This window comes from Streptopelia decaocto (assembly GCF_964273445.1).
Source record: "Streptopelia decaocto genome assembly, chromosome: 7".
Taxonomy (NCBI): Eukaryota; Metazoa; Chordata; class Aves; order Columbiformes; family Columbidae; genus Streptopelia; species Streptopelia decaocto.
Window position 1 is genome coordinate 13,638,744 of NC_138661.1, and position 267,942 is coordinate 13,906,685.

Sequence of the window (267,942 nt, forward strand, 5' to 3'; positions counted from 1 at the left end):
CATCTAATTGCAAAACCCTTCTGTTCTTCATTTGTCTTCTAAGTGTTTTATTTTCCTTACTGGTGAAGATACTGAGGACTGATTATGATTACGAGAACAAATAAAGAAGATGTATGTGTGCCTGTACATAGCAAATACACACAAACCCACGGGGGTGCACAAGGTGACGGCTGCCTTTCAGCAAAGAGAATCCATGCTGGGCAGTGGGAAAGTGATCCACTGGCATGGAGACCGCTCATTCACACATGGATTCTACATGAACAATAGAAAACAATATATTAAGCCTTTGGCAAGGTGCATGCAGTATAGTTTTACAACAAAGAAAAAAACAAATGGGCATCTTCTCCTGGAAGGTGATTGGAAGGAACACAAGTATGTGCTGAGCAGTAGCTGCAGTCATGCTGGCTGCAATAGACCTGCCAACATGTTTTGATACTAAGGAAGCATTTAATGCAAGAAATCCCAAGGATCCAGCCCTCTGCAGGTGATACCATGTGCTGTATTGGGAATACTGTCAGAGGATTCGATAAGTAGAAATCCTGCTGCCTCTAGACATGCTGGGATGACTCAGATGTGGAATGAAATGTAGCGCTGCAGCTCTGAAGCCCTAATTTCTCCTGGTAATGGAACCACATGAGTTCATAATATCCTTTAATCCTGTTGTGACGAAGCACCTCCTCTGGCTTCAGCAATACCCTCTGGTACACATTCCTGGGCTCTGTGTCATATGTCACAGAAAACATTTGGACAAAACACTAGGGCAGCCCCGCAGACAGTGTAAATCAGCAGAGCTCAACTGTATCCTTGCATATGATATCCAGGATTTCCATACAGGCAGCATGCTGCTAAATGTTTTTCCTGTCCTTATTATGCTCATTTTATACATAGGCAGGATGTAGGTGTCACAGTGTTACAGCAGTCATATAACTCCCTCACTTCTTTTGCTTCACATCTCGCTACCGTAGAAATTCTATTGCAAGGGCCCTAAAGAAACCAGATGGGCAGTAAACATTCCTTATGTGTTGCACATACAGAAAAAACATCTTTTCTCATCAGCTCACACAACAGCAGATCATGCAGAAATGAATTTTTTTAAATTACTACTATTTTCCCTGCAGTAACACAACAAAAAGTAACAACCCTCAAATGGTTTCTGTCTATTTTACAACACAAAGATCTTTTCCCCTTCTTGGTCACATGAAAAATAATAAAGGCATTGAAATGTATGTTTCTTTCAAGAAAGTGTTGTATTGATTTCAGGTAACATTTGAATGCTTTGTGTTGTAGATTACATATAACCATATAATTTGTGTGTAACAAGAAATAGACCAAAATACTTGCTCAGTGAATTGTACAAATGAGCTTTTCCTCATCAGTGGTCCAAGGCATAATAAGATACCCTGCTTTTTCAGTTCCCTCTGCGACGTGAAAAAGCTCACTTACAGAAGTGAGTATATTACACTGAAAGAAAAGGTGATTAATCATAGTTTCAGCCCATACTGAGAAGGAAAAATCCAGTTTGAATCCATGCCTTTGTCCCAGGATCATTCAGTTCCATCTCTAGTTTGGCAGAAAATAAGGGGGTTTTTGATTAACAACCACAAAAATGTTACTTTTATGGAACAAGGCTAGCAGCAGCCAATGCTGCCATTACTCTACCCCTATTGAAGAACAAGTTGCTGATAAACAGGCTGTTCGGATATTTTCTAATAGCTGAAAATACAAGTCATAGCAAATAAAATGAAGCTGTAACTGGACAAATTCTTCCCCAAAGTAATCAGGTCTTACAGCAAAAGATTATAGACGCTGGTCTAGAAGCAGAGAAATTGCAAATTTAGTATTTCTGAAAACTTTCTAACTGAGCAACAAGGTGTATAACATTGGCAGCTCTACCAAGCCCACAGACATGTTTCATAAAAGACATATCTGGGGACCAAACAATATTTCAGGAAGGATAGAAGACGAAGGGAAAAAGAAGTTACACAAGTCCATGTGGACAACCTAGCGGGCTCTCTTCTGGATGGACAGGGGCCATGGAAGTGCAGATTATGCATAGTGTAGGACCCCTGGAGAATCCTGACCCAAATGGCAGCTCTTGGATAGTTATGTCCCTTGCATAACTGCCCCAGTACTAGCAGGCAGCAGGCAGTACCACACAACCACTGGTTTCCAATCACATCCAGTGTCTTCATGAAATATGCAAGGAATGACATTTTCTGCTAGGTGAATAAGCAAATTTTCAGTTTATTTAGAGAAGTGTGGCATTTAAAGAAGGCCAAGGAGATCATGCTCATCCATCCCGATTTGTTTTGTTTTCTTTCACATTCTCTGGGCAAAGTTGAGAAGAGACATGTGTGATCATTTGCCTCCCCAAAGCTGTGGAGGGCTTTGATCCCAGAACTGCTATCTGCCCACTGTACAGTATCATCAAGCATCTCTCGCAGCAACAGCTACTGCCACAGTGGTCTGGGGACATTGCAGAACTGGACTGATGGGCTACAGACGGGCTCATAGCCTCACACAAAACCTGCTCTCATTGCAATAAATGGGAACTTGAGGGAAGTTCTGAAGAGGTTCACATTGCTTCCCTTTCTGTCAGCTGTTCTGCCCCGCAGAAAAGTCTGTAATGGAGCAATAGTACTGTGAACTGATAAATTCTCTCACAATCTAACTCTGGTGGAAGTTCATGATGAAAAGCCTTTTACGAAGAGTCTCAGGTGGGTTACATGCCTGCCTTCTGTTGGTGCCCGCGCAGGTTCAGTGTCCGACCTGCTTCAGCATCTTTGGCATTCCTACTGTCCATAGATGCCTGCAGACCTTTGCAAATCCAGGTCTAAACTCTTATTGACTTAAAGAATAGGATTAAACTCTAAGTTTTAAAAAAATTACACTTTCAGACATTTGCAGCGATTTTGCCAACATAAAAAAGTTTCATATTCCGTGTATCAGTTATGATTTATGAGTCAGCCTGACATAGCTCGAAGTGCTAGAGCAGATGTGGCACCTACCTACAAAGCAATGCAGCAATGTAGCAGCGACAGCCAAAAAGGCGCAACTGCATCAACAGTCCAAGTCTTGGGTACAAACTCTAGGTGTAGTACAGAATTTTTATGTTTGTAGAGTTTTCTAAGATCTCTTGGAAATAGCTATAAAATTAAGAACCATATTTTTTGGTGTTTAATTCATGAGCAATAGTATCTATTGCTGTAGGAGTACATGCATTTAAAGTAGTTTCTACCCTTGGCTCCTCCCTGGTCTCCCTTTGACTGCAGCATTTTCAGGGAGGGCCTGGGGGTGTCAGGAGTCGGCAGCTTTGGTTCTCACAGGCAGGAAGGAGCAAAGCTCAGGAGCAAAGCGGTTGTCCCTGACAGTGACCTGCAACAGGCCCTGAGCAGGTGGTATCTGGGAAGCAATGGTCTGATCTCCTCCCACAGCCCCAGCAACTAAGCTGTCACAGCAAGGGGGAGGTGAGGTAAGGAGGTCTTGAACTAATTACAGCTAATATATGTCAAAATTAACAGCCTGAATTACATTCAGAGATAACCGGGAGGTCACTGGAGATCACACAGCATAGCTATTTCTGGATGCCCTTGGGGCGTGCTGCAGTAACCCAAGCTAGACTGAGCAGAGCCTCGTTCACTGTACCAACATCTGGGTCAGGAGCAGAAGGAAATCCCCTCTAAGCAAGCAGCAGCAGTGAAAAAAGCATCGCTGCTCCTGGTGCTTTGGTTGCTCATTCGTTGCTGAGGATCCTGTGCTATTTCTAAACTTGAACCCTGTTTTATGGAACCCAGGCAATGGTCCATGAAATAGGCACCATTTATCCCTTGACTGGGAATAGCTTCTCAGGGGTCCTCGGTTATTTATTACTTCCAAACTGAAGTACTAAAGGCCTGAACAGTAGGCCTTGAACTAAAGTTGACCTCTATATGAATCTCACAACCCCGAAATGTATCTAGTATACATAATATCAATTGCACATGCACTGAATTGTTGATCTACTCTAGTATGAATATATGTATATTTTGATGACCATCTATAAAACTTTGTTGTAACACTTATTGTGTAACGATAATCAGCAGATGGATCTTCCTCTATTTAAAGGCATGTGGTAAGGTGTGACACTGGATGTCTGGCCTTGTTGAGAAATCTTTCTTTGTTTAGAGGTATTCTGTAAGGCCATGAAGCTAGATGCCTAGCCTTGTTGAGAAATACGTGGTTAAAGCCAAAATAGATAGAAAAGCTCCCTTGAAGTTCCTCCTAGAGCCCTGGCCAGACTTTGAGTGGAAGCCAACAGAGAAGATGACACCAGACGTTTCCGCACTTAACATTTTGAAACATATTTATTTAACTGTATAAAAGCTGGACCCTCTTGCAGTGACTTTGGAGACCTCACCTACGAGTGGATGTACTGTGTAGGACCTCCCAATTTATGGGACAGGGTCTCTGAATCCTCACTACAACTAGGGCTCCCCAGCAACTGTGGATCTGGATGATGGTAAAGTATTAGGGGAACTGGTGATGTATCTTTCTTAATCACTATAGCTAACCTTATGTAGTAATGATTAGGTACATTACTTGCTTATTGTCTTTGCTGCTCCAAACTAGAGCATAATAAGCTTATTGTTTTAACTAAATGTAGCATCTTTTTCTTGTAATACCTTGAAATAGACAGTAAAATAAGTGTAATCTTGTTGGTGTCTGTGTCCTTCCTGTTGACTCTGTCAACTGGCAAAACACAAATGCTCTTGTGTGGGGGGCAGAGAAGGTGGCTTTGCAGAGTCACTGCAAGCCTGAGGCATGACTTGAGGTGCTCCAGGATGGGTTGTCTCTACACTGCACTGGAGGAGATGGTTGGCCTATTGGGATAACACAGATGTTGTAGCCACACTGAGCTCTCATGTGTGAAGCTCCACCAGGGTACAGCCACTTCTGTCAGCAGTTTCATCCAGGTTGTGGAGATGCCCAAAAATGCATAGCCTACTACTTTATGGGTATTTTCTGTATCTGATAGGGATGCATCTGGGTCTAGTATTAGTGGTTTGTTTTGTTTTCTTTTTTCCCTGTTCTTTATGCAACATACGAACAGTATTTTGGTCACTGGTGGATATAAATTCAGTTTTCACCTCAGAATCTTTTCCTCACATCCAGTTCAGTAACACCTAAGAGTCATTACCATACAAATAGCTGCCATGTGAGCTATATCCAATGATGTTTCTATTAGCCTTGATTTCTAGCTTGCTGCGGATGGCAAACTGCCTTGTCCACAGGACCATCCTCACAAGAGAGCACTCACGGTCAGCCTTCCTTCTTCCATGTCTCTTCATCCAAGCATACAGCATTGCCAGCCTTCTTCTCTGGAAGCTCTGAGAAAAGATTTCCTGAATATCTCAGATAAAGGTCCTGTCTATGAAGCAAACTGTTGTCTGCATCTACACTTCATGTTGCATGACTCCATCTCCTGGCAACCAGGGGTAAATAAAGCCGGCTGCTATTTGGGAATCTTAGGAGCACTCTTGAGCTTTTCCTGTTACATGAGCACGTGTGTGCCCTGGCTGTGTTGGTGACATCCTGGGGACATAAACTGGAGCTCACCACAGGGCTTGGATGCCTCCAGCGTGAAACTTTCCCATGGTCAGGCCAACCTGACGTGGCCAATTCTCTCTCTGTTACGACTGTTGTACATGAATTAGGGGTATTTACCCATACGTGCATGGATCTCACCTTTGATGCTTTAAGGAAAGTTGAGTCCACGCAGTGGTGAAGGAGTAGCCTGGACATTAAAGATTTGGATTCAACTCCCTGGTAACATTAAAGGTGCTTGTGATGTGCCAGGTGAGAGCTTGGAGTACAGAGTCTAATTTCAGCATTTAGTCTCTATTTGCCCCTGTTCCCACCAGTAAAATGGGGAGATATTTCTTCCGTACTTCACAGCACTCTAATATTGTACAAGTGCAAGCCATAAAAACAGCCAGAAGTTCTTTTTTCATCTTCTCAAATAAAGATTTTATTCATTTTTTTGGACAAGAACATCTTGTAAGACTTTAAAATAGAAGTAATAGAAACAAATATTGATAATAATGAAAACAGAAGATCTGTGGAGAAGTGGCAACTTATGCAGAAATTCACTACAGCGACGTGAAAGCTCCTAGAAATGGAAAAATTCCTTCTTCTCTGTGATGACTCTTGCCCTTTAAAAACAGCCAGATGAGACTCTTTCTGCCCACAGGGCTCTCCTGCAGTGACAGCTACATTAACCTTTGCTGACAAGCACTTCTCTTTGCTTGTAAAATCAGCTTAGTGAGTGCAGAATTCTTCCAGACTTTAAAATGGTTACTATCAAATGGAGATACGCTCCATGCAAAACAAAACAACCTTGTGCCTTACAATTACTTGTGTGTTGTTAGCGCTTGCTCTGAGATCACAGAATGGGCTGATACAGAATGATGTCTGAGCATCTGTCTGCTTTGACTAATACTGCAGAATAAATGTGAATGTAGGAAAGGACACAGTTTTTTGCTGCATTGCTCTCCCTGGGCATTTTTCCGCGCTTATCACCACATTGTCTGTGCAACGAGCAATACAGCAGAGAAGCAGTAATATATGCTTGGATTATTTGTCTGTTGCTGTTAGAACAAGGTTCCAAAATTGCGGATAAAGCCAGCGTGCTCCTTCCTGCACGCAGACACACATGCACATGAATGCACGCTCCCTTCCCCTCATCTTATTTCTCCTATCAATTTCACATCCTTCTTGCTTACGAGTCTGAGCTGTCCTTTATGTGCGAGCAGCTCCCCCCGTGCAATGGGAATTCTTCTGGGCTTGGGCGAAAGGAGGCTCTGCCGATCTCCTCCGCGCTGTCACCACACCAAGTCTTTGAAACTGGGTCACACAAGCTTTGCCACATTGGCAGAGTCAAGATTTACATCACCCAGGGCCATTTCAAAGACTTTGTAGCCCCACGGATTGAATTTCAACCATGTGGTAGATACAGTTTTGATGCAGTCAGTAATTCCATAATATTTCTATGACATTTATAATTGCTGCCCAGAAATCTCCAGGACTAGGGACCTTGGCATGAAATGCAAGTCAAGCTCCCAATCTGTTTCACCCCGTCAAAAATCCATTATGTCCAGGAGACTAGATCTCAACAAGCTACAGGAATCCAGCACATTACTGAAAAGATAAAAAATGCTTAGAATGGGATAGGATAGAAAAAAATGAAAAATGCATTAAAAATGCTTGAAATTACTTTTTTGACTTATCAGCTAATTTTGCAGTTTAAATACAATAAATTATTATACTGTCTTTCTTTAAGGTGCTGCTGTTAATCCATTATATTTATTGCAAAACTCCCACTGAGCTCAAAGACGTAAGCCTGGCTTTCAAATGTGCCTTTTTACCGTATTTGGTGGGACTAGAATCACCCAAGCCAAATAAATGACTGTTAAAACGTTAAAGTAAAATATTAAATTGAGTGTGAGAAAGGAGCAATCGTCTGCTGTGAAAGCAACGGGAAGTGACTTAGCTGCAAGCACAGATGCAAATCAACTGATTTTACTTTTATAATAGCTTCCAAATTAAATTGTTCTTATTATTTGCGTTATTCTAGGATGTTGGACTCATAGTTGTCTTTGTAGAGATGCAAAATTACCTGGTAAATCAGGCAAAGAAAGCGGAATTTCTAAGAAGCTCTTTTTGTGTGCTTAATATTATCAGGTGAAACTTTGGAACTGACCTGGTCTTCTACGTGATAAAATTTAATTGTATAGTCCAGTTCATTGGAGAAGAGGTCTATGAACTCTTGCTGAAAGTAAACCAAATGCCTTGTGAAATATATCTATGAAAATTTCTTTCATGGCACTTGAGTGAAAATGATTTTCTGTCTCCTGTATACCCACATGAAGTACTGCCAACATCTTGTTAGTATAATTCCAGGTATAATTCCATTATTTTGACACCAAACAAGAAAAGAAATCCAAAATAAATACAGCTGTGAGAATTCAGACATGATGACCATGCAGGCACAATCTTCACCTATGTAAGTCAGTGGCAGAACAGCCCCCAAATTCCTTAGGGCCAGAATTTCAGCCAGGATATTTTGTCCTCTGAGCCTGCAAGGGAGAGAGTTTAAAATAACCCAGCAAGAAAGGAAAAGACTATGGATAGTGCAGCCAGGGTGCATCACTCAGATGGAGCTTATAGCTGTACGCTGCAGACAACTCATGAGACAAAGCTCCTATCTCCAAAACACAGCAATTGGACAGTGAGCTCCTTGCAGCTGAAAGCAATTTATTGGGTGCTCATTCAGCACCCAGCACATCTGGCCCCAGTTCCCAGGGATGGATCCCGGGTGCTAGTGCAAGGCCTCCAAATATTAAACCTAACTGTTATGTATGGGAAGGAGGTTATGAAAGAGAATATTAAAGTAAGTATAAACTAGGGTTAAGGAGGAATTTTTACAGTATATGTGCAGTGATGAGCAGCATTTAAATGCAGTGAGTGATGGGCTGATGTATCCCTAGCAAGCATTGCAGGAACACCAGCCATTCACACAGGTCGGGGGCCTGTGGGCTCAGGAGAAAATGTAATAGATGCTGCAGGCTGGTGGTGAAAGAAAGCCCAGAGCTGCCTCCCTGGCCTGACTGGCAGCTCTGCTGATGAAGCTATTGGAGATGGGATTCAGAAGTAATCTAGCCTATCCCTGCATCAGCAAACACTGGGAAAACTGGAATAAACCCTTTCCAGAGTGTTCAAGGCAGAGGGAGCACTGAGGAAGATAATGGCTTTTTAAAAACAACTAACAGGAACAAAGGAAAAAGCATTAATTCAACAAACAGGGTCAAGATTGCAGGTCCTGCTTGACTTCATGGCACATCACTCCTCAGCTGCCACCATGAGCAGCTTCTCTGGCTGGCACCATCCCAGGGGTGATGGAAGGGGCAGAGCCTGCAGCCCCAGGCTCCTCCAGGCTCTGGTTCTACCCGCTGGGATGCAGCTGGCTCCTTGCACTTTGCTGGGACTGTGGTACTGTAGATTTGGGGTGTCTTAGCACAAGCCAGCTCAGCTCTGGCTACATTAGCCAGCTCCAGCTTGCCATTAGTCATGCCAGAGCCAGGCGTGCTGCTGGGATCTCTGCTCTTCTCAGTAGCACTGCGTTATCCGTCTTTTTTGCTTTTCTGTGGTATTCCAGCCCAACACGAGCCCAAATGCTGCAGAGGACATGGAGCAAAGCACTGATGTGCTGCTGGTGCCAGAGTCAACAGAGAGCCCAACCTCTCCTCTGAGATTCTGCAGGCCAAAGAAGCTGGGAGCAAGGGAAATGTCACTGCAAAGATTGCAGACCTCCAGTTTGGGACACTCAAATGTTTCTTTCCTTAACAGACTACTTATGGATGGAAATCCAATGATTCCAGTTAATGGATCTAATGAGACCTTAATTTTGTGCAAATCTTGTTTTTTGTTTGTTTGTTGTTTTTTGTTTGTTTGTTTTGTTTTTTGGGGCAGGGGTGTGTTTGTTTGTTTATGTTTATGTTTGTTGTTTGTTTGTTTTGTTTTGTTTGTTTGTTTGTTTTTCCCCAGTATTCCTGCCCATTTGGCAATCTAGTGTTAACAGATAGCAGTGATCAGCTACAGGCTTTGAGACTTCTTCCTAAAGAGTACATCCCTTTGACTAATCAGGACTAGGAGATAATTTAGAAAGAAGATAGCACTCATGTTCCTGCTGGTTAGCTGTCTGCTCCCCCCAACCTTAAGAAAAATATCAGCTGTTCAGCTGCCAGAGGTTCCCAAGCCTCTTGGCCCCTCTGTGCCCACCTGGCCCAGACCCAAACACCTTCTGGCTGAAGCCTGGTTTTATTTTATACCTTGTCAAATGTTGAGCTGGGTTTGTTTCTTTGTTTGTTTGGTATTGTTCAGCACTGACAAATAAATCTGATAATTAACTCAGACAGCAATTATTTTGAGGATGGGTTTTATATGATTTTTGGTTGGTTTGCACCTGAATTGCTATGAATAAAAAACACCATTTCGATTTCTCAGCTTTAACAGATGCATCCGCTGCTGCATTTACTTCACAGTTTCAGCTACAAATAAGACTAATCAAAGCATGTAAGGAAATAATGGTGTCAGAACAGTTCAGAAAAGGGTCACTAATAATCTAAAACTGTGGTCATATTGTTTGGGTTTTAAAGTCTGAAAGAGAAATGCTAGGGGGATGCTATTTTTTACTACACCACAACACTTAAACTCACATGTAGAAATGTTCCTAGTTTAATTTCTGCAACTGTTATGTTTTTGACTATTTACAGTTTCTGGAAACAAACTAACAAAGCCTGAGATGGGTATTTGGGAAGCAGGGTGATTATTATTCCAATCTGGTCTAAGATCTAAAAGAATTTCTAATTTATCATATCAAGGTTTTCTGATGACTAGTCAGGAGGGAGATTTCAAAGGTCAGGAGAAATGAAATGCAGATTTAAATTCAAATTAATCAGAGGAAGGCTCTAGACTGACTTACACTTACATTGGTAAACATTCACCGTGGGCTATACATCACTCCAAAGCATGGAAACATAACCTAGAACTGAATTACACAGAAGTTAACAACATGTAAACCATTGATAAAAAAAGCTGTGATTGAATTTGAAAGCCATACAGCAGCTACTGGGGAGCAATGGGGCAGGAAAAACAGATGGATGCGAACCCTGGGTATGCCCGGCCAATCCATATCACACACTGGGGCAATCTGAGAGCTGCACTAATTGATGCCATCATTAGCCTCAAGACAGTTTTCCACAGTCTGGCCCCTGACTTGCTCTTTTTCTGGGATTTGCCCCTCTCACAGGGTGGGGAGGGAACCCTGAGGACCTGTTGTCACAGTGTTAGGGCTGGCATGGAGAACACAGTGCTGCCCAGGTCTGAGGCTTAAGCATTTTATATGTGAGCTGCAGAAAGTTTGGAAAGTTTTTATAAGTTTGTCCAATATATATAAGCTGTGGTAGATGTGTTTGCTTTATTTAATCCATATGTTTGCCCATTAAATAATTCAGAAGATGTTATATTAAACAGACTTCAGAGAAAACTGATGGGAGTGCATTTGCTGAAGCAAGAGCTTGTATAATGAGACATTCCATAAAAGAAGCTGGACTTTTAAAGTCAGAAAGGATTAAGGGCATGAATTCATGTGTCCCATGAGAACTTATTACTTATAAACTGGAAGGACATACAGAGACCTTCAGAAAGAAACAGCTTTCACGCTTGAGTTTAATTTTAATATCATTGTGGTTGTAAATAAATTGTTTTCATAGTTGTCCCTATGTAACGGAGTAAGAATTTTATCTGATCACCCAATTAGCAATATGCGATTTTTGTAAAGAATGGGGAGTTTATGAGGGATTGTATTATGCACTGCTGAAGACAAAAAAAAAAAAGTGTAGCTATAAAAATCATGACTTTGTTTTAAGACTACAAAAAAAGAGAATTTAAATTATACTAAATAAATCACTTTGAAAAAAAAGCCACATCTATTTTTCCCTGTCTGCGCTGTTATAACATAATCAGCTTGGACACTGATAACAACCTCATCAGGTTCATGGCTGATTTCATGTTCTTATACAGTAATAATCGTATTATGATCACTCTAACTACAGTGTTGCCAAGGCTGCAGGAAAATGATAATTTGCCTTAAAGTAATACCTTCAGTAGTGTGTAAAAGAAAGAAACCCAGACTGGAACCTTTCCCATGAGTCCCCAGTTGCAGGCGAAGGTTTTGCTGCCCAGAGCTGGCTGTGGGTGCAGCTGGGGTGGTGAGGATGGGGGTGAGGGGGTGGTGGCGCAGAGGCCACAAACTGCCAGCATCACATCCTGGGCTGTCCTTCAGGGTTGTTGTTTATTTTTCAGAGCAAATTTTGCAGATTAAGCTTCAGTGTGCCTCTTCTCCTGGTGCCTTGGGTGACAAAGAGCCTCTCATAGAGTAGTGGCATCATTTAGGTTGGAACAGACCTTCAAGACCATCGAGTCCAGCTGTAAAGATCAAGTCCATCCTGCTCTGTTTTCCTTTTCCCCTCATTTTCACAGAGAATTCAGCTTTCCTCTGGCTATGCTGGTTATGGGGAAGTCACCCCTCCTTAGTGGTGATTAAGCATAGTCAGTAACTTAAAATCAAGAGTCCTGCTCTTAGCTCCCACTAACTGGACAAAAACCCAGCAGTATAACTTATGTATAAATGGGCACCCTTTATCTTTCTGTAGCAGAAATAACATCTCCCCTTGTTTTATGGAAAAAGCTTATTTAAAAAGTGCTTTTGAGCAGTTCAGCATGATTCCTGTGTTGGACATGAACCACTCCTGCTACTGGTGTATGTAAAATGGGATGGCTGTCCCTGTATGACGGGCTGCTTTTTTCTCAGCTCAAGGGCAACAGGCTTTTAAAAATCACCCATCAACCCTGCCTGCTGTGAGTGGAACACTTCCCTGCAGCTCTTCAGCAAGGTTTCACAACTCATATGTGGTGGGTGAAAGACAATGACTGATCTGAGGCCTGGATCTCATTTCTGAGTTCTGCTAATGAAGTAACATGTGGGCAGGCAAGAACAACTTTCATTAGTTGTCCAGTTTTCTTTGTTGTCCATTTTTTTTTCCTGCAGTAAGTGCTGTATTTTAGGTTCAGAGCCAATGTTATACAAGACTGTAAGACAGGGTCTGGGAAGGGAAAATATTAAGCTACATTAGGCATCAGGTTGCCCTCCAATTGTAATTTTAGTATTAAATAATTATATAATCAGTTAAAAGAGTGCTTTTTATTACCAAAAATAGTATCTCTTTTATCAATTGCAAACTCATTTCACCTTTTCCCAGACATGTATTTAAGATTTATTTAAGACTGATCATGCAGCATGAAAACAAATCCTATCCTTACTTAGCCAAAGGAATATTTGCAGTGTTCTTCAGCCTAAGTTGCATTTCTTGCTATATCAAGCCTTTTGTGTTTCAGTTGCCAAATGCAAAGATATAAAAGTTGCAGTTCTGAGATTTTAAACATCTGTGTGTTTTTGTTTGGTTGGTTTTATTTTGTTTTGTTTTGTTTTAACTAAAGCTATTAGCCCAATATTTAAAGCACTTTAATGATGTGATTAAAAAAAAAAAAAAAAAAAAAAAAGTCTTAGTTACTCTTTCTCTTACTGGTATAGATCCAGATCTGTTATCTCTTGCCTTATACAGAAAAGTCTTGGTGGGCAGGGATAATTTCCCTAAGATTAAGCAGTAGACTAAGAGTCTTTTAACACTATCACTGTAAAGAGCAGGAGCAATAACAAGTGTGTGAAGTTGTTGAAAAGTGTAAGCTTGGTACCTCCAAAGATTTAACCCTTCTGTTTATCCCAGGAGTAGAAAAGTGAAGGGGCAGTTTAGAATAAAACATTTTACCCTCATCAGTAACAACCCACTCCTGCCTTGGACAATAATTACAAGCCCATCTTGGTGACTAAGTAATTTATCTCTCCCATGTCTGCTAAATCACTGTCAGAAATGAGGCTGGTAATTGGGTTCTCTTTGTGGTATTGAGATGTGGACACCTGTTAATGAGAGAGTTGGCCAAGGACACCGACCCAATTGACACCAGCTATTTAGCAGCTGTCAGGCGATAATGACTCCTGGTCACTGCCTATCTGGCCTGGGTTTGAACCAGTAACCCAAAGACAAAGGGTTCCTATCTCGTTATCGCTGGTCCCTTGAGCCACCTTGTTCCCTCACAGCAGATGTCTCTTGCATCAGTGTCAAAAAGCGATAACCATGTGTCTAAAAACCTGCACTGGGAGAAGTTTGCAGAGGCACAACTGTCCAGCACCTAAAGGCAAAGTTCTGCACCCAAAAAATGCTGGGACAGGCTGCTGGGTGATGGGGCCACACTGCAGGCTGTATCCTCTCTGCTGGCTCCTGTGGTCCCGCATCCCATTGCATCCCAGTGCCTGCTCTACTTCCAAATGGGAAAGGGGGTTGTGGGTTTATTATAATACATTATTATTGAGACTACTATGTGTTGCCTTTTAAAATAGCTGGGGGACAGAGGTAGGGGCACCAAATTATAGACAGGTAAAAAATCCACTTAAGTTAGCTGAGCTGCTCCCACTTATCCCAAGAGAGGATTCAGCTCATCCAGTGAAACTCAAATAACTAGACTTACCTGTCTAACATATCTGATAAGTACAAGGACTGCAAAATAATCTGCTTCTAAGAAGATACATGAAAATACCAGCAGCCAAACGCACTTTGATTTTGGCTTTGATTTATCAGGAGTCTGATCCAGCAGCAAGTACTAGCCAGGCTGTATTCATAAGCCCTTAAACAGCCTGCTTCTGGAGTAGAAATGGCAATAAACCATTATTTGAAGAAACTACATGTAAAAATATCCCTTGCAGACTCCTCTCTCCCTCCCCTCATCTTTCAGCCTGTGATGCTGAGCTCTGCCTATAGAAATGAACGGCTCCTGCTCTGGCAGAGATTCTGCTTCCAGCCTGGCTGGTGCTCAGTGGTGGGCAGGGTCCCCTCCCAGGCCACAGCAGCTTTTCCAGTCTGTCAGGTCCGGTAAGTGAAGCAAAGAACAAAAGCACGACTGTGTGTGGGAAGGGGAAGGGGCGGCAGCAGTGACCCGTGGCTCCCACAGCCCACCTTGCCTTTGCCCTGGCCCCCAGCAGGGAAAGAGGGACCTTTGCTCAGGATTTAGCGGTAAGGAAATGCCTCTGATGTAGGTGATGAGGTGTGAGAAGTTGGCATGTGTCTGAAATCTTCTCCATTTGTTATTATTATTATTCTTAAAATGAAAATTAAAATTTCAATGGCAGTTGTTTCTGTGGTCCACAGTTGCTGACTCCAGCCCATGCAAAGTAACAGTGCTGGATGGAGACATGCTTCCTCTCCCGATCAGCAAAGTTCTCAAGGACAGCAGACTTGTGTCTAGGAACTATTTGCTCTTGATTATCTGTGCAAGAGCAGCAACAGCAATCCTTCTGCACAGTAAACTGTGCAAGATGTTGATGTCCTCAGCGATCGAGGGGGTAGGAAAGGGATTTGCAACTCTTGTGCCATCACAGATATCGCCCAGACGTGATTCTGAGAGCGCCCAGCAGCAGACAGGCTGGAAGGGATGAGGGAACACCAGGTGCTTGAAGGGGCTGTCCTGTGCACAGCAGGGTTAGGAAAGGCTCTGATCACTGCTCCCTGCTCCCCAGGCACCAGGCTGGCTCCGGGGGGATGTTTTCCTGACTCTCTGTGATGAAGTTAGACCTAATCTAGACCTGTGCCCTGAACTGCCTGCTGTGTGAACTTCCCCTGCTTTTTTTCTCCATCTCTCTCTCTCTCTTTTCATTACTTACAGAGGATTTGCAGGGAAATGTGTGTCCCAGTTCAGGTAGCATGAAGATTCCCTTCCCCACAGCCTCTCTCCTTCAGTGTCCTCTCCAGGTCCCTCATCTGCAAACAAAGCAGAAGTACCATGTACAGCAATAACTGTTTTTCTTGATACAGAGAAATACATTGCTTGGGACGGTTTCTGCAATCAAATATGCAAAGCCAGACTTGTTAAAATAAGAACCGTTAAGATAAAGCTTTGGAAGCTTTGTGGGCAGACTGGATCCAGTCTTTTGCTGGTGGCAATGTGTGCTGTTCCCTTGTAGGTACTACACCATTTGCAACCACCCTGTGGTATTTTCTGCTCTGGAGCCATGGGCTGAAGGCCAGCCCAGCAGTAGCTCAGTTAGAGCAGTCAGCAGAGAGCAGAAGCCCACAGGGCCCAGCTGGAAGCACCAGGAGGGTTGTTCAAGCCACTGTACATTTCAACAGGCAAGTGAATAGACCAGCGCAACATCACCCGTAGGGCTTGTCCTCACAGGCAATGCTGTTGGTGATCCCAGCAATGAGGCTGACCTAAAGGACATGGGGTTAAGCTGCAGGGAGCACACGGGCGTAATAAATTTGCTTTGATTCACTCTGTTCAGCTGGAACTTTGATTTCCGGAGTTGTCAATTCTGTAAACTTTCCTGAGCGTTAAATTCACTTCTAATAAAGGCAAAGCAGAGAGTATGGCAAATAAGCTCAAATGTGCAAGCAGGGCTGATCAATTAAGCCTGGTACATCCTGCATGCTATCAAAATCAATGTACATCATGGTTTAAAGTAGTATCTGCAGAGCAAAACTCGAGTTGTACCCAAAATGTGAATCCTGAAGTTTGTCTGCTCTGGAAAAGAAGGGAAGAGGCTAAAAATAAGATCATAAAGATGGGGATCTTTGCTGCTCCGGCTGCTCAGCGCTAGAACGTTTCCTGGGTGTGACACATTATCTCTGCACCGTTAAAAATGATCAGAGCCCTAAGGCAATTAATTCCTCACTTTCAGAGTTTTACTTGTGCGGCAATGAGGATTGCCATGGACAATAAAGTGGGTCAGCAAGAGGGGCAGGGTTCAAAGCAGTAAGCAAGCACCCGGCAGAGAATCAGCAGCAAATACAAAGGTACCGCAACCTGCTAGCTGGAGGGAAAAACCGCTGCTGCGACCCCCCCTGCGAGCTGGGGGGAAGGTGACCCCAAGCAGCATTGACGGGGGAACAGGAAATTTAGGGACAGGCAGTTTCATGTTGGGGAAGGTGCTGAGTCTTGCCAGGGCAATCCCAATACCCTGCTGTCACCTGGGCTTCCCCCCAGGCTCCAGTGAGAGAGCTGTCCTGCCTCTGCTTTGTATTCAGATGGTGTCCCCGCTGGTTATGGTGTCCCTGTCCGGCAGCGGCTGCGGACGTGGGCAGAATGCAGAGCGGCAGCGGAGTCACCTGCTGCCAGGACCTGCCGCGGCCACCCAGACCTGGGAGGGGATTTTGGCCAAATCAGTCGGTATTTTGACTGAGAGGGGTGTCAGTGAGGATGTCTAAAATGAGACCAGCTTCCTGCTCGGTTCAAGTTTGCAGCATAACACATAGTCCTAGCCCCAAGCCGTGGCAAGGTGTGGGTGTTTGCACAGCATCCCTTCCCCAGCACCTGGCCCAAAACGTCAGAGCCAGCAAGGGTCACAGGTCCAAACTAAGAGGAGGAAAGCATCAAGTAGAAAACCAATCTGCAAACTCCAGGGCATTTCTTATTTTCACATGCACAATAAGAGACGAGCTGGAAGTGCTACATTTTTATCTGAATTGCAAGTGTGATTTCCCAGAGGGCTTTCCCTCATTCAGTTTGGTATGACGATGAGGGCCCTTTGGAAAAACATGAATCTGGCTTTGATCCAAAACATCCTCAGAATTCAGGGATCTCTGATGCACCAGGACTATAAATGGTTTATCTCCAGCCTTTGCTTTGGACATTATTGTTTTGAAAGGTAGTCGTTATCAGGAACAGAAAGTGAGTCACACCCTGAAGACCTGTGACATCAATCCGGGGTCTTCTTTGTGTGTTAGAATGACTGCTGGAGAAGGACATATTGTCCCTTTTTCCAATCTGGGTCTGATTTAATTTCATTTCAAATACGACACAAGGCAAAGGTAAAGGGGCAAAGGGTCATATGCCCAATCACAAGGAAATCCCCATGTTTGGTGTATCACCCCACATCTCATAACGATGTTGTAGTTATTCCTTGGAAAGCCTACTGACATTTTTTGTGTAAGAAAGAAATTGGTGGAGTTTTTATTTTTGTATAGGATGTATGGAAACTGGATGTTGTCACTTATGCCACTGTTCCTTTAACTTGTGCTGCTTGACACTATGAATTATTCAGATATTTCTATGATATACAGAAGTGGTGTCAGCATTTTAGGGCATAACTCTCCTTTCTCATCTACTATAAAATCCCAGTGGCTTCAGTGAGCCATAGAAGGCAAAATAAAGTCCTCAGCAGCATTGTTGTCTTGCAAGAGGAAAATACACTTTAGCACAGAGTGAAGGGTATCAACATGCCTAGCCTATAGTATAACACTGGGTATTTGTATGTCCCTGGTCCATCAGTACAACTGAGAGGTCATTTATTCATTTGGATATGAAAAATAAAGAGTGTAAGAAAGATGGGGAATACCGTAACATCATCTATTTTGTCTGTTGTACAACCCCTCAGGTTTCATCAGCCTTATGCTGCTAACACCAATGGCCTCATCTGCTTGAATAGGGAGGTGTCTGTCTTTCTGCAGCCGCCAGTGTCAAGCCCAGCGTGTGGCCCCGGCAGGAGCTGTGCCAGGGAAAAGCAGGATGTACACAGAGCAGAGCGGCAGCAGGGGAGCCCCAAAGAGCCTGGGGGGCTGCTGCATCCCCCAGGCACGGGCTGTTTGGGGACAACGTGCCAAGCTCAGAAGCTGATTGAGCTGCAACCACTCGCCATGAAACATAATGGTCCCAAGGAACAACGCTGACATTTTTTCCATTCTTGTGTTATTTTTTCTCCTGTTTTTAAATCAGTGATGACAAAGATCTCTCAATTGAAGCTGGTCTGAATCTATTGCCATATACTCTGCCTCACCCAAAACATTTGCAAATGGTTGTTAGGGTTTGTAAAGAAAGTACAGAGGCAGTGAGAGAAAAATAATCATGTAATATGAATCTACTCAAAGCAAAGCCACTGTTCAAATCACCAATGGCTTAAATGATGCAGATGTAAATCCCAGGAGCATCCCCGGCCTTGTGCAGTGGGTGGATGCTGTTCTCACAGGGAAGGCCTAACTGAAACCTGGGAGTGGTGCTTTTGTCTTGCAAAATAACCTCCTGCCAGCACCTCCAGGCTATGAAGACCAAGTTGCTCCCCAGATAGAGAAACCCCCCTTCTGTGAGCTCTGCATGTACCTCCAGCCAGAATTTGGCCTCCAGGGTGTACCCTGATGTGACAGTGACTGAGGGGTGCAGCCTAGGGATGCTGAGACAGACATGAAACCTTACCTTCCATTTCTCCCACCTATTTGTTGCATCATCTGTGTTTATAAAGGAGTATTTACAAAAGGCAAAGATGTATCAAGCTATCTCTGGCCTTCTTCCCGTGTTAGATAGGATGGTAAATATTTTTGGAAGGGATGTAAACCGTAATACTTCTGGGAAGAAGCCAAGTGGTACCAGATGGCAGAGAGGAGGAAACTCACCCTATGGGCAGGTTTTTCACAGTGTTTTCATAAGCATCTGGTATTTGCCACTGGCAGAGACAATACAGAGGCCAGTGCTCTGATCCAGTCTGCCTGCCTCCTTATTTCTGCTACTGGATGATTTCTTACCTATTTAGGAGAAGTTTAATCAAATTTTTATTTCTTGGCACACAAATTTGATTCCAGGTCTCAGTGGCACTCCTCTTTGTGTAGATGATGGCAGAGGAGGTGACTCAGTTCACTAGCACATGCCCTCAGCTCACAGGCACATGGAGATCCTGGTGATTCAAATGTTGTAAGAGGAGTTTGGGGATTTTTCTCAACACTTGAAAAAAATTGCTCTGATATTGTATGCAGCCTTCTGACTGCACAGTGAAATTGGATCCCCACCACACACTTAATTAGCAGGGAAACTTTTGCTCTAGCTATTATGCATGAGTTTGGGAAGTGTCCATCACCTACAGCTCCCAGCTAGGAGCAGCATATGCCTGTTGCTTCTTAGGACTGAGATTCCAGTCCTTTACCAACATACAGGTTAGGGATGGTGGAAAAAAAAACTCCATTGCGTGCAAGAAATGGTTAGAAACTTCAATGAAAACAAAGTTTTGGTGAACACTGTGGGTAAGGGGATTTTTATGGACTTTTTCTTTTTGACTCAAACATACAATTTACGCCTGCTCTGTAGCTGCTACTAAGACAAAAGGTCTGACTTGGTATTGCTCTGAGAGGCCTGTTAGGGTGCCTCCATGGAGCAGCTCTGGAGCCAACATGTGAATGTGGACCTCTCAGGTGACTACCAGACACTTTGAAACAGGGCTGGCAAATAGCTATAGTTTAAGGCACACCTTGAGCACACACACCTGCCATGCCTTTGAGGACCAGCTCTCCATCTCCCCTGGTCTCCATTTTGGATGCTACTCTTCGTAACAGCATTTAGAGGATACTGCTTATGCCTTTTGGAGGACCTGTTTTTCTGGCATGGGAAAGAGTTTGCTGGTCACAACCAGAATTCTCTGAATATCCTGAAGGCTTTCAAACAAGTTGGTGCATTTTAGAATTTTACTAGCAGTTTCAGGGCACAAAATAAAAAGGCTTTATGGACACAAGATGAAACCTTCACTAATACCTACTATTTTCATAAGGAGAGTGAATGAACTGGATGGCCCAGTTATATTGCCAGAAGCCAGCATTAAGGAGTGCTGCATAATCTCCTAAGAGACTGTTTTTTACTCATAGCTCAGCCAGATGGGTAAATGGAGGGATGAAGGCTTTTCACAGGAAGGTTCAGCTGATCTGGGAAAAAAGTAAGAATGCTGCATGACAGTCTTCAGGTAGCTGTTACTTGGAAAAAAAATATTCTAGCTGAAACACTGCCTAATCAGGCTAGAAGTGAAGTAACTATCTTGATAGCAGAGGTTAGGAGTATAGCACATTTTTCGTTATCACACAGCTTTGTTACATGAAACAGAGCTCCCACTGTCGCAATCTGGATGGTGCATTTCAAAACATGAATCAAGGATTAGTCCTTGGCACTGATTTATGAGAAAATACCAATGCCACAGAAGATCTACAACTCATGTAAATGATTCATGGGTACATGTTTTACAGGATGGGTCCTCAGCACATGTACACTAGAGCACGGCCTTGACGCACACGCAGCAGTGTGCACTTCTAAGACAGACTTGGAAAAACAAGGTCCTGGGAGAGTCCCACGGGGATTCTTTCTGCCCCTCCACCCACTCCCACACCTGACGAGTGGGCTTTGGGAGACCCAGCCCTCCCGGGGGGCGAGGGAAGTGATGGCAAAGACCTGAGCTGTGATCGTGAGTTCTGTAATACTAATGTAGCCCTGCAGGGGGAATGCTTCGGTAAGACTTCAGTAAGGCCGTGTATCACTGTGTAATATCAGGGAACAAATTAATTCTTTGTGTCACCTTCTGAGTTCAGGAGTTAACATCTAGAGCAATTTTACCCAGTAGATATTTCTTTTTTTCTAAAATTCTTATCATGCTATAATTCACTTTAAAATTTCATCCCTGACTGAAGAGGGTGGAAGTGTCCATTTGATGCAGTGCAAGGGATAGGCTTTGATACTGTCTTACATGGGCATCAAAAGCTTAAGATGACATGCATATTAGAAGTACTTTTCAGTGGCAGCTTGCAGAAGGCCCCATAGCCAGATGTAACAAAAGGGAATCTGTAGTGTGTTGTTTACCAGTTTCTCTTATGCTTCATATTAAACTGGCACAGGGAAATCATAATGCCTTCTGAACTAAAAAGCACAAACCCATGAAAAATACTCTGACATTAGGTATTCTTTGTGTTGATTAAAAATGTGCTTGCAACAGTGGGTTTGCTATTGATCATAAAACTGTGCTCCAATGTGTCAAAGCACTTTAAAAACCTGCCTCATCCCAGCTCTCGGTTCCACTCTGTGCATAGATCATCTGGGCCACAGACACTTTCTGATACCTCCAGGGTTCGCCCCTCTGCTTTAGCACTGCTGCCTTGCCTATCCAAGCTATGGAGATTTTTTTCCTCTTCTGCAGTGCAATGTTTCCCTTGAAGGGAAGACAAGGGAGCAGAACAGGCGACGACGCATGGTGTCCACTTGATTCAGGTCTTGCTAAAAACTGTTAACCCCAGCCTACTCTCTCCATTGTTAATGGAGGAGTGTTTCACTGGGTGTTTGTCAGGACCAGAGACCATCAAGGCACCCAGCAGATCTTTAAATGCAGCTTCAATGCCACCTCCAGAGCATAGCGGCCTCTGGATGCCCAAGCACAGCAGGTCACCATGCTTCAATGGCCACCTGGGTGCCAAAATGACAGCAAAGCCCTTGTGGATGCTGGCAGAGTGGATCTGTGCCATTAACTTTTCTGAAAGCACAGCCATACCCACAGAGTACCGAAAGCAAGTCTTAATCATCGCGAGGACTTCCTCTGTGGATATTAGTAATCTTCTCGCTTCCTCTGAGGAACCCCCCTGTCTGCTGGGCTCGGTCTCTGCAGAAGCATCAATAAAGCTCAAACTTTGCAAGGTTTCACCTAGAAAAAAACAGCTTTTATTGGGAAAAAAAAATCAAGCAAATGTCAGGCAGGCCCAGCAACATACTGCCCAGGCCGAGTACCACCATGGCTTAGCTGCACCTGTGTGTGTGGTGCAGATACCAGAGGTTTCTCCTGCCCTTTTGACTTCATGCAGTGATGAACGATTGCTCTGCAGGGTCCCCCCGCTCTGGTCCTCCTTCCCACAGCCTTTGGCCAGGAATCTGCTAGCCAGATCACTGCTTGGGAGGGTCTGGGAGAAGCACTTTCCGCTTCCTGTGGGGAAGGACGTGATTAAAGCCTTGTAAATACAAGTCTTGGCTCAGAAAACGCTTGGGTGCCATCAAGACACGATGCAGCCATGAGCAGTAGCAGCGTGGCCCATTACAGAGCGTGCTGCCTTCTGGTGGCCCGGCTCAGGGTGGTGAGAAGCAGGAGATGAGGCACAGCATGATCACCCAGCATGCTTGCCACAGCCTGTCTGGGCCCTGTCAGAGCGGTCCCAGACCCCAGGAGCAATGACCTCTTGACACATACACCTGTGCTGGTTTCCAGTGTCCTAAGGGCTGACTCAGGAGGAGCTGACCAGCCATGGGCAGGACTATGGCTTCTGCAGAGCTGCCACCAAGGTGAGTATTCAAGTCATGGCACGGCTGGTCACAGGTGGCTCCTGCTCCACATGCCCAGGGTGATCCCCCCTGAAGGGGGCAAACTGGCCTTGCTGCTGCCTTGCACAGCGCAATTGCCTCCTCTCTAGTGACCCACCCTGGCGTGGGTACGTGCTACGGGAGAACTGTCCTCTTCACACCTTCACATCTGCTGGACTGTTACCAAGGATCCATCACCTGCTTATCCCCCATGAAGTGAACTACTGTCCATGCTCTGTCCCAAACTCCTCTTATCTTTTTAATAATAAGGAGATAAAAGGTACTTTGGGAGAAGAGAAGGGCTGGCAGCACCCGTGAAGGGGATGAACTCTCCCAGAAGCAGAAAAGTCCTGCTGTTCTGCTTCATCAGGGAACAGGCAGTTAACTCACTTTGCCAAGGGTATGTCTGGGCTCAGAAAACAAGAAGCACAGACTTGTGCAGAAAAGCATCCAAGAAACTGCTGCTCTGCTGACTGAGGCTTAGGAAAATAACTCCAAAAGGCAGAAGTTACAATCCTCCATCCCTTACTGTTCTGATTTTCCCTCCATGCACAGCCCATCTGCTCTGCATCCCACGCTCTGGCATCAAATTTGATGTCTCCTTAAAGCTAGAGGGTGTCTTGACCAGCTTGCCGGTGTGGTCAGAAATCTCAGGTTGCACTGAGTTAACCCTGGAGTCAAAATCACTTATCCAGGTTCCTCAGGAACACAAAGCTGGTGATTCCCTGGGGCTTCTTAAGGATACTCTTGTGGAAAATAGCTGGCAGCACTGCTCTGTCCTGGTGCATGTTTTATTTTTACAAAATCAGCGTACCGACAGACAGTATAGTGCAAGGAAACGTGCATTAGACTAAAAGTCAGGGGATACGATGCAAGGATATAGGAAATATGCCTACATGATGCCTAGGAAATCCACTTTATTAACTTTCTGTGCCCTTTGTTAGGTTCTGTCCAACATGCGCAGCAGTGATGCTGACAAGCCTGCTCCTGACAGTAGGACCACCAGGAGCTGCCCAGATTTTACCGAGGAATAAGCAGTATCTGCATCTTCAGGGCAGTTTCCTCCCACACCTTGGTGTGGGGCTGAGATCTGAAGGAATATGCCTGCCCCGGGAGCAGAGAGGCGATAGGGATGCTGGAGCCGGCTCCTTCAAACCTGCGAGCTCTGGCCGAGGCGGGTTGAAGGAGCTGGGGACAAAGGCGGCCGCCCCAGTGGGAGGGCGGACACCCGAACAGAACAGAGCGGGGCCGGGCCCCGGTGACAAAGCCCGTGGCCGGAGGGCGGCAGCAGCGGAGATACCCCGGGAAACCCCGCTCCGCTTCCAGCCCGAGCGGGCGGCCGGCGGCTCCGGCTCTCCATACGCGCCTGCCGAGAGCGGGGCCGGGGCCGCTCCGGCGCCGCTTCCCCGGCGGGCGCGTTTTCCTGCCTGTCCAACCCCACCCTTCTCCGGACTGGTGCTCCCTCCGGTAGTTTTTCTTTAAAAAAAAAAGGAAATAAAAAATAGCAAAGAGGGGGGTGAAAGACCCGTGAGGGGTGGGAGCGGTGAGCCAGCCCCGGCTGCGGCGAGCAGGGCAGGGCACGGCAGGGCGGGCGGAGGGAAGGAGGGAGCGGCCCCGTCCCTTTGTACCTGCTGTTTGAAGGCGCCAGGCGGCCCCGCATTGGCTGCGCCGGCCGCGGCTCCGGTAACACGAGCCGGCGGGGCGCGGCGCGGCGCACCGGGGCTCGGCCAGCGCCCAGCCCGGCAGCCAACGGGGCGGTGGGGAAGGCGGCGCTCGGCTCAGCTCGGCGCCCCCCAGCTCCGCCGCCAGCAGCCGGCTTTCCTCCGTCGCTCGGCCCGGCTGGGGCAGGGCCGCGCCTCCCTGCCCGGCAGGAGGTGGGACCAGCCCCGGCGCTGCCGCCCGCCTCCTCCCTCGCTCCCTCCCTCCCTCCCTCTCTCTCTCGCTCCCGAGGGCTGAGCCATTCCGGGAAAGCGCCGGCTCCCCCATCGCTCCTCGGCAGCGCTGCACCGGCATCGGCCGCCGTCGCGCCGGGCTCGGCCTCACGTCGCCGCGGGGCTGCGGACGAGCTGCGGCGGAGCGGAGCAGCGGCAGCGGCGGCGGGTGCGGGGTGCCCGGTCTCCCGCGGCGGGGAGCGGCTGGGAGCGGCGGGCGGCGGGGGGGCGGGAGGACAAGTGGACGGAGCGCCCGGTAACGGGGGGCCGGCCGCCGCGTAGTTGTTTTGCCCGCGGTAAGTTGACTGATCCTTTGGGGAGGCTTCGCTTGGAAGGGGTAGCGCTCGTCTCCCGGCTCCTTGCCGCCCCCAGCCCCCTTTGGGGGGGTGCCTTTTTTTTTTTTTTCATTCTTCCCCCCCCATCCTTTTATTTTTTATTTTTTATTTTTTTTATTATTATTATTATGGGGTCTGTGGGAGAGCAGATCTTCCAGTCAGGCGTTGCTCTTCTTTCTTGTCCAACGCTCAGCGGAGAACTATAATATTTTTTCCCTGAGATACTGCAGTGAATTTTAGTCCCAAGAAATCAGGCGAACAAAATAATCTGAATAACCCGAACCATTTGTTAACGTGTGAGAACAAACGCTGCCTAGGTACAGATGATGGCAAAGAATTCCTTGGAAGGGTCTAAAGAAGACCTGAGCAAAATTTCAGAAGAGGAGATGCTGAGGTGGAGCAAGGAAGAGCTGGTGAAAAGACTGAGAAAAGTGGAGAATGAAAAGATGAACTTAATGGTGGAACACGGCAACTTAATGAAGGATGTGAACCGGCGGCTGCAGCTCCACCTGCACGAGATCCGCGGGCTGAAGGAGGTGAACCAGAAGTTGCAAGACGACAACCAGGAGCTGAGGGAGCTCTGCTGCTTCTTGGATGATGACCGGCAGAAAGGCAAGAAGCTATCGAGGGAATGGCAGCGTTTCGGGAGGCACACGGCCAGCGTGATGTGGAAGGAGGTGGGCATGTACCAGCAGAAGCTGAAGGACTTGGAGGCGAGGCAGGAGACCCTCCTGAGGGAGAATGTGGAGCTGAAGGAAATGGTGCTCATGCTGGACGAGGAGCGGAGTGGGGCTGGCTCGCGGAGCTCCATCGACAGCCAGGCCAGCCTGACCAACCTCAACGGTGGCTCGGCCACCAGGGACGTGGGGGACGGGAGCAGCACCTCCAGCACGGGCAGCGCGGGCAGCCCCGACCACCACCACCACCACCTCCACCACCATAAGGCCGGCGACAGCAAGGCTGGGGCCATGCGGAGGTCTATGGATGACCTGTCTGCACCCCTTCACCACCGGAGCATCCCCAACGGCCTAAACGGTGAGCCTCTGCCCCCTTCCCAGCCCCCTGGCAGCAGGTGCCGCTGGCTTTGCCCTGCGCCACCTCCCCTTGGCAGGTCCGGTGCCCCTTGGCAATGGGGTGAGGGATGCCAGAGGAGCCGAGTCCGGGCCATCCCCACCCCTGCCCATGCTTGCTGACCTCTTTGGAAGAGCAGCCCCGGGGGCTGGGGAGGAGCACCCGTGTGAAGGGGGGGAGTGGTGCTTCTTGACTGTGTTGTTGATGTCTGGGACTGAGGGTTGGAGCCTTCTTTATCTGGAGGGCTGGTGTTTTGTTTTGTTTGTTTGTTTTGGGTGTTCTTGACAAAAAACAGCCCTGACTTTTCAGGGTTAAATAAACACTGTTTTTTCTATCTCTTCCTCCTCTCTCTCTCCCCCCTTTAAATACTTTGGTTTACATTTGTCTTGTTTGTTTGCTAGTTTGATAAGATTGATAAAGAGCCTGGAAGAGATTTTGGAAGCATCTGATGAAAGTGTGGGTCTACCCCACAGAGCATCACCTGTTAGCTCCATGGGCTCTCAGGGCAGGCTGGCTCTGGCATGCTCAGCTGTTTTGGAGAGGTGCAACTTTCCCCTTCTTGCTTCCCCGCTCAGCTTCAGAAACAGGAGGTTTGTTCATAGAGAAGCGATCACTCTCGAAGGGACGCTGTACTCACAATTTTGTTCAGCCTAGTCATTAAAGTTAGAAACAAGCTCCACTGTGAAATTGTGCCAAGCCTCCTTTGACAGTTTGTATTCAAGCAAAGTTTCTCCTGTTGTCTAATAGTGATCAAGCATTAAAATAATAACATTGGAGTGTCTTTAAAATTGAGATTTTTTTTCTCTTTTGAAACCAACAAGACCAAATACTTCTAGAAGGAGTAGATTGGCAAGAGAGTTCAATAGGAATCAAACCAGGCACCAGTCTAATTACTTGTTGTATATGAGGCTCTTTTTAATGTTCTTAATTCTCTTTTCTAACCAGAGAGGACTATTTTTTGGTTGGGGTACCCTCTCCCCTTTCCCCTTCTCCAAGCACAGAGGCTGGAGCCCCAGAGGTTGACTCTGAGTGGTGTCAGCAGTGGATGTATTTACCACATAGAGCTTTTGGTGGTCCTGGTGGGACTAAGGAGTGCTGGTTCTTTTTTTTTTTTTTTTCTATTTGTGATTTATATCAAGTCCTTATGCCCTAAGAGGTCTGAGGACACGCAGCACCGACTAACCCAGTTCTCAGATAGTTTGTTCATGAATTTGCCATGTGCGGTCCTGTTGTCGCAGCTGTGTGTCTCCACTTACAGCTGGAGATGTTCTGGCCACCTCACCCAGTAGACGGGGATTGCTGGTTTCAAGGGTGATCCAGCCACCAGCTGTCACAGGGTACAGCAAGCATGAAATGTTTGTTGTTTTTGTCTTGCTGTCTTGCTCTCTCCTAGTGTTGTGTAAATCAAAAGTATCTGGTTTGTAAATCTTCAGATAGCTTCTGCTCCTCATGTGACTAGACTTTATTTTCATAAAGCATTGATGGCCTCTCCAGAGGCCTGGAGAGCACTTGGCAAATATTGAATGTGCTGTTACTGTTTTGGGACAGAAGGGCTTTGCAGTTCTGGTTTGTGAACCTTAGAGAACATCCATTTTAGATATTGACAGCTGACTATGACAACGACAGATGAATCTATTCCTGTTAACCCAGGGCTCTTGTGCATATGGGACACCACCACAACCTCAGAGCCATCCTTTAAACCTGGTGTGAGGCACTGCAGGATTCCTCGCATGCGATTCAAGTCATCCCGATCTGCATAAAGAGGAAAGTCTCTGCTTGCAGAGCTCAGTCCTCATTGCCATCCTCAAACACTGTGTGCTGGACGGTGCCCAGAAGCATCATTCTGAGGGGACTGCGAGCTGTCTCATGTCCTACCCTATGTAGGGTAAGTGTAGGGTGGTAGAGCATCTGCACATGGATATGTTTACATGCGTACACCTGCGCCCTTTCTCCCGCTCTTGTATAGAAAGGAGGAGTATAGGCTCAAGCATTTCACATGTGACCTTAGGTTTTGGTGTCTTCTGGTTTGGGCATGCCTGTGGAAGATGGTCTCTGTGGGAAGCACTGAAGCTAGGTCTTTGCTGCCAACCTGCGAGGCTTCAGAACTGAGCGAGGCTTCAGAACTGAGCGTGGGACAGATTCTGCACTTTTAAAGCTAATAATCCTTGTAAAGATGCAAACAAGCCTGATCTCTCCACTTAGGTAGTGAAGCAGTAAAATGGCTTGAATAGTTGTCATTCTCAGATAGCATCGGTATTCAGCAAGGCCATTTCCCTGACTGTGCCTTTGGAAATGCCTCTCAATACATATGTAAATACAAAGCTTATCAGGCCCCTTTTTCTGACTGACAGCAAGAACTCTGGGAGGGGAACTTGCCTGGGACCAAGCAGCAGTTCTGTTAAGCCTGTGACAAGAGGAAGGAGCAGTGCAGGTGAATGTGTAAAACCACCCCAGTGAGTAAGGTGGGTGGTGGAGCTGTCAGGGAGCAGCCCCACAGCCAGCATCCTGCTGTGTCTCCTGCTGCTGTCTCTACCTTCTGTGCATGCAGCCTGGACCTCTGCCTTTTTATACTCTTTTTCCTGATGACTTTTTAATTTTTTTTTTTCCCAGGGATAAAACAGGAGGGAGTAAGAGGAGAAAGCGTGGCTTTTCATTTTGAGGTTGCATACTTCAGTGTGGTTTGCTACAGCACTGGGTAACTAACCAGTGGATAAAGCAGAGACTGCCCAGCCAGCCCAGCTCATACCACAATGGACAGCCCTCTTATAGTTTCTTAGGGAGGGCGTGGGTGGATCTGAAAGGGGTGCAGGGCAGAATTTAGCATCTGTAGTAAGGACCCAGCAGAAGTCTTTGACAACTGATGGGACCAAGGCATGGTGAGCTGCTTGCTAGAGCACTTTGCATATGGAAAAGATGAAGAGTCCTGAAATGTGCTGCCCCTGCTAACTGTATCTGTTGGGCTTCTTGTGGTGCTCTGCTTTTCTAGGTATTGAGCAGGACCGTTTCACCTGTTCAGTGCTTTTCTAAAGGAGTCAGGATTATGGTGACTGTTAAATGCTTCTAGGGATGTAGCTTTTTAATTAAATCTTAGTGAGCAAAGTTGGATTAAGTATTTCTCATATTCTCTTCAGCAATCCTTTGGAAGTGAGTTGGTAAACCAGGGCTTAATTTATTTTCCCCAGAGACCCACCCCAATGGGATGCAATGAAGTCTAAATTTGTCAGGTGAATTCAGTGTAAATGGTATAAGTTTAAAAACCAAAACCAAGCCAAACCATGATCCACCTTCTCTTCACTTCTCTGAAGTCTATTTACTTTCATGAACTGGCTTTTTGGAAGCTGATGTCCATCCTCTGTGTGTGAGTTTGGAGCTGGGCTGCAGGACAGGAGCATCTCCACGCTTTGTCCTGGGAACTGGCTGGTTGCATCTGTGTTGACTGATACGCCATGTTTCTCATAAATCTACCCACAGATCCAGGACAGAAATCAAGGCACAGTTGCTGTGTTGTACCTGTGAGTGCTTTGGCTTTCCTTTGTATGCATGGTGGGCATCTCTGTGCATATGTAGTTTTTCTGCCCATCCAGCTTCAGGCAGCCCTGTTGGAGTGATGGCCGTTGCTACTGCCTGGTTCCTGCCAGAATACAGTTTTGGAAAAAAAATGCATTCAGAAAAGAAAGACAGCCACATGAATTGATGTTAACATCACCTGGGGGAAGGAAAAACACTTCAGGTACCATAGGTTATGTCCCTGGACTGTGAGATTCATGGGAACACTGGGAGGAGTGGCTCGAATCTCCCTGAGGCCAGGGCAATGGCTTCTCTGGTTTTAGCCTTATCTGGATCTGACTGGGACAACTGTTTCTATCCATTGGCAAGCCTGGGGTCATACAGACTTGCTAGCTGGTGATGTTCCTGGGATAAAATCCTGTGCATGCAGGTTAAGCTTTCAGGTTTTAATTATTTTTTCCCCCATCAGCTGAATGTTATACTCACCTTCCACTGAAACTGTTTGCTCTGGGTTTCCAAAATGGACATTTGCCTTATTCCAGTTGTGTATTTCTTTAGTAACATAAACTTTTTTTTTTTTTTTTTAATTTAAATCGTTAAAAGCATCAACACTTAAAAAGTGGTCAGAGAGGCCCAGAAGAAAGCTGTGGGTATGGCAGACAGCCTGTAGTAGCAGAGATGTTAATCTATGGCCTCTTGCTGTTGTCTACTCCAGCGGAAGAAGAATAGTCTCTCTGGGTGAGGGGGTGGGAAGATCTTTGTTTCTATTGATTCCCACTTGTAAATGTCCACATATTTAGCTAGGGGGTACGATATATTACAGTTAAAATGGTGGCAAAGAGAAATGGCTGTTCCCTGTGGGTTGGTATTGATCGGACATACAGCTACCCTGCACTTATTTCTCCTCTTCTTCACAAACCCTTTAGGCCAAAGTCCTTTGTTTTTATTAGCATATTTATAATCATTGTACATATTATTTACTATGACATATTAATGAGGCCTTTGAGATGAGAATATGCAAGGGCAGAAGCAAAGGGTGAGGTTCATCCCATTTAATTTATTTCCAATATAGACTTCAACATCTGCATCCCCTTGGGCTTCCTTTATTGGCCATGTGGAGAAAGACACTTTGATGACACTTTGACTAGATTTTTATCAACTATGTCTGCTTTAGAGGGAGAAGAGTTGTACACTAACTACGCTCTTTGCTGGTGGAAAGGTAGCCTGGATATCTAGTTCACATGCAACCACCTAAAATCAGGTGAGATCAGACCTGTTTGAGGTGGTGTCATGACCACTGTCCACTCTCCCAGTGCAGCTTTGCTAGCCCTGGTGAAAGAGATGAAATCGCCTTTCTCTGTGCCACTCAGATGTCACCCCTTGCAGTGCCCAAACTGCCTGGGTACAGCAGTCTGACTCAGAGAAAGCCCTGTTCTCTGCGATGGAGACCTCTCAGAGCTCTGTGGCTCCTGCCATGCTTAAGCAGACGTTCATGCGACTTGACCAACTAATATATGTTCTTATATCAAGAGCACTTTTCATCCTCTGAACATTTTTTTGTCTTTTCTTGATACTGCCATATTCAACCTGTTGGTATTTTTGGTGCTGTAGGCTCACATACAGGTTCCTCGTAATTAAGCCAGGAAACCTGCCCTGGGCTGGTACACTAGATGTAAGACCTCTGTAGACCTGTTTGCATCTCTTCTGTTTAAGTTCAATGAGTTCTGCTAATAGGTTTATCAATACTGAGATCTCAGAGACTAAGGATACAGCTTGAGTTTCTTGTAGCCAGTAGTCTTGGGCCACTTATCCAAGGGGCTTCAGTGGAGCGATCTACTCCATTGCCCATTCCCGCCTTCTTGCTGGTGTGCTGCCTGTGTGCCAGCTCACTAGACTCACAAACTTCAAGGTAGCTGGTGTCCCTGAAAACAAGGCTTAAGGCACTTAAACTACGTAGTAGAATTGGGCCATATCTGGAAATATATTCTGCATAGTAGTGCAGTCAAATCTGTTTTCCTCTTTCAGTTTTCTATAGAGATATCTTGTTCTCAGATGTCCTGTTAAGGGAAAAAAAAACTTCTGTTGATTAAAAGACAATTTTCTATGGGCCTTTGATGGAATTATCCACTTATGCTTGTCAAAAGCAATCCAAATAAGAGGAGTAAACTATGTTGGTTACATGTAAATAATTTTGTCCTCTGGAGGCATTCCATCAAATAAAGCTGAGGATCAAATTAAATGGTGATCTAATTAAGTGGCAGGCATGGGAACCCAAAATGCAGCCTTGGCAGGTGTTACACTCGATATGTGTGTGGAGATGAGGGGCATGAACATTAATACTTAACAGAAATGTTGCGACTGAAAGCTTGAGGGTTAATGCTTTTGTGGGGACACAGCTGACCACATCAATGAAACCTGGGTCATACTGGAGGCCCACTCTGGGAGCCACTGGGCTTTTTATCTGCCCCAGCATGGTGGTGGCCTTCCTTGCATCTCACACAGACATGTGCATGGCAGGGTCTGCTGTTGTCCCCTCAGGCTGGCCCTGTGGTATCCTTCTGTATTGTGGCTGCCCTTTGGAGATGCTCAGGGAGCACAAGGATGGACAATGGCTGTTCTCACTGGTAGACGAGATGGAGGTGAGGTGCTTAAACTGGCAAAAAATGTTTGGTACACATCAGAAGATGTGGAGTGAGGCAGATGAAAAAAAAATATAAGCCTATTTAACATTCTCTTAAAATGCTTGGCTCCAGGAAGGCTGAAGTCCTTTCCACGCTCACAATTGGGCTTTAATGCATCCCGCTGCAAAACACACGACATTGCTCGCGTGGAAGAGGGAAGGTTTGGAGGCTGCACATCCATTTTTCCTGCGAATTAGTAGCGACTGGCTGGGTTTGCTTCTGCATTCTGTATTTTTAACCTGACTTTTTGTCTGCCAGCTAGAATTCATCCTGCCCTGTCGCCAAATGTCATCATCCCCTTGTGGTTAACTTGCTGCAATTCATGAAACACTTGGCTGCCATAAATAGTTATGTGCAGAGGTTCCTCCGCACGCGGAGCGGGGAGAAATTCGCAGGCAGCGCTGCAAGGCACTCGCACACTAACATGTCCACCAAGAGAAAGTTGACCCACTTCTGCAAATAGATAACTCCTGGCAGAAAAAGTAACACTGTCTCAGAGAATCCATCTTCCCCTTGCCTACTGAATTGTGAAGCAAAAAGCAAGCCAGCTCCATCTTCTGAATTAACCGCGATGTGAGCACAGTACTCCCCATTGAAACGAGACTGTGTGAATCAGCCCTTGATCTGAGGAGAGCTTAAAATGGCCACAATTAATTTGTGATTTTTTTTTTTTTTAATATAATGAACACTTTTGTTAGTGAATGAGGTGTGTGGAGTTCAGGACTCAGCTGCTCTTAGGCATTAGGAAACATTTATCACCATGGCAATTGAATACTGCTGTACAGGTTATTTTGAACATTTTTCTAGTGACTCATGTCTGAGCCAAGACCTTTTATGCCAGGTTACTGTGATCCTTTTGCATACAGGTATATAATCTTCCTTCCCTTAAATTGCTTCTTGCCTTACTCTTTGCCTCTCTGAGGAAGCTCTTTGCTTGTACTGATTTCTTGCATCTCTGAGCAATGGTGGTGCCAAGTGTTCACCCTGCTCAGAGACTCTCCTGTAAAGGGTCTTTGTGAAAGATAGTCCTTGTGAAGTAGATTACAGGCTATTGGTTGTATTTGAGACTTCAGGGATCCCGTGGTGAGATTGAAGCGATCCTAAATGTGATGTGAATTAGCTTATCGTTTGCATGGGCTTTTCCTACAGGCTTGTAGGACAGGATGTCTCCTGTTTGCCTGGGGTGGCTGTGGTGAGAGAGGCCTGAGCTGTCTGTAGCAGAGGGAGCCCCAGCAGTGGGTGCTGGGCTGATGGCATTGGGGCTTTGGCCAGTTCTAGAGTGCAGTCTCAGGGGTGACACGCTACCTGTCTTGTGCGGTTGTGTCAGCCCCAGCTTGCTGGCAGAATTAGTTCAATCAAAGCAGGAGTGCTCTGAAGAGCCCTTCAGTCTTTGCTCCATCCCCCAGTCTGTGCAGTGATACTCAGGACAGCATGCTGCTGCCTTGGCCCCCATTTGATCCCCAAACTCCTCTCCTGCTGGGATTTCATTCACATCAGCAGCATTTGAATGTTTTTGGGAGATGGAGTATGAAGCATGTGGAGCAAATGGATGGAGCGGGGCTCAGGCTGGGAAGCAAGAGCTGTGTCTGTGTCTGACCTGCCCCTGCCTTCCTGGGACAATGAAATGAGACCATGTGGTGCTGAGACCCCCGTGCTGGTGCGGTGGGGAGAGCTGCGCGGTGAGAGCTGCTCCATCCTCTCACTGCTGAAGACCCGTGGAGGGGAAAGGAGCAAGCAAAAGGACCACTCAAGGCAGAGCAGTAAAACCAGACCATTATTTCAGAAAAGAAGAAAAAGTAAGCATTACAGCATTTCCAGTCCCCAAAGCTTCATATTTCTATGGAAACCAATGCAGCAGGAGGCTTGTTGTCAGTTTCTGATCTAGTGGGGTTGACTAGATTTAAAAAGATGTTTGTCCTTCCCCACATCTTCCCTCCTGGATCATCTGAAGACAGGTTACTGCATGTCACAAATCCAAGGTTAAAACCTGCATTCCTGGTTTCTGGCTCTCCATTAAGTGCTAAGCAGTCTCTGGAGGGTTGGCATCCATCTTTCATCTGCAGTTTTTTACTTGCTATGGTACATTTCATTCACTCTGTGACACTTATTGATAATGCCTTGTCCCATAAATGCCACTCCTGTGACACTGTGCTCCTTGAAGGATGGCTGTGACGTTGTATCAGGCCATGGACCATTTATTGGTGTGGTACATCTCAGTGGCCAGCGGAGTTACTGCGCGGACATTGTTTGGCTTGAATGGTGTCTCTACACTTGCTTTAGTCTTTAATTGAAAGAAGATCCATAATGTCTTTAATCTCCAACAATGGACATAATCTGACCTTTTTAGGTAATAGTCTGCTTGATTTTTGTGTAGCCAGCGGACTGCCCCATGTTATATACATGTAGCTATTTACAGGTTGATGTTTTCACTGGCCTCCCCGCATTTTTTTGTTTTGGTAGGATCTGCTAGAAATGGCTCCAGGACAACCTACATAGAAGTCCACTGTTTTATGCTGGAGTAGCATCCTCAGGTGCTAGCAGAATATCAGTAATAGAGAACAATTCATTTTGGTTGATGCTGAATCTTTTTCAGCTCTTAACAAAGGTGTTAAGAAAATTGTATTTTTATGTACAATCTCAAAGCACTTTTGTGATGCACAGTATTCTGTTGTCTTCCTGGTTTCCTTTCTTATCTTCCTTACTGGGGATTGCAGTCTCATATTTATATATTTCCCAGCAGCTGAATACAACTTTGATCTATGATTTGGATCTGTGAAGCTTTTAATCCCTTTCCACTGAGTTAAAAGCTTGTTTGCTGTTGAATGTGATACGTAGTTATAGGTTATATGATCTTCACCAGTGGCTCATGCATTGCACAAAGATGGCATATTGTGAAAAACTCTGATAAAATGTCCCCTTGTTCACTTTCCTGATTGCAGCTCAAACCCAGCATGGGAGTGAGTCAATCAGTCGCTTCTGGTCAGACCGCTGATACACCTGCCCTTTGCTGTTACCTATGCCTATGCACTCGCTTTATTTCAATTATTAATTCATTTCTTTATGATGTTTGTTTTTGAGGCTACACACCAGTGTAGTGTAGTGTGAGTGTTTCAGCCAGCGCAGCGGGCTTTCTGTCTTCCAATTCTGATAACGTTTGCAGTGTTTCCCTTTTTCATTCTCTTAGCTGCTTGTTACACCTCTTAAAAGATAGGGATCAGTTTATAAAGCCTGTGCTTTTATTCCTCTTTGATGTCCTGAAACACAATAATGTATGTCTTCTTTGTGGAGATCTTCTCTTCTGGAGCAGCTACAGGTTCTACGTCAGAAAAAATAATGATTTCTGCAGCTCTCAGTCCTCTGGGCCGTGTCGGCGCAGCTGCATGTGTGTGACTGTATTCAACCATCTTCTGAAAGCTGTTCTTTTTGAGGTTTTGGTGTAGCTGTTTGCTTTCTGGATTCTGAGCAGTTTATTTGGAAGTCTCTCATGCTTTGCTCCTGGCCTCTTGTAACAAAAGGCAGTCTTTTTGTGAGGTCAGTTAAGACTCAATTGTTTTAGGTATAAGCTTTAAAATAACAAAAGGATGGATGTTTCTGCAACTTACAGCACTGAATTTGGACTCATATTTGGTGTGCATTCTCATGGCTTCCTGATGCAGTCTTAGGTAAATTATGTGATCTGTGATTCTCCTTTTATACAACCAGGGTAATATATTTCCTTTGTCTCCTCTGAGTTTTTGGTAATTCATTAGGTCTTTTATAACATGCTCATGCAGTGCTCAACAGAATTGGACCCTTACCTCAAAAGGGGCCTCTAACCATTGCTATGATACCAGTGATAAGAAACAACACAGGTTTTAAGTTAGAATGAGCTAGCAAGGAAGGAGCAGCCTTTATTATAAGTGAAACTCCAGACCTTTCTAGTTCACAGTTTTGGAGTTGCTTCAAATACTGTTTCAGCTTTACTGGGATAAAAGCACTTTACGTGTTGGGATGCTTCTTTGTGTATTGTATATAATTCTTGGGAATGCAGGATTATGAAGTATGGACAGTCTCCAGCCAACGGTCAAAAATAGAAACTTGTCAAATAAAATTCTCCTAAATGGGAAGATAAAGAGCAAAATAAGATAAAGAGCAGTGTTTGTCTCTTGACAGCCAGAGACAAGTGCAGAAAGGTGCTGCTGCTATCACAGAACAGATTACCTTGACATCTTTCAGAGTGTGGGGACAGCATTTGTTGTTATTTCAGCTCATCCTACCTGCGTTGCCCAGTTGAGTATCATATTATGTATGCCTATTTAAAACGCTGTTTATCTGGCAGCCCCGTGCAGTTTCAGCTGAGGTGGAGAACCACAACCCTGAAGCATAGGGGTCCTTGTTGTCACATTGCTACCCACGTTGTCACTGCAAGGCAGCGGTGTGTTTGCTGTAACTGCTGACGACACTTTTCCTCTTTCCAATTAAATTCTTACCTGTTCCCTTGAATGCTCTATTTCTGATGCTGATAATTTGGTAAATCCAAACAAGCCATGACTGAAAAGTCATAAAAGTCACTCTTGGGTGTGAACCCAGTGTTTCTTAACCACCTTGGGCTTTTATTCATAGTTGTGTAGTGGAATTTAGGGAGGATCTATTTGTCAGTGTATCACCCAATCATTAGGAGGGTGACAAGACCGCAGTAACTCTTCCTAGGCAATTATGTATGAAAGGTTGTCAGTATGAGTAGTATGGGAAGTTAAAAGCCTTAATTTTCATTTGGAATTGAAACCCTAATGACTTTCCACTCCCACAGCTCATAAAAACCTTGTTTCAGCTTCAAGTTGACCAAGAAAAAGGGGGGTGGGGGGGAGCTCTTTTATTGCAGACTTTTTGTGCAGTATTTTTATGAAAAAGCAGATTTATGAGTCACTGTTCTTTGTATAAAAGATAATTACTGGAGTATGAACCTCAGAAAAGTGACAATTTATGATTTTGCCGCTAGCCACACAGTGCGAGCTTTTGCTTTCTCTCTTTTCAATTAGTTAAACAACATCTTGGTTCGAAAGGACTAATTATATTCCTGTTTGTTGTTTGCCTTATGCACTAAATGTTTTCTATATGTAAGGCTAAGCAGCAGGGAGTGGGGAAGGATCACCTCAAATGAATGCTATTTAATTATTTAAAATGATGGGTGTAGATCCTGTGGGGTTAAGTGGGTTGCTGTATTCAGTCACATCCATCACTCACAGCGGAGTAAGGAAGAGAAACTGGATCACGCAAATCCTTTTGTTAACCCTAGGAGCATAATTAAGTTCCTCTGGAAATTTGTTCTTAAAAAACACATTCCTCTAAACAGCAATGTTGTTTAATCCGTGCTTAAATGTAAAGCTATGTGTTTATCCACTTCTGTGTGGGTTTTTGGTTGTTGTTGTTGTGCTTTTTGTTGTTTTTTTTTCCTTTAAGTAAAGGTAGCATTTTGTAACGCAATAGCATCTGCTGCCTCATGCAATGAGAGCTGAGGGAGGGTGTGTACGTGGAGGTGGCAGGTGCAGGTCACAGTCCTGCTTTGGCTCTGCCACATCATGTCAAGACTTTGCACAATGGCAAGTGATCCAGAGCATCTCTGTTTTTGGGGATCCACCTGGGGGACCTGAATGGCATCTCCTGTTCAAAGGACAGGTGCTCAGCATTTTCAGAGTATTAAGTATTCTGAACATGATTCAAACTTTGCTCTTGGAAGTATCTGAGGTGACTAGCTAATTTTCTTGGCCATAGGGCTGTACTTGAGAAAGGATTGCTGCAGAGCTGTAACTGCCTTCCATTCGTGACAGCATAGGTCCATCAAGCTTTCTGATTCCACGGCTCATGGAGGCTAGTCTGCTTGGAGTCCTGCAAGATGAGGAATGATTCACGTAAACAGCAGCTGATGCAGTTGTTGGAGAGGTCTCTGTTTTTCCTTTCAAGCTGTTAAAGCATCTTGGCCAGGTTGGACGTGGAAGGTTTCCGATGGAAAAATCTGCGATCCTGTCTTTTCGTTCTGCCTTATTTGGATAAAAATGAGAGGGCCGTCCTTTTAAATTTTTCTTTATTTGGCAGTTCAAAGTGAAGCAAATGCAATATTTTGGGGAAAGGCTTTGAACTGACCTGGTGAAAGGAATGTTACCTAAATGGTAAAACTCCCTGACTGCGTTATGCTTAAGGATGGCAATATTTGAACTTGACCTTTTATTTTTAAATGAGAGATTTCATATCTGGATTTAAACCAAAACCATATCAAACACAAAGGAACAGGGTTGTTCTATCAAAAACAACATCTGTAGAGCTGGAGGGAAAGGCTGGGCAGCGTGGAGTACATGGCCTGGGATGGGGAGCAGTGGAGGTGCCAACCTCCTGGACCTGCTGCAGGAGGGTAGAGAGCAAGGGGGCAGCTGTGGAGACAACTTCTGTCAAGCTCAGATGAAGCTCTCAAGCAGCCCTTGTGCTGTGCTGCGGGAGATGTCCTCACAGTGGTGAGGGGTGGGCAGCAAGAGTTGCCTGCCGAGCTCAGGATGGAGCTGGAGACCACTGCAAAGGGGAGCGGCAGCAGCCTGAAGGAGGAGACAGAGTAAATGAGTCCAAAGATGTGGTTTGGGAGCTAGCGGTTATTTTTAACAGCCGATTGCATTGAACTGGATTGAACTCCCTCCAGCACAGCATTGATGATGGTGCCTGGAGCTATAAAGATTGTATTTTGATCAGCAAGTCAAAAGCAAGTCTACCACTAGTTATGAATACATTTTCAGAATTGCAAGCAAAGGAGATCCCAGAATAATAATGGGCAGAAAAAGTTGCCTGAAGGAACCAGTTTACTCGATAAATGCTGGAGGACGTGTAGACCCGAACTTTGCACTCCTTTCCATTTCAGCTTTTAAAAAATGTGCAAACAGATCTAGTACCTGAGTTTTGAACCTGTTGAAATCCCAGGGAGACATAATGCAAGATGGCAGGAAAACCAATAATGAGGGAGTTTTGAAAATACAAATGGTTCAGTTGTAGATAAGTGGGATAAATGAGGAAAAAAGTGCATGTGCGTCCTGTGCTGTATACTGTTGACCCAGTTGGTTATTCAATGATGAAGTCTGATCTGTATGTTTCGAATGACAGATCTGGGTTCTGAAGTGCTTATGATTAGATTAAGACACTGTAGTAAACCTTAATGGTGCATGAAAAGCTACTGCTGGATTTGCAGTAATACGTACTTTTCTGCCTTAGAACAGCATGAATAATACTTTATGGTTGTATAACTCCTTCCAGACAAGGAGTCTAGGAGTGCTTTGTAAACGCTGATGAGTTTGGCCTCATAGCATATTTATAAGCTTGAGAAGTAGCATTATTTCCCTTTTTTATGGTTTGGAAGTTGACTAGCCTAAGTATGCAAAGAGCAGGCAATAGAGCTTTCATCTTCCAACTCTCAGTCCTGGGCCTTATCTGTAGGACTCGGTAGGCTTTCTAAGTGTGTCTGAGGCATGCTCAGAAATTTACTGCTGATTCAATCCAGCAAAAAGGTTGTTTTTTTGCAAACCTCTGGGTATCCTTTGTAAAGCAAAAAGCGTTGTAATTATTTACGATAATTTCTTGCTCGCCTTTTCATTCTACAGCAACAGAGACGGAAGCTAATCCTCCACTGGAATGAAATTAGTTTGGGAATTATGAATATCGTTTCCTTGCCCAGAACAAAGAGGCTAAGCTAATGTGAATGAAAACTCCTGTTATCTTTACATGGGAGTTGCAGGTGGGTAAGGAATGCGAGGTCAGCTGGGATTGAGAGCAGATAATTGCCTATGTCAAAGGGCAGTGAGGGTGATGCCTGTGAAAAATGCCTTGCAAAGTAGGTGGGATCAGGCACTGCGGTGTGCACACATAGATTTTTCTCTGGCAGCTTCTTCAGATGTTCATCCCAGAATGTCTTCATTATTTGTACAGATTTATGTAGTGGGATGTTCTGCAATGTGAGCGTTGTGTGGATTGTAGATAAATTTTATAAATATTTTGTGCATGAATCCAGTGTTTGGTGACAACTGCCAGAAAGACAATTGTAGAGGGAGAAGTCCTTCTTTAGCTGTGGGATAAGCATATGCACATTTCACATGCTGCTTTCACATTCCTAACCTGAAAAGCTGTTTCCAGATCTCAGTGCTTTTTCAGGGACTAAGGACCAGTGAAGATCCCAACAAAGTCTGTAAAGTTCTAGTTATGGAGGTGGTGATCTTCATGATGTGGCCATGCATCTGCTAGCAGAGTTAGTTTTTAGAATGAGTAGCATTTGTGGTCTCAGATCATAGAATAGTTGGGGTTGGAAGGGATCCTTAAAGTCTACCCCCCTGCAACGAGCAGGGACATCACCCAGATCAGGTTGCTCAGAGCCCCGTCCAGCCTGGCCTTGAATGTTGCCAGGGATGGGGCATCTACCACCTCTCTGGGCAATCTGTGCCAGTGTTTCACCACCCTCATTATAAAAAAATTCTTCCTTATAGCTACTCTAAATCTATTATCTTTTACTTTACCATTACTCCTTGTCCTGTTGTAACATGCCCTTCTAAAAAGTCTGTCTGCATCTTTCTTACAGGCTCCTTTAAAGTACTGAAAGGCTGCAATAACGTCTCCCAGAGCCTTCTCTTCTCCAGGCTGAACAACCCCAGCTCTCTCAGTCTGTCCTCATAGCAGAGGTGTTCCAGCCCTCTGATCATTTTTGTGGTCTCCTCTGGCCCCTCTCCAACAGGTTCCTGTCTTGCACTGGGGGCTCCAGAGCTGCAGCACTGCAGGTGGGGTCTCAACAGAGTGGAGTAGAGGGGCAGAGCCCCCTCCCTCGACCTGCTCATCACACTTCTTCTGATGCAGCCCTGGATATGGTTGGTTTCCTGGGCTGTGAGTGCACATTGCTGGCTCATGTCCAGCTTTTCTTACACAACTATTCCCTCTTGGCCCAAGGAGTTCAAGTCAGGAGACTAAGTGGCTCCTGAAGCTGTTTTTTGAGGTCCAAGTTGAGCAGGATGGTGACTGTAGTGGAAGTTCGGTGGTGAGGATTGAGAGAGAACATATCTGTATTTTCTACTGTAATTTTATTAGAAAAGACTCAGGGAGTTTCCTAGGAAGATTTACATGTGTTTGATTATTATTTTGTTGGCATAAAGAAAACTGTAATAATAAGCTAGTTGGCACTTGAAAAAAGGTACAGATTTTCTTTTTTGCAGAGGCAACTGCTTTGTTTACTCCCTGTCTTTCCACAAGTAGATCAGACTCGTCGCAGGTTTTCAGATGTTACCACACTGAAGAAAACAATTTTTTGAGGCTTTTTACATCCAGCTAGCTGAGTTATATGAAGGATGAATTTGGCTTGCAGTCTTCTGCTATGCAGGTTATGACCATGTATGTGAACATGAAGAGGGTTGTTTGATTTCTAGCAAATTGATGCTAAACATATGAATGGCAGCTGGGGTCATAAGTAGAAGGAAGGAAGGGTTTGAAGTGTGGAGTAATGTACATTACCCGAATGATTTCAGGAAGGCAATCTCTGGGACATCAGTATTCCCTCTACAATGACAACCACAGACCCAGAGGTATAAGAGCTGTACTACACCATGTGTTCTGGCACTGAAATTGTGTTAGTGTGCTGCTGCACTTCAGATGTGTGTCTCGCTGAATTAAATGGCATTAAGATAGTTGGCTGTGCCATATGACTGGCTTGTATTTTTAGTCTGATTCTGGTATATGAAATGCTATATTGGCATGTGACCTGTTTCCTTGTCTGGCTAGTTCTGGAATGCAACCTAGCCTTAGCTCTTCAGTACAGAACAAAAGCTTTTCTGAAACACTGTTTGCTCATGGCTACAAATAACAAACTTCAGGTGATTAGCAAGAGGTTTTGGCAAGTTGTGCAGATACACAGGGTATTTCAGTAGGTGACGTGGCATCCTTGCAGAGCCGGGAGCTGGAATATGCTATAGAGAGGCTCTTAGTTGACTGCAGTGCTTAATCTTTCTAATACAGCCCATAATGTGTAGTGAAAGATCTAGATAATGCAAGAAAACAGTTATTTATCTGGGATTAGCCTACATAAAACATTTACATTGAGTAGAAACTAGGCCAGAATACCATTCTTTTGTAAATGGTGATGATGAATTGCAACCTGATCCAAAGTCCTTTGAATTCAAAAGACCCTTTGTAGTTGCTTCAGTGAATGGACTTTGGACTCTGGACTTTGGCTTAGTGGACCCTTTGGACCCCTGGACTTTGACTTAGTACAACAGTTTATGTCTACCAGTGTCCTTGTTGCAAAGAGGAAAGATTTAGTTTAAAAAAGAAAAAAAGCATCAACTTCAGCTGCTCGAGCACCCAAGCAAGCATACCAAACAAGCAGAGTACAATTAATATCATATTTGTAACAAACTCTCAGGTTGGCTGGTTATCAGTGTCTCCTTATGAAGAATAACCTGCCTGCTTTTCGAAATCCCTGCTCTGCTAGCAGTGCACAAGGCATTTTCCTGATGATTTATTATGGTGGGAGCTACAGAGTAATCCTTGGTAAATAGATTTATACATGTGACACTCTACTGAATGGGAGATTTATACTTGGCTATTCCATTGCTGCTTATTACCATATGATGTTTTATTGAATGCAGTTATATGTCTGCCTCTACTCTTTAAAGGCTAGAACGGTTTCACAATATTACTGTCTTCTGCTAAGCAGAGCCTCACAAAGAGGCACTTTCCAATGCAATGGATGGGGCTTGTGGTTGGCTTTGTCCTGGGTAGGCCTGGTTGGGTGAAGGAAGCTGGGTTTTGGCTGTTAGCAAGACTCATAGTACTGTTATGCTGGAGGTGTTTTAGAAGTTGAGCTTAACATCACCAGCTGCCTGAGCTCTCACAGTTTGTCACTGCAGAACTGACCTGGCCATATAGGCTGTTAGTTGGGAAGATCCTCCTCCTACAGGTCTTACAGGGTGTATAGGTCTTTCTCTTGATGGATTTAATATAACATATTCATTACACCAGCTAAAGATTGGAATACTGTCTCTGACATTGAGAGAATGATTTAGATTTTTATTAGCTGGTATTTTCCACCTAGCTTATTTGGGACAGATTCTACTATTTACTGCCACTATCTGCTACATTTCAATCAGAAAACATTCTCATTAAACTAATTTCTTTCCTCCTTTGGAAATCAATATGATGCAAAATATTTTCAAAACAATGGGTTAAAGTGATGGGAGCTGATAGATATTTTACTTAGTATAGATATTTTGGAAGACACCCTGGCTGCACGGAGGTTTATAGCAAAACTTCCCTTGACTTTGGAAGGACTAGGATTTCACTTCTTATTTTCCATTTGCCCGTAACTTTTCATTCCTAGCTAGTGCATATTACATCTTTAATGATTTAATTTCAACGTGGCTTTTAGAAACCGTGACCCTTTTTGTCCACGGTCAAACCCTGTGTTGCTGTGCTCTTGTGCTCTGAGACCTCATTCATAAACATCGCTCCCAACACGGCGCTTTATCCCGTGTCCAGGGATGCGAGAGAATCCCAAACAATAGCCAGGCTGAGACAAAAGCCGCCATTGTGGAGGGGGCGCCGGGGCGGGAGCGTGGAGGGGCCCGGGAGCCTCGGCGGGCTGGGACCATTGTGCCAATAATTGGATTTCTGCTGGCGGTGGTGGGAGCGGGACCTGCCGCGGCAGGCATGGCCATCACAATAAACCTGGCAGGGATTGGAGGAGGCAAATGACCTTTAAAACCCGCGTTGTTGAGCGAGACCTAATACAGTACAAATGCACCAGGTTGCAACTTTATTAGTGATTAGACACAGAGATAAGCCTCAGCACATCGCCTAATCTGCAGAGCCTAATTCCAGGCATTGAAGCAGGGGGTGCTGATGCAGACCAAGAGCCCGTTCAGTCTGAGTGAGCCGGGGTGACCGCAGACAGTGTGATAGGGAGTTTCTGGATAACCTGGGTCTAGGGCAGATTCTGATCAGCCTCTGCTGTGGGGGTGCTGGGACAGGGAGGCAGGCACTGAAAGTATGGAATTGGGAAGAGAGTCATACAACTGTTATCTACAAACCCAGCTTAACTTCTGGGATGGCTGATCAGAAGATTATTCACAGTAAGCAAGGATTGGTGCTTCCTGACAAAATTAATGTGAATGCTACAGCTCGAAGCAACTTGTCAAGTGGAATATTCAAGGGGGAAACAAACTCTTATGTATTTCTGTTTTTCCATATGGGGCTGTTCTTGGGTGCTCTGGAGGTATTCTGAGTTCTTTTCATCTTGTTTTGGACAGGATTCCCTTTCCTGCAGCTTAGATAAAGGCTTAGATGGGTTTGGCTCATGGTGATTGATCCATGCTGGATGTTTTAGGCTGCGGCTGAATCCTACTAATGTGTCTGCGTGAATGGTGATGGCAAATGTTAGAGGTTGCAAGCAAAGATGAATCACCATAGGCCAAGGGTTAAGACAGCACAGCAAGTGTGATGCTGTGGTATGCTCTGTTATTGGATTTCCTCCAAGGATTGCGCTTTGAGGAGCTTTGTTGTCACGGCATGCTGCAGAGACCTGCTGCTTGGTGCCATCCTTTAAACATAATGTGGGAGCCTCTAGTTGTATCATATGCAGATCTTGGTCTGTGTTACAAATATATGCATTGAAATGTTTGGCAGATTCACTCTGCAAATTCAGACAAGCTCATACAACCCTAACTTTTAAATCCATGGCTTGGAAATCTGCCTCTGAGACCCACTGTGAAATTCCTTATCCTGGACTCTCTTGAGTGGCATCTGCCTCATCTTCAGACCCACCTAGACATCCACACAAATGTGGTCTAAGAAACCAGCTTGCTAATAGCCATACCTTCTTACTTTATTGATCAGATGAGCTCTTTTCAACCTGTAGTTGGACAAACTGGTATTAAACGGATACCACCCAATCTCTGTAGTGACAGAGTGACCATTCTTTTTTTTTCAACTTGTAAAATGGTGTTGTTAAAGTTACTGCATCTCACCACCTTTGCCCCTTGCCTCCAGGCAAAACCCATTTGGGATTCCTGCTTCTCTAGTTTTCTCTTAGCCTTTCGTAACTGTGTTGTGACTTGTATTTTGGAACACCTGGCTCTGTATTTGGGGAGTGAAAAGGGGTGAGAAGTATCATTTACTGTAAGAGAAGTATCATTGGGATAATGTTTACCCCCAAGAGGTGGCAGGCCACAGAAACTTCCTAGGAGAAACCAAAACCTTGTCTTTGTGATGTGAAATTCTCCAGTTTGTTAAGAGGTAATTTGGAGATGTTAAATTCTCTGATGGTCTGTTCAGAACTGGGGAGTGACCTGGCCAAGGCTGAGCTGTAGGTGAGACCAAAGTAGGTTCCAGGTCATGGCCCTTGTTCCTGGGAGAGCACCTTGTTGGGTTACAGTATCAACAACTTCCCTGCGGCTTTGCATTGTTTTCCCTTTTATCACCCAGCCAGGGCTTGTTGTCTGTCTTTTGCCTCCAGAGTTTTGGAGAGGAGCCACCGACTTCCCTTTCTGTTCAAGGAAGCTCTGCATTAACTAGTCCTCTCCTCTGGTTAAAAAGGTGTGAATCTGAGGAGGAAGATTGTATTGCTTTGAGCAAATCTGTGTCTGGGCCTGACTTGTTGAGAGCAAAATATGTGGACAGCAAACAATTAAACAAACTGCATGTCTGGTGCCAGGTGTCATGTCCAGGGCCAATTTGGCATCTTCCCTGCAGGTATGAATTGAATATTATTCCACCAACCTTGTGTTTCATGCATCACCTTCCTCACGGTAGGATTAAACTTGGTTCTAGGGGTGCTTGGAGGAGGTGAAGCAGGAGCTGAAATGCAGAGGTCACTCAGCCCACACTTCCATTGCTTGTCTACGGTGGGTGGTAAGTGTGAAGGTTTCCTGGACTGATGCAAATTTTGGCTTTGTACATCTTCTGGTTTTGTTTTCTGCTTTGCACCCAAGGCAGCCAGAGCACGCTTTGTTCCAGAGCAATGTTGCTGCTGAAGTAGATACCTCCTATGCCATACACTTCTGCTGGAGCTGGCTGGAGGAGGATTGGACCTGGAGTCTTAAGGGAAGCCTAAAGCCTTCTGCAGCAGCAGAGGGGAACTCCCTGTTTGCTCTGTTGTCTGGGAAGGTGGTGGTATGACTTCCTCCCACCCACTTTCTGGTGGTAAGGACGGCACAAGCAATAGCTACTGGAGATAACTTGTGTTCACCTTGTGAGAGAGTGTCCGTGTCCGGGGACGAGGCTTACCAAGCTGCTCCTCACTGCCTGCCAGCACCTCCACTCTCCACGCCGGCAGCGCTGCCGTCCTCTGCTGTGCCGCCCCTCACCCACCCGTGGCCATGGGACTCCTGGGACCCGCAGTGGGGCCGGGGAATACCTTGTTCACTAATCTCCAGACAGTGTGGCCTTCGTTAAATAAATCCATGCCCATAGGCAGCTTTCTGGGGCTTATTATAATACCAATTCAGTTGAATTCCTAATTAGAAGCCAGTGGTTTTGTGTGGGTATTGGAAGTTGATGTAACTTTCTTAGGATGGAATCATCTACTGACAACTGCTTTGGGGACAGAGAATGAAATGAGATCAGACTCTTAAAAACGATGCCTCTAAATAAAAGAAATATTTTAAATGTGCATATAAAATTGGGATATTACTTCAGACCAGCCAGGGCATGGAGTTATTTTTTTAGTTAACTTTTTGTGTAACATCAGCAAGCAAACTGTGTAGACACATCCATAGATGAAGAGATGTCTCTGCCTTGAAATACTAGGTGGGACAATTTTCAAGCCCAAGTCCAGTGTTATTTCTTCGGGTCAGATGAGAGGACTGCTTCAGATACTTTGAATTAAGATTAAATAAAGACAGCTTTCAGGAGAGAGAGAGAATCCAAAGCAAGCCCTGCCTGACCTCTTGATATCTGTGAAGAAATCCCTCTTTGACCCTTCAGGGTTAGATGTGTCCAAAACAAGCAGAACTATGATTGCAGACTGTGTATTTTAATTTTGTAAGCTGGCAGAAGTAATCTGTCCACACTCTGCACCATGTCCTGGCTTAGGCTGATGATCTATTTATATTGCCTCTTCCATTCAAAAGGGCTACGCTGCAAGGGTTTAGTTCAGGCAGTGTTTGTGCATGTGTTTTTCTGTCAGTGTTGCACTCTGTCATTGCTCTAATGGACCTCTGGAGGAATGTGATACAATAGTTAATGCCGGCTATGCTGTTAAATAATAGCTCTTTCAGGAAGGAAGTGAAGAATAATTTATGTGCAGGAAAACAGAGCAGGTATACAGAGAACAATAGAAATAGATAAGCTGTGATTTCATTAAAACAATTGGGCCAGTTCCTATACCAGAAAGTTTTTTGGGCTCTGTGATGCCTGCTGGTGCCCTCCTGCATGCCACCAGCAGTGACAGCTCCATCAGGATGGGCGGTTAGGGGCTGGGGCTTGGGGACTCAGGGGGACACGTGGGGAGCAGGTAAAAGCACGGGGGTTGTTCAGCCAGTGCTGAGCACCAGCAAATACGTGCAACCTGCAGCCCAAATGGGATGTCATTGCAGATGCACTGCAGAAATCCCGCACTCGTCAGGATTTCACAAGAGAGAGGGTGTTATCCTGTAAGTACAATTCTGGGGTGAGGGGCAATGCTGAAACTTGTTTACACGGGGAATGGACTATAAACCATGACCTGCCTTTTGATTCTACCGATATACTCGTTCTGTCTAAATAGATTTTTGTGTTAGCGTACTTAATTATCTGCTGGATACTCTCAACTTCTGTTTGGATAGCCTTCCTTTTGTATTTAAATGTAAATAAATACTGATCGAGTAGATCGGGCTCCTTCTGGGTTATGGGGCTGGACAGGAGGCTGTGCTGTGGCTGTGCTCCTGTGAGCTCCTCAAATAAAGAGAGATCTTCTCAAAGGCTACCAGGAGAACTCCCCCTCTGCTAATTTTAAAAGTAATCTATAAATCGAAGTGTACCTCTAACTTTTATCCCATTTGGCATTCCACTTTTGAGGGACGTTTACTTTTGCGGAGCACAGCTGAAATGTCAGCTTTCGGTTACTTACCTTTAGTCATAGAGATGTATTATTTAAGTGTAAATACATTCATATGACAAGTGGTATCCTGTGTCTAAGCTTTTAGGAAGCGATCACTGTTTATCCTGTCAAAGGAAATTTTTACCCCTTCTGTGGGCTTCACCTGAAACCCACCCCCCCCGAGACTCAGCCCCTCTCTCCCCATTTCAGGTGTGTGGTGGGGCAGCCCCAAAGTCTCAAGCAGGGAAGACTTGAAAGCGAAGAAATCCCAGCTTCATTCTTGTGAAGAAGCAGACCACCTATGCAATAGGGCACCTGGGCATGTAGGTCAGCAGTATATTTTGAGAACATGGGTTACCTGTGATGGGGCCGCAGTGGACATTCCCGCATGGTGGGGGACCAGGAAATGCTTTCTGGTACCTCTGGTTATGGCACCGCTATTGCTTTTCTACTGAAGTTCAGATGGTAATTTTAAACCATGGGAAAACATTTTTTCTCTTTGAAGAGCATTGTTAGTCACTTGAAGTCTCCTCCCTTGTTCCTTCGTTGAGTGCATCTGCCCTGGATCAGGTTGCAGGGAGCCTGCGATTCCCCAGGCACTGTGGGAAGGGGTCGCTCACCACGGGGATGGATGCGTGGGGCAGGGGGGGCTGGCATCGTTTTCTTGTGGGTATGCAGGTTTGGTATTTGTGGGGGCAGGAACGTGACAGGCACATTTGAATTAATCTTGGATCAATTAACCAACATTTTAGAAGAGGATTTTTGCAAATTCACAAATTACAGTTATGTCAAGAAAATACTAATTGCCTGCAATTTTGCCTCTACCCCTTCTCACCTCTCAGCATATCTGTGTTCCCTCACTGAATAATATTCCACTTCTCTGGAAATGTAGTCAAATGCCTGCATGTATTTCAATGGAAATGTCATTACAGTAAAATGACTTAGTTTCTTGTATACTGCCAGGTGTTATTGGCACAGGGGGGAAATCTGCAGTTTAGCAGAACCCTGGATTAATAAAAAAGTGAAAACGATGCCTGGTATCTTAGGGTTGGGGGGTTTTTTTAAACACTATCCCTGCTCTCCTAGGAACAATGTAAATTCACTCTGAAGTACTTGCATTTCAATAGCACTCTTCTTTTTTTTTTCCCAAATACTGGGATGAGAGAGATCTGATAATGCAGTCCAGGGTGGAAAACCTTGATAACTTGAGCTGTTAATATAAACCGAAGAACAACGCGTACTGTGTTGCGTTGAAAGATAAGGCTACAGAAGGTGTGGTGCTTTTTTTTGTGGGTTTTTCGTTCCTTGAGGCAGGAGCTGTGTTTGGCCAGGACAAAGTCAGGGTGGAGGGGAGCCCAAATTCATTGCTGATGGAACTGCACCTGTGATGAATGCATGCTCCCTGACCACAGATCCTTTTATACGTGTTATAAGGTCTCACCTAGAAGATGATTAGTGATGGTAGGAAGCAACTCTTGAGATAAATATAACACCTTTTTGAAGCTTTCTGCCTTTTTCTGAGCTGCTGGAAACTGTCTGTACACAACACCTCTCCAGTCTCAGGGAGGGTAAGGAAATCCCCGCCAGCAGCCTGGTGCGTGGCAGGCATGCTGCTTGCCCTGACGTTGCAAACAAACCCCAAAACCCCAACAAAACTAGAGCTTGTACCACTTCAAACAAAAGGCGGGGCTGCAGGGAAGGGTATGCTGAGAATCTGACCCCGGGAGCGCAAAGCCAAAAGGGCAGTGGCGGGAGCGGGGTTACGGCCATCCCGGCGCGGCAGCTTCCGAGCTGTTTATTCAGTTGCCATTTAATTAAAAGCTGGGGCAGTTGCAGGCACATCATTATTTATTTATTCCTGCCAGCAGAAGCTCTTTTCTTTAGGAAAGTTTATGCTTCTGAAAGGGATGTGGCTTGAGCGTTGGAGAAGCGTGGTTGCCTTCGTGAAAATAACTTGTGGCTTTGCTTTCTCTCCGAGAGCCTTGGTCACATCATCTTCGGTGGGCTCATTCTGGTAATAAATTCACAGCTACAAAACTGGAAGTGATGTTGCCAAACTAGGATTAATTATCATAGAATTGTAAAATCATTCAGGTTGGAAAAGACACTGAAGATTGAAGTCCAACCATTAACCTAATACTGCCAAATCCATCACTAAGCCATGTCCCCATGTGCCACATCTACATCTTCTAAACACCTCCAGGAGCGGTGACTCAACCACTTTCCTGGGCAGCCTGATCCAGTGTTTGACAGCCCTTTCAGTGAAGAATTTTTCCTAATATCCAATATAAACCTCCCCTGGCGCAACTTGAGGTTGTTTCCTCTCATTCTAATTATGAGCATCTCCTAATGGAAAATAGATACCAAAAAAATACTCTTGCCTGGTGAGGGAATATTGGTTCATTTAGTTTGCTTTCCCTGGTACAGATCCTAGGATGAAGCACACCCTCTGCCATTTGCGTCCCCACCTTATTAGCACAGTTTCTACTCCAGGAAGGTCAAAGGAACAATCCAGATATCTGAACATAAATGCACAGGCATCCCCGAAAATGTGATAAGCTGTTTTTTTTCAAAGGGTAGAGCGCTGTCAATCCATTGATACCAGAGGATTTGTAGATATATTTTGCTTCTCTGCATTGAGCCCCATGATCTTGATGACATCTAGGACTTGATATTTCCATGAGGTTTTAAGCAAGAATATTGAATTAAAATTCAATGGCATTCTGCTGTGTTTAATGATACCCAAGCGGAAAGTACAGGCAGGTAAGTACACATAATTTTCACATATTTTTTCAGAGACAGACAACAATCTTCATATATACACAGATGAACAGTGCAGAAAAATCTTGCATTGAGTGTGCCTTAATTAATATAAATGTTAATTATTCTTACAAATAAGCCACATTTAAATGTCAAGCACTTGTTATTCATTGCCTGTGAGTAATTTTTTGTGCTTGCATATGTGTGAATTAAGCGTATGTTTTGAAGTCGTGAAGTATCCAAGGTCATAACTAAAAATAGTGAATGTGCGTTGTTTGTTTGCCATCAAGAGATACAAGAAATTCTAGATTGCAGTTGTTTTCTTGTTACGTGGTGTTCAAAGGAGAGAGAAGTGTTCTGAAGTGTTCGCGTAGTGCTACAGGACTTCCCTGAGTGCCAGTATTTGTAGGTTAGGGCAGATTTTTAACTTTTCATTTGGGATTTCCGTGTTTGTACGGTCCGTGGCGAAACCCTTGCTGCACAGGTGTCCTTCCCATGTGAAGCTCTGTGAATCCAGATATGGCACTTCAAAAAGGGTGGGAGACAAAGTGGGCTCCTTGTGTTTGCTTTCCCTTTGTATTCGCCAGTGAATTTATCCTACTGCAGAAGGATCAGCAAATAAATGGTTACCAGCCTTTGTATTCAAATAGCCTTTATATGGAACTAAGTGGCGGCAGTTTGCACCCTGTGAGGGCTGTGTTGGTTTGTTTTAGGCACACCAGTCTGGAGGGGTTGCCAGATCTTGCAAAGGACAGAGCAGGCAGGGCAGGCTGCCTGGTGGCCCAGACTGCTCCAGCCCCTCACCACCACTGTGGATACTTGGAAAAGTCCTTGGTGGGGATTTTGGAAAAGCCTTTGTGTAGCCGCTCCTTGAAGCTGTTTATCTGGAATGGGTATTGTTTTTTTCTTAGTTCAGGGATACCTCAGTCACAGATTTTGCTATTCTAAGAGGGACAAAATGAGGTTTTTCTGTGGTGAAGGAGGTGGGAAGGAAGCCACAAGGCAAGGTCTAAGGTACTGCTTTCCAGTTGTGCTTTAAAGCTTCGTGCAGCTGCTGCCAGTGAGACAACTGGTTCATGGAATTGCTCCCGGAGCTATAATTCTCTCAGAGAAGCCATCGCATAAGCTTCCTCCTGGGACTGTGCAAGCACCTGAAGGAAAAGCAATCTCGCTCTGCTAGGGAGCCTGTCCCACAGAATGGTTGATTTGTAGAGCAAGCCAGGGAGTTGGATCTGCAGCACTGGACCTACAAAAACCCTGCATTGCTGCACGCTGAACTGAGTTGGCTCTTGTCTGAGCTGGGTTTCCATGTCCTCCATGGCCTGGCCATTGAAGCTGTGCTGGATGAGATGGAGGTGCAGGGACTGAGCAAGTGCTGTCAGAATTGGAAGCTGGGAATGGTGCTCTGCGTCCAAACATGCTACAAAGTATCCAAATTTTGGCATCTCCTTCATATCTATTTACACCTCTTCATTGTAGTGGAGACCTTTCCCATGGTATTCTCTTTGTAGAAGAGACCTGGACAGGGTGAGGGAGAGCAGACGAGGAATGGCAGCATGTAGAGGACTTTGCTTGCTTCTTAAAGTGTGCCCAACTCATACACCATTCAACAGACAAAGCCATGATCCTCTTTGTGGCATTGGAGGAAGGCTGCAGGGAACAAGTAGAACAGGGCCCTTGTTTTGGAGCAGAACTGCTCCCCAAAACAGCCTGGTTTGGGGGGAGACTGCTGCACAGATCTGGCTAGCCTCCTGCCCCCTGCCTGGCCCTCTGCCTCCTGTGATGCTCAGTGCTGGGACCTGGAAAGAGGCCTCTGATTATTTTATTGCTTGATTTAGGGCTGCTTCTGGAGCTGTCTTGAGCAATGTGGCTTTTGGGGAGAGTTAGCCTGTGCTTTGATTAGGCAATCTCTGCTTTGAGCTGTGAAGAGTCTTAATTCTGCTGGACTGGGGGTCTTGCCAGGCAGGCATCAGAGCTGGAAAAACAGATACATGAGTCAAAGGATCCATCCTGGGCTGCTCAGTTCCTTGGTACTAGGTAGGAAAGAAGATTTCAGCTGGTGTTTCTAATCCCTTCCCAGAGCATTGCCCTGCATGACAATGGATATAAAAATATTCAAGACTTTTCTCCCCTGTAGTGAAAGAAATGGTGACCCCCCAAACTGTCCGTAACCTCCAAGCTTGTCAGAGATGCTGTGGCAGATTCCCCTGCAAGGCTGGGTTCCTGCTTTGAAACACCTCTGACTTTTTATCTAATCTATGCTAAAGCATCCTGAATGATAAGGGATGTTTTTATTTTTGACATTCCTCCTCATGCTTTCCAGGAGGTCGTAAGTATTTAATAAAAGCAAAAAGCTATCATTTTAGGCAGCAGTACTCTTGTTAGCTACTTGAGTCAGGCGGTTTTGTCAGGACTGATCCCAGTGACAGCAATAAATAGCACTGGTTCCCTGCTGTGCAGATGGAGGCATTTAAATGGTCCTTGCGTGGAGGTAGCGAGTCAGCCCTGGGAGTCACCTGCAGGTGGGTTTCCCATGGCTGCATTGAAATCTTTAGCAACATAGTCCTGTTTGTATCATGCAGAGGTTGTTTTATCTTGGGATGGCCGTCAACTCTGAATTTCCATACCATTAGCTGGGATCGCAAGCTGATCACCTCGCAGAGCTGCCAAAATATGCCTTTGACCTACTCCAGGATGGACGGGTGGATGGTCTTTAGCTCTGAAGTTGGGCTTGCGAGGCCAAACTGGAGCTGCTCCCACTGCCTGAGCCTTCCCCCGGCGTCAAGCTGGAAAAACGGGTTGAAGCAGGCTGCTGCTGCTAATCTGCTTAATGTCTCGACACGTTCTAATAGCACATTATCTGCTGCTGCTGGTGGGAAACAGGGTTTCAAGTGCTGGTTCCAAGTGCCTGGTCCTGCTGCAGAAACAGATGCAATTTAAGTCACAGAGTTGACCCTGTTCATTAAAAAATTGCTGCGTTTATTTAGTTTTGGTGTTTTGTTTATTTAGTTAAAAATAAATCATTATTCACCCAAAAGGGCTGAACGGAAAAAGGCCCTCGATCCTCAGCCTTTAGCTGTGGCTCATTTGATGCCTTTGGGTTTCTTCTCGTGGTGTGTCCCTGCAGCTCTTTGCAATGGTTCTGCTCTGCAAGGAGAGCTGGGATAGGATGCAGGGCTGGGCAGGAGGAGGAGCGCTTGGTGCTGGACCTGCTCTGTTCTCACAGGCTTGCCAGGGTTGGGAGGTGGAGAAACGGGAGCCTCCCAAGGTGTGTCTGGGTGAGCTGCCGTGGCAGCACATACCCGGCTCTGTGGGTTGGTGCCTGCCTCTTGTGTTTGTTTGCCGTAACCCACGTAGTTACTCCTGGCTCAGGCATAGCTTTAGCTGCAGGAACATGCTATGCATCGCTGCCGCTTGTTCTCAGTGGGAAGAGAGCTGTGGTGGTGATGGACGCACGTGTACACCAGCGTGATGGCATCAGAGCAAAGAGGGAAAGGGCTGTTTATTCCTTGGCTGCAGCAGCATTGTTATTGTGACGGAACTTATGTGTTGCTTTGGGCAGAAAAGTGGCATTTTTTGGAGCTGGCTGGCCCAGTGGAAGAAGTTGCTGTTCTCAGCAGGATGGGAGCAGCCCTTGCTGATTAGTGGCTCCACTGATCTGCCAATGGAGAAGGTCCCTAATTAAGCAGAATCAGCCATGCTCACAGATTGCCTGGACAAACTCTTCGCCTAACTTGACTGGAGCCAACCAATCAAACTGCAGGAGCAAGTGAGGCTGTATTTTGGTGTAAAGGAAAGAATGGCTATATTGTGATTTTGCTTGTTTAAATATGTATGTTTGAAGTAAAAGTGAAGTATAAAACAGCAGCAAAAGAAGGCAGAGAAGCAGTGAGCAGTGAAGATGTGGAGGAGGAACAACGTCAGCAAACGAGTCTAGAAGATAAAGAAAATGTGCACAGGATCAAAGAAAATAAATGCAAGGCAAAGGCATGGTCCAGCTTCCCTGGAGCACACGCAGGGTGTGCGGACCCTCTCCCGCAGGTGGTTGCAGCAGCGCTGCCTGAGGATGCTCTGTGGGATCCCGCTGCCTGGGGGGGAGCAGGTGGGCTCCAGGGCCAGGGTCCGGCCCCCCAGCTCCCCTTGCATAGGCAGGGATTTTGTCTGAGAAAGGACCTCTTGCTGAGTTCTAAAAATGAGAACAACAATACAGCTGACATCTCTTCAGTGAAAGAGGAGAGCCTTCAGTGGATTTTTTTTTTTTTTCGGTCTGCATTTGAAAAAAATAGTGATGAGAAGCCTTTTCTGAAGCTTCTTCGTCTTTTCAAAGCCTACGGAAGATTTCTTATTGCATATTCCACCTATTTGAAAATATGTGGGAAGATAGGGAGTGATCTGCAGCACTCATCAATACGTACGTGAGCTCCTTATTCAATAGCTAATGCGATTGCTCTCAAAATGCAGTCAGTGATTTATATGAGGGTGGCTGCTAGCATCAGGCTTATGAATTGGTCTGGGATTTGAGTAAAGTTTATATTTTTTAGGAAATGTCTCTCCAAGCCTTAATAAACAGTATTTTATTGTCAGAAACGAAGAATGTCTGACTGCCTATTCCAAGGGCAGCATTTCAGCCTGTTGCATCCTTATTTTTCTGTGACATTCTGCTTTGATGCCGCTGTCCTGCCATGGGGTAAGAAGCTCCACTACAAAAGCCCTGGGACCTTGAAAAAGAACCTCGTGTAATAAAACTATATTGCTTTCGCGAAAATGTGGAACCCAAAGCAAACTTTTCCTTTTTAACAGCCATTTAGAACAAGGTTAAATTTGATCTGGGAATAACTTTTTTCTTTTTTCAATTTTCTTTTTTTTTTTAAATTTTTTTCTTACTTAAAAAAAATAGAAATTATTTCATTTTTCCTTCAGCAGAAGCCAACCTCTCTTCTTCAGCTGTGTGGGGTGAGTTGTTGGCTGCTGTGCTCAGGCTGAATTGAAGTTTTGGTGGAACCATCCGAGGCTTTGGAGACCACCATGGTTAATGTATGCAATCCCGCCTGTCTCTGGGTGGGACTGACCTTGGGCTCACTGGTTTTACAGTCCCTGGGGTAATGGGGCTGTAAACCCTTTAGGAGTCCTTAGATGCTTCCGCTGCAGAAATAACCATTAGATGCTATGCACAAATCGAGGAGAAAGTAGGCAGATCCCTGGTGTGTATGGTGGGGTGGTTAATCACAGCCTGAGATGGGGATGCTCTACCATGGTGGGTTACTAGGGCAGGATCACATGCACTCAGCACAATTAATCTCTGAGCAGAAACAGGGAGGCAGGCCTTGCAAGGCTCTGGCAGTTCCTGGCATGTCCCTGCTTTAGCTGTGATTTCTTCAGTCACTTGGGGATGAAAAACTTGTCGTTATTTTTGTGTCTGAACAGAGGCTCAGACAGGGCTTGTCTGTGACTAGGCTTATAATGCCAATAACATCTACATAATAATAATAATATTTAAGCAAAAGATGGGTAGCAGGATTAGAATTGCAACCTGTTGTTTTTTTTTTTTTTTAAGTGTTTCCTGGGGTTTTGTTGTTAAGTGAAAGCTCATCAGCTCTACCTGACTGCTTGTCATGAAGCATTTAAGGAGAGGAATTCTTGTGCATTAGTAACACCTTTTTATGAGATGAAACTGTGCAGTTATTTCTGTTCAGAAATGCTCTGTTCAGTACTTCTTTCTGAGTGTTGTGTTTCCCACCATTGCTCTGTCCCGGTAAGACTATAAGACTGACATTCAGTGTGATTTGGACCTTTAAAATAGGCCAAAAGCTGATCCTTGCTTATGACCATCCAAGTCATTTGCTATATTTTGGGGTGGAAAAGTGGGAGTTTGAACCTTTTAAATTCAACAGATGTGTTTGTTTATTTTTCTGAAGTCAGACTACCTGCCTATTTCCAGAACCAAGGTGCCAGATCTGGAACTCGATGTGGGCAGGGGGCTGGGAAGGAGCCTAAAGGCCAGGTGGGATTCCCAGCCCCTGGCTGTGTCCCCCAGCTGCAGGTGATGCATCCCTGCGGGACAAGGCTCTCTCTCTCATGCATTTCTTTTGCTGAAGAGAGTGGCCAAGGAGAGCTGGTTCTGATGATTTGGTCCAGGCCAGGCAGAGGTGAGCGTCTCACGCTCAGGGTGAGGAGTGAGGCGGCTGGTGGCTCGTGTTGATGCAGTTTTAGCCCTTTTGAGCAGGAGTGGGAAAACAGCAGATGCAGGACGCCAGTTGTGTCCCTGCTGTAGCCGCAGTGGCCCTTTGCCCTGCTGCTTCCTGATGCTTTCTTACCTCTTGTGCAAATGTGGGAATAACCCATTCTTGGGGGAGCAGATCTGTAGCCAATTCTCAGTGACATCTAAGTACATCATACTAATTGAAGGAAAATTGAGCTAGGTACCTAAATGGTTTTTGAGAAAGCAAGCCATTGCTTTGGTGTTTTGGTGAATTATTTGCTGTCCTATTTGCGTAATGTCCAGATTCTCAGACACAAAGCAGGGACTGATCCTTGTGGCAGCAAAGACATTGTGCCTGCTGCAGAGCATTTCTGTTTAGAGACTGGAGACAACAGGCATGTGCTGGGACACATCATCACTACATGTTGTATCGCCTGGCCCTTACCAGTGTTTCTGTAATACTGTTTTTGGGAGTGTAACCAGTAATTCTGCACTTGCGTTGGTTTTTTTTGCAATCAGGTTTTCCCTAGCAATTCTCTGAAGTAAGGGATGCAGGAAACTGCAGGTCTAGCAATCCCCTTCTTGGATCCTCTTGACCCTTTCAAAAATGGAACAAACATTGTCTGACGTTTTAAAACCTTCCCCCGCAGGGCACCGTGGATGGGAAGCTGAGCATGTTCTTGCCGAGCCGAGCTCTTAAATTGATAGTGCCTGTAGTTATATGTAGCTCTTGTGGAGGAAAATAAGAGAAACATCTTAAATCTTTAAAGCTCTCAAGGCCATCCTTTCCCTGCCATGCTGTGAAACTCTATAATATCAGAAGAAATCCTACATTAATGTGGCCATGCCAAGATGTGCTTGCAGATAGGAAGCCCTCTCTTACTGGGCATGAACCGGTTCCTGCCGTGGTAACTCATGGGGGTCTTTCAAGGCTACTGTGAGCTGTTGTTAATGTACCTGGCTTTTGAAAGCCGTGCATGTGTTTCAGAAAGCCACAGAGTGATGCTATAGTTGCTCTGTTCACACCACATAGGTCTTGAGGATTACTAGTTTCTGTGCTGAAATATTTTTTTCTAAAATAACAGTGGATGGCATGTATGTCAGACCAGATCTGCTTTGAGTTCTGGAATGAATGTGGGTTGTGCTTTCATTTTATTTACGTTTTGTTTAACTAATGAGAAGCACAAGTAAATGTTGTTTCTTGCCTAGAGGGAGATCTTGAATATGGATCATTAAGAAATGGGGTCAGATGAAGAAGAGAAAATATCGCTGTCCCCAAACTGGAACTTGCAAACCCATGCACTGTGCAACGCCCCACGGAGCTCTAAATCTTCTGTCAGCACTCATACGCCTGCCATGGTCTGCAGTGCTGATAGCAGTGCCTGGCTTCAGGGTCTGTGCTATCCCTGCATGTCACAACCACTGTGTTTCAGAAGGCTGGATTGCGTTTTCTCCCGGAGAGTTTGTCTGATGGCCCACAGCACATAACAATTGGAAAATGAGTTTGTTTTTAGTAATAAACCGTTATGGCTCTTGCAAAATGGGTCTCTCTAGACTGGTTGGGGCAGAGGAACAGCTCCAGCTGACCTCTGGTTTGAGAAGATTGCCAGTCTGCATGGAGGTAGGATGAAGTTGTCAGGAGAAAAGGGGAAATAGAAGGTTTTTCTCCCACTTATTCTGAAAACCCACAGCTTGGCGAAATATATGTTTTTCCAAAATTCTGAAAAAATATTGAATTAATGTAGCTGTAAGCTATGTGAAATGAAATCCAAAGGCATTAATTAGAATTCCAAACCATATGGTCACATGAATCCGGAGACCCACACAACTGCATTTTCATATCTGGTGTCGACACTTTAAAATTCATCAATTTACAGCCAGAGTTGTCTTAGTTAATTTAACTAATACCATAACATTCCTGAGATGCATCATTACACCTCGTCATGTAAATATAAACGAGGATGATTAGGGGAGAACCACTTGCTTCAAAGAAGTATTATAGCTGAAAAAATGATTACGATTTAGAAGAATTAAAATAAGATGCTAAATGTGTCTGCTTATGCCCCCTTGTTAAAGCCAGACCTTTATTAATTTACACAGTACCTAATTTCTGATATTGTATTTTAACCAATGTCTTGCTTTTAATTGGGATCTTTAAGGAGGAGGTTGTTCAACTTGGTGGGCTGAACTGGCACCTTAGCTCCAGAAATGTGTGTTCTCCACTATGAGCTGACCACTGCCATGCCTTGGGATGAAGAAGTGATGCCTTGAGGGAGAGGGAGCTGGAAGGCAAGCCAGTGTTTCAGCTGAAATGCTGAGCTGTGGCTTGCCTGCACTTTGGTGGGAAGCAAAGCCTGGCCCACCGGTGTTGTCTTTGACTGGGATCCTAGTTGGACCCTCCATGTTTGTGTCTGATCTTTGGCCTGGAGGGGTGGAAGAGCCTTGAGTCTCCTCTCGTGCATCAGTTTGACTGGAAACTGTCTGCTCTGAGGTGAATCTAAGGCAGATGCATGTCATGAGTGAGTTGGGTTTAAAAGGCTGATACATTCTCAATGTCTGCTTAGACACTTTTTTTTTCCCCCAATGGTTAATTTGTCATGTTTTGTGTCTTAGATACCTGTGCAGTGTATGTACGTACAAGGAGACAGAATACACCCCTTGTGATTACAGCAAACTTAGGTGGCTGGCAACAAAAATGTTCACAGAGATTTTCCCTGCATTTGTGTGTACAAAATTGGGGCTGCATTGGTGAGAAGCTGACCAAGGGACACCAGTTCAGCGTAGCAATGGCTGCTTTCCAGAGTTTCGTGCAATTCTCTGCCAGTTCTGCCATCATTTGGAAATCTGGTTCTTGTGAGCAAGACCAGCTGCTCTGGACCTCCTCCACTATGTGAAGGCCACCGTGTAAAGCAGATATGCTCTTGTGGTTACCTGTTTTGTTGGTAGGAATTTGGGACTTGCCTTCTACAGAGAAGTAGTCCTGCAAGTACTGGGCTTAGCATGAAATTGTGGACATCAAGAATGTGCCTCAAAGCAACCAATTGGTTTGAAAATTGTGATATTGTGTTGTGAACCACTGTTACTAATTGAGTAAGTGGCAATAGGGCATGAAATAGTGTAAATAAATGTTTCTATAGCTTGGTCTTGAAAACTTTCACAGATGGGAACTCCATAGCCTCATCAGGCAATGACTTCCAGTGTGGTACCGTCATTCCTAACTGGAAGGCTTTTCCTAACCTGTGACCTAAATCTTCATCATTGCCATTTAGGTCTGGTTTCACCTTCTCCGATCTGCCGTGGGAAAGGAGAACAGGTTATTCACTTCTTTCCAGATACTTGTCATGTATTTTAGAGATAGTTATCGTGTCTATCCTCGGTCTTTGCTAGACTAAACAACCTAGTTCCTTCAGTCATTCTTTGTAGGTCATGTTTTCTAGGTTGCAGAGAAGTCTTGTTCCCCAGTGGACTGTCAAATCAATCTGCTTCCTTTTTTTGAAGCGTTATGCCCCAAACCAGCTGGCTGTGCGAGGGTGATGCTAAGCAGAGAGGGAGGAGTTGGTACAGGCAGTCTGCTGGTCACCAGCAGATCAGTGTGTCAGTCTCTATGGGGAATAGCAAACTCCTTGAGCTTCATGACCGGTGCACGTGCTTGATGTCCTGGCCTCAGAGCGGGAGAAGCCTGCTCTGTGCAGGGGCCGCTGCCTCTGAGGTTCCCACGTGTCCGAGCAGGTTGTTGGAGCTCCAGTGGAGTTTTCAGCCTGGGCTGAGTTTTGTTGGCAAGGCTTCAGGGTCCCTGAAGTATCTATGAGCAGGTCCTTGCTTTTGTAGTCCCAACTTCCTTTTTTATTTTAAGTATATCTTCTGTCAAGCAGAAATACATGTAAAAGAGGAGATTGAGGGAAGGGAGTTGAGTACTTACTTTCTCCCCTTGACTCATGCATCAAGGTGCCTAAGTTTCCACAGAGCCTCTCAAGCTTTACCTCTAAAAACTAGGTGGGTTGCCATTGCTTTAGGAATTTTTTTTTTTTTCTTTACCTCCTAGTGTTTCAGCTGATTTTGTAAGAAACTCCGTTGGAGTGTGGTGTGTATGGGACCTTGTGCAAGGAAACCAAACCAACGGACAATGCTTATTGTCTCAGTGTGGCACAGACTGAAGAACCTTCTCTGCCTTGAGCTCACAATTTATGCTTGGGCTAAAAACAGACTTTGCAGAAAGCGATTGCATGGAAGGGACCAGCTACCCAGCATGTTTTCATCATCAGCAAAACTGGTTGCTCGCTGGCCTCTCCTTCCTCTCCACCAATCTGCCCTAAGTTACCTTGTCCTCCTCTGCAACGACCAGGAATTCCAGCACCAAAGTCAAGCCACCTCCTGTAGTCACACATATGGTAAAGGCACCTCAGCAAAGCAAGATCCCAAAACGTGGTCAACTGGTACCACGCAGCCAAGTTGCTTGCCCAAAGCTGGGTATCAAGCCCACATCCCAACTAGCATTACCTGTGGCAAAGGAATGACTAATGAAGCCCTACAGCCTTTTTCCCAGAGCTCAGGATCACACCCCTGTGCATTTTTCTCTCTGCTTGTTGATGGATAGTGCTTCTGTGCTTTCCCCTCCCGAACACGTGGGACATGTGCCAGCCCCAGGCATTGTGCAAACGCCTGGCCTTGCCAGGCTGCCAGGCGCGGGGGTGTTGCAAGAGGACGCAGGGCTGTTCTTGCAGCCTTTGGAGGCAATAACCGTAATTTCCCATTTCTTCAGTATTGGCAACAGTTTTAAAGGATGGAAGGTAATTACCCTGTGAAATAGGTTTTATTTCCTACCAGGTCTTTTGTCTCTGCCAGGTAGTCTCAAAACTTGAGTGTTTTGGGGGAGAATTTCATAACACATGACTGATCATTCAACAGTCCACGTGTGGATTTGACCTTGGAGTGTTTGTAGAGACTTGGTGGAGCTGTTGAATACAAATGTTTTTTTTTTTTACATCCTCGGTATTTGCTAAACATTTGGGTCTTGATCATCTGCTGACTTGCTGTTTCGAGCTGCACACACCAACAAGCAAACTCTGCCATTTGCATTGCTTTTTTCCCTGCCACACTGCGGGTTAAACAATAACTGAGTTGGGACATTCATTACTTGGGTGAAGCGTCTCTTGGAGCTTGAAACCAGGGCTTTGCTCCAATATACGGCAAGATTTATGGCCTGGTGGATAAATTTGATTTAACAGAGCTGAAACTGTAATAAAATGATTATATCAAATTGCAGCATATGGATGGGGGAATCAGGTGGGGCTCAGATACCTCCTGAAAATATTCGCTTTTCTTTTCCTTCCTCGTTCTGCTTTAAAACCTTGCTAAAGCAGTGAGGATAAACAAAGCAGATAGGTTTGGAAAGGATCATTTCTGACTGGCTGACTTCAGAAGGATGGGTAATTTTGAAACAACAGCATTATTTCTTTGAGGATGAACTGACTCAGAGAGCAATTCTTCTTTCCTTTCTCCTGCCCCAAGAGATAGATTTTATTTTGTTGCAAGTACAGGTCCAGCCAGAGGAAAAAAATTGTTTTTCCTTATTAAATATTTTTGAGGGAATCCTCATGGAGAATTCAGCCCATCTGTTAAAATCTTTGAGAAATCGACTGTACCTTAGTGCATGTTTCTTTCTCTGCTCCTTCACTGTCCTACCTTGAAACACCTGGTACCTAAACCAGGGATAAAACAATAAGAAAATGCTGTCATTAGAAGGAAAAGAGGATGAAAGATCAACATGATCTTCCTGCTTTATCCAACACCCCATTGGGATTAATCCTTTGGCCTATGATTGTTTGTTGGTTTTGGACAGAAGATGGGATGTTGTTGATGAAGTGCTGGATGGAGGCAGACCAAAGCTGTGGAGCAAGTCAGGCCAGCAGTGTAGGCACAACTGTTGATGCTTCTGGAAAGGACAGGCCTGTACCTGGCTTAAAAACTTGCATTCAGGTTATTTCTGCTCCTATCTGAGTAGGTCTGTCTCTGGCTGGGATGGCTTTCAATATGTATTTTGGGTTTAACCACCCATTATTAGTGTTCCCTCCCTGTCTGAGAAGGGTAGGCCAGCACCACATTCGTATGATGATGGGAAGCTGGTCCTGTTCATTCTTGGATCTCCTCAACACAGCTGTAGAAAGCTTCTTGGACGTGGTTGTATGCTCCAGAGCTCCCCGGGAGGGAATGAGAACCAGCCAGCCAGGCACTGTAACATCCTTGGGATTAAGTGATCTCTTCTTGGAAAAAAGGAAGGAGGGAGAGTAATCTATCAAGGCATCAGGGAGAGGAGAGGTGACTTTTCCCCTCAGGAGCAAAGCAACTGTCCTTCATTGTGCTTCAGAGCTCTGTGTTGCCTCCAGGAGCTTCCAGTGATACAGGCTAACATGAATTACATTAATATAGTCAATCCAAAGCTTAATTTTATGAAGGCTACAAAGCAAGCTGGACTGGGGAGATGGATCAACTTTTTCCCTACAACTAGTTTTCATTAAAATGATTTGGAGGGTGTGCCTGTACCTTGTCACGGAGCGCAACCCAGGGCCGGCCGGATGCCTGTGGGAACGAAGGCTGGAGCGGTGGATCCGGGCATAACGTAATCTCCTCCAGGGAAGGTTGTGCGTCAGGACTTGTTCGCTTGGCCGCAGCGCTATCCTGCTCTACTCGCTTGAGATCTGCTCAGCATTGCTCTTAGTTCTCCCTGCCACACCTTCTGCGGTGAGCAGATAAGCACTTTTTGGGGGGGATGATGTAAGTTTTTCCATGTTTGAATGCCACAACGCCGATTTAGGGCAACAAAGTGAAGTTACATCCTATCTCATAATGAAGAGTGCTGCTCAAATAGATTCGATCACTTAGTTCCAGATCCTGTGCAATCAGGAGAGGCGGTGTTCATGGAAAACAGGCGATCATGGTGCAACAGTAATACTGAGGGAGAGTGGTTGTCAGTTAGGGCGCACAGGAGATTTATTTACATTTTATATATATATTTACAGAGGTAATAGTACTAGCAAATCAAGTAATAGGAATAGTGGTTGCAGTCTGAGAGAAGTGGGTCTGGACGCAGACATTTTCTGGCATTTTTGACTACAGTCCGTAGAAACCCTGCTCATTCCATTTAAAAAAATGTTCACAAATGGTTGGTTCAAAATTCACCAGTACAGATCATTGCTTTCCAGAAGCAGTGCTTTATGCTTTTCATTGGCCATTGCTTACAGCATCAGTGGACAGTGCAAGGAGAAAATGTGCTCATTAGATATGAACTTAATTGAGAGTGACATGACTGGGTATTAATATTAGTCTTGCCGCAGGCTTTTCCTTTCCTTTTTTGTGTTTATAGTCATGCTAGGAGATACTGAGCATGTTATCCGTTTACTGAATTCCACAGCAGCGCTGTCAATAAAAGAGATAGATTTCCCAGTTTCTTTCTAAATGGAGATGCAACATCAGATGCCCATCTCCTCCAGATGCAGAGCAGGAGGGCAGGGCTCTGCCTGGCTTCGAGCACCAGCTCACCCTTGCTACAGATGTGACCTTTTTTTGATGGTATTTCTGTTTGCAGGAATCTGCAGTCATGGTGGTTACAGTGCCTTATGGAGTTTAACTTGGCATTTGCTTTTCTGGGGAATGGTCTGGTGACAAGAAGCTGACACAGATTTCTTTGGGTTCCTGCCTCTGGGCACTTGTACTTCTTTCACATCTCCCCAGAATGTGCTTGGGAGAAGAAATAAATTAACTAGATGGAATGGAGGGGTCTGTTTTCACTGGCAACAAGAGAAGCACGCTGGGAAACATGGGCAAGCGCACAGCTCTGATTGGCGCTGTGGGAGGCGGTGGTTTGTATAAAGAGCAGGATGCGCTCCTTTGTGCTTGAGAGGTTCCCCATGTAAGAAAGACCAAAGATGCCGGGTGTGTTGCTGTCGTGACTAATTCAACTCCTTTTGGTACATAAGCTTTTTTTTTTAGCACACGATTCCTTTTTTCCCAACCTTTCCTTGCCCCTGCACCTTCTGTTTGTGAAGCAGCAAGGCAGGGGAAGGTGCAGGTGCCCGTCACAGGGTGGTTTGTGGCTGCGTGGTCCCTGGCTCCACACGCTGTCCCGCTGCTCACGGCCAGGACGAACAATTACCAGAGCGGTTTGTCTCACAAGTCACTGCCATCTGTGCAGGGCGCCTTGTCTGCCGAACAAAAGGATTTGGAGGGTCTGAGGGGCTACAGCTTTAAAACCCCCAGCTGAATGGAAGAAAGGATGCTGTCAGCCGCTTCTGACTGCACGCGGGAGCTTTGTTCCCTCCTGAAACATTTAGCGCCACTTTTATTACTTGCAGCCGTGCCAGCGCTTGGCAGCGTGGCATTTATTTGGGGACAGGGTAATAGATTTAGTCATTCTGCCTGCTACTGATATGTTTTGCTTTGTTTATATATGTTTTACAGGGTCGGTCTGGCAGTTTTGTCTCCTGGGTAATTAAGCTGAATTATTGAAGGCTCTGAAATTAACACTGTTGTTTTTAATAATTAAAATAAAGTAAATCTCAGCCTGTTTCACAAGTTAGGTTATTTCCTCTTCCTGATTTTGAAGGTGTGTGTGAACTTGTTCGGAAGAATGTGGGCACTCAGGTAGCCTGGTTTTAAAATTTTGTTTAACAAAAACATGGGGGAAAACCCTAGGTCTCCTGTAAGGTCTCTCAAAACATCAAGCCTTAAAAGAGAGCAGTAGTTGGAGGAAGTCAGTGTGTGGTCATCACTGCTGGTAGGAGTCTTTCTTGCCCACTGCTCTAGACAAATCCAGAGAATTAGAGTGTGTTGGAGACTATCCTAGAGTGGGGAAGGAGCTTTACAGATAGATTACTTTTTTTCTTTAAGTTACGTTTAAAATTTTTACTGGCCCAATTATACAGATATTTTAAAACTTTTTCTTCAAACATTTGAATTTCATTTGTCAGTCAATATTGGGATTTCCTATTTGCTGTGGATTTGAGAATATTCCTCATTCGCTGTTTGGGAATTGTAGGATGGTGGATTTCCAGGAGCGTGGGTTGGTTAACTCCTGTGTTAGACTGAGGTTCTGGCCTTCATTCTGTAACTGGGCCAGTTGCACCCAGCTCCGTGTCTATGAATGACTAAGACTTACTTCTCTCGACAAGGGTTTGCAAAATCTGTCTCTTACCTTTCTATACCAGATTTTCTCATTTCTTGCAGAGCCAAGAGCTGTAAGTGTGGGTAGTGACATCCACATGTGTGTGGAGCTGCAGTGAGGGAGGGGGATGCTTCCCATGAGGGTGGTCAATAGGGACTGAGATGCTCAAGTCCCACTAGTGCTACTGCCATCTGGGGATGAGCATTTTGTGGCAGTGAAGGAACAACGAGAGTCAGACCAAAGGCCAGGAATGGTCAGAAGGTAATTCAGGCTGGAAGGGACCTTAGGAGATCTCTATTCCAACCTGCTGCTCAAAGCAGGGTTGACCATGAGATCAGAGGAGGTTCCTCAGGCCATTGTTTTGCTAGGTCTGGAAAACCTCGGAGGCTGGAGACCGTGCAGCCTCTCTGGGCAGCCTGTTGCAATGCTGGACTGAAGGAATGAGGAAGCTCCACAAGCCAAAAAGTCTTTTTGTGTCTCTGCTTGTGCATGTGGTAATGTCTAAAGCTGCAGAGGAGAAGGTCACAAGTGGGTTAGGAGAGCTGGAGAGCAAGAGGAGTGGTCCAGCCCCAGCAAATTCAACTGGTTTGTCTGTACACACCCCACACTTTATATTGATAAACGTATTGTTGTATTTCCTTGGCAACACAGTCTGCTATGGCAACAGCTGGCTCTGAGTTTGCAGCCTGTGGGTAAGGGAGAGGAAGTGATGGAGAGCTTGGTGCTGGCCAGCGCAAGGACCGGGGCTGAGCAGCTCTATTTTCTAGGGTGACAAATATGGGCCATGAGCTCCAGTCGCTGCATGACACCGCTGCTCCCAAAGTTGCTGGCTGCAGCGGGGCACTTGCCAAGGAAAGGCTTGAGGATGTGGCTTTGGCTTGCGGAACGTCACCACCTCTTAAGCTTCAAATTGGTCACCACATGAAAGAGAGGAGCCAGTGTGTGGTTAAGGCACTGGATTGGGCCTCGTGGGACTGGGGTTGGCTGCAGACTTCTTGTATGACCTTAGGCAAGTCACTTAGCTTCTCTGTATCTTGGTTCCCATCTGTGAAATGAGGATAGCAAGGCTTCTTCCATTCACTGTGTCCAACTGAATCATAAGCTCTTTGGGCAGTGGTGACTTTCTTGGCTATTGCAAGATGAAGCTTCAGGCTCTGCTGTGGGTTGTCTGGATACTGGTGTCATACCCAGCTCCTAGGCCAACATGCTCAGGTAGACCACTGCTTTAAAAATAAGGAAGATTGCCTCAGGAGCCAGGAGGACACATTTCCTAAATCTTGCCACCCACCGATGAATTTGAGTGGGCTGAGATATCGAGTGTCCAGTCCCTTAAACTCGGCATGGTATGGGGAATGTCTCTCCTTCGCTGGTTCTGTGGAAGGAGACCCTTCTCTCTTACCTCTCCACAGCTTTGCCGTTTGCGTTTTGGGTTTATGGAGCCTCTTTCCTCCCTGAAGAAGCAGAAAAAACCTGTGTTTTTAGGATCCTGCATGGTAATGGGAGGCTCAGACCTGCCAGGACGAGTTTCAGCATGTCTGTTGGGGAACCTCTTTGGGCTAAATTTGCTGAGCTCAGAGGGCAGGGGGGCTGGTAGGAGGCACTGGAGGTGGCTGCATTATGGTCCCCATCTCTCAGAGGTTTGCAAGCTTCTGTGTTCTTGCTCTGTCTTGCACATATTTATTGCTGCTGACCATTTGCAAGAAAAAAAGAGGCATTCTCAAATAATGCTGTTAATACACATATTTTAAAGATTTTTAACGTTGTCTACCCTCTGCCCCACATTCCTTCTCATTCGCTTGCAGAGGAATGGGTGAAGGGTGAGGGGATCACTTGAACCATTTGTGTTCCTGGGGAATATTCACTGGAGCATCTCCCAGATCACTTGCAAAGAAACATTTCAGCATTCAGATGCTGAGCTGGTACAAAGCTCCTTTAGATGAAATACTTGGCAAATACATTTTCACATCTCTGAAACTGTGGGAAGATTTTTTTAATTGGAAAATCTGGTTCAGTCCCTTCCTAATTTTCAGGAAAGACTGATGGAAGGATTATGACCAACCCTAATTTTGCAAATGAGGTAAGAAGGCAAAGCCAGTATAATAAAACCACAGGGTAATATGTCATCTTGTGCCCTTTCTTCACTCACTAGTTGCATACAATTTAGTTGTAATGATGTGTGAACTTTTTTCCAAGTAAATCTTCTTGAATATGTTTTGCCAAAGGAAAGAAATCTCAATAATACCAGATCTCATGATATCTCCCTGCTGTTTGGGGCATGCAAATTATGGGTGAGTTTCTAATGTGTTAAGTTCCCACAAGCCTAAACCAAATCCTTAAGGAGAAGCCAGTGGGAAAGTAATTTCCCCTAGCATTGCAAAGGTGATTTTTTTAAAAAATTATTATTTAATGAACGTCAATATTAGCTAAGATTTCTTTTCTTAGGAACAAAATTCATAAGCTTTCCCATTGCTGCATGGGCATCTTGCCTGAGCAGCAACTGATGGATTCATCCTGCTGGGGCTCAGTTCTCCCAGCATTTTCATATTGATGTATTTGAACTGACTTCTTGATGCCGAGCCGAAAGCCTGGGTGACCATGCAGGAGGGTGTGAGGAGCTGCCCCAGGGGCAGTGGAGGGCAGTGGGGCTCGGAGGTGCAGGTCATGGTGCTGATGTGCAGACGGCTGCTGCGAGAGCAGATTTGGCATCTCTTGGGGGCTGCAATGGCAGGGAAGCAACTTTGCTGTGCCATCACACCTACCAGCGCTGGAAAAGCCTGACTGGCTCGTCCTGCCTATCTTCCCAGTGCTCACGTTGAATTGGCCTTCTAATGTGCGTAGTCTTCCCAGGAGGCTGCTTTTCCAACCTGCTGATCCCTGGATCTGGCTGATACCTGCCACTGTTGTTGTTTTCTTGGTTTCCAAGTGCTGGATCCCTTTGCAGCCTAGAAGGTAGGCATGAAGTGTTTGCCCAGTGTCTTTTTTCCCAGGCAAACTTCGCTTTAGGTGCTGCAGCTGGATTATGCAATGCAGATAGGTGGGGATGGTCTTTTTTCTGCTGGTGGTAGAGAGGGAAAGTTGTTTTGCTAAGATAAAAGTGGGATTTTCTCAAATAGCTTGGTGCACAAAATAACATCCCTTTACCAACTGTGTTATCCTTGGCAGGTGGGGACGGCTGGAGCTCTGCTTTTGGGGGAAGAGGCAGTGGGTGAATCAAAGTTTTGGGAGTGCATAATTTTTGACGAGGGTTTTGAACAGTTCCCTGTTCTCCAGGGGAAATGGGGGGGAGGGGTGGGCTTTGTGTGCACCTGGGGTGGCCTGTGGAGATGACCTGGGTGCTGGCTGTGCCTTCCCCCAGAGCTGCGAGGCTGCCTGTGCCTCTGGGCCAGCACTGCTCTCCTTTGGCCACTGTTCTCTGTGTGCCCATCAGCTGAGATGCAGCTCCCGGCTGTGTCCTCATGCTGTTGCCCTCCGTGGATCTCACCAGGGGTTTGCTGTTGCTGTTGTTGGGGCTCTGCCACTGGCTGCTGGCTGCCTGCATCTGCACGGCAGACATCTTCCCCAGATGCCAGCAAGGCTGTTAGTGCTAAAATTAGAGTGGCAGGTTGTGGGTCCCCAAGCGCCAATGGCTCTGCTGCCTCGGCGGCAACCGGCATGCTGATGGTCTGAACGAAATAAAACAGTTTGTGCTCTTGTGCGACAGACAGACCAGGGTTTTGGGAGGCAAGAAGGAAGAGGACAGACAGTTATGTTTTCTGTTTTATATTTGTGCTTTCTTGCCCTTCGTGGGCAAAACCACAGACAAGTGTAATATGTCTGCATCGTTTTAATATCAGTAATTATAATTCACAAAAGATTTTAAAAAGTCAAGGATGACCCAGTAACTGCGGTAAACTCCCTATGACAAACTCTCCAAGGACATTGTATAATGAAGGCCCCATGGCTCTTCTGGAGATTACAGATCCATTAGGTAAGTGTACAGTACCTCAACAAGCTGCCAGTCGTTACATGGAAACATGAGAATATTTGTTAAATATTTTGTTATGGTGGTTTTTAAGTTATTGTCACTGAACCCATTGTTCTGGCATCTGAATATCTGAGATCCACTTAAAAAATGAAGGCAACACTAGTAAAAGCTAAAAAACCCAAAGTGTGAATCTTTACCATTTATCCACTGTCTAAATTAAAAGTAGTTACCAAGAGCAAAAGTATTTGCACTTCATTATATGAGCACTGACTGTTCCAACTGAGGAATCATGAGATTGCGAAGAAAATTCAGTTCAAGGATGAGCCCAACTTGGAATCTATTAAATAGCGTCTGTCATCCTCCCTTCTTCAGTCAAGCTGTATTAATCTGTCTAAGAGCTCACATTCCCAGGGGCCACCCAGTGATTGCTGTACTGTGGCAGTGACCTGAAGGAAAAGTGTGTTACTTGTGTTATTTTATACAAAAGCTGAAACTAAATTTTTTACCTAACCAAAACAATCAGTGAAACCAGCAGCTGAAGTGCTAGAGGATCCTAAGAGGCACTTTTATCCATTGCTTCCATCCTGGACATGCCCATCTCTGCATGTGATCGCCTTTATCCAAAAGACCCATTACCCATTCATAGGGGCACAGCTCATCTGGTAGTAATGAGACATGGGTATTCAAGTTGGTGAGATTCATCCCTGAGGTAATTTCAGTGACTTCAGTAGAATTTAACCAGGACTGAATTTGCTTCTAAATCTTTATCTTTGCAAATTGATTTTGGTGGAATCTACTTTTAATTATGCCTTACCTAATTATACCAGATTTACTATCACAAGGGAGGAATGCTGTAATATCCAAAATAAGCACAGTGAGTATGGCCAACCCCTTAGATGAATGTTGCCTTGATACTGTGTGTGACATGTGGTGATGGTGTGTATATATATATATATATGCAAAATAAACCAGTATTAAAGGATGCATGAGATCAGAAGGGACCCTTGGGATTGGTGAGTGGTCTTGTGCCATAGTGAGTGCTCTCACTTGATGCCTTCTAAAATTTTTGCTTCTACTGCTCGTATTGCAAGGCTGTTCCTGAATCTCATACCTCATTTTCCCAGTTTCTAGCCTAAACATCTTCAAATCTAGTCTATGTTCATATTTTCCTCCCTTTCAGCTGCTGAACATTTTGTTTTCCCTGCCATCTTGTTGCCCAAGGCAAATGCTGCTTGTGTCCTGAAGGAACACAAATCTGTTGGTGTGAATCCTGAGTTTTGGTATCATTATGTCCCTTTCCTCCTAATAACAGCATGTAACCTCATGATATATTCTAGGGATGTCATAGGCAGCCATGCAAAATGACTCTTAACCGTTCAGCTCCCACCTGGGAACCTGGCTAGCGCAGCATGCTGGAAGAAGACCTATAGGAGTACAGTCAAGGGCACCTTAAAATTCCTGGTTGGTTCTTACAATTACAGAGAAACATGTTTGAGGCAGTCTTGGCTCACAAAAAGAGCAATGTAACTCCTCTGGCATGCACTGTGCCTTGCAGCTCCCTGCTCAGCATTTTTACCTGGGGTGCCCTCCCTGGGCTGTTTTAGGTGAAGATGAACATGGGTGCTGAGGAGCACGTGGGTCTTGCTGGGGATGTGCAGCTCTGTGAGTTCTCCACCTTTCCTGTGCTGTGTCCGTGCCCCACTGGCTGTGCCAGGCATGTGGGGAGCAGTGGGGAGAAGACAACCTGCTGCCTGAACTGTGGGGCTTGGGGATGGGCAAGGAAGACCCTGCTCGTGGCTGTGCTGAAGGCTCGTGCCGCAGAGCTCTTATCCAGCAAAGCAGATGTATGTATGACTGACTCTAGGTGCTGGCTTTTTATCATTCCTCAGGTTACTGAGCTGTTCATCCAGGATGTAACGCTTCCTTACCTCTGTGAGAAGCTTCGCTTAGCTTTATTGATATGTAGTTTATGCACATTTTTTCTCTCAGTGGGAATGACCAGTGCAGAGCTCATAGAGGGGTGATATACGGCACCATTGGAGCCCAGCAGTGCCACTGTGGTATCCAGAACTTTATCAAGTTGTGTAGGAAAGGCTGTGAGTACTGTGTAGTGTGTTTTCAGTACCAGATTTGTTGGCAGTACCAGATTTGTTAATGCTGTGGAGACAACTGGTTTGCAACCCAGCGTGGCTGGGATTCTGCCTGGTCTGAACTACCACTTTTCATTCCGCTTAGCTGAATATCCTGAGCTACAGAGGGGAAAAAACAGAGGGGAGCTATTAGCTCTGGTTCAGAGATGAAGCACTAGGCATGTGGTTTTCAAGCGGCTTCGACTGACCTTGTTTTGGGCGGCTGCCAGGGGCCAGTGCAGCTCCCCATGCCCAGCTGCACGTCCCTCCTGCCTTGTACAAGCCCTGGCTGGAGATGCCATGCATCACCAGGTCATCGCGGGATGCTGTGGGGTAGCATTGCCCCTTTAGACAGCTGCCTGCAGTTGTATGGGCATGAAACCCTGGGTCTTACCCATCGTTTAATGGCAAGTTTTAAGTATAATATTGACTTTGCAGCTCTTAGGCTTTGGCTCGCTGCCTCTCCCATACTCCAGTCCTTGCCCTTCTGCCTTCCCTTTCACAGGATTTCACAGATCCAGGATCCTTAGCCAGCTCTGGTATCTTATGTGTCCGAAAACAGCATTTTTATGCATTGATGGTGTAAGTAGAAATGAGAAACCTTTCTGTTTTTGTGATACCCCTTTAATGCATTTTGCTTGAGGAAGCATTTGTTAAAAGGGTCGAATAGGGTTAGAGAAGATAAATTTGGACCTCTGGGCATGCTGTAGCTTGATGGGCATGAACCTCTTTCTGTCTCTGCCTCTGTCAGAGACTTACAGAGCCATCATATCAAAGGCTGGCACCAGCTACTGCAGCACCATCAGCACTTGCTTTTCTACTGCTTCTGGCAAGAAATTTGCTGGGAAACCATTTGTATTGTTTAACTAATGATGACTTAATAATTGAGAATGGATATCTGTGCAATGTAGGATTGTGCTTGTCTGAGATCTTGGCACTTACCCTCTGTTTTCTGTGCCCAAGAACACAGCCTTTCTTAAAAAGATACAAATGAAAAATATTTTGCAGGAATCCTTTTCATTCTGCCTTTTTGGGAGTGAACCATCCTGAAAATGAATTCTCTACAAGTGCCTATCTCAGCATTTGTTGAGGCAAAACTGGGTGATAGGTAGTTTTGGGGGAGAAGCAGAGAAGCTCTGGTAGTCCATGTCTCTTCTGGGATGTTCACTCTTGTGCACTTGTCAGGGGGTTCTGTCCCAGTGCTGTGTGACAGCCAGATCTACAGCATCTTCCTCTCCGCACCTTCCTCGTTCCCTCCCTTGCGTATGGAGGCAGGAGGGTTATACTCTATCCCCTCACATGGGGTCTGGAACAGGGACAAGGGACACATATTTCCATTATTTTGGGGCTGTCAGAGGCTTGGCTCCTGGCAGCAGTTGAGGGTGGCTGGAGGATCCCTGGCCTCTGATGGTGAAGGGCAGCTGGGCTTTTGCAACTGTAGTCCCGTGCAGTCCTGTCCTGGTTGCTGCAAGGGGAGCAGCAGCCCACAGCCCAGGCAACCTGTGCTGGCTATAGTCCAAAAAGCTATTTGGGGGCTCCTGGGCAGCTCTGTATGGCAGAGCAGCCTGGTGGAGCACCCCAAAATAGTATTATTCCACTCTGTGGCATGTGCAGCTTGTTGGGCAGAGCTCACCAGGAATCAAGCTTTTGCCTTGTGTGTACCATTTTTGAGCATCACATGATGGCTCGCATATTGCTCTCTTTGACCTGAGTGTCCTGCTGGGTACTCATGAAGCCTCCAAGGTCTGAAAGATCTCTGACTAATTCAATACTCTTTAAATATTTTTTTTTGTAAGCTGATTTTACTCAGTTGCAGTCTTACTCTCTTCTTCCCATTGCCTTTCAGGACAGCTCCTGCTTCCTTCCTAAAGAAGCCATTAGCTTGCATGCTCCAAACCAAAATGTTAGCTCAGCTGTAACAGATGGATGGATATGGGTATCATGTGGCAACTTAATGAATAATATCTATCACCTAATTTCCCGAAAGTTGGCATGTAATGAGGCTGGTGCCATGATTATTACCTGTGTAAATCATGACTTTAAGATGATGACAATCCCTCCTGCCTCAAGGATACAGGACAGCCAGACAATGATGTACATTTAATTGCTGTGTGAGTGAGGCAATGTGTTCGGGAGCATGCCATTGCCTCTAAATTATCTTCTGTAGAACAGACGCTAGAGGAGATTAGTGCAGATTGGAGGGGAGAGAGGCCCTTGCCATCCCACGAGGTACTGTGTATATATGTGTGTTTTTCACTTGAGCCAGCCAGTGGTGGTGTGAACTGGCTGGGGTGGGATGGAGGTGTGACTCCTAGGTTTGCCTTCTCCGTCTCTTCCCAGGAGTGAAGATGCAGGGGATAGAGAGGGTGTCGCTCACAGCTGCAGGAAAAGCTGCTTTTGTTTTTCTGGTGAGTGTTTGTGGTGAACACCTCTGTGGACAGAGGTATGTGACCTCCCAAACAGTGGTCTTGGCTTGGTGGGTGAAAGATGCCAAACCTCTGCCCAAACCTCCTCCCACTGCAGGAAATCTCTGTCTCTGTTTTCTTCCTGCCACAAACCATAAAGTGGAGCTGATGGCCACATTGTGGACTCTCAGCTTGGTCACGTGGCTGCTTCCTAATCAAGGGATACATCCCTGCTTGCAGGGCCTTCCCAGACCATGTCGTTCTTTATCAATTCATTGAATAACCACTCCTAGTAGAGTTATTACTGTGCTGGGCTTTTAAGACGTCTTTCACTAGGTGCTGTGCTATGGCAGTTGACGAGGATGTGGCTGGATTGTGGATGAATCAGATATTGCAGTTGACCCTTGGAAAGCACCTACTGCCAGCCTGCCTGCACTGCTGTTTTTTGCTGTGTTGCCCCCCTTGCTTGAGTACTTCTTTGTGTTTGTTTAATTTTTCTTTTCCTTTTCATTCTGCCTTTATCTCCCTGGTGTGCTGGTCAGTGTGGTTACAAGCTGGCTGGTTGTGGGGCAGAGCAATGCTCTGGTCCACTTCGGCACTTCTGAGCCATGTAGTGGCTGGTTTGGGTCAGACCTAAGATCCCCCTGGCCTGATGTCTTGTCTCCAGCAGTGGCCAAGGGAATTAAAACCAGGGTAGTGTGATGCTCACGTACCATGACGTGTTTCCCTACAATACTTGCCCTGCTATCAGCGATTTGCACCTCAAGGACTTCCCAAGCCAGAAGTGTTAGCCTCAGGTTTGGTGGCCCCTATGCAGCCACCATCAGCAGCATCACAATTGCTTCCAGTTCTTGCAGTGCAGCCCCCAAACCAGATGCTCAACTGGTTTGCACAGAGATGGCTGTAAAACCAGTAATACTCCAGCTGCCTGGAGAATGGGAGCAACAGGCCAAGTTGCAAAGCCACCCAGTCCTCTTATGTGTGGGATGGGACTGCTCAGCTGCATGTTGCAGGGGAGCCACCGAGATGCTGGAACAGGAGATGCACGATGCCAGTGGGACCCCCACGTGTGCAGGGGGACAGCGTGACTGAATTAACTTCTTGTCCCTCTCTCATGTTGGCTCCCACAGTGGTGACCAGTGTCACCCTCCCTGGCTCTGGCCTGCAGGGCTCCCAGCTGGAGACGCAGGCCGGTTCTGCAGAGGGAAGCTTAGGGTGCAAGCAGCTGCACGAGCACACAGCCAGAGCGGGCACCTGCGGGTACCTCAGTAAGATCCTTCCTCAGCTCTGCAAGCATCTGCCCTCAGAAACACCCTTGGGTTTGCTGTTCCCTGAGGGCATTTGTAGCTGAAAGGTTGCCTGGAGCATTTCTTTGTTTTCCTTCCCCCCAGGTAAGGAAACACCATCCTAGCAATGCTTTGCAATGCCAGAAGATGTTCCCATACCTGCTGGAAAGCTCCTATCTGCTAAAGCAGTGGTGGCACTGCCAATTGATTTCCCAAAGTAACCTGGGTTTCTTCTCTTTAATTCTCCATGGTGCATAGGCTGCTGTTGGACTGAGCCTGTGTTGAGCCGTTTTGTCACTAAAGACATTGTAGTGCTTATGGCATTAGCAGTTATACAAGCTGGCTGTCTCTGAGGGAGCTTTGCCCTGGTGTGATGCTCCTTTAGGGTTAGGTAAGAGCCAGCAGCAGAGCGGGAGGAGGTGAAAAAAAACTCCACGTCTGTAGTCGAGAGACTTATTTGAACTTAACACACCCGGCAGGAAAACCCAGATTTCGGAGTTTTCATGTGTTCTCTCTGGCTCCGCAGATTAGAGGGGGACCGTGGGAAAGCTGCCAGGGCTTGGAGATCAATCCAGCCTTTGTAAATCCTTTCATCTGACTGGCAGCTTCATACAATTGAGTATTACCCAGTTTATTATTGTTGGATGATTGAATTCCTGTTGGTCAACACAAATAGTGCTGCGCAGGCTGTGCGTTCATGGGATGGAAATTGGCATTGCAGAGCACTTCCTAGAGAAAGGCAGGGATGACCTGTCATTTAAAACCGCATTCAGGGGACATTTGGTGGCAGGGGGGGAAAGGACAAATCCCTCCATGCAAGTGACTTCCCAAGCATTTCTCACGTGCCTGAAGAGGCTGAGCCCGCAGCAAGCGAGTGTGGGGGTCGGGTCCCCGCTTTTCTGTCAGTGAAGGCAGGCGGCCTTGGTGGGGATGTGCTTACCAAGCCCCTGTGTCTGTAGGGCTAGGGAGATGTGGTGTGGGGTGGACCCAGCATGTAAAGCCAGGATTAAAGGGATGAAATTAGGCGAAGGAGAAAGTCCTCAGGAAATGTTTTCTGAAGGTGAGAGCTATTAGGCTGTGGCACATTTTCTTGAGGGAAGCGATGGGTACTTACTTACTCAGGTCGTGTTAAAAAAAAAGAACATGAGAAAAACCTGGCTTTTGGAGGGAGATGGGTGATATCAGCGGCTTTAGAGGTCTCTGGGGGCACATGACCCCCCTAGGAGCAGTGCATTTCTGGGAGGGATGGAGGGTGCTGCAAGTGGGACATGTGCCCCTCTGCAGGGCAGGGTCTTCAGCTGAGATTTGAACTCAGGGGAGCTGGGGTCTACTGCCTGCCAAAGCAAAACATCACTGGTGAGCCAGCAGCAGGGACTTGTCCTGGTGTGAGGCAGGGCTCTGGTAGGCCCTGGAAGAGCACATCCCAGATTTGTTGGTCTTTTGAAATACTCTTTCTAAATACTGCCTGGCTTGCAAGAAGAAGGACATAGGACATATCTCTCAAAAATGAGAGTAATTGGCAAACAAAATAGTTTGGGAACCTCTGTGTCTGAAACATGTTCATACTTTTATGAGTTGTGTTACCTTGAATGTCCATGTATTTTCCTTCCCCAACCTTGTGCCTGAACCAGAGAAAGCCCCTTTATCTTTGGGTGTAATGACTTGTTTCCCATCTCCATCCAACGTGCTCCCCTAGGAAATGAGCCCACCTGATCATTTGGGGAGGAGATGGGGGATATCAGCGGCTTATAGGGGTCCTGTGCTTAGTAGTCTTTTTTTTTTTTTTTTTTTTTAATGCATGTAACCAAGAATTATCCCGTGGAAATAAGGTCATCTTCTCTCCCTCTACTAGTTCACAGATAGTCCTGAGATGTAGGTGCAGAGGAGCCCCAGGTGACTCTCTGCAATGAGTAGACAGGAGATTCCTGGGGCAACATGTGGTCGGGAAGGAAGATGTTCATGTCAGGTCCCTTTCTGTATCCCTTCCCTGTTTCCCAGCCATGATATGTATAACCAGAACTGACTCATGGATGTGATGCCATGGAGCGAGCAGGGGTCCACGCTCGCAGCTCATTGCTGAGAGCCCACTTTCAGGCTGAAATGCAGAATATGCATTTGAAAGCCAACATGCAGAGGTGGGTCCTGCAGGTGCTCACCTGCTGCTGGAGCTGCGAGGCCAAGCCATGGAGGCAGGTTTGGAAACCCAGAGCAACACATGTTAACCGGCCCTGTGGGGAGTGGTCAACTGCCAGTCCAAAGGGCTTGAGTGAGAGGTAATAAACCTGTTAATAAATAACAAGCAAAGCTGGCTGTGTTGCATACTTTTAACTTCTGAATGTAACCTCAGGGAAACAAGGTTTGCACAGTCCTTTTGCAAAGCCATAGTGAGCACTCACTCAGCTTGTGGGATCAGAAGGTCTCCTCTGATTGCCTGGTCTCTGAATCCTTGTGGGACTGATTTTATTATCCCCAGGGGCCAAATGCCTGGGCTCTCCTTGGCTGCCCAGACAAGGCGATGGCACAGTTCTCTGTAGGAATGAGCTTTTCTCTGATCACCAGGGCGCTCATCCCCTGGGATGCTCTCAGCCACCTCCCCTCACAGCGGGCTCTGCTCAGCATCCCCTCGAAAGGGCTGGTGATGGCAAGGACCGGCTTTGTAGAGCGCTTCCTAAATCTCCTGTCTGAGGGTGGTAGCATGGATGAGAGGGAGTCACAGTTATCAGAGAGATTAATCTGAGGATTGACTTGATATTTCAAAATTATTTATTCTATCTTCATTGTACTATTAACTTATTTTAAAATAGGTTTTGTTTCCTATTGTCTCATTATTTCAACACAGCCCAGTGATACATTGTAATCTGCTCCTCTATCTTGTTTCTACTCCCTTTAGACATTGTGCTGTTAGGAAATGCTTAGGTGTAGTCTTGTCTTTCTTTCCAGGCATTAATTATACGTTTACTGTATTCAGATTCTTAAGCCATGCCTTTTGTCACTCGCTTAGGTATCTGGAGTCTCTGTTCTGCTTGGTTTTGGGATATAGCATATTTTTGGCTGGCCTACTGCTGTTACCAACTGGCCCTGACAAAGTGCGTGCCGGTTTGGCATAGCCAGCACATCACACTCAACAGCCCTTTTCCTGTTTAATTTCCTTTTGCCGAGTCCCACAGCAGGACAGTGGGTACAGGCAGCAGGTGAAGCATCACTGCTTTCCAAAACAAGGATTTCCCTCCACCCTTCTTGTGAGGACCTAGGTAATAGTCTCTGCTCCGTTTGTGTAATTTGATGGCAAGAAGGGGCTCCTCTGTGACCCAGTTTGTTTTTTTGTTGTTGTTGAATTTTATCTCAGGTGAAAGCTGTCAGGGATTGGATTCCTGCCACCTTCCAGCTTGGCACTGAAGTACAGTGAATTAACTGTACATACTTTATCATTTTTATGCGTGGCTGTTTTTCCTGTCTGTACTGAATCCTTAAAGGTGTTTGGGAAGAAATACACCTTCCTCCCACGGTCACACTGCCATTGGAATGTGTTTATCAAAAGTGAGTTAAATCACCAGGAAATTGCAGCACATAATGTTTAACTATGGTCTGCAGTAGGAGAGCTTGGGGCTGAGTGTTTTTCTGCTGCTGGGTGGAAAGGAAGAACTGGTCAAGGAAGAGAGAAAAACCACCTCAGAAAACAACCCAAAGCAGAGGGGACCAGGTGGAGAGGAATGGGGTCCCCTCGGTGCTCTGGACTGCAGCAGACCTTCGCTTCCCAAATCACGGGCTCTCTGGGGCAGACTAGCACATTAAACCAGCTAACTGCAAAACACACATAGATCCAAAACTGAGCTATGGGTAGGTGCTGGGACCCGTACTGGTTTCCATCCTACCTGGTAGGAGCCACTGGCTCTAGAACCGCAGTTATTTTTGGCAAATAGGACCAGGCACAGGGTTTCTGCCTGCAGTTTAGCAGAACTCCATATCTTTGGCCATAGAAATTTGTGTGTCTTTGACACAGAAGCAGACAATCCCCAACTCCAGAAGAGCTTAGTGTGCAGGGATTTAGACGTTCCCTGGCGATTGCCTTAAGCCATGGACTTGCGGCTATTTTAGGCTTTCTCCCTTTCTCTCTCCGAGTCTCTGACCAGAATTTTCATCCTGAGCTAGATATTGCATGAAATAGGATACCTGTGTTAAAAATGCTTTCTTGATAAATCAGCGTTTTCCTATGAAAAACTGCTTTACCTAAAAATTCCCAACCAGCCCTCATCCTAGGTAGTGTAGCAAGAGTGGCTAACACCATGAAATTGTGCATCTCGGGCAAGAACCCCCCCTGCCAGCCCCAGGTGTGGGAATGAGGTTTGTTACCATCCTGCCCAGTATGTAAACACCAGCCATAAGTGGATAAATGCTTTCTGCTGGAAAAAGACCAGTCATTTTTAAAAACTTTGCACTTTTTTATGCTCAGAGCAGGTAGGTGGGTCAGCCAGTATGGGGGCTAAGGATGGGGTGTAGAGCTGCCTGGATCGAGGCGGGGGGGGGATAATGAATTCCTGGGCACATGGAGACTGTTCAGCGAGTGTTGCGCTCTGACGGGCCCCTGGCTGGAAGGACTTTGATCTGACTCCAGCCTTTTCCCACCGAGGCATCGCTTTTGAATGTGTTCCTGCTCTCAGCCTTGCCCTGGGCAGCAGACAAAGGCGAGGGGAGTGGGGAAGAAGGAAGGGGGGGGCTGTTTACCCTCATTGGGAATGGTCGAGCGGCCTGAGTCAATAGAACCTATTTTTCATTAACCTAATCATTAGTTTTTTCTCTCTGCCAATTAAATTTTTCCTGTCAGTACTCAGAAGGACATCGTTTCCATTTTTCAGTTTAGTTTTGTTGTGTCTTTTTTTTTTTTTTTTTTAATAGTGGGCTCTCTGAATGTGGTTGGGGGTATCTGAGGAGTGGAAATTAAAGTTTCATTTCTCTCTGGATGGAAGAGGTCTTTGAGTTTTAATTATTACACAGCTTGGACTCCTGACGGTTGAGGACCGCATTGGAAAGGCTGATTTCCATTGTGTGGAGTGGATAATTATGCAGCCCTCTCCCGGGCTCACTGCGTTTATTGTCCAGAAGAATCTTCCCAAGCAAAAGGGGGGAGTAGATTTACAACCTGAAATGCATTTTCAGAGCCTGCAAAAGTTTCAACTTGATGTTTGCAAAGAAAGGCTTTTGCAAATGTTTGAGATCTTCACATTTACCCTTTTAACAAAAAAAGCCCCATCAGTTAATCTGGTAATCTGCCTTTCCACCCACAGGTTGCTTAGGAAATAGTTTTGTAAACTCAAGAGAAAACCCTTCTGCAGCTGGACTGCTTTGTGCTATCAGTTTCTAAGCAGGATTCCTTCAAAGACAGTGGGAATTTCTGCATAAAATCTACCAGCCCATTTGTATCTACAATGTTGAATATAAGATTTACAGCCATCTGCAGCTTGTCAGTGCTTCTTACCTAGGAGGTAATGTTAATCTGTCCAGGAGAAAAAGTTGGAACAAACCTAAAATTTGAAAGCAAAACTTATTCACAACTGTTGTGTTTCACAAGGCTTTGGGTTAACCTGCGGTCTTTCCCACAGGCTTTTGAACCATTGATGGTTAGAAGGTTGCCATAAAAATGGAGAAACTTCAGCAAAGGTCTTGTCAAATATGGTGAAACTTTTGCAACACAATAACCCTGCCAAATCTTTTGAGGGTGGGATTGAAGCTGTATGTGTTTGAGTGGGTTCTGATTTGAGGGCAAATGTCTTGCGCAGCTTTGGTCAGTGTGATGAGTTAATAGAGAAAAATACCAATTGTGGATGCTCGCTGTTTCTCCTTGCTGAGAGATGGAGCAGCAATAGTGCAAAATGGAAACCAGGGAGCAGATTCTGGGATACACTTGCACTCATTTCAGTGGATTTGCAAGAGTAACCAGCAGAACACTTGAGTGTGCAAATGTTTCAGATCAGCCTCTTTTTTAGAGCTTTCTGGCTGTGACAGAGTGACAAATGGCTCTGAACCCGACTTGACTTTAGTTTACAATTCTTTTTTGTTTCACTAGTTGAAACTCCAGAGTCTTTGGGCTTCTGATACTTACCTTCCTATCTTGAAAGACCATGTCGTTGTTTTGGGGAAGGCAGCAGCTTATTATGGAGGTTTCTGGAATATTAAAATAGCTTGGGACAACCTGGTATCCATTCCCCACATACTCATTTTTCAAATTAGCACCTTTTTGCTCTCTCCTGTGCTGCCTTAAGACTTGTAGACATGGCGATGGCTGTCTCTGTAGGCCTCTCCACCCCTTCCTCCGTCATGGCGCTTACGAGCCTTGACCGCAGTTGGGCTGTCAGTGCTGCTGAGGCTGCTTCCTCACCCACATGGTTTCTTGGCATTCTCCAGCTTGTCTACATTCACTGAGCTCCTCTTTTTTAAGCTCTTTTGGCTAGTAACCATATGTTGTTACTATACTCATACCGAGCCTCATGCATGTTGGCCTTCTGTGATTTAGGACTGTGAATTTCTGTGAAAAAGCTGGAAATGATAACTCTTAAAGATAAGAACTCTCTTTTTTTGTGAGGGCTACTAACTCTCGATATCCTTGGCTTTATTTTAAAACAGCCAACTGTTTCCAGTACAACCTTTTTATTGCAAACATCCCATTATTATTGGGGGGCCCTACACTGTCACTTGTTCTTCTCCATGTGCTCTCACCAGCTTTGCTTTCTTCTTTTGCCAGCCACCATGCAGTGAGGTGAGACTTTCTGCAGGTGATGGAAAACCAGAATGGTTACAGATTACTGAGTCTGACATATCTAGCAAAGGCTGTTTAGTGATTTCATTTTTGCCTTCAGTAATTGTGGTGCTTACTTTCTGGAATAGCCACAGGTTTTCTCATGCGTTTGTACAGGATAGGCATGGAAAACAGAACTGAAGGGCTCTTGGGGTCACCTAACCCATCCCTTTGCCCCAAGGCAGACTCAGCTCTACCTAAATTACTCCTGACAGATGTTTGTCTAACCTGCCCATGAAAGCTGTCATCAATGGCAATTACACCACATCCCAAGGCAATTTCTTCTAGCCCTTAGATATCCCTGTTATTAGGGAGCTTGCTCTTCCTAGGTGGACACTGAGAACAGTTTATTCTGTACATCTTTTTTTGACAATCATTTCCACATTTGAATCTGTTACTACATGTATGTTTGTTCTTTTCTTTGCCAGGCTAAACAATCTGGGTTCCTTCAAGCTCTCCTGCTAGATTATGCTTTCCACACTCTGATCCTCCTTATTTCTTTCCTGAATTCCTTCCAACTAGTCCGCATGAGTCTTGAAGCGTGATGCCTAAAGCTGGACACAGATCCCTATTCAAGATCTTTAGCAGTGCTGATGAAGGAGGATTATTTCCCCTGTTTACATACAGGGCTTTTGTTTCTGCATCGCGATACGATCCCACATGCTGCTTTTGCCCCAGCGTGACACTGATTTGTGCCCAGTTTATGAATTGCAATAGCCCCCAAAATCCTTTTTCAGAGAACTGATGGGTATGAGGAATCGAAGGATGCTGCCACAGAAGTTTAGGTTGGCCTTGGCAAAGGCTTTGAGTGTAGCACACTGGTGGTGGGATGGGCTTAGCTTTTGGTTGGTGTTGTAGAGACCGTGACAGCGGCTACCATAGTTGTAGCCAAAGTCAGATGGGAAGGGTTGGTTGGAGGTGGGAGGGAAGAATTAAGTAGTTGGATTGTTGATACAGGTGGAAACAAGCCTGTCACCTTGGCTTCAGGGATTTTCCCCTGGGACTGTGCCCTCTTGGCAGCTTGTAGAGGCTGAAGCATTTTTGAGGTGCCCCCAAAAGGAGGAGGCTACTCTTTCCAAAGCATCCACACCATCGCAAATGTTTTGAGTTTGTAGCTGGTGAAAAGCCACTAATCGGCTTCGGGGCTTTTTTTGACCAGGTCACGTGACCGTGCTACCAAGATTAAAGCAGCACGAGGAAGGAAAAGAGGCTTAAACAGCTGAGGGTGCCTGGCAGGTCATTTTAACCTTTTCATAATCATTAAAGCTGCAGAATCCCATTAGCGGTGAGTGACTTGCAGCTCCGCTCCCAAAACAGTGTGGGTGACACAACTTTCCGTTCACCTCTGTCTTCGCCCAAAGGAGAGTGGCACAACTGGATCGTATGGTCCAAACTTCAAGGGAAGAGTCCAGCCATTCCTTCCTGCACGTCAACAAGTCCATCACACCAACAACGAGCAATCCACAGGTCTATCAAAAGTGGAGGATTTATCTCTCTGTATCTAAAATTAGACTCTTATGGAAGGTCCTGCTTAGGCTATACTGTGGTAGATCAGCCCTTGTCCATCTGTGGCAAGAGCAGAGAGCTACAGAATAAGGAGGATTATGATGATCTCCTAATTCACTGCCTTGGCACTGGTCAACAGGCCATGGCTTTACTCTGCTGGGATTGGCAACAGTGGAAGATCCTGCAATGCTGCAGTACAGCTCTGACATGGGAAGCAAAGCTTTTTGGATGGAGCTACGTTAATGAAGGCATGAGGTGAAGAGCCTCTGTTTTGTTGGTGTTACTCATCTCTTCCTCTCTTGCAAGTTTTCATGACCGCAGCATCACATCCAGTAGTCAGTTTGATCTCCTCCTGTCCTTCCTCCAGCTTCTGCATCTTTTGTTGTCACCCATCATATCAACCAGTAAGCACTGACAGAGAAATGCTGGTACCACACTGTCTGGAAGGGATGATCACTCTGATCCACCTACAATTTGAACATTGTCGTGCTTTCTCTGGAGTTGTCCTTTTTGTGTTGAGGCAGTTCTTCACTGAGTATGTCTACGTGGTTGGACAGCAAATGGCTTCTTAAAGAGGCCAAGGAAAACCTGAAATCTGCTGGGTGCCACTGAGCTGTGATGGGTGTTGCAGGTACTGCAGCACCTCGAATTGATCCGAAGAGCACCTGCTCCCCCAGACAGTACAGGCTTTCCTGTGCATGGGGCAGGAGCGCTGCAATGCTGTAAATCAGCTTTCCTCTGTTACACGTACACCAGTCAAGACTAGCTGTGCGTGTCTTGAATATTAGTATTTCTATCACTGCGCTTACTTGTTGCATGTAGTTACAGTCTGTGCAGTCTTGATTGAAAGCTCAGTCTGAGATTGGACCTCAAGAAAACCTTCACACTGACTGTGCTCAGGACGGTGCCCACAGGCTGGCATTAAATCACAATTTGTAAAACAAACACAATATTTTCCTCAGTTTTTTACTTTCAAAATCTCTGGGAATAGAAAGAAAGATTTCCCAATAAGCCCTGACAAACAGTAGTGACAAGTAATGAGGGCTGAGCTGGTCTGCCATGCAGGCAGCACGTTGTGTTGGGAGCCCACCTGAGCAGCCTGGGGAAGGTGCCATCCTCTGCGGGCAGGTTACAGGGAGAGCTGTGGAGAGCCCTGGAGAGCTGTGGGAGCACTGTCTGTCCTTGCCCAGGCCCAGCCGCAGAGGAGCAGCCATGGGTTGTGCCCCTTGGGAAAGGGGAAGCTGGTGTCAGACTGCAGGACTGGGACGTGTTTTACCACCTTCCTGTTAGGAAGGTTTTATGGGTTGAGTGGGTTAGACGTCCTTGGATGCAAGTGGCATTAGGAAAAGGTTCTTCACCCAGAGGGTGGTGGAACACTGGAACAGGCTCCCCAGGGAGGTGTCACAGTCCCAAGCCTGACAGTGTTCAAGAAGAGACTGGACAACACCCTCAGACACATGGTGTGAACTGTGGGGCTGTCCTATGCAGGGACAGGAGTTGGACTTGATGATCCTTGTGGGTCCCTTCCAACTCAGGACATTCTATGATTCTGTGATCTCCAGTGGTTCCTCCTGTGCCATGCCATGATGGAAGGACAGCTCCTGTGAAGATTGTAACATAAAGGTCACCCAAGCAAGGAAGGAGAAACCAGTGGCATTTCCAATGGGATGAGGGAGCTCTCTCCCAGCTGCATTGCCGTACAAGGGCACACATGCACACGCTGCTCCTTCCCTATCAGCCGCTTCCTAATGAAATCCTAATAAGATATCAGGAGCTCTTGAGCTCCTGTTGACAGCTGTTGCAGGCAGATGTTTTGCTGTGCGCAGAGATGATGTCATGGCTGGAAGCTGCAGTAGTGAGCTGTAAAAACCAAAGCCAGGAGAGACCTTATCAGACTGTTACAGACCAACTTGAGGCCGCTAAGCTCCCTGACAGGCCTAATGAACTGGAACTGAGTTGGGAATGTGTGGTCTTGAAAAACTTCAGAGCTTGTAGTTACAGGCTTGCTATGAAACGTTAATTAAATAGCTGCCGTGGCATACATCCCATCCTGCCGGAGCAGCTCTTTGCAGCAGCACAGCTGTGTCACCAGTGTGTAACCACCAGCTTGCGAGAGTTTAAAACCCAAATGTATTAGTCTGAGACTGGATTTCCTTGTTATTTGTGATTGGGCTGACAGCACACTTCTCTGCTGTTTTGACTGGTGTTTAAATATCTATTCTATACCCGAGCTCAAGGTGATCCTGCACCTTGAAAATGAGGCGTGATTCTACCAGTCTTATTCAGACATGTTAACATGGGTGACTTTGGATGCTCCAGGTGGACCTTTTATTTACTTATTGTAGAATATTGTATATAGAATATATTTTAGAATATATTGTAGAAGCCAGAGAGTTGTGATCAATGGGACAGAGTCTAGTTGGCGACCTGTATCTAGTGGAGTGCCTCAAGGGTCAATACTGGGGCCAGTATTATTCAATATATTCATCAATGATTTGGATGACAGAATAGAGTGCACTATCAGCAAGTTTGCTGATGACACCAAGCTGGGAGGAGTGGCTGACACGCCAGAAGGCTGTGCTGCCATCCAGGGAGACCTGGACAGGCTGGAGAGTTGGGCAGGGAAAAATTTAATGGAATATAACAAGGACAAGTGTAGAGTCTGGCATCTGGGTCGGAACAAGCCCAGGTTCCAGTATAAATTGGGGAACGACCTGTTAGAGAGCAGCGTAGGGGAAAGGGACCTGGGGGTCCTGGTGGACAACAGGATGACCATGAGCCAGCACTGTGCCCTTGTGGCCAGGAAGGCCAATGGCATCCTGGGGTGTATTAGAAGGGGGGTGGTTAGTACGTCAAGAGAGGCTCTCCTTCCCCTCTACTCCGCCCTGGTGAGACCACATCTGGAATATTGTGTCCAGTTCTGGGCCCCTCAGTTCAAGAAGGACAGGGAACTGCTGGAGAGAGTCCAGCGCAGGGCAACGAAGATGATGAAGGGAGTGGAGCATCTCCCTTATGAGGAAAGGCTGAGGGAGCTGGGTCTCTTTAGCTTGGAGAAGAGGAGACTGAGGGGTGACCTTCTTAATGTTTACAAACATATAAAGGGTGAGTTTCAGGAGGATGGAGCCAGGCTCTTCTCGGTGACAACCAACGGTAGGACAAGGGGTAATGGGTTCAAACTGGAACACAGGAGTTTCCACTTAAATTTGAGAAGTAACTTCTTCTCAGTGAGGGGTTACCCTCACTGGAACAGGCTGCCCAGGGGGGTTGTGGAGTCTCCTGCTCTGGAGACATTCAAAACCCACCTGGACACCTTCCTGTGTAACCTCACCTAGGTGTTCCTGCTCTGGTGGGGGGATTGGACTAGATGATCTTTTGAGGTCCCTTCCAATCCCTAACATTCTGTGATTCTGTGATAGTCTAAGGCAGTGTCTATTCAGCAGCAGTGTGCTGCAGCACCTTGGCTATGGAAATCATCAATATTTGGTCTTAGTTCTGTTTCTGTAAGTGCCGTCGTGCCACCTCTTTAATGCTGCCTGGCAGAGTGGAGAGAAAAGTGCTCCCGACACAACCCACAGTTAATGAGGTGGTGGAACAAGAGGTGGAGCAGGTTGGTATGGTTTGCTTGCAGAATTTCTTGCAAAGCTGCAGAAGGCTGGGAGCCTCTGTCTGCCATAGACCTTGTTGCTGCATATTCTCTTACCACATCCCAAGGGAGAACTCAGCTTGTGTCCAAGTTCCTATTGGAGAGGCCTGGGGATTTGGGTTAGCAGAGTATGCTATTTTGGACCTCAGAGAAGAGAAGGAGGGTTTAGGTTGGTGAGCTTACTCACCTTACTGCTGGAATACTTCATTTGGCTTTTACCTGCTCTTTGTCTGCAGATCTGCCCTCCCAACCACTTGCACGCTTTCACAGCTGCATTTGGTGACATTTTCAGCAGGGACTCACTGGGTTGCAGCCTGAGTGCCAGGCTGGAGAGCTGCCTTTATTCAGTGGGGACAAGGGCTAATGTGGGGACAGGGGCCAAGTCCCTCAGACACCAGCAGCATCCTCCAGGTGCTGGAAGAATTGACTTCTCTCTAAGGCTGTGTGGCAGTAGCTGCAGAGCTAAGCCTCCGAAGGTGAACTGAGGAGTGTACCCTGAAAGCCCTGGTGCTGCCGGAGCAGAGGGCAGCAGTAACTCCATGGTGGCTTTGCGGTGTCCCTGCTCACATTTGAGCCATTCGCTGAGTTAAGCCAAAACAGGACATTGGGAATCGGGTTTGCTAGTAAGAATAGAAAGATGGGAGCTGCCTAGGAAAAAGCAAGGGTGGTGAGTTTGTGCACCTCCCTCAATAATTTCCTATAATGACAATTTATAAAGAGATGTGAGTTTCATCTGCTTCCCAGATGCTCCAAAAGAGCCCTGTTGCCTTAATAAATCAACTTCTTTACAAGATGTAACCGCTGGCCCATTTTTCAGCCTGCTTGTCTGTGTCAAGAAGCAAAACTAGCAGAGCAATACAAATCTGAAATATGGTGCTGAAGAGCAGAGGTGTGATAACAAAACTGCCGACAAACAGCGAAATGTTTTATTGAGCACAGGTGAAGGCTTTTTTATGTGATAATCTTTGATGGAAGAGGAGGACGTGAAAATGTCAGCATCCCATCACACGAAGGAGAATAAGGTAGCTGGCTGCAAGTTGCAAACCTCACCAGAGCATTTTTCCTTCGTGCATCTTTCCTACTTGAGTTTGAATTTGGGAGAATCCCTTTAGGGATGCTACTTTTTATGAAGAGAGGAAGAGCCTCGTTTGCAGGACATTGACAAAATATAGCTGTGCTTTACCGTCTTAAATCACGCTCAGTAAAAGTAGCTCCTGGGGAGAAAAATGTAGTGGGAGGCAGCGGCTGTCCAGTCTTGCTGCTGGGACACCTTTGTGGCGCACGTGGGGCACCACGGTCCTGACCTGCCAGCCAGCACCCCAACCAGACACCACATAAACCCCTCTTTGTAGCAGACATCGAAAGGACAACTCAAACCCCAGTGGGATGCCGTGGAAGATGACTAACTCACCTCTGTTGGCTCAAGTCTGCTTGTGCCAGGCTGTTTTGTGTCACCCAGGCTGGGTGTAGGGACCGTCCCGCTGCGACTGAGTCCCATCAGAGGGCTCTCAAAACCCTCCGCTCATGGACACCTACAGTAATCTTTTCTTGCATTTCTGCTGTGAACCACCCTAAGTAAAGGGATTGCATTTTTTCCTTATATTCATTTAAGCACTAAGGCCTCAGTATAAAAAGGTCTTAAATAAAAATGTCTTGATTCCGACCATGTAGTTACCACAGAACACTCTGTGCACTTGTGATTTGGAGAAATGACGTACAAGGAAATAAACATTTCCTTTGCTACTGTCAAAATAAATGTATGATTCACCTTTTTTACCTCTCTGACAGATTTCTCTGATATCTCAGATGAGAACCAGAAAGGCTCCAGTGTCTCCAAGTGTCTTAAAATTACACTGTTCTGTGCACTGCAGGCTGAAAGATTGTTTCGCTTGTTAAAACAGTTTCTAATTTATGTTTTAAAAGAGCTTCAGGAACCAGGCGGTTCCCTGCTCTCTCAGAGGCCATTGAGTTAAACAAGGTAGAGTGATTTGTCTTGCCTCAATTTAACTGTAATGAGTATTAAGTGGTTTATCTATGTGGGGAAAAGTTACTCAGCTAGATTACATCCAAGTTGAATTACACCGCATTCCAGATGAAGTATATTTTTTAAGACACTAAATCTTGAGGAGGGTGGATAATAACAGTAATGCTCCTTTCTGGGCTGGCAATGCAACTCTTCTACCTCTCGTTAGAGATAGTGTGAGGAGCTACATCCAGTTAGTTTTTAAAAGCTTTGTAAAGAAATGAGACTTCAGGTTTTATGACTCTCTGAACATTTTAGCTTGAAGTATTTACATTGTATAAGTGAGCATTGGCTGGTGGTGATTGTGGCTTTCATCTGGTTTGCTGTTGTGAGCAGCAGCCTGGCAGGGCATGACACTGGCTCTCTCCCCGACCACATCTTCTGCACCAAGTCTGATGGCTGCGACAGGGAGGGTGTTGGCTGGGAGGTGAGATGTTTTGATGGGAGATTCCTTCCCTTTGATGCCTTCTGGTCCACTAAGGTACCCATTGCTCAGGCAGCTGGTGCTTGTGGCCCTGAGGAGTAACTGGAGGAAGATGTTGGCCCCACTGTCATCCCAGGTGGCACTGAGTGCCAGAGCATCCTCCCAAAAAGCTTATCCTTGATCATGCGTCCTTGACCACCATCCTTGTCTGCTTCCCAGATACCGTACCTCTCCTTCACTGTGACGCACTTATGCAGAGACAACTGTTGTGGTTGTCTGGCCAGGGCAGGATGAGGTGTCAGGTCCCCAGCAAGGCACTAGCAGGCGTGGGTGGACTCGAAGTCAGTGCCACGAGGTGGTGGCCGGGCGGGTGTGCTGGGGGTGTACACCCCAGCACCCAAGTCTGGGAGCTACTTGTACCACCAAGAAGAGTGCCTTTGGGCTGGTGAAGATGGAATATTCCCCACAGCTGGCGGCAGGCTTTGACAAGGCAATGAGGACCATTCATTTAATTTCTAATGAAGGGAATAAGAGGGTCTGAGCCATCAGTGGTCCAGCTCTGCTGCCTCTCCTGGGTGGGTCAGTGGGGCTGTCCTTGCTCCATGGCTCTGGGGGAGGCAGGAAGGGAGGGAAATTCACTGATAAGAGGAAGGTCAGAGGCAGAAAAATGTTGGGAATGTGTTTTTTGATCTAATGTGGGAGAGACTGCTGGGGTTTCGCTGCTCAGCTCGGCAGTCTTACTGCCTGCAGTCATGAGAGTTATGGGATTTTTTAAACCTGAGATCAAGATGCAAATGACTCATCTGGCACCAACCCCAGCACAGGCAGAGTTAGAAGATGGAGGTGGTTCATCTCTGAGGGCACAGAGAGGATGGTGATGGCTCTGAGCACTGTTTCTCAGCCTTTGCCTGACACAGATCATCTTCTCCTGACAAAACAGCTCATTTGCTTTTTTTCTCTGTGTGTTGCTGTGGGTGTTTTTGGCTGAGGTCAGACATGGGACATGGTTTGAGGTTGAACATTGGTGTTTGATAAATTCCAGCAAATCTCAGAGTAGGCTTTCAAGACGGGGGCATAGCTGTGGTGTGCACTGGCTCCTGGGGATGCAGGGCTTGCCTTCCCAAGGAGTACCCTTTTTTTTGGCAAGAGAATTGAAATCAGACACAGGAAATCATTCCCTCTATTTCCTTTTATTTGGCAGCCATGCTCAGTTCTTTCTGTCACCCAACCAGTTGGTCCTTGTAACGTTCAGTGCCTGAACACAACAGCTCTGTGTCACCATTCATCTGCTTAACCTTAATTTCCTGTAGCTGTTAGCAGTGCTGGAACCCACAACCAGCACATGTTGAAGAGTTTGCTCATGAGATTCAGGGTGCCAGCCTCCACCACAGGTAACTTCCCACTGTGCTTGAACACAGAGCTGCTGGAGACAACCTCCTGCAGTTTCTCTGTCCTCACAGAACTGTGAGAAAGGGCTTTTTAGCATCAGAAATAGTTCCCATAAGCTTTTTTTTTGGTTGCTGTTCTTTGCACATGATGTAGTTTGGTGGTCCACAATACAAACAGTAGTGCTAAGAGTACAAAGGCGTGGGGGGTCACTGCATATGCCAGTCTCTCTGCGACTTGGGAAACAGACTTGGACTGCTAACAGGCACCGGGCTTGGTCAGTGCTGGGAGCCTTTATCTGTTACTGACATCACATCAAGATCTTTTTTAGCATTATCTAGCATTTTTACCCTTGTTTATGCAACTGTTACTATCTGTGCAATTTATGCATGCAGAGACTGCGCTTGGTCCAGAGGCATATCTCTGATACCTAGGCAGGTGTGGATTGAGCATCTCCTTTGACGTTGCTTGGAATCCTTCCTTGAAGCTGCTTTGAATGCACTGATACTTTGAGATAAAAATCAGGACCCGCTCTATCAGGATCACTGCATTCATGGTTTAGAGGTGCTCAGCTCTGCTGCTGCCCTGGCAGCATGCTGTACTGGTGAAGCTGGAGGGCAGGCGGGCGAGGGCACCTTATCTGACCAGATCTACTGATTGAGGCTGTTGTGTTCAGCACATGAGCGGTGTGGAGTCTCTGGTTGTCTTCAGACAGAGCTCGAGACTGTTCTGGGAACTGTTTAGCCAAATGGCTATTCCTGGACTGCATTTAGGGGTAAGTCAACTAAGTGTGGTGGCCTGGGGCACAGAGGAGGTCAGACCAAAGGGTCCATGGTTCTCCTGACTTTGAATGTAAGAATCTCAAACTCATCTCTCACCACACTGGAGGACAGGTTCATTACTAATTCAGCAAGTTGTTCAAGCTGATGCTGAAATCTTGTTGACTTATGCACTGATCTTCTACAGCATTATACTCACCACCATTTGATATGCATGACTGAATTCATGACACTGTTGGCACAAGGCCTTCATGGGTAAGGTGCTGTGGGTTGATCCTATAACCCACTTGGTTTGCCCTCTTCCCCTCTGACCTGGAGAGTCCTGCCACGTTGGGGTGGTTGTTGTGCAGAGGGAGTTTTTGGTCCCTGTAGCTGAAGGTGATGTTGCTGTGAACCTTACCACTATTTAAACTGCTCACTGAACTTACATAGCTTCCTACGGTGTCTTCTTAAACTTTTTCATGAGGGTTCATTTGGACAAGACACAGTCCAAACAAAAAAGTGAGCATGTTTCCTCTGAGAGTGTTTGTGCTTTAGATGGGCACTTGATTCTGATCTGTCCTGCTGTTCCTTTATGTGGGGTTTGGCACATGTCTATGGCAGCACTTTTTCAAGCATATTCCAGTTTTTCTCTTGAATGGTCAGAACACTCTCAGTGATTAGATGTAGCTTGAGTTTTGGCTCTTCTGCTAAATTGCCCCCAGAGCAGCCAAGAAATGGCATTCGGGCTTGTGCCAAGTGTGTTCAGCGGCTACTGGCAAAGGCAAAGATAAGCTGTTCAGTCCAGAGCCAGCCCAAACCTCACACGTGTCTGTGTGTGCAGCGGTGCAGGCAGCGGTGCAGGCAGCGGTGCAGGCAGCAATGCCTGCTGACCATGGCAGGGCTGATCCTGACAGGTGCTGGCAATCAGCAATGTGCACCGACCGGCATCAGTGCGGTTCCTCGCTGATTCACGCTCAGCAAGGAGTCCTGTGGCTGAGTAGTGGCTTTTGCAGTCATGCCCTAATAAATGAAATGAGGTAAAATATAATTCCATTTTGCAGAGCCCTTTTAGCAGTGGGGAAAATGTTTGGGTTTTTTCATATCCTTAAACTGCAAAACTTCCTCCTGCTGCAACAAGCCTCTGCTACCATAATGACAACTGGAGGAAGAATTTTGCAAACATCCAGGAGGACTGAAGGAACTATTGCAAACTGCTAAGCTAGAATTACAATGAAGAAAATGTTTTCCCAGGCCCTTTTATTCTCTTCGATGTGAAATTTGCAAATGTGTTGCTTCAAAGCATGTTTCAAAACAAAAAACAGATGTTTTGGAGAGTAGTAAGCCACCGACAGAGCTGCCCAGCAAGTTATGTTCTACGTTAGGTCACCCCATCTGGTGTTGCTGTCTTACTGCAATGGTAAACTGGCCATTAACACTTCTTCTGGTTGAATATTACCTTTTTATGTGAGGGTATTCTCTATTTTATTGTCCTGGTATTTTTCTGTTTAGTGTTACGTGCTTCCCTCAGAAAAAACAGATGCCCTGGTAGGCATTTGCTGTGTACGTCAGGCTGTCTGCACACCGCCACTCTGAGACTTTGCTGTATCCACTTCTTGCCCTTTTACAGCACTGGGAGCTGTGGCAGTGACCTCCCTGTAGACCTGTGCCAGCAGCTTATTTTTGTGAGCTTTTTCAGTTGTTTCTGAAAGAAAAAGGCACGTGTGTGGAGGGGTTGTTTATTCAAACCTAAAAGGAAACATCTTGTTCTGTTGTTGAGTTTTTGGGTGCATTTTAGATTAATGTAAATGGCTTTCAAAGCTAGGGAATTACTTCCGTAAAATTATGAAACACAATATTTCAACTTCACTTCTGTACTCCCCACCCCCAACCTGGTGGCACTGATACAGATTCACAGAAGATATTGCTGTTGCTGAATGTCAGCTTTTTAGTGAAAAAAGCTTTTGGCAGAATCCCCTTCTCACGCTATACACTTGGGGTTTCATTCATTAGGTCTTTCCCAAACTTGCCTTCCACAAAATGAGAAAACATATCACTGTCTGATGGTACTTGCCGGTAACATAAGAAGCTTAAACCTATTTTTTTCTCTTTTCCTAAAGATTCGTCTTCCAACTATATCAGGCAACTTGAAACAAAAGTGAAATTGCTGGAGGATGACAACAAGCTTCTTTCCCAGGTAGGTTTTTTATTGCCTAATATTAATGTGGCTCTCTTCTCCTGTTTCCATACAGTTCTGTCTGACTGCCCACTTGAATGCACAAGGGCTTTCAGTGGACAGCCTGCTAGGAGAAGAGCGTAATGGCCTTTTCATGTCAACCCCTCACTGATAGGATTTGGTCTCCTTTTTTTTTAAAAAAAAAGGAAAAGTAAATCTTCTGTTAGTGTCCGTGTGTGTTTTGGAGATGCATTAACGCCTCCCTGCAGAACGCCTTGTTCCACCGTAGCTCTCAGGGGTGCAGCAAGGGTCCAGCACTGCCTATGCCCTTGCTGTAGGATTTTGTCTTGCTTGCCCATTTACATAGACTTTTATCCTGTTGAAAGAGGAGGCAGTAGTCAAAGGACAGCCTTGGGAATAGTTTTGTGCAGTGCTGGGTCTCAGCTTTTATTTGAGATCACGCTTAAAAAAGAGCAGACCTCTCTAAACTGGCACTTTTTGCTTGCATCTGCCCTTCAAAGTCTACTCCACATGCCACCGGGCTTTTGATCACTCCTGGTGCTTACCTGTCTGTGTATTGCAATGTCAAGCAGCAGAAGAAAACATTCTGTCTGGTATGTCCCCTGGATCCCCTGTAAAACAGAGCACTTGGTATAAACAGAGGCAGCTTTGCTGAAATCAGTGAAACACTGTCTATTTCAGCTATTGGAAAGAGTTATCCTTTTTCTCTTGTTCTGTGCATTCTTTCACTGTTGGACTGTTCTACTTCCATGGCATATTAAAGGTTTTTTCTATACTTTGCTTCTTACTTAAAACACTGATTTTCACAGTCATTTTGTTCCAGATTCTTTCCATTTATAAAAACTGGAAGTGAAAAAACCCCTTGATTATTATTTTTTAATACCTTTTTTGCCAGTCTTTGTTGTGGTGTTCTTTGTATTTCACCAAGTCTGAAAATAGACTGTTCCAGGATCATGTTTCTAAAACATTCTTTAAAAAGAAAAAAAAAAGAGAAAAAGCTCTATGCTTACTGAAATTTCCAGAAAATAATTTTGGCAAACCTGATTTTTACTAAAATACACATTTTGACCTGACTGTGAGCTTTTTTAAAAAGATTACCCCAAATTTCCCGTGTACTCACTGGGATCGCTAGCCATGAAGCAAAACTCACAGGCTGCTGAAGGGTTAAAACCCCAAAAGACTGCTCAACTGCCACCGAGTGGCTTCATGTATTAATCAATTGCTAATTTGATTTTAACTCCCTCTGTCTTTCACCCTACTCGTGAGTAGAGCTGGTGTCGGTCGAAACCCCGAGACTATTTAATTGAAGCTATTGATAAGCAGACGGGCTGTGCGTGGGCAGTTGGGATGCTCATGGATTCAGGGGACAGGCTCAATGTGCCCTTCATCCTGCCACAGCCCAGCACATTACCCAGTCAGATCTGCCTTATGAGGTCAAAAAAAAGTGGCTGGTAATTAATGGGAGGTAAATTAATAGGGGCTGAATAGCTGCCTGGGCTTATTGCATCAGGAGGATGAAGCCCAATTAGTCTGGGGGTCTTTGAGCCTAAAGCAGCCCCACGCATCAGCCCTTCACCCTCCTGCTGTTCTCGGTGGGAAGGCTGTGCCTTTTCCTCCACAGGCACAACTGTCCTCAGGTGTCCTCCCATTCCAGGCTGTGTCACTGCAAACGTTTGAATCTGGGAGGGGGGAAATGGTCTTAAAATAGCTCTGCGCTCTGGAGAGGACCAGCTGCCTCCCTAGTAGCAGCAGCCACTGAGGCCAGCCTGGCTCCGATGTTCTGTGCAGCCCCTGTGCAATGTCTCAATGGCCCTCCAAAAGGACCAGGATCTGACCTATTTTAGATTGCATTCAGGAAATTCTTCTTTTTTATTGTAAGCATGGAGACAGCTCTCCTTAGTGCAACAGAAGTGTGGAAGCTGCCATGGTCTGGGTGAATACCCCAGGAATATTGAGCTATGGTCACCTCCAAAGCTTCATGCTACAAACCTATATTTAGATTTTTTCTCTTTGAATGAGGAAGATGAGAAAAACCTGTATAGGTCCATATGCATATGGACATGTTGCTCCCAGCACTTTCCTGGAAAAGTATAATCCACTTACTATATTATTTCTTCCTTCATCTGATTGGAAAATGTTTAGCTGTTACCATGCAGATCCTGGGATAAGACTCAACAAAAAAGGATCCTGGCAAACTTTCCTCCTGTTTTTAAAGTTTCCAGATGATCCTGGCAATTTAAACTCTGCAATACCAAACTGGCTTGTCAACACCAAAGTCACATTTTAACTTGGTTTGGCTTTCTCCCTGGGAGTATTGACTTTGCAATAATATTTGCAGTCTGGTGTCAAGAAGTTCTATCATGAGCGTGCTGAGGAGTGATGAAACCTGACGTCCTAAGTAACAAACAGTGCCTGTGCATTAAGGGATTAACAAATCAGTGGTGGTTATGGAAGTCTTCCTGGCTTCTCTCCAAGTGCTAAGCATAGAGCTGAAATAGTGCTTCATCCAGAGAAACCCAAGAAGGCCAGTGCTGCAAATGATCTTGCAAGCTTTATGGGAAGATTTCTATTACAGAAGCAAGTGACATAATGCCCCTTTGCTACCTGGTGCATCCTGAGCGAGATTCGTTGCTTTGTCTCTGTGGCGTCTGGGGTGTGAAGCTATGCTGACCCGTGGTGGTTTTGTACCACCTTCAGGCGCAGAATTAAGTCAGTGCAGGGGTCCCCAGCCTGAACTGTTTCTCCTGTCTCCCGACATCTCCTTTCTCCATAAGCACTTGGGAAGAAGAGCTGAGTGGGAGAGGTGAGAGCTCTGCAGCCGGTGCTGAGGCGGGCGCTCCGTGCTGTACGTGTTACCCACAGCGCAGGCATGCCGGGATTCACCCATGTCTTGCTCTGGTGACTCATTTGAACAAGTAATGCAGAGAGCTTTTCCTCCTCTTGGGAGATCAAGAAGTACCATCTCATGAGCCACACTTTGCAGTGGGAGGAAGGTAAATGGAGAAGTGGATGTTATTTATGACACCCATATATGGATTTGGTTTCAAGTTATTTTGCTTTCTAGGGAAGGAAATATGTATTTCCCACTGGGAAATGATCTTCTTCTGACTTTTCTAACCCATCAGGAATCATCGCTGTTCCCATTCTCCTTTCTCTGTGGAGAAGCGACTCCGGTTTTGTACCTTTCTCTGACTCAGGTTTACACTATAATGTTTGCTGGCACGGCAGTGTTAACTAGAAAGTCACACTTTTGGATTACATCACTGTGCTGGCAAAATCCCTGGCAGCAATTCTGACAACACACAGCTTTTGTTGCCCTGGTTTATATTGTTCGGGGATATGCTGAAGCAAATGCTGCTGCCAGAAATGGCCCCTCAATTCCTGCTTACTTGTGCTGGTGGTTGTCTGTGGTGTAACCACAGTGGCAAAGACCCCACAGAGCAGGTCAGGACCTCAGCGTCCTGGGTTGACAGTGTCAGCACTTCTCACAAGTGTAGCTGGTGTCTGAAAGCTTTACCCGAGGTGTAAAGATGAACATAAGTTCTGTGGAACATTGGGTGTTATCTTTGGAGAGCTTCAGAGACATCACTTTCATAGTCTCACATTCTCTGGGGAAGAAGTACCCTAAGTTCTACTGTGTGCATGCAGTTAATCTGTGCAACATCATGTGGGAGAATTCCTGTTTTTCCTCTGTGTCATTGTGGGCAGTGCCCAGGAGAGCTGGTCTTAACCTCTCTTTTGTGGCTGCTGGTTAACTAGGTGAGGGTACCTTCCATATTACTGAAATATAATCCCCGAACTGGGAGACCGTATTTGCTTTCTGTTCCTCTGAGCTGAAAGTGTCCAAGCAGAAGACAGACCGTTTAAGTCACCCGACACTGCTCCTTAAACTAAAAATGAATTTGTAATTACACTCTTTTGCCTGAAGATTAGAGAAACCTGTTTTTATGAGCATCAGGAGCTCCAAACGTCAATTCTGGTTAGTTTTATAACTAATGCATACATTTTAGAGATAATAACAGTGACAAACTTTTGGCCATCATTCACATTATTTTGGATTTTCAGGCCATTCTGTTCAATAGCAAGGATCAGGCACTTTTAACTAAAAGTGAAGTTTATAGGTTTTATGGACCCCGTTCTCTCATAACCAAGTCATGTGCACCATGGCTGGCTGTTGAGACTTCTTTTGGTGTATAGTCTCTGCTGAGCTGGGTCTGGCTTTTCCCTTCAGAACAGGAGTCCCAGAGGCAGTTTCCTACTCAGAGAAGCCGAGAGCGTGTTGCACACCTTTGTTTCAAAAAGCCCAGCTTTGAACAGAGCAGATATATTGGGCAGGTGGCACTCTGAGTAACTGGATGTTTGACAATGAGGTCCTGGTTCACCTTTCAAGGAAAATTTCAGGTCCCCTGGTACAGAGCAGAAACACAAAAAATTCTTCTCTATGGAGGGAATGACCCTTGGGATTTATGAGGAACATGAGAGTATTTAATTAAAATCACAAAATAGACTTCAGTATTACCAGCAGTTCACAGCATTTCAGTATCTGCCTTGCTAGCTGAATGGGTTTCAGAGTATCCCTGGAAGATCTTTAGAGCATCCCTAGAAAGTCTTGAAAACTGTGCTTAGTCTTATTTTTAAGAAACTGCACGCTTAGCCTGAGTTAAAATGAGGCTGCAGCTGTACCGATAGTAAAATAATAGTAAATAATACCTGTGAACACTGCTAGTAGAGCTGAGGTTTTTGAGCTTGGAGCTTCCATGGTAAGAGTATCTACAAAACTGCCTCAGTTCTTCTTAAGCAAATGTGAACCTGGCACAAACATGCAATCAGCAGCCAGTTTCTAGCATATTGTTCTGAAAATAAGAAAAAAAACAAACAAACTAAAAAATGGACCCTGGGATTTAAGAGACCCTGAGAATCATTAGTACTGCAAAGAACAAAGATGTAAATTCCATTCAGTGGAGATCTTGATCTCTTCCTGAAGAGCAGAGGATGGAGGAGAAAAAGAAATAGCCTACAACGTGCTGGCTGGAGTGCAATTTCCTCTGTTGTTTTATTATCGGTCGGTTTTGTGCCAAGTCTGCCATTAACAGTTCATGCCTATGGTGTTACCTCTTGGAGTTGCTATTCGGTCTTAACATTTGGGCTTCTCCTTGAACTGGAGTTTTGTTGTGAGGCCATGGCTTGTGCCAGGAGCCTCGCACGTGCTCACCACAAGCAGAACAAAATTACAAACCTGTCTTATTTCCCCAAAGTCTACCTACTGTTTGTATGTGAGGAGGATTACTATAATTGCTTTAATTTAAGGTCTCACAAGGGAAATTGGATTTTTTTGTAACAGAGAGCAACTCAGACATGAAAGCTTTTCGGTGCATTTGGTCTCTATTTAAATTCAGAATACTGATGGGAACGTGCCCTAGGTTACTATATTACTGCTTTTATGCACTCTTTAAATGTTTAGATGCATATTAATTTTAACTAATCAAAAAGGAGGTGCATATTTGAGGCCTCATCCAAATTTTCCTTTCAAGTCAATGATAATACTTTCTGTAGGATCCCATGCAGTACAGCTCACACAGAACTAGATTTTCATGAGACCTTCTCTCATGAGACCTTTCATAAGACCACTCTTCAAACCCTGATTTGGGCCTCTAATTGCATTGCGTTTCTTGCATGCTTAAATTAAAAAAAATGTTAGCAGGCTCCCCCAAGTGTAGCTTCCTTAGCTGTGGAGACAGAAGCTTCAAGAAAACATAGCATGCAAAACAAATCTATGTCCAACTGTGTTTCATTTCACCTCCTTCTTCTACATATTAAAATGACAAGACTGATCTGACCAATTTGCTGTTAAGTAAATTGACTTGAGATATAAGTAAACAAAATATATTTATTGAATAAAATGTCTTTCCCCCCCAAATAAGAGATGTACAGTTTTGTAAGAGCAGTTCAAAGATGTCTGAGACTGGCATCCAAAATACTTTCAAGCCCTTTAAGACAATGGAGTTCCTTTTGTTGACTTTGGACATCGGGATCTTGGACTGCCACCTACCAAAACAGATATTCTCTTGGTATTCACCTCCCATTCATGGGAAGGAGAACATTTAAAAAGCAGGATCAGTGACAGAAATGAGCTTTTGCAACTTGTCATGAAAGCTGGGTGGTGAACTGTGTGTTCTGGGGGTTGTCACCTGTGGAATCAAGGGATTTTTTAAAAATGTCACCTGGCACATATAAATAGAGTTCCCTAAAAACCTACAAAATATAATTCAAGAAGTTCTGAATCCAGAAGTCCAACAACAGATAGACAAAAACACACTGTGTTTATCGAATATTAGGAATTTGAGACAATCACATAATTTCTTGCAACTTAACTCAAAATTTTTGAAGGACTGGAGCTGAATATCTGTGCAGGAGCGCGAGTGTGAGAGCGACGCGCACACGCAGAGCTCTGCCGTGCCCCATTTGTTTCTGTTGTGGGTGAGCAAGAACATTGGGTTTAATGAGGCTCAGTTTAACCTCCAGCTGTGAAATGTGGGATTAGTTGTATCCTGTACTTAACCAGCTTTGTAATAATTTCACTAAATTCCACTTTTTTTCCGTATATAAGGACAGAGTCAGGAAAAAAGCTCTTCATTACAGTTAGATCAAACTATGAAGAAGCAGTATTTTGTGTCTTTGTAACATGTAGAGGAGTTCAAAGTACACAGACTCTCAGTGGCCAACCATCTGAGAAAGACTGGAAAATATTTTCAAGAGGAAACAAAGCAATAGCTACAGAGGCTTAACAGCAGACTTTTGCAATAGGTTAAATGCCAAATTCAAGACCAGCTCAAGAAAAATTCAGTGTCTGGTATCTGAAGACAACTTGGGGGATGTTAAATCTTTAATTGCTTCTGAAAAAAGAGGCTTTACCCCAAATTATAAATTTGTGACAAAATTTTCCGTCTGTTTGTTTGTTTGTTTTTCTTCATGAAGCCCAAAATGCAAATCTAAATTTTTGTAGCAGCCTTTTAAAGAATATCCACATTATCTCATTAAAAAGTGAATTTATTCATGTGCTTAATACTACACCCACATCTACATTTACTTACCTGGTGGAACTGGCCAGCGCCTCTTAGCTTCTCCTTTGACATCCCTAATGAAGAGACTGATTTTGGTGCTAATGAGCCACGGGTGGGCTTCCTTAGTCTGAGGCTCTTAAACTCATCGTGTACAAGCCACAGACCAGACTCAGACTACACTGAATGTCAGTGGTTATAGCTCCATTTGGCTTTTTAACTATTGAGCTTCATTTCTGTTTGGGTTGTGGGTTGTGATGCTTGAATCTCAGCTGTGCCAGCCCATATTCTCTCTTGAGCAAAGCCTGCCAGTTGTGTGATTATAATTATGTATTGCAATTTGGTTTGAACTGATTATCTGAGTCTCCCATGAGTTATGGGGTTGATCTTTCTCTGCTGATCTGAAAAAAAAAGGGGGGGGGAGAAATACAGATGCTTGAATATTAACAGTATAATATAGTTCCCTGCCTCAGTTGCCACAGAGAGTGTGGCGAGGTTTGAAACTTGCACTGCTTTTATTGCCTGTGCCCCACTGAGATACTAATAAAAATATTTTTGCAAGAGTGGTTTTACATGGTAAAATCTGCTAAGCCTCTTACTGACTGTCTCCTGCTATTTATTAAGCCTTTCCCAAAGTGTTAGCTCCCCTGACAATAGAGAATTCCAGTTGTCACCATTGCAACCAGACGAAATCTGCTGCTTTGCCCCACCAGCTCATTATATAAGGGGAAAGTTGGAGCATAGGTGGCAGTGGGGATGCTCTTTCCTGCGCTGTTTGCAAATGGCTGAGATCCAGCCACAGCAAAACATCCAAATGCATCCTCACAGCTCTCTGTGCTGTTGCTGTACAAGGGCTTTGCACCTCATTCTTGGGGTTGTACCATTTCCAATTCCATATGAATAACTGCAAATGGCTTTGCTGATGAAGCTGGCTGAGGTTGCCTTTGTGACCTACTGGCTGAATACTGGAGAGGGAATTGGGAGAGTAGGTGTCTTGGCAGATCGTCCCCTAAAGCCTTTGCCACCAGTCTAAGGACTGATCCCTGGATGCGCTGTGTGTACAACAGGAATATGAACCAGTGTAAAGGAATTTAATCTCTCCCATTCCAGAAAGCTCATATTATTACATGACATAGAAGATGTTAAATAGTTTTAATCTCATCCCTCAATTTTTTTCTTATTTGCGGAGTTATTTCAAAATCAAATACGTTGGTTTTTTTATTGCACTCTCATGTGTGTAATTCTGGCTTGCCTGATAAATGCTGTTGAAGCTAATGGGACTCTTCACATATACTTAAAGTCAGATACGTGCTTTGCTGAGCTTATTTTTGCTTGAATACGTCTTGTAGTGATAACTGCAATTACTGAACCTTAATTCAATTATTTGCTAGCTTCACACAGTGAAATTGCCCATCCCTCAGCTTCCCGGTGCATGAGACCCTACAACATGGATTAATGAGATAAGGAGGAAATCTTTGTTCAAGGTTGTGTGGTAGGGGATGTTTGCTGGGGCACAGGGTTGCCTAAAAGGGCCACTCACGTGTGGTGCTGAGGTGAGGAGAAGCCAGGGCCATTGCCCTGGTGCCTGTGTGAGAGCTGCGCAAGGCAGGCGCTTTGCAGCATCTCCTTCTCATTATTTGAGATGTGTTTCTGCTTTGCTTGACCTCTGCAAAATATCGCTGCTCTGCTGGACCTACTAAGGATACCCTGGGCCAGGTCATTCTAACAGAGTGGTGTATTCTGATAGTGCCATTGAGCTCTGTGGGTATGGTAAAATATCTGTAACTGTGAGTAAGAGTAAGGTGATGATGGGTCACCATGCTCTAAATTGGGATAGTAAGATGTTAATGTTTGTGCAGATAATAATGCGTTCTGCAAGACTTCATTCATTAATATGGGAAAAGAGGTTGAAGTTCAAATAATAATATTATCTTGTCAAGTGCTGCATGTAAGACCAGCTTATTTTGGTCATCTGTGATAGATTTTTTTTCCAAGACGATAAAATAACTTTTTTCTGTGAAGTTCCCAAACATATAATGTTCTTCTGTTCCCTTCTAGCTGGCTCACTGCAACAGCTTGCCACGAAATTTCAGTAAGGTAGAGAGAGCTAATGCATCCACAAACAGCTTCTTGGATCTGGGGGCTACCTTTTAATATTGCTGCTGGTTGTTTGGGGCTCTGATTATTTGTTCTTTCCCATGCTAATGTTGGTGATTTCCATTTTTTAATCATCTGAATGTATTAAATGTGCTCCTAGTTATTTTTATTTCCCTCCTGTACTTTTGCAAAAGACATTGGTTAGTAACATCTGAGTTTTGACCAAGTTCAAATCAAATCCATTTACCTACCTGAAGAGCAGTTAGTACTTTTAGCTAAATTGCAGCAGGAAATAACAGGAAAAGACTTTGAACTAAACCTTCAGTTTAATTACCCAGTTGCAAACAATGGGTTGTTGAGTGTCAAAATTGAAGCAGTTTCAATTACTGGAACAATTATGGTTTAGAAAATTCTTGCCGGTAGGTTTAAGAATTTATATTACAGTGACAGGCAAGTAATTCAAGTAATGGGCAATACAAATAGTCCATAGAGATGAAGGCAGCCTGACCCAGTGAACTGAAATAAAACCTTCCTCCTTTTTCTCTTCACAACTATGTATAATCAAAAGCCAAGGTCTCAGCAGAGACATCCAAGATTTATGAGTAAAACTAGAATATGAAGTAAGAATGAAATTTTTTTGTTACAGATTTATTTTTCCTTCACATAGAAATTACCCAAATCATAAGCCCAAATCCTTATGAGCTTACATGGTCAGGATGCGATGCCCTTGCCCATTTTCTAAGGACCAGGTTCACCCTGATATTTAAATGACAGCTGGAGGAAATTCTGTGCTTTGTAAGAGGATGGAGTAGCCACTAAAAAAATGGAAATTGCTTGTGTCTCTGAGGGCTGGGTGATGGTGTGGCATATTCATTTGTCCAAAGAAAATCTTCTGAATTGGTGTCAATAAGGGTATCTTCTATTACCAATATTGAATTTGTCACTGTATTCCTTTCCATCTAGTTACATTTCATGTTAAGATACATAATTTCTTCTAATGTTATGTTGAATAGCAGATATAATATTAATAAATTTAAATGGTGCGGTGTGTAATCTGCTGTCTCTTGAGCTTAGTGCCAGGGGGTCTGCATTGTAGGAAAATGAAGCTGATTATTATAAAGCCTCTGAAATGACAGTCCTCTGGGAAGTCTGCTGTTGCTGACTCACGTTTGCTTGATTCTCCTCTTCATTCTGGATATTACATTTTTCCATCCCATTATAAAGGGACACCCCAGAGGTAAACAGAAGGGGCTTTGTAGAACTCCTGGCCTTTGAATTGGTGCTTGTTGTTTTTGGTGCTTTTTTTTTTTTAAATTAAAATGGCATGTGGACCAGGAGAGGGGAAGCTTTCACAATGCAGGAGGTCACAACTGGATTATGAAGAAGTGGTAAGAGCAGCATCTCAGGTGCTTGGCCCTAATCCTCAGGTGCCACCAGGGCCATCCCTCCTGCCCTGCACCAGCAGGAGGTGGGGCTCTGCCAAACCTCCGCAGGTGCCTTGGATGTGCTCGGGCACAGGATGCCCACATGTAGACACCCGAATTGCTCCGAGGTGATGCCGCAGCCCATGGGGAGAAGGAAAGCTGTGACTCTTTATAAAGGCTTTTAATATTTCCACAGAGCACAGGGTCAAACAGATCATTTATGATTATCTTTTTTTTTTTTAACCTCTGTTCAGCCTTCAGCTGTTACAATTTGTGTGAAAGGAGAAAATAGTGTTTTCAATTAAAGGCTACTTATGTAACAACCCTGTTTTGAATGCTAATTCGTGAATTACTGGATGCTGACAGTGCTGCTTTTTAATTTTCCTCGGTCATTTCACTACATAATTCTAATTGAAATAGTTCTGGGTTTTTTTTGCTCATCTCTTTCATAAATGCTGAGAAGCCTGTAAAGCAAACTTCTGTCTTTCTGTATTTAATTTTGTTAAGAATGGTCCATTTTGTTACATCAAAGTGACTTTGAATTAAATCCTTGTCTTCTTTTTTCTCCCTTCCAGCAGAAGTAACGCTGAAGAGTAACAGAAACTGTAATTTGTCTAAATTGTCTATAAGTTTTCAACACTTTATCTTCACAGTTGGTTCAACATGGCCACTGTACTGATCTGACTTTACTGGACAGAAACAGAAAGGAAAATAAATGTTTCTTCTTAGTACTTTGACCTTAAAATACCACAAACACCATCCATCTTCCTGTGTTATTTGTGTTATTTTCAAATTGAATCACTCAGCATATCGGGTCAAAAAGTCAGAGGCCACCATTTCTTCTCCCTGCTAGTAGGATAGAAAGCTTTGATAGGAGCAAGTGTTTGTTGATTTTTTTCTTTTTTAATATGTAATTTTAGGCTTTGGTAAGCACCAAGGCTTTAATTTCTATCTAAAGTATTTAAAACAATGCATCATTTTTTTATGGAAAATACCATTTTCCACCTATGTTAATAATCAAATTCCTTTTGTTTTCCAGACAGCTAAAAGGTTGGATTTGCAGTCCATTTTTCCTAAAACCCTGACTTGTTGGTCCTATTTGTTTCTTGCTCATAAAAGTAGGCAAAGCTCCCTTCCCTGCCAGGAGGAACATGTCTTGGTCCATTTCTTTCATAATAGGGCTGACAAAGATCTCGGGCTTTAGTCCAAGAGCAGCATCTTCTGGGGTCGCTTCAAGTTCTGCCTAGTTGAAAAATTTAACAATAAATGTCATGTCATTGTTTCCAGATAATGAAGAATTATTGTGTCTGAGGGAGCACTGGCAGCACTGGCAGTGTGTACCGCAGGTTAGGCTGAAGGTGAAGGTTGTGGGTCTGCAGTCTTGTCCCTGTGCTCATTGTCTGGTAAAGGGAGGCAACACCATGTAGAGTGATGCTGAGTTAGACCTAGGGGAAGTCTTGCACTTTCATACTACTGTGAAAGTCAGGGGATCCTCTCCTTTTTCCTTTTTCCTTTTTCCTTTTTCCTTTTTCCTTTTTCCTTTTTCCTTTTTCCTTTTTCCTTTTTCCTTTTTCCTTTTTCCTTTTTCCTTTTTCCTTTTTCCTTTTTTTTCCTTTTCTTTTTATTTTTTTCCCCCTTTCCCTTTCCCCTTCCCCTTCCCCTTCCCCTTCCCCTTCCCCTTCCCCTTCCCTTTCCCTCCAATATTTGGATGAAACTAGTGTTTGAAAAAAATTCACAGTAGAAGATCACGAGCTACTCCAGAGTAGTTAATGGCCAGTTGTTGCCGTTTGCTGGGACAAAGTGTATATCCAGTTACGCAGGTTGTAAATTTGATGAGGTCGAGCAAAGGCTGACTATGAATAGTCTCCTCTGCTCTCTCTTGGTCTCCTTTTCTGTGTCCCTCCTTCTCTCTCTGCTCCTCAGTTTAGAAAACATTCCCAATGAAAGTTCAACCCGAAGAGCACTCACCCATGGAGTTTCAGTTCAGATGAAAATGATTTTGCTGATAAATTCCTTGAAACTCCAGAAATGTGAAGTGATTTTACCTGAAGGGTAATTTATTATAGACATGCTGCCCATTAATTGAGATAATCTCCAACAATGATGATGAACAGAGATGATCAGGGATTGTACTTTTAAAATGCCATCCTACTAGAAAAGCAATTTGGGATCCACTTACATCTCAGTAATGAAAATTGGGTAAGGTAATAAGAGATTTCATTTTGCGAGTGAATCGACAATGCAAATATCAGGATTTTTAATTTAGGTTTAAGTGGAGTAATGGCTACTCATTCTGATGCATCATTAGTCATATTGCTTTTTAATGAGGGATTCACTTTCTTTTCCTGGTTAGCTCTAATACTGATAGCAAAGCCCAATGAATGCCTAAATGTTTAGGGAGGTCTGATGAATACATGTCACTGCACCATTTTAATTTAAAAAAGGAAGAAAAAGCAGTTTTCCTTCTATGGTGAAGAAATACACATTTGCTTTTAGTGCAAGGAAAATAAATAGTGCAGAAATGTGACTGGTAGGCTGTTGTAAAAATAATTAGAGTAAGAACATTTTGAAACAAATTCTAGAAAATATAGAAGGAATATTTCATTGAGTGGAGTGCTCATGAAAGGGACTGGCTTTATGGCTGACAGCTGTAGGAAAAAGTGGTTCTTTGGCCATCTCCAGCATGGATGTGTTATAAATAAGGGCAGATGAAGATTCTTGTCTCAAACACCTCATTCCTCTTCTGGATAGGTCTCTGTTCAGCATTTTTATTTGTTAGATGTTTTGTCTTTTTTTTTCTTTTTCTTTTGCTTTTATTTATTTTTTTTCTTTTTCCTTTCTTTAATTAGGAGCTTGTTTTGATGTTCATTGAACTCAGTGGGAATCTTTCCATCAAATTGAATGCATTAGGTCAGATTCATAATCAGCAGTCATTGAAACAACCTAACAATAGTTTTGTCACACGCAAGTGCACTGTCTTAAATGGGATTTGCTTAAAAAAAACAATAGAACTAATCCATTATAAACACTTATTAGAGCAGAGTTTTGACTGTATCTGTATATTTACCAACACAATTTCAACCAATTTAAGCCAAATTGAAATTAATTCAGACTCTTGCTCCAGGCAGGAGCTTAGGGCAGTTAAATTAAATTAATTTAAACTAGTGTACTTTTAGGTACAGCAGGATGATGTTGTGTGTTGACTATACGTAGGTCTGGTTGCCTTCCTTCAGTGGGTGAGACATTTTGACTTTCTATGAGGACAAGCTGTAGAGTGGTGAAACACATGCTGTCTAATGTAGACCAACCCATTCAGATTTGGGGGCAGGAGAACAGGTTTCAGAGAGGCAAACAAATGTCCACAAAATGTCTCTCATGCCTGTTTTTACATTCCTGGTGCTCTGTAACCATGTGGCATCTTGTAAGTCACAGAAGTTTGCAAAATCTGAGCAATCAAGAGCCTCTAAGCAGTGGCAAGGCAGCGCGTGTCCTTCTGGAGCAGATCCTTTGAGGAGATCTGTCACCTCTGGTGTCTCCAGCACAAAGCTACAACCTCACATTTTCACTCTGCTGTTTCATTCTGCTTTTCCCTCACCTGCGCAAGTGCCCGTTCATCACAGATGTCAGAATCATAGAATCGTAGAATCATAGAATCATTTCAGTTGGAAGAGACCCTCAGGATCATCGAGTCCAACCATAACCTAACCTAACTTTAGCACTAAACCATGTCCCTAAGAATGTTGTCTAAACACCTTCTAAACACCTACAGGGATGGTGACTCCAGCACTTCCCTGGGCAGCCTGTTCCCATGCCTGACAACCCTTTCAGGGAAGGGTACATGAGCTCCTGAGCTGACAAACTGAAGGAGTGTTGGGGCCTCTCCAGGAGGTCGCTGTCTCCCCATGTACATACAATAGTGAAGAAGAGGTTGCACGCAGCAGGGCAGTGGACGTGTAACCAGACAGGGTCAAATAGTTTCAGGATAACCACCAAGAGACCTCTACATGTCACATGCCTGGGACAATGCCAATGAACTAAGATTCTTCTCATCACCATCCTTTGTGATCTGCTAACCTTCCTTTGAAAGTATATACCTCCCAGGCATGGTGGAGGAAATTCAGTTTTTCAGCAGTCACTCTTTGGCTTCAGAGGGAGTTATCTCCTTCAGATCTTTCTGTCTCTGACTCTCTGTTGTGAAATGTGAAAAAAATATAAGCCATGATCTTCTCTGTTGCCACCTTGTAAATTCAAGGGAATCTCAGGCATCCAAGATGCTGAAGTCATCCTGTATCACTTGACTCCACGTGAGGCACAGCAGGTCCCAGCAGATTGGGTGATACAGGACTATTATCCATTTCTTATGGTGGCTTTCTTGAAAACTGCCCTTCTCTTCACAGCTTGTAAAAGGAAAGGTGATAGGGTGAGTGTGCCAGAATGGTTGTGAAAGCACTGGGTCACATTAGATGTTTTAACCTAAGAAAACAACATTTTGGAATTAAACCAAAGCCGAATGTGTCCTAAAATAGGTCATGTAGCTACAAGAAAATGTTTCTGACACTGACAGAAAAGTATGTATCCACTCTGAATCCACCAATTCTTCTCTGCTAAATGGAAGCAAGCAATAGAAATCAACTTTCCATATTTCCAGAGATCTATGCACAGCCACAGTTCCCAAAGTCTCGGTCATGGTCAGGTCTTTGGGGTTGCTGAGGGGTTTTTATATACAGTTGAGCTGATTTATGAGTTTTCCTGTTAAATTTTATTGCACCAGTGGCTTTTCTTTGGTTCTTTTGAAGTAGAAAACGCCATTTCTGCAGCAAATGCAAGTCAAAAGTCTTAATGGAGCATAAAAATCTAAAAGGTCATGATTTTATAGCTTTAAAATAGAGGATAGCGCACTGCTTGCAACTCTTAAAAATATGAAAAGTTAATGAGGGTGTTTATCAGGAATAAAAAATATACTCTTCTCCCAGACCTTTGATTTTGGCTACTTGTGTATTGGCTTTTTATGGGTGCACTTTTATAAAGGAAAAACTCATTCTAGGACTGTCCCATTTCAGAATCACAGAGAGGGAGAGAGAACTAATAACATGAGGCAGAAACTTTGTCCCAGGGAGATTATTAAGTACTCTTGACAGGCAGTGCTGCTTCTCCCTTTGAGCATATACTATTGATTGCATTTGTCTGGTTTCTGGTGTCATATTGACTACTTTTATTCATTTGACTTTGTTTAAGACCTGTGGGTGCATGCAACTTTATAACTAAATAAGAAACTGTTCCTGTCACACACATTTTGCAAGATTAGGTGAATCGCAGTAGCACAGTTTACAAACTCTCATTGCTTTCCTCATGCAGGTGATTGGAATAGCCTGTGCTGTTTTTAAAAATAGTTTGGAAAATGCCTCCTGGTTGATTTATTTTGCTGATTTTGATTTAATCTGAAATCTTAAAAGTGTTTTTTCATCTGCATCTTAACAAATGTTTTTACTGAAGATGTAGGAAATCAGGTAAAGTAAAAATGCCTTCTTGCTCTATCACTTAATGGAGTAGACCTTGAATGGTTGACCTCCAACTTGAAAATGTTTTCTCCAGGTGTGAGCATGGAAAAAGTATTTTATTACAATGCTTACTGTCACTGTTGTTGCAGGGAGCAGTAATGGGAACAGGTCATGGGACAGAAACAGTCATGGGAAAAGCCAGCAGAGCAGGAGGGGCACAGCTTTGCTTCTTCTCATTAATATGGACTGTCCTGTTTTCTGTCATTGTCTTTGCAGCAGTCCAGCACAGGGGACCTGAGGACTCTGAGGAAAGGGTTGTCCCCGTACCACTCCGAGTCACAGCTCTCCTCGCTGCCACAGTATCAAGACACCCTACAAAACGTAAGAGACATTTCCTTACCTATATAGAGACAGAGCCACGGGTTTCCCCAAAAGTGGGCATGGCTGGAGGGGGGGCATGTGGAGATGATGGGGGAGCTCTCCCAGCTGAGAATTCACCCTGAACTGGTGGTGTAAATGTGCAGCTGGAGCCTGCAGCTGTTGGGAGGATGGGGAGCCTCTGGGAACATTGATCTTTACCTGAGTTTGGATCATCAGCTTCTTGGCATAGGTTTTTCAGTTAACTGACGGTCACTGTTGTGCACCTTTGAAAGCAAGGGTGAATCTTGCTATACCTGCAGCTCCTTCTTTGTAAATGAACTGTCTGGCTGCTGTCAAAAAGCTGGTCACGGATGAGGCAAAAAATGGTTTGCCAAGTGTCTGGCAGTGTGTGGTCAGGATTGCCTTAGCAATTAAGTTATTAGCACTTTCATTGCAGGATTTTCTGTATCCCAGATGAGGTTTATGTTTCATAAGATTTGCCTGCGTTCCTTCTTCTCAAACAACAGAAGAATCTTGATTAAAGCCTCTTGTGAAGATGGATATGGTGCTGCTCTGCCAGGGTTCCTCCAGCACTGGTGTGGCAGGCACTGCCGGGTGATTGTCTATCAGATGTTTGCCTGACTACCTGAGACTCTACGTTTGCTTGGTGACAGTGTTTTCCAGATTGCAGGAAAAGTGCAGATGTAGCCAGGGAGACCTGCTGTGAGTGGGGCGCAAGTGTTGTGAACATGAGCAAAGACCTTGCTGCCACCCCGCGTCTTCTGCTCTGTGTCCAGGGCACTGGTCAGCAGAGCTGCGGGTGCTGTAGGACCAGTTGTATGTTGCCTGCCTGCCTGGGTAAAGGTTATTCTGTAGGTTTACTGTGCTTCTTAGAGCTGTAGAAAAGGGAGTAATAGTAATTTAGGAAAGTTTGCTTAAATAAAACTCCAGTGTGAAAGCTCAGCCCCTTTCTATCCCTGCTGAACTGCAGGATGGATGGAGACCCTCCAGCAAAAAAAAAAAAGGGAACAAAACCATGCAAATGAAATTGAAGATGATGGCTGAATATCCACTTTGTGCCTCATATATAAAATGGCCCATATATAAAGTGCCCCATATATAAAGTCAGGAGAATTTATACAAAGGGGAGAGAGATATGGGCCTGGAGATGTTTAGCTGTGCCAATGCCGTATGGTTTTGGGGATTTTACTTTGCTTCCCTTGTGCTCAAGCTTGGGTCCACACAGGGGACACTCACTAAGCCTGTGCTGGTTGCCCTGAGGAGTGCTACTACACACAATTTTATGTTGATCTTGTGAGTCAGGCCGGCAGCTTTCTGCAGAGGAGCTGTGCCTGAGCATCAGTCCCGCAGCTCACCAGGGCTGTGTGAGGGCGGTGGCAGACGGTGTTGCCTGCTGGAGCCCTTCCTGGCTGCTTGTCCCTGCTTCCCCTCCTTCTGCAAGGGAGAGGTGGCATCTGGCGTTTATGGAGAGGCCCAGCTGCTGCATGACACTCACCTTCATCTGTCACGCTGGCCGTGTTCTGCCTTCTTTGCGCGAAGATGATAGAGAAAAACCAAAACCAGTTTTGGATCCAAATCCACATCATCTGGGATACTTATGTATTTACTTATTCCTACCGAAGTCCCCTTGGTTTGTGGCTTGACATGATATACTGTGTTGAGACAAAGGATAAAGATCACAAATTCATGCAGATGTCTTTGAATGTCTCAGGCACCTCCTAGAAAGTAGACAGTTAGACTTAACTGACTTTCTCTGCAGCTTTTTTTTTTGACAACAGGCATGAGTTTATGAGAAATAATTCCTCTTCATGCCTGCACAGGCTTCACATGGGTGAGTGATGGACAATTGGTGTCAGCTCTAAAGCTGTCACTCCTGTTCAGGGTTTCATCATCATCACTGCCGGTACAGCTCTTTGAGGAAGTTTCTTAGCATGTCCCTTGCTGTCACACAGTTTGCACGTAGGCATCACTCCAGCTCTCCATGGCCCTGATGTACCTCAGTTAATGAAACAGTTTGGTGTTTCTAATGGATCCTGGATCATGGACACCGGTGCACACTCAAGACACAGAACTGAAAGATGCTCATAACTGCAGTCTGTGCACTGCTTAGTCAGTGGTGCATCATGCAGATGGTGAATTGTGGATTTGCTCTGTGGTCTGCAGTGGTTATCAAATACCCAGGAAAAGCAGTCCCAGGGCATTAGTTCTGACCTACAAGCCCCTTGCCATTGCAAGGAAAGGTGTGACTTGTATGTTACCTTGAACTGATAGCAGGCTGGTCAAACTCCCCAGCCATGGGAACTACAAAGCAGAGTCATCTCATGATGTATCACAGGTTCCCTGTGTCCTTCGGGATTCTGAGTGAGGCATGAGAGGAGGTGGCAACAAGCAGCTCCCTGTGGGACCTGCCATTCCCCTGGGACGAGAGGGGCAGGCTCCAAGCTGTTTGGGCTGGCTTGGTCTTTCCCACTCCTGGCAGCCTCCAGACCTGCTCAGTGTTGGGTCAGAAGATGTCCCAGGCATGGGAGCTGACTTTGAGGTACCTGTAAGCAGTGCATGGCTGAAGACAAAGTGGCCAGGCTGCTGTCTGGGTGTCAGCAATGGAAATGATCTCAAAGTACCCTTGGACAGCATGCACTTGCATTTGCCAGACTGAGCTGTTCCTGTGTCTTCAGTACTTTGGTTCTCCGTGGTAGCTACGACAAATTTTTTCACCCATGTTGCATTCATGCACTGCACGTGTTCTCTTTATGGCTTCTCTGTGTGAATGCAGCAGCACTTGGGATAAGTTATTGCACTCAAATTAGCAACCTTCTGATTAAACACAGGGAGCTGTTGGAGGAGTCTCAGATGTTTGGCAGGAGTGCACAGAGAAGGTGATGCCCAGTCTGTCCTGGAAACTCTTCAAGCTCAGAGCTTTTCTGGAGTTTAACTATACTAGGTAGGAGTTACGGACTTTCAGTTTTATTTGTTGGCATTGTCCAAGGAGTCTGGATTGCCTGGTCGTATGGTCTCACCTCTGGTTAGTGAGGTGGAAATTGCATTTCAGTAACACTGAGAGTTCTGGGAGAATAACGTCTGTTTTGGGCAACTGGGATTGCAGGGGGAGGAGAAGCCTTGTCACTGCAGTGCTGTGAATCAGGACTGGGAGCCGTGCCTACCACCATAGAGAGACTCTTATCCCACAAACTATGTACCTTCTTTTCACCTTGCTGTGCCTCAGTAGTTCTTTTGCAGGAATTGGGTGGGCAATCACTCATTCCATGGCATGGTTTTCAGGCAGTTCTTTATCACTAAGTGCTCCAGGATCCTCTGGGGTGGACACTAAAGGTGGTGTTTAATTTTTGGAACAGTATAGTGTTGCTGGAGAGTTCATTTGTTTCTCTCCTGGGCTTTCTCCAGCATTAATGAAGTGAAGACTGGAAGGTGGAGTTGTCCACACTTGGTGTCAGCTCTCAGGTCTCTGGCTCTCTGTAAAGCCACTCTACACAGTGCTTAACCTTTGGTTACATCTAATGATTGCTGAGCTACATTTCTGACATGCGGAGAAAGTATGGTGGAAATTCCTCATCCACAGCAGTAATATTCTTATTTTGATACTAATAGTCGTGGTTCAGCAATTCATTTTCTAAGAGGTGGAACCTCAGCTGCTGACTTCTGGAGCAGTTGAGGCCCTGTAGCACAGCAGAGGATGAATGTGGTAGCTGAGGAATGGCCTAGAACTTGCATCTCTGATTTTTCTCTGCTCCCTTTGGCTTTCTTGAGTATTCTGGCTGCCCACATGGGCATGTGGTCCCTGTAGACCTTCATGTTTCTGTCCGCTGCCCTGTGGCTGTGCCTCAGGCACATTTCAGCACCCCGGCACAGGAAGGTGGCCTCAGGGCTGCTCATGTCCCTGTGGTTGGAGGTACCTTCACCTTGAGAAGCTCATAAGCCAGGTGCCTGGAGGAACCATTTATCCACATTGGTGTAAACACCATTAAATGTGATCCAGCCAGTTACTCACAGTTGGAGCTAGCCTGGCTGGCTTAGACTTAAAATTTACTATCAGCTTTCATGTGATTTGTAATAGGAATCCTGCCTTTGGTGGAAGTAATTGTAGAGGTTTGCAACGGAAATATTAAGGTTAAAGTGGATGGAGTGTGGAATGGAAAAGTGTGTGTGTAAACACCAGCAGGAATGCTGGAGCAAGGGATGTGTGGATGGCCTGTGCTGATGACCAAAGACACAACTGACAGCAAACAAATGGGTAAACACTGCAGGACGTGTGGTTTGTGTCAGGACTGGGAGGTCTGTGCTGTGATAAGGCCACAGCACAGATGGCTCATCACTAGAAGACCTGTTCCCTGATAATGGCAGCAAGGTCACACTGGGATGTGCCATTGGGCTTCCTGTGGTTCCAGGAGGAAGGCTTAGATAAGGTGTCCAAAATGAGGGAAAGGAGACACCAGGCAGCAGCTTTCCTAAGGTTTATGGGGGGTGAGTAAGCAGAATGCTGAGATAAAGATCAGCCTGTAATAACCATTGACTCCTAAAGCACATGAAAAATGTGTCCAAACCCCAGTTCTTTGCTGTCAATGAAGAGAGATGCCAGAGCAGTCATTAGGGCTTGCTAGTGGGTGCCCCTTGTCCTCTGTGTCACACACACAGTGACCCTGATGATGCCACATGGACATCTGCCTTTTGGTGATGTGTGAGTGTGAGTTTGTAGGTGTGCAGGTGTGACATGTTAGAGAAATCAGGCTTAGTTTAAAATAAATACCACCTTCCACTTCCTTAAGGTTTTTTGCTGAGTTTTTACTACAGCAGTTTTTGTGTGACCTCTTGCTGAGGTGTAGGAGCTCCCAATAGTGTCCTGGGAAGTGCAGGGGGCATGCCTGTGGATGCTGTAGGTGGTGGCTGGAAGAAGGGACCTGTGCTTGTCCCAGGTCAGGAGCTGGGAGTCCTGGGGAAAGTGCCTGCAGATAAATGCTGCAAGAGCTGAGCAAAGCTCCCTCTTTTGAGAAAACAGTGATGACAGTGCCACTGCCCTGCTTTGTTTAGGTCCCTAGGGACTACAATAAACATCTTCGGAATAAAAAAAAAGTGAGATTTCCATTAGAGCATTCAAAACTGCATCTCTCAGGAGTCTGGCTTAGACTACAGGCCAGGCTGGGAAGAGACAATTCCATTTTACTTCCTGAATCTACTCCTAAAACAGTGAGACCCAGAGTAAGACACAAAGAAGCAAAATAAGTGTGAATGTTTAGTGGAGAGCACTTGACTAAGAGGAGCGCTGAGTCCCTGGCACTCTCTCTCGTTGCATTTTTCTCCAGTGCCTTTTTCATGCAGGATGCAAAGCCTGGGAGATGGCTTTGACTGCTCAGCTGCAGCACCGGCTTCTTCAGCTCTTTCCCTTGATTCTAACTGTACTGTCACAACCAGCTGCATTTCATAGCTCTGCTTTGTAGAGATACTAGTGAGAAGCGTGTTTTGTTTTGCCAGATGGCACACACGTTATTATAAAAACAAACCCAAATGTTTGTGGTCTGTAGGTGTAAAGAGAAGCCGTTAGATGGGGTGGGAAGGGATGACAAGAGAGTCCTTGGCTGGCGCGCTGACTGTCTGCTGAGGCTGTGAGAGCATCAGCAAAGGGAGGTGATATGCGGGCAGGTAGTAGCCGGATCCCAGCTCCAGTGACAGTCCTGTCTCTTCTTTCTGGCTGGAAAGAACACAGTCTCCATCCTCTTCAATACAAGGGCAGAAGAAAAGAGAGAAGGTGACTCGATATCTCTCCCTCAGCTCCCAGCCTGTCATAGGCAGGGAGACATGGCTGTGGCCCAAGCCTGGTCTTGGGTCTCACTGGAGGACCTGGAGCAAGTCTCCGAGTCCCTTCCTCAGCCTGCATGGGAGTAAATCTGTTCTTCTCAGGAAGGAAAACTGAATCAGATTGCTAAAGCCAACCTGACTTTTAAGATCAAGCTTGAAATGACCAGAGACCACTGTTCCCATCGTGGTGCCCAGGAGACACACCCAGAAGAGCCAGGGGAGCTCTCTGGGCATTGATGCTGCTGCAGAGTCACCTGGAGGACTGGGGACCTTAGCATGGCCCCAAGGTGTCCTTGCACAGCACAATGACCCTGCCACTGCCCACACAGAGCCCCCATGCCCTCGCTGTGCTGCACGAAGCCCCTGGGTGCAGGGAACCCCGGGCTGCTCGGTGCCTCTGGCATCCCTGGGACTGCTCTATGCAGCTGCAGCATCATGTCACAGCCTCTTAAAAGGCCTTCAGCCCTTTCTGTTGTTCTACCAAGTCCATCCTGTGCAGTGCCCTCATGGTCCCTACCTTCTCGCATTCACGTGCCCCATCCCCATGGTTCTGGGATGAGCTGAGCACTGCCAGCGTGTGTTGGAAGACAACCTCAGGGCTGTTTCTCACCTTACCTCAGCAGCAGTAATGGCAATGGTTCCTTTTTAGGCAGGGGGAAACAATGATAAAGAAGGCAGCTCCTTCCTGCCGGCAGCACCAATACCACCAGGATGCTATCGAGCAAACAAAGAGAAAAGTTCAAGGCAGCCGAAAGCTGCAGAAAGAAAAGTAAAATGTAAGGTTTGTTGGGATATGTAGCCCAGGGAGCACTACTGTGAAGCTTCAGAGTGTATTAGCAGCAGCTGAGAACAAGCCAATCCATTTTTGAAGGCAGCTGCCCTTCATCAGCAGTGATTGTGGCAGCTCTGAGCCGTGGGTGCCTTTTTTTCCCCACGGCAGCCAACCGGCACAAAGTTTGGCAATGACAAAATTGGAGATTTGCTGAGCAAAAGAGGCACTGACAGTCTGTATCCATAATCTACCCTTACAGGTAACCGTAAGAAACAAGAAAAATCAATCTGCTTTGACCACTGCTGTAGTTTCTTATGCTCACTTGTTGTGTGCATTCATGTGGGGCTGGCGATTGGGTCAGGGGGAGAGATAGGGGCACAGCTGACCCGCTGCCCCAGGCCTGGGAGGAGACAGCTTTGCCAGTGATGGCCAGGGCAGCCAAGCTGAAATGGAGACTTGGATGGGCAATACAGATGTGTGTGGGTATTCTCCCACATCTGTATGCATTCTCCACCTACCCAGAAGCTTTCACCTGGGCCATCCCTGATTCAGAGTTGCTTCAAAATCAGGAAAGTCTTAAAAATACCCACTGTTTCCTTCTGAAACAGAATGTGCTTGACATTCCTTTATCAAAAGAACTAGCGCCTCTTGAAATACTTACGCTGAGAGTGCCCCTGTGAGTCAGTCGGAGTTAGTGCACTTTGTGGACACAGCATGGGTTTGCTCTGTCCGTAGCAGTCAGACTTATTGCTGTTTCTTGTATCAAATAGTTATGGGCTGAAACTGATCTGAATATGCCATGTTGGTAATAGTTTCACAGTCTGAGAGGACAGCTGAAGCTGTCGGTGAAGCATTTTAACAGCACGCACCAGTTGCAGCTCCACAGCACTGGTACCAACCGAGCAGCGACCGCTCTCCTCTCCCTGCCGCTGCCGGAGGAAGAAGCTGCATCACCAGCGCTGCACGCTCCAAGGAGTTTCCAGGGCTGGAGCTGTGATGTGCCACTACTATGTTGCTGAGAAAAGATACTCTTCCTGTTTGTAGATGTTTTGAGATATAGTTAAATTGAGATATAGTTAAATTGAGATATAGTTAAAAACAACGTCCTGACTTTGTTTATTCTGTCTGGGGCAATGCCTGAAATCCTCCCTTTCCTTTGGTGCCCTAGCACATCCCCTACAGCCAGCCTGTGTCATGAGGAGAACAGCTATTCTCTTGTTAGGTGTCCTTGATGTTTATGCTCAGAAAGGAATGAAACAGTTAAGTTGTTTATTTATTAATCAAAAGGGCTGCGTAAAGCACTTTTTGTTGCTTAAGTAGGTATCCGTGAATGCTGCGGAGGCTGTGAAGTTGCAGGATGTGGTGGCTGAGCTGTACAGACAGGCTTTGCCTGGCTCCTGTGTGGACCCAGCAGTTAATTCATGGATTTGAATGTTTACATGACCAGCTGCTCTCTATGATTAAAGGCAGCAAATTAAGTAATGCTAAAGGAGATTAGTATCTGCAATAAAGTCCCTTGATTTGATAGGGAAGATGCTAATACAGAGCACTGATGGCTCCCGTACTCACTCCTTCTGGTGGCCGTGACCGGTGTTGTGCTGGGGAGACAGTGTCTGTCTGCGAGATCCCCCATGTGTCCCTTCTCCCAGGCCTGGTGGCAGGGTGTCAAGTGCTTGCAGGTGTGAGGCAGCCCACTGTGACTTTGGGAACATAGGGCCATGCAGCCATTTAAGTGCCCAAGTGGGGAGTGGATGGTTTATTTTGAGCTGGATGCTGGCAGGCTTTCTGCACAGTAGGAATGGAATAACAATAACCAAGTGTCATCATCGCTTTGGTTCATCTGCCAGGCAGACTGGACACATAAGGGACCTGGGTGCTGCGTGGCTCTGGTGAGGGTGTCCCATGCTCAGGCATGAGAGATCTGGCATTGCCTGGGGCAGAGTGGCAAAAAGGCTGCACTTTGCACACTGTAGTTTGCAGAAGAGTGTCTGCTTCATGCCTTCAGGCAATCTCCTCCTTGCAGCCAGGGAGGAGCCCTGGGGCTGCTGCCAGGGTGCCTTCAGGTAGCCTTGTCCCTGCAGGGTGCGAGAGGAGCTGGACCTCTTCAGGAGCACCAGGCATGGTGGCAATGGCAGAGCTGCCACGGGCATGAGAAGATGCAGCAAGGAGGGAAGGGGCTTCAAAAGAAGGGAGGGTGAAATGTCAGCCCAGAGTCATGTCACGCTTCACTGCCGCGCAGCACCATCGCTTTGTTTCAGCCATTAACCCTCCTGCAGCTGCAAGGCAGCAAAAGATGGGAATGTGACCCAGGCTGCAGAATGATGAGGGGATCCGATCTGCCTTTGTGGGGCCCAGGGAATTTCTCAGGCTGGTGGTAACAGGAGATATTTTTTTGTGTGTGATCTCTTGGGGATGCCATTCATCTCTGTGTGAAGGGAGATTTCTCATTCTGAATGGACCAACTGTCTGCGTAAGCCCAGTATTTGTCCTCGGTGCTGCCCATGCTGCATTTCTGATGGGGACACCATGCTTCGGGGCTTTGGTGTGTCCCCTGTGAGGGTCTGGGGATCCTTCTCCCATGCCAGAGTGGCTCCATGCTCTCAGTCCTTGGTTTTGCTGCTGGTTTTCCCCACCTGCTCCTCAGCACTGTCTCAGGCTGGAGCTGCACTGGGCACTTTATGAACTTGGTAGCTACAAGCACATTCCACAAAACCAAAATATGCTGGGCCCCCCATTCTGCCAGCACACCAGGGCTGGGGTTTGCAGTCAGACATAGCACCTTTCCATGTTACTGCCACTCACTTTCCACATGGCTGTTGTCATGTTACTGCCTCCCTTAACAGTTCCTAATTTACAGGGCAGTGTCAGCACCTTTATTTATGTAAAACACCTGGATGGTGGTGGGTGCTAAGGAAGGGCCCAAGTATAATTCAAACCTGGGCAAGCAGGCTGCAAACAAAATCACTGTGAGATAAATAGACATGCCTGGGAATTTTATTATGAGTTGTCTGGCAGTGCCTGCCTATAATGTAATTTTCCTTGTTCTGTCTCGGCAATAAAAACTTCACAGTGTCTAATATGACTCCATTTAGCTTTAATGTTTTCTGAGGTATGCCATTAGAAAAGTGTGGTTTATTTAATCGTGTTTGAGGCCTAAACATCTACTTGTTCTTTTGAAATCACAGACAAAAATTAATAGAAGGCAAGGAGAAGATGTGAGGTTCAGAAGCATTGATGCTTGCACAATTCACATTGGTTTGAAGCATCCTCAGTGCTTGAGCTGTGACTGTTCAGTGAAGTAAAATCAGCATGACGTTTTCCTCTGGGTTTTGAAACTGAGTCTTTTGCAGTCTTTCTGCAGATCAGGAATAGCTCTCTCAAAGCTGAGGTAGGAGAGGATGTCATTAAAAGACAGAACATAATTGAGCAGAAAGAGATTGAAAACTGATGGCAGGACCAAGGTCTCATGTCTTTTTAGGTCCCTAGAGGAATCAAGGAGAAATTGTTTATTGAAATGGTTTTGTTCCTTTTTGAGATATCCAACCCAAAACCTCTAAAAGAGCAGACACCTGATATCCCCAGTTAGACTTTTTTTCTTCTTGGGTTCCAAAGCATTCCCACTGTTATTAAGAAATGTTCATATTTTAAGCCCTATTTTGCCTCTGTGGAGGTGTGTCATTATCAGGAGTTCCCAGCATGTACCGTTACAGAGAGTCCTATTAATTTTGTTCCTCTGTACATGTAGGAATGGAGTATCTATGGCAGTGCTTGTCAGCATCTGTGCTGGACCACATCCCATGCAACCAGATAGAGCCAGCAAGGGCTCATTAGGCAACTTGGTCCTAGATACTGGCAATGTCATTGTGGCTTGATATAGAGCAGCAGATGTTCTCCAGCAGCTGCAGGTTGAGGTCTCTGCTCTTCATTTTTTGGTTTTGAATTATAAGGGATCATTGGCAGTATTTGTGGTCTTTGGATTTTCTTTCTCATACCCCAAACCAGTGCTGTTGTCTTTGGGTTCTGGACAGGGGCAGTGAATGGAGATAGTTGGATTTGATTTGATTTGATTTCTGCCTTGGATTTGAGTTTGTCACCAAGTCAAGCATTATTCTTGGCAGATAGAGAGCTGTAGGATTTATCCCCTGTGCATATTCCTTCAAAGATGCTCTGGTATGAGAGACTGCAGAATTCCTCTCTCTTTTCTTAGTCTATACAGATGGACTGTGACTCTCCTTATAGACTTGGAGATTGAACAAGTCCTGCAGGCTCCAGTGAGAGGCTTCTGGTTGGATCTTGAACAGAATTGGGCTTCTTTGGTAGATTTGTGGCTTTGGCATGCATGATGTGGGGCTAATGGGATGGGGAGGGGGCTGATGCTGCGTGGGAACAGTGAGCTCTGAGAACTATGTTGGTCCCATCACAGACACCAGCAAATATCCAGCACTGATCTGCTTGAAATGGAGGAGCAGGTGAGGGCTGAAAGGGTTCAGCTTTGCTTCAGTACTGCAGCCTGCACAGAGGCGGCAGAAGAACAGCTCTTGTTGCGGTTTCCCCACTGGGAAGAGGGGCCGGGTATGTGGGTCCTTGGCACTTGCCTTCCATGAGGGATGCAAAGAGCCTCAGCAGGAGCCTCTCAGGATGCTGCAGTCCCAGAGCCATCCCGGCAGCAAAAGCACCAACTTACCTAGGAAGCATCAGATAGGTCACACGTGGCTCCACAGCCTTTGGTTCCTTGGGACTTCTGCTTCTTAAAGACATATCTTGGAGAACTATTGCTGGGTCTCAGAGGTGCACTGGTCAACAAACCCTGTGCATAGGGAAGATAAGGTACTTCCTCCAAGCACTTGGGAACTCCAGTGCATCAGATACGTAACTTAGAGCTCTCCACTCTTAATTAGGCTGATAATCTTACCACTGGGCAGCTCTTTCTCTTGGTGGTGTAACTGTGGCTGTGGTTGAAACAGAAAGTGGTGTGTGATGACTCCTTTCATTGTTGTGTAATGACTCCTTTCAGTGGTGCCCAAGAATATGATGAGGGACAATGGGCACAGACTGAAGCATAGAAGGTTCTTTACTTTGAGGGTGACAGAGCACTGGAACAGACTGCCCAGAGAGGTTGTGGAGTCTCCTTCCCTGGAGACATTCAGAATCCACCTGGACACATTCCTGTGCGATCTGCTTTAGGTGAACCTGATTTAGCAGGCCGGTTGGACTAGGTGATCTCCAGAGATCCCTTCCAACCCCAACTATTTTGTGATTCCCTGATTCTGTGTGATGTAATTCTACCCAGGTGACCATTTGACACCAAAACAAAGATGTACAGTTGGTTTTGAATTAGAAATTCCTTGCACAAATGATGAGTTAAACAAGCTAATTCCAAATTTTGTCTCTGCTGCTGTAAACCTGAAGCAACTCCAAAGCTAGTTGGGGCCAAAGAGAATAAGAAAATCTGCATTTTGAAATGACTCAGCTTCTCATTCTGCTGGGGTTCAGCCTCAGCAGAAGGAAACTACAAAAATTATCAAGATGGCATTTCTCAACAGCTTTATTATAAATATAATGGCATCCTTTTGGTGACTTCTGAGCTCTCCTTTAGCATCATTCATTTACATAATTATGTTACACCTCAGGCACATGACTGAGGATGAAGAGTGAACCACCTCTGAGCTACGAAATGCTATGAAAGCCTAGCACGTGGAAAAGCCACATGTCTAATACAGAGAATGCATGTTTGACAAAACCTGTCAGAGAGAGGAGATTGAGAGTGGTGCATTTCCCGAAACACACTGTATTGCTTTTTGCCTATATGGACAGTTTCTGCTTCTTAGGATGTAACCAGATTAACCTTGCTATTATTGCCCATCCGGATGCTGAGTCAGTTGTGTTCCCATGGCTGTAAAAGTGTCAGCTATAGGGAATGGGAAGGGCATGGGTTTCTGTGGTGATGGAGGTCCTCAGAGTAGCTGAATTAGAGTGCCAGGGTGCAGCTCTGGTAATTCTTACCCACACTTTCCAGATGCATCTATTTTAGGTATGAGGAATCTCCTCCATCTGTGTGATTTCAGCCACTACCTTAACACTGACTTCCTGAGATCTCCCCCTCCCTCCTGCCCTTCTTCCAATCTCCTGTCTCTGGTTCCCCCTCCTCTGCATTTCATCTCAACTGGTTTCCTGCTGGGTAAAATGCACATCCTCCTCTTTCTTCCCATTCCCTCCCTTCTCTCCCACTGTTGGCAATTTTCCAGTCCAGCAGCCTTGACCTTATCTCCAGTTCCTTCCATTTCTTCCCCTTCAGCTAACACTATTGGTGAACTCTGCCCATTTTCCCCTCCTCCATCCTCCAAAGGCTGGCCATGCATCCTGCTGGATGTGTTGTCATTTCTTGCCTGGCTGACGATAGTCCCCTCTTTTCTGGCCTCCTTTATGTGTGCCTCCGTGCAGGAAGCTGATAGGAGTTTGACTGAAGCTTTTTGTTTTTAGTGAACCCCACTGAAACCAGTGGGAATGAAGCACCTACCCCCGTCTATAAAATCTTGACTCTTTTTGTGTCTGGAAAGAGACTTTTCTAAGGGTGCAACTACACAAAAAGCACGAAGCGTAATGATAAACGTTAAGCCACCCTTAGCAGTGTGGGTAGTTTTACACATTGCATCCTACAGTTTAAAAGAGTGGGGGTGTTGGTGAGATCCTTGCTTGATCCTCACTTTCTTCACGTGTACGTTTAGCCTTTTGTAGTACCAGTCTCACATGGTGGGGAGGTCCCTGTGGCTTGGGGCATAGTGGGCCAATGGTGTTGATCATTTGGTGCATTTGCCATTGTTGACGATTGCACTCAGCAATTTGGACATCTGTTTAAGTTGGCTGGGGTTTGGCTTTTAAGCTAAGGGTCAAGGATCACGCCTGTTTTAGAAATGAAGTCATCTGTTACTGAGACTCCAATAGTGAGTTGTGGGTTTACCTTCTTTGCTGCATCCCTCATTCTTTAACTGGTTTCTCTTCTTCAGTCACTTCAGCTTTGCCTGTGCTCAGGTGGAGCTCAGGTGATTGCCCCTGCCCAATTTCAGTCATTTGTCTGAGAAGGAAGGTGACCCTTTGAATGTTTTTTGTGTTAAACAATACATCTAGTGCATCACTTGTGCTTACAGGATTACTTTTATCTTATCAGTATGGTGATTGGTTAAGTATGATCAAGCTCTTTAGAAAACATTTCTCTCTAATCATGCTGGTTTCATTTGTATTCTGTAATAATTTTGAGAGTGATTACGATCATGGAAATGTTTTGTAGCTCATTAGTGACTTCAGTTCTGTAAGGAGAAGCTGCTGCTGCCTGTCATACAGGAGACCTCATGATCTACTCTAGTTTCGTCAGAAAACTGTATTTAAAATGTCGGCAGCAGGATCCAGCAGAATTACTTTTGTTTTGTCAGATTACTCTAACTCAGAAGAAATACTGGATGTTAGACCTTTGCTTGGTATTTCCTGTATTACTTCCAAAGATGACCATAGGGAAATATCCATATCAAGTATGGTTCATGGCCGCAATATCCTGAATGTTCTGCTTTCAGTTGTCATGATCTTGGTCATTGATGGAAAGAAGGCAGCTTTCATGCCGAAGCCAGAGGAATTATGCATGTATTGGTGTCTTTGACCTGTGTGAGAGGCTGATCCTGGAAGGCCTCTGTTGCATTTACCAGCCCTGTGAGAAATTTGTAACCCATTTTTGCAGTCTTAAGTTGCAGCTGGAGCTGGGTGGTTCCAGTCCCTGGTGCTCCCTCCCCAGCCTCTGCCTTTTCTATGTGACATTATGGATAGGATGGCTGAGGACATGTCCCCAGCTGGCCACAGCTCCAGTAAGCTGTAGCCTTCTGCCAGCAGGTCCAGAACCATGCCCAGCCTGTGAGCATCTCTCTGCTTTGGCAGTCTGTTAATGTCCTTGGAGAATTATTGTTGAGTTATGAAGTCTAATTTTCCTTTTTCTGGGATACCTGCCTCTCAGAAAGTTCTAGTATCAACAGCAACTCAGTTCATGAAGATCACTATTATGAGTAAATGACAGTTGGTCATGACATGGGTTAAGCACAGATCAGTGGCCTGGGCATGAAAGGCTCCATGCATTTCATGCCATTTTTGTCTGTAGGCTAATGTATTGGCCCATCTTTTTCTTCAGTGTATGCACATGGACACTGTCATGAGTAAAAAGGCTCCCACAGGTTAAAACATTTGGAAGAACGAGAGGTGGCGAAGTGCCCCTCTGCTGGTCCTCCTTTATGACACAACCAGCTTGCTGGCCTTGGCTTAAAAGGCAAAGTGATCAGATGGAGCATAAAACATGCTGAGTTTTCAAACGTGGAAAAGATGAGAATGGAGTGCCTCGTGTGCTGTATGTGAAAACATTCCTGTGATGGTGCTACATGCCGCTCTGCCATCCTAATTTGCTTTCAGAGGCCTTCAGTATAATCATTCTTTGTGTTTCCTAAAGGATGTGAAGACTAAATACAAATTTGGTCAATGGTTTCATTGTTGATTTCTCCCACTGCTACAAAGCAATGCAAAAATATTAGGGACAGGCAGGGTGCATCTCGCTGAATAAAGATATTGTGTCTCTCATAATCCCAAGTCAGATGCCTTTAAAAAAGGAAAGCCCTGTGAAAAGTGCTTACAAGGCTGTTTGGACAGTAGAAATCTTTTGTAAAATGTAATTCGGCATCTTTCCCAATGGGATCCTACGTGCAGGAGGACTGGCCAGCATTTTGGAAACAAACCCAGCCAACATTAGGTTTGGACATCTGCTTGTTTCAAGGTTGCCTTCACAATTTTCTCTGTAGCTGAAGATTGGTACTTGATGTCAATGTGAAAATGTTGCCAGAAAAGCAATGAAGTTATGCCAACTGTTTCTTTCATGAATGCAACTTCTTAGAAATGACCGCTTTATGCTGGAAAATCATCTTGTTTGCATTGCTCCGTTGGCTAGAATGATGAGAACTGTTTGATCTTGTCCTTCTGCAAACTTACCCTAAGTGAGCAAAAAGTGTTCCTTGAATCAATTTAGCTTTAAACCAGGGTGATCCCCTGCCTGAGTACATCTAGACTGACTGGTGGTAGGTTTAAATGGCATTAGATCAAGTGACTTGTGAGGAAGGGGTAGTGGCATCCTTTGTCTTTGCAAGTGGCTGAAGGGGATTGAATTTGAGAGAAGCTCATGCTCAAATTTTCTGGATATTTTCTTCCTCCTTGCTGAAATCACCAAAAGGCAATTAAAGCATATTTTCTCTTATTTCAACAGGGACCAGGTCGCATGACATCTGATCTTGCGTCTTCCCCTGCAGCAGGATATGTCCCTGTTGGTCAGAAACCAGAGGCTGTCGTGCACGCTATGAAGGTAAGGATGCCGCGCAGCGCCATGTGGTGCAACAAACACCCACGTGGCAGAACTGGACATTTGCTCTTCTTGTGGAAACACAACAGCTAGAAATAGAAAGTTAGTATAGTACTTAGGCAGATTATCAGTAACCAGCACCCGTATCACAAGGAATAATGATTGCTTCAAATAGTGGCAGAGTTAAGCAAGGTCATGCATGACTACTTTTTTGGGTGGGAAGCCTCCAACAAAAGCTGCTGATGCTGAAGGTGCTGGTTACCCTTTCTGCTCATCAGTCCTGTGTAAACTAGGTCTCTGGGGTGAGAGCAGTGACAGAAATGCTGTTTTTAAAAGGGGCACAAAAACTGCAGTTCCTACGTATGTTTTGTTATTGAAAATCCTACAGCAGTCTTCAAAAGATAAAGACTTTGTTTTATGTAAATACACAGTAAACCATGGCATCATACCCATGTACATATGTGTGTCATCAGTAGGGATTAGAGTCACGACCACTGGCAATAAAAAACATGGGACACTACTGGCTGAGTTAAAGGAGAAAACTTGCACTGTGATTCACATCAATTCTCAAGTTCTAGTGACCACCCATTAACAGCAAAAATGTAATACCCTGGTGTTACATGTTTAACTAGTTAAGAAAGTTACTTCTGAGTATCTAAGGTACACAGGAGCACAAATCCTTTCCAAGGTGCCATAGGGATGTCTGGAAAGTCTCTAACTAAATTAGGCTCTGGCTGGAATATACTGATTTATAGATTTGGATTTGCTGAAGCTGAAAAATTTTGTACAGTGTTAAAAAGGTTTCATCAAATCAAATCAAAGGGGGATTCTTGGATGGCTACTCTGGAGCTCAGAGTCATAGCTGGAAAAAAGGTCCAGCAATGGCATCAGCGATAGCTTGGACTGTCCCAGACTTGGAGACTGGTGTTTACAAAGCTTTTTGCTTTGTACCTTTCCACATCTGACAGCTAAATGAATGGCATAGGTGCTGCTCATAGCTTTGATATACAAGTTTCCCACATTTCCTAGTGTTTAGTGTTTTCAGCTTACTTTTTTGTGCCCGTCCAGAGTCTCTTGGCTCTAGGACAGATGTGGCAGGTGGTTGTGTAAAACCAACAAGTGTCAGGAGAAGCAGGTGTGCAGCTGGCAAGGATGTTGGTTCTACTGGGCAGCTGTAAGAAACTGGGATGATATAGAGTGTCACTGTTTCTCAAGTAGTTAATCTTCTATGCATTTATAATGTGTGAGGAATTACATAAGGAAACACAAGTTTGGTTTGATTTGGATCAAATCTGAATTTAAATTATAAAAGATCCTTCAAGCTGAAAATCTTGATTTCTCAGCTTACTTGAGGCTTTTTACACCCAGGTTATATAACTCTCATTGGATCTTAGAGAAGGGTTTAGAGAACCCCCAGGGATTAAAAAATACCTTTGGTACAGTTTTTACTAGTTCCCAAAGGAGTCCTGACCACACAAGTGGCACTTCACTTGCCTGCGTATATTTTTCCTGTGTTTTCCAGAGAAGTTTCTTCTTTACTTGTTGTGAATGGTTCTGCACTATCAGAAAGTTCTGCTCCATCCTGTACTTGTACTGTGCTCATGGGTGACATTTCTTCTGTGTTTGTATGCATACGGATCTGCTAAACTGACGTCTTGCAGAATGTTGCAGACTCATGTGATACCTTTTGTTTTTCTGACACTTTGTACTAATCCAGTTTCACTTGCATGTAATCATCCAAGCCCTCATGTAGTCCCAGCTACTGCAGCTGGATTTTTCTTCCCAAACCTTGGAGTTCGTACCTTTCTGCTTCTGCTCTTCATTGCATTTTGTGAAGTGGTGATGATGGAAAATATTAAGCAGGAATAAAAATATTTTTTAGGTTACAAGATCAAATGGTTATAAATTGTTTATGAATACATTCTGGGGGGAAATTAGGTTCCTATTTGCTTTAGGGGTTATAGGACTGAGTTTCTTAGTAAGGGCAGGAACATAAATGGTTTTAAGATGTGGTCTGATAAGCTTATGGAAAGGATTGGAAAATTAATGAGGAAGATTCTTGGAATCTGGAAATTAAGTTTGAGAGGTCTGGCACAGTGATGCACATAAAGGAGTTGAAAGGAAGTTGGCTGACTGGTTGTTTGTGCATATTATTATTATTCCTCTACTTTAGCACTTTGTTGATCATTAGGAAGGGCTGGAAGAAGTTCTCTGCAGTTTCATGGTTTGGCCGGTGGAGTACGTGTTTCTGTCTTCAAAACCCTGGAAAGTACCACAGCTGGGGTCGGGAAGCAGGTGCCATAGCAGTCACATCTCACGGGGCATAAATGATCTCACATGATGTGTCCTGCTCACACACCTAGGATTAAAAATATTCTCACATTTGAAGCGAAGAGGAATTCTGTAGGTTAGTGTGGCAGGGAGGGATGAGAAGGTGTTTGTTTGTTTTTCCGACCTGTGGCTGGTGTCCAGAGACCAGCTGGAAACCGAGAAGACTGAGGAACCTGGTCATGGTCTCAGTCTCACCTTGTGGCTGTTGGTCTCCAGCCGCGGACCTTAAACTGGGTAGAAGATAACGTTTTTGGCCACAGCATGCTGTAGCATATGGAGTAGGTCTTATTTGCACCCTGCAGGACTGACTAGCTTTTCCAGTGCCAGCCCCTGCATGTGGGAAGCTGGATGCAGCAACCAGCTTAGACCTTCACCACCTGTGATACAGCTCATCACCTTTCCTTGAAGAGAAGGGAGTAGCCTGCAAACAAGACACATCAGATATTAGAAAAGGCCCTTCTTGGTTGTGTAAATGTCTTTATTGCTGTAGCAGGCTGTCTCCTTACCACAAGGAGAGGCGAGGCGAGGTGGAAGTTGGCTTCGCTTGTGCTGTGGGCTGCTTGCAGGCAAGTCTGTCTAGAAGTGGTGTGGCTATAGGGATGCAGCTCTGTGTCCAAGCAAAGGTCAGTGAGGGACTGTGTACTCTGCATGGATCTGCAGGGCTTCTGGATTGCCTCTGTCTGCACCCATCTGTGTAATGTCCCCTGGGCTTCTTCCTTGGCTTTTTCTGGCAGCTGATCTCTAGCTATGTGCCTGCCATTTAGTGTAAGTTCGTTCTTCCTTGAGTGTATTTAGGGATTTGCTTTATTTTTGCTTCTGAAATAGTTTTTGTTTATTTGTGCCAACTAAATAAGGAGCAAGATGACAGGTTGGCACTCCTAACAGCTGTTTTTGCTAACGAGAATAAAAGGTACATATGCTACAGCTCAGTATCTCACTGAACATCAAAGCACTTTTCTTAGGAATTGAGCAAACCTGCTAAAGATGTGAGGAGGTGAAGAGGAGACAAGTGCAAGAGAACAATGTTTAGCTTATAACCCAGCTGCCCCCACAGCATCAGTCTGGACCTCTCCCATGTGCACAGAGCCATCGAACATGTGATCAGTCTCTTCCACTGATCTTGGGTAAGGCAGGATTTGACCCTCCCAAAACTAGGCAAAAGTCCCAGCAGAGCATATAGACTGTTCCTTTGCTGAAGCAGGTTGCTGTGTTCCCCAGTGCTTTGTCCAGTTGACTTATAAATCAATAAAATCAGTGAGGCTTGTACCCTTTGGAAAGCATCTCTCAATCTTAAAGTGCTTCCTGATACAGAAACACCTCAACTTTCAAGTCCCCTTCCAAGGCTTTAATGCAGTCATCGGGACTCTTTGATTCTTTTTTGTTTGTTTGTTTGTTTTTAAATATGCATTGCATGGCTATACAGGACCAGTGCAGCAAGTCAGGAGGTGGATGTGATGGACCGGGTGACTTTGAGGTGACACTGCCTCGGTCACAGATCTCAGTGCAGTCACGAGGGAGAACTAAATATACCCGAGCTATCCCTCACAGTTGATGTACGGGTAGGGAGAAAGCCAGACAAGCCAGAGTGCTCATCGAGAGTGAGATGCAGGTTGTCTTCAGGGGGTGGCATCTTCAGGCAGATGAGCAGCATTACCTGGCCCAGCCCCATTCCCCTGCACGGGGCATTGCCCTGTGCCTGCACAGAGCTGGCTGCCCTCACTGACTGGTGTTTGACCCAGAGAGTTCACATAGCACTGGTGTGTCTGCAAAGGGCCAAGTGCTGTTGGTGCAGCTTGATGGAGAGGAAAAAAGAGGATGGTGTGAGCCGTTTCAAGCCTGGGGTACATTTGTATGTTTTCTGTAGGCTCCTGGGTCAGGGTATGTCAGAAAACACATGAGGATATACCCCAGTTTCTTAGATCCACACCAAATCCACAGTCCTTGAGCTTTAGCTGAGCCACAGACAATTCACGTGGGGGCACATCCGTAGTCCCCAGCAGTGCAATCGGAGGAACATTAACCTTTCCAAACAGCTGAGGAGGCGCCTGGCAGGATCTGAGAATGGCTGCAGCTGGGTCAGCACTAAGAGGCCTTCCTGTCTTTCTTCAGGAGAAGATTTCACTCTTCAGAGTGTATTTTTTTCCAGCATGGCTTTTTTTGCAGGGTAGGTTGTAGAGTTTTATCACCCCACATCGCTTTTTCCCATGCTCGAGATGCTAACCTATCTTTACAAAATGCCTACCCAGATGTGGGGTGGGCCTGGGGAGCAAGATGGTTTCCAGGGTAGACAAGTCCCAAGTCACTCAAAAATGAAATACAGCCATAACTTCCATCTGATCAGCTTTCAGCTCCAGCTCTGCCTCATGTACATTAAAAGACATTTCCACTGAAAAAAATAGGCTGTGCTGTCTTTCCACACCTCCTGGACTAGGGAATACAGTTTCAGTGCAAATCATAGAAAAACAGTTTATTTTTGTCTGCTGGGACTCTTGTACCTGAAAGATTGATGGCTGGTGGAAGCAGAAGCTGGAGCTGATGTGATCTTTAACTAATCTAAACCATGGTTGTCCTTGACACTTGTCCTGCGGACACCGCCGGTGCGGAGCTGCCAGCCCAGCAGCCTGGCGCTCTGCACGGGGATGTGATCCTGCTGGCTGCTGCCTTTGCAGCCCAGCGTCGGGGGCACGCTGACTCCAGATGAGCGAGTTCGATGTGTTAGTCCAGCTGGATCAATAATTAATTCCCTCCTCTTCAGCAAAAAATAGATGCACTCTTTGTCAGCATGTACATGCTTTTTGCATCTCTTTTGCCCTTCCTCTCGTCTTAGAAAGGATGTAGATAATTCTTATTTGTGCAAAGATTGGTCCCAGCTATGTTGGTTAAACTAGCTGGTGCATTTTAGAAGTAGGTTAAGGGCCCTAGGAGAATGACCTAATTTTGTTCATAACGCAGTTGGAGTACAGCAGGATTGCTGTGCTGAGACAGACCGAGGGATAATCTACTCTGGTATCCCGTTTCGTGGGGCAATCGGTGCTGCATACGTCAGCAAAGGGTGAAACTCATGCTTGCTCTGCATCTAGCTCTGTGCTTCCCAAGGAGGTGTATGAATATTTAACGCGCACAAATACACCTGCTGTACAGATTTATATGTGTGCGGATGTATCGTGGTGAATAAGACCCCGCGCTATTTGACAGCATTGGGTGGCTCCAGGAGCTGTGAGCCTGCACGCTGAGCTGACCACCTTGCTCATCAATGGCAGAGCCCTGGGCGAAGTATGTAGGTCAGCAGAGATGCAGCAGCAAAATCTCAAGGCAGTTCTGCGCTGTGATATGCCCGACTCGTGCAACACTGCATCCAGAGAGGCTATCTGCATGAACGCGGATGCGATGGAGGGAGGTCCTGTGCGTCCTTGTGTCTCCAGAGGGAAGCGAAGGCAGCCTGTAGCCCCAGGCAGCCTCACCTCTGTGGTCAGGTGCTCTGCAGGGGTGGCCAGGATGGTGTGTGCCCCAGGTGGGATGTGAGGAGCTCGGGATGGCTCCCAGGGGTGTGAGGTGTGGGCAGCATGTGGGGGGATGCAGCACCCACATAGGTGTGCTGTGGCTTACCAGTGACACATGGCCTGGGGATTGGTGCTTGGGGAATATGTCTCCAAGTGCCATTTCAAAGAAAGTGGTTCGAAATCGGACTTTTTCCCTTTTCAAACATTGTCAACCTGAAATCTAAGAAATTAAGTCACAGGCAGGATGTTTCCACCATTTTTTCTTAGTGTTCTGAGCTGTTTTCAAATGCATTTACTTGTCTTCCTATGGCAAATCCACAAATGTGGCCCAGCCACCAGTCTGGGTGTTGTTCAGGGGCCCACGAACACACGCACCGGACGTCTCAGGTCTGGGGTGTCAGCTGGAGCTGTAACCTCTCTGTCTCTGCAAGGAAACGTGGCTCTTCTCAGACCTGGGAGCACCTGCTCTGAGATGCCCTCCAAGCTGCAGAGCAGAGCCTCCTTGGAGAGTCTCACATCCTTCCTCCCCCTCTCCCTGGCCTTTTCAGGCTATTCCTATGCTTTTGCAGCCATGTCTCCATTTTTTGTAGTGCTTTCCTCCTGTTAATGTAATGGGAAAAGCCCTGTAGTCATGAGCGGGAGGGAAAGCAAAGGCGATGCCTCGCTCCTCCAGGCAGGCAGGCTCCCGCAGGCAGGGTGCTGCAGGCAGGTCCCTGGGCCCACTGCCTGTCGCCAGGCAGGAAAGATAGCAAAACGGAGGGGCTTGGGGAGGACCAGGCAGGCACCAGTTGTGTATATGACCTGTATTCATCAGTACTTGTACCAGCTGAACTCATGGAGCAGCCGGTAAACATCACCGTGTGGCCGTGGCTGCAGCCCTGGCCAAGGCTGTGTGTGCAGGGGATGTGTCCATGTGCCAGCCCTGGCCAAGGGCGCCTGCTCCCGTACCTTTATGGGGCATGTGCCGGGGGTGGTAATGGCTCAGACGGGGATTAAAGTGAAGCTCGGGAAGTCCAGGTGATTATCTCCATCTTCAGAAGGTGTCTGTGGCACAAGGAGAGGGTGACCCAGATTCATCACGGCACTCGGTGGGGATGTGCCTTCAGGGGGCCGCAGTCAGCATGCAGGGTCCTGGGAGGCAATACCGGTTTATTCCCTGCCCTGTTCCCATCCTCTTTGCAGCCTGACTGCATCCTGCTCGAAGAGGGAGTAGGTAAGAGCCAGAAATCAAATTGGGATCTCTAGTGCTAACAGCCCGTCTCTTGCTTACTGTCATTGTGGGCCTCTACAGAGTTCCTTTAGAAACTAAATGGGTTAAAACAATTTTCAGCCAAAAGGGGAGTGAAATGAGCCATGTCTGTTAAAGACCTGAAAGTTCATGGCTGACTGCAAGCCACACACTTAAGCTGCAGATTGGGTAATACTCTGCTTTTCAGTGGTACAGCCTCTGTTTGCCTCTTTCCCTGATGGCTAAAACCCTGTTAGACCTAAAAGTCATTGGCCTGGGCTGACCGCAGTTGCCCCATGACTCAGATAAGTAGAAGGGAGTGGAGGTACTCCTCTTGTGCAAAAGAGAGGAATGGAGGGAGCACAAATTGCTGGAGGATTGCCTTGGGGGGGCTGCCTGGAAGGTGAGACCACCAGCAGCCTTCCTGGCAGAAAAGTGTTTATGGGCACAGGCAATTCACTGCCAACTATTTCATGGTCCTCCAGAAGGGTGGTGGGGCAGAGGCATGCCATCACCAGGGAAGGGAGGGGATGGAGGTGCCCAACTTGGTGTCATGCTCACCTTTGCAGTGCTCTGACTCTTGAGGCTTTGTGAATCCTGCCAGTTTAAATGCTTGTTAAGGAGGTTGTTAGGTACACTTAATTCTTTGAGGAGCATAATGCTTTTATAATATTTTTTTTGTAGGTCCTTGAGGTGCATGAAAATTTGGACAGGCAGATGCAAGACAACTATGAAGAAGACCTGAGTGAAAAGGAGAAGGCGATTGTTCGTGAAATGTGCAATGTAATAACTCCTTTCAGCAACTCCAGGGGTTTATTTTGTGGCCTTTTGTTAGAAGTATGAAGGAGCAGGGGTCTGCTGCATACAAGCCCTGTTTGATGTGAGATCCGCAGGCACAAGGGAAAGGTGGAGGTTCTGCTGACCTCCAGTTTGGGTGTTAGTAACCCAAGTGCCTCATTTGCTGCATGGAGCAGCCTTTGCTCAGCAGATACTTCCAACTGTGCTGCCTTCAAGAGTGCAGAGTAGCTGGTCTGTCTGACCGAGAGCTGTGCCAAGGGCTCTCCTGTTAGCAGTTGACTCCGTGTCCTTAGGGACTTGGTTTGGGCTGAGCAGCAACTGGTTGCTATATTTAAAGCTGTACAGCTTGAATGGGTTTGAGCCTAAACCATAAAATGAAGTCAGAGGGAGAATATTGATGTCTGAAGCCGTTGAACAGCATCACCGTGTGCTTTTAGCACTGCCAGCATGTTGGGCAACCACATTGTTAACTGAGCTTGCCACATCCTGCACGGTGAGCGTTCATACCAAACCTCTGCTCTGTAGTGTCCGCTGCTGTGGCAGCCGCCTCCAGCCTCAAAGCACCTTGGCCACACTTTGGCTTTGAACAGAGTTTGGGATTTCTGCTAGAACGTGGCTTGAGCTGCATGTCGCCTGTGGCTGGGGATGTGCTGTTCAGCAGTACCAGCGGTGCCCACAACAGGGAGGAGGATGCTCATGGAACCTTCTCTTTTAGGAGTCCATGTTGGACCTCAGCCCAAAAGGCATCGTTTAGTGCCTCACAGCAGCAGAGAGGGGCCTAACCCTCTGTTTAAATTCTGAAAACCACCTCAACCCTAACAAGACGGTGTAAAGAAGTCAAGTATATCTTGCAGAGCTAAATCACTGCAAGGATCCTTGGCAAGGGCTGAGGCACTTGGCTTTGGTTCCTGGATCCCTATAAGCAAAGCCAAAGCCAGAGTAAATGAAGGCCTGCTTTTTAGGATATTTTATCTGCTTAATGCCATGTTCCCTTATAGCCATGCAGGGGGGAAGTTAAAATGCCATAACTTCATCCTCCCAAATGGACTCATTTGTGTTTGTGTATCATCAGTTGTTTTTTCTTTAAATTTTCATTTTAAATAGATTCAAAGAAGCTATGAAGTGCTTTGCAATTTCTTATTTTTTAAAAAGCAGCCTTGCTTACTCCAGTGGCCCTAGGGTGATAAAATGTATGTTTTTAGAAAGTTATATATAATTTTAATAATTATCTTTTTTCACTATCTTTTCTGTTCACAGTAATATTATTTCTGTAAGCATGGCAGAGCTGACCTACCATTGAACTTAACTTCTGAACCTAGAGTATTGGTTTTATGCTATTACCCCAGGCAAAAATGGTTCTAATTTCAAGAGAGACTAATTAGAAAAATGCATCAATTTTTTTCCCTCGGAAACTGGTGCACCGATGCCATCCAGTGGCTCTGCTGAGAATTGCAGCCCAGCTCTAGGAAACGGCTTCCTGTGCCTTTCAGACTGCAAATATGAAAATGCTACAATCCATCAGAGGCTTCTTATTTATTTATTTATTTATTTACTTATTTATTTATTTATTTATTTATTTATTTATTTATTTATTTATTTATTTATTTATTTATTTTAATGTCTTTTTCTCCCCTACCCCTTTATTTTTTCTTACAGGTTGTCTGGCGAAAGCTGGGTGATGCTGCGAGCTCCAAACCCTCCATCAGGCAACATCTTTCGGGAAACCAGTTCAAGGGTCCCTTGTAGGAACACTGTCCTGGAGGCTGGAAATGATGGAGTCTGTGAAGACTACAGAGGCAGAGCTCAGCGTTTCTGGCTGCCTGTTGTTTAGGAGTTGGGCTTGAGGTGTTTTCAGGGTTTCCTTTTTTCTTCTTTTTTTTTTTTTTTTTTTTTTTGGGCTTTTTTTGTAACAATAGTGTAAATACGGCAGCTAAAGGCCTGATTCCTAGGCTGTGGTGCTCTGGAACTACTGTTCAATGGGTAACCATCCAATAATGCCAGACTTGCATAATTTCTATTGTAGAAACCTGCTTTGTTGTAATGGTCTGTTTGTAGAATTAACTAACTTGAGAGAATTTTTAAGAGGAACAAGAAGAACCCTTAACCTGTGGAGGTCACAGTTTGTATCGCTCCTGTCCACCCAGTTGTCAATGATTCATAGCTGCATTGGCGGCTCCAGGCAGCACCAAGGAAAGAGCAATTTGAATTTGTTGGCTTACTGCCTGCCAGGCTCTGGAGTTGCTAACGCTTCTTTTGGAGGCCCTTATTCTGAAGAATCACATGGGACTGTTTCCACAAGGCGCTGTGTACGATATTGAGTGGCGAGCTAAAACCACAGGTACCACTCTGTACCTCACGTGGTGGCACTCATCATACAGGCGAACAGAAAGGCTTGAGACTCCGTATCAGCTGTTAATGAACTATTTTTAATGAACAAATGACACAAGATTTCTGCAGTCGTAATGTGAATGAACTGAAGTCACTTAGCCACACGCCAGTATTCCCTTTTCTTCTAAAGCTTTTACTACAAAGTTATTCAGCGGAAACTGCCATCATCACTGTGCTTATGGCTTTCACAGGATCTTCGAGAGCAGCTCATCTTTCACATAAGGAAGATTTGGGTATTTTTAATGTTCTTGCTGGATGCCTCACCTATACTGGTTCCTGTGTAAGGTAACCCAACAACAACCTTGCAGAGCTGAATAAAATCTCCACAAACAGGCTGTTGGGTGAGACTACTTCCTGCCATTCAAGCTTTATTTTTGTTAATGATCCAAAACAAATGGGTTTTTCCTTCTTCTGCTGGTTGTATATAAAACAACGGGACTCATATTTTGCTGTTGTGGAGCAGCTGCTTGTATAGTTGTAAGAACTTGACCCCTTCTTTTCCAAGTTGTCACAGCAGCTGTCCCTGTATTTTATTAGATGTTCTTTCCCAATAGTCCAAGGAAGTGGGGCTTGGTTATTAAAATAATTGGTGTAAAATAATTTTAGAGACAGGCATGTGAAAAGATCAAAGCCTCCTTTTCAAAAGTTGCATTGATTTTAGTGATTAGTTCAAAGATTTAATGACCTCAAACTCCATCACTCCCTTTATTCTCCACAAGAATCAGTCGCAGCTACAGACAGCTGAATTAGCTGGACAGGTTCTTCCTCTTAAATTAATTTGTTCTACCAGTCGAGTTCTTGACTTGTGATATTGTATTAATGGGGAGCGCTGATACAATACCAAGGAGCTCATGCTGCAAGTTATGAAAGGTAATTGGTCCCATGGTATATGATAACATAGCTGACTGGGTAAAGAATTTGGAGTGTCAGAGCTGAGATCTATAACCAGTAAAAAAACAGAGAAGGGATACAACCCAAATACATAGGAACTAGTAAGAGTAAGCACCACTTCATTATTCATTGCAGAAACAGAAAAATACCAGTCTAGATGATTAAGTTATTTTCACAAAAAAAACCACACAAACCACCCCAAAACACACACACATACACACTCACCAGTGGTTTATTTCTTACTACTGCTCAGTCAGCAAACGCTGAGCTAGCTCACTCTAATATTTATATGCAGTGTGTCTGGAAAGACCCCGTCTAGTGTCTGTCTCCATTAAAACACGGCATCTTTAGAAGATTCCAGATTTCCTCCTCTTAGCTTTTTGTTTTGACCTCGTGTTTCTAGGCACCCATTGGCTACTTGTCTTCCTGTACAATTTATATGTTGAGATTTTTCATACCAGAAAAGGTGATGTAAAGCAGAGGCATCATTCTTCCTTAACATCTGATGTCAAAAAGAGGGTTAAATCTATCTGCTTTGAAAGCCCGTTTTAATTTTGGTGGCATCTGATGACTGGATTAACCAGCGAATTTAAGCATGTTTGGAACAAAGTTAATTTACATTAGTGAATTTTAACTAAAGCAATGCAAATGTTGCCAGCACTTGTAGAGAGTTGTCTTGATGACGTGCTTGCTATTTTAGGAGTGTATTAGAGTAGCAGGTCCTCTCAACAAGAGCTATACTAATCAGATTACTAGTCTTACCAGCTATGTAATTCTTTTTCAGGTATTCCATGCTATCAAATCTCTCAAAATCTATCCAATGACTTCAGGCAAAGCTCATTTTTTTCCACCTACAAGGGCAACAGTGCTGCAACTGAGGCCCATCAGGGCTGCAAGTCCTAAAGAGCCAGTTTGCAGAGTAGCCGGTAGCTGAGCTGAAGAGTCTTGATACTTGTAGGGTCTATCCCATTTCTTTAAGATTCCAATTGGCAGCATAAATCTTCAATCTAAGATGTGCATCACTGATTTCACAGAACATGAGAGTGCTGTACATTGGGGTGCTCTTGTTTGGGGGTTTTTAGGCTTGCTACTCTTCATCCTTAGCTCCACTTGAGCTTTTAAGTGTCTTCCTGGGGTAAAATGACACTCAAAAGACTTTACGGGATGAACTGCGTGCTGAATTCTCAGTTGTCTAAAAAGATGTTTTATACACATATTTAAATTCACTTACCTACGCACTAAGTCTTCAGTGGAAACCACCCAAAGAGCTTTGTACGTTGATTTGGAAGGGAACATCCCCTGAAATAGCGGCCATTAAATGGATATATTTGGGGCAACAATCCAAGTAATTTCTTTAAGAGTGAAGCCCTGGCTTCTGCAATCCTCTGGCAAAAAAAGCATCCACTGTTTACAAATGGACTTTGCTTGCTTAAGGGAAGTAAAATCACATCCTTCACTTCTGTTGGAGCGACTGAAGTGGATGGCATTTCCATAATAGTTCCTGAAATGCTGGGGTGTAACCAGCTTCAGTTGGCTCTTTGCACCTTGATGAGACTGCTGAGCACAAACCTTGTTTGAGAATGGCACATTTTTATCCAAATATTAGATACTAAAAGAAATCAGTGTTAAAGTGACCTTTTATCTTTTTAGAAACTGGGGGGGAGGAGTACTACTGATCTTTTTCGAAGTGCATGACTGTAAAGTGATAAAATTGTATATTTTTCATAATGTGGGGAAAGTCTATTTGTGCTGCTTTAGAAATCAGTTTAAAGTTTGATTTCTGTTAAACCTGTGATCTTACAGCCCTGCTATATTTTCTGTATATGATTTACAAAGAACTGGAAAAGTTAGCATCTGCTGTTGTGTATATAGCAAAATTCTTTAGACCTTAGCACGCGTTTTTACCTATTATTGAACCACTCTGGCTTTTTTGGGGAGGGAAAGTAATAGTACAGATTTTTTTGATAATGTGTGTAAAACATTCATTTGAAATATTTTAGTAAAAATGAAGTAAGAGATTGTGATAGTGTATACTTCTAGTTGAATAAAATACATTCTTTTTAAATAAACTGATGAATAAGATTTGGGAGACCACTGCTGAAACCTCTTGCAGTAAGTACCATAGTTATGCATTCTGAACTAATATGAAAAACCTGGAAATCCACTAAATTCAGAAGCAATTTTATTTGGGTAGATGTGAACAAAGTAGTCTCATTTATAACCAGGATGTACATCACAGCAGGTTGTTACATTCAGACTTTCACACTTAGAAAATATATATATTATGTACAGGAATTTGCAAATAGGTGTAAACATACAATACTTTAAGATACCAGTACATTCCAAACCAAAAATATCAGCAAGGCAAACACCTCAAAATGATTCCAGTCAGCTAGCATCAGAATCTCTCTTAAATAAAGTAGCTTTTATGTTTAACATCCCATTGTTTTAATTATTACTAAAAACGAAGTTTCTTGCCATAGATGAAATTTCATGGTATCTGGCTATTTTGATACTCAAAAATAGGCACCGATTTCTAGAAGGAAATTTTCTTCTTACTGATATAATTGAGCCAATATGGCTGGTTTTGCCAGTACAAAGTAATCGAGTGCTGCAATAACTCAAGACGAATTAAACTTAAGTCAAATGTATAAAGTTAGAATAGATACTGCAAAGCTGATTAAAATCTAGAAGCCTATATAACTCACCATAAACAAAACTGCAAACAGATCAGCTATATTTTCATTTCACCGCCTCATTTCTTCATCTAAATTATACAAATTACCCTCCTCTTCATCTTTACAAAGTAGGTCTTGGCCAGCTACTCCTGCCTAGTCAACATAAAGGGATATTGTGCAAATTACCTCATGCTATCTCATCCACGTAGCACGTCCAAGTCCTGCTACAGGTGGCATACCAGGTGGTGGGATTGGAGGTGGCACAGGTGGTTGTCCACCTGGGGGAACAGCAGGTGGGGGGTAACTAGCTGGTGGCATTCCCAGCCCTGGAGGTGGATGAGGTGGCACTGCATGAGTTGGAGGCAGTCTTGGAGGTGGAAAATTAGGGTTGTATGTAGGTGGAGGAGGATATCCCGGAGTAGGAGGTGGAATATTGGGTGGGGGGAATGAAGTAGGGGGTGGAGGTGGAACTGGTGGTGGAGGGTTGGGAGGATAGACATGAGGATGATATGGTAGATGAGCTGGTGGTCCGTAGGCTGGTGGTAAAGCTCCATAAGTTTCTGTTTTCATCATTGACTGAAGACTTTGATAACCCTCCCCTGACATATAAGAATTTGTAGTAGACATCCCTGTAATATAACTGGTGGGGGGTGGGGGTGGGGGACGATGCGGCAGAGGTGGAGGTTGATGTACGGGGGCAGGATGAGCAGGGGGAGGAATCTGGACCTTTGGCATATCTACTGAGTCCACAGTAGTAGATTGCTCTGCCTCTCCCATGGAAACTGTAGTTGTCAAAGGAGGCTTGCGCTCTGGAAAACAAAATTTCATGTATTGTTTTAAAGAACAGTGGCAATAACAGCCTCTGAATACTTTATACTTTTCTTCCAGTTAGCATATCAAAGGAGGACTCAATTCCCTAGGTCTCCGAATGCCATATGGTATCTAGTCAGGTCTTATATCACTAGAATACAACTAAGCTGCATAACAAAGCTCCAAGTTCAACTTTTCCCATTCTAAAAGTTAAATACATCTTCCATTTTTGTTACTATTTTCTTATAATTTTAATATTGTTCTACAATCAGCAGAACTTAGCAGACTGAATGGACAGAATCACAACTTGCAGATTTAAAAATCATGGGACCCGAGATGCCAAAAAAATATTTTGATCAGTGCTTCAACCTTCTTTAGTCCAGGCGTCTCTGCTACCTCTTATACTCCAGATGGCCTGGGATTACCCTCTGCACTGCATTTGCCTTTCATGTTGGGAAATACTATTTGAGAGTACAGGCCAAAGTCTCAGGTCTTTAACACTCAGTTCTAAACCTGTTTACCAAATAAAAGAAAAAAGAAAACCGGAGGGTAAGTGCAATAGATTGCGTGGGTCATGAAATCTGATCAGCTTTGTTCCACTGATTAGTTTCAGGGAACTCAGTACCTGACAGTCTGGGGAAGCTCATAAAATGGTCAGAGTTATACAGAATTATACTTGGCCCATTTCTTTAAATAAGAATCTTAATTTTTTTTTTCAGACATTATAAAAGAATACCATAACAAGAAGACTGACCTAACGGCAACATCTCAGCAACAGTCAGTATTAAAATGCCCAACAATAAAGAGTTTAGGACATCTTGACATCCATCTTGCTTGTATATATAAAGGCATCTACAACATTGTTCAGTAAGAAAAGTTATTCAGAAGCAAATACAGAGCAGTCATATCCAATAAGTAAACTGCCAATGCTAAACAGAATTTGAAGTAAATCCACCTTCTAGTACTTCTGTTCACTTGGTCAATAAAAATTCTTAGTTTTCATTTGATTTTTCCTCAGAGCCCCAAAGGACAAGAGTTGGCCTCTAAAGATGGTTCTTAAAATGTTCCAGTGCTTATACAATGATTTGCTTGTGTAAGCAAATTCTAAGAGGAAAATTTTAGGTAATAAAGGAAACAAATTTGTTATCTGCCTAAATAGGATTTAACTTGTCTAAGCAGTCATAATATTAACAGCAAAATTGTCATCTACATAATTAGATCATGCAAGGTGGGTATGCTGGCTGCGGTACCTGTGATTTCAATGACTTCTAGTTCATGAATTATAGCAGACAGTAACTTCCCTATTTGCTCATTTTCAGAATCATTCTGGATGCAAGATGTGCATTCAAGATTTAACAACTGAAGGAATAATGAACATGATATTTAGAAGAACCCCTTCATTCTTAATTAGATTTTAACCAATGGGAAAAAACAGTTGCACTATATTTCAGAGCACTGTTTTTCTCTCTTGTAATTCCCTGTTACAAGCTGTCATCTTACAGTTACTTTATGGACCTTGCTCTATAAAATATTTATGTCAAATTTATGGGTCACTGGAAGGACAGCTAACGCATCAAGGCACTGGCAGCACATTTTTACAACAGTACAGTTTATTTTGCAAGCATAAGGCATGTGCACAGTGTTAAAGTTCTCTGGCAGATGAAAGTCCTCTTTTGGGACACAGCAAAGAAAGTATCCCCTTTCTTGTTCAGAAGTTACATACCTGCAGAATTTCTACATGGAAGACTTCCATAGGTCATTTGGAAGATACTCTAGTAATATAATATGGCACCTGCCATTCTTTTGAGAACATAAGTCCCTTTTTGCCTGCTAGTGACCATTAGATTTAGTCTTCAAGGCCTTTAACAGTCACAGCTTCATCTGGCCTTTGTCCAGCTAGCATACTGATGCTTCCATAATAAGTTTTTTTGCTTCAGTCTGGAAAAGCCTGTGCTACTAAGATGAAATTCCTCTTGCAGCTTATCTACCTAAAGCTTTTACTTGCCAAGCTGATTAATCATGGCAACAACCCCTCCCCCGATACTGCTACTACCCTCTAAATTAAAAGCAAGACAATAACTGCAGGACTAAATGTGGTTTAGAACATAAAAGCTTACCTGGAGGCGGATGTGCAGGAGGTATTGGTGGATGTGAAGTTTCAATTTTAGGAATTTTAGATGGTGGTGGTGGTTCTAAAAAACAGTTGGAAATGCCTAATTGGCTATTGCTCTGCAATATTTTCCAAAGTCTGTCACTAGTCTCACACTAATGATTATCATATCATATATTACACTCTGCAAAAGTACAGTGGAAATCCTATACACTGTGTATGTTTAATAATGAAAACTAAAATCAAGACCTTCCTATAAATAAAGTGGCTTCAAGTATAACTCACATCTTCCAAAAGAACACATGCCTACAAATTCAAGCTATGTATTTTGTAACTAGAGACAAATTGTTCCAATAACACTATGAATGTGCAGATGAGGACACATACATCTTCTAGCACAAAACTGTAACTTATAAATAGTTAAAACAAACCTCAAGAGAAGCTGAACTATGCTCTGAGAGGGGAACGTGTCTAGAAACCAAACAAAACTGCAGTTGCACAGGAGAGAGGAGGGAGAATAAACAGCTCTCTGGAATCTATCTGCAGAGCCAGAGAGGGAGAAGTGCCAAACTTACTTAGGAAAAGGTTACAGAATCACATCCCAGCTATCCTCAAATACATGGTTCCAAATTAGCAGAACGAAAAACAACACAAAACAAAAACCACAAAACCACAAAACACCAACAAACCAACAAAATAACTAGATGTGACCACTGCAGCAAAGTATTTCTTAAGCTAGACTATATATAGAGATACAAAATGCCTTTTACTGGCAGCCATGCCAACAACCAATTGCAAATCCCACTGATTACCAACAGACTTCTTATTAATTCAGCTATTTAAAGACATGGTACCTTCAGTCACTTCAAGGTCCCACAGCTTGCTGAAGAACTACTCCAAATGATGGAGTTTTTAAGTTGAGAGCTGAATAGTTTAGCTTCTACTTTAAGTTTGACTTCTACTGAATACACTGTATTAAGGGACTCTTGGTGCACCAGTTACACTCTGTTTTTTCAAGTTTTGCAGTTAGGAACATTTTAAAAATAGTTACAGTATATATTTAAATATGCACTATTAGGATCAGAATAGTTTAGAACTGCCAAGCCTGCAAGCAAACAAACTAAGGACACGGTAGCAAATGACTTATTCTGGTTAAAACAGTAAAATGAAAGCAATATGAATAGAGCATTAACATTCACCTGCTGGCTTTGTTTCTTCTTTTGGAGATACAGCCTGTTAAAAAAAAAAAAAAAAAAAAAGAAAAAGGATGGAAATTAGACCACTGCAAAACATAAAGCATTTTAAAATGGTAACAAGAGTGCAAAATAGGAAACAGAGCCTGCTGAAGAGCTTTTGTACAGATCTGACTAAACCAGGACCTGTTTCCAACTCAGAACCAGTTTCTTCCTCCCTCCCCTAAAAGGAGGCAGGACAAACCCTTTATTTGTTCCTATACTTTCATTAGGAGGCTAATAATATCCCATCTCTTTAGACAGATGCAAAACAAACACTGAACAATGTCAAATCACATTGGGAAAGCCCAACTTAACTTTCAGAATGAAAAGCCTTAAAAAATATAATAGTAGCTATTTTGGATACAGCATTTCCCACTGTTGTCACTGTTGAGTAGGACATCTTGTTTATTTACCATCCACTGCATATACATCATGGCCTGATAAACTGCTCACTAAGCTGAAAGCAAGAGACTTGGCCTCTGTTCCTGATTCTGCTTTGATCTGTCATTCAACTTTTGCCAAAATCACTTCAGGCCTTTAGGTTTTATTCACAGGGAAAAGACAGCAGTGGAAGTGTTGCTTGGTGTAAAACATTTCAGAAGCCTTCAGATGGCCTTCAGATGGAGAGCACTGTATAAAAGCCAAACTTACACCAGAAAATTCATGCATACTGAGCAAAACCCATAAAACCTCACATCATCCTTCCAATCACAAGTTTGTTGTTGTTGCTGCTTGTTTGTTTTGTTAAAGAATCACAGACAAGGGATTAAGAAAAATCTTTCCATTTTACTTAGTCTGAGATGGCTAGTTGATGGTCTTTGAGAAAAAAAGGAAACTTAACTGAAATTTTAAGTACAACAAGTTTAGTTACAAATGCATTTAGAATTAATAATAAAAGTCAGAGGGATCCGGTACATAGTTTCTCTGTCATTTCAATGAAAGGTGTTTTTTCAAAGGGACTATTTACCTCTAGCGGCTTTACCTTCATCAATTGTTGCTCAGTTCCCATTGCTTTACTTTCTGCAGCAAGAATGGACCTGCATTTCACTTCCATTTGAACAATGAATTTTTCTTAAATTTTGATGGATATTCTCAAGATTTCTGCTGTGTAGAAAAGTACTCATGGTCTGCTTGAGGCTATCTCATTCTTACGTTCCTTCAACAGACATTTCAATTCACCTTGAGCCACCTTCTAGCTGCTTCCCTACTTTTTACGGATAATCTTTATCTTCCCATTCCAAACATACATAATTTCCTTGGTGACTCTCTCGGATTCATCTGCTGCCTTTGTTTTGCTTGGGCAACCTTTTATTGATTTTCTAGCACTAAATTCCTTGTCTGTAAAACTGAATGCAAACATCCGATCTCCCTGCACTTTATAACAGAAGCACTACCTGCAACATCTCCAAAAAACTCTCATTCTATGAAGTCAGTTGATCACTTCAAGAGGCAATCAATTCGGTTACTGTACATTTGTTAACACAGAGTGATGTTCAGAAGATAACATCATTGAAGTATACTGTTAGGACAGAACAAGCAAATGGAGCCAAATAGCTCACGTGAAAGAAAAATAAACATTAGTTTAAACTGTATTTATGTCAAAAAAATATTACAATCAAGAAGCGACAGCAACAAAAAAAAAAAATCAAGAAGAAACAAAATCAAAGCTTGTAAGAATCTAAATAGCTTCTCTATTAATGGCAACTGATAAAATACAGATGAGCTTTTTTTTGGTCTTTCTACTGCCTTGTAGTTTGTATTACTCCAGTCATGACATTCCAGGGTCAACACTACCAATTTATTAGCATGCTGATCCCTATTTAATACTTTCATAATAAGGTCATACCACAATGGAACTGTTCTTTTAGTGCCGTTTCTATATGTATTAAAATCAATCCCACTCACAATTTTTAGTTTAATCAAACTAAATATACTATTTACATCTAATGATTCACCAGCATAGTTTTAGTGAAGTCAACTGAACTTTCAAGTGCTCTTCACCACCAGAGATGCAGAGGATATGCAGATGCTTTTGACATCTGGTACGGGTCTGCAAGTCATAGGCTGATGCCTCAGCTGCTTGAAAGTATCTTGGCTCAGCCCAAGGTAATGGAGTTGTAAGAGCTCATGTAAATGGAAAATCTGGCCTCCAGGAACAAAGTGTATTTATGTTCTGTACAAACCAAAGGAGGCATGATGCAAAACCCTATTTATAGAAGAAGGCAAACATTTTAAGTAAGGTTTATGGTACATCTGACTGAAGAATATTTCAGAAGCAATCTTTCAAACACCACACATCTTTTTCTCCTAGACTGCTTTCTGGAGAAAGAATTATTTCAGATATCACATTTGCTTTTCATGCTAGTCTACAAAACTCCTCCTGTGAGTCACCCTTCACGTTATATTTGTTCTGTATGCCTACAGTGTAACAGGACTTAGCTTTTTATCTGTACCATTTAGTTCCTTAATTATTAGGTGGTGGACCTCAAACTCTTAAGAAAATGCAGGCTGATCTGAGGGCTTGACCGGAGGCAATTCTTAAACAACGACAGATACTACCTATGCAAAAGGCATCACTTTTTTAACACGAGGTACTTCAATAACACATGGGATGGCGTGAAATCACTAGCACTGTAGAGGTAGAGCCTTCACATGAACAATTCATAAGAGCTTACAATCAGATTGATACACATAGAAAAATCAAAATTGTTATTTAGAGCTTCTGCTGTGCCAAAGTGTCCTACACAAGAAAAGAGTTCCCTGCACTAAAGATCTGACAACCCAAGCTGAGTGTGTGCTGATGGCAGAAAAATGATGAAAAGAAATGCATACTGCCTATAAAGAGATCTACCAATTTTCAAGCTACTTTTTTATCAGCTTTCTATCCTGAACAACTCTAAAGTTCAGTGCAAGAACTATCTATTTCAGCGTAGATTTTTCCCCTCTAGTAGTAAGCTGTATCTTGTAACCGAAAGACCAAGACTTTAGAGAGTCGCATTTTTCTCTCTTTTTTGGGAGGCTGCTATCATGAAGACGCTGCATACTTCCACTTCATTTCATCATGTGTTGCTTCTTCCGGTTTTCCTTTTTTTTTATTTTTTTTTTTTCTCCTTTCCCTTGATGTCTATTCTCTAGTTTGGGCATGCATTTTAATTACAAGTTAGAACAAAATCTATAAAAGCTATACAAACTTTACTTCCTAAATGGACCTGTTCCAAAGATTTTTCTTCTGAAAACACTCTTCTTACTAAGTACACACAAGCAGATTTGGGTTACACTTTAACACTTTCTTTCTTTCTCGATAAGTCAAAACAAAACAAAAAAAGCCACAAATACAGAAAGTGTAGATTAAGGTCTGAAAGCTTCATTTGTACTTGATGAGTGTGGAAAAGCACTCAAGAGTACTTGTGATATCCAGCTGCTCATGTACTTTCTCATTGTCAATTATGAGGTGATAAAACAGGCAAAGTGAGGCTTTAATGTATGATGAATTTATAGGCTTCTATTGTTATTAGATTATTTTGAAAGAAAACTTTTCTAAGAATTTTGACATAGTTTTTGGAAGCCACCATTCTCTTAAATTTGTAATCAAAGGCCAAAAAGTCAAACGATGTCTTCATCAGCATTGTGCACATCTCTACATTCAGGTATGGCACAAGAGATCTTCCCTAAATCAAGCCTGCTTGATAGCAAAACCAACAAGATTTCATAGCACAGAACCACAGAGAGTTATACTCACACTGACTTAAAAGTTTCTCCACAGGTTTTGCCTCGAGTGGAATGAGAATGTGCTGTGCCAAAAGGGTAAAACCTGCTCTACGCTAACACACTTGCCAAATAACCAACAGAAATTTACCATACAAAGTTAATCACCAACCTCTTTCTTAAAGCAAACAGAAGTCTGCTGCACACCGCAGCCTTTAAATCAAACAGATGTCAGATCAACCTGAGAGGAAAATGCAAGTTAACGTTCAAATTTCAACTTACTGCTGGTCTTTTAATCTGCCTAGGAGGACTTGACTGGGGAGAAGGCTTTTTAGATTGCTGCGCTTGTGTTTGCTGCTGTTGCTGCTGTTGCTGTGCTGACTGTTGCGACTCTTTTTGCTGCTGCGTCTGCGATTGCTCTGAGCCCTGTGATTGCTGCGATTGCTGTACCGTGGGGGCCTGGGGTGTAGATTGAAGAGATGGTGGCTGCTGCAGCTGGTGAGGAGTGTGATGAGGCATTTGCTGTTTTCCCTGTGAGTATAGATCCAGGATCTGGTGACAGATGTCTTAAAAAAAAAAAATAAATCCAAAAGATTATATACCCATAATGTACCAGTGTACCTTTAACACACAATAATCTTTTTACTGGACATCAACTTTGGAAAAACATATTGTAAACATCACTCATTGTTATTATGACCACAGATTTGATTTTTTTTAAAACCAGATATTTTCAATTTATACTGGCATTTCTGAGTTTCTTCTGCCTACGCTAAACAATACATAGATCTATAGTCACACCTTGCAGAAGAACAACAAAGTGTCTTGGTGTTAATATACCATATGTTATTACCGTGTGCTTGGAGAACCAGGTAACAGTGGAACAACAGGATAGTAATATAGTAAGAAAATGAGTAAAAGAAGATTATATATTAAAACATATACATCAAGTTAGGCCAGTCAAAAAAAGTTTCAGGAAACTAAGCAAAGGACTAGTACTACGTTCTTCTTCCAACATGTTAGGAGCTAAAAGTCTGTCAGAAAACATGTAGGACGACTTGATAATCAGGCTCAAGAGCAGCACTCGGGTAAAAGAAAACCTCCATAGAAAAGCTACGTGAGTTCTTTCAGTGAACATTCACTGACACAGCAGCAGAAACTGAAGAGACTCCCGTGCTATAACCCTCTTTGGCAGGGATTCAAAAGAGATCGATCTGAACCAACTCTGAAAAAAAGCCAGGATACAAACAGAGCAAGTAACCATTTCAGAAATCATCAGAACTGCTTGAACTTGGAGGTTCAAAGAGCAACAAAGGCTAAATCACCTGAACTGCAACACATACTGTTTTGTTTAAAACTTCCTGAGACCCAGGCTCCAGACTGTGACAAGCATCAATTTTTAAGGAAGGTTTCTAAAGCAATTTATGGAATTAGAAGTTTGCTTATCCTAACATCTGTACCAGGTAAGTTAGTAAAATCTTTTATTATAAAGACAAATTAGTGGCCACATAACCACAATTTACTTAACAAGGTTCAAGAGAGGCCCTGCTTTATTTTATGAACTTCCTGAGGTTCTCTCAAGAGGGCAAGCAGCAGCTCAATATAAACAATATACACACAAAAAGTGAATAGTGTTAAGATATCTCTATTGATGAAAAAGATCCATAATTCATCCCTCAGTTGTGATACACTACAAAATGTGACTGCTGCCCTAGTATAATTCGGTTAAAGAGGTCAACCATCAATGAGAAAACCACTGGAAACCAGGCTCCACTAGTTCCAGTGTTTGCGGAGCTGCTTATTTAAAACGGGGAGAAGGGAATCATTAAAAACAAATTTAAAAAGAGAAAACATACACCATGACAAGTTAGCAGTTAATTAGCTGTGTTATAAACTAAACAAGCAGTAAAGCAAATACTGACTAGAAGACTAATTATGATAACTAAAGATGCTGCCAGACTAAGCCAGTCTTGTAAGTTTAACTGAAAACCTGGTTAATGAATAACATGTATGTCCTGAGTTATATACACAGTTGTTTTGACTAAAACCCAGATAGAAAGCAATTTGCATTCACCAATGACCTAGATGACACAGTTAAAGGAAATACTCTTCTGTTTGTGGCAAATGTTTTTCATACCTTCCAGAACATCAACGGGAACATCTTGTACAAATTGCTCCCACCATCGCCTGTACATTGGTTTTGATGTCCATTCCTGTATTTCAAACTTACACAAACGGCCTGCTAAGTACATAACTGCAACAGCTATGATCTCAGGTTCCCACTGCAGTGACAGGGTAGTGCAGAGACTGGAGGGTAAAAAACAAAACAAAACATAACCCTGAAGATAATTCTGATTGTCAAAGTACAAAACTTTAATGTATGGCATCTATAACTAATGGTATAGAATCCCACCACACTTCAACATCTTAGACAACTTTAATTAAAAGCTTTGTTAAACAAAAGAGTTCACAAAACTAAACTGTTTCTGCACTAGTGCTATAATGAAACAAGGTCATTTTATACAGATAATACAGAGGGCCTATGCCTACAGAAGCAATACACCCCAGAGGCACATCAAGTTTGGAGTTTAAAAATAGAAAACCTAACACTATATGGGTGTGAAAGAGAAGGGAAAAGACAGCATTACATTCCAAGTATGGGCAGCTATATTCTACTCTAGTCTCACCTGTAGCATTAACTAAATACAGCATTCACGTTCATTGCTGCACCAGTGTGCTGTCACTGCACTGCACTGGTTAGGGAATAATGTCCACACTTAGATTTTGGAGTTTCCAAGTGTATTTCAATAAAATGTAAACAAGTACCAAAAAACCCACCAGAGAACAGCCAACATGAACTTGTAAAGCAACTTGTTATGAATGATGCAAGTTTTACATCAGGCTGTAAAAAGTTCTCTCTTAAACACCCTTTGTTAAAACTAATGTTAAAATATTATTAGTATTATTAATATTAACTAAGTTCCTGTCTAAATCAAAGTTATTGTTTCCTGATACTAATTTTAAATTACCTTTTTGCCCTTTTAATTTTTTTTTCTTTCATAGATTCTGTAACATAAGATCTGCTTCAAGAATTTTAGATCCAGCTAACCAGCTCAGTTTCTGCAAATTCACCAACAAATTCATTATTGTGTCCTTAAATGCATCAAAACAGTAGCTTAAACAGTGGTTTAAAATGGTTTTCTCTCCAGTGAGCTACACATAACTGAAAGCCAATGGGATACTTAAATAGGGTCAGAATCAGGTCAGCAGTAAACAGTAAAAATACACAAGAACTATCCCTTAGAACACTGATTTCTTATTATTACTTTCATGAAATTCACTTGGGGGTGTGTTGCAGCTGTATAAGAACAGAAGGCCCTACTCTAAAGGCCTGTAGTGCAAAGAACAGAATTATTTTACCAGGATCCCAGAAAATAAGTACACTTCTAATATGGCAGCTTCTCAAGAACAGAGATAAGTATTATTTGAAACAATCACTCCAACTTCATACTATTGTCTTCCTGAAGTACATTTTCTTTAATTATTACACTTCTTGAATTATTGAACACCATCTAATTCCAAGTACAGTAGTGTCCATAGTTTGACGGTTATATAACAAAAATTTTCCCTGACAAACTTAACAGTGATAGTCAAGCCTGTAAGATCACCACATGCAAGGCTGACAGCAGCTGAAGTAAACATCTCTTGACATTCAAATATGCTGAGTGACCTTTTGCTCAAATTAATTTGGAGAGTTTAGGTGATATCTACAGAATTTGGACCCACACTGGGCTACTTCACCCTAGGCATATGAATACAAGTGCAGCTCTTTTTTAATGGTGTTCTACTTCTATAGGTATGACTGAAAGTAATGTACTTTGCATTTCTAAATAGTCAGGCCACTTACAACATTTTCTTAAGGGTTTGCTATGGAAATGAAAAATTACATTTAATCGTCCTTGGCAAATTAGCTTCCCCATCTCTGCAGAATCCTCCTCAACAAGACTAAAGTGCATTGAGGCTTTTTTGTTTCTTTTCAATACCACACTACATATGAAAAGTGCTTCTACACACACTCCTGCTGATTGATGTGATCATTGTATTGCAAATCCATTATTTGAGAAATTGTAAATCTAGCATTAAAACTGTATTCCTCACTGAATGTAATGGCTAGTTTACAATTACCAGAGTATCACTTTAAAAACAAACTTGACCAACATAAAGGAACTGGGAAGTAATTTCTTTTCGCAGAATGTGCCGCATCTCAGACTGGGCAAGACGCCAGCTTCTGTCCTAGAGGTCTATAATTTGATTTGGCCTGCTCAAACAGTAACTTTTTTTTTTTTTTTACTGCAGCAATAAATCATTACCACAAAACTACAACGGTCTTAATGGTCTATTTCTACACTCATCCTAGATTCCCTGTTCAATGGAACTATCATGGGAATGATGGAAAGGAAAAGTGATGAACACGATCAAGTAAACATATAGCATACAGAAAACATAAAAAGCATTTGTCAAAGAAATATCTAATCCCAGAATAAAGCAACAGTAACTATTTCATTTTCAAAAGGTTTCCCAGAAGTATCTTACCTGTCATTGACAAATGTCCATGCCATTTGAACCAGTTTTTGAATTTTATTTTTGTCTCCTGAAAAACAACCAGAAAAGTTGTAAGGAATAAAGTTATTAGGAAGGACAAACAGTTTGGAATAGAATACTCTTGCACTGCTAGTGTAAACTAAGTTCTGAAAATTAATAACAGGCATTACTGCCTCACTCTGTAATATTTTACCTTTGAGTTGTTTGGCATACTTGAGAAGAAATTGGTACGGATGTTCCACTTGCAAATCAAACTTTATTGTTTGTAGTAAGATTCTTTCAAGGACCATCACTTCTTCCTGGAGAATGTAACAAGGCAATCACAATATTATTCCTTCTTTTACTCACAAATACTTTATGCTAGTATAGAGCATGACTACAGAGCATCTCCAGGCAAATGTGTTTGTCTACTTTTGCTTGACAAGGGTTTGTCTCCAAGGAGAACAGAAATTTCTACAGCTTCAAACATTATTTTAAACCCAGATACTTTTTGTTCACATTTATTTGGGGCAAGAGAGGAGATGAGGTGCTTAAAATTCCTTTTCCTCCATGGAGGAAAGAACTGAACCAGACAGAGCACAAAAGTGCCAAATACGCAAAATCACAACAAAAAGGTAAGCTCTCACCACATCATTTCTTTCCTGAGTTTCAGTTCTTTCGGCTATCTATAACAAGCAAATTTTGAGAAAAGCATAGTTTTGCAAAGCCAAATACTCTAAACAGGAAACTTCAACCCTTTTGAGATGTAGTTCTCTTTCTTTAGTTTTGCTTTTAATTGTTTCCTAAAATGACATCAAGACTGTCAAATACGATTTATGTCTTGATGACATTTCTAGCTGGAATCACTAAAATCTGGAATAACTTAAATTTACTTGAATTTGCAAAATGACATCAGAATTTACATGAAATCAAATGTAAACTTTTTATACAAAGAATTATCCAGTCAGGTCCCAAGGCTACTTGTACTAGTAGGAATTATTTTTGTAGTTACTGATCACATTAGCCAAAAAAGCATGCTCACCATATAATTTAATTTCGAACAACTGAAAATCAGCCAGTACTTTAATGAATGTATGTCACTTTGCTGGAGTACAATAGGATGAAATCAATGTCAACATGAGTATTTTTACCTTTGGGTCATCTCCAAACTGTCCAAACTGTACATCATTTAGCAAACTACGAGCTGTTTTAATTATATCTTTACATTTCTTAGGTGTTTCTTCAACTTTTCCTGCTAGGAAGAGACAACAGGCTCCTGTCACCTAAAAAAAAGAAAGTGCTTTCAAACAGTTGTCTGCATGTAGATATGCAATACAGCATCGTGTTGTAAAAGCGCTGTCACTTTCCATTAACAGTTCTGCAGAAGTTTCCCAGGAAAGACTTAATAAGCATATTAATTTCTAATTTTACTACAGTGTTAATTTAAACTTTGACTTTCTCAAAGGAAAAATAAAGAACCTGGAGGACAGTCTGTTTTATGCAACTTTATTTAAAGGTCAGAAACCCAAAGCTGAATTTGTCCTGGTTCAGCACTGTTTGTCAAACAGTTTTGAGATGGTATTACACTTTTTTTCTTTTAGCCAATTCAGGAGTGCCAGAACTACAGTTGTTAGTCTTCTAAAGAATAGTGTCAGCAAGACGTAACTACAACGTCAACATAAATATGTTTCTAAACATAAATAGAAATTCGTAAACAAGCAAGAACAGTGTATTTTAAGCTGCAATGATTAAAAGATAAAACGCTTATTTTTAATCAGAGTGGTGGCCAGCAGTAGGACCCAAGTAACATAATCATTTCAAATAGCCCACGGCTAGTACAATCACTCTATTAAATCATCAGTATTGGAAATACTTACATATCTTGGGAATTGTTTGAAGGAATGAAACATATAAAACCGATGGAAATAAATTATTCCAGTTGCTAGAGTATCATAATGTCTGCGGGGCAGATTAAGGACTTTCAAACAGAGAATAAAACAAATTTAAAGCCAAACACTCACAAAAGAAAAGAAACATTCCGCTATAACAAGTACCTCAAGTAATTGTCCGCTCATTCAGTTAGAAAACACTGCAAATACTACGATTCAGCCCAGATGCAGTTGATACCTAAAGCATTTATTGGAAATGTGCACAGTCCCGATCATGTTTACAGGAGGATTCACGCAAGGTCAACCTCATGTTAAACCAGACCTGCTTCAGAGAAAGTCAAAACCAGCAGCAGGTGCAGGAAGGAAGAGAACAATTATCACTTCACCTTAAAGTGGTGGTGCAGAGCAAACTCACTAACTATTCACAACTACAAATGCAAATAAAATCTGAACATGCTCTTTTCTCCTTAAGGATTAAGAAGAAGAGTAAACTTTCGTCTTCACCAGGTTTTAGTAAACAAAAAAACTGAGGAGCTTAAAAAAGCATACAAATACAGGAAGCAAAAAGTTTAAGTGGCAGTCTGTGAGAGAATTGGGCAGTGGGGACAACTTACTAGTTTATACAAAGTTGTAAATCCCAATCTAAACAAACAAAAAATACACCAAAAACAAGACTGGGGAGGTAGAGGTTAGAAGTATCAGAGGCAAAGCATGTAGAAAAATTAATGCAAAATTCACAATTTGAGAAGTTATGCAGATTCATGTAGTAAGAGACCAAGTTTCATAACTGCCAAAAGTTATTCTTAATTGGCACATTTGCATCCCCTGTTGCCAAAGCAGTTCAGTTGAAAATTTATTTATCCAATGAACAGATAAAAACAGCGTAGGAACGTGTTACAGCAAAAGGCAAGTGAATTTCAAAACATTTTTGATCAATTATTAAGAAACATTTGAACAGCTAAGCACATAACATTTCTTGTACATCCCCATTCATAAAGCCATTTCATATCAATATGGGTTGAAAGGATACAGCCCTAACCGTGTTCCCACATCGAATATGAATCTGGCCCCCTCCCTGCGGTATCGTGCCTCAGTAGCTGGATCCAGCCCTTCTAGCTGGGATGGTGTATGTGCCAAGTCTTTCTTATCCCAGTACCAACATGGCTTTGTATGGTCCAGGTTTGCCAAGTTTACAGAAGGGCTGGAATTTTCTTTATTCTCCTTCATTTATTAAAACAGAATTGTTCTTGCTTGTTAAGTTTTCAAAAAGGAAATCTTCAGATAGTTGCTTCAGAACCTTTAAGAAACGAAAAAGTGATTTATTTACAAACAGAGTGGACTTCCCCCCTCCCCCCTGTGCTCAAAGATGAGGAAAGAGGAATAGTATTTAACTTTTTCCATGCTCAAAAGCAAGCAATATTTCACCCTGCCCTTATCCTCCCCGTACAGTGCAAATTTAATTCAAAGAAACAGACATCGGTTATCTTTGCTATGAGCTGTTCAAAAAAGAAACTTCAAGGATGCATTATCAACAATATCTGCTGCTTCTTAGTAGAACAACTTTAACCTACTTCATCCACGAAATAAGTAAAAACAATGTGGTGATGGCGGCAGCAAGATTTGAAAAGTTGTGGAGAGGGGAGAAACCAAGTCACTATTCATAACTGGGAGCCATATTGGTCAGTTCAGTCGGAATGACAATTTAAATACCCAGCTGGTCTCCCAAATACCCCTGAGTGGTAAGACAGCAGCAACCACCTGGCAAAAGGCTTTGTCAAGTGGTCTGTATTACTATTACTTGAAGAAAAAAGGGTAACAGAAGTCGTGGTTCTTCCAAGTACAAAACTACTCTTACCGTAATTCAATAAACTACAGATACTATACAGAAATTACTACTGTCATCTGCAAAGGTTTGCATAACAAATTGTGATTAATCTATGATGCAATATATTTGTTCTAAGCAAAACAGTCAGAGGAAGACCCAAACATGAAACTCTTAAAATTAAGCTGTTAATTTTCCAGATGTTTCCCTTCTGAAAAAGGAAGAAAGATCACATGAAGTACCAAAAAAAAAGATGCCTGCAATCAGCATCACACTCAACTTCAAAAAGTTTCTCTTTTTCAGAATAAACGAAATGGTCTCTGTTTCACATCGGTTTTGGAAGAACCTTCATAACTAATGGTATCAGCGACGGACCAATCCAAACTGTGTCACAAATAAGTAAACGGCTACTTAAAAGAACTTCCAAAGTCAAACGATTAGCTCTGTCCCAAGAGCACACAATCCCACCGTGTTTACCAAGAAAGCGCAGGTTTTAGAGTTGTTCTTTTTCTTTAAAAGCGATTCCGCTTCCTAACGCTCTAAAAGAGTTTAAAAACCCCATCGCCCAAGCGATGAGTCCTGCTTATATAAGCAGAAAACACATTTCCAAATACCAAACCGAGAATAAAATCCATCAACCCGAAAAGCTCCGAAACAACCCCCTCAAGCATCTTGATCCAAAGAGTCACGAGCAAAAAGAATAATGAAAGTTTTCCTTCCGCCTTTCCACGCGCCCCATTAACACACAGAAGATTTCAGGAGCTCGGTCCCGGCTTTTTTACCCTCGAGCTTACACGGGCCGGCCGGCCGAGAGCCCAGCTCCGTCACCTCCAGCCCCCGAACCGGCGGGAGCTGCTCAGCTCCTTCCCGCCGCGGCCCGCCCGCCGCAGACGAAGCTGCCGGTGCCCGGGGAGGCGCTCGCTCCCCACCCCGGCCTCCCCGCTCCCTTCTCCTTTTCCCTGGGCCCTGGCGCTTACCAGCGGGAGGCCCAGGAAGGCGGGCGGCCCCAGCCCTAGGCGCCCCAAGACTCCGCGCGGCCCCGGCGCACTCACCGGCCGCGCAGGAGAGGAAACCCCACCGGAGCGCGAAGCCTCTACGGACAGCACAGCCTCCGCGCCCTGCGCGCCGCCATCTTGGGAACCAGGCCAGGCCGCTCGCTGCGTCATCACGTCGGCGTTACAAGGGACGGGGCTCCTGCTGCCCGACGGCCAATGAGAAGCGAGAACAGCCACGGCCAATCCCGTTTCCTTAAGCAGCTGCTAAACTCGAGCAGCAGGCGGGCGACGTGCTCCCGTAGCCTTGAAGCACGCCAATCAGAAAGACGGAGGGAGAAGATTGCAAGTTGTGCGAGCCAGTAGGAGGCTAAAGGCGTGGGTTAAACCTCAGCCAATGAGGGAGCGGCCCTGCCCCTTTTTTTTAAGACCGGTAGAGAAGACGAAGGGGTGGTCGCTGGGGATTGGCTGTTAGGGGTCCTGGAGGACGTAGAGTCTTCTGGCTGGACCATTGGCGACAGCGGGGTGAGGGAGGAGGCGGGGCCAGGCGGCGGGCGGGGCCGAGCCGGGAGTGCGGGGCTGGGGCGAGCTCGGCCGCCGCCTCCCCTCCCGCGGGCAGCGGTGTCCGGTGCGAGGGGCTCGGGCTCCGCGCCGCTCCCAGCAGGCGAGGCAGGAGCTGCCGCCGCGAGGGAGGTAAGGCCGGGCCGTGCCCGAGGTCCTTTTCCGGTCTGAGCCGGTTGCCCCTTGGCTGGGTTCCCCCCACCCCGGTGGGGCCCTGGCCCTTCTCCTCATCCCTTCCAGAGGCCTCGCCCCGCCGCGGCCGGCCCCGCCGCCTCCCTTCCCACGGGAGGCTCCACTCTTTCCGGCACCCCGTCCACCACCGCCCCGGGGCGCGCTCCGGGAGCCCAGGCCTCGCCGCCCCCTCTTCCCCCTCGAGGCGCCGGCCCTGGCCTCCTCCCCCGCCGGGGCGCCCACGCACCACGGCCCTTCCCCCGGGAGCCGTAGCCTCCGCCCCGCCGGTGGAGGCAGCGGGACCTGCGCCCACTCGCCGTGCCGTTTCTCCCTCCTACGGGCTGGCCGGAGGCGTTTGCCGTGCGGTCCCGGGCCCGCCGCCGGCTCACTGTGCTCCGCCGTGGGTGGGTCGGTGTAGTTTCAGCCCCGTCTGCGCGGGTTTGAAGTGAACGAGGCGGTGACATTCGCGTTTTCACGCCCGTTTCCCTTGTCCTATCCTCCCCTCACCCCGCTTTTCAAGAGGCTGATCAGAAACCAGAGTAAAACAAATGGCTTAAAACTGCTTTTCCCGTGATGTAATTCCCTTTTTAATGTGTGACACATTTTGAATACTCCCTACTCCCACTTGTTCAGCTTTCCAGAGCCTCCCGTACCTCCCGCTCTCGAGGTCTGGCTCAGGAGCGTTTCAGCTGGTGTGTGGCTCCTCAGAGCCCTCCTCTGGCAGGAAAAGTGTGCTCTGGTTTCTTTCCTTTTCTCACCCAGTCCTCAGCCTGCTTTAGTAAAGGGGTAAAACCTTTGGAGGAAGAAAGGTGAGGTTTTAAATTAGAGTAAATAATTTAAAATGTTTTTTTTGTAGGGGTGTTGCTCCTGAAACAGCCTAGATGTTTCAGCCTCCCCCTGTAACTACAGCAGCTGCTGAGACAGAACTTCTTGTGAATCCTTCCTCATATTTTTTCTTACCCAGCAGCCCTTGCTTAGAGTTGCTTAAGCTTAGGCCGTTCTTTGCATTTGTCTTTAGTTCCTAGCAACTTCCTAAATTTTGAATTTATGTGGCATTTGGGGTTTTTACCCAAAGACAATATTTAGCTGTCAGGACAAGCTCAGTTCTTCCTTTTGGAAATTGTCCCTCACAGCTCAGTTGAAGCTTGGTCTTCTCCCAAGCTTGATATCTGCTCTTTTGGATGGATTTGTCCTTGGAATCTAAGCTTGCTCATGAGATCAAGTTGAAGGCAAATTACCTTTTTCCCTTCTAAGAGCATGTAGCATAAGCACCTGCCTCTTCAGGTGACAGCTTTTTTTTTCTGTGAATATCGCTACTAATGTTAGCTTAATGTCTCATGAGTGTTTTCTTCTTTCAGTTGTTGTAAGCCTGTAACTATAAAGTGAAACATAGAATATTTTGTAGGTGAGTAAACAGCTGTAGCATTCTTCGTGTCTGGTGTCTGATTCCTGGTATAAAATAGTAAGGCAGTGTACAAGTTGTTGGAGCGCCTGGGCACAAAGGCGGGGGTATTTCCAGATATTTTTTGCTCAGTTAAGTAATTTAATATGGTAGAGCTTCAAGCATGCCAACTTATGCTTTAATAGAGCTTTCAGTTATGTTTAGCAAGCTGGATTGAAGTATATGTTGAAGTACAGTTGAAAATAATTCCATGGCATGTTCTGCCTAGAAATAGACTTAGGATGTCGGGGTAAGAAATGTCACAAACCCTGAAATAATTTGTAATCTCTGTGTTGCTGGTTCCATTTAGAGATGGCCTGATCTGTACACAGAAGTTAAATCTGAGTCTTTAAATAAATTATGTACAATATTGAAATTATAAGTTTAAAAATAAATCACATAATGTCTCTCTGCATAGGAAGGTGTACATCTTAGTGATACTTTCATTCTAAAAAATATAGTCAGGTATATCTAAAGTATTACATACTTTATCATAGTGATGCTGATTATACAGTTAAACTGATGTATTGGGTAGTTTTCAGCAAATGGCTGTTTAAGTGGTTGCTCTGTGTAAGAAAGTGGCAGTTCGACAGTGTTGGAGATCTCGGGGCATCCATATCTTTACTATGAAAATGTCATAGTGTTTTGTGCTTGCTAAAGGCCACATCATGATGCCATAGTTTAAGCATCAAGGGGTTTTGGAGGCCTGTGCTGTTGTGTCACCTCTGTGCTAATGACTGAAATAAATCCATGTGACTTGCTTCATTCTCAATTACAAGTTGCGTTTTACAAAGTGAGGTTAATATTTTTCTAAAGGAAGAACATGTTTAGAAAAAATGAAAATAGGGATTTTTTCATTCTCCTGGAAAGGAATTTGGAGAGAAAAAAAAAAGTCTGCAGGAGTCTTCAGGAGGAACGAGAAACTCAAGCAAAGAAATGAAATGACAAAAGTAGTTTGGCAAATTGGTAGAGTTTAGCAGTTCATTTAATGTTACTGTTCTGCAAGGAGTAATTTTTGTTTGTTTGTTTGTTTTTTCTAGCCAAATAGTTATCTGAGGAGCAGGTTCAAAAGAGAGGCAAGGAGGTTATTAATCATTAAGAAAGACTTGTTTTCTGTGAGGCAGCTAGTCTTCCCTAGATGATCAGTGAGATGTTTATAGTAAAAATCACTCCTTCGGACTAGGAAAGCTTTAATGGAAGGTGCGGGATGTAGGGACTATCCTATAGTTATTAATATAATAGTTCAGAATTAGCAAGCTGATAAAAGTGATAGTAATTATGAAATATACACTTTTCTTTGGGATGTTGTCTTGAATGTAGCCATTTTTCTTTGCCCTTTAGCATTTTGTGTTCCCTTCAAATTAATGATTTCTTACCAGAAGTTTATATTTAATTTATGAGACAGTCTTGTATTTAGTATCTAACAAGGTTCAATTGCAATGGCGGGCAGGAGGAGAATAAATGTCAAACTGACTATTTTTTTTTTTTTTTCCAGTAGATCTAGGAGTATCTTGACCATCTCAAGTCAGAATATTATCATGGCATGTTCTTTTTGATTCTGATTATAAAATTAAATGTCTTTGGAAGTTGCTTCTCCACAATTAGCTAAATTTGTTGGAGTTGGTGTTTTCTGTAAGTGCATCAAATAAACATTTAGCTGATTTTAGTAACTTCTTTTGATACTATTCTGCAGGGTGGCTTCTTCCCAGTATCACAGTATTATTTATGTACCATCAGTCTTTCCTTAAACTAAAACCAAAATGGGATTAATAAAGTTTCTTCTCCGCAGAGTAGATGCATGCAGCGTATACAGCACTGCTTCAGTCTTCCTTCTTTTCCAGATGCTTTAGACTTGTCCTAATGTTGATAAACCTATGACGGTGCAGTGTTTTTTAGCAAATGGGATTATTAATTTAATTCTGACGACCATTTGCCAGCTAACTTACTTCAGCTTCCTAGTCTGGTTTTAGATGTTTCGTATTGTTTTAACCAAGAATACTAAGTGTAAAATAAGGGAAAGAACCTCTCAAATCTCAATGAAGTACACTAGGAGTTTTTCATTGTACCACAAAAATGCCCCATTAGCGTTGTCTGGCTTTAGTCTTGTGTATTTGGAGCTCGACTTTGAAGAGGCTTCTGTTGGATTAATTAACAGGCAAATTCAGTGCCCGAGAGTGTTTTAACATTGCTCTGCATTCTTGCTCTTGTCCTTTCTCTGCTGTAACCTTCTCTGCTCCCTTTTTCTGTTTTTAGCTCCTCTGCCCTACATTGGCTCTTGCCTGCATCTCTTCCACCAAATGATTATTCCAATTGCTCCATCTATCCCTGCTTGTCCTTTACCACTTCCCATACTGTTCAGCAAGTCTGATAATGCTTTTTCTTTCTTTGAAGTAAGGAAGAATTAGCACCGAAGTCTTGTATTTCAGTTCTGGGATCTGCTACCAGGCTAGAGCAGCAGACCCGTCATCTGCAGGGAGGATTCCACCTGTTGTTCCAGCCTGGGCTGAAGCATGCTGAGGTGTGAATGACTGTGGTTGAGATCAGTTTTATCTGCAGTGAGTACATGCAAACAAGTCTTTACGTGCTCTGAAGCTGGTCACATGTAAGTAATACATAAGGCAGATATAAAGCAGAAGGTATGTTTCTGAGACTGTAGCTGCTAATATCCTATTAAGAATCAAAACTTCTAATTTGTGAGGTTCTTTTCAGAAGGATTTTTTTGAGCCCAAAGTTAAAGACTGTTAAATATTAGGGAATGACAGATAAGTATCTACTTCCAGTTTTATTTTATGATGGGTGTCTTCCCAGTATCCCTGAAGGAATTTGCTGACCTGTCCAGGAAGTGCCTGAATAGCAGTGCTTGAACCACCATGGTTTTCTGCCAGGGTGTTAATGTAGGCCAAAATTGTCTTTGTAGCTGAAGTTGGACTGTAAACTGTATCAGTTCTAATAAGTTTCAGTTGTTTCTGTTAAGAGAGTGACCAACCTGTACTGAAAGGAAGAGAGTCCCTCTCTGGGGCTCTTCTGTTAGCAGACTGATTCTAGCCTTTTGCGTGTGGACCAATTTTTGCTTTTTATATATATTTATATATATTTTAGGATAAGATGTACAATGATTGAATTATCCAACTCTCAATAAAACTAAGTCTTTTACATTGCAAATGCTGCCTGTATTTCTTACCAAGTAGTTAATAGAAATAGCAGAATTTTCCTTTGTCTTTAATGCTTTATAGTGCTGGCATCCAGAGTTTTCATATGGTATTGTTTTAGTCAGGTGGGAAGATGATGTAATGTATGGGTTTCCACTTCCATAGAACCTGCATTGGTGGCCCAGTACCTCCCATGTGCTAGGTCTTGCTTGGTGTGCCTATACTGATAATAATTTAAAGGAATATGAGTTGCTTTCTGGGGAGGGAATGGTGGCAACCAAGCATGAGGTGCAGGCTGTTTCCTGCCCCTGCCAGGTCTTCAGGGGTGTTGGATTAATTGTCTTTGTGGCCACTCTTGGAGCCATTTTATTATCTTAGCTTGCTGACAAAGTTTATGGATGTAGCTGCATAACTAACTTCCAGTACTAAGAGAAGGAACTTTTGGATTTAAGAACTTCTGAAATATTTCTGACGCAGACTTCTGAAAGATTTAGTTTTGCAGATTCCCTTCTAGGTAATTCAACTGAACAGTACCTTAATGTCTGTAATTATGTAATTTTGGAATCGGTGTGTTAGTCCCAATATTAATCCCTGCACTATACTGCTGTAACTGTCCTCCAGCAGAACTCCATGCTGTTCATCACAGCCTTTTGAACCCAGCACTGCAGCCAGTTTTCAGTCCACCTCACGGTCCACTTATTCAGTTGGTAATTTATCAGCTAGTTTATTAGCATGTGATGGTAGACAGTGTCAAAAGCCTTACTAAAGCAAAGATGAACAGCATCCACTGCTCTCCCCTTGAGGTTACAGGTTCTTCAGACATGACTTCCCCTTCATAAATCCATGCTGATTATTCCCAGTCACCTTGCTCTTCACATGTTTGGGAATGACTTCCAAGTTTACTTGCTTCAACAGCTTCCCTTCACAGCACTGGTAAGGCCACATCTGGAGTTCTGTGCCCAGTTCTGGGCTTCCTGGTACAAGAGGGAGATGGAGCTATGGGAGAGAGTCCAGTGGAGGGCCACTGAGATGATTAAGGGACTTTGCTTATACGAGAAGAGTCTGAGAGAGCTGTGACTGTTCAGCCTGGAGAAAAGAAGGCTCAGCAGGATCTCCTCAGTGTGTATAAATCACTGTGTTATCAACATTAGTCTCATTCAAAATCCAAAACACAGTACCATACTAGCTACTAGGAAGAAAGTTAACTCTATCACAGCTGAAACAAGGACAACAGGTTAATTTATTCAGTTTTGCCAATTGAACCTTTGATACAAAAGCATTTCTATAATGCATCTGCATAGGTTGTTTTTTGTTGAACATGTTGCTAGGAAATAGCTACTGGTGTGTATCTGAAACCCTGTGACCTACTTGTCCAGTTTTTAGGATTTTTTTTTTTTATGAAACTTTTCAAAATAGGCTCCAGCCTTCTAGGTTAATGCTCCATTGCCTTATACAGATTGTGGCATCTGACTGGTCTATGAACTTCCAGGTGGCACCACTAGAGCTGCTGGGATTCAGGAACTTGATGACACTGATACTTTTCAACAGTTTTCTACTAAAAAACCAACACTGACAGGGTTGGTTTGTTTTTGTTGTTGCTGTTTGGTTTTGTTCTTGTTTTTTTCCTAGTACTCCATTGCTAACTTCTGTAAGCCAGCAGCACTTTTATAACTACTACTGCTCAGTGTGGAAGGTAATAGTGCCTGGCTTTAGATATTCCTGGTATGTCTTAATATCTGGAGGCTGTCATATATGTATCTACGATCTCACAACTGGATAATCTCTTCTTTGGAAGCTGCCTTCTCCAAGTAAAAAAAAACAAGACAGCTGAGCTGTGTATGGATGAATTTCTTTCCTCGAGGAACTGGAATAGTATTTTCAGACTTGCAGAATGTAGTGAGGGTTGGCTGGTGAAGAAGGAAGAAAGGCTGTCTACTTTGGCTGACCAGCAGCAATGTTTAAATTTCCACTTTGCTAAGCAGAGTCGCATTGACAGCATATTAATATATTAACTCTGCTTAAAATAGAGAAGCATCCCTTCCCTCTGGAGTATGCTGCACCTGATTCTGTCAATCAGAAACAAGTAAAATTGTTGTTGTCAGACCAATTTGAGAGGCTTTGTGTGCTGATATGGTGAAGAAGCTGATATAACTGTAAAGCTTAGAGGTGCAGAAAATTACTGTTGGGTTTTCATGTGGTTGTGAGATTCAGACTAGTATTTGTTCTCTGCCCCTTTTTCTGAAAGTCGGAAGTCAAGCAGTTATTTCTCACTTTTTTCCCAGCTGCTGCTTGGGAATAATAGTGAGCTCTGTGAGGGTTCATGAAATTACAATTTTTGCATTTCTCAATGTTATATTAAAAAATAGAATTTCTGCTTTCAAGTCAATGACAGATAATGTTGTGATTTCCTTCTGTCACTGTAGGATGCCTGGCTTGTACAGCCTGTTTCTCTGGCTTATTAGTTCTTTGAATCAGTTCCTGAATACAAAAAAAACTCCTGTCCAGTTGCACTTCAAGTTTGGGCATTTAGAAAACTAACATGAAAATATATTCTAATGTGATAACGGTACGCTTTATTTTGTGGTGCCTTGTAGTTGGTCTCTGCAAGTGATTTGGAGGTTTAGTGCAGAATTTCATATAATGATATGAACAGCCAAAAACTTTGCAGACTTTAGTGAATGGAGGTCTTAATCACAGTATTTGCATACTTTGAAGGTGGAAAGTTAGTCTAGTGATGCAGCTTTGATTTGTCTTACTGAGGTTTTATTGTACTTGAAGACAGGAAAATTCTGTGCAACTGAGGAACATTTTACCTTCTATGAAGATACAACTTTATATTTTCTAGAAAACTCTCAGAAATGCCAGATCATTTTAATAACAAAAAACTGGTTGGAGAACATTTTTGCAGCCTTCTATGCTGACAGTGTGTGACATGTTGGCCTAAGGCATAGGACATGAGCAGTCTAGTTTTGGAAAGTACTGATGCTCCCCAAATGCATTTTTCTTTGGTGGAGAGGCATTTACCAATATCACCTGCAGCAAGATGTCAGGAGTGGTTTCTCTGTGATAATAGTCACAGTGTTCATATTCAGTTCTGTCCTTTCTGTTCTGTAAGGAAGAATTGGTCAGAGTGGAAGTCATCATCTCTCTCTCTCTACGTAGTTAGAAATAAGAACACTGAAATTTCAGTCTGGAGGTGCTCATGCCAAGAGAGACCTGCGGTTTGTAGGGCGACTATAGAAATGGTTGCAGCTCCTTATCTGAACGCTTTGGAGTATCACTTGTAGGGTCCGGTCAGCCCTCCTCTTGGTTTTGATGCATGGCCTGCCTCAGGGTTAGACAGATATGTCAATGACATGGCTAGTGGTTTGAATGGAAATAAGGCAGGGTAGAAGAAAAAAGATTTTCAGCAGACATGTTAACAGTGCATTAGACTACTTGAGGCAGTTCTCTTGTGAAAAGATGCTGTTCAATCGTTCTCCCTTAAAATGGAGAAGAGGGCTTTGTTCAGAAAGTGATGTGGTCATCCTGGTCATGTTCTGGGACTGGAAAGCACAATGCAGTGACTCTGTAATGGGTGTGCTAAAATAAATGTTCAAAATATTTCTGTTTTGGTCTCTTTTGTCACCTGCAAATGTACAAAATAAATGTGCTAACAAGCAGTTCTACCACAGTTATTCTGAATTGTGAGGATTAAAATTTCTGAGAAGCTGATGCCAGTTTATAGTGCCTTGTGGTCTGTATACATTTTGGTGGTTATTTTATCAAACATTTGAAAGCTCCTCAGGGATGAAGCCAAATTATACTTATTATTGCTGCATTTTTCTTGTACCTGACAGCCCAGTAAATGCCTGTGTGAAAAGCTTTCTTATTTCAAACCACTGTGGTGTCAGTAGTTTAAGTAAACATGGAGGAGACTCTAAGGGCTCAAGTTGCCAGCTGTGAATGCCAGAAACTAAAAAGGGGCTTGGAGAAACCTGCTCCTTCACTTTCAAGGTCTAGAATAAAAAAATCAGAAAACTGCCGGTGTTTTACCTGAAACTTCCAGTCACACTTTCAACATTAGCCACCATTTTAACCACTAGATGGGTTGCTTAAGGCAAGTGGATTTGGGACGCTTTCCAATTGCTATTAAGCCCTCAATTACATCACTTATTAGGCATTCATAGAAGAAGCTTCTAAGTTCTTTTTTTTTTTTTTTTTTTACAATACACATAACACTTAAATGTTAGTCAGTGGTTCCTTTCTGAACTGTCAAAATAGTATTATTTTGGGATTTAGAAATGCTAAATGCTTGGTCTGCTATAGGTGTTCTCAAGGATACTAAAATGGCAGTATCTTCAAGTGTAATCATAACCAGGCTTGAGGGCTATGATCTCTTCAGTGACAGTTCCCCAGCAAAAAAGCCCCTAATCTTTAGCACCTGCTATGGGACAGGTCTGTAGTAATTTTATTGGGAAAGATTTTTCTTTGAGCTGTTAAGGAAAACTCCGGAGGTGCTCTGTTCATGGCTTGCATTGCAGTAAATCTGTGTACTGCTACAACTTACATACTGGCAACCACTGCACTACCTTATTTTATAACAAAGAGCTCAGTTTTCATCAGACTTGTCATGGGTATGTATGAAATGAATGATAGTAATGCTGGTTCATTATTTACAAGAATGACCAGTGATACATTTTTATATATGGCTAGCTGTTTTCATTCCACAGCTGGAGCAGGAAAGCAGGCAGGTGTACTGTCGGGCTGTAAGAAAGCACAGTGTGCTCTCATGGAGCTGGAGTGCCATTCCAAACTTCTTTCTTCCTCCCTACTGCTATGAACTCAATCCTCTCTCAAAATGACCTGTCTGGTGTCTTTCAGAATTGTACAAGACTCACAATATCATTTAACAGCAAGCATATCACCTGACGTAGATATTTTCTTGTCCTGGAAATGTTAAGAAAAGGTATGCAAATACCCACTGCAATTCTCCACACTGTTATCTTTTCCTTATTCACACTAGTTCCTGGCCACAGCCTGGAAGACCTTGGCATTAATTATGCATTGAATAAACACTTCTGTACTGTGCAGGTGTGTTTTGTCCTTTGTTGTCTGATAGTGATTCCTAAGCACTGATGGTTGAGGTGAAGTGCCAGTAGCACCGTCTCGGAGCACACCTTTACAGAGTTCATCTGCTGTGGGCAGAAGCTTGATGGAACAGCTGTGCTTCACTCTTAGCTAGGGAAAAATACAGCAGTTATTTTTAAACTGCTTAGATTCTCTTCTGTAAGGACAGGGTATTCCAGGAAACAATGCAAAACTGTAGCTGAATTCAGATATTTATAACTTCAAGTACAATTTAATTGTGCACACTGGGTAGTGTCAATTCAGTGTCCAAATATAGGTCTTTATGCTTTTTTTTTTTTTTCGTTCCAGCAGTGGTATTGAAATGTTCAGCCAATTTAAGTGCTTACAAGACATGAATGTATAATGAAACTCATTTTGAGGGCAAGAATCACATATACTGCCACATAGCATAAAACAGGTCTCAAAGCTTGTAGAAACTTGTTTTCTGCTATGGATATCATCCTTCCTTCCTCCTTTTCATTCAAGAGATTTGCAAGATGTTTTTTGTCACTTCATATTAGTATTGCAAGGACGGTGAGAGTAGGAAGTCCTTTGAATGAAAGGGTTGTTTTGTATCTGATGTACAGTTACATCTGTATCACTGAGCTCTTGGAGGAGAAACTTCAACACGTGGATTAGTTACATGAGAAAGGCCCAGAAACAGTTCAGCTGCCTATGCTGTGATTGGAAATGTGGGTTGTCTGTGTAATGGCCCTACATAGTTATCTGATTGGAAAGGAGCAGCCTAGCAGGCAATAGGAAATCATATTGGAGTTGCAATATGTGTAGAAAGCAGAGGGTAGGCAAAGGTGCTATGACAAAAAATAAACAGAACTGATAGGAGAAATTTTCAGTGCATAGGAATAGTCATGGACCCAATTGCTACTAGGTTGCTTGAGGGCATTCCACTTAGGTGGAATTATTGTTGCAATTAAACAGTAGTCCTTGGCATTAAGAACCTTCAGCTTTAAATCTCTTCCTTGGAGACAGTCCAGTTAATTGGAATATATGTTATTGCCTGGTTTTGCATTATTTATGCCATTTACTATAACACAATTAAAAAAGGACTTAATGACAACAACAACAACAAAAAAATATATGCAGTGATACTCAAGAAATTCTTTTTGCCATTCAGCCAGGCTCAGTTTCTTCTGCTCTAGCTGTTATGTGAAGCAGGTGCAGTAATATATAGTGAAATATATCTAATATGCATCCAGTCTTTTCTGTGCATTCTAGAGAATTTACATAGAAAATATGTATCTGACATTGTGTACACACTTTTTTTTTTTTTCAGTAACACATGGAGAAAGGGGTTAACTTCTTGTTAGAAGTAGTTTTACCACCCCTTTAAAGAGGTGCTGCCTCATTTTTGATGGTTAAAATTATTATGATTCATAGTGACTACAAACCAATTGCAGTAAGGGCTGACCTGTGTATGTTTTGGGTTAAAAAAACAATTCCCATTGAAATTATGTGTGCTTAGATAGCATCATACTAAAGTTTTTAATTGCATCTGAGGCTCTGTCAAAATTTCCAAGCATGTCAGCTGTTTTGAATGTGGACTGAACTGCTGTTAGTTGGTCATAGAATCATAGAATGTCCTCAGTTGGAAGGGACCCACAAGGATCATTGAGTCCAACTTCTGTCCCTGCATATGACAACCCCACAGTTCACATCATGTGTCTGAGGGTGTTGTCCAGTCTCTTCTTGAACACTGTCAGGCTTGGGGCTGTGACAGCTCCCTGGGGAGCCTGTTCCAGTGCTCCTGCACCCTCTGAGTGAAGATCCTTTTCCTAATGTCCAACCTAAACCTCGCCTGACACATCTTCCTGCCATTCCCTGGGGTTCTGTCATTGGTCACCAGGGAGAGCAGTGTCTGCCTCCTGCCCTTGTGAGGAAGCTGTAGCTGCCATGAGGTCTCACCTCCGTCTCCTCTTCTCCGAGCTGAACAAACCAAGCGACTTTAGCCAGTCCTCATATGGCTTCCCTTCCAAATCCTTCACCAATCATAGCCCTCTTCTGGACACTCTCCAGTAGCTTTATATCCTGTTTATCCTGTGGTGCTCAGAACTGCACAGTGGTGAGGCTGCACCAGTGCAGGGCAGAGTGGGACAATCACCTCCCTGCCCAGCTGGTGATGCTGTGCTGGATGCACCCAGGACACAGGTGGCCCTTTTGGCTGCCAGGGACACTGTTGGCTCATGTCTTGCTGTAAACCAGAACCCCCAGATCCCTTTCCACAGAGCTGCTTTCTAGCATCTCGTCCCCCAGTCTGTATGTACAGCCAGGGTTGCCATGTCCCAGGTGCAAAATCTAGAACTTGCCCTTGTTAAACTTCATGTGGTCGGTCATTGCCCAGTTCTCCAATTTGTCCAGATCCAACTGCAGGGAGTCTCTGCCCTAGAGAGTGTCAACAGCTCATCCTGTGTCATCAGCAAACTTACTAAGCAGTCCCTCAAGTCCTCTGACCACCTAATTTATAAAGACATTGAAGAGCACTGGCCCTGACATGGAACCCTGTGGAACCCCACTAGTGACTGGTCACCAGCCCAACAACCCCATTTACTTGAACCCTTTGAGCCTGGCCCGTCAGCCAGTTGCTCACCCACAGCACTGTGTGTTTACCCAGCTGTATGCTGGACATTTTGTCCAGGAGAATACTGTGAGAGACAGTATCAAAGGCTTTACTGAAATCCAAAAAGATCACTTCAACAGGCTTCCCTTGGTCAACTAGGTCGGTAACCTTGTCGTAGAAGGACATTAAGTTGGTCGAGCAGGACTTTCCCCTCATGAGCCCGTGCTGGCTGGGACCAATGACTGCAGCTTCATGTAAACCTTAATATCAACAATGACTTACGTGGTGAAGAACGAGGACCTTTTATCACCATTTCCAGTATTTTTCTTACAGGTTAAATGATGACAGTAAGAAAAATCAGTCGTTGCTGATGACTATGAAAGCATGAGTAAGAGTTAAAATTCAGCACTAATATGTTAATGGAGGTGAAACAAAACAGTATAGCACTCATTACATTGCAGCTTGGACTACAAGAAGCTGGGTGAACATATTGGAGAAAAATCCCTTGGTCATGCCTTTCCTGTGCTTCTCCAAGTACCTGTTCTTGGTTGCTGTCACTGGTACTTTTCCTCTTGTAAAAGACAGGGTAGCAGAAGAAGAGAAATAAAGAAGGCCAAGATGAGCATGAAAACTGTAGGCTTGAAAAAGAAACAGAACAGAGCAACTTCTGTTGTCGCTGTCCCTCCAGGAGATGATGGATGGAGATGGGAGGATAGTAGGGGATGTGGTTTTGAATCAAGACAACTGAGGAAGAAGCCATGTGCCTTTATGGGGTCTTGAGTCTCGGGACCAAACACTGGAAAAGGAAGGAGGAATGGTAAGCAGAATCTCATCAGATGGACTTAGAAGAAGACTACAGTGTGTAACAATGTATGTGTGTGCCATGACCTCCCTCTTCTTGCAGAATAACGTGTATCTGGAGCTGTGGGCTGCTGCTGGAGGTGGCATTCGTCACTTGATTATCAGATGAAAAATTTAAGCATGGCTGTCCTTATTTTGTGTAGGACGGTTGACAGTTTCTTAACCAGCAGGAAGGAACTGCATTTGAGGGGTGCAAGTTGTTTTGGGAGAGAAGAAGCTTGGGCATTCTCTATTTGCTGGGCTGTCCATAGGGCTGTTTCCAAGTGCAGGATCTTGCCTCAAGGAGCAAGTGTATCAAAGCTTGCTCTTAAAGAAGGGAAATAGTGTGGATTATGGCTAAGGGAGTTCTTGGGAAACAAATTTACATTGTATTTGAAGTGGAATGCAATTTTAAGTGGAAACAGTACGGGCTTTTCCATCATTAATCTTATTAGCGTTTTCTGTAGGTTGTTTTTGTCAAAATTGTCATCACTGTTATGGCAATACTTCAGATCTTGTTTAAAAAAAAAGCTGCCTTGTTGTAAGAACTCTGTAATCATGGGAAGTCCCACTTCCAAAAGAGGTTACAACTTAAAAAGAAGAAAAGGAACATGATAGAGAGTGAAAGTACACAAACACAGTGAACTGCAATGACATTGCATTTAATAGACCTGTGGGGGCAACTTTACAGAGGAAATGAAGAAATGGAAGAAAAAGGAGAAGACAGTGATGGGAGAGGAGAATTAACAGCAAGAACAGAAGGGGTGGAGTACAGCAAAGGTGAGAGTTTGAGAGCTGGGGGGAAAGGGATTGAATAAGTAACCAATTAGTCATTTATTTAGTGGGAACGTCTAGATTAATGCCTTAGGAGTGATGAGAGTGTTAACGTGGTTTCCAAGTGACATGATGTAGGTGGTTTTCACAAGCAAACATAGTGTTCATTGTAAATGTATAAGCTGGATTTTTCTTAAAGATCACAGATCTCTTCCTCCACCCACACTGTTCTTACACTTCTTGATTTCATGTTTTCTATTTGCTATAAAATGTATTTATCTTTTTACCCACGGTCATAAGAATCAAGTTTAGGAGAAAAAAGAAACTTCCTCAGTGGAAGCAAAGGATCACATTCCCTGTAAACCTGGTCATATCAAGTGTAAAGTTGTGTTCTCCTACATACAGATTGGAGAACTCCTGTCAACTGCCTCTAAGCATTAAGCTTGTCCCTGAAGACCCTGGCTGCTCAGCATATGTTGATAGAAGGGATGATACACTTCCCTCTCTGAAGTAGAGGGGAAAATGACTTGGTCTAGGCAATCTAACTAGAAAAAAATTGCAAGCCTGGCTTGTGTACATCCTACTCATCTGTCCTCTCTCTTGATTCAGCCAAGGAACATATCCCACAGCCACCTACTATAGTCACCTCTCTGTGCTCCTTGCATGGCCTGAGAATTCCCTTGTCTTCTCCTTGTCTGCCCTTGTCATCCGGTATCTGTCCTCCTAATACTGATTCTAGATCTGTACCCCTCACCTTCTGTGCTAGTGTATGCCAAGAAGATGCGTGGGGTGGGAGCTATTATGTAATGAGAACAGAATGTGATTAGCATCTACAAGGATCTGAATTGAAGAAGATACAATGTTAAGATACTGCATTGGAATTGTACTGAGTCCTTGAAACAAAGTTGAACTTAAACAGGTGACTCTTGCTGTGGGAATTCCTAACTTGGTGGTTACTGTAAAAGCTCAGCAGATTTTTGTGTAGCTGGTTTACTACTCTGTAAAGTAAAAAGTTATAGCTGAAGCAAATAAGGCTTATGGAATCATGTCAGTTTTGTCTGCTGGTCTTTCTGCTTCATCCATCAACTTATTGGATGTTTTCAATCAAACTTGACAGAGTGGAAGAACTCAGATGTAACAGTTTCTCTGCTTGGCCTGTTTGTTAGGCAGTACGAGTGCTAATATTCTTGCCCAACGTGTGCAGATATATGGAAACTTGTAAAAGATGCTGCTATCTGGTTAGTAAGGTCGTGTGGGGAAGGAACTGAAAGCAGTGTGGAGTCCTGGAAGAGATGAGAGTAACCGAGAGCACTGCAGGGATTCTGGGAGCACTAGAAAAGGTGTGTGTAAGAAGGGGAGATGCACACCCAGAAGACATCAGACTTCATATATTCTGCATCATGTAGGATAAATTCTTTAAATCTAACACACTTAAGTATTTAAAAATGTATATGGTGTTTGCTTATCACAATGGTTATATTCATGGTGTTGTAACAAAGGTCGCAAGTTTATGTTTTTACCCAATGACTGAGAAGCGGGTATCTTTATAGTTCCTTATGATGGACTTTTTTTCTGTCAAACTTAACTGCAGCTCTATGTGGTGCTGCATTGGACTTCTTGGGGATCATGTGAATGTGAAAACTTGGGGGGGTTTATTAATTATTAAATGTTTGGGTTTTTTTCTGAGGTATCATTTGAGCTTGGCGTTGCTTCCATGTGGAAATGTGGTCCTGTGATGTGGTCAAGTTCTCCAGTACCATAAGTAATAGCTTTCTTAAATAAAACATTTAAGCAGTCATGTTTTCATTAAAAAAAAAAAAAAAAAAAAGAAGAAAAAAGGAAAACAAAACACAAAAACACTTGGTAGCAATTGTGTAGTACTTCTTTGGTGATTTTTGTACAGACTTCTTATGGTTACCTTCTAAAGCTATTAGGTGAACGAGCTCACTCCTTAAAGCTGTAAGTCAAAGGGAGCATATTTTACAGCTCGTTAAAATATTATTTGTGTGTGACGCGGAAACAAGTTCAAAGTCTGACACAACACAACTACTCTTTGATAGCAGTATTAGAGGCGGGGAGATGAATCGTTTGCACTCCTCCCTGCCAGTTTTGGCATGATTCTTTTTGCCAAGCTGATACACTATATTTGGAAATGTGGCTGTGTTGTGTGTTACCAAGTTTATTCATCATTGCTGTCAGCCTACTCTCTATTTGCAGAATGCTTTCAGGAATTTTCAACAACATTCATTTGAAAGGAAACATGACATAGTACTTAAAAAATATTCACCGGAAGACAACTGGAAAAGCAACCTTGTAAGGGGGAAAAAAAGCGTACTCCATTTTTCCACTGAAATGTATATTGCTGCTCCTTCAGATATTTATGAAGTCTGCAGTTCGTCACAGTCCTGAAGGATTTTTTGTTTTGTTTTTCTCCACATGTCATGCAGCTATATTTTATATTGCTTCTGTTGTCATGCATGTGCTGGCAAACAGCCTTCTTTCATTGCTGTGAGAAGCAGGCTCGTACATCATTTCTTTCTAAGCAATAGTTTTAGTAACTCACACACACACAAAAAAAGCTTAACATCTGAAATTTAATTTCAAATTTTAAAATACTGTTTTTTCTGAATTTACTTTTTTTTTAAATTTCAGGGATTTCTATAGAATTAAAATCTAACTCTAAAATCTGTTTCATGAACTGTAATTTTAGTAATGGAATTTTAATTACAAAATGTAGTTTCACAAAGGAGCCACACTTACTTTCTCCATATGGGGCCTCATGTTATCAGTATAACTCATCATTTATTGGTTAAATGTGGTGGAGAGCATTGCTCAACTAAACTGTTTCTTGCCAAGTGTGAAACTGGATTCTATGTTGTGTGTTAGTTTTCAGAAATTTTGAAAAAACTTTCATAATCTATTTTTATATTATATATTATATAAAATACATTATGTGCTTGTGGGTTGTTTGTTTGTTTGTTTGTTTTTTATAATAGTAGGCTACTCTACTAGATTAGTATTTGGAATATGTTTTCTGGACAACCATGTATAGCAGCAATTCCTTTCAAATTACATATTTTTCTAAACAATACATGTCAGATGCATTACATTTCAAATAGTTATATCTGTGTCGTGTAACTGAGCAGTAAATGGAGATAAGTAATGTAGAAAGTAGAGACCTATTTTTCTGATTGGGAATTAGATAAAAAGTACAGTTTTGATTCAGATAGATGATTCCTTAAAAGGAAATACTTTCATAACAAGATATCTCAAGATATCAGTCTGCTGGTTTTGCTTCTTTTGTGTGAGATAGACTTACTGATTTAATCATGCATGCAGAATGTTTTCTCTTTAGAAATTCTGATGACGAAGAAGCAATAGTTTAGACAAGACACATGCATCAAAGGAGAGGGCTAAGATACTTACAGAGTTTATTTCCTGTTCGTATACTTATAGCATCCTACTGAAAAAATGCATTTTAGATTATGGTGCCATCAGACTAATGAGTTGTGTTCACTGAACTTGTTTTTTCCTATGACATCTTTGCTGTGTGTTATCTGAGCAGTAGGAACTGAAACAGATCTGCTGTAAGTCTTGAATTCCTTACTTGCATAGAGTAGATTTCAGCTAGAGGTTATTTTTTCAAACAATATTTACCTACAATAGTAATGTGAATACTTAGCATTGTTCAAATTTTTCTTTTCGTCATGTTTGGGAAACTTAAATTCACATATTCTAAAATCATCTTTATCATTAGACATAACTCTTGGTGATGCTTTCACTGCAAAATAGATTCTCACTGCTAACACGTTTCATATGTGAAAAAAATCAAAATGTAGTGCAGACCCTGTACTTCATGTAACTTCATGGATTGGTGTATCATTGTTCTGATTGCATGGTGGCACTTTTCATGTCTCCATATGTGCATAGTTGTCTTTGGGTTTTTTCTTATAAAATCTACTAATGGATATTTATATTCCAAGCAGATCCTTCCTCTAAATACAACTTAAAAAAAAAAAAAAAAACACAAACCTGCAGTATTTTGGTAGTTGTGTATACAGAAGATTTACTTAAACTGCTTTTCATCAGATTATTGTTCAATAAACATACTTCGTTTTTAGAAATGAGAAGCCAAGGTCCTTCAAAATCATTTCAGTTGTTCAACTTATTTATCTTAATATTTATTAGCCTCTTGATTGATATAAACAATATGTCATCATAATTTATAACTTGTAACATGGAATGCACTGTGTGACTAATTTTCTGATGATTCTAAAGAAGCAGTGGACTGTGCTTAGAGGGAATGCAGGAAAACATTTGTATGAATCAGCACAGAACTCTATTGTTCTTGCCCTGAAGATTTTGGATTCTGTCCCCAAACCTGCTGTCAGATCCATTACAGACCCATCTGACTTGATTTCTCTTAAGAGCAGAAGCATCTAAAATGTAACAGGGTGGCATATGGGAAAGAAGAACACTCAAGTGAATAGATGGTGTGCAAATACAGTCTTTTTGAAGGTGGCCTCCTGTACCAAGAGCTCTGTTTATGTTTGTATAGATATGAGCACATTACTAGGAGAAAAAAGAAAGGGGGAGGGAAGGAAAAGGAATATAATGGGAAGACTGTGAAAATAAACTTTCATAAGTTTTTTTTTTGTCAATATTGTTTTTCTATTGCATTGTCTTACACTGTATTGTGGCAGATTGGCCACTTATATTTTTCCTGTTTCCCATTTGTACTGTTACAAATGCAACATGGATCTTATAATGAGCATTACTCCCTGCTTCCTATGAGCTGAAAAGCATTATTGAGTCTCATATCAAAAGTAATTGCTTGCGGTGGAGCAGTGTTTTTCAAGAGGATGTCCAGTGTTAGTTTACAAACTTCAAGGGCTGTAACCAGCCAGTGTGATGATGTGGAATCTGTGGGGTGTCTCCTTACCAGCCTGCACATGAGGACTTTCCCTGGTAGAAGCTGTATTGGGAAAGTAAAGTATGTAAATCAAAGGGGACTGATAAAATTAAGCAGATGGGTTGTATAAGTCTCTGATATCTTCTAGAGGGAGCTAAAATCAGAGCTGGGGGGATTATGCCCCAGGATTTCAGCCTCCGTGTAGTCAGGGATAGCCTTGTTCCTTGCACTGTGTTTAGTATCAAATGATGAAAGAATTGTGTTCTCTTGTCTTCCTTTTTGAAAACCCTTTATAGTTTTGCCTTAGATATTTTCCATTTTGTCATGAGCTGGTGTCTTTTCAGTCAGTTTTTAGCTTCTTTAATTTTGAGTTAATAAGTTAACACTGTTAACCTTAATTTGCTTCCTGATCATTCAAAGTTAGTATTTCAAACAAACCTTGGGCTTGGCAGTTTCCTGTTCAAGCTAATCTTAACGAAAAATGAAAGCAGCCAGATTATGTACCTTTCCCACTACAAGTTTTTTAACATACAAGATTTGTATTTAAAAGATCTGACCTATATATTTCACATATGGATTGCAATTGCTTCAGCCAACCAAGGTGTGGAGAAGCAGCTTTTCAGCTGCTGGTTGATACATTCCGGTATTAATACAGTTGCCAAAGAACAAAACTTTTTGATAGAGTATGGGAGGAAACATTTCATTTTGGGTAAGCTAGCTACACTGACCAAGGAAAAAAGGATCCCATTTATACATACAGAGAGAATTTTCTGTTGAATATTTCTAGTTTCTAAGTACCCTGAGGTAATTAATGTGCAACTACATGACATATTGCTTCAGATTGCACTGTATTGTTGTCTCACATTCAGACCATGCAAATAACACTTGTGCATATATATATATATATATATATATATATATGCATGGTAGAAAATTCCTCATCCTCTTTTTTTTTTTAAGTGACAAATAAGAGAAGATCTTGTCCATTCATCACTATTGTACTTTGTTTCCTAGTGACAGTTTGCTTCTTAATCTGTTTTAGCTGGAAGATGGGGAAGAAGAGCCGAGTGAAAACTCAGAAGTCAGGTACAGGAGCCACAGCAACAGTATCTCCAAAGGAAATGCTGAATCTGATTAGTGAGTTATTGCAAAGTAAGTTTTGGTTTTATGCCTCTCTGGGAAAAGGGATGGTGTGCAGACCACTCAAAAACTCTCTCTTATTGAAGCCAGTGAATTCTATTCATTTCCTGCAAGTGGCCAAGCTTGCTATTTCAGCCTGCTTAACAAAGTATAGTACAATAAGTATGTCAGAGTATCTGTCTCTGTTAGTATATACCATTATTGGCTTATTTATGTATGTATGTATTGGACATATCATATTCCTGGCAGCTTTTAACTTTACATCTCAACAAAAGTATAAATACTGAGGGAGGTTAGGTTAAAAAACCCCTGCTCTGGGTAACTTGACATTGCAGCTTTCTCAAAAATGGTTTTCTTGTAAACCTCAAGAATTGCACTGTTTCTGTTGCTCCTTTGAACAGTACTTTGAACTGATACCAGAATAGAGAAATTAACTGTGCAAAGCAGCAATACAGCTCAGTTCAACTGTGCTGATATTTTTGTTACTTACATAAAATTGTTGTTGTTTGGAAACTTTTTGTCATGCTTAGTTCTTGTGTTTAGACCAAATGTTTCACTTGTGGGGGAACTTGGAACTCATCCATTATTTCTAGTAAATTTGAAAAGCAGAGAATGATTTCAAATGATGATGCTCAAGTACTGTTCATTCTGCTGTGATTAGTAACTGTTCTGAGCTACACTTCTTGTTGAAACAAAAGTTCCAATTTTCATATCCTGCACACATCTGTTACCTTAGAAAAATCAGAGTTTTTCTTTAGCATTGTGCACAGAGAGGAGACAAGGGGTTGGCAGAGCAGTTTGATGCTTATGCTACAGCTGTCCTCTGCTTTCCTACCAAAAATAAAACTTAGATCTAATTTTCTAGGGAAAGGCAAGTATCAGCTGTTCTTTTTTGTCAAGCTTCCATATTTTATTCAATGCAAAGATTTTTCAAATCAGTTGAGCAAGGTTATCTTCAGCTGTCCACTTGGATTTATGCAGTTTAGATCAAGAAATCCACACACTGGCATTTAGAATATTGGCAGAGACACTGTGGATATAATCTAAACCTAAAGCTTGGGTAAGTGTTCCAGTGCTTGTCCTTCCAGTACACGTGTGTCTATGAAAACAGTATTGACTGGGCAGGTCAAATGTATGTACCAGCAAATTTCTCAATTACTTAAAGTAAGCTTTTTGCTATTATCATCTGCTTTCATTACAGCAAGAATGATGGCAAGCATGCTAATGTAAACAGCGTGTTTTGCTTGGATAATTGAAAACAGATAATTTGTTTGTTTGTCTTATCTGAGAGACTACCTACTTAATGATCTGGTTGTTTACCTTTTTTCTGTCTAGATTTTAAAAGATTTATTATTTCTTATATCTGAAAGACTATTAAAAAATAAAATAACTTGAGGTAAGCTATACTGTAAAAGTTCCAAAAGTCATGTCAAAGAATAGGATGTTTATAACAATGGAGATTATCGTGTTTACCATGTAAACATATTTGAAAGACAAGTAAGTACTAAGGTTCCGTTAAAATTGTTGTGAAACCATGACCTTTTCTCTGATGGTAAAATACATACATGCTTTATTAAAGAAAACATTTTCATGTAGTGTTTTTTATTTACAGAATGCAGCAGTCCTACTCCAGGTCCTGGTAAGGAATGGGAAGAATACGTACAGATTCGTTCGCTTGTTGAGAAAATTCGCAAAAAGCAAAAAGGTAAATGTGAAAGACCGTGAGATAAGGGTGGCTTAGAGTATTGATTTCCCTAAAGAATTGTCTGTTGACAGCTAAGAGGAATATTTTTTCATTATTATATATATATATTATGCAACCCTATTACTTTGTGAAAAAAGTCTTAATTCTCTGACATGCAGTTGCTTTTTTGCACTTACAGGTCTTTCTGAAATGTTCTTGTGGGCATGACCTCTAGCATTAACCACTTTAATACTTAGAATTCTGAGTGAATATGACAGATAGAAGATTCTGCGATAATTCTCTCTGATAAGTAGAAAAAGGAACTTCAGTGAAATGATAATCTGAAGGACTAGAAAAGTCCCTTGAGAGTAATAGGCCTTTTTGATTCCTGATTGTACAGTCCACCCCTCTGCCTCTATAAATCTGAACATTTTGAATTTAATTCTTTAGCTATTTTATTTTAACAAGAACACTTTACTGGACCTGGAAACAGTTTCAGCAATTCAACATTGTAACATTAAATTATAACAGAATAAAAATATGTAAATGCACAAAATAAATACCTCAGCTAATAAATCTATCTGCTATAAATCAAGTTCATAATTAAAATAAAGAAATGCTTATGGTACCACAGTTAATGCAAAGTTCTGTTGCCAATTTTTGTAAGTTTAAGGTATGTTTATTTTTCAAGCTAGAACAGTTTTCTTCCAGTGTATTATGCAACAACTCACTGTTGATGATGCTTTATTTTCATAGTAGTTTTATTTCAAGGTGTGCTCTAAGAAATGCTTTTCATGTAATTTTAGCAAAATTAACTTTATGACTGCGAAGTAACTTTTTAAATTTGGAATAAATACATTTGGGCTAGACATACTGAAAAAGTCCTGAAACAATTCTTTCTTCTCTGGTATTTATAAAGTGATGGCAAAACCAAAAAACAGACTGCATTTAAAATGGAGCTTGAGTGGTTCATGTAGTTGTTTGATAAAGTACTTAGAGGCTTGAAATGTCCTTTTCGCACCTGTTTTTAATATATCTTGACTAATGCATAAACATCTTACTTCATGAAAGGACTTTTAAACCTCTGAATATCAGTCGTTGACAGAGAGCATGTGGAAGAATAAATGATACTGTTTGAGTGACTGCCTCCCATAGCTGCACAGAGATGAACTTGATTCATTGTTTTGCTGTCCTGTGACTTCTGTAAATTTATGGTACATGTCCAGGTTTTTATGATGTAATACATGTGTTATGGTAAAGCGTAATTCAGAGTTAGCGTTGGGGTTGGCCTGTTCGCTGTATCTGTATTCTGCACCAGAAAGATCGAACCATCCATGAGCAGAATGGCTGCTGGCAGAGGTGGCAGAATTAGTATAAGAGTATTATGTTAGTAGAGCATATATTTTTCTTTGAAAGATGCAAAACCTACTAACCACAGCACTGTTGACATACAAATGTATTTTAATGTAACATTTTTACATGCATAGTGAGTGTCTTTCAAAACTATTTTTCAGTGGAACTTGGTAATTTATACTACCCAGTTCTCTACGTTAACAAAGGCTTTAAACAATTAGTAAATAAATTGCTGTTGGGAGCTCTGAGGTGTATTGCCTAATGTGTTATACATTGCACTTTTCTTGAATAGAACACTGGATTGCAGAACGTGAACTAAAGTGATCTGGATAACAGAGAACTCTTAATTTGAAAACTGAATATTTTTACTTTCTGAAATTTTTCCTTGTTTGACTCATTAGCAAAATTTTAAATAAAACTAATTTTTTTATGTAGATTTTCATCAGTATAACTATATTTTATTCAGTATAGAAATAAATTGTTCCCCAATAGTGCTTGTAATTTAAAGGAACTTGGAAAAATATGGGAACTATTGGACCACATCATATATGAGGAACAGAGGTAGAATTTTGGAGATGCTTACAGAATGGTTCCAAATCCAAGCTGGATGTTTAAAGCTTCCAGTAGCCTTATACAGTAGTCAGTGTTGGAAATCAAGAGCAAAGTCCTGGACAGTATAAACACCTATCAAGTTCTGTAGAAGCTGTGCAACTAGTAGATTTGTGAGGCTTTAGCTCTGAATATATTCCACAGAAAATAGCATGCTGAAGGGAGTATGAAATAAAGGAGAAAAACCAGCTTTTTATTTAAACCAAACAAAACAACAGAAACACTGTACCACATTCTCATTGCTTTCAGAAACATGCTTTATCAATATTGAGTTTTTCTACTGCATCATCCAAAGATATAGTTTTAGATTCTACTTGCACTTTTATGTTAACTGCGGATCAGATCGGTTCTGGGGCTTGGAATGTGTGATTTCGCGGAGGAGGAACATTTCAAATGCACTGATACTACTGTGTTAAATTGCTTTTAATCTAAAGATGTATTTATCACCTGTGCTTAACCAAAATATCTTTGGATGTAACCTTGCTGATGACGTTTTGTCAGTCATAAAATGGCCTGAGGATTTCAGGGGTGTTTGGACCCTTTTAATGTGATCTGACACTAAGGTTCATGTTGAAGAGGACACAGGCAAAGAGGTACGAAAGGAGCTGGCTGAGTGTAGCCAGAAACTATAATGTGTAGGTTCAAATCAGATGACAGTAAAGGCAAAGCTGAGGAAATGAATGAGGTTTGCAGTTTCACCAGTGGACCACATGCCTTTTGGAGACACAAAGTGTAGAAATTTGGACAAGCTCTGATATCAGGAGGATGATCAGTCCTTAGTTGTTTTATTCAGTAGGTCCATATGCTACAGGAAAAAGCTAACTGCCTTGTATGTAAGAGAAGGAGCTTGAGATCTGCTTATCATTTCCAATGCTGAATTAATGAAATTGCAGCTTGCCTTTCCAATTCCTCCTTGTGTCTATATTAACATGTTGTGGTGATTGCATTTATCATCAGTATTAAGCTGGGAAATATTTTTACTCAGCTTACTTAAAAGGGAAAGAGGAGGGGAAGCTTCATATTTGATTACAGTTCAGTTTAGGTGGTTGTGTTTTTAAGATGACTGGTAAGCCAATTTGGCAGAATATTTAAGCTGATGAAAATTGGGTATGACATTTGTATACTATTGAGTAACACTTAACAAAGACCAGTTTTGACTCAGCTACTTCAAAGTAGAACTGCTGTGGGATAGCAGATAGCTTTTTATATGTGCTTTTATATTGAACTTCTTTGTTCTAGATCCTCTTATTTCTGCATCTGTTTTTTTAATAAATTGTGTTTATAGGTTTGTCTGTTGTCTTTGATGGAAAAAGAGATGACTATTTCCCTGAACTGATAAAGTGGGCAACTGAAAATGGAGCATCCACAGAGGGTTTTGAAATAGCTAACTTTGAAGAGGAGGGGTTTGGTTTGAAAGCAACAAGAGAGATAAAGGTGAGCATGTGAACATTTGACTTAGATTAGACAGTCGTGTTTGGAATGTAGCTGTAAAGCTCTGAAACACTCACCACCTTGACTTTCTCTTTTGACTGTTTATTAAACTACTGTTTTGGAATGCTCTCAACTCTGTGTACTTGGGAAAAAATAATTCATAAAATTGAATATCATTTTTTATGACTACTGGATAGTGCTGTGAATTTTTAATCTTTTTAAAAATTTTTATTCCCTATACTGTTCACCTAATCACCAGAGTACTCTACCCCATTGATGCATGTCTTCCATGTTTCCTAACTACTTAGTCTCTTCTCTTTTTTCATGTTCCTTCTTTTAAAGCAATGGTCTTTTTGCCTCAGAAAGAGGTATTTTTGCCTCAGAAAGAGGTATTCGCAATACTTATTTTCCAGTTAAAATGAAAAAAAATTACTTGATAATTGTAAAGAATATCTTTTGATCATCAGGTAAGGAATATAGACACACACAGTTAGCTAACTGATAAAGATAAGCATTTAAGATTGCCTCTTTCCATTCCCATTTCACAGGTGGGAAACAACTCTGCAGAACAATCAGCTGTTGTAGAAAGAATATTAGAAAACAAGCATATTCATTTTAGGGCTTTAGTAGCACATAGTTAATAACGCTAGCAATTCTTTTCAAATAAGAATGGGCAATGTGAAAAAACCTCCACTGGGGTAAACTCTTGATCACGTAATTAATAGCAGTATAAAGTATATGGTAGCTTTGAGGTTGTGTGTGCAATCTACATGTTAGCAGGTCTAAACTGAAGCACTTCAGTTTGTAATCTAAGTGTCTTTAGTTTAAGCTTTGTATAATACATATTGGAACATTTGGTTACCACAGTATGAAATGTAGCATGTTTGTTTAGTTTGCAGTGGAAGAGAAAGAAGAATTTTGATTCAGAATAATTTTTATTTAAAAAAAAATGAAAACAACTTATAACTTAAAGATGATGTATATTTCAGATACTTGGCATATCACATAAACCGTTACTGACCCTCTATGTGTGTTTTCCTTTCTGTAGGCTGAAGAGTTGTTTCTGTGGGTTCCTAGAAGACTGTTGATGACAGTTGAGTCAGCTAAAAATTCAGTACTAGGTAAGAGCTTAGGAAGTTCTTAAAAGGTGAATACGTATGGAATCATTCAATTGGAGACTTTTTTTTTTTAGCTGATCTCCTTTGCAACAGGACTTGCTTATCGTGCTGACTGTCAGGTTTGGAATACCCAGAAGCTTGAAGTATCAGTGGAAATAATTTATTTTTCCTCTCTTTCTGGCTGAATGCACTAGATACCTTCTAGAAGTGTGTGTGTTGTTTTGAACATGTATCATATCGCTTGTGTAACACTTGGAGAAAAAATTTTCTGAGGTACTAGGAGTATTGTTCTAGTTTCTTCATGTCTTTTTGTCATGCAATTGTACATGAGGCATTCACTGCATCAAATAACTTGCAGCCCAATACAATGTAGGCAGCTAAATATGACAGAAACCTGAAAAGCTTTTTTTTTGTTGTAAATTCTTGCATGCTATCTCATCATGTTCATTTAAAGTAAATCTAGGATGATATTTTCCACAGACAATTTAACTTAGTGCCTCACCTTTCTGGGGTTAATTTAGGATCCCTGTATTCTCAAGATCGAATTCTTCAAGCCATGGGCAATATAACATTGGCATTCCATCTTCTTTGTGAGCGAGCCAACCCCAACTCGTTCTGGCTGCCCTACATCCAGACACTTCCCAGTGAATATAACACCCCTCTGTATTTTGAAGAAGATGAAGTGCAGTATCTTCAGTCAACTCAGGCCATACATGATGTTTTTAGCCAATATAAAAATACAGCTCGGCAGTACGCCTATTTCTACAAAGTTATTCAGGTAAGCATCTGAACTGTAGTGTATAGTCTATGTTGTTCTCATGATGATTGTTGAGGAAGGTGTGAAAACAGTGATGCTAAATAATACAGCAAGTGTATTGCTCTTAAAGGTTTGAATCATTAAAGCAATTTCCTGCTGTTTTTTGAACTGCTGTTAAAATTTCACAGTTCAGTAGGCTTATGAATATGTAAGAATGTATTTAGTTGGTTGAGAGGAATGATTACTGCCCTTTGCTTGGTGTTGGGTGAGGCTTCATCTGGAATACTGCACAGTTCTCTGCCCACCAGTACAAGAGACATGTTGACAAACTGGAATGAAATCAAGAGGAGGGCTATTAAGATGTCATGTGCTTCAGCCCTTTATCCATACAAGGAGAGACTGAGGGAGCCGGATTTGTTTTTTCTGGGGAAAAGGAGATGAGGGATGGTCAACTTATTGTTTTCAACTTGCTACTGGTAGCCAGACTCCCAAAGTTTGCCTGTGGGAAGTTGGGCTAGATGACAGGCAGAGATCTACAACCCATGGCTCTTTGAAAAATACATACAAAGTAAAATTATAATTGTTAATTGCGATAGCATAAAACCATTGCATATGTTGTATTTCCAATGACTGTGGATTAACTGTTGGTTTCTATTCTATCTGATATAATTATTTTGATTGCTTTCAAATACAAGGATGAACCCATCTGGTAACTATTTGAATATGGGAAGGCTTGAGATGAATGAACTTTTCATCATGTTCTGAACTAATAATTTAAAATTAGTTTATAAGATAGAACTGTTACTCTGATATCTTGACATAGTTGATGTTTTAAGTGAATGGGAGTGTGTTGTCCAGGTGGTGCTCAGTGTCCAAACATGCAAAGGTTTTTGTGGCACAATCTCTGTAAAAAGAAAGCATATGAGACTGTGTACTGAATTTCCACAACTGTGTGATTTAGAGACATTTTTTTGGTCATAGAAGAGGTCAGGAGACATAAAAAACCCCTCTGTTCTTCTTTAATGTGACCAGGGTTCCAAAGCTTTTCTAGTAACTGTTTTAAGTTGACAAACATTATATTATTTTGCTTAGCTGTTTAGAGTTTAAAGAACTTCAGATGTTTGTAACTCGGTGTCATAACAAGTATAAGGAGTGCAGGGGGATACGTTTTGGAAACTAAAGTCATTGAAAATAGTGAGTGAAAATCAAATAAGATGCACTTCATTGTTTTTACCTCTAAATAGTTCTACTTTCAGAGTTTATTAGCAGAGTATAGTGTAACATTATCCAGTTCTTCCAACTGCTAATCATGCTCTTGCAGTACTTAATCGGGATAGCTTGACTATCACGATGACTAGTTTCATCATTTTCATTCACTAATCCTGCACTAGTAGTATTATGTGAGATGTTAATGGTCACAGCATTAATTTTAAAAACCCTGAAATATAATTTTACAGAGAAATGAGATCTGGAATGACACCCCAAATTTTGGCTGCCATGTGTCCAGTATTTCAGAACTGCTTTTCATTGATTGATGAATAGATGTAGACAGATATTAAAATAATGCAAACACAACTGAAGGATGTATATAAAATGCAGTGGTGTAACATCAATTGAAGCATGAGATATTCATTACGTGAAAAGCAGCTTAAACGTTTGACAAAATATTTTTTGTTTATGAAAGTTCCATGTGGCACATAATCTGTATGAGGATGGCAGATACATGCCATTTCTCTTATTATCTTTTAAATCTAATCAAAGATAATTTGCATAGCATTTCAGCTAATGTGGTCAAAGTAATGTCTCACAAAAAATAATTCATATACCGCATCCAAGTCCATGATGTTGACTATTAAGAGTAAGAAAAGCTACAGTATGAGCAGAGAAAATAATGTACGTAAGCGGACTTTAGGGGCAGACTGTCTTTAGAATCCCCGTGATGGTACATGGTAACAAGCTGTTAATACTTGACACTGTCATATTTTCTGTTTTACATGTGCAATTCCATGGAAGCTGATGGAGGCAGACTTCTCAGCCTCATACTGTTGAGGCCGATTCAGTTTGTTTTGATCTGCAGCAATGGAAAACCTTTTTGGAAATAGCATTTACATAAATGGCGGTCTTCTCTTTGAGCTTTATATTCATATAGCCAAGAAGTGTTTAGTAGTGTACTGTTGTCTTTTGTATGAATTGTTAAAATGTAGATTCTCGTCACTTGTGGTCAGAAATCTAGACCAGAATATTTTTTTAACCCTCTTGACAAATGCTTTTGTTGTTTGTTTTATGTTATTGTATATATAGCTGTTGTTTCATGTTGAATGTGAGCATGAAGATAGATCAGATAGGAATCATTTGCTTTATTTACTTGTTCTTTGGAGAATGAGTAGTAATAAATATTAGGTACATTTTAGATGTGTTCTGGTTGTTTGGTGCTATACTTCAGCACAACCATGTAACCACAATTTCAGCTGAATGTTTCTTTAGTATTCGGTAAATGTCACATTAGGAAGATATACCATTTCAGCTGGGGCTCCAGGAGTGCCAAGCAAATGTACTGGGTACCTATTCTTAATGCTTTTGATGAAAACTCCCAGAAAAGGCTTAACACATTTAAAAACTAGAGCTTGTAATTTAAGAAATGGTGGAGGATAAAAAGTTTATTAAAAAAAAAAAAAAAGCTCTTTCTTCCCTAAAACAAAGTACCATTTTCATTATTCAGAAAAGCTGAAATGAATTTTAGTATCATCTTGCATGCTCTCATCACTTTATGAACAAAGCTGACCTACAAAATACTAGTGCTAAGGGTAATGTTTTTGGAAATTCATGAGCATATGGAAAAGGGAAGAAGAGGTTGGCGAGAGAAAAAAATCATTATACAAATGAAAAAAAGCAAAGCACAACCACTTTCCTATGAAAGGCAGTGTAATCTTCAAGCTTTATGAAAGAGAACGTTAGATTTTTGTATACCATAATTTAATTCAGTACTACTACTGCTTTAGCATAAACATTTTAATGAAAACTGACTTGTGTGACCAGGATTTTGATAATGCTTCAGGTATGCAGACTGATTTTTTTTTTTAATTTACAAATACACTTTTTGTGATACAAAAGTCTTGTAACTGTATTTACTTTCTTGATAGCCAGAAACTAAAACAAGTAGCATCTTGAAAAAAAGGTGTTTTGTTGATATTTGAAGACACTGAAAGAGGGAATATTTTGTACAGGCAAAATATTTTAATTCCTTTGCAGCATTTTTAGTCTGCAAAATGTTTCTTAATGGCTGGGGGGATGAAAGGGTTAACAAATAATTTATTCAAATGCTTCGATTTATTTCCAAATAGGGTTGCTAGACTGTTATTAAAATAATTTGGCTTCTAATAGGTGTGCAGCTCTAGGCAGTTTGACAAGTGCTGGTCTCTTATTTCCCCGGCTTTTCTGTAAGGGTGGCTTTCTCAGAACTCCACAGTTCTAACTCTTTCGCCAGTGCTTAGTCTGGATACACATGAAGAATGGGCAGATTTATGCATTTCACAGCTGTTGCAAGCTAAACTGTAGTCTGGCTCGATAAGCAGAAACAGGTGGGATGTTGAACAGACAAAAATAAACCCTTGAGCATGTTAGCCAGGCTCTATAAACCACGCTGACACCTTTCTAAACATATGTAATTTGATAACTAAAAAATAGTTTAAAGTTCTTACAGATGTACTTTAAAAGCACATTTGGCCTCTGCATCACTATCAAAATACAGTGAATTGTCAAAAAAACCCACTTTAATCATAGCAGACTTGTAGTTTGCAAGATGTTTTCGCAGTCTGTTCCAAAGAGAAGTTTTGTAAACTGCAGGGTTTTCTTTTCCCTTGGAAGGTATGTGGGTGACTTCCATGAACATTTATGGGCATTGCATTGCCTACTGAAGGGTGAACAGAGCCCAGATATTTATGGCTTCATGTTAAATTTTTTTTGTACACTGAAATGTGGTGTAATAAGCACAAGAGGGAGCCATATAGTTTACAGACATTCACAGTGAGATTATATTCCTAAAGAAAATACAACCAAAGTTTGAAACTTTTATAAAAGAATATGCAGTGGTCTTGTGCTTGACTTCTAGTTGCATCTGGGTGCCTGTTTATAAGACTCCTACAGAGAAATTTTTGTAAATAAAAACAAGACAACAAGGTGGTGCCGTTAAAGAAGGTGGAAGTGCCAGAAATCTATTTTGCATTTTGCACACTACGGATCTGAAGCTGTGTTGTATCTTTTCCCCAGGTACAGTAAAGGCTGTTATTAGGTGCCTTACTAAAAGACACTTTTATGATCATTTGAGTGAACTTCTATAATAAATCTCCGAAGTGGTAGGTCTGAAACTTGCAGAGCTTGCCAGCCAGCCAATAGCTTTTGCCGTGGCAGCCAGCTGTGTGCATTCAGCGGCACTTTAGCTGCGAGTAGCATCTGTATGTGGCTGCCTCTCATGTGCTGGAGAAAGGATCAGTTCCGCAGGACTGTCCAGGGTGGCAGTTTGGCATCGATTTACTCATTTAGTCTGTAGTCTCTGGACCACTGGGGGACTGCACCTTTTTCTGAAGAGCACCAGTGAGCTAGTTGTATGTAAAACAAAACAAAAATGAAACAAAACAAAGAAAAACAAAAACAATATGGGTGACATTATAGTGGGCGTTTGCTGTAAACTGCCTGATGGGATGTACCCACAAGTGCTGAGGGAGCTGGATGATGTTATTGTGAGGTGACTCAGTGATCTTCAGTGGATCATGACGACTGGGAGAGGTGCCTGCAGACTGAAGGAAAGCAAATTGCACTCCTGTCCTCAGGAAGGAGGACAAGCCTGTCAGTCCCATTGCAATCCCCATGCCATCCGGTGGGATCTTGACAGGCTGGAGAAATGGGCTGACAGTTGATGAAGTTCAACAAGAAGTGCAAAGTCCTGCACCCAGAGTGGAATAATCCCATCAATATGTTTGGGCCAAGTTCAACATGAGCCAGCAATGTCCCCTTGCAGATAAAGAAAGGAAAAAAAAGGCATATTGGAGAACATCCTAGGAGAACTCTTATCCTTCCCCTCTACTCAGCACTGGTGAATACACACCTGGAGCACTGTGTCCAGTGCTGGACTCCCCAATACAAGAGAGGTCAATAAGTAAGAATTTTGGAATTAAACTGAATGGAGAAAGGAAAGTCACCTGTTAAAGTAACATTTTAGCAAGTAAATTTAATTTTCTTTGACTCAGTTTTATGGGTTTTTTGCTAAGTTAATGAGCAAATACTTGCAAATACTTTCTTCGCCTTCTGTCAAGCGACTGTTAACTCAAGAAGGCAGAAGCTGCTCTATGAATCACACTCTTTTTTTTTTTTTTGTTAATAGAATCTATTTGAGATAAGTCATTAATACCTTTAGGTGGTATCTGTAGTCTGGTTTGTATCCAGTGTTCCACAGGAACACTCTCATACCACTTTTCTGACTAGTGTGTATTGACATCTGGACAGTGCTTGTGAAAGTGTTATTGTAGTCCCTCTGTGAATATGAACCTTGCAGTGATCTACTCAGAGTTTTGATCTGATTGTTTGCACCATTGGACAGAGAACTTAATTTCCTGTAGGCTGTAATCCCTTTTGATCAGATACTAAATTTAATTCATTATTCATATAAAATTTGACTAATTGATTTAGCGTGAATGAAATTCTAAAATCCAGCTATTAGCTGTTGGGTACTGGAATATCATGTTAGGACATTTTAACACATTAGGTTCTAGATCTCAAAATAATATTAAAGCATCTTTAAAATCTGGTGTCACATTTGACTCTTCAATATTGGGTATATTAGGTGAGATTTCACATCTCTAGTTTAATTTTGACACCAATTTTTGAAGTTGTGATGATACTTTCAATAAGACTTATGCTGCTCGTACATTATTTTTCTGTACTGTTTCTTTTCTATCCTGTTCCAATAAGCATATGATTTTCCAGGTCAGTGTGAAGACGAACGTCTGGTCTCTCTATGCTTGGCTTTAAGATACAACCATTTAACTTTCATGTGCTAAATAATGTTTGAGTTGAATGCAGATAAGTATACTGCCTTTTAAAACATTCTAAACTATTCACGTTTGGAAGTTGTTTATTATTTTGAAGTTGTTGTAATAGAAAATATTTTGATGCTTCTAAAGTGTTCAACTAATATGCAATCAAAAGCAAGTGTATTTGGAAGCAGAATTCAGTTTTGATCATGTAACCAAGTGTGGGTTCTCAGTTTTCCCCTCTACTTGATTTATACTCATTGGCATGTCAATCAAATGGCTTTTTTCAGAAGTGATGTCAGTGACACTGTAAAAAACGGGTGGAAGAAAGATGTCACAGTTGTAAACCCTATAAAATCTCTCGCTTTTGTTTACTTGTCTGCTATACGTGTCAGCTTAAGGAGAGATTTAAAATTCCATTGAGTGGGCAGTTACAAAGGTAAAACAGTGTTGCGGTTTAGATTTGTGTTGTCCAAATTTCAATGCTTGAGTTGTTCTGCTTGGTCAATAAGTCAATAGGCACTTAATAATGGAATATATTTATGCCTTTCTGTGTTTTTCATCTCTGTGAGGGCCAAAATATTGTATTAACCTGTTTCGCTGGCAGCAAACTGAGGATTGACTGTATGCTTGTATGTACCACTTAGTGTATCTACCGGAAAGTGGTTTAGACTTTGCAGACACGTGCCAAATTCCTGATTTTTGTGTTGCTCCTGGTATATCCCACCCCTGGCTGTGATGACAATAACGGCAGATCCTGGGGCTTCGTTGGGCCGTTCCCGTGGCTGCCCCTCTCCATCACAGAAGCAGCTACAGGCATCGCTGGGTTGTGTCTGTCCGTCTCAGCCAAATGAAGATCTCAAGTCCTTGCGTGGGTAGGAGGTCTGCTGCCTTCTTCCCCCGTTCCTTCCTTGCCTTCCACAGGAACACGGCGACAGCTCTGGGCTTGGAGCCAGCCGGACACAGGAGGAGGTGTTTGGCTGTTCGGGCAGCATTTGCTCCTCAAACAGCTGTTCCCTATCTCCTCCAAGGAAAAGGTGGCAGGCCATATGGAGGCATCCTGCGGTCCAGATTCAGCCGATGGGCGCCAGTTGGACCGTGCTGGCCTAGATCAAAATACAGGCACATCCCACTTGGGTGTCTGCTATTTCTTACACACAGAATATTTTAAACTTGGAGGAGAACAGACAGGATAAAACATCTTTCATTTTAGATATAGATGTTATTTTTCTTTGGACATTCATTTCCTAATCAGTAGGTTTGAATTTATTTTATGTTCTGAGTAGTTTGGATTTTTTTACACTAGCCTAAACTCCCTCTTTCCTCTAGAGAAGCAGAGACGTACTTCAAAGCATATATGCCAGTGCTAAACAATATTTGTTTCTGCACAGTTTAAGCCACGTTTGGGAGGAATAATACGTTCTCTTGTTAGTATTACAGGCTTTTAAAGCTTTTTTTTTTGAAGACAAGGTTCTCAACCACTCTTCTAGTTGAGAATGCAGATAAGCATCTGTTTTTACAGCCAATAGAGTGGAGAGGCTTTTTTTGTTTGCTTTTCTGTTAGTTGCTTTTTAAAAAAAATTTTATAACTGAGATGCACTTTCTGGGGCAGTTGAGTTTATCCCCTGAGATGATGTCTGTGTCTTTTGTGGAAGTGAGTGCCTCAGCAGACATCAGGAGATCATCATGCACTTACAAGTATACTTTCTCATATAAAGTTTGTACTTATTGTGCAGATTTAATATTTTTCCTGATATAACAGCAGTTACAAATGTTCCATAAATTTAAAATATTATAACAAGCTGATGTTTCTTAGAATGGAATACTCAAAGGATGTATTCTTTAAGCACTGCAAAATTATACAGGGGACTTATCTTTGTTAAAATTAGTAATTTAACTAAATTACAAAGTGGATTATCCTCTTCAGTTAGACCCAATGCTAATACTCAACACAGTAGGAGATTGATATGTTGCTAAGTAAACCAAAGTTTATTTTATTTTACTATGGCTTGAATACGAGTTGAAGAGGAAGTGATAAGTTTTTAGTTTGGGATGTGTGTGCACTATAGTTTCAGTAAATCAGATTCCAGGGCTGACTGCACCCCATGTGCCGTGCTGGTTGTGCAGCATGGTGCCTTGGTTATACCATGATTGTGATCCGAGCTTCCACCAAGTGACTCCTGGTGTGATTTATCTGTAAACTGGAGTAGTGGATTCACAAGTAACAACACTTTGGCCATGTTGCATCATATTAATGCTTGTTAGGAAACTCTTTGCATGTGGAGCAGTTGTGAGTAGGAAATATTGTCCCTGTCCTTCTAAAGCAGTTCACTGCAGGCTTTCTGTCACACCATTTTATCTGTTTTGTAATTCACTGAATTAATAGTAGAGTTTTGTGATGAATTTGTGCACGAACATAGTGCACATATGTTGCACTAAACAAAATGAACGAGGTAAACCTTGTACCTCAGGAGGAGCCTAAGGGGTGAGTGAAAGGTCCCAGCATGCAGGCACGGACCTCTGTAGCGATCTGACTCTGTCTGAGTGAAGTACTGCAGACAGAACCTGCCGATCTAAGGCTGAACACAGATTCATAGAATTGTTTTGGTTGGAAAAGACCTTTAAGATCATTGATTCCGACTGTTAACCTAGCACTGCCAAGAGCATGAACACTTGTATATTGTGAGGAGGTTCATCACAGGAGATAATGGACCTAGTGTGTCTGTTAGATGAGCAGGGACAGGTGGGACTGAGGAGGCTGTTCTCATTGCAAAACATGCCCAGTCTCAGCCCTGCTTGCTATCCCACTTCATCCCTTCAGCCCCTAGTGGGGCTGCATTCAGCACTAACTGATTTTGTGAAACGCAGGAAAAGGTGTAGAAAACTTGGTCATTGATTTAAATGTCAAAACTGAGTACCTTCTTTTCTTGGAAAGATTAGTATTTTAGAATTCTGTAGGCTAGGAAGTATTCTGTAAATGGAGTGATCAAGAAGTGGATGTTAAAAAGTCCATCACTGTCTTGCCTCTATTCAGTAAAGGAGATTCCACAGGATAATAGGCCATGTACTTGTTTGCAGTCAGTTGAGAATTATTTCTCTGTACTCAGCGAAATGATAACATTCACTTTGCTTGTGAAGTGGGTTGTTAGTCCTTCAGACCCTTGAGTTTGTAGTTGATGACATGGTTTGAGTTGTCTGTTGTGCCACTGCTGTCTCATTAACTAAGAACAATTTTTGCAGGTAGAAGGTACAGAAAAAGGGACTGTGCAGTTAAATTCCATTGCACCAGGAGGAGTCATTCCACTCTGCTTCCGCTGCATGAATCCCCTAATAGTCTGGAACAGTGCTTTCTTGTGTATATTGGCAGAAAGTAAATAAAAATTGCTGACATAAAGAATAAGCAAGAATGTTATTCAGATTTAATAAGTTTCAATCCTGTGGTACCTTTTTAATTTTAAGATTCGTTCTATTAGGTTTTGCAAAGTAGGACGATCTTTCAAGGAAAGTCATATAACAGCACAAGTTTGGATGTAATTCCTAGTGCTTCACAAGTTGGGCTGTTTGAAAATTCCAGAGCATGCCTCTCTAGTTATAAATTGTTATTACATAGTAAAATAATCTTTGGCTTTGTCTCCTGTCCTGTACAGTGAACTGGCTTTCCCTCGTTAGGTTAGGCGGCATATGTCCAATGGAAAAAGCGAATTCTTGTTTCCCTGTAGATCACGAGGATCCTCCATTCTGAATTCTTTATTTTACTTTGCTTTAGGGCAGTTAAAGCCTCAGCAGCTCCACAGAGAGGAGTTTCTCTTCAAGGCTGCTGCTTCAAAGGATTTCCAGAGCTGGGAAAGGGACAGTAACCAGCAAATACTGACAGATCTTCCTGCTTCTGCCCTGAAAGTGTGTGTATGTGTTTGTGCTTTGGTACACCTACACATTGGCCTGAAACCATCAAGTAGCATCCAGCAAGGCTCATAACGAAATCTCCCTATGTTAATGAGTGCATTGGAAAAGGGGAGAATCTGTGAAAAGGGGGAGCAAAAAATTGTTTGGTCAAAAGGAACAGACCCTTGGGCTTTATGTTCAAAGGAATGAAAGTTAACAAGGTGGAAGCTTAAACTGGTTTTGGCTTTAACTGTTTCAAGTACCCTTTGTGCTTTGGGAGCTGGGAGGCGGGGGGGAGCAGTGATGGCCTCAGTATAATCTCAACACTTGGTATGTTATGTTCCTGAGATAGAAATGGAGCTGTCTCTACTTCAACAGTACACAAGAGGTTTTTGAGAATATTGAAATCTGATTTAGTATTATTGATGCAGTGGTTGCCCACAGCTTTGCCTTGGACTTGTGAGTACTTGAAATATTCTTCACAGAAATCCAACCATCTCTGTGTCTAGAAACTCAGGAAACCAACAAAAACAAGGATTATTTTTTTTTGTTATATATTACAGTGGAGTAGCAGATGATGCCGATGGTCAGCTTATCACAGAGGAGAGGTCGTGTCTTTTCAAAAAAAAAAAACCACAGTAACTTTGATCACATCCAGTGATTCAATTAATTTTTTCATACTCAGAGTATACAAGGGCTGGTGGTACAAAGGAATATACTAGCCAATGTGACTTCACACCAAAATATATCAGTTATTTTCAAGACATCTAGTAGCATAGATATAAACCCAAATTTAACACTATGTAAACTTGTACTCTAATTTTTACTTTTACTCAGGCATTTTATTGCATGTTACAGTAATAAGACTTGTACTTTGCATCACTTGGTAAACAAGGCAAATATTAAGGTAATTTTAACGGAAATTTCTTGTCAAGATTAGGAACTCTGACAAATGAGCTTTGTCATTTTGTGATTGCCGGGGGTAAGGGGTTACTGCCTCCAATAGCCGGGCTGCTCTTTTGTAGGAGGTTAATGCCCTTGTAGGCTGGATGGCAGAAGTGAACGTTGTGATGCTTCTCAGCTGGAAAGGCAGCCCCGCTTCCCTCATTGAAGCCTTCATGCTGTCCAAATAAAAAAAAAGCCTTCTCAAAAATTGAGGAGTCCTCTGGCATTTAGTTTATAAGACTTGAGAATCGTTATCTTGTGATGTCCATCCAAAAATATGATGGAGAAATTATTAGCGAAAAGGCCCCTATGAGGCATCACGAGTTGTTCTTTCTCGTGAGACATTAAACATGAGACACGAAACCCTGGATATTACTTTACTGCTTCCCAGGTAGAGAAAAATGTCTGAAGGTGTACTGTTCTTGTGGTTTGTGGGGTTTTTGTCATTGTTGTTGTTTTTTGTTTGGTTTGGGTTTTGGAGGTTTTGTTTGTTGATTGTTTGTTTGTTTGTTTGTGGGGTTTTGTGGTTATTTTTGTTGTTTCTTTGTGGGTTGGGTTTTTTTTTTCAGTTTCCCCCCTTTTCTCTGGTTGCCATACTGAGTAACTGGCTTCTAGTCTGATAGTGTTTTAGGTGACTAGAATAACAGTCTGTCTCTTTCCGCAGTGGCTGCAGACAATCTGGCAGCAATCACTGTTACTTTTTAATATTTCTGGTTATTTTGAGATATCCTCCAAATGTCTCAAAGAAGGCTTGGAACGCTGAAGGGGAGGAAGCATTTTTTTTGTTAGGAGTAGCAGCATCAGGAGGAAAATGAAATTCAGCATGCCACTATTTGTTTTTGCAGTGGTCATCACCCTGATTGCCAGCTCTGACAATATTTTCACAGAAGGGGTAACTAAATAGATGGTATTTGTTCTTTATAATAACTCTTTCAGTAGAATGTCAGGACCTGCATCTAAATGAATGTATTCACATTTTCATGTTCACATTTTTTATTTAAAGCTTCCCCTCCCAACTTTCTGAAACTACTTCATACAGATTTGGTAAGTTAAAATTAGGGTTCGTGTAGTGGATATTGTTACATTTCAAAGCTAACCTGTAAAGACCTAGCTGCATGAACCTACAAAAGCTAGATCTGTTTTGGTTTGTTTTTTAAATGTATTAAGTGTTTGTTTAGTTTAAATATGTCTGTATCTTTTTGGATCAGGCTGAGCAATTTGCATGCTATGCAGCAGTCATCTTCTATTCTTTATTAAATATCTGTCAATTATAAATATCAAGGTTTTACATTAATGTCAAGATAGTACATCAAAAATTCATGGAATATGTGACTTTTTTCAAGGGTATTTAATACTTAATGCATTTGTGTCATTTTTCTTTCTGGATATATTGACAGGTTTTATTAAGTGTTTGTTAGGGAGATTTCATTTTTACCAAGGGACTATAAAGAGAAGCTGCATACTAAATCAATTTTTTAATCAGAATATTGTTCTTTTTTGTGTGTCTTCAGATTCTTGTAATCTATAGGGTTTTTAAGTTATGTAGTAAAATAGTCCAAGTCAGAAATCTAACATGATCAAATAGGCTGACATATCTTAACTTTAAAATAGGTACTAGAATATTGTACCACAGAAATGTTATAAATATGATAATTATGTATGCTGGGATTTTATTCTGCCTTGTGTCTTTTAAGACCATTTATTTTGTCCTTTATTGTAATTTACTAGTGGTTATATGTGAATTATGTCTGGACAGTCTCCATATAGGGGCAGTCGCTAAGTTTCACGGATTTACAAGCAGGGGAGAGTTACAGAGTGATTGGTGACATCCTGAATCTTTGCCCGTGGATTGTGGGTTCACGTTGACTTGCTACACAGGCTCATGTCAAATGAACAATTAACCTCACGGCAACCTGCTGTTTTAATACAGATTTTTCTCACGGAGGGGAGAACGGCAGCATGCATATATCTTGCTTCCTACAGGTATTTGCTCCAAGGGGGCATAAAAGCATGTTGGTTGCACGTCCTGTATAGAGTGTGAGCAGGAACTGTGCACAGGTAATGGGTTTAATCTGTAAAAATCACTTTTATGCTGCCAAGCGCTTTGTAGTCTCTGTAATGCCTTTTTATAATACTTGTAGTGCATTATGACCGTAGTAGTTATTGCCCTTTGAAAAATAACGTGTTCTGTTGAAAGCTGGTGTTCGGGAGGAGGGAGGAAGGTCAGGGGTTATCTGTGTGTATACCAGGGTCTTCCTCCAGCCATACACTTGTCCGACCCTCGGTTTGAAGTAAGGCAGCGGTCAGTGACGCTGAAGGCCGGTTTTACCCCAAACCGGGATTTCAGAGCGTTGTAATGGTATCCAAAGGCCGCTCCCGAGGATTTTCGTGTTAGCTTTGTGTTCCTTGCCCCTCGGAGCCGGGAGCAAAGGGCAGAGCGGCTGAGGAGGGGCTGGGGTGGGGGGTGCGCAGGCGCGGTTGCGCCGGCAGGGGGCAGTGCCGGCCCGCGCGGGCGGTGCCGTGCGGGGAGGGGGGGACACGGGGCTTTCGGGGACCCCGAGTTCTCTGTTCGTGCAAAATGCCGCCTTCTTTAAAACTTCAGGTGTGGAATGAGATTCTGATTTTTCACAACCAATAATAACGCAGGAGAGGAAAATGTTACGATATTTTAAAAGTGAAACTGATAGGTCTGTGTCTCACCGTCAGCCTCGGTTTTCTGTGCTTAGTTTATCAAGCTGCTGCAAAACAGATTAATAATACGAGCAATAAAAGTTGAAATTGTCATAAAAGAATAATACAGGGGAGTATTTGTTTTTAAGAACTGTTATTTCCAGTTGAAGGCTGTTGTTTCTACATTCATTTCTGCAATCAAGTCTGGACTGTTCTGCTGCAGCGAAGACACCTGAAATTCGGTGGTTTGGGTTTCAGTTCTGCTTTTGTACTGAATGTTGCTGAATGTACTGAATGTGTTGCTGCAATTAAACTCGAGGGAATTTGTTTGACAATGACCATATCATCGGTGTGAATAAAAATCATACAGAAATGCAGAGTGCTTTAAAAAGAAAAAAAGAAACAAGAGAGGGAAGGGACAGGAGTCGCTGGAATTGTTAACTTCTGTCGTGTTCCAGAGAAAGCTCATCCAAAGGGTTAACTGAGAGGCTGAGGGAGACCAGACACCTGGGACCTAACACCCAATAGGCAGTCTTTTGTAATATATAATTACCCTAAAATTGCGCACTGAGCACAAGCTTTTGTTTTCTAATTGATTTACGGTTTGAGCCACTTTTACCTCATCCCCTACTGTCCTGCACACAGTGCCAGCAAGTACATTACAGTGAGAAATGATAAATTACCATGCACTTGTGATGCTAATGCATCAAGAGTAAAAAACTGCATACTACATAGAGCTTCATGCATTAGGAGTGTCGCAAAGATAGATCTGTGCAAAAAAATCATTTGTATCTTCTGAAATAACCGTTTGATCATTTACTTCAATTCATCTTGGAGACCTAATTGAACCTGAAGATTAAAATTTATGCTATTATGGCTTTCCATTTGTGAATCAGAACAAAGTTTTAAAGAAAGTGTGTGAGTGTGGGCTTAAAGCTCCCTGTATTTTTGAAACTTTTAATAAGTTGATTAGAAAAGTAATGTAATACAGCTTCTTAAAGCCTTTAAAAAAATCTAAATATTTTGCTTATTAATGACAACCACAGTATGCATTTTCAAATGGCATCACTCCAATTTTAGATAGTAACGTGAAGATGGGTTAATGTGGATGCTGTCTAAGCAGCAAAACTATTTAAATAATTTAATCTGCTTTGTTTCAGAGGTGTAGTGCAACTTTTACTGAATAACACCTTTTACAGGTATCAAGGAAGAGTTGAAAATCTCGTATAATTTTCCTCTCATTTGTGAAATACCGTATTGATAGCCCAGAGAAGGGGAGAATGTTGAAGGTGGTGAAACCTATGTATGCTTATTGTCTGATTTCCTTTCCCCACCCTGCATCACAGGCTGGATTTTGGGTTACTTTCATGTACTCAGTCCACCTTAAATTTTTTATTTTTGTACGATGTCTGTGGGTTCCAGTCTTGAAATATGAAGAAACAGATTTATGGCGGCTGCTGGGCACAACAAATTAAGTTGACAGTGATGTATGAGAGCATAATAGCGTGATGAGCCCTCTGTAGCGCGGCTGGACGCCTCCTGCTTCATTTGGCTCTTGTTAGGATCTGTTAGGCAGCTAAATAATGAAATTCTGCTGACTGATTTCTGATTTCTCTTTTCTTTCTCTTCTCACCTTTTTCTGAAACTTGCATTTCCCAGACCCATCCTAATGCCAGCAAACTGCCCTTAAAGGACTCTTTCACTTATGACGACTACAGGTTGGTCTGTCTTTTAATTCTTTCTCCCTCTTTTTTTTTTCATATACCGAACTGTGGGACCCTGAAAATGCTTCATTGTTGGGAAGGCCGTATTGTTATTGAAATGTTAAATGTAAGATTTGATACTAATACACTTTTTTAATGGAGAAGAAAGTAAAATAAATAAGCAGATTTTAATTGTTACAAAGGAATAGTCATTATGAGCAGTTAATTTAGCCAACTGGCACACATAGTCTGAGATTAGTAAGGTAGTTCATGGTTTCTTAAGAAAATAATTCAGTTGAAGTTGCAGGAGGTTTGGGTTTGTTGTTGTTTTGTTTTGTTTTATTTTAAAAAAGGCTTTACCGGCACATAGTAGTAAAAACTCCTGTTGAACAGGAGAGCTGGACAGCTTAAGTTATACACATGAAGCGTGATTGTCAGTTGGAAGTGCTATAGGGGGTGACATAATTAAGATAAAAATAAGAATAATTAGGATAATGAGAGCTTTAATTCTGCTAAGTGGTTAAAATAGGATGCATAAAAGGTATTCATGAGGTCTTACAGGAATTTTTTTGCCTAAGTCTTACTTCTGGGTAGGTCTATGAAAGTGGGATTTCCAGAGCATGCCTCCTTCACTTGTGGGGTCACAGAGGAGCATGCCAGTTTATGTGTGAAGTGGTTTAAAATTTTACCAATAAAATACAACAATTAAAAAGAAACATATTGCTATTATGTTTCAGAGTGTTTGTATATCAGAAATATCCACAACTTTAACTTGCTTTTTTAGGAATCAAGTAGATTTCAGTTTGATGGTATCTTTCTAAGCAATCTGTAGTAGTTCTGAAAAAATCCTTCAGAAAGTCTAATTCTATATTTTAAATACTTGTTAGTAGTGAAGTCTGTGGGAGTTAAAATTGTTTTGACCTTCTCCTGGTGGTGTTCCTTTTATATTTTTCTTCCCCTCAAAAAACCACAGCAAATATAATTATAAGGCCAGAACATCGTGAAACTAAGAGTATTTTTTCCCCTCTGGCATTTAATATTCATTTTTGTCTGAAATAAAATAAAAATGAAATTTTAGAAAATACTGAAATGTTAAGCTTTTTCTGAAGATTCTTGTGTTTGAATAGGTAGCTGACATTGCCTTTATTTAACCTGAGTTAGAAGGGTTTTGAATGACATCTGTGTGCTAAGCTACATTAGACTTTCTTCATTCTTTTTACCTGGATATCTGTTTGGGGTGTTGGTGCTTTTTTTTCTGTTTATTGTGTTAAGCAGAAAATTTAGCAATACTGATCTATGACGAAAGGTTGCAAGCTGAAGTGAAGCACTCACCAAAATACTGTGCACGCGCCAGGTGACGGCGCTGGTTCCCAGTTCACACGGCACATCAGCTCTTTAGCCAGCGAGGGGCAAAATACCTCCTGGCTCTTCCCAAAGTCTGGACACAGCCAAGAGCTGCTGCTGCCCAGCCAGGGCTGTGGGGTGGCCAGCTGGGGCTATGGGGTGCCCAGCCAGGGTGTGGGGTGCTCTGAAGTCTGTAGGCCTGGCTGAGCCCAGGTTTGGGGCTGTGGGGACAGGTCTGTGTGCAGGGAGGGCTGGGGAAGCGGGAGATGACATTGGAGCAGGTCCTGGTTGAGGTTATAGAAGGTATGAAGAGAAGGTTGTGTTGCAAAGAGCACAGATGTGGGGTGGGATTGCAATCCTGATTTGGGAATCGGGACCTCTCTGCTTGTCTTGGAAACCCAAGAGCTGATGCTTCTCGTACACGTGGTGTTGCCTCCTGCTGTTAACATTCCAAAGTTTGGAAACTCCTAGCCTAAATGATTGCTTCATGTTAGACTACAGCCAAGCAAACATTAATGATTTGAACATTGACATATTTTTAATTTTTGTAGATGGGCAGTTTCCTCTGTCATGACACGGCAGAACCAGATTCCAACAGAAGACGGTTCCAGAGTAACATTGGCTCTAATACCTTTATGGGACATGTGTAATCATACTAATGGACTGGTAAGGATTTCTTCAGTGTTGCTGAAAGGTGTTAGTAGGGCTTAACTGTTAAGCCTCTTAACTGCTGTAGAACAGCTTAATAACACTTTTATTATGTTTCTTAACACAGGTAAAAAGTGTGTTCCCAAGTGGCATTAAAAATCTAGTATCAAAAAGGAAGATTTGGTTTTTTAAATGTCTTACGATAGCTTTTTCAGGGGGAACTTTATTCATCTAGAGAAAATGATAGAAGTGATGGCATACCTGCATACAGTTATATCTCACACAGACACAGTGTACCTTTTAAAAGTTTTCAGTTATGTGATACCTATTTTTCCAGCCAAGTTTGAATATTCTTCTGACATGGAGTTTTGTGTTTCTGACGGGCTCACAAAGATTCACAATACTGGACAGATCTGTACTCAGAACAGGAAAGCAGACAATGATGGAGGTTGCCTCTTGTAGCTACCACTAGGGAAAGTGGTTAGAAATTTGCAATGAAGAAATACTGCCAGCTCTCCTAACCATGCCCAAAGAGCCTTGTTACAGAGACAGCAACAACGAGAACAAAGCCTAGTTCAACAAAAACAGTACATCTGTTACTACATCAAAGAAACAAAATGCAAAAATACTACTTTAGGGCATATTAAACATTTAAAAGGTGACATATGTATATAGAAAGTCAGACCTGCTGACATTTTGGCTTACGTGAGCTAGTTCAGAGGATGAGGTCTTGATTTCATTAACAAGCTAGTTAATGTTGAATTGAGGAAATGGAAGCCTGTAAGAGGATGGTTCATCAATGTTATTTAGCCAGTTTAATGTACACTTCAAAATTCAGACCCTCTAATTGTGTTTCCTATAGATAGTATTTATTGTAAGCAGTGAATATGACCATACTATTCAAGTAATCTGGTTCTTTTGTGGGAGAACTGACCTGCGTGTTAGGAGAGCAGCATATGTTAGTATTGTTAGTATAAGAAAAGCCTGGTTTAAATTAACAAATTGTAAAGCAAGTTGTTTTTCACTTGACATTTAGCTAATTTATTGTTACTATGACTGTACCAAATACAGCACAGTAGGCTAGGCTACAAAGTTGCAAGTGCTTGGGGTTTAATTATTTATTTATTCTTCCCCATTAAAAAAAGGTGTTTACGTGTTGTTCTTTAACAGTGATTCTTGCCTTTCGCTATTTGTTACGCAATCTTGTAACTTTGATTTAGCAATAAAGCTCAAATGAGAGTCTCTAATACAAAGAAAATTGCTTAAAGTTCAGAAATGTATATTTTTGTAATATAAGTCTTAGCTGCAAGCATCAGTACTTCCTGTACCCTTTTCCTGCTGGGCATCTCTTTCAGATGCATTTGCAGAGACTTGTCTGTGTTCATTAGACAGCTCTTAATGAATGCCTTCAAAGTTGGGATTAGAGGAAAGAGGAAGAGAATTAAGGTTCTGGGAGGGAAAAAAAATTAAGTAGCCTATATTAAAAGAGCAGGCAGTTATGTTGTTTTAATTATTCAAACTTCTATTTAAATTGATAAAGTAATTTTTATTTTTATTATGCTTTTTAACAATGGGTTTGATATGGAGCCAGTCTCTGGAGCCAAACCTGCTAGTGCAGTAGTACAGCAGGGTTGGAAGCATTTTTTATGCTAAAGTGCATCCTAAAGAATGGCAGGGGGGTGGTGCTGAACTTAAGTATTTTGTGTGTATACAGACTTTACTCATATGTTTCATATTTCTACAGAAACTAGTTTAAATGGTTACAGATTTAGGAAGGGTAGACAACTGCAATATTAATCGGAAAAAGCCTAGAAAAGCTACTAAAGCTATTTTTATTGTGTGTTGGTTTCCTTGTGGTATTAGAAACAGGGGGAGATACTGCTATAGGAAACTGTAAGCTGCTAAGATAACTGTCTGTATTGTAGTTTATATTATTGTAGAGTGAGGTGAGGGTGGGTTCTGCTCTAGTCATAGTCCATCCCATTAAAATACATGAAGGGAATTGTTCTTCACTGCAGGAAAGTAAGAAACAAAAGATGGTGTTGTACGCACCCCTGTTCAGTCTCTTCCGAACACAGTGCTTGAAATACTTCTTAGGCTGATGAGCTTCCACAGATCCCTGTTCTTGGTTTACTCTACAGGCCCCCTTTCCATGAGCTAGATAATAAAATGCTCCTTGGGCTTTAACTGGAGCTGGGTCCATCCAGCTTTTTTCTTGCTTCTGACACTATTAATTAGATCAACCTGTCTCTAAGAACTATATCAAAATGGTTGTCTTCATGCATTTCTCATTGTTATTCTTTAGTGGGATTGTATTTTGACAGTCAGAGGTTGATTACCAGCTCTGCCAGAGCTTTAAATAAGCTACATTCTGCCTGATGGGCTGAGTCCATCCTTAATCACTGACCAAGCAGGCTATTGCATGCTTTATACACAACTTGAAATTCCTGTATCAGTCTGCTTCAGAAATAAAACTGAAGGGATGCAATTTGTCAGCTATCATGTGGGTAGAGAAGTAAACACCCTGTTAATTCCCTTACACGACTGCTATTAAAAGAAAGAGGAAATAAGATCCTAGCACTCCTTTATGCTTTATAGAAAAGTCTTCCAGATGTGCTGCTGGTTGTTTTTGGTTTTGTTTTTAATAAGGCAAAAACAAAAAACTCCCAAAAATGAGCAGTACTCGAGTGATGCATGCTTAAACTTACAGAATCCTTCTCTTAACGTACTGGAGTTTCCCCAGACCTTGAAAGCTTCCTGTTCCACAGGCATTTCAAGATACTGGAACAGACTTCTCACATTCAGAAGTATTTCATTGAGTTTACACACTAGAAAATTTCAGGACAGGTCAAGTGCTATCAAGATTTCCCTGATTTGAACCGAAGTTACAGTTTTTCAGAAGATTACTATATTTGAACTTGAAAGGTACATTTCTTATAGGAAAGGTGAATGCTCTAGCACCTGTAACCTGCAATTCAAGGTTTGTTAACCTTCTAAGCGAAAGATCTGAATTAATAATTGTTCAGTCCAGCATAGTTGAATGTACAGGAACTTTTTTGTTCAAGTACTACAGCCTGTGTTTTGCAGTAGGCTGTGTTGCATGACTCTCATGTTCTCGTTTGATCTCAATGTGCTACAAAACCATGAACAGACCTGACGTGGTGGCATCGTCATGCAGGACAGTAACATGTAAACTGTCAACTAAGCTTTCAAAATAATCCATGAAGTTCCGTCTTTGGGCAAACTGTGTCCAAGATGAGAATCAGGGTATAGTGCAACTCACATGTGAGTCATCTTATAAAAAGATATGTTTTCGTTTACAAAGGCTGAGAGAATCTTTGGCTTCTTCTAGGTTTTTCCCCAGACCAAGGGCATATTTTTTCATAAGTTATAGCTCTGGCAGTACTGAGTTCTACTATCTACCATATAAGTTGCTTCCTGATTGTTCAGCAACTTGTATTCCATCCTGTGGCTGCATCTGTGCCTGCATCTGTTGTAATACAATTCAAGAACATGCTGTTTGTCACTTTAAAAAAAAGTGTTATGTTTTTAGGATAGCTTTACCTGTTGGTGTGACCACTTTCCAGTTTTGTAATTTTTTTTGGAGGAGTTCAGATTTGTTAAGAGAGTTTATCCTCTTCCATTGCCTGCTGCCATAAAAAAAATCCTTTTAGCATTTTCGGAGTTTTACTTAACTTTAGATAAAGGGATTATTTGCAAGTAAATTATAATTCTCTGAAGATTGTATCCCCTAAAGATCCACAGTTATCTAATCCTTTTTCTATTGAGAGATCAAAAATGTGCTGGCAGTAGAAGGATAAAGCACAGCGTATAGAGCTTTCAGTGCCGTGCTCCCTTGGGCCTCACTGGAGTGACTGAAAGCTCCAGAACTTTATAACAAGCTGGTGGCTTTAGCACGGGACTGTCTGTGGTCTACAGAGGGTACTTTCCTCAGAGCCTTCCCTTCACTTCAGGTAAGTTATTTCTTCCCTTAGATTTCTTCAATGCAGAGATTTTTTTTTAGAAAGAGATTGCTCAGGAATAGTAAAGCCATTACTACCAGCTATATCATATTGTGCAGAGAAAGAAATGTATGCAATTGCCATTGTTAGTATCTGTCTCAATAGGACAATGGTTTGTGACTGGTGGGGGAGATAAAGATAAAATACTAAAGCTGCTTTTGTTACTCTTTCCTTGGATAGATCACTACAGGCTACAACTTAGAAGATGACCGGTGTGAATGTGTAGCACTTCAAGATTTCAAGGCTGGAGAACAGGTAGTGTTAACAGTTATCTACATAATTGTTCTTTAGTTAAGTTTTGTGGACATTTCGTAACTGGCTACAAAATTTTAATAGCAGAGTGGTGTGGATTAAGCTGTGCTACATTTGAATTTTGTTATGCTGATCTAACTTTGTGTGAAAACATTTTTCAGAACAAAATATTTTCTGTCAGTTGGTACATCCCAACTTTAGGCGAGTTTTGATTCCTCGTATTTTAAGGAACTAGTTGAAATATTTAACCACTGGTAAATGCACATATACACACACTGAGTTTGGTGTTCTGGATGAGATTAATAAAACGCCATATCCAAAGGACTGAAGGTAACTATATTTTAGATTTGGGGCATCACTTTGTCTGCAATAGCAGATTGTAGAGTCTTTCTTAAAAATTCTGTTAGTTTGTTTCTTGTTAGTCTTTATTTGACATGAGGTTAAATGCAGTAGAGTTGCTAGTCATTTTACCCAGGTTGCGATCGCCATGCTTAGTGAAAATGAGAAAAGACCTAAAAATATACTCACTCCCTTTCATACAGACACGCACGCATGTACACACCACTTCATCCTGACACAGAAAATACCAAAGGGCAAGCCTTACAAAGATGTATGGAACAGTTCAGAATCCAGTATTTTGGACTGGAACTGCAAAGAAGCAAAAATGAGTGTTAAAACTAGTGATGCACTGAAGAGAGTGGTTGCAGGAGTGCAGGAAATCCCTGTCACGAGGTTCTGGTGCTGTGTCAGCTGCCGCCTGAGCCCTCAGTGCAGCACTGCTCCCCTTCTCCAGCTGCTTGTGCCACTGCGGGCAGCATGGCCAGAAAGAGACTTTGTCGATGAAACATCCCGCAATGTTTTATAACTCAGTCTCAGTTGCTACCGTTAGTGTATTATTTAGCCAGTCTCACACTTAATAATATTTCGATTTTCATTTTTCTTGTGTATTGTTACCTTCTTTTTTAACAAAGATGTGTCTGAAAAAATTTTTAAGTATGTCTTTCCATCGGTATACTTATCCTCATTGCTATGCGGGGGTTTACAGTGATTGTATATTTTTTGTGTCGCTCTTAGAATTTGTTATGGTAGTCAAAAATTTGCTGTTTTTTCCAGTACCGGTATGATGAGTTAAAAGGGGTCCACAGTTTTTCCAGAAGTGATCCAATTTATAATTTTCCACAGCTGGCAATGGATGTGTCATATAGCTGTTCTGGCTGCTCTCTCCATTTCAATTGTAGAGGCTTCCTCTCTTTCAATTTTATTTTAGTAGTTTCACTTTGTCTGCTATTTATAAGATTTTTTTAAAATTTTCTGTTCAAATTTTAATTATTATCGACATCATTAAAGCACTTTAATTATATAATGCCTCAGTCTTTTAATGTTTTGTGCAGATGTTATTTCTTACAGTTTCAGCAGGAATAGTGTATGATCCTCGCTTTTACTGCTAAAAAATGTGAGGCAGCAGAAGTCAACAGAATCTATCAAACGCTGGCCTTGAATAAAACAACTTTCTCATTCCGTTTAACTGACTTTTTTGTAAAACAGTCAGAGTGTAAGAGCATACTGTATAATCTGCACGTGACATGTGACAATTAAATGTGAGATGTATCACAGTGGTTTTAAAACTTGAGGGTGTTAGCAGCTCTCCCCTTATCGCTGCCTTAACATACCTAAGCAGGTCACTCATTCGTTGTACCAGTGTGTTAGAGTATAATGTTTACTATAATTTAAGAGAATGCTTAAAGCATTTGGTGCTTAGGATAAATAGTTCTAATCTAAAATTGAAAACAAATAAATAGCCTTGTCAGTGTTGTTGAGAACACTGTGCCTTTCTCTGTCAGCTGGACAGCAGTGGCAGCTTGCAGGTGTCCAGAGCATTGCTGGATCCTCAGGCTAAAGAGGGAGTGCTGTAACTGCTGAAAGTTGTTTTGCTGATTGACAATTCCATTATCAAACAAAAGGGCAAAATAATCCCCTTGATGTGGGAGAAGACAATTGCTACTCTCACCTCTCATCCCATGTACTTCATATGGCCCAGCCCTGAGTTAAAGGCTTTTTGCAGGTTATATTTAGGAACTTATTTTTTAATGTGAATTAAAGTAACCTGTTTGCTTTAGATAAAGAGTTCAGAGTATAACACAAAAATAAATACTGGCTGAGCACAGGTCAGATCTCTCTGTGTAATTATACATTGATATATCCATGCCTTAAGGTAACATTAAAACAAAAGCAAAGTTGATCCACAAGCAGCGTAAGTTACTCTTTTGGGTACGTGTATGGGGGGAAATGACCTCAGAAACACAATTTCTTGTAGTGGGGCCTCCTTGTCTCAGATCTTTTACCCTTTAAAAGGCGTAGAATCCTTGGAAGCTTATTGCCATATACTGGTGTTTTATGACAGTGTGAGAAAAGCATTTTTATTTTAAGGTATAGAATAAGAACCTCTTCTCTTCTTTCAAAGTCCGTTAGTTACATGGATATGTTTACATCTACCTCTAAAGTATATTGCCACACTATATACAGCATTTGAATCAATACCAGAAAACAAAGCACATTTCTTTATATCACCCAATATACCTTGTACTCTTTCAGGAAATAACTTTCAAATTATGTCAGTTTTTTAAGATGATCTTAAGCTTTTTTCCTGTCCCTTCACTTCTCTTTTCATCCTTCTAGATTTACATTTTTTATGGCACTCGGTCAAACGCTGAATTTGTGATCCACAGTGGTTTTTTCTTTGATAATAATTCACATGACAGAGTGAAAATAAAGCTTGGCGTGAGTAAAAGTGACAGGCTGTATGCTATGAAGGCAGAGGTCTTAGCTCGTGCTGGTATCCCAACGTAAGTACAACACAATGCCATGGGTTTTTTAAAATGTTTCCAAAGTATATAGTGTCCAGTAGAGCATATCTAAAGCTGTTTTATGATAGTTTTCTTAGGTGTAATATTTCTCCTGTTTGTATAGAAATTAAAGTTATTGTAATAATATTTACAGAAGTTATCTGAGCTATATTATCATCTAATTTGGACTATATATAAGGAAAAAAAAAAACGTTTGCTTTAATAACCATTTGAACAAAAACAGAGCAAGGATTAATTTGAAGCAATCTGTGGTTTTTTCTTTCTTTCCTATCCCTTGCAGACATAATACGATGCTCAGTATGTGAACCACAGCATTTTCCTTTAGTCTTTTCAGTCCAGAGGGTACTGTTAGGAGCAGCAGACATGAAACAATGCATGTTCATGAATTTATTATGAAAGCCGTATAAAAATAATTGTAAGTGTAAAATTGTAGAGATAATTGTTCTTTTCAGACACAGGTTAGGGAAGCTTTTCTTCAGTTTGAATTAGGATTACCTACTTTTTTTGAAAGTGCTTTTTGTAACGCTGCATTTGTTGTATATTTTAAAGTCTTTTATGTTGAAATAAGTTCAAAGGTATGACAATAGAACTTGCACTTACCGTTGTTGTTTGTTTCTTTTATTATTAGTTCAAGTGTTTTTGCCTTGCACTCCACTGAGCCTCCGATCTCTGCCCAGCTTTTGGCTTTCCTTCGAGTGTTTTGTATGAGTGAAGGTAAGATGCTTTACAAAAACCTAATTTACGTTTATTTTAGAGGTTTTTTTGTTTGTTTTTTTAAAATGGAAATGTGATAGACATTTATATAAAACATTAAGGTAGATCAGAAGAGTCGAGGACTTGCTGTTAAAGAGGGATCTATAAGCTAGTGAGAAGCCCACACTTTGGCCATGTTGACTGAGGGAGTATTTCAGTAACATAGGCCTTTCTGGAACTCCTAAAGCATGAGGTGATGCAATTTTGTTTTTTTCTTTTAATCTCCCAGACTGTTGTGAGTGACCGAGCGGAGCTTGGTCTTTAGTTCTTAGCTTTAAGAATGGTTCACAGAACAAGATCATGTGTGACCTAGGGGTTTACATGCTTAAAATCATAGCATATTAGCCATCACTGCTAGAATCATCTAGATATCAATTAAAATATTCTGTACTGTAGGAGAAACACGGAAGAGACATTTCAAAGTTGAGTATTTTCCATATTTTGGCAATTCATAATCTAAAATCAACCTACGTATTTGTAAATTGTCTTTGTAGTGTTCCTCTTATGTTAGAGAGTTTTATGGGGAAAATATATGTATGATTAATGAATATTCACCTGGTTTGTGCATGTGAAACTTCTGATCAAATGTTTGTAATAGCTGTTTGCTGGTTAGATGCAGTTTTGGAGGTTATAGATGTGACAGTTTTTTGTGACAGGTGAGAATTGTTTTGCAGTAGGGATGCTCTGCAGATGATGTGGATTTTAATGCCAGTAGGAATACGGAAGTCATTAAGTTTTTGCATGTGCTCTATTTGCTCTGTTTAATAAAAACAACCTACCTTATGTAGTGTCACGCCTTCATTACATCCCATCATCCGTCTAGAATAGAGTAGTTCTATTGGAAAGGACCTACAGTGATCATCTAGTCCAAACTGCCTGATCACTTAGGGGAGTAAATTCAAGTAAAGAAAATTTTAGAATGCCAATGAGGGGGTGAATTTTGGTTTGGAAAAGAAAATATAGCCAGCGGACACTTTAATTGCATTTCTCTGATATATGATGGTGTTCAGATTATTCACATGTCTTAAATACTGTATAAGACAACTCTTTATTGAGAAACTCCATGCAAGTGGTTTGTGAAGTTTCTGATAGCTGCTTTGCAGGAGTGAAATTTGGTAATTAAAAGATTAATGGAATTTATGTAATGACAAGGAGCTGATTAAACATTTAGTACTCTGTGTGAGGTTTGTTTGATGGATGTCTTTTCTGACCAACTGTACGGGATTTCTTCTACTGAAGAAGATTACCAAAACAATGGGAAAAATAATTCCATTACTATTTGTACATTCTCTGGCCTGTTCCTTATAATATCAAAAAGTTCACTGAACTCTTTAAAGAATTGGTCCCTTTTGTTTTGTTTATCAAGTATTATACAAAACATTCCATCTCACTGTCACAGAGTTACACTGTGTATGAGAGGATGTGATATATATGGAGATATATCTATATCTATCTATATATATATGTAAATGGATATATGGAGATATATATATATATATATATATATATATATCCGTTTTCTGCTAACCTCAAGACTTTCAGTTGCCTCTTTGAGGAGAATCCTGGAAATAACCAACATATCTGATAATTCTTATTTGAGGAAAGGTTTTTTTTGTTAGCTGCTCAAAGCTATGCTATTGAAAATAAATCTTTGTGCAGTTTGTCAACTGACAAAGGGAATGATGAGATTGTTTTTAACATACTGCTTTTACACTTATTGCAGAAGAGCTGAAGGGGCACTTGATAGGCGAGCATGCCATTGACAAAATCTTCACTCTGGGGAACTCTGAGTTTCCCGTAAGCTGGAACAATGAAGTTAAACTTTGGACATTCCTAGAAGCCAGAGCATCCCTTCTTTTGAAAACCTATAAAACAACTGTGGAGGTAAAATTATCATTATATGTAATTTAAATGTCTGAAATGTTTTGTATTATGATTGTAGGAAAAGATATTATATCCCCCATCTTGTCTTTACAAACTTTAATCTGAATGTTAGTACATAATTCATTCTATACTTTTTAAAGTGTAGAAACAGATTTGCATTATCTAAGGAAAATCAAATAAGATTGCAAAAAAGAAAATTTTGTTAATGTAATTTTGTTAATGTATTTTTTCTTTGATTCTCCAAATAGAGGCTACCTGCTTTTTGTCTGCAAGTAAAATGGCAAATCAGTTTCAACTTGTTGTCTATTAGTTACATTTTCCAGGCTGCAAAGAAATGTACTACTATTGCGAGTGTATGAGTGAACCTATGTGTTTCATATATTCGTGAAGTCCCCTGACTTTGCTTGTAATGCAGGCTGATCTATGTGGAGAGATTTTTAGCTTCTTTCTAAACTCCTGACAAATTTCACTGGGACCCTCTGCAGACCCTCTCATTTGGATCAGCCTGAAGAACCTAGTGTCACATGTTGTTAATGCATAGAAAGAAAAGTTGAGAGGTGGTGTGGTTTTTTTTCTATTATGTTGGTTGTTACTAACAATCTTGTTCTTTTTTTCCTTTTCTAACAGGATGATAAGTCCTTCTTGGAGACCCATGACCTTACCTCACATGCGATCATGGCTATCAAATTGCGCTTAGGTGAAAAAGAGATCTTGGAGAAAGCAGTAAAGAGTGCAGCTGCTAGCAGAGAGTATTATACCAAACAAATGGCAGATGGAGCTCCACTTCCTAAATACGAAGAGAGCAACATTGCCTTGTTGGAGAACACTGTGGCAGACTCTAGACTCCCTATTGTCTTGAGAAACCTAGATGATGTGGAAGAGCAAGGGGACTTAAAGATTGATGAAGCTATTGATGCTGAAGTTACAGAGAATGGGTTTGTAAATGGTGAAAACTCTCTATTTAATGGGACCAAATCAGAAAGTGAAAATCTAAATAAAGAGAAAAGCAACAGAGAGACTGAAGATGCCAAAGAATCTTCTTCAGAAAGTACTGATGAGGTTAAAGAATAGTGCTAAAATTTTACTTTCTTGTGAAATTAAATTAGCTGAAGTTTATGAACGGTGCATTTATGTTGGTGTGTTTCTTTGTTAACATTTCTCTTTCTGCAGAGAAAAACGTTTTTGCTGCTTTATATAAAAATGAATTTTTAAGTTATTGAAAAGATTTAGCATCCCTTTTCAATTAAGATTGCCATCTTGCTTTCAGGTAAAAACTGGGGAAAGAGGTGCCTTTGGAAGATTTTGCAGCCCTTTGTTGAACCAAATGTATTTTCTTCCTGGGGAAGAATTAAGCTCTTCTATCTGCTGTGCTTTTGTTGTTCTGTCACTCTGACTACCGAAATTAAAAGCTTGCTCTGCCTCCTGCCAAGAAAAGCAGAAGGCAGGACTGACTCGGTATTCAGCATGAAGGTGGGAGAGCAGTACAGCAGAAAACTGGATAAGAGGATCAGAAACTTGGGAGACTGGAAGAAAACCTGTTTAAAATCAGGTATGCCAGTCCAGAAAAAGGTAAGGTGGCAACCTTATGATTGGTAGTTTTAAATGTTGATGAGAATCCAAATTGTATACACTTAAAGTGATCTCTGAAGATTTCAGTTTACTTCGTCTTTAGTTTGCTGTATAAAAAAAACTCATCTTCTTCAGTCAGAGCTAGGCTGCTACAATACAACATTCACCAACTTTTAAAGGCCGACTTCTTTTTATTTCCAGACCTTTTATTGACAAGGTTGGAAGTGCTACTGGAGAGTTTGAAAGCAGATAGGCCAAGCCTCAGCTTTAAACTGTACTGTTCAAAGTGAGGTCGCTTCCCAGCTTCTTCAGGTTTCACAACTAGCTAGAGATTTTCAAAGCTACACTTTTGACTAAACCATTATTAAAAGGAAAATATGGTTAATATTACTGTCTGCTACTCCTTCATTTCTGTGTTTTTGGATGAAACATTGAATGTGACATGGTTACCTGATGATCTTATTCAACATCATCTTTTGGTTAAGACATTAATTGATGCTGTTTTCTTGAAGGAAACGGCAGGCAGGCTAGTGTGGTTTTGGCCCCAGTCCAGAGCACAGCCACGTCTGCAGCAGTTTGCTTTGCCATTCAGACTGTGTCTCCTTCTGAATGTGTATTTCTTGGGATACCTCCCTAATTTAAGCAGCTCTGCTGTCTCCAGCAGTTTTGGTCACCCTCATACTATATGTTTGAACTTCTAGATGGAAACAGTAGGATCCTAGCACAGTGCAATATCTGAACAAGGGTAATTCCAAGCCTTGACTTTGAAATTACCTGGATATTGGGAGGAGAAGAAGGTGGAATATTTTTATTTTGTGGCTCCATTCAGGGAGGAGTATGAAGTGATTTAATTCTGTTCTCAATATTAAGGACTTTGTCTTTTACCTTTGTATCCTTAAGTTCAAAATAATGGATAGAATGGACAAGCTTGGACTGTTTAAAGCTCAATAGATGTTGCAACCTGCTCATCCAAGATCAGCTGCAGTAAAATGTTTTCTATCATATTCATAGTTTTACTAGAATTTTCTTTTTTATAGTGCAACTTGGAAAATGTGTTTTTGCACAGATCTTTGGTGCAATACACACAGTAAGCAGTGACTTTCTTTCAGGTTGTCGATGAAGTTTGGTGTTCAGCTGGTATCAGTGCGGGGAATATAGAAAAAATAGTTTTTTAAAAATATTTCACTAAGAATGGCACGTTGCCATTGCACCTTGGATATTGCTTCACCACTAACAAGATGCTGGACTAGTATTTTTGTAACTATATGCTGCCTTTGGTAGAATGTTATGAATTGTTGTCTTGACAGTTTAAATGTCATACAGAAGTCATTACATTTCGGATTTTATTAGGACCAATATTCCATTTCCGTTTCTGCCAGGTACATTGCACAACATTGTACTAGATACTATGACGCAGTTCTGAAACTAGCCTTCCCTGCAAATTATAACTGTAATTCAGATTATTTTCAGTCTGACACACTGTATTTTGTTCCAGTATTTTCTGATATCTATGGCTTAGCAAAGCCTGTGGCCACCACAGGACAGAATGTGTGGGTTTTCCTGAATAAAATATAGTTCTACCATGTCTTCCCTAGTGAGTGTATTATACAAACAAAACCTCTACCTGCTGCAAACTGCTGTGTCTTTTGGGGTCTGTGGGGAGAGGAATAACTGTCCAGGTGTACAGATAAAGATTAGAGGAGAAATAGCTGGCAAAAAAAATAGGAGGAATTCTAGTAAACAGAAAGGGAAAGTGGTCTGTTAAGCGTACGGTCAAATTCTGACTCTTCATATGTTAGTGTTATTTAGAAAAATATGTTGCACACAAAAATAGTGAGTAATCTAATTTTGTAATTTGCATTTTTCCTCTATGCATGTAATGGTTTCTCAGAAGCACTAATCTAAAACTTAAGCTTTTGAAAACTGAGGTGGAAACTAAAAAAGTTGGCACTGATGAGCCCTTATTACCATCTGTCATGAAAACAGACCTTTCAAAGCATTTTAAAGTTAACTTTCTTCCTAATGTTTGGTTAAGAGACTGTTCACACTAATCCCAGGCTAAATGCCAAATCTTGCTTCTGTTTAGCTAGCTGAAGTATTCCTGTAAGAAAGACATCACTTGGATTTCTCGGACTGTTCTCCAAAAACAAAACAGGGAATAAAAAAAACCCTTCTTGAATTTTACATGAACCTACCTACTGATGAATCATTTCTCTAACAACCTGTAGCTGCTTTGGCTCTATACTGCAATGTGATGTCTGTATAGCTCTGTTGATTAAGGCAAATATACAAAACTAACAACCTCCACTCTGAAAAAATGCTTGTAAAGTACATAAATGCAACCTTAGCTTAAGTGCACTCATGAGTACACAAGAGCTGAGGGCATTCTGGTTGTGGAGGCTCAGATGTTTTAGGATCTTCTCTAACGTTGTGTTTTAGCATCTTGGCTGAAATAAGTGTCCCTTCCTTTGGACAGTGTTAAAAGGCGGTATGTACAGAAAATCTGTGCCACTCCACAGCAGCTGCGTTCTTGAAGCTAATTTGCCTTTGAGAGGAATGATCATGGAGTCATGAAACTTTCATGTTTCAAAAATACACTGGAAGATTTAGATTTATACAAACTGTTCTTCTCTAGTTCACATGGTTCAAAACAGTATTTAATAGCTGCTGCTGCATCTTGTGTCACCCTTTATAGAAAGGCACGTGAAGTAATTACGAAATGTAATTTGAAGTGTTTCAGTCTGACACACCAAAGATGCTCCCAAAATCCACTGCTCTTTCCTGATTTTCTGGACTGAAAGTCAGTCCTTGCGATTTCTTATACTCTGTGCCAAACAGGAGGGTTTGGACAAACATTGTTCTACCAAATATGTCTGATGAAGCAGCCTTTTTCTCCAGAAGATTTTTCACTGATCCTTGTTGAAGCTGGGTATGATCACACAATTTTCACATCATTAGTATCTATATTTAATAGTTTCTAACACGCTTCCTTCTTCGAGTGCATTGCTTGCTGTATAAAGTACAGCACGTAAATGAGTGACTCATGGTTAAAAGAGCTTCCTTAGTGTTTCTCAGTTTCTACATGTATTTCCTAATGAATGCCACAAGTTTGGAAACCATGTGGAGGACTGTTGAGTTAAAATGAAAAAATCTCAATCCATGTTTAAGAAAAAAAGCCAAAAATCGTCTTGGATTCTTTTGAGTTTTGTGTCTCCTTAGGCTCACTGGTGTATTCAGTGTATTTCAGAACTGAATGAATAACTGCTGTAGAGTTAGTGTAAATGGCATAAATTTGAGCTTTAGTAATACAAATGAAAACTATGATAATTTGTTTAGTGAAGAGCACAAACTGAAATGTTGTCAAATGCCAAAGTGCCTATTGTGTGGTACCAAGCAGAAACCAAAACACTCAGGTTGTTTTCCTTTTTTTTTAAATTTTGTAGCCCTTTGCTGAATATGGAGCACTTATACTTCTGGGTTAGCAGTAACAGGCTTTGAAATAGGCACAAATAATCTGTTTTGTATAGCGGCGTACATTGGGGGGTAAATGGTACTCATGCACTTCTAACAAAATGTTATTTTGGCCTTGTACGCTGCCATTAGTCACCAACAATTATTTTTATTTTCAGTGCTAGTATACATCAAACTTCACTTACAAACTTACAAATTTTATATATATATATATATATACACACACTTTTTTTTTTTTTTAATATTATTAGCAGCATGAACTGGACCTGGCAGTTTACAAAAGTAATCAAGCTGGTTGTCAGTGTTTGCATGGCCCAGAAAGTGATGCACAGTTAGTTCTGGAATGCTTGGAAACCACAGAATGTCAGGGATTGGAAGGGACCTCGAAAGATCATCTAGTCCAATCTCCCTGCCGGAGCAGGAATACCCAAATTAGGCTACACAGGAATGTGTCCAGGTGGGTTTTGAATGTCTCCAGAGTAGGAGACTGCACAACCCCCCTGGGCAGCCTGTTCCAGTGCTCTGTCACCCTCACTGAGAAGAAGTTTCTTCTCAAATTTAAGTGGAACCTTTTGTGTTCCAGTTTGTACCCATTACCCCTTGTCCTATCTTTGGTTGTCACCGAGAAGAGCCTGGCTCCATCCTCCTGACACTCACCCTTTATATATCTGTAAACATTGATGAGGTCACCCCTCAGTCTCCTCCAAGTTCTTGGAGAAAGCATTTGACTTCTGCCTTTGTCCCTCATGCTTGGGAGCCTTAACAGCTGGAGCTGGTGCCATCTTTCATTGTGAAAGGTTAAGCTGGATAAGGGAGGAGACCCAGGAGATGTCCTTAAGTGGAAAATAAAAGCTGGACAACTGAACAGTAGGCTGTCTCGGAGGCAGTGGTTGCTGCCCTGAAGAATAAGATTAAGAGTGTTCAAAAGACAGTGAGTGTTCAAATAAAGAGTATCTCCAATTAGTACCGTAATTACTGTGAATTTTTAAGCAAGCCAAACATTTCACAGTAAGACAAGGGCACCACTTTCCCTAGGAACAGGTGAAAATGTATGAATTACAAGCTGTTGCAGCGTGTTAAACTGGCAGTGAAGAACCGAGGTGAGTGGCTGCCTGCCCTGTGGTCAGCGTGGGGCTGAGGGCGACCAGAGGGACATCTGGGTTGGGGTCACTGGTGTCCCTTGACTTGCTCCTCTGCCCTTGGGGAGGGAACTGCTCAGCACCAGGTGGGGAAGGAAGGGCTTTGTGAATCTGGCATGGAAGGGCTGGACAAAGCCACAGGCCAATGTGAAAATAGGAGATGTCCTAATAATATTTTTTGTGTATAGGACTATTTTATTATATAAAGTTAGTCAAGCACAGAAGAGGCTTTTGGACATGAGTCCTCCATCTTCCAGGTGATTCTTTCTGTTGACTGTTGTCTAAACTCCTTTTATTTCTGTTTTTCTGATTTTTATTATTTAAAGATTTTTGGGTATGTCATGTCCATGCAGAATTTTTTTTAACTTCCCAATTTATAGAAACTAAACAATCATTTTCCAATTAAATCCAGTTCAGAAATGGCAAAATAGGTAATGTCGACCACCACAACTTGTGCCTTCAAGCAGCTTAATGTGAACTGGAGTGAAACAGATCTGTAGCCCTTTGAGACATCTCTTTGCTTCTTCAGAAAGGTGTTTGAAATCTGTGGGAGGATAGGGAATGAAATCTTGCGTGTGTGAGGAATGTTGATTTCCCAACTGAATCACTGCACACAGATTCAGGCACAAACAGAATTAGATAATTGCATTTAAACACTTAACATTTTATTCCATATTAAACTTATATTGTTCTTGAAAAATGGGCCAACTTGATGGACCTGAACACACAAGTCACGCACAGAATCAGCGGGGGCAAAAAGGAAGTTTCCCTGTAACATCCCACTGCTCTGCCACTCCGTGACGAGACCAAGAGTAGCTTGATTCCAGCATGGTGCCTTGTTTTGCTCACAGATGTGTCCAGCCAGGTAACCTCTCGCTTTGGGTCAGGCTGGGACCACCTACCCATCCCCTAGATGCACTTTGCCATCCACAGAAGTCCTGGCTGTTCTCCTGGCTGGTTCATCTGTGTTTGACAAGCCAGTAGGTTTTGCGTTGTGCTGCTGACTTGTACCCGTGCAAATGGAGTATTATTTTTTAAAAACTATTTTTGTGAATGCTGTTGATTTCAATATTCTGCAGCTTGTTATCATATTTACAAAAGTTTTCTGTTTCTACTCTGTAAGGCTGAAATTTGGAAACTAGGTAGGTGTCCTGCATCCAGCAATTACTTTATGGTATGGGTTCAAGCAAATTAATTTCCCTTTTCTTTATTCCACGCTGGTTCACCACTTTCAGTGCTGTTAGTAACTCAGCCAAGGCTCCTAATTTCAGCACTAATAAGCGGGGTTGTATACAGATTTGTGGTCCAAAGGTATGAATAATGTGCCTTAAAACTGGATCTCCATACTGAAACAGGCATGCACCAACAGCCTCCTGTGCACTGCAAAGGAATTTTTAGATTAACTTGAATATCTGTAAGAAAGCCCCACTGCCTTGCAGCAATTAATTCAAGTGATTGGATGCTAGGAATGGTTTATTATAATTGCACACAGGTAGTAATTTATTAGGGTGGCTGTTTCTTTTGGCATATGTCAAGAAGGTTAGAGTTTAGACTTTTTTGGACATTAACCTAGTCTTCTGAAACTCTGAAGTTCCACTTTTTGGTCATTAATTTCATACATGCTGAGACTGTGACAATTAACCCACTTAATAAAGGTCAAGTTTCAATTTTTTCCAATTTCTGGAACACTTAACTTTATTCCTTCTTGAAAATGGGCAGATACAGAATGATAAATAGTTATTAAATGAGAACAAAGATGTAGTTCTGCTGTCAAGATACTATTGAATGGTTAGTAACAAAAGGACCAGAACTGCTATGGATTTGAAGTAAAAGGAGTACTGTAAAACAGACTACAGGAAAATTAAATAGAAAAGTATAGATCACAGTAAGTGGTTTAAAATAATTTCCACTAACATCCCTATTAACTTACTCTACCTTAGTTTCTAATTATGCAAATCCATAATTTGTCCCTTTTTTTTTCACTGTACATGGGATTTTTCCCACAGCTCTAAAGCAGCATCTAACCACAGCTGAAAGGCATAAACAAGCAAAGTGAATAATGAAATGGTGGTGGTGTTTGTAGATGACCAAACCTTAATTATACTGAATTTTAATAATACCTTGATTTCAATGAGCCACAAGATCAGATAAAAATAAGCCCTTGGTTCTGTATAGTGGCATCTGTTACTAAAGGATACAGTGATGTGTTGGATCTCTTAAGCTATCATGAAAAAATTAGTGCGAAAGTGTGTTATAATTTTTGAAACGTCTGAAAAGTACCCATCAAAGAGCATTTTTATTAATCTTAAATCGTCATCCATTGAAGAAGTATTTTCAGATGAGTCAGTAGTACTTTCTATGTTAATAAAATAATTGCAACTTTACTATTATGTCTGCTGAGTGACTTTGGAAATCTTTTTCATGCACATTTTTACATAGTTTTTAGATATTTATGAGGATTGTGAGTCCTGGAGTATTACTGCAACAGCTTTAGAGGTTGATGCTGAACACTTCAATGCAGGAATGACACAAATAATTAATAAGCAGCTGTTGTCCTGTGTCATTTTTTTCATTAAGTAGTACTAGTACTATTAGACAAACCTTAGGAATGGAAATATGATTGTCACAAATTCTCAGTCCTGTTCTCTGGAAGCTTCAGCTCTGGGCTCCTGAGTAGGTTCACTTCAAGTACAGGGGCATATGTGTGTGTGTGTGTGTATATATATATATATGTGCATCTGGCACGATTAACATGTGCACCTATGTAGTTGCTCAACTTTCATATTCTAATATCATCATTAAAAATTAGGTGAAATTATTTCCCCCCCTGGAAAAAAAGTGTGGGTTTTGAGTTTAAAATGCTGCAATACAGCTTGGCACTGGTGTGGCTTATTTTTCACGGGAGAGGTCTAGCTGTTGCTTTAAAGACTCTTGCATTGTCCCCAGGGGTTTTTACACAACACACACACTTGAGGTACTCTCTGCCCCTTCTCCTGTTGAGAAGAGTTATTAGCCTGTGTTAATGCTGTCTAAATGCTCACCAGTTAGTAGCAATACTTGTGGGACAGATGATTTATAGCCACTTGATTCAGAAGATTTTCAGCTAAAGCTAAGTAATCATTTCAAATGACCAAACATCATCTGCCGCGAGAAGCAAATACACAGCACAATGATAGTTACCAAGCTTACTCTTAGCAAAGTATATTAATCTTTTCTTCAGATTTTACTTTTGGGAGTGGTAATATTCTCTGACAGAACAGTTCAGTCATCTGAAGCTGAGTTTCAAGAAGCAGCAGCATTTTTCCTCAGTGAAATGAGGTTCAACAGGTAGAATTTCAGCCTAAAAATGATGTGCAGTCTTGCGATGGACCTCATGACTTTGCATCACAAGAAATCAGCTAGCTTTTTCCTCTTCTTTTTATTAAGAAAGCTATTTTTGTTGTCCATATTGGGCAACTGTATAAAAATAGGCAAGTTTTATATCTTGGCAGGATTAAATGAGAATTATGTATGTCTTTTTTCATATCCTTGAATATCAAAACAAGACAAGCCTATTTGGGAACTAGAATTTTATTGCTTAACATATATTTGCATCATGCAGTGAAGACATTCACTTGCACGGCACGTTTTCTCCCAATGGTTTCCAAATGCCTCGCAGCTCTCACAAAGCTGAATTTTTGCAGTACTTTTCTGAGATGAAGCAGCATTATTATGTTTTCCGACATGCTGAAGGGGCTACAATAGGGTGGCAGAGCCTGAATCTGTGGTTCTGGTCACAAGAGGTGGTTTTGTAAAATGTTTTCAGGATCATGTGAAAGAGTTTTGTGAACAAAGTACATGATTGTTTCTAGAAAGAGAAAAAAAAAATACGTGCCTGCTACTTGTTTAGAACAAATTTTTACTAAAACAAGAAGGTCATCTCTAGGAATAGAAGATCATTAAGGATTGTTTGGTTTGTGTTGTTTTTTCTCCCTAGCCATGGTCTGGAGAAGAAAGTAATGCTAACAGCAGTGCCAAGCCCCACCGAGGACAGGCTGGCATTCACAGGTGTAATTGTACCTGTTCTGATTGAGACTTCTTCTCTGCATTTGGTGATGGCAAATGCAAGTGAAGTGTTAGCCTGGAAAGCACTGAAGAACATATAATTATACGGTCTGGTCATCCTATTTCCAGGAAGATATGAAGAACCAAATACAGACAATAAACTTAAGGTGGAGCTTCTGTAGGAGAGAGCCTCTAAAAGCTTTTTCAGGTAAAGAGTAGTTGTGATACAGATATACGAAGCAATGAAAGGTGTTGTAGGGAATGGTATAGCTGGTTGATTTAGCAACAAAATGTTCTCTCAGGAGTGTATTGCTCTAAACTGCACGTATCTGCAGGAAAGGGTGAGATTTAGCTTGTCTTCCTCATGTAAAACACTTCTGAAATCACTGGATCTGTCAAAGCATCCCTATTTTGATGTTTCAAGGCTGATTTGTTAAAGAAAAAAAACCAAACAAACCTGGGCAGTGACATGATCTCTTGGCATTTCTTTACGTGTTACTTGTTTCTTAAGTTACTTAAGTGTTAAGAATTTTTTGCTCAGCCTCAAATTTGACAAAATGATGGAAGTCTCAGAGATTTCTGACTCACATGAAAATGACCAGCCAAGTAGTGCCCTGCTTTAGGAACAGACCTGCCTCATAAACTCTTAAGTTGTCAACCAAGAGAGCCAGAAAAAAACTACACCTCGTTCACAAAAGGAACTTAAATTTAAAACCTCTAATCTGGATTTGAAATGACCTTTTATTTAAGAGTGTAAGCTAGTATTATTTAAAGACTTAAACCAATTTATTTGAAATGTTCAAGCAGAAGATTCAAAGTGATCGATATTTTAATAACTTTTTGTCCTTTGGTGCAGATGAACAAGAAGCAATTTTGTTGTAAATTGAAGAACAAATCTGGATCTGTATTGGAAAGTTGTGTTTTGGTCCAGCCCCAGTCCCATCCATTGTTGTCTACATAGGAGGACCAGGGGCAGTCTGGAGAATAGAACCTCAAACTGACCCAACAAAACATAGTTGACCACTAGCACCACACGCTATAGCAAAAAAAACAAGAAACCCACAAGAGTCTGAAAACGAAGAACACTGGTTTTCATGCTTCAGATTTCTCTTAAAGGAAATAGACAAAATTAAGCATATAATTAACCCTCAGTCCTAAGATTATAAGCAGATTCATATTGAGAGGGGAAAGTAGAAACTTATCCCATGGGCAGGTAATTACGCAGTTGTCTAAGGAGAGAGGTTTTTGCATTGCTTTTGATGCCTTTTCCGTGCACGACAGAATGGAAGTTCAGTGGTCTGAGCTGGATTTCCTGCATTCCTCAAAAGACCAGTCAGACTGAGTCTTTGATAACAGACTCATCAGTGTGGCAATACAGAGCTTGAGGAAGTGTGCATACATTTCTGTCCTGTTTTATTTTATTTGACAATCTTTTTTGAAGATCAGAGTGTACTTACAATTTTTATAGAACTCCTAAATCATTAAACTTACCACATATGCTTATAAATGTTTTTTGTAGTCTGCTTCATTTTTTTCATATGCTGGGTTTATATCAGGTAAACCGGAATAAATGCAGGCTCCTGACTCCCACCTTATTCTCGACATCCCTGTGAACACTTGCTGACAAATTGAGTGAACTCTCTACCACTTGAAATAGCCACTAAATAAGATCCGTATGCTTTTCAGCTTTCTGACCTTTTTGGTCTAGTCACAGGTCAGAATGGAGCATGTAGGTGGCATACCAACCTCAGTCGAGGCTGATACAGCCATCCACCATCTGCAGCCTTCACAGGCTCCTAGAGAGTACAGCTGCTTTGGTCAGCCGGCCCTTGGCTATAGGACCTCACCAGTTACCAATATGAAGGGGGAGAATGTGCATAGAGCAGGTGCTACTGAGGTGGTTGAAAAAGCTGGGATGAAATAATACACACAGAATAATAGTAATGAGTCAGTTGGAAACATAGCCTCAAACGCAGAAATGTTAAGCCTAAAAATCAGAAGTGTGTCAATTTTCCTGTTTGTTTAGGTTTGCTTTCCTCTCTCTCTCTCTTTTTTTTTTTTTTTCCCTAGACATCTTTCGTATTTGCAAGATCTCTAAAGACACCCATGCCCTCTCTGGTAAAGGGATAAATACGGTACTTACTGGAATGAGATCTCATTTCATTCCATTTCAAACCAAGTAAGTGTACTTTAGAGATCATGGGAAGTCTGTAAAGGGATTCACCTCCAAAGCTAACAAACCAGTCATGGAACAAAGGGACAACAGCCCTAGCTTGAAGACGGTGGTTACCAAAATGCAGTATGTCGGCACTCCAAATGCCAGTTTTTTCCCCTGTAAAGCATGCCACAGTATTCTGGAGCAAGCACCTTGTGCTGTGCTGCAGGATTTCTAACTTTGCTGTCCCCTTTTCTCTTTTCATTGACATGCAGCAAAAACCACAGCACGGACAGTCTTCATTGCATCATTCTCCATACCTGTAAGCAGAGTTTCAGATGTTCTGTTACTTCTGTCTGGCTCGGATAGGTCATAGGAGAAGATTATTTCTTTAGCAAATGTAAGAACTGCAGAAGGACTGTGTTAGCTGAATCTCAGGCCAGAACCTTACACATGGGCTCCAGATTATCCACTCAGCCCACAGCAGGGAAGAGGTGTCTCTAAATGTGCATCCAGAAGTGCTTAACTTTGGACATGACCAAACTACGCTCATAAGGTAGGTACATCACTGATTTCAGCAAAAGTAGCATCACCCTTTTTTAAAAAAAATGGACCTGACCATTTCCTGTTCCCTCTGAGGGGTCAGGAAAAAAAAAAACCTAATTCACAAGCTATTCTGTTGTGTTTCTGGCTGAATCTCACCACGCAGTGGCTGGTGCCACGTCCAGAGCACTATTTCTTAATTCTCTCTCCTTCACTTTATACTTATCTCACTTTAGAGAGTGTGAAATTTTTCAGTTCATTATGTTCTGAACTGTTATTTAATTGAAGCCCCTAATGCTCAGTCAGTACACATTGCACACAGTCATTTAAAATATTCCAGCAGTGCACATTTTTTATAAGTGGTTCAATTGGAAGTGATCAAAGTTTGAGACTTCCAGCCTATAAAGGCTTCTGCTGTGGAAATGAGAAGTGCTGCTCTCAATAATTTCAAACTGCTTCCTAAGCAGACCCTCTGTTCTGACTGTCTTAAACTGCAGCATAATTTCTCAGCACGGCATATGCCCAGAACCTCTATTTAATGTCTCTCACAGAAAGGAGCAAGTTGCAGGATTTGGTGGAGCCCAGTAGCTGTGGAGCGTGGTGGGAAGCCCTGCTCTCTAAACAAAGAGATTGGGTGGGAGATTTTTGTTTCCCCTCGCCCCATCTTGTCCAGAAGTGCTGGAACAGTGTGACTGCCCTTTCTTCTGCATGGTGTGTGACATGCTTGCAGCTTTGTCCTCAGTTCCATGAGATCTCGTGCGCAACTGGGATACGAGCACAGTGGGTGTCTCTGAATGGATTTCTTCCAGCAGTGCACTCTGACACTCCAGTGTTGTTAGGAGGACAATACCATAGAAGAAACTAGGAAGAACCGTGGCATCAGGAGCCAACCAACAACCAACTGTGGTTTCACTGCACAGAGTGAAGCTGTAGTGAAGGTTCTACCCATGGATTAGGTGCAGCAAAGCAGCTCTTTAAAGGTTACTCTGCCTGCATTTTGGACGTGGCTGTAACCTTTGACAACACAGACTGCAAGCTTATTTTTCTTCCATTTTCCACATGTTCGTTGATGATAAAAGGAACTATGTCAGGTGATGGTTGTCTTCAGTCTTCCCAAGCCTGATTCTGGAAAGGTTCTACTGTGAGGGAGAAAATTAAGCTCACCACCTCCCTTCTCCTGCTGCTCAGAGCAAAATGATACTCAGGGATTAGTAGTTGTCTGCGGTGGTGGGGCAGGCTAGTGGCAGTGCTAGACAACACTGTGTACCACATAGAGAAGAGTGTCCATTACTTTTCAGTGTTCCAATTTAAAGCCAAAGATGAGTCAGAGATTCCAGTTTTATTGAATATGCTTGGTAATCTCTAGTAATGACCTAGTCTAACTAAAGAACAAGCACTTGTTAAAGGTCATTTATCTGAGTAGAGAAAAGTGTTCATTTTCCAAGGGCTGTCATCTTCTACTTTAATTAATATCAGCCATGTATGCCGTTGGCAGTGGCTTCAAATATTGTAGCATGGGAAGACTGGACTTCCAGTGACATTTTTAATGAAAAAATATAAATCATTTCTCACAAATGCTGTAATCGAGGTGTTCATTAGCTAACCCTGGACTGCAGAGGAAAACCTATGGGAACAAGGTGAACTCTGTGAATCTTGGATAATTTTGTAGGAATGAGAAGTCTTGCAGACATGACCCAGTAAGTTGCTATCAGCTAGGGATGTGTCTGAGGAGGCATGGTCCAGGTAGCCAGAAAGACCACGTAAAATATTAAGCACAAGGAGACAGGACCTACGTTACTGATTCTTAATGGAAATGTAGAAATAGCAGCCCAGAAACCTACAGATTTGGGAAACTGCTTCTGTGAATGTCCTTATCCTGATCCTTTAAAGAGATTGATGAAAGCCCTGAAGCACAAGCAGAAGCTATTATATAAATTTCAGAATGCACTAGGAGTAACCACTCCAATTCTAGATTTGTGCATTGAGGCTGGAAGGGTCTGTTAGTTCACTGGCCCCACATCCCCAGTTGCATTCAGTTACCTGGTACATGTCCGTAGTGTGCATTTGGGTAAGACAGAGGCATCCAATGTTGATGCAAAACCAGGAAAAGATGGTGATTCAGTTGCTGTTCTTGGCAGCTTATTTCAATGTTTGATCACCCTCAAAAAAAAAAAATCCTATTGCTTCACATCCTAATGGTAGATTTTGTACTGCTTTGTTTTACTGGATGCAAAAACTTTCTCTCTAGTGCCTAGAAATTTCCCTCTGTGAATATACTTGTATGGAATAATAAAGTTTACCTCCCAGGCTGCTTCTTTTGATGAGGCAGGCAAAGAAGGCAAAGGAAGTCTCCTATTGTAAGCTGTTTCCTCTAGCCTAAGAGTAATTTTGGGGTGTCCCCTCCATGTTCCTCTAATTTTTCAGCACTCTTCAAAGATTCCTTCACTGGAATGTATCTTGGTGCGTGTAACACCAAGGGTGTTTATGGTGCTATTTATGTTTTTAACTGCCCTTTTGCCTGATCAAACATCAAAGTGTTTCAGTAGTCCTCTTTGTCTTAGTGCTTCTTTGAAGCTCCCATTGAGTTCCTTGCTCATCATTTGAATCACTACTATTGACGATACAGTTTCCACTGTCCACAGGTAGAGCCTGTATTCTGATTTCTAGACATTTGGCTTTTAATTCAGGTACATTAAAAAGTTCTCAGGTTTCATGATTCTATTTTATCAAGAATCTTGGACCAGAACATAAGACCTCCATTATTATCTTCACTTATTATGCCTGAAATTGTTATGTCTTCTTCAATATTTTTTGTATTTTCTTATTTCTGTAAGTCCAGTGTTGAGTTTTTTAATCTTCCTAAGTTCATATGCTGCATGCCATGTTCTGACAAGAAACTCTATAGTCGAGTTTAATGTCTTCTGGAATATTTTTACTTACATAGATAAAAATAGGGACATGTTCTCCAGTACATTTTTTTTGGAACAGAGATTGCTAAACTCCACACTTTTCACATTTAGTTGTAATTTTAGAAAAACAACAGTACAGAACTGCTTGCAAAGTTTGTGAAGTTCAGCTCCAAATTCAGTTTTCCTAATAGTGGATTGAATCAAAACTTGTCTCTCCAGGTACCTTCACTTTGTACTGCAGACAAGGACCTCATGGGTGTTGATGGCTCTTGTTAAATATGTTCATGGTCAGCAGTTGGTTTGTACACTCATTCAATAAGGAAGAACGTAGATCATCCACACTAAGCAATTCTTGAGGCAGCCATCTCCTGGAAATGGTCTGAAAGAAATGCCTCTGCTAAATGAGGCCGTGCCAGGGCAGAGATGTTGGCAAGCTTTGAGCTCTGTGGTTTCTTACCAGAGACCTTCACAACAGAGAAGAGCAATTGGACTCTCAAAGACAAATTGCACCTTCAAATTGACATACAAATCTCAAAAAGCATGTAGGTTTTAAACACCCTCATATGAAAGACTGATGGGTAGTAGGCCTTCGGTGACAGAAAACTGAGTTGGAACTCGTTTAAGAAGTGGGAACTGCTGGAAGGACAGTAGGAGCTGCTCACCTGAAGTGGTTTCTGGGGTTGAGGGCTGATGTTGCACTGCAGCAGCACTCCCTGGGGAGGGGAAAATGGGCAGAGATCAGGCAAGGAGAATGGGAAAGCTCTGACGAGTGAGGAAAGTCTTTAAATTCTCTGTTTTGTATCCATGTTGTAGAATATTTAGGTGAATTTGAAACAAATGCTTTCTTGTGTTTGCTGAAAGTAGCTTGGCCTGGGTTACTATCTATCCATCTTCCCTTGGCTATCAATTTCCAGTCATTCCTAACACATTGTTAAGTGACACAAAAAGTGGGATTAGGCCCTGTTCACCTGCCACTGAAGGTGAGTGTTAATCTCAGCCCAAACACGTTTAGTTCCTTGTTAACTCCAGTGGACAACCCCTGTGTCATTGCCTGAGTATTGAAGCTCACCTGCAGAAAAGACCATGGCTGACCTGAAGCAAGTAAGAGTGGGATCTGATCTGAGTGGGATAGTCAAACCACACATGTGTGGAGGTTTTCTAGTCCTTTTCTGTTCAGACAATTTTTCTCCATTTCTCCTGTTTTCTTCCAGCCACCCCACTGTGTACCTGCCGTCACAGATGCTGTAGTCTTTGTCCTTCATGCACATCCCACACAGAATCCAAACACAAGCCCAAGAACTATAGGTGATTTAAAAGTGTCAAGAATTTCCTGTTTTCTACAGCCTTGTGATTCACATGTTGCTGTGCACACGTGGATGTCAGCTTGTAACATCTTCTTGTGATGTTGAAAATATGTGCAAGTAAGTTTTGCAAACAGCTGGAAAAAGGAAAATGCAACATTGATTATTTTTACTGTACTGGTGCTGGAGGCCATGGGCAGATTGATGACCCATCACACTTGAAACAAGTTCCAAAGAGCTAGTAGCCTAATGGCCTGACATTGTTTTGTGTGAATGTTACGTTCCACTGTTCCCAATCCTAATGACAAGTCAGCTAGTGAGACGTGTAAAGCTCTGGAAGAGATGATCTCTTAATGAGTGATCGTGAAAGATCACAACTCTTTCCAGTATACATATGCTATTAATTGCCCAAACCGCTGGTTCATGCTATGAACAAAATAAACTAATAATCATTTCACCATGAGGCTGTATTTGTACTCAGAAACTTGCAGTAAAGATCTCAGTGACAGATTTATATAGCATTAAAAAAAAAAAAAAAAAAAAAAAAGGAAGAAGTTTGAACCGTGTTTTCTTAGAACCAAGCAGAATCATCATTGGCACTCTGAGATGAACATTGCTTCCTGCCTTCCTCCAAATCTTAAACCAAATGAATAAATGCTTTTGTTTGTTTGCTTGCTTGTTTTCAAGTTCAAAATAACTCTTTCCATTTTGACTTGAGTCCATTGTAACTACTTTGTGTCTGAATCGTAGAAATCTTAGTATTTACTTACCTTGGGACAGCTGCCCTAATTCCCAAGATGGGCAGCATGCTTACTGTGTACTGAGGATGAGCAGAAACCTCTGTTTGTAAGTCTGGTTCCCTGAAGCTACTGGTTTTCATATTTATCTATAATCCCGTTCATAAACTCATAAAATCACAGTTTAAAACCAGTTATGTTTCTTGATCCCACTGCCTGGACTTAGGAGTTGCTTCCTGAAGCCTTGCTGATGTGGATATGAAGAGTCTGTTTCTTCTGCTGTTGAAAATGGAGGTCTTCTCCAAAACACCAAGGAATGTTCAAGAGATATTACTGTCTTACATGCAACTCATTAAGGCTGGTTTTATAGCAAGAGAAAACACTGTCAAAGTGCAGTGAATGAAAGCATATACCAGCACACTGTACTTACAGGTGCAATTAAAGAAATACTAGGAAGCTCTGTGAACTGTGACGTACCTGCACTGCCTTCACTTCAACTCCTTCTGCTTTCACACTACTTTGAGCATCAGAATTTGAGCTGATTTGTGTTGAAAGAATTGCACTAAAATAGACATTTTTACACAGACTGACAAGCTTGTGTACTCCTCTATAACAGAGCCATGTAAAATCCAGTTGAAAGCTCTATTATGTGGACATTCCTGATTTTTTTTTTCACATGCAGATTTCAGTAGACCCTTCTTCTAATACAGCCTTGGGAAGTTTTAACATTGCTAAATGCTTGAGCTGTCTAGGAACCAAGTTACTTGGGCTGTTGAGCAAAATTTAAACAACATCTTGCAGTGGCTCAGCAAATGAAACAACTACAGTGTGTGGAGATGGTTCTGCCCAGGAGCAGGACACACAATGAGAGTCAACTGTCCCAGCTCTTCCACTGCCCTACCATGTGATCTTGAGAAAGTTGCTCTGTTTTTCTGTACCTGCTTCTCTGCCTATAAAAAAGTGATTTTGAGCTAAGTGCTTTGAGAGTAACAGATACTGTCCAGAGATTCCCTGGAAGAACTGAGCTAATTTGATATCCAGGATGTAGCAGTGACAAGCCGTGTTTGGTATATGGTGGTAGGATAGTAATACTGGGGAAGAAACAGTCTTTAAATCTCTGCGGATTCTTCTCCATGTGACCAGTGAGTTTAGGCTTAAGGCTACAGTGCCATTTCATGAAATGAGTAAAAAAATTAGTTTGTTGAGCTATGACCTAAACCCCCTCCCACATTAAAATGGGCAACAATGTCTGTAGACAAGTGTGAATCATGGTCCCACGCACCATGGTGCCACACACCGTGATAAATCATGTCATCACTGACAAAATACCACAGCGGTACTTTGTGCAGAGAAGGCACTATGGACCTGCATTTCAGGAATGTCATTCACTGACAATGCCAGCCCAGTCCTAAAGACCTGCGCCTGTTTGACTCCCTTGTTTCAATCTAGAGACAGAGACGTTGGAACCAGTGGCTGTGGGCAGGCTGACTTCTGAGGAGCCATGCAATACTTCTCCAGCACCAGCAACACCCTGCTGTGGGGATGCAAACAAAAGTGGTGCTTCTAATCTCAACACTTGCATTTATCTGAAAATAATTAGCTGAGAGAAAAATAAAATTACTTCTATCCTTGCAAAGCTGGGAGGAAAGGAAAGTGCATCTAAAATTGCTTCAAATGAAACAGCAAGGCTCAGAGGAACCAAAGACCTCTGCTTGTATGCTTCATTCCTTACTCCTGAGACAAGTTTATGAAGGAATGGAGTGTCTTTAATCATTTAATTTGGTTAATTTAAAACTACATATGCATAATTTATTTACAGAGAGGTAAAAACCTCTAATTCCTGCATTTATTATTGTAACGCACAGTATTAGAGTGATTTTTTTTTTTTTTACTATTGCAATCTGCACAGTGTCTGAGTGTGTTAGTATTCTACACATCATACTTGAACAAGTGTGTTTGAGGGGGTTTGAGACTCCAATTCACATATACCATCCTCCATAAATTATGTACATAACTTCCATTTATATACAAAGGCATTGCAGAAATTATAATACAAATTAATTTGCAGGGCTTTCATTCCCAGCCATTGTTTTATGCCCCTTGTCTTAAATGAAGAAAAAAAAAAAGTCTTCTGTTTCCCACTCCACACTGTAAGGGGGTTTTGTTTTTGGTGATACTGCAATAGTGCCTTATGTTGAAGGAGCATTTAGCTCATTCACAGCAAAACCAGCAAACCCGTCTTGTTGAAACTATCTCCAAATACAATTTATGCAATATATTCATGTAAGTGGGACACTTTTTCTAATTCCAGCTCATGGGTATTTAATTGCCAAGTTTTAGCCTTTGTCAAGACATCTATCACTTTTCAAGGACTTCATGGATGGATCAAGAATTCAGTGAGGTCCAGATCTTTTACAAGGCTTCACAACTAATTTTGACCTTCTCAATGTGTAAAACGTGAGCCCTGAAGACCTCGCTGAGGCAAAGAGAGAGATTGATTCCAGAGCTGCCTCATTCCCAAATAGCTTTAAATTATGTTCCAGCTGACCCAGAAGGTTTCTCCAGTGTAAGAGCCAACCCATTCACCTTTAGATAGCTGAATTCTCCCTCATTCGTTTTGTGACCTGGGCTATCCTTTGAGCAGCCAGCTTCACTGAAGGCATTGTGTGTCCACCATAATGCCTCTCATCACTAATTCACAGTCCCTTGGCATGTATGAAAGCTTAAATTATTTCCTGCAATGTGCATTAGCTTGCACATGTCTACACTGAATTTCATCTTCCATCATGCTGTCTGGTCAAGTCTTTCTGGAACACGTCATAGCTCCCCATAGTCTTGAGTAACCTAAAAAATTCCATGTCATCCGGACAGTTTGCTAATTCACTATTCACATACCTACTCCCAGGTCACTAAGAAACATCTCTTGCTACAAACTTGGGGCTGGCAGGCATAAATTCTTAATGTGTATTGAAGCCATGAGCCAATCTAGGGCTAATTTTTAGTTTGATTTATTTGAAGTAGCTTTTAATGGCTTATCAGTAGCTGTTGAAGGCAACAGAATCTGCAGTAGCATGACAGGTTTTGCTTTCTTGAGCTGGGGTTGCCATTGGAGACAGTGGGGCTCACATTCTGCTCCCCTGGACTAGAAGATATCTCTTTACTAGACCTGTGTGGGACATGAGCCTCTTCTCTTCACTGTGTTTTTTTCTGTACAGGGAGGATAGCAACTCCCAAAGGCGGCAGCAGCTACTCATGGTGCAGAAGAAGAAATGTATGTCTCTATTCTAGGAAACCGGGTTGAACTATTCCCGTCTCTGCTCAGAGATGGTTGGCACAAGAGGAGGAAACAGGGGCTGACAGAGGCAGCCAAGAGCATGCGCAGGGGCAGGGAGAAGGGGAGAAGGGTTGTGGGCCAGTCCTGGCTGTTACTGAGCCTCCCCACCAAGGTTATCTCCCTATCTCTGCCTGGTGCAGTGAGGTGGTTATTGACTCGCCCCTCAGAGTGGCTCCCTGTGTGGTCTCCCTGGGAATGCTGAAGGCAATACCGCCATAATGTCTCTTTTTCCCAAAGGCGAGATCCTTAGGACTGATGGACCATGTTGGACATAGCTGGTGCAGTGTCTTAACAGTGTCCCTTGGGACAAAAGTGTGCCATGGCCACATCCTTTACTCCAGGATGCATCTCAAGGGGTTCATTTAACCCACTTGATTCCTCACGTGTCATTGTAGAATCTTTAGATTTTACTTCGTAAATACTCTCTGTTTCTTCCTAAGCTACACTGTCAATACCCATAGTGACAAAGAGGGAGTTGCCGTGGACTGTTGTTGCTTTGGATGGAGAGGAAGGGATTTGAGCAATGTAGGGGATGTAGGAGGTAATGTCGAATTTTTAAATTTTAAGAAGTAGAATTTACAGAGAAGGAGGAATCTTCTTTTTTCTGTGTTCCTTATGCATGATCACATATGATCTAAAATGTTTGAGGGTTATGAGCTCTCCTGGCAAAGCCACCACCACACTGAAAAGGTTACCACCAGCATCTGCCGTGATGTCCAGCAGCAGCAGCAAAGAAAACCGTGAGCTGAACACAAACAGTGAATCGTTGCCACTAGCAATGATGTTTTGTTGACAGCAATAGGATGGTATCTATTTTTCAGAGGTATTTGTTGTTCCAGGATATACGCAGGCTTAAGTATATGAGCCTGATTTGGAATATGCTCAGCAACACTTAGAAGGTTATCTTTGCAATCAGAAGGAAGGAGAGTTAATTACAAGCACAGTAACACTGTCAAGCTGGGGCAAATCCTGTACTTAATCCTGTGTTACTGACTTGGGGTTTTACCTGGTTCAGATACTTGCTTTTGGCTGTTTCTTCAAGAAATCACTTCCTGGGCTGGACGTTTTTTAGTAGAATCATTTTGAAGTGAAATGATAGAGGACAGAGAAATACTTGACTCTTAGACTGAGCATGCTTGGGAAAATATTGTTCTGCTCACAGTCCCTAGCTGAATGCAAGAAGAAGGGCACAGAGCTGCACAGATGTCTTTGAAAACCATCACTCATTCATGCCATGGCAAGAGACTAGTGTCCCCCCAGCCACTGTGTCAAGCCTCTGGTCCTGCTGGGGAAAACAGCAGCATGAACTCCCCCCACACCATGATGTCCCAGCATCTCACTGGGTAAGGAAGAAGATGAAGTCTCTGATTCTAGCTTATCAACAGTACTGTGTGGAGCAATGCTCGTGCAAACGTCTTCCTTTGGTGTTCAGCTTTTCACACGTGGATTGCATTGATTTGGAGAGCTTTGGCAATGAGATAATGAGCTGTGTTACCTCTGGGCGGGGGCTGTGCCGCAGGTGCTGTGAAGGCATCTGCTTCCTCCAGATCATGTTCAGTCACCTGGTTCCCAGCCTGGAGGCTCTGGACAGCTCTGCCTTATATTATTAATATATCTCCCACATCATCCCGCACCTCATCACCCTCTGCACCCTCCGCCCTGTCCTCCAGCCTTTCCTCTCCCCTCCTGCTCTCGGCCACCCTCCCGCTGCCTCACCGCCCATCCAGCCATCCCCATTTCCCTGTCTGCATTCCTCTTCGTCTGCCGTGTTTGCTTCCGACTGCAGCATCCAACAGACCATGCCTTTCTGCGGACGTACTGGGGCAGTCACCTTCAGCTCTCCACGGGGCGCTGGTCCCCAGCGGGCAGCAAGGGCTGTTTCCCTCCTGCTGTATTTCAGGTGGTTGGTAACTTCCCGGGCATGCCACGAACACTGCAGCAGTCTCAGGGAGCTGGAGTTCTGCAGCATGAGCCCCCAGCAGGATTTTGTTTGGGGGCTGGGGAGACAGGGTAGGCAGGTTGGGGGTTGTCTTGTTAATAAGACGGTGACTCTGGAGCCTGTGCCTGCGTGGATGAGGCAGTGGGAAGGGGAGCAAGGGGCAGGAACCCTGAGAAGCTGGGTGCACTTGGGGCCATTTGGAAGCTGTGGTTTCAGGTGCAAGCTCAACCATAAAGCAAAACTGCCTCCAGCACTGCCCTGTCGGGGCATGGAAATGTGGCCAACCCGTGCTCAAGGGTAACATAAAGTCCCTCTTCTTCCCATGGCATCCAGGCCAGGCCTGCCCCTACTTGCTTTACAGAGGACTGCGAGTCCTGGAGAGAGCACAGCCCTGGAGGGAGCACATCCATGGAAGGAGCACAGCCCTGGAGGGAGCACAGCCCTGGAGGGACCACAGCCGCTGGGCTGTGGGTTCCCACCACCCAGGAGCTCTGCCCCATAGACCCAGTGCTATCTGGCCAGTGGGGGGTGTTTGCCTGGAGCTGGGGCTTTCATGACACTTCAGTTTTTTTAGAGGAGGAGGAGTTTCTCCCTTGACATTTTCACAGCTCCGGATGGAACAGGAGGGATTGATGACGCTGAGCACAGTGAAGACAAAGAGGTGATCCTGCCCTACTGGGCTTTGATAAACCCAGGCAACCAGCCACCACTTGTTCTTACAATCCCTCACTCCCACATATGCACAAGAAACACTATTACGGGGCTTTTTCAGCATTAATGCATGCTTATTAACTGACGTGCCTTTGTTTTCTATCAAAAGTCTTGTTTCTAAACCTCTCCTTAAAACTCGCCATATAGACACATGCACATACTTATTTTTCTGTCAAAGAAATCAGATCTGTATCATTTGAAGGGGAAAGAAAAGTACCATTTTAAACTACTATTTTTTTTTCTTTTAATAATTTTCTTTTACCAAATTACTCTTCAGCTATTAATTTCACAGACATTGTGCTCAGTTTCAGTATCCTGCAGAGGTCTGTTGAGGTGTGATTGGGCAAGCCTTTTGCTAGCAGAACCCTCTTCATTTTTTTCTGAGAAACACAGCATTTGTACCTCGCAAACCTGACACTGGTACTGCGGTGCAGATTTGTAAAAGGTATTTTGGCATCTCCCTCCCAGCAAGTCAAACTCAGAGACTTGGCTTTTCCAGTACAACAGTTTGCTCTTTTATTGGTTGAATATTCCTTCTGTTGGAGGAATAGCAAATCTGAATTGACTTCTCAGGGAGCAAAATCACAGAAGCACAAGGCAAAATCTTTTACAGATATCTGCTGATTAAGTCTCGCAGATGCCCAGCAAGAAAATAGGGCACTTCAAACCATTTTCTCCCCAGCAATTCCAAGGCCAAGCAACTGGCTCAGAATATGAGAACCCACATCTAATTCAAGGTGATGTCTACATGCAGATAGATAGAAGAAAATGTGGCATGGTAGCTTCCTAACAGGACGTCATGGTTCCCAACACCTGAGTGCTTTTTCAGCACTAACTCAGTAATTATGTAACATGGAAAGCCCTACTTTTTCACCATCACTTCTACATTTCACTGTAACTCTGCAAAATGGTCAAGTGATTGAGATCTGGAAAGTTCACACTCTCTGTCCTGTATTCACACTATTGCATGACACTATTGTGCAGCTTAGACACTTAGTGAAACTAATTGTGTTTGCTGCTGTCCTGCTTAGAGGGCCACGAGAACAGGACCCTGTTGTGCTCATTTCTGGATAAGCACATAATGAAAGTCCCCGTACTGGTGAATCCATTATATAAATAGAAAAGGAGACCCAGAGAGTGTGGGGACACAAAAGAGAGTGAACAATACAGGAGCTGTGGATATCAGGTCAGCGTGGATCTCAGCTTCAGAGCGTCCTGCTCCCAATTTAGGCCAATTATCTGAAGAGTTTTCACAGGGGTGGGAGCCTGTTGGATGCCCAAACCACAAGTGAAACTGAAGCTCAGCATCTATGTGTATTCAAAGGGAACTGTAGGTTGCTGCATTTGAACACCATCATTTCTGCCAAGGACCTCTGTGAGGGAACCTGAGACGTTATAATTCCCAAACACCCACCAAAGCCCAGCAAACTGCTGAAACACAACTGAAATGGCAGAATTCTGATGTGGTCAATTAACCCCCTGCTACCTCAAACCCTGATATCTTTGTATAAATAAAATAAAAGCTAATAGTGCTGCATGGTTGGCATAGCTGGGGAGGAAAGCAGTGATACCATGGGATAGTTTCTTATGAAGTATTTATTTGGTGCTGTGATCAGAGCTGGGTTTAGCCTCTGCCCTGCTCTAGGTCATCACAAGTAGATACCCCATGCCCTCACTCAAGGCATTAAGCAGCCATGCCAAAGACAAGATTTTTGCATGACTGCCTCTGGATCCCAACACATACTCATGTAGCCCCTATAATGGACAAGCACATGTATTATTAAGCAGCAGAAAGCACTTGTACAAGGCTGACGGCACACATGACTTATTTACACTGACCTAAAATAGCAGCACTTTAAGTGATACAAACACAGAAGACTTTAAAGTGCTCCATGGAGATTTGTGAATACAGGAGAACCCTTTGGCTAATCCTGAAACACTGTTTTCTTAAAAAGTCAGCTCATTCTCTTTTATGCACCTACCATTACTTTCCTTACCTAGAAGTGACTTCCTTCGTTTTTGCCTATATATTGGATTATTAGCAGCTCAGTTAAGAACAATCCTCCCACTTTTGTTGGCAGATGCAGCCTTTCGGAGCTGACAGTTCCTAAGGGCTTAGGAATACTCTCCTGCAGGCTTGTAGAGTGGAGAATTAATGGGGTTTTCCCTTCTTTTAGCTGGGTTTCCTGGTAGAAAGTAGCTTTAAATGTCCCCGCTTCAGGTATGCCTACCACCCAGGCTTGGCACTGGTTGTCCCCACTGTCACTCCATGTCTGTTCAGGGATGGGGGCTGGTTATCCCATGTCCCTTGGGAGGTGTGTGCCCAGATGAGGAGGGAGGTCACTGCCAGGGTGGATGGGAAAGGCTCCTGGGGGTATGCCAGGAGCATGGGGTGAGAGGTGAGAACCAGTAAAACATTAAAATGTATATGTATGTGTGTGGTGGGGGACCTTAAAGATTATTTAACCAAAAAAAAAAATCTGAAAGTCTGACTTATATGAAATTTAATTTAATTTATTTTTACACCAGCAGCTGTCAGTTCAAAGAACAAAAACAAAGTAGCCATCTGTGCTTAATTTCATAAATCTACTGTAGATTGTCACATGATAGTGGAACTTGGACAAAAATGTGTCATGTGATTGGGTCCGGTCCCTTTAAAGTCATGTTTTCATATATAGTCTGATTTAGTTGCAGCTATAGGCATGAAGCCCGACTGAGCAGGCAGTGACCTGTCATGAACTGAGCGGGGTCATTCTGACAAAAATCCCTATTTCTAGGGCTTGAAATGTCTTCCCCTCTTTTTGTGGCAAAAGTGTTTTGTTGCCCCCTTTTTTTTTTTTTTTAAGGTATTCAGCATTCAAGCAAAACTATGAGCCTATTTGATAATGGCAGTGCCTGTAACATGAAATATAACATGAAATAACTCCTGTTTTGTGAGATTTGCAATGAGATGGAAAAAGTGGGGTGCCAGGGAGCTGTGGTGCTTGCAGAGCCAAGCAGTCTCACCTCCCATCGGAAGCCCTTCCCTGGCTCTTCAGCTGGGAGGAAAAGAGTTTTGTTTAAATGTCTGCAGATTGCAGGTGAATCAGAGAAATGTAAAGAAATGAAATTTTTTTTAGCCATTTTGAGAAGCAGGGCTAATAGGGAGAGTCAGAGTGTGTTTACTCTCCAAATTCATATTACTAAGAAAGTGCAAGGGAAAGAGATCAGAGAGGGTGTAATTAAAATACAGATCAAAAAGTCGCATTTTTCAATTTGCCATGTGAAAAAAAAATAACAATCAGCTTGTCATATTCTCATTAAATACCAGATGGTTGAGCATGAGTAATAGATCTCTGGCTGACAGAAATCTGCAAACTCTTTTCTTTGGAGAGTTTTTAACTTAAGCAATCTGACCATATCGAATAGTCAATAATGCTCTCAAGGTGAATGTATTTGTTTAGTATTTGCATGCACGTATTTGTCTGTGCGTGCTGGAGCGTACGTGTGTGTGGGGTGGAAACGAGCAGAGCCTCAGAGAAAGTAAAATTAATTCTTAGCAGGTAATTTTAGCTGCCTAGCACTTTTACTCTCACACTCACAGACAAAAGGGTTTCCTGAGGTTTTAATGCTTTCCACCTTCTCAGGGATAATTAAGTGATGACCACAGCAAAGCTGAAAGGAAAAGGCCACAACTCCTTTATCTAATGCAGCTACATAACCATAAATCAGGTTGTCGCTCACATGTCGAGCCCTACAGATCAATTGCTTTCTCATGGCGCTGCCGTCCCCTCCGGCAGGGCAAGCAGGCAGCTGCTGGCAGCCCTGCCCCGCTGCCTTCACTGGGGCCAGATCGCCCCCGGACTAACTCCAGCAAAAGTTTTACCACAATCACATTATTTCTCTGTTTTGTTGTTACTCATGCTGTATTACAGTAACAGATACAGGATTCGGTCATAGACCACCACTGAGACAGCATGAACACAGAGTTAAGAAGATGCTTCTTTTCTTCCCCATGTGATTTGCTCTCTCATTGGGCAACATGAGGTAGTGGATGGACACAGGCCGGTGGGGATGTTCAGACCGAACCACATCAGAGGGTGCTCGTGGAGAGAGCACTGGTGGCATCAGCACTGCTGGGCTTCCGGAGCCAAACCTTTATGTAACCAGGCACCCGTCTTGATCCCAAGTACAAGGATGCATCTGATTGCCATGTTACTGGACTTCAGCCATTTGCGAGGCTTGATACCGGCACATCAAAATGACTGGGAACCCTGAAAGGCCGCTGTAATAAAGCAAACATTTAAGCCTGGCAGCAACACATGGAATTTCAAAGAAATTTTGTGTGTGTGCAGAGCAGCAGCCATTTTCCTCCTGCCTGCTCCAGCCTGTCGCGGAAGCGAACTTGCGTTGATCTCTCCTGGAGACCTTGCATTTTATTTTAATTTCCTCCCCCCCTCTTCTTGCTGATGTTTTCCCTTAATCTAAAAGAAGTCATTTTGAATGAAAGTAGATGATCTGGTCCTTGTATATGGAAAAACAGCAATTACTGGCAAAGAACAACAGTCTTTGTGGTAGGAGTGTGGTAGCTTTATTCTCCTACAAGTTTGGGCTGGACTACTACTTAGAGTAATAGACGTTAATGCCAGAAAAGAGCTTGTGAGTTTTTTAGGCCTCCTCTTTTTGCCAGCAAGGGATTTTTCCCTACAGGATATTGTAACCAAGCTTTAATTAAAAAAATTAGAAGGCATTAAAGCAGCACAAAGTAATAGCCTCCTTCGGTGTACCTCACATTATCAACCAACCTGTTAGTCTCAGACCTTCCTCCTTCAACCTACTGACATCTGTGCTCTTGGCAGATCCAGATCTCACAACACCGTGTTGTTCAGGGATACCTAGGAGTGGTGCAGCTACATTAGCACAATAAATTAGCATGGGTAGAGCACCATGCTAATAAGCCTGGATTGCTTCTCATCCTCAAGCTAGTTCTTTTAGAGCTAACTCACTTAGCACTATAATGCACAGTGCAGATGTACTCACTTGCTCTTTGGGAATGACGCTGGTATTGTGGGGAGCTCAGAAAATCCATGGGTGGTGGGAAGAGTGGAAAAGCTGAAAAGCTTAGGCTCTCCCTGTTCAAGATGTTCAGTTGGTCAAAATACTGGTGTGAGGTTCCTGGGATGAAGTCTTCGTGCCACCGAGATCAGTAGCAGTTTTGCCACCAGCTACGGCAGTTCTGAAACTTTAGTCTCTGTTTAATTTTCCAATCAAAAGTATTTTTCTGATGATAATAGGCTAGTCTCTCAAAACTGTTGTTTTCTTCCTAAATTCCATAAGGTTTGTCAGTTTCACAACATTTTCCTTATGTACTTTTCATGTTTTTAGCTAACACCAGCATATATTACTGCCTGAATCACCTTTTTTGGGAATTGCCATCTTATCACACCAGCCTTACTTTTCAGCTGTTACTTTTTCAGGAGTTCATCCCCCATCTCCACTTTTTCTCTTGACTTGACAAGACTGTTTGAGGCACATGTAAGCACTTGCTTTCTTGATCCTGGGCTTTAATGATTAGCTTAAGGAGTCTCATATGCTCCTGTCATGCCTATTGCTACCTCTGTCAGCTTTCTTTTCAACACAGCAGGCTTCGATCACACCTAGAGACAAGGTCTGCAGCACCTGTTCTCAAAGGAAATGGAAAGACAGATCTTCTGCTCATGTAGATTGACTAAGTAATGGAAGCTCAGCTAATGAATTCACCTGGAGTTTTCATATGGCTCTTGAGTCTGTGCTCGTCTGATCTGCTATGATTTATGGAGAGTAGGATAATTGGATCCTCAGCTGCAGGAGTTGGCACCGATTTCTAGCAGCTTCCAGACTGCTTGGCCTCTCTTTGAGACCTGTGCACTTTCTATCGAGCAGACCATGTCCTTCCTGCCTTCTGTCTAGAGGTAAGGTGGTTTCGAACTGCCAATGAGCCTCTTTCAGCATTTTGTCTACACTACATTCATTAAGATGACACATCCAGCCACCAATACTCCAACAGACATCTAACAGGGTGCAAACCAGGAGGAAGTTTCCATATGGATTTAACCCATTCAGCTGTTTCATCTCTCCGGACCTTATGACCAAGGTCAAAGGCTTGGGCAGAGCTGCTATTTGCAGCGCTTGTCGTCAGAACAAAGGCAGTCTTTAAGCTGGTTTTACCACCTTATCAAACCCCTGTGGGTGAGGCAGGAGAGAACGAACTCGTTTTCAGGACCACAGAGGTATACAAATCTGAGGGCAAGCAGATATACATATAGGTGTCTGATGACTCGTCTGATATACCTGATTAGTGAGAAAGGACGCTTTTGAGGTTAAGACACTGGATAGGATTCAGGAAATCTGGATTTGGTTCCCAGCCCCACCATAGATTGCCTGTGGCGTCCTGAGTAAGTCTGTTTGCTTGTACCTCAGCTCTCTTTGTGTGAAAAGGGGGCACAGGGCTTTCTAGCTCCTAGCTTTTCTTTAAGACAGACAGAGCAAGTGTACCAGTGCCCCCTAACCCACGTGGGCCCTCATCTTGCTGGGGATCTCTTGATACCATCAGCGTGTGAATCACAACACTCCAGGGAAGAGAACGATGCATGCTTTATACACGTGTGTTCAAACGATGAACTGTTGCAGAAATATCAGTGAAGTATCAGAAACTGGCCACTTTTGGGAACGGTCATAGTCTTACTGGCATCTGTCTCTGGCAATCTTAAACTGTCAACCAAAATTTGAATCAAACCAGAACTATTTTATTTAATAGTTCACTGAACAGCTAAGTATTTAAACACCTCCATTTTCCTTCCTTTGTGGCAATGCATTTCCAGGTCCTGGCTGCAAGAATAACAGAATTGAAACAAAGAGCAAGATGAAACTCCCTGGAGAGCATGGTGGCAGTGGGCAGCAATCTTATTGCTCCTTGTTCATTGGTGATGTCAATCATATTTATTATATGAGTCATGGTCATATCAGTCATGTGAGTCACATGATATTCATTGCTAGAGGGGCCTAAGGAGATGGCGTGAAACACTGGACAAGTTTGGTGTGATCATTTGTCCATCATCCTGTTAGCTTCAAATTCTCTCCTTGCTTGTTGAATTCTAAATACAACCAGCCCCAGCCACTCAGGCCTCCACACTCTACAGGAACCAAAAAAAAAAAAGTATTTTTATTTGCAATAGCAGAAACTTTACCAAATGATGCCCTGCTATGGTTGCCCTTTTTTTGTGGATTCAATGGTCTTTCTATCCTTTTGATCCCTTCTAGGTTATTAGTCAGAAATCCTGCTTTGAGGTTCTAGCTTGCAACGTCTCACTTTAAGACTGTTGTAAAGCACTCTCTCCCGAGTCACTTTTCTTGGCAAACTCTTGTAGCAGCAGGCTTTGTAGGCAGACTTCTTTCATTACATAACCTTTTCCTCTTGATAGGGCATCTGTAGTACTGGAGGGAGGAGGATGCCTGATGCAGACAGGTTTCATCCTCCCACCTTATTTTCATGTCCGTGCATTTTCTTCTCTTTAAGAGGACTCTAATACTTCCCCTTACTACTGAAAGTAGGTGGAGGAACAGCCAGTCTTTCCTATCCTTGGAAAAATGTTTCTCTGGTGCTGTTACTTATTGTGGAGCAATGAGCACAAGCACCCACTCTGTTGCAGTGATCCAGGAGGAGGAGCAATCCTCCAGCTGAAGGGTGGTATGGCACCCTTCAGACATGCACTGAGAGCATCAATAGGTAACAGCCACCTCTGAAAATGGGGTTACATTCGATTGAGTCAGGAGTTAGTTGTAAAAAGGACATTTATGCCCCAGTGTTCAGGCGTCACAGATATCGCCTCGCTCAAAGCTGCCTTGAGAGGACCACTGGAGTGGATTGCTTGGAAAGGTCATGCAGTCTGTAACCCCAGAGATTTTAAGAACTGTCAGCTTTAGCACCTATAAGGGATGCTCCATGTATAGCTGATACTACAGTGGTGCAGGAAAGTGCACTGGTTCACCTTCTAGCATGCTCTGAACATGCTTAGAGGAGTGGGAAATGCCTTAAGATCTTCAGAGGACCAGTCCTTTCGAAACTTATAGACATTTGAGCCCATCTCCTCAGGTGCAGTGATTTAAACTTCAGTCTCTCACATCCTGGGGAAATATCTATATCCTTTGGCCTTACAGAGAAAGGTGGGAGAGTCAGGTTTGGTTTATAATAGAATGCAGGTATTTAATTAGCTACAGCAAAGCAGATCAAATTCAACAGAGGGTATTAAGAAAGTGCTGTTCCCAACTACTTAGCAGGGTGGTGGTGAGGCCACTCTCCTCAACGGGAAACCAAGGTTGAAATCTCTGCTCTCTCATCAGGTGTGTGGGCGATGAGAGAGGAGGAAGATTTGAAAGCAGATTTCCTACCTCTTATGTGGCTAAGGGAAAAATATGGGGCAGATGCCTGTTAGTTGTTTTTCAGTATTTTTCTTATCTCCAGGAAAGCATTTACAGCCAGGACTCCCAAAAGAGATGGGTGCTGCCTTCTCTACCAGCAATAGCTATGTAACTGCCTCTGCTTAATTACCTCACTGCTAAATACGACACACCTCCAGGTCTCTTGTAGACATTTCTTACCCATCAGCTTTTTCTCCTCTCCAGCTTCTCTAATCCCAACCTGAGGTATCAGATTTGCTCTCTATGCCAGACCTGGCATCATGGAATGCCTGTGTCTTTTACCCAGGGCTGAGGATTCCAGTATGCACTGGGGTAGGTGGAAGTTAGGTATGACAACAGTGTGGTTTTCCTCTTTTGGTGTGAATTCTCCTTTTACCTCAACCATGAACATGTTGAACAGTGAGGAAAGCGGTACTTATGGTTGAAGCATGAACACAATTAATCAAGCCTTGTGATCCTATGACACAGAGCTTTTTGTCACAGATCTTCTTTAAGGAGTTTCCTTTGGCTAAAATTATATGCTTTGTGCTGTTAAACTCATCTTATTTTAGACTCTCTGCCATGTCTATGGGACTTGAAGTGGTCTGATGAGATGTAATGCTAGTACTTCTACTGGTACATGACTCTGGTTGTATAGATCAAAAAGTTTTTTAGTTACTAGCAGTTAGATCTGGACAGGGAAAAATAAGTATAAAGTTTTTTCTTCATTAAAACAAGCTGTTTTTTTATGGGTTGTTTCTCAAATTCTTTGCTTCATCACAAAAATTTGTTTTCTCCCTCCATACATTGAAGCTACATTTACTTCGGTGGAAAATATCCCTGTTCCCATGCATTTTAGCGTTTCTTTCCTATAAGAAAAAGTAGAAGTGAGGAGGATGAAAGCAGTAAGAAATAGCACTGCCTTGGTTTTTAGACCTGCAACTCTCTCACACCTACCTGACCTACCTGAGCCTACCTGACAAACAGAATTAGTCACATTTTCTAGCATTTTATTTTACTGTTTTCACCACTCTGGCCACTCTTCCTGTAACCCTGGCATTTCAGGAATTAAAAAGAAGGAGGTGTTAGTCTTTGTTTGAGAACGAAGTCCCTCCTTTCCCTTATCCAAGTCAAAGGTTATAGCAGCATTCTCCTGCCACAGATTCCCTCATAAATACCCCAGATTTATCACTTGCTGACCTCACTGAGGTCCTAAAACTCAGCAAGAGAGAAGATAATTTTCACTGATGATGTGACACATTTTCAGATTCACAGTTCATAGTGGCACTCCCCACACGCTGACATCCCAGGACTTGGCACACAGAACATCAGATGTGCACATTTCTCGTTCTTATTGACATCACAACATCAGATTTTACACCCTTTGCCAAAGGCTGTCCCAAGTCTTGTCATCTTCCTGTTGGTGTGGCACCATTTTCTGGGCACCATTTTCCACAGTGCCCAGCTACAGCTGTGTATCATCCACTGACTAACCTTTTAAGTGACACATTTCTGTGCTCTTTCCTGGATCCAGTAGCTGGTGTTAGGAAGCTCAACAGAGCTTCACTTCTTGGATTCCTGTTCTGGGGTCCTAGACTAACCTTTCTCTCTTTAATAAAAAAAGATGATGTCAACAGGAATCATACTGTAGTCTTTCCCAGTGCTGATTGTAACCTTTATTGTTGGTTAATTGACAAAAGTGCTAAAAGTCTGTTTCAGAATTTCTATTTCATAAAAATATCTCCTTTGTTGCAGTATCAATTAGCAGTCTTGGTTCAAAGTTTATTTCTCTTCCATGCAGCCATTTATTCTGTAATAATTGTCTGGATTCTGACATTAAATACTGTAATTTCTCCTGCTATGTTTAAAACCACTTCCAAAGGCTTCTAAGTTTTATTTCCTTCCCATTTTCTACAGAAATAGCTGGAGTTTGTTCATGCTTGGGGAGATTAATAAAACTATAGAGTAGATTTTGAAATTCACCCCAAACCAAAATACAATGAGCTCCATTCCAAGACCTCCTGCAGGCTCCATTTCTTTAATTAAATATATGCCAAGGTTCCTCTCCACGAAGTAAATATATAAAACTGCATATTTGAGGGCAATTATAAGCTAGTATATTTTGACATTTCTTCACTGCAAATCTTTTAACCTTTATTAAGGGAATTCTGGTTGAATGGATTTCTACTTGAGATATATATAGCAAAAAAGTTTAATGCCTATACGAAATTACAGACAATCTAAAGAGAAATCCTGGGAAATGTGAGTAAATGAAACCCTGGTTTTGGTCCTACCAAAGGCTGTGACCAGCAAAGGCTCATCATTAGCAAGACCCACATGCTTGTACTGAAGCCAGGAGTAAGTGTTTGCACTAGGGAAACCTCACATTTCTCCATTCACAGTCTGGCTTTGTTGGTGCAGAGAATGACCTGTTTCCAGCCCTTGTTGCAGAGCTGCCATAGGAAAGGTAAGGAGACAGAGGTGGTTGCAAGTGGGGCAAATGCTGAGTGTATGACTCCAGTGAGGCAAGACAAAAGCCCTCTGCTCCTGCACTCTGTTTTGTTTTGAATGGGAACAAGGTATTAGTCGGCTCTTTGGTTAATCTTCTCTATGTGAGTAGTTCTTCTGACAGTGGACAGTTGACAGTGTGAGATGCTGGGTGTGAGGGCAGCACTGGACAGATGAGCATGGGCTGGAAATGGGAGCTTTAAACGGGGAAACAATGCTTAGAGGAAGGGACATTTGCAGGTGTGCCGGCACTAAAGGGAAGGACACCAGGGAAATTCCTGGGGTGTATGGTCCCTTTCCCTTTGGGGGCATGGGTTGGTGTGCCGCAAATGGCCGCATTGTGAGTGGGATGGCAAAGGCAGAGGTGGGTGGTGGGTGCTGCAGAAGAGCTGCCCAAGTCCTGGAGTGGGTCTGTGTTCCCACTCTTAAAAGAGGCCAGGGTCATGATGACCCTCACGTCTTTATCTCAGACTATCGAGCCTGCTTGGATGTCAGGAAAAAGGGATGGGGAGGGGAGGCCACAAAACGAGAGGGGTTAAAGCAGGGCTTAGGTAGGGTTCTGATTCAGATGTGTCCTGGGGTAGTAGGAGCTCCTGCAGCGACTGCTGCAGATGCTGGCGTGTAGGTACATTAATGTGGGAAACCCCTGTGATATGGGAAACATCTTGGCAAAGATGTCACAGCTCCTGCTTGAGCCAGGAGACAGCAGTATGCCTGTAGTTTGGATATTGTTTTGAGCAAACCAGCAGTTTTTGGGAGCTGCTGGAGGCTAGTGGTTCTTTGCAAACTATGCACATGGTTCTGCCTTGGGTATAACCTTGAACTTTACTTAAACTGGGGTTCTATCTGAGAAACACAGACCAACGCATGCTGCACTTTATGTATTAATAAACCCAAGCTTGTTCAAACCCGCATACTTGACAGCAGGCTACTAGATGAAAGCAGGGTTGGTTCACTTATCATCCAGAAATAGAGAGCTCCAAAAGATTTTTATTACACAACATAGAAGTTTCCAACTTGCTCTCTCTCTATTTTTTTTTTTTTTTTTTTTTAAATGGTAATCATCCTACCATGGGAACGAAAGATGGCAGGATAAAACTTGAACTTGCCATTCTTAGCCGGTCAAAACAGAAGTTCTGTCTCCATAACTCCAACTTTCCCTTCAAATACATGTGTTGAAACTTTGCCATGGATATTTTTCTGCCTTCTAAGAAAAAACATGAGATGATCCATCTATAAGGGGATCTCTGACACCAATTGTAATGGATACTGCACACTAAAAAGATTCATTCTGAACAGCTCCTGCCCTGCACAAACCCTAAGCCTGTTTGGCCTGACCTTCACTGGCTTTTCTTGCCTGCAGAATAACTTACGAAATTTTTAGCATTCCTGCAATTGTAACATCTGGCCCTCATTGTTCTATACCTTGGAAAAAAAGGGGGAGCAATGAGAAACACACTTTGCATTCACATTCTCTTTCACCTGGTTTTCTATGCATTTTGAATCAAGATGCTCACATGTAAATTGCTGTTGGTCATTTCTGGCTGCCCTACGGAGGGGCAACCCTCAGAGCTAAGGAGAGACGAAAGCTAGCAAAGCGATTTTGTGCATACAGCACCAGGGTGCTCCTTTGTGTTAGGCAGGTAAACAGAAGGGTCACTCATTCAAAATATGCTGGACAATTTTTGGCACTCTATTAAAAATACCAAATTAGTGCTGGTATCTGAGTTGTGTTTTTTCTACTCCTTCTCACAGATCTACAAGAGTTTCTCTCCTACACATTACTAAACTATGCATAGTAAGAAGCTTTGGTTGATTTGAAAAAAAATTATCGTCCTGTGCTCTTCGCAAAGAAAAGTTCCATAGTTAACAAAAAATAATTAAGATCCTTAGTATTTTACTCTAATCATTTGCTTTCGTATCAGCTGTTGACTTTACAGTGTTACATAGTGTGTAGGAAATGTCATCAATAACTGGTAAAGTTTCAAAAGTCAGGGGTCATGATATCAATTCTGATAGACAAAAGCACTAGAGGAGCAATATGTTTGTCTTGGGGCTGGAAGGGGTAAGATTGAAAGGTGCAGTCGTAGACTCATTAACTCAAGGAGTACAGTACGGCTTTGTTGTTATAATTTGATAGAGTGCTTGGAAACAAGCAAAAGATCAGTTTGTGTTTGGGAAGGAATAATGTGGCCTCATGTGAATGCCTTTTATTTTTGGAGAAATGTGTCTCCCTTAGACCCTTGTAAAAATAAATCCTGTGTAGCAGAGGGACATTGCCTGCATGCAAAATCAACTATTTGCCAAATGTTTTCTTTGTTTAAAATATGCACTTGCTAGACTGAAGCCCAAACTGCAAAGTTCAAACCAACACTCAAATTCTAAACAGCGCAGACTTTAAAGTCACTGAAGTCCAGCTGGGAATCACGGCACTACAAGCAATCCTGGAGTTAAATTTCTACACCAGCCTTTGCTTACAAAATATCAGAAAAGGTGCAAGTGCTACCACCTGCTTCCTTCCTTACCACTCCCAGTTTTTGCAACAGCTCAGCCGTTAGTGTGCTCCACCAGGATGGGGATGACCCAAGTTCAAGTTTCCAGAGAGATGGAAAAGCATTTGAACCCACAGATTCCCAGGGTACACTCAGGAGGGACTCCTTCAGTCAGTCCTGTTAAAGTTGTTTACACTGTTTGGAAAAATAATCATCAGATGCTAGATCAAAAAAAAAGAAAAAAAAAATAATTAGAGCATGATTTTTTTTTTTTTTCCAGGCAAGATTACCTGGAAGAAGGAGACATGGGTACCAAGCCTTGCTCCAGGAAAGCCTTCCTTAGGGCAAAAAGATTAAGCAGGGGTTGGAGCTAAGAGATGGATGTTTGTTGTTTGCTTTTTTTTTTTTCCAGGGTGAACACCTACATCCCCACTAAGTTATTGTCAAGCACATGTGTTGTGTTCCTGGCTGGCTCCCTTGGAGTACAGGGTTCCTGCAGGCAGGGTAAGGCAGGGCAGTTGGGAGGCCATGATGGGCCGGGCAAGCAGGAGAGGGACATCTCCATTGACGCAGGATGAGCTGCTCTTTCACATGTCGAGCGAGACACATTAAAGCCACCAGATAAAAGAAAGGGGCAACATGCCCTGATATTCTTTAGACTCCGGTTTGGTAGGCACATTGTAGGCCACTTACTAGAGAACCTCATTGATCAGGGGCCGTAATCAACGAGAATCTTTAGAGGAATTTTGGGTTGTCAGTTAGACATTACTAGTTCATTTGGTTTAATAATGTATAAACACTTTTGCAGACAAGGAGTTACTTGCTAAAGTGGAAGATTTCTTCAAATCTGATCTGTATGTGAGTGAAGCACAACCCAGGACAGCAATAATAGTGATAGTAGCTCCAGTATATGAATAGAGGAGCTTTATCATTTAACATCTCACAGTGCAAGGCTTCGATCTCCAGACCAGTACAAAGCACTGCTTCTTAGCAAATTTAAGGTGATATCAGTGGGTATTTGGCACCTGGACACTTCTGAATCCTTGGCCCAAAGTGATTTGGCTATCCCTTGAACCAGGTTCAGGACTTTCAGTGGGGAAATGTCCTGTGAAAGACTTGTACTTCCACTGTCATCCCTGGTAATCTTTTCCTAAGAGAAAAATCTGCATCACTGTGGCTTGATTTAAATATGCAAGCGAAGTTTGACTTCTTCACTTACTTTGTAATTAGTGTATAAATTACTCATCTCTTGGCAGTATCTCCAGCATGGTGTATAACACACCAGGGCTTAGTCCACCTGGCTCCAGAGCTGGACTTCACTTCTGCCACCAAAGTGGACAACACCAGGGGATAAAAAAGTGAACTGAAGGAAGGCTGCTGTGCTAAACAATGGAGTGACCTGAAAAGAATGGCCTGATGTGCCCAGCTGGGATGACAGCCACTGAGAGACCCCAGCAGACATCCTCGGGGAAGAAGCTCCATAGATGGAGTCCCTGCTGAGAAGGTTCAAACAGCAAACCCAAGTACAGCAAAACTGTATAGTTAAAAAAAATGAAAGAAAAAAAGATAGGCTTCGTGTTCCATAAGGCTATGATTATGTGATATACATATTTTTATTCGACATCAAAGTGATGTTTTTAATAGTTAAATATTCACAGATGCAAATGAGCTTTGATTTGCATAAAGTGATAATTATGTTATTCATTAGGACTTGGTAAATGTTGTGTTAAAATTCCATGATCATTTTGCTTTAGGGTTACTGAGAAACAAGTTTATGAGTTTGAGGGGAAACCTATTGTGAAAGTAAATGGCGGAGTTTGTTTCCACCGAGCTGCGATGATTTACCTGCCTCCTACATTCTCAGTATGGCATGTCCAGTCTAGCCCATTATATCAGCTAATGTCTGTGGGGAGGCCCAGGGCTGCTGTCCCTGCAAGGTCATCTGTCAATGCCAGACGGGGAGGAGGAGCTGTCAGTCTCCCTGTGTAATTGTGTCTTCCCAGCTGCGCTGCCTGCCCGCCACGGCCTGTGCTGCCTGCGCCCGGTCCCGGTGCGGTGGGAGAGACCCATCTTCCCTCCCTGCCTCACACACACACCTTCCCCTGGGTCAGGAGGAACAATGGAGCATGGGAGGACAGGGCAAGCCTGTGCCGGGCTGCAGACACTTGATAAATGGGTGGGCAGGCAGCAAGTGACAATATGCAGACAAGTGATATCATTTGCAAATGGACTCGGCAAGGGAAGCAAGAATATAGAAAGGGGGGGAAGACAAAGTCAGGGGCATGGAAAAGGTTTCTCGTTAACCCTTGTGGGAGAGTGGGAAATATGATCACTTGGCTCTCTGGGAAAAAAGGTTGGTAATACTGCTTTTCAGTCCCTCACCTACAACCTCTGGGAGAGCAAAACACCCCACAAGGAAGTCACATGACACTAATTGCCTTCTTAAAAACCACATTTTTAATATCTGTAATGTGGGCTTTCTCTCCAGATGCATAGATATGGGCATCTTGGGATTTACCTTGGATTTACCTTACTTAACTCCTTGTTTGGAGAGATTCCCATCCCCTCGTTCAGAAGCTGAGGTCGGTTCCTCAGAACAAGGCCCGGTGCTCAGGCTGCCCTGATGTCACTCTATAGACACCCGAGCACTGGCAACACCCCACACAATGATACAGCCCCATTTTCCTGGGGAGACACTCACTTCCCACTGGCCAGCTCACAGACACTGGGGTGAACAGGACTTCTGCAGGTGTGAAGGACTCTCCAGAAAGCGGTCATCAAGCCAAGCAAATTGGCAAGCAGTAGAGATGCTATGCACATTTTAAATATTTGTGTACGTAAATACTTCATAAGGGTCAGTCGTGAGATTAAACCGCTTCCTTTCCCAAAACCCTTCCTAAACAATTGTACGTGAAACACTTATTGTTCAGTACGTTGAATCCAAAAAGGACTGGACAGTCTACTTAAAGTGTAGGACCTTTTTTTTAATTGCAGAACTATTTTGTGTCTCTCCTAGTAGCTGACAATGTACATCTTACATGTGTGTGTTTTTTCTGGCCCCAGTCACACAAGAAGTCTGGCCTCGTTTTGTACCAATGCTATTTGATTGCAATAAACACAGGCTGTGTTCACACACCGTGAGATTTGCCTTCCCGTCTCACAAGCCCAGTTGTGCCAATGGAGTTGATCCTGCCTCGCCAAACTCAGGCTATCTTGGTGCACGCCAAGGAGGTTGGGCCACCTGCTTGCTGAACATGGTTGGGGATGGCTGCTGGGACAGAGAACTTTGGGACCATGGAGTTACTTGCAATCTGCTGCTCAGGCGGTGACAACATTGCCTCTGCAGATGAGCCACACACAGAATTTCTGAGACCATCAGGCATCCGGAGTGTTGATAGCTTCTGTGTTTACAGAGCATAGGCTGTGTCACCTACAGTCCCGAGCTGTGCATTGAGGCAATGCTAGGACAGTTTTTTTGGTTTGTTCTTTGTAGTGAAGAGATTTCTCAGACCTGGTAAGAGCTAGACAGATCTGTAGGATGCTTCTTAGCTGTCACGAACTGTTCTCTGTTTAGGATGAAACCACTGTTTTGCAGGTTTGAGGGTGTTTCAGGAAGGGAGTACCCAGCCCATTTAAACTACGGCAACCCCCTGCTCCATGACAGGTAATGTTGACTTCCAGTGAACTAGATCAGAGCATGATACATCCTCTCCTCTGTGTCTCCTGCTACTCTTGAGCATAGTGTGAACTTTGAAGTAATACTTCCAGTCCTTTTCCCTGCAAGGAAATGTCATCTTCCTCTTTCTCTTCACTTGCTGGATATCAGCTGTAGTTACCTTATTATAGTTATTCTATTTAAATGCACTAAAAATACCAATCAAATAGCAGGATCATCCATTAACTGCCTCATTATCCTATTGAATGTGGACTCTTTCTGACTTTTACTGTGGACATGGACAGGATATATTAGAACTTGGCTGTCATTAATAACTTCTTGCACACACACACACACAAATCTAAATGGCCAATTAATGGCCACATCTGCCTTAATGTTACTTATTAACTAGTATTGCCTATAACAGCCACTAATGCTTTTGGAATTTATTTCACATAATTCCTGTATTTTCTTCTGTTCTTTGGCCCCACATTAATACTATATTTCTTTCAGAGTCTCTCTCATTGCAAGGAGTGTGGACAAGATGACCTGATAGCCTTTCCTATCTCTAATTTCTATATGCACACTTCCCTCATTACGACACTCCTGCACAATAAAAGACAGAGGATCAAGCTTAGCATCTGGAAAAATGTTTTCTTTTTCCCTAGCCATCTTGCTGTGCTGTTGGCCCTGATTTAGCTTCACCAGCTATGCATCTGTTGCTCTTCAGGGCACTGAGAGCCCAAAGATGGGAGGTCATTAAGGGTTGTACAGACTTCATCATTAGAAACAAAATTGTACATCTCCTTTCTTATTGTTGCTGGCCTTTTCCTTTTTTAGGAGACTTTTACATTGGCTGGAGAAACCAAAGGTATGGGTTTTACTCTTCTTAGGTCAATCACTGGCTTCCTAGTAATCAATAGTGAGGTCTTTCACTTAAGTCTTTTTGTGCCAAATCATTCAATTAACCATGGAATTCCTCCCTTCTTATGCGCATGTCTTCAATGGTGAGGACATGCATTTAGAGTTGCTTCTTCTACATGTCAAGGACTGGCAATAGTTAAAAAATAAAAAAGAGGTTGGTTTCATGGTCAAGGTTTGGGAATTGCATGTCAGCTATTTGGATTTCGTTTGCTGTTTTGTGTGGTTATAGGAAAAAAAAATGTACATTTATCTGTGTTTCAGTTTCCTCATCTGACAATCTAGGTTGCAAATTTTGTGGAGTTAGATTCCTTCTTCTTTGCAAGATATGTGAAAATGACACTTGGCTGCTCCTTGATTCTTATTATCTGCATTAGGGGATGAACTTGGGCTTATGCTGACCATCCTGGAAATCCTCGTTATGACAGTTTTGCTTGATCTTGAATGTGACTGGCCTTTCATTTCACCTGAGGTGACTGAAAAGAAGCTGAAAAGCAGCTGAACAAACAGAAAACTGTGTGGTAAGAAATCTGTAGTCAGAGCAAGACCGAAAGTATGATTTTTAGAAAAATGATAACTGTCAGTAAATTCTTATCCTGGCTGTTGCTTTCTGCACTGGTCCTTTGGAAAAGCTCCTGGGCCAAGAGGAGCAATGGACACCACCTTTGGGTGTCTTTGAAGATCTGAACTACAAGTCACTAAGCAGTCCAAGGCAGCTCAATCTGTGAGATATATCTAGGTATTGGTCCAGGGCTCTGAGTCTGAGGACTGTCAAGTCCTTACAATGGGATGACTTCCAGTTACTCTAAAGTCTCTCTTAACATAAGGCAAATGTTAAGGTAAATGCAAAGAAGACTGTTTTTATTGCAATCTAAATTTAACAGCATAGTTACTCAATTTCAAGACAGGTGGATAGAAATAGAAAAACATAATTATAACTATCTATATGTTAGATCACCCAAGAGATGCCTCTCTCTGTTTCATCCAGCTAGCAAGCTGTCAGATGCTTATGCAATTTCTTGGCACAGCCCTTCCTTACATCGAAGTGTAGTCTCAGTCTGAGATTTCAGATTTAGGAACAGGTTTATCTTTACAACCCCCAACCTTCCCTGAGGATCCATTCTGAATCTGATATCTATGCAGGATAAACGCTCCCTTCTGCCTTGCAGAGCAGGGGACCAGCCCTCAGCATATGACTTCTTTATGTACCGAGACCGACATTTCATGTAACCACCTATACTTTATTCAACTTTACTTCTACAAAGAGAGAAATGAGAATAGTGTGCATAGTGCTTTCCAATTTCTCATCAAGATTAGACATGATGATAACTAACCACTTTGGAGTGATAGTAGGTGTTAGCTGGGGTGAATGAACCTTGGGCTGAGCTCTGAGGCATTCTGGGGCAAGGAATTTCAGTGCTCTGACTAATGATAAAGAGGCATACATTCCTACACTCATCCTTTTATTTTGTATCTATTTAATTTTAATCTTAATTTATTATAAACAGGAGAGAAAAGCATATTCAAACCTCTACAAAGGCAGAAGGTTCTGGTTTTAATATTAAAATATGTCATTTGCAATAACCTTTATGGCTTTGTCATATACTCTCAATAAATGACTTCTAAGATTGATTAAAGACCTTAGCTTTGCTTCACATGTTAATCAATCTCACCAGCCAATTAGAGCTTTGGTGCTAGAGAGCAACAGAGATCATCCCTTAGCTATATATGGCAGCACTTATTGTGCAGGCCAAACCTTTATGACCTAATACCGATAGAGGAACTCATGAGAGTTTATGGGAAAAGAACATCAAAGAATTGCAAGATTATTCATGCTGATACTTAATGACTAGATATTTAGAAGTTGTATTTCAGAAGTGGTAAAAGCTAAATGCAGAATTGGCTTTCCTGGTCTGAAGCAGAATCGGTGCTTAAGAATAGCAGACTCTTAAGCCACTCCATGATTTTCCTTCTTTTATGACTTGAAGTATATCAATTAAGTTTTCTGCGATTTCATCACCTGTAAAATGGGAATAAAACGACCTGGTTTTTCATCTGGATGAGCTGACGATGCATTAGCTCATGCTGGAATTTAACAAAAAGCAGGACACCAGTTCCAACAATAGTGCAGTTTCCCACCTGAACAATTTAACTGGAAATTGATTCGGAGCAACAAGACCAGAACTACATCAAGCTTGCAGGTCACTGCTTCCCAGTCCTGACTGCAGTGAGCATGGTAGGCTATGGAAAATGAGCACAAGGGGCTGCGGTCCATTTTCTTCATGTCTCCACAGCTGACCTGCTTAGTAGCTTTTGTAGCAGAGAGGCCACAAGCTCGACATGGAAAATCAACACTTGTTGTGTCAGTTCAGCTCAGTGCTGAGGCACACTGATGTGCCTGAGTTATACATGAATAAACAGATGATTTCAGCCACCAGAGCTACAAGGTCCTGCATTTTTCAGAAGATTTTTAGCTCGCTCTAAACATAAAAAGAAATCCTGCACTGTGTAGGATGTGGTGATTAAGTGCCCAAGCAAGAACTGCCTTTTTAAATGTGTGTGTCCTAGTCCTTTCACAATGGGTTGCCATGTCCTCATTGGAATCTCTGAGTATTAATGTAATTTTAAATAAATAACAGTACTAATAAATCAAGAGGTAAAGTAATAACGTTGAAAATAACTGTAAATGTGACAAAAGGTCTTTTGCATTTTCTGTGGTGAACATCTATTGCAAAATGCTTTGATATTGTGAGGTACTGCAAAATACTTTCTTTTTTCTTTTTTTTTTTTTTCCACAGAATACACATTTGAAAGTGTTGAAAGATCAAATTCCTAGAATTCATCTATTCTTGAGCTGGATGCTAACAACATGTTAGTACTAGACTGAGGGCATTATCTGAGTTCCATGTATAGCCTGAATTCCAGATGAGACTGAAGCCAATTTTATTTGTGTTTGGTCTTGGTATAATATCTTTCCATCATTCAATTGTCTCGGTCTAAACACTGCAGGAAAGTTACTTTGAAATGAATGTCTGGGTGTCAGGGGCTAGCGAGCTAATAGTATAATTACTTTTGTAGTCTTTATTAGTTGAAATGTTTATTAGAAAGTTTACTTTTTATCCAATGAAAGATGACAAGCTGGGTTTGATTGAGCACTGTTTGTTGTTTTAATATTGTTAGCTGTGTGAATGGGTTAACACACTTCTCATCTTCCAGAAGCTGAAGGCTATGAGAAATCCCAGGGGTAGCCACTCCTCAGCCCACATTTGCTGCCTCCGCCAAGGAAAGATCCCATAAGATTTCCCCCCTCCATCACTTAAGGCTTGTGATGATTTTTAATGTCACTGCCTAGATGGCCTGGAGATTTTTATCTATTGCACTTACAGGTCACCTTAATATTATCTCACTCGGAGGGGAGAAAAAGTTTCTAGTGGGATAATATTAAGTTATACAGCATGACACAAGGTCAAACTGTGAGAGACAAGAATATATGAATAAAGCCAGTGGCCATGAGAGTCACCAGTGTGAAGAACAAAAAAAAAAAAAAAAGAAAGAGGAACAAAGAGTAAGAGGGGAAAAGTGCTAGTGGTGCTGGTGGAGGAGAAAAGAAGCAAGGAGAGGAGAAAGAAGAAGGAAAGATTAAAAGGGAAAAAGAAAGGATCAGGGTCAGAATGGGTAATGTAAAGTCATCCTTCTTATCCCAATCAGCTGCACACTGTGTGCTCTCAGTGGCCATGTTAATACTGAATTAACTCCAGACTGTTTCTTTTCTCTGGGACTCCATCTTTTTGAAAATACATCATCAGTACAACTCCATCCTGAAGGCATATTACGCTAATGCATCATTATTGCGATGGCTGACTGATGATGCGCTAGTGTCATACATCACCAGAGCTGCGCCTTGCTCTGATGAAATGTTGGTGTGATACATAATCAGGCAGAAGCACACAGGTCCCTCTTCTAACAATTCCAGAGGTGTAGAGGACCCAGAATTAAAGCTAAAGCCTTGGAGAAGGGCAACCAGGAAAAGTGAGCATCCCTAAAGAGTCTTGCAGCATCCTGAACCTCCTGAGAAAACCTGCAGTAACTTTGAGTTACATTAGTGGAAGTGCCTGGAAGGCTGCCAAAATCCAGCTGTAAGGCTTGGACAAGAGTCACAAAAGTGTTAGCAACATGGCAGTAATGAAAGGCAGCTATCATGAGACAGAGAGGGCAGACAGCAACATCTCACTCCCGCCCTGCCTGTGAAGGCAAAAATCACAGCTTGACTGACAAGCAGATCCACAGCAAGGGGAGGAATGGGGAAGGTGGGGTGGAGTGGACACCTCTTGGTGGGCAACTGGCCTTGGCTCCCTTCCAGATGAGCATCTCTCCTCCACTCCCTAACACATACTTGCACTGCCTCTGTGGCCCCCTGTGAAAGCCAGAGGCTGCATTGCCCTGTTGTTTATCTGGCTGTTTTGAGAGGAGGGTTGGAAGAAGCATGGAAACTTGGCTGAATGGCAGCCTGAAACTTGGCATGAAACAATCATTTCTTGATCTCCACACACATACACTCTTCCTGTCCTGCAAAGAGTTTGCCCAACCATATGCAAAAGCCCAACCAGTTGTTTTGTACACACCCACCTTTATCTCAGTGCTTCCTTCCAATACAGTCTATGCACCTGCCTCACCCTCCAAACCAGACTCTGGTCCTCCCCCTCCTCCTGGCTTCCCAGTGCCCTGGAGCAATTTCTGTCTCTGTGTCCCAGTTCCCCAGCAAGCAGAGTGGGACCAGTGTCACAAACCCCTGTTAGATGCAGAGCTGTATGGCTCTGAGCAAAGTCTCTGTTTCAGACTATTTCTTACAAAATGAATCTGAACCAAGGCTCTTTCCTCTCAGAGGATGGGTCCCTCACCTCACCGGTTGTAATTCCCCCAGGGATAAGCACGAGCAGTGCTCAAGCCATTGGCAATCATTTAATGAATTGGATTCCACTCTAAGTCTTTTTTCCATCGTGTCACCTGTGTAACAGTGGGTCTAGAGTATGTATGAAGTAGCTCTGTTGTTCAAAATGGAATTACTCCAGGTCTACACCCACATTGCTGAGAGTTGAATTTGCTCCAGTGGTGCTAACCAGAGATTTTTACCAAATAGCTCGGAAATGTAAACTGTCAAAAATTAGAAAAGGCCTCAACTCAGCATATCAAGGTATTGGTTTTTTGCTCAGTCTTTCAAAATTACTGTGCACCTGCCATACTTCACATATCTTTTAATGGACTTAATATCCTGCTTTTTCACAAGGGAAATAATCCTGTCACATGGCTGCAACTATATTAAGGAGCATTGGTTTGCAGTGTTCATCATATAAATACCAAATTGGGCTGTGTGCATGGAGTCTGACATTTAAGAATAAATGTGCTGCAGCAAGAATATCTGAGGTTTTGCAAGAATGAATGAATTTTGGCACCATTAAACAATAGTTTTGTTTTTAAAGCGTTATTCCTTGCAAGTCATTGCTGGCTGTAAGATCTTCTAATGTATTCCTTGGCAATTTCCCTTCTAATACAGAAGGTCCCCGAGCAGATCTCTGAATGATTAGTTTCAGATCTTTGAGAGATTCGCCAACAACTGGGGTTCATCGTCTGTAGGAATGATGGGCAGAGAAAGCCTTCACTGCAAAATCACAAGCGTGTGTGCAAACACATAGTCAGGGAGCTGTCTCTTTGCAAGATAACCTTTGTCTCTGGGTTTCCAATGCCTAATTTATAATTCCTGTATGGCTATAACCAGGAACCGGGGTCACTGTCAGTGGGTCAGTGGTAACAGGACTGACAAATAACTGCCACAGGATACCTTGGGGCAAACCAGTCTCTGACAGGTTCAACCCTTCTGTTGAAGGTGGCGGGAGACAAGCTTGGCCAACAGCTATATCCTTGCCTTCCCTGCCTAAACCTGACAAAGTTCTGTTCAAAGCTAATGATAAGCCTGAAATAATTTTTTTTAAATGACAGTTCAGTTCAGGTAAGCACTATGAAACGCAGATGGCTATGTGGGCTGTCCAAGTAGTTTTGGCCTGCAACAACAGGGACTGCAAAATTAATTGAAAAATATCTACTTTTTTCTGCTTTTTATCCTGTCAGAAGCCCTGTAGGAACAGCTGTTTCTCAAGTGATTTTCCAGCACCGAGACTCACTTGGTTTATAGCTCTGCCCCTCCAGTACTGGTCAGGATCAGGAGGGAGACTCAGAAAACAATAATTAAAAGGCAGTTACAGAATGGCCAGGGGTGGCAATGCCCTCAGGGAACAGACAAAGCAAGCGGCAGAAGACCAAGCAGGCAGGAAAACACTAAAAGTTTCAGTACTGCACTGGTACATTTGTTTGGATTCAAGGTTTGTTTTAGTGAATGGTTCATGTTGCTATTTTCCAGAACACTTAGAGCTCCACAACTTTTCCGGAACTACTTCATAGGTTTTGTCTGTGTCTAGCAATATAAGATGATAATACAGGAAAGGTGCCTCAAGTTAGGCTCTGAAGAGGTCAGAGGGCTTGTATCATCTTTGTATCAACCAGAAACATCTATGGGGAAATCAATAATGCAACTTCTTTCCTTTGGATTTAATTAAAGAAACATTTGAGGCTGCAATTTGAAAGCAAACACAAACAAAAAAGAAACATTGTCTTTCTCTTACAGCTACTATCTCCCCAGTGCACTGGAAAGTGAGGAGGAGGAATCATTCTCACATAACATGTAGAGAACAATTTTTTAATGCCTTAATTATTTCCTGTGTGCATAAAACATTTCAGTCCTATTGTTTCTTTTCACAATCTGTCTGGGTCATTGGTAAGCAGTGCACTTTGCCCACCCAGAGGACTGTGAAACTCCAGGCAAAGCTAGAAAACTACGTGCGTGTTTGCTGATCCAAGGTTACGACTCCTAATGTTTGCAGTCTCCCCCATGTCCTTTGACAAATCAATTTGTAATATGCAGCTTGAGTCTAGTTATAAGCCCAGTCAAGACAATACAGTGGATATGAATCTCTACAGCAGTGCATAAATTATCAAAAACACATCAAGTCCTCCATGATCTTTGGCTTTCTACTGGATAAACATCAAGGGAAATATCAAACCTCAGCTATTTTCTCCAGTTACTGTTCCTCCAAAAATCCAGACTATTGTTTCAATCTCCTAGACAAAGACTGACTGGCAACCCCGAGCTCTGTCCCCCAGCTTAGGCAGTTGTAAGACTGAAACTGGATTAAGCAGGGTGGAAGACAGAGCCAAGATGGTCCTCTGTTGCCAGGGGACCATGTACCTCTTTGCCATCCTCTTAACAGCATTACGAAAGAAGAGATACTTGAGTTAAAAAGCTATACAGCAATTTATTCTAGAACAAACTGCCCAAGAGATACGTGAGATGGAAGCTTAGTGCACTTCTGCTTACTTCTGTGGAAAGTAAGAGTTGATAAAGCCTGAATTTCTCTGGATTTCAAAGATAATAATTAAATTTGACTCAACACACTTCTAACACCAACGCTGCACCATGTAGGCTCAAGCCAATTCTGGTCAAGTACTTTGTGCTTAAGATTTTGGACTTCCTTTCCACCTTCCATGACATTTAGCATAATAATTGAATTGTAGTCATCAAATCCAAATCATTACAATTAAGGTTCAGTCTGTCTCTGCTGGACAACCTTCTATATCAGTTATGTTCGAAGATATTCCGAAGATATTTTTATTCAAAATTGAGGTAAATAAGTGAGTGAAACTATGGTGTAGGTGGGATTTGTGAAAAGAGGCATCAACTGTGGGATATCTTCTGGAAAAAGAAACACATATTAATGTTTGAGATGTTTATTTATAGCATACACACACACACACATATATATATATATATCTATATCACCCAGGGTTATTCAACCACATGCAAGTTAACCTCACCTTCAGTAAAAGACTTCCTCAAGGAACAGAATAAATGTTTGAACACTTAAAAAAAATGTCCTTATGCACTATGCAATGTCTCCTCATTTTCCAGTTTTGCTACTTTGACAATCCTGAATTAAGATTTATTCATAGCAATTCCTAAAGTGTCACCAAATGAATTCTGCACTGAAAGTCTATGCAAATGAAACTCTGTCCATGTTACCTTCCAGCCCTACTTGCAAACACATTGAGGCAGAGAGTACTCTCCCACTGAAACTTCTGCCAGTCTGGAGCTGGGGCAGAGAGTTTGTGCATCGGAGCAGCTTTGTCGCAGTTCTCACTCCTGCTCCCCAACAACAGGACCCCGAGCACCCAAAGTGCCCTGAGCAATCGAGTTCAGGACAGTTTGCAGAGGGATGTGGGAGAGACTCTACTGTGTTTGGAAAGCAGCTTCCTCTGGGCTAGATTAAAGACCAACCCTTTTCCATTCTCAACAGAGAAGTAGATTTTTTTTTCTTGTGGATGAGCAGCAATAGGAGTGTGGTAGGGAGGCACAACAGATGAACTTGAGAGATATTTAAATTTTGTTTTCCTCACTGAGGGAAGGAATTTGTCAGAATTACTCTTGGAGATGAGAATAAGGAAAACAAAGCTGGGACTTGTAATTGTTAGATATGTCCCTGCACTCTCCTAGGCAGCATTTGCTTCTGAACTGGCCCAGCTGTGACCTGTGGCCACCCTGGGCTCCTGTGCCACACAGTCTTTATATAATTGTGCTCATCAAATGTTGTGCCAAGCTCAGTCACTGGTAGAAGCCATAAGCATGGAAGCCTTAACACGAGAGGTTATACAACTATTCCTTAATTTTACAGGCCAGAGTTTGCACATTTACAAATAAGGCCTGTAAGTCATCGTCAGTTCTTGCCAGATTTTTTGAGGAAGGCACAGTACACTAGTGCAATGGGCATGATTCAAAACATTTTGCAGTAAACACTCATGAGGCTGGGGAAAAACCCACCGACTTTCAATGTACTTTGCTTCTAAAATCTTTGTTTCTTTTCTTTCACAGTCAGTAAATGCAGGTGGTATCACGAAAGGTAAATCTCATAGACAAGTTGAGACAAGTTTTCAAGCAGATCCTATGGAATCTGAGCTTTCCTCATCAAGCAAGAGGACACTTTCTGAAGCCATGGAGATGGATACATCTGTGTGTGTTCCTGGGGAGAATGACAGAAAGTTGAATCTTCAGTTTGATGACACAATATCGGGAGGTAAAAACAGCATATGGCAAAACTGTCACTTTCATCCCTTATCAGTATCGTCTAATAACACAAAATTCTCCTCAAGGATTCTTTGGGTTAGGATTTATAACATGGCAGAAACACCTTTCCTAACCAAAGATAACATGGAAACTTTCTAAGGTATTTGGAAGGTCTTTCCAAGCTGCACAGAAAAGCTGCAGGCATCCCTGGGATACGAGAGTACAGGTGTTTCAAGCAGAACTGCCAGTAGTTTAAGACAGAAAGAAGATACTATATTCTTTTGGAACATACAGAAATAATGTGCATTTATAAAATATATTTGCCCACCCTGGAAGAAGGGCTAAGGAGAGACCATGTTTGACTGCCACATGTGGTCATTATTTCAGCCTTCTGCCTCCTAAAGACCAAGGTCAATGGTCTCTCTGAACAGGCAAATGGACTTCCAGGCTGGCTGTGGGGACCTCTTATCTCCCTCACAAGGTGCTTCTGAGATAAAATGCCTCCGCACCATTTAACCACGTACCGAGTGCATACATCTAACATCCCAACAGCTCCTAGCACACCTGTGCAGCCTGAGGTAACTACATAAAAGAAGCTAATAAAGCAGTGCTTACATTTCATTCATTTTATTCACCAGCTTGAGATTTCAGGGATGGAATGGAGCACAGCTGTCCTTTGGATGTTAAATATGCTTCATAAGCCAACACCAGTTCAGCACACAGGCAGAAGCCTTCTTGTCTCGTGGCTCTCCACAGGCAATAGAAAGGAAATATGTTGGCTCTCTCACAGCTGGCAGTGGGGCTGGCACAGGAGAGCTGTAAATACTGTGTAGGCATGATGGTGCAAGCTGCCAGGGTGAGAGCGGGTCACTATGCCTCAAGGGGCTCCTAGCCACCCGTAGGAAGGCGTGAAGAAGAGTGCTTTGCTCTTTTTTTAACTGAAGTGAAGGGCAAAGGGTAGGGTGGGTAACTGAGATGTTGAATCAGGTCTGGCCTGACAATGACAGATGCTGCTGGGAGTGGAGATGCATCTCAGGAGGCTTAGGGGCTTTACTACATCACCCGAGCAAGTAGCTGCCTGCGATTGTGACTGTGAAAAGCTCTACACTGAGAGGCACTATCTGGCCTGGCATTTCTCCCTGCTCTGCCAGAAGTAGCCTTGAGTACCTGCTGTCCTGTACCTGCTCTGCTGCCTGGTCTACCTACCTATTCACATGGCAAAGGGAATTTTTATTCCTATTCCATCTCACTTGGGAATATGTACCAGGGTGGGTATGAGAGGTCCACTGAAAGCTACATCATCTCTGTACGTTTTGGGCAGCTGCTAGAGAGGAAAAGAGTACATGAGAAAGAGCTATGTTATGTTCTTTGACTCCTCCTTATTGGTTTGCAGACCAGAATGTACTTTGTCACCTTATTCTTCCTCAGAGCCAAAAAAATTTAAAAAGGCAGATATATGTCTCCTGGGGAAATAGAGGAAGGCTCTCTGACCAGATAATGTTTGTATCTGTGATTCCTGACATGCGATTTGCTCCTTATTACTATGTGCACAATCCCAGTTAATTTATGGGTTTATTAAATTATCCAAAGCCATTTCCTTTTGGATACACATTGATCTCCAGGGAAACTTCCTTCAAACAGTTTCCCAAAGCAAGATGACCACTTGCAGAATGAGCTCGCCCCTGGTGGGGCTTAGCCCCGTCAGGTACCAAACTCAGTGTCCAGATATCCAGACTGGGCTGAGTGCAGAGATCTCTCCAAAATCAGCTGTAAACATTGGGAATGGCTGGTGCTGAGCACAGCTGAGAGGTGGCAGCCAAAAATGTCTTACCATTGGACTTAAGGTTTCTTTCTCAAAACCTTTTTTTCTCCCCAGGCTTATCTTCACATCTCCTGAAGCATGTGGATAGCCAGTCTTCAGACTCAGTGCAGAGCCGTTCTTCTGGCAGTTCTGCCTGAGTGGGGTCTGCACGGAGGGACAAGGCAATCCAAAACCAGTTAATATACCAGGCAGTAGCCACCATTCACATAAAGTAGCCCATAATGTCTTTATTTCTCACCAATAACTATGCAATTTAACAGAGCCCTGAATTTCCCTGATGGGGGGAGAGGCTGGTAAATTATTAGGATTATACATCCAGCCTCTATAAGCAAACACTACCTCAAAAAACCCAAAAACCAAAAAGCAAACCACCCAAAAACAAGAACAAAAAAGGCACTGATATTCAAAAGGGCTAAAACTGCAGAATTTGGCTTCTCATTTCAAATGCCCCAAGGCCGTGGATGCTCAGAACTATTATTCCAGTTTGGTCTCTTGTAAAGCTGGTCACATGAAAAATTTGAAACTGAATTGCTGAAACCCAAGGCTCAGCCAAATGTTTCGTTTGCTCCTTTTTTTTTTTTTTTTGAAAGGGTAAGGTATGAGCCTTCCCTTAGAGCTTGCATTATCAAATGACTTCCTAATCTCAGTATGATCTCCAGCTCATTAAGTCATGTTTTCACCCCATTTACACAAGAGCATTGCCCAGTGGTTTAGTAGAGTTGTCCATATGGCTGTAGAGGAGCAAATTAGGGTCTAACTTTGTCATAAGCAGCATTTTTTAGGCAATGATGAAAGTGGTCTCATCTGCTTCTCTTCAGGGTAACCTATCAATGTATCCATTCCCCAATTTTAGCCTTTCTTTATATAACTGCCAAAGACACCCTAAAAACTTAATCATCTTTAAAAATTATCTAAAAAGCCCTTGGTGCCTCCAAGTTCTAACACTACAAGTATTTTCCCCAGGGCACTTGATTACAGTAGAAAATTGTCTTTTTAATTTGCAGAACTCAGAAAAGTCAGAAGATGGCAGCAGTTCATTCATGCATTAAACAATCCCTAAATCTCATGAACAGAACAGCTCTTCCTTAAAGTTATTTGTGTTATGCAAACACCTAAAAATAAAGATTTATAATTTACTAAGCAAAATAATTTTGCATACCCAGGTTTTATAGTCATCAAATATATTATTTCTCATATTCTTTTGCCTTCTTTTTTGTTGTCATTGGTGCATTGAAGAAATTTTCAGGGGGCAGGGGACACTGCTGTGGGAAGAGCTTTTAGATGAATACATTTAATTCCAGACACATGTTTTCAGGATCACTAAACTTCCATCCTTTTATTTTGTTCTATTTTACAAATATCGGATAAGCAAAAAAATAAATAATATGTTTTTGGTATTTCCAAATAACATTAGATGTTAAAAGGATTTTTTTTTCCTGTTTTCACAGTTGAATGTTTTTGTTCTACTTTATGTTAATCTACATACCTCATCATTTTCACACCATCAGCAGTGGTGTCTCTTCTCTCCAAAGATTTAGTAGTGTTAATGTTGCAGTAATGACCTATATTACTAAATTTTCTCTACCTTGAGAAAATATATCACAGTACATTTAAAGTATGGCATAAAGTGTTAGCATAAATAATTAAACTAAATTACAGCCATCAAAAAGCAAGGCAGGCCAGATCTGAGCTTCCTCAGAAGAAATCTAGTATAACTCTATTGCTGTCAGTGGAATTATTCCCAACTGGCTCTGGCTTAGGGGATGCAGAATCTGGCATCCTAGCCTTTGTAACACAACCTTCTTGTCATTGTGTGTTCACTTATTCACTTAATTCATAAAATTCAATCAATTGCAATGGGCCACCCAGCTACTCAAGTGAAGAAAAGAAAATCTATTGTATATGATATTTCTTTGATCAACTATGTCTGAAAGTGCATTCCCCCCTCTCGCCCCCCAGCAAAAGAATGCATCAGAGACCAGGGCTGACATTGTGGTACTGGGAGCTAATATTTCCCTCCAGCCTCATTTGTATTGCTTTATTGACATGTTAATGACAAAGTACTTCCCCAGGTCCTACAAAGTACAGAACAAGTCAGAGAAATTAGAATAATACCTGGTCCTAA

At 42.6% G+C, this 267,942-nt stretch overlaps 3 protein-coding genes across 4 annotated transcripts; 2 read left to right on the plus strand and 1 right to left on the minus strand.

Annotated features, from left to right (window-relative positions):
- The first annotated feature begins 25,063 nt into the window (after window positions 1-25,063).
- CCDC85C (coiled-coil domain containing 85C) lies at window positions 25,064-140,629 on the plus strand. Its single transcript, XM_082058853.1, has 6 exons — window positions 25,064-26,086; window positions 94,921-94,997; window positions 111,351-111,455; window positions 127,319-127,414; window positions 135,155-135,253; window positions 136,925-140,629. Exons 1-6 carry the CDS (start codon window positions 25,375-25,377, stop codon window positions 137,012-137,014), a joined length of 1,179 nt encoding a protein of 392 aa, XP_081914979.1. The 5' UTR covers window positions 25,064-25,374; the 3' UTR covers window positions 137,015-140,629.
- Window positions 140,630-140,701: 72 nt separating this feature from the next.
- Window positions 140,702-158,560, minus strand: CCNK (cyclin K). Of its 2 annotated transcripts, none has more exons than XM_082058851.1 (11): window positions 158,430-158,560; window positions 156,586-156,852; window positions 155,544-155,625; window positions 154,818-154,949; window positions 153,881-153,986; window positions 153,679-153,736; window positions 151,223-151,392; window positions 149,368-149,651; window positions 145,345-145,378; window positions 144,153-144,227; window positions 140,702-142,034 (listed from the first exon to the last, which is right to left on the minus strand). In XM_082058851.1, the coding sequence occupies exons 2-11, from the start codon at window positions 156,780-156,782 to the stop codon at window positions 141,418-141,420; spliced, it is 1,755 nt and encodes a 584-aa protein (XP_081914977.1). In that variant the 5' UTR covers window positions 156,783-156,852; window positions 158,430-158,560; the 3' UTR covers window positions 140,702-141,417. The 2 variants fall into 2 exon arrangements, with proteins under 2 accessions (XP_081914977.1, XP_081914978.1); XM_082058852.1 differs by having other exon boundaries at window positions 158,355-158,520.
- A 343-nt stretch (window positions 158,561-158,903) lies between these two features.
- SETD3 (SET domain containing 3, actin N3(tau)-histidine methyltransferase) lies at window positions 158,904-216,141 on the plus strand. Its single transcript, XM_082057777.1, has 13 exons — window positions 158,904-159,062; window positions 178,944-179,053; window positions 180,654-180,746; window positions 183,973-184,121; window positions 185,167-185,239; window positions 185,758-186,014; window positions 201,176-201,234; window positions 203,115-203,229; window positions 207,414-207,488; window positions 210,162-210,328; window positions 210,978-211,063; window positions 212,826-212,986; window positions 213,614-216,141. The coding sequence occupies exons 2-13, from the start codon at window positions 178,951-178,953 to the stop codon at window positions 214,055-214,057; spliced, it is 1,782 nt and encodes a 593-aa protein (XP_081913903.1). The 5' UTR covers window positions 158,904-159,062; window positions 178,944-178,950; the 3' UTR covers window positions 214,058-216,141.
- Window positions 216,142-267,942: the final 51,801 nt, after the last annotated feature.

What these genes read in the sequence shown, in the direction of transcription:
- CCDC85C (XM_082058853.1), top strand. Translation starts at nt 25,375, where the DNA reads ATGATGGCAAAGAATTCCTTGGAAGGGTCTAAAGAAGACCTGAGCAAA. An exon ending in ACAACAAGCTTCTTTCCCAG is followed by an intron (nt 94,998 to 111,350) that starts GTAGGTTTTTTA and finishes TTGTCTTTGCAG; the next exon opens with CAGTCCAGCACAGGGGACCT. An exon ending in CTGTCGTGCACGCTATGAAG is followed by an intron (nt 127,415 to 135,154) that starts GTAAGGATGCCG and finishes TTTTTTTTGTAG; the next exon opens with GTCCTTGAGGTGCATGAAAA.
- CCNK (XM_082058851.1), bottom strand. Translation starts at nt 156,782, where the DNA reads ATGAAGGAGAATAAAGAAAATTCCAGCCCTTCTGTAAACTTGGCAAAC. An exon ending in GTATGCCAAACAACTCAAAG is followed by an intron (nt 153,737 to 153,880) that starts GTAAAATATTAC and finishes GTTGTTTTTCAG; the next exon opens with GAGACAAAAATAAAATTCAA. An exon ending in TGGACATTTGTCAATGACAG is followed by an intron (nt 151,393 to 153,678) that starts GTAAGATACTTC and finishes TTTACCCTCCAG; the next exon opens with TCTCTGCACTACCCTGTCAC.
- SETD3 (XM_082057777.1), top strand. Translation starts at nt 178,951, where the DNA reads ATGGGGAAGAAGAGCCGAGTGAAAACTCAGAAGTCAGGTACAGGAGCC. An exon ending in AGCTAAAAATTCAGTACTAG is followed by an intron (nt 185,240 to 185,757) that starts GTAAGAGCTTAG and finishes GGGTTAATTTAG; the next exon opens with GATCCCTGTATTCTCAAGAT. An exon ending in CCTATAAAACAACTGTGGAG is followed by an intron (nt 212,987 to 213,613) that starts GTAAAATTATCA and finishes CTTTTCTAACAG; the next exon opens with GATGATAAGTCCTTCTTGGA.